Source organism: Populus nigra, chromosome 16, assembly GCF_951802175.1.
Source record: "Populus nigra chromosome 16, ddPopNigr1.1, whole genome shotgun sequence".
Classification (NCBI taxonomy): domain Eukaryota; kingdom Viridiplantae; phylum Streptophyta; class Magnoliopsida; order Malpighiales; family Salicaceae; genus Populus; species Populus nigra.
This window is the reverse complement of record NC_084867.1, coordinates 12797390-13060526: the sequence shown is the minus strand read 5'-3', so window position 1 is coordinate 13060526 and position 263137 is coordinate 12797390. Positions and strand designations below refer to the sequence as shown.

Below are 263137 nucleotides of genomic sequence, written 5' to 3'. Positions count from 1 at the left end.
ATTTGTAATTTTATTTTTTAAAATTTAAGTACATGGTAGTTGTGTTCTCAAGAGATTAATAATATTTTAAAAAAATAATATTATAGAGAAAATAATCTATAGTACAAAACATTAAGGAAATTAATACAAAATTAAAAATAAAAATAATAAATTCAAAGAAATAATAGGAAAATAACAAAATTGACTCGAAAAGTAACTTTGAACTCAATTTTAAAAGATATAATAATCGATGAGCGATAGAATAACAATCTTTATAAAAACTTGTTATAAAATTATCTGAAAAAATCTGAATTTGATTCATTAGTTAAATCTTTTGTTATTTCAATTTTAAAATATTAATTTAGTTTGACGTGATCAGACCTGCTCTTGAATCTGAACATGTTTTATCATAAAAGAATATATTAGATTATTCATATAATATATCCAGTAGTATTATATCCTCATCCAAATACTCAAATTTTTAATTTTTAGAAGTTTGGGCATTCAAATAAAAAAAAAACACATCGTACACCACAATATCAAATACAAATATATACATAGATGGTTAGCAATAATTAAACTTGATTATCTAATTTAAATCCTATATAAAAAAAGAAATTTCTCTTAAATGCATTAAATTAGATATAATTAATTCAAATATTAAAACCTGATTAGAAAGAAATTTAACTCTAAAGAGCAAGAATTTGTACCCAATATCTCATTTGAGACATCAGTCTTGTGATTACGTGTTCTAAAAGAGAGGGAAGAAATTGTAGTCATTATGCTGGTGGTGGACACACTCCAAATTAATTAACAAATAGAAACTTAGCTTTGAGATTATTCTCCTTTATCTTCTGAAAGTGACACATCTACCAAACCAATTAATTTAATTTCAACTATTAAAATCATACCATGCCCTGTTTAAAAACACAACACACAAACCGTATTAATTTAACTAACTTAATGATTAAAGCCCTAAACAAATAATTATAAAACCATTCTGTTGTTGGATGGTGAAAAAACACCAAAAGAATATCAAACCGTAAATCACGATTAATAAATAATCAAACACATCATTAACATTAATCATCATAAACTATGAGCTTGTTGTTTTATTGATCCCCACAGCACTATCAATGTCTCTCTAATTCCAAGTTTCCTTGTACTTTTTTTTAATAATAACCATTAAACATGGTCCGAGAATGATCCGAGATCAACCTATACCACGGCCAAGTGTGTATTAATCTGGGTGGGTGTTACTGTGAAAAAAAAATAAAAAAATTAAAATAATATTATTTTGAAAAAAATAAATAAAAAAATTAAAGTTGTTTTTATATGAACCTAGAGTTGATGTTGATTGATGTGCATTTTAGACCAAAAAAATAAAAAGTTACACCGGATTCTTCGAAGTCGACCTGCTGAGCAAGAGGAGTTTAATAACAATGATTCTAATATGTTCCTGTTAATCTTCCTTTCTTCACCTGCCACTTAATTTGGCGGTGTCCCTGCTTGGCCCAACACTCTCTGGCGACAAATATCAGCTGATGATTCGTCTGAGCAATATTTTTTTGGGGGCTGTTAAATCTTGGAACATGAACGTTGGCGTCGGTGATCTACGAGGAAATGGCAAGGAAAGTGAGAGTTTTGTTTTGCTACTAAAATCGGAGACTTGCTGTAATATTGTTGACAAGAGAATATATAATTTTGGGACCCAAAAGGAGAGAAGCTCGTGCGGGAGGAGATATAATTGAAAATGTAAATAAACAAGGGATGATTTGATCGCCATGGGAGGACCAGCTAGCTAGCCATGAATTGTGGGCTTCAATTATAAAGTAAGGATTTGACACTATTTTGTTAAAGTAATTAAGATCAAACACAAAAAGGATTCTAGAATTCTCAATAATCTGTATATTATAAAATACATAAATGTTAACCTAAATACAACTAAAGTATATATAGGTTGAACTGAAAGTACTATTCTACCCTTAATAAATAAGACTACATAAATATTATTTAACATCTCCCCTCAAACTCACGATGCGGCAGCTACAAGCATTGAGAGTTTGCCAACCAGAAAACAAAAACGAGAGATGAAGTGCGTCTTGGTAAAGAAATCTGCAATCTGCAAGGAAGAAGGAACAAAAGGCAAAGTAATGGTTCCATGCTTGAGATGATGACGAGTAAGATGACAATCGATCTTAATGTGCTTAGTCCGCTCATGAAAAACCGAGTTGTGAGCAATCTGAATAGAACTCTGGTTGTCACAATACATAGGAGTAGGATGAGAAAATGAAACTCTCATATCAGCAAGTAACCAACGTAACCAAACAATCTCTTTGGTAGTAAATGCCATGGCACGATATTCTGCTTTCGGTGGATGATTGAGAAACAATAGATTGTTTCTTGCTCTTCCAAGAAATAAGAGAATCATCTAAAAAGATACACAACCCGATAATAGACTTACGATCTGTGAGATCACTACCATGATCAGCATCAGAATATGCACGCAGCTCCAAGGAAGAGGTGGATGAAAGTAAAAAACTCTGAAAAACGATACCCTGAAGATATCGCAAAATACGAAGAACAGCTGCCCAGTGAACAATAGTAGGAGAAGCAACAAACTGATTAACAACATGAACAACATATGCAATATCTGGACGAGTAATGGTGAGATATACCAAACTCCCAACAATAGTGCAGTAGAAAGTAGGATCTATCAAAGGTAAACCATCAGAAGAAGAGTACCTCGCGTTAACCTCAATAGGAGTATCTACAGTCTTGTTATCAGTAAGTCTAGCCCGCTCAAGAATATCTGCAACATATTTAGACTGGGAAAGAAGGTAATCTCTAGGTGAGTATGCTACCTCAATACCCAGGAAATATCGAAGATAACCCAAATCCTTCATCTCAAATCGTCTAGCCAACTCTGTCTTCAAAACTAAAATACCACCAATGTCATCACCAGTAATAATCATGTCATCAACATATAAAGACAAAATGATACGACCTGCATCAGTGCACTTAATAAAAAGAGCAGAATCATGACTGCTAGAAACAAAGCCAATAGACGAGATCACAATAGAGAATTTCTCAAACCAAGCACGGGGTGCTTGTTTGAGACTATATACTACTTTCTTAAGCTTACAAACATATCCAGAGTCATGTGAAATACCAGGAGGGGGTGCCATAAAAACTTCTTCTTGAAGATCTCCATTCAAGAAGGCATTTTTAACATCAAGCTGAGAAATATGCCACTGACGAATCGAAGCTATGACAATAAGAGTACGAATAGTAGTCATTTTTGCAACCAGGGCAAATGTCTCCTCATAGTCCATACCATACTGTTGAGAGTATCCTTTTGCAACCAGCCTAGTTTTGTATCGCTCAATAGACATATCAGAATTAGTCTTGATCTTATACACCCAACGACAACCAATAACACTCTTACCAGGAGGTAGAGGAACCAAATCCCAAGTATATGTCTTATGCAAAGCAGAAAGTTCCTCATCCATAGCTTGCTGCCAAAGTGGATCAAGAATTGCCTCTTTATAGGAAGAGGGCTCAACATGACAATGAATAGAGGCTAAAAAGGAAGTAAATGATGAAGAATAACAAGAATAAGCAAAATCTGGTAGTTTTGTAGACTTACGAATACGAATGGATTGACGTAGAGGTGGATCCACAATCTCATATGAAGCTTGAGGGGTTGTAGATGAGAATGGAGCTTCAGATGTGCTAGAGAATAAAGTACCAGTACCTGCAGGATTATGAGTACAAATTGATCGAACATGGGGAGAGATATCATTACCAGAATCCTCAGAAAATGGATCTATACTAATAAGATTAGATTTAGTCAGGCTATGAGTAGTGGATGGAATAGAAAAGAAAGGTATATGCTCAAGGAAGACAACATGACGGGATACATAAAGTTTCTGAGTTATTGGATCAAAACAACGATATCCTTTTTTACCTTCACCATAACCCAAAAAGACACAAATAGCGGATTTAGGGGATAGCTTACTACGTTCTACATGAGGACGAAGAACGAAACAAGTACAACCAAAGACTCTAAATGATGAATAATCAGGGACATACCCATATAACTTTTCAAAAGGAGATATACCCGAATTATGAGAAGATGGAATCGTATTAATCAAACTTACAGCAGTAAGAACAGCTTCTCCCCAAAACTCATTAGGAACACAAGCAGATAACAAGAGAGAACGAGCAGTTTCGACAATATGCCTATGTTTTCTTTCAGCAACACCATTTTGCTCAGGAGTATCTATACATGAAGTTTGGTGGATGGTTCCATCTAAGGCTAGCAATTGGCAAAATTTATTAGAGGTGTATTCCCCACCCAAATCTCACCTAAAGCATTTGATCACAGCAGAATATTGAGTTTTGATAAGAGCTTGAAAAGCTGCATATATCTCAAAGAATTCAGAACGATGTTTCATTAAATAAACCCAACAATAACGAGTATGATCATCAATAAAAGAGACATAATATCAAGACCCTCCTTTTGTGGCAACAGGAGAAGGTCCCCATACATCAGAATGAATCAAATCAAATGGTGAAGAAGAAACAGAAATACTTCGATTAAAAGGTAAGGCGGAAAATTTTGCCAATTTACATCCACTACAATCAGAAATGTCACAAGTTTTCAAATTTCCTAAAGCTCCTATGGATGCCAAAAATCTCAAACGAGAAGACGAAACATGACCTAAATGGGAATGTCATAAATAAAAACTAGAAGATGAAAGGCTCAAACGAAAGGAAGACAAATCAACGGTAGTAGTAGCAGCGGCAGCAGCAGCAACTGGTACTTTTAACTCATCCAAAATATAAAGTCCATTCTCCCTATAGCCTGTCCCAATCAGCTTCTGAGACTGCAGATCCTATATACAACAAAACGAACCAGAAAACATGACTAAATAATTACCAGAATCACATATTTGACCAACAGACGCAAGATTCAGTTTGAGTTGTGGAATAAGATAAACATTAGGGAGAGACATGTGAGGTGTGACAACAGAACCAACACCTGCTAAGGGCATATGAGTGTCATCAGCAGTCATAACAGGGATGGAGGACAAAGGGGATACAGAGGTAAAAGATGAGGAATCTGGAGACATGTGATGGGAAGCACCAGAATCCAAGACCCATTCAGAATGTGACATACCTGAGGAACTATGAGGCAACTGACCTATGGAAAAAGAAGCGGACATTGCTTGTGGCTGCAAGGAGAGAAACTTCTGAAATTGCTCAGCCAAAATATTAGGATCGGTAATAGAGCCTGGGGAAGCTACTGCTGCAGTATTATGATGTTGTGGTTTATAACCCTGAGGTGGTCTATGAGCATTAGATTGTGACGGATTGCCAGACTTCCAAGCTTGATTCTGCTGTCTCAACTTAGGACACTGAGCCTTCCAATGACCTTTCTGCTTACAGAAACTGCACTCATCGAAACCAACCCTTGTGTAAGGCTTATTCTGATGATTAGAGAATGACTTAGAAGGCACTGCTAATACTGAAGGATTTGAAGCAGAAAGAATTCCCTTTTCAGAATAAGACTGAAGGCGTATTTCTTCAGCCAATAACTCACTAACAACAGAGTCAACAGAAGGCAGTGGAGAACAATGCAGAATTGAACCTCTAAGTCCTTCGAAATCATTGCGAAGTGCTGTTAAAAACTGTATCAGTCGTTGCTGCTCTCTACGCTCAATATAGGCACCACATGCCTTTAATTTTGCTGATTCTGTAAGAGCCAATTGATCCCAAAGATCTGTCATAGCAGAATAAAACTCTTGGATACTCATATTCTTCTGATGAAGAGCTCGTATGTCATTCTCTAATTGATACTGTTTTGCAAAGTTTGATTGTGTGAATAACCTTTGCAGATGATCCCAAACCTCTTTTACTGTCTCATACTTCGCTAACTGCATACCTATCAAATGCTCAACAGAATTGTTGATCCAAGTAATGATCTTTGCATTATTTGCTTCCCATGTATCTATCAAAACAACATCCCCCTCCTCAATATTCTTAGGTATTATATAAGTCCCACTAACATACCCCCACATCTTCTTTCCCTAAAGGAAATTTCTCATTACATAACTCCAATACAAATAGTTCTTTCCAACTAACCTCACACTCATAGACTGAAGCGAATCATCTCTTTCAGTAGCCATAATCAACAATCACAGATAACCAGAATGCAAAAGTAGCGGAAAACAAAATACTAAATTGCAAAAACTAAACAAATCCCTTCTTGAAATTATACGATTACTTCAAAACACATAACAAATTTGCAAAAACTGAATGCAAATATCAAATTGCAGAAGCTGAAGGGAAGACGAAATACCAAAATAATTGCAAAAACTGTCGAAATACCTAATTTTGCAGAAGCGGAAGACAAAATATCACTCCAAAAAAAATAGTTGGATCCACGAAGCTGTATTTGGGATTAAGCCTCATTTCATAAAATCAGCTCTGATACCATGTTAAAGTAATTAAGATCAAACACAAAAAGGATGCTAGAATTCTGAATAATCTGTATATTATGAAATGCATAAATGTTAACCTAAATACAACTAAAGTATATATAGGTTGAACTGAAAGTACTATTCTACCCTTAATAAATAAGACTACATAAATATTATTTAACATATTTCACATCACTGGAGAATGAGAGTGCAACCACTGCATAATTTTAGATTACAGGAGGTTGAGAGGGTTGAATGTTTATTTTAAGTTTGACTTGCTTCCATTATCTCTTAGCTTATGATCAATAATAATGTTTTTGTAGTGTTTGTTAGCATGAGGGCTTTAGTGATTTCTAACATCATCGTATGACAAAGCAGTGATACAAAGAAACAAATTTTGTTGCAATCACTCAATATGTTCCTTCGGGCTTTCAGCAGGTTTTTTTCCTCATTAATTTTTATGCGGAAAAATATAATAAATTGAAAAAGCTGGTTATCCGGTTATGATTTCTTTCAATGGAGTGATATTGATACAATAGAATTTTGAGATAAAATACATCATATTTATCAAGCTCGGTCTAATTCAAAAACCTGATCATGACTTTAAATCTAACTCAATTCTAAATTGTTTTTGAACTACACTGAAAATCATATTAATTAAATTTAAATAATTTGATAAGTCACCGACTCTAATTTTGTTGACTTGATTAAACTTAGATACATAAAAATTATTTTATAGTATATACCATATTTTTCACATATCAAAACTTATTTTATATTAAATCATGCAATAAACTTACATTTAATCTAACATATCTTAAAATCATGAAAAATCAGTCTCAAATCTTGTAAGCACATTAAATATATATTTTTTCAGAGCTCCTCCATCCCATGAAATTTAGTAGTACCTAAAACTTCTATAGCAAGAGGACATTTGAAAACAAGAAAACATCTTTATCCTTGACGTTGAATACCAATAAAGATGATAAAATCTCCACATGAATAATTAGTGAACAGTCAGTCTCGCATTTTGTTATCGAGCTATTTTTTTTTCCCACAGCTCCTCAATCTCATCATCAAGACATGCAGAACCTTATAAAACATCTATACTCAAAATTAAGGAAATCAACAACATTTTCGATAAAGATACATAATTAATCTCTTTAACTTCTTGTTCAATCCCAACAAAGATGATAGGATCATCTCCTCATGGTCAATTAATCTACACTGAAATAGAATTAACCTCTTCTATCTAAAATGATTAGTGATTTCTAATCATGCACGAGAGTGGTGGAAGTTGAGTGAAGGTAAAAGTATTCCCTCAATCATGTTAAGTGAAGAAAAAAACAGCCAATTTGCTTTAGGAAAACAGCTAGAAATTAAATTTTAAGAAAAGGCATTCAACATTCTAAGTTAGTTGATAGCTACATTCACATTTTAACATGAAACTTGACGTCTGCTCTACTCAATTACTACTGGATTATACAAAAGTGACCTGCATTGTTCTAACATAAATTTTGGACGACGACAAAATGTCATGCATGCTTCTCAGGGCCGGCCGGGGACCTCAAAAAACTCATGCTTCTAAAGGGATATGGAAAAGTTTCAGTCACACTTTCGTTCTTTTACTTGCAAAGTTGTTATCAGCTTCCACGGATTTCTGAACAAATTAAAGAGGAAAACAAAGAATTGAATTCAAATTCAAAAACAATTGGACTCACTGCCTGCCTTCTTTAGCTTCATCATCACGTGTGCTTGAACTTTCCTCCGTGAAATATCATCTTTTAGGCTACGTCTTTGTAGTGTCCGGAAATATAGCAGCTTTTGTTTTTGGATATATTTTAAAAATATATTTTATTTGAAAAAATATTAAATTAATGGTTTTTTTTAGTGTTTGTCAATAATTTTGATATGCTAATTATTAAAAAATAATTAAAAATTTATTTTAAAGTATCTTTTTTTAAAAAAAATTTTAAAAAATATATCGCATCATAATATTTCGTTACCACCCTTTAATAGTGTGGTATGCTCCCATAATATATTTGAAAGTATTTTAATAATTAATACGGAACACAATTTCACATGGATCCACTAAAAACTTTATTTTAAAATTTTAATTAAAAAAATAATAAACTTTATAATTTATTTTTTCAAGTTCCAAATATGCCTCACCCCCACGATCATTGTCTGGGGAGAAAGAGAGGACATTCAGAGAAAAGACCACAAAAAGGGGGGGACGAGCGCACTGGACGGGGGAGAGACGGGAGAAAAAACGAAAAAACCAGAGGAGGAGAGAACGAACAAGGGGTATTTTTTCGGAAGCTGAGAAAAATCACAGAAAACAGAGAGAACACAAACAGAGGAGAAAAAAAACCAAAGAACTGGGGAAGTAAACAGAGGACAGACGAAAACAAAAGAAAGGGAATAAACAGAGAGAAAGACCACAACAGGAGGACACAACTCGAGGGGACGAACAACACAGGGGAGACCTGGAAACGCAAACAGAGGCGAATGAACAGAAGCATACCAGGAAATAAAGAACAAAGAAAGCAAAAGAAAAGCAAGAAAAGGGGAGAGTAACATCAGCCAGAAAGAACAAGCCTCCTTCTTCAGCAGCCCGCTGAAACAGGTAAGCTTCCTTTCCCTTCGCAAAATTCAAATAAGTTCGGTACTGTGCCAAGGTAATTATAATTACCTTCGCACTGTGCACAAGGGTTACTGGCTTGGATCAGTGACTGGACCGGGCTGGTCCAGCCCGACCCGTACAGATTGAGTCAGACCAGCTCAAAAAAAATAAAAAGAAAAAAGTTGAGGCCGGGATGGGCCTGGTTCCAGGCCCAGCCAACCCTTTTATTCCACCCCTTTTTATTTTGTTATCTAGTCAAGCCTTTTCAGATATCAGAAAATTCCAAAAACATTCGTGAACTTTCTTGAATTTATTTGTAGGTCTCTTGCATTTTTTAGATATTTCACTCTAAAATTGATTTGTGTATTTTTACTATGAAATGCAAATCCAGTATATGATATATTTTTTTCATTTTAAAAAATAAAAAATATGTATGTATTGATTTAAATTCATTTTACTAGTTTATTCACTAATGTCAGATTCATGAATACTATTTTTTTGCTACATAATATTTACAAACGTTAAAGTTGGAAATATTCTTCATTGAAAATTCACTAACGCTAGAATCAAGAATATTACAAGTAGACCATCATAACATCAACCAACAAACTCTTAGCAATTTAAAATAAAACCAGTAATGCAATCTATCTCAGGTAGGATGCTTAAAGAGTGATAATATCTTTCCTTTTGCGTAACTAGTTTCATATTATAAAATCTCTAATGACCAGTTAGGGTTCCTAGTGACCATAATATTAGGTGACGACTCTTTAAACAAGACCTTTCCCTATCAAAAAATAAGATGTCAAAAATCTATTTTTCAAAAAAATCTTTGAATTTTTAAAGGTCGTCGCGATGTCAAGATGCAAAAATACTACGCAGGCAGCTTGCACAGAAAAATTTGTCAACTTTCTTTAGAAATAACAGGATATTAGATGGACTTCTATAAATGCTGTTGGGTAATCCGGTGGTGTTTTGGTCTTATGGAATCATAACAGCTTCAAAGTTAACTCTATAGAATATGGGGGACAGTGGATTGCTATCTTTGGTGTTCATTCTTCTTCAGATTTTGCTTGTGCCGTGGTGGCCTTACAGTTCATGTTAGCTGGTTCTAGAACAAGTGCAATAATATTATGTAAAATTTATCGAAGCTTAGGCATATTGTGTAGAATCAGTAGAAAGTGCTGAAGTAAAATGAGGAAAACCTGGCGAATGATGATTTTTGTTTTTGAAGTTGAAGTTCCACAATTAGATATTTCTTGCAATAATAGGGAAAGTCAAGCAATGAAGTACTGTTTGGATGAGGCATAACCAGTTGTAACAACAACTAGCTAAATGATTTCCCAGAATCATCATCAGCTACGTCCTCAATATCTGAGCAAATTTGGAAAAGGGAGGTTTACAGCGTGCCCACTGGGAGGCTGCTTTCTTTTCAGCTACAAACAGACCTCCGGGCTTGATTCAAATTGTCGTCTAAATCTAGAGAAAATATGGAACTAGAATCGGGCAGGGGCCGCGGCTTGCGCAGCCCCCTCTACCACAAAATTTTGACGTGGACTCTCCCACTTGGGAAGACCTTAAGCCAGCACCCATCCTAAGTACAATGGATGTCAGTACTGACCTAGGCCATGGACCTTCTTGATCGCCCATTGACCCCGTCCAGGTAAGTATGTTTCAATGGTGCTTCCTGCTTTATATTTATACACACGACCCTTTGTCTCTTCACCTGTTTATCCAACGTGGGATGATATTATTTGAACAAACTGGGGCCGGCCTTAAGCTTAACTCCAACAGGCAACAACCTTCCTATTGATCTTGTTTCAGCATATGCTATTATCATGACTAAGTCATGGAATAATTCATTAATTAGAGATTGAAACTGTTTCCGTCCTGATAAAATTCATGGCAAAAGCTATTCTTGCAGGCCTTTAAGTTTCCACTACGTGTTGTGGTTAGTTGGCATTCTTGTTTGCTACCATGCTTTTTTCTATTCTGTTCTTTTGTTGGCTATTGAAAACTGTGGTCTTCCTTTAATTTACAAATTCAGCCTTCTAGAGTTCTATGCGATAAAAGAAAAGCTTGGAACAGCAATTGCCAGGACTCTTCTAAAATTGTGGTTAATTGCTTCGTCATTAAAATTCTGATTCTATTTCAAAGAACCTGAGAAATTTCTAAAGCAGAGAAACCTAGAGATCAAGGCTTTCCTTATGCGGTGTGAGTGTGTGTGTGAAGAGCAAGATGACTGTCCTCTAGTTTAATTATAATCTCATTGGATGATTTTCTTTCATTCACATCCAGGTTTATGGTGTCGAACCAGCAGAAAGTGCAGTCTTGAATGGAGAAAAACCTGGTAACTAGTGAATTGCTCCAAGCTCTAGAGTGTTTAGACAACATGATTAAAATAATGTTAATCAATCAATTTTGATCGAATCATGTAAGCCTGTCTGAAACCTGCAAAGTTCTCGTGATTTGATCACATCCTGAATGGATGCACTGTTTTCTTATTTGTCACAGGTGCGCATTTGATTGAAGGACTTGGTGCTGGCGTTCGTTGTACCTCCTGCTTTGGATAATGACCTGCTTGATGAAGTTTCACACTGTTTAAGAAATTGAGCTTGTTGGCACATAAATTTCGAACCTTGGAATCATGATATCTGTGGTTGTTATAACTTAATTTTTGATTTCTTTTAATTTTTTTAAAAAATTTCTTACTTTATATAAAAATAATAAAAATGATGATGAAAAAAATAAAAAAATAAAATGAAAGAAGAATAAATTGAAATTTGAGTTAAGACGACATAAATTAAAAGCTTGGGGACTTAATTAAACTTTGGATTAATTTAATTAATCAAATCAAAAGTTTAATTAAAAAAATGATAAGTTTGAGGATTTATTTGAACTTAAAATTAATTTATTTAATGAAATTAAGAGATTAATTAGAAAAAAATCAAAATTTAATGTTGATTGTAGTTAAAATTTGATATAGCAAAGAGCTTGCACATCGGGCTATTTAGCCTCCAATTTTTGCTCTAGCTTCTTTTTATTAAAATTCGATTATTACCAAGAAGAAGAAGAAGAAGAAGAAGCAAACTATAGTAGTGTTCAACCCCTCATAGGACGCAATTGAATATTCAATCTTCTTACTTGTACCTGGTACAAACTTTTATGCAAGGACACTCATACCCCTAGTCTACAAAAATCCTTGAAAAGGTGATCACCCAATGCAAGTCTTGATTAGAATATAATAATAGAATATAATAATTTTTTGAAGCACATAATGGTGCAAAATAATATTTCATTAAAAAAAAAAGTTGTCAGAATGGGTCCATAGCTAGCTGAAACCCCAACACAAGTTTCTAATAATGGTGACAAATACTTCATTTTCTTTTTTAATCATGGAATATTTCATTAATGTTGATTGTCACACAAAATGTTCAGGAAAAAAAATGAAAAATTATACAATAATCCTGTATTTGTAACCTGTTACAAAATTACTGAAGGAGTCAAGTTTTTGGCATGATTTTTATAAATTGATTTAATTTAATTTTTTTTTTTACTTTTGAGTCAAAGTAAAGTTATCAATATTTTTAGTTAGAAACAAATTTTTTGCTTCGATCAAAACGTTATTACTGAAGGAGTCAAGTTTTAATTTAATAAAAAGTCAATTAACTTCTAAATTATATATACTACTTTCATCATCAAACAAATTGATTTGAGTGAATTATTACCAAACACACTTCTAATTAATGTATTTCCTTTGTTAGAATCCGATGATGCCGCTTCTTCCCACCTCTTTGAATCATGGATGAGTCAATTGATCTTCTCTGGTCGCCTGACTTGCATACAAGTCAATTATAAAAATTAATTTTAGAGAGAAATGAATTTCTACAAACAAAATAAAATCAGTTCAAAGAAGTGCCAAGATCGAATGCTCCTAATCTCCTTTCTAACCAACAGCAAACGACATGAATTTCATGGGAAACATCACCATTGCTGAAACCCAAAGACATCCAATCATGAATGGAAGACCATAATATGAGATATTCTACACCTCTTCAGACGCAACTGTCTATGTATCTTCTTTGTACGTGTCCTCATAAGAAATTCTCGATCATGACCAAGACAGACAAGTTCCTGAAAACGTCAACTCTCGTCAACAATGGCAAAATATCAAAGAAAAAGTATTCAGCCTCTATAATGGATGCATTATATACTGTCACTGTGCTTGGACCTGAGGCCAAATGTGTAAATAGCTTCCAAATGTTTATTGGATGCATTTGTCTGAGTTCTATCCCTCCATTTGATCTAGTGGGAGACATATAAAATATTTAAATTTTTATTTTTAAAAGTTTTGTTTTAATTCAAAGGTTATTACTATAAAAAAAAATATATAGAAAACTTCAATAATACCGAATAAATTCGAGTGGGATGACTTGTGATTGACTTGAATATCTACAGCTCACTGGTGGCCAATGCTCCTAATTTTCTTTCTACAAGTTTTCATCCATGGCTATCGTCTGAAGGCTAACCATGTAAATATTGTCATTCCAATTTTTCTTTTTTGTTATATAACAATTTTTCTGAGGGAAATACAATGAAATGAAGTAAAAATAAATAAATAATTTTTTTTAAAACACTTTTAAAATATATATATATATATATATATATATATATATATATATATATATATGGAAAACACTATTAACATCAAGTCCGATTGTCATTATACAAATAGTCTTCATCTCTTAATAATCAGGAGTCATGGAATGGTGGGGTACAAGCTAGCTATTATTAATTGTAAAGTTCGGATTTCACATCATAGATAGAACCTAAAATAATTAGGGTAATTAAGGGGGAGAGAGAGAGAGTAAGATTTGTTGTTTAACACAAGAAATGAATAACTACGAGAAAAAATAAGAATATAATATAAAAATGCTTGAAGGATGATCACCCAATGCAGAGTCTCGCATTTTTTTTAATCATGAAATATTAAAAAAAAAATAGTTAGGAATAAGTTCGAGCTCATTTTTTTTAATCATGAAATATTAAAAAACTATGGATGAACTATTACTTACATGGTTTTCACTTGTTAAAGGGAAATTTCAGCGCAATGAAATAATAATGCTAGCCTTCGGCATAGTATGGGAAATTTGGATGGTTAGGAATAAGTAGGAGCTCATTCTTCATCACCTCGCTTCATGGTCGAATATAATTGATAAAAACTTCTTACACATAGGATGAGATAAAATACTCGCACATTGCTGCGAGCTTATAAAATAAATATATTTAATAATATTATAATTGTGAATCAGTGCTAAATAAGTAATAGAAACTAAAGGTATGATGGAGCAAATATTTCATGATGGAAAAAAAAGTTGTGTTGGTGATCAAAAACTTAGAGACTGAAAAAAATAATTTGTAGAAATCTATAATGTTTTGTAAGGAAAGATATAGTGCTTTCACCACATGATTTAATTAGCTTTTCTGTTAATAAAAAGCAAAAAAAATTACAAAGCTAAATTCTATACCAACTTAATATTAAAAAAAAAATCAGCAAAGATAATTTTGGAAGGAAAAAAACCCATGAGGAAAAACGTTGTAGCAATTGACAATGTTTTATAAGGAAAATTACAATGTTTTCCCCAATAAAATAAAATAAAAAACCATTTAGAGAAATATTGTAGTAATCCATAATATTTTATGAGAAAAACTACAGCGATTTCCTCATATAATTTAGCTTTATTGTAATTATAATTCTTAACCAACTCAATATTAAAAAAAAATAAACGCAGGTAATTTTGGAAAAAATCATATAAGAAAACACTGCAACAATTCACAGTGTTTTAAAGAAAAAAATTATAAAAATAAATTCTTAATTAGCTCAATATTAAAAAAAATCGACAAAGATAATTTAAAAAAAATAAAAAAAAACACCAAAAAAAGGGGAAAATTATGTTGGGAACACTATAGCAATTCACAGTGTTTTATGATGAAAGCTACAGTGCTTCCCCACATGATTTAGTCTTATTTATAATGACTTGTAATTGTAATTCTCAAATAACTCAATATTAAAAAAATAAAATTGAAAAAGATAATTTGAAAAAAAAATATAAGAAAAAAAACATTTTTCCCCACATGATTAAGCTTTATTACAAAATTAAATTCTAACCAATTCAATATGAAAAAAAAATCGACGAAGATAATTTTGAAAAAAATATTAAAAAAAAGAAAACACAAAAGAAATTGGAAAAACATCATGTGAGGAAAAACTATATCAATCTATAGTATTTTGTAAGGAAAAACTTGTATTTACTTGTAAATGCAATTCTTAACCAGCTTAATATTTAAAAATTAAAATTGACAAAGATAATTTTAGGAAAAAACATAACAAAACAGAAAAAAATCATGTGGAAAAACACCGTAGCAATTGATAGTATTTTAAAGAAAAACAATTACAAAGCAAAATTTTTAACCAGCTCAATATTAAAAAAATAAGAAATATATAATTTTGAAAAATAAAAAAATAAAATAGAAAAACCATGTTGGAAAACATCGCAACAATCCACAATATTTTAAAGGAAAAAAATTATAAAACAAAATTTTTAACCAGCTCAATATTTAAAAATTAAAATAAAAAAATTTTGGAAAAAAAGAAAAAAATGCAAAAAAAGAGAAAAAAACAGAGAAAAGTTGAAAAAAAAGGGGGAAAGTTGGAAAAAAAATTAAAAAAATAATTTCATATGAATTACTATTATAATCCACGGTAATTTTGATGGGTCAGTGATTTCCCCACCTCATTAAAGTGTTGTATAATAATATAATATAATAATTGGATTTGTTTAGAGATCCGGAGGGAATCCTTTTATGGTCTTCCTAATAGAGTTATATTCATAGGCTCATAAGGCTTGTTTGGGTATTTCTTTCCTGTATCCCTTCCTGTATTTTCAGTTTCTTTATCCTTGTATTCCTTTTTGCTATTTAGCCTCCAATTTTGGCTCTAGTTTCTTTTTAATAAAATTCGATTATTACAAAAAATAAATAAATAAAAAACAGCAAACTATAGTAGTGTTCAACCCCTCTTAGGACGCAGTTGAATATTCAATCTTCTTACTTGTACCTGTCCAAAAGAAACTTACCACACGGTACAAACTTTTATGCAAGAGTAACACTCGTACCCCTAGTAAAAAATAATAATAAAAATCCTCCATGAGATAATAAATTCAAGAACGCCTTGTTCAGGATTCCTCTGAAACCTCCATAAGAGTATTAAAAAGGGAAAAATTTATTAGATAATAAATTATTGTTTCTTATTCGAACAAGAACGCCTTGTTCTTTTAAAATTAAAATAGATATTCTTACAAAAAGCTACGATTTAGAAAGATATATTTTGTTAAATGATGAGCTGCTCTTTTCATATATATTTAAAGCCAGATTCAACATGAGCATCAAACAAGATGGTGATGCTTTGAGGTTGAACGACTAAAGGTTGAATATACGAAGAAAAGAAAATATCAACACATGAAATATTACAAGCACCATAAAATTTTTCATAGGATTTTTAATAGTACAAGATTTGCAAAATAAAGTCAAATAAATTTTAGACACTTAAATAAATAGAATAAAAGGTTAGACATTTTGCTGAAATATTCCATTTTCTTTGTACACCAAAGCAAATATGTATAAAATTTCTAGTCAAGAAGCTAAAAGAAACCATACAATTTAGTTAATATCGTGGTAACAATTGTTTTTAATTTAAACAAGAAAATAATATAAAATAATCCTTGAAGGATAATCACCCAATGCAGAGTTTCGTATTTTTTATAAATCATGGAATATAATATAATCTTATTAAGCGGAAAAATAATACATCTCTTATATTTCATAAAACAAATCATCCGAGAATGGATCCATAGCTAAAACCAAGGCTAGAAGAGTCTGTTACATGATTTATTATTACTAATTTATTATAACTGCCTAACTCTAGAATGTGTTCACAGCTGATTTCCTCTCCTTCTGGAACCGTTTTCTAGAAACAATATATATATATATATATATATATATATATATATATATATATATATATATATATATATGATTTACTCTCTGACCTTAGAGATAAAGTGAACAGATATTCACACACTCAAATTCTATCTAATTCCAACATAAATATTCTAATAATCGTGATAAATACTTCATTTAAATTAGTCTACACATGCATGCTCCTGCTATCACGCAAACAATTATTCCATCTTGAGTCAAAGTAAAGTCAATGAAAACGTTATCACTAAAGGAGTCAATTAATAGTTGAGTCCAGTCAGTCCTTGATCTTCTCTGGTGGCCTGACTTAATTTGCATGCACGTCGATCAATTATAAAAAATAATTTTAGAATTACGACTATTTTCCACGGATCATGTTAAACAGAGGCTAGTTAATAGAGAGAGATGAATTTCTACAAACAAAATAAAATCAGTTCAAAGAAGTGCCAAGATCGAATGCTCCCAATCTCCTTTCTAACCACCAGCAAACGACATGAATTTCATGGGAAACATCACCAATGCTGAAACCCAAAGATATCCAATCATGAATGGAAGACCATAGTATTCTACATGCACCTCTTCAGACGCAACTGTCTATGTAGCAAAAACATTAACCACGTGAATGTTGTTCCACTTTTGAAATTTCATGGGAAATATCCAATCAAGAATGGAAGACATCCAATTCAGACGCAACTGTCTATCTTCTTAAGAAATTTTCGATCATGACCAAGACAAATGAATTACTGCACAAAGGGTAATTAAGGGAGAGAAAGAGTTAGATTTGTTACCAGACCATGCCTTATGAAAACAGGTAACAACCCATTTTTACTCCCCAACTTTCGAGAATGGAATCCCAAAATTGCATGGTCATATTTCTCCATTTTGGAAAGATGTTTTGTCAATCTTGGATCCAAACAGTGTCACCGGCTTAGTATTGCGTGAAAACATTAAATTCAAGATTGGAGATGGATCCTCCATCCTTTTCTGGTCTGACATGTGGATAGGATCAAATGTTTTACGTAGCATTTTCCCTAAGCTTTATCAAATTTCTACTTTTCGGAATGGTTTGGTTAATGAGATGGGTCAATGGGTGAATGATCAATGGCGATGGAATTTGGTTTGGCGTAGGAAGCTCTTATCTTATGAAGAGCAATAATATCATCATTTGCTCTCAATGCTGGAGCCAACGATAATTCGGCAAGGAAAAGATGACAAACTTATATGGCCATGCAATTCTGATGGAAGCTTCTCAGTTAAATCGTGTTGCACCCTAATTGACAATACCTCCTCTGCGACTGATAGAGTCTTCGAAGCCAATGTTTGGATTAAAGGGGCCCCTCCAAAAGTTCAGGTGTTTCTCTGGTTGGCAGTACAGGACAAAGTTAGTACAAGAGATTTTCTCCATCAACGGACTGTTTTGTCTGCCACACAAGCTTCATGTGTCTTTTGCAGCTCAAATTTGGAAACCTCAGAGCATCTTTTTATACATTGTAACTTTTCTATGAGTGTCTGGATGAAAGTTTTGGATTGGTAGGGTATCCAATGTTGTTTACCGAGAACACTTGACTTGCTGCTTCTGCAGTGGCCCGAAAGGGTACATGGCAAATTCCAAAGATCAGCTTGGAGATTAATTTCAAGTAGTACTATTTGGGGTATATGGTTGTTGAGGAACAAAATTGTTTTTGAGGAGGGAACTATAAACTTGTTTGATTGTTTCTCCACCATCCTTCATCGGGTTGCTATTTGGTTGCATACTCAGGATTCAAACTTCAATTATACAGGAAATGACCTCTGGCATCAAATTATGGTGTAATAAGAAATCTTAGGTAGTCTTCTTGTTGTTTGCTGTAGTTGATTAGTTTTTTTTTTCTTTTTTATATCCCTTGTATTTCTCTTTGGCTATTCGCTTTATGGCCTTCTCAATATACTCTCGATGATTATAAAAAAAATGAATAACTAGGAGAAAAAACAAGAAAATATTATAAAAATGGTTGAAGGATGATCACTCAATGCAGAGTCTCGTATTTTTTTTAATCATGGAATATAATAATTTTATTAAGCACATAATGGTGCAAAATAATATATCTCTCATATTTTATTAAAAAAAAGTTGTCAGAATGGGTCCGTAGCTGAAACCCCAACACAAGTATTCTAATAATTGTGACAAATACTTCATTTTCCTTCTAGAATTGCAATTTAAATTAGTCTACAAGTACTCCTTCTAGGATAGAATTGAATATTTCATCTTGATTGATCGCGAACTGATTTTTGGATTCATAACTAACGTATAAATAGGGTTGGTTTTTTCAGGATTTTATATTTATATGAATCTAAATTTATATACGAAATTATCATTTAATTAGAGTTATTAGCAATATTAATAATAAAATTAATTTCATAATATAATTTAATTGTCTTAATACAAGAGTTAAATATAAACCGGGTGACTAGTTGATGGAGATTTCTAGAATTCCGACCTATTAGTAAAAAATTTACATAACCCAAAAATAACAAACATTTTGTTCTTTAATAAACCCATAATCCAGATATCAACCCAGTTCGTTTTAGTCCAACTAACATCCTAAAATATCAACTAAAAACTCTTAAATCATTCATATATCAAAACAATATATTAAACATTTTGAAACCCTAAAATATTTTTTTAATCCATCAACTATCAAATCCCCAATGAAAAACAATAATAAAAAAAAAACAATAGGTAAGGTCGACGTAAAACTTACTTATTTCTTCAACCCTTTATAAAATAAGCTTAAGTTTAAAGATAGCTGAATCCTTTGATATTTTGATAGGACAGTCACGGTGAGAGAAGAAAAAGAGAAAAGAGAGACAACAATGTTCCGACAACCTTTTCTTTAAAGACCTCGATTAATTAGGTTGGATTTGTGCTAAATATATGCCTTGGATGTGATGGGACAAAACATGGGTCTCAGAATTATGGTAATTACATGTGAATACGAATGAAGCCGCGTCCGAAAATGTGAAACACGAGAAAGCTGTACATTTCAGAATTCGTGAAAAACATCCATTGGTTGACTTAACGTTCTAAGCTTTTGAGATTTCACATGAATGTAGTTCCAATCACGAATAAAGTCATGGGATCAGCAAAACTATGGTGTGATTAGTTTACTTTGTTTTTTTGATTTGCAGCTATTTTTTATTAAAAAAAAATTATTTTTTAAAAAATTTATTTATGAGATTATTTTTTTCCACGTGTCAATGCATCTTGATTAAGTTAATATTTTTCAATCTCAATCCTCAAAAAAATTAAAAAAAAAACAAATTTTAGACACTTAAATAAAAAGAATAAAAGGTTAGACATTTTGCTGAAATATTCTATTTTCTTGCTTTGTATAAAATTTCTAGTCATGATGCTAAAAGAAACCATACAGTTTAGTGTAGTTAGTGTTGTGGTAGTTGTTATTTTTAATTTAAAATATTTAGAAATAATTTTTTATTTTTTAAATTTATTTTTAATATCAATAATTTAAAAATAAAAAAAAATATTTTATTTTTTTCAAAAACACTGTCAACATGCAAGTCAAGGATTGGGAGTATACAAATAGTCTTCATCTCTTAATAATCAGGAGTCATGGAAGGTACAAGGTAGCTATTATTAATTGTAAAGTTCGGATTTCACATCATAGATAAAACCTAAAATAATTAGGGTAATTAGGGAGAGAGAGAGATAGAGTTAGATTTGTTGTTTAACACAAGCAATGAAAAACTAGGAGAAAAAACAAGAAAAAAAATATTAAAAAAATCCTTGAAGGATGATCACCCAATGCAGAGTTTCGTATTTTTTTAATCACGGAATATAGTTTATCTTGAATTATCGAATATTATATATAGATAAGATTCTTCTTTAAAGTTTATCTTGAATAATCACGATCTAATTTTTAAATATTTGAATTATCAAATATTATATATAGATAAGATTCTTCTTTAGAGTTTCATATCTATACAATTATTAATTGTAAAGTTCGGGTTTCACATCATAGACAAAACAAAATCCTGCTCAAGGAACTTAATTCAAAAAAAGTAAAGCTTCTTTTTTAAATATAATGTATTGGTATGACATTAAAATTTAACATTTATGCATGATAATTTTTTTTATATTTTTTTATGATATTAGCCAAATAATAGAAACTATTTTTTTATAATTTAATTTTCAATAAAATCACTTTTAAACCAGCTAATGAGGCCTAAATTATTTTTTTTTTATTAGGGTATACAGAACCAAATACCAACACACAACACCAGGGTCTCACGTCATAGATTTTTAGAATGAGTGGTTTATATTAAAGAATAAAATTTCAGGAAATAAAATAAATTACTGATCGGTCTAAAGAAATTTCCTGCTAGTCTCCCCGGGTTTTTTCATTTGAAGTCATGAATACTCTGATTTTTCAGGATTACTTCTCAATATCTTACTTACCTTACATGCCTACCCAAATATGTCCTTCGGCAATTTAATTCATTTCTAACGAAGATGCTGACTGGCTGGGTGGCTTCCTCTGCCTCCAGCCCTCCACCTTTAATTGATCTATCTTCCTCGATAGGTGGCGCGAGTTTCTTCACATGGTGAACTGACTTTTTTATAACATAAAAAATAACAATGGCCCCAGAAATCTAAATGTGAATTAAAAAAAAATTAACTTTTAAATTTAAGTGAGGTGTTAGAGAATAATATAAATTATATTTTGGAACCTTATCTAACAGTTTAAGATATTGGGTTGAGATGGTTCTTTGATATGATATCAGAGTCTTGATGACCAAGCGGTCACGAGTTCGAATCTCACCATCCCTATTTATTTAATAAAAAATAGGTACAAGGTGTTGTGGGCTTGTGCAAGTTTCAAGTCTAAAAGGCTTTTACTTAAGGAAGTGTGTTAGAGAATAATAGAAATCATATCTTAAGACCTTACTTAATAGCTTAAGTTATTGGGTTGAGATTTCAAAACCTGTAAACAAAATAATCTAATAGAAAAAAAAAAGACTTAATTTTAAAAAGAACTAAATTTTGAAGGATAAAGCTGAAAAAAAAAACTTTAAAAAATATATGATCTACCTAGCTAAATCTACTGTCTAAATCATGAGATGTGGATAATTTGAATGGAAGGAAACTGAATAAAATAATGAACTTCATTTTTCAAAATAAACTTTGTAGGAAGTTATTATTCAATTTAATTTAATTAAGGGGTAAAATTAACAAAAAAATCCAAAAAAAAAAATTTTAAGAGATCAAAGATCAAATTTTTTAAAAAAAAATCAGGATCCAAAAATAAAATTAAAAACAAATTAAAATTTGATAAATAAATCAAAATTAAAAATCAAAAGACTTTATTTCCGGTCAAGATTGAATGTTGTTACCCTGTCCAGCTGCACCTTTCTTTCAATCTTACTCATGAATTTATAATCTATCATTTCTTTTCCATATATATACGTGTGCAGGGCAAATCATTTTATACATCCTTTTTAAGAAATTAAACCACCAAGGCCATGGCTTCCCACATCTTTCTCTTCTCCACACCTTTTTTGGTTTTTTCCTTACTTGCTTATGCTTCCTTCTTTGCTTCTTTTGCTTACTCGGCTAGTACTGGAGCTGCTGAAGTAGCAAATGGAAGGAAGGAAGCGGAAGCTCTTCTGGAATGGAAAGTCAGTCTTGACAACCAAAGCCAGTCTCTCCTGTCTTCTTGGGCTGGAGACAGCCCTTGCAACTGGTTCGGAATCAGTTGCGACCAGTCTGGTAGTGTCACCAACATAAGTCTGTCCAATTCTAGTTTGAGAGGTACGCTTAATAGTCTCAGATTCTCTTCCTTTCCTAACTTGATTGAGCTTACCCTTAGCTACAACTCCCTTTATGGTTATGTACCTTCACATATAGGTAACCTTTCTAACCTCAACATCCTTGACTTGTCTTTCAATAACATTTCTGGCAACATTCCACCAGAAGTTGGAAATTTGGTATCTCTCACTAGTTTAAATTTGTCCTCTAATAATCTAATTGGTACAATACCAACATCTTTAGAAAATTTAAAAAACTTATCTGTACTTAAACTTTGGAGTAATAATCTTTTTGGTTCCATTATTTTTATTGAAAACCTGACCAGTTCTCTCACTATTTTAAATTTGGCATTTAATAATCTAACTGGTACAATACCTACATCTCTAGGCAATTTAAAAAGATTATCTGCATTTATCGTTGGGAATAACAATCTTTCTGGTCCCATTCCTCCAGAAATGAACAACCTTACACATTTGTTAGCGTTACAAATATTTTCTAATAGATTTTCTGGTAATCTACCACGAGATGTGTGCCTTGGTGGATCACTTTTATATTTTTCTGCATCTGAAAATTATTTCACGGGACCTATCCCGAAAAGCTTGAGAAACTGCAGCAGCTTGTTGAGACTCAGACTTGAGAGAAACCAACTTAGTGGAAACATATCTGAAGCTTTTGGCACACATCCTCATTTGAACTACATGGATTTGAGTGATAATGAATTGCATGGTGAACTTTCATTGAAATGGGAGCAGTTTAACAATCTGACAGCCTTCAGAATTTCTGGTAACAAGATTTCTGGAGAGATACCAGCAGCTCTTGGAAAGGCAACTCATATACAAGTTCTTGACCTCTCGTCAAATCAACTAGTTGGGAGAATTCCAAAAGAATTGGGAAATTTGAAGTTGATTGAACTTGCACTCAACGATAACAGACTTTCAGGTGATATTCCTTTCGATGTCGCATCGCTATCTGATCTCCAAAGGCTTGGCCTGGCCGCGAACAATTTTAGTGCAACAATTCTTAAACAGCTTGGCAAGTGCTCAAAACTGATATTATTGAATATGAGCAAGAATAGATTCGCAGGGAGTATTCCTGCTGAGATGGGGTATTTACAATCTCTTCAAAGTCTTGATCTCAGTTGGAATTCCCTCATGGGAGGTATAGCACCGGAGCTTGGACATATGCAGCAGCTAGAGGTATTAAACCTCTCCCATAATATGCTGTCTGGTCTAATTCCAACCAGTTTTAATAGACTGCAAGGCCTCACTAAAGTGGATGTATCCTATAACAAGCTAGAGGGTCCCATTCCTGACATCAAAGCCTTTCGCGAGGCACCATTTGAAGCAATTCGCAACAACACCAACCTGTGTGGCAATGCAACTGGTTTGGAGGCTTGTTCTGCTCTCATTAAAAACAAAAGTGTGCACAAGAAGGGCCCCAAAGTTGTCTTTTTGACAGTATTTTCTCTGCTGGGTAGTTTGTTGGGCCTGATTGTAGGTTTTCTTATCTTTTTCCAAAGCAGAAGAAAGAAAAGGTTAGTGGAAACACCACAAAGAGATGTTACCGCGAGATGGTGCCCTGGTGGGGATCTGCGCTACGAGGACATCATTGAGGCTACTGAGGAATTCGACTCCAAATATTGCATTGGTACTGGAGGGTATGGAGTTGTATACAAAGCTGTACTTCCATCAGAACAAGTCCTTGCCGTGAAGAAATTCCACCAAACACCAGAAGTTGAGATGAGCAGCTTGAAAGCTTTTAGAAGCGAGATTGATGTCTTAATGGGTATACGGCATCGAAATATTGTGAAGCTGTATGGTTTCTGCTCGCATGCCAAACACTCATTTTTGGTATATGAATTTGTGGAAAGGGGAAGTTTAAGAAAGGTACTGAACGACGAGGAACAAGCAGGAAAGATGGATTGGCATAAAAGGATGAATCTTATCAAAGGCGTAGCCAATGCTTTATCCTACATGCACCATGACTGCTCCCCTCCGATTATTCATAGAGACATTTCCAGCAACAATGTTCTTTTGGATTCAGAATATGAGGCTCATGTCTCTGACTTCGGCACAGCCAGGCTCTTAATGCCTGACTCGTCCAATTGGACATCATTTGCTGGCACCTTTGGGTACACAGCTCCAGGTATGTAGTTAAGTTTCAATATCACCTTCTACAGTAGGTTAGTTTACAAAATCACTTGAAAACAAAATAGGTGCAGTAAATTATTTTGGCAAAATATAGCATGACCAACCGCTTTTGCAGAGTTGGCATACACAATGAAAGTGGATGAAAAATGTGATGTGTATAGCTTTGGAGTATTAACATTGGAAGTAATGATGGGAAAGCATCCTGGCGATTTCATCTCATCTCTGATGTTATCTGCCTCCACCTCCTCATCATCACCAATTGGTCACAATACAGTCTTGAAGGATGTCTTAGACCAGCGCCTCCCACCTCCTGAAAACGACCTTGCGGACGGTGTGGCACATGTTGCAAAACTGGCGTTTGCTTGCTTGCAGACCGATCCTCACTATCGGCCAACAATGCGACAGGTTTCTACAGAGCTTACAACTCGATGGCCTCCATTGCCAAAGCTATTCTCCACGATGGAATTGGAAGATATAATGGTTCACAGATATGTTATTGGCTGAATTTTTACAGTATACTTGGGCGTTTGTGAAAAGCAACTTGTTTGGCAAAATGTAATATTCAATAATCAAGTCTATGTTAGATATTCCGTCCAAAGCATCATTTTAGATGAACTTGGTGAATGTCATGAATCATGTAATTTATTGCCTTCATTTGTATCAATTGCCTTCCTACTACATATTTTTTTTGGAGAGTAATAAACAATCCAAATTCCAACACAAAGACCGTACAATAATGATGAACAAAATTTCCACAATCAAACCAAACTCGTCCTGAAAGATCAAATAACGTCATTTGTCACGTTGAAATTCCATATTTATTCCTCCGGGTCTAAAGAGGGCTTCCCTCTTAGAAAGAAACAAATAAGTAAAACCTAACACAAATCTTTAAATCATATATTTTTGTGGAGAATGTGATGGGAGCACTAAATGGTGTTGTGGAGATTCCAAGGAAGTGGACAGGGTTGCAGCCTCTAATTTCCACTTAAAGTGAGTGGATTCAATGCGTTGCTGATTTTTCAAGCAAAGACTGATTGGGAGGGGAACTTTGAAATAGTTAAACGGAATGAGGAAAAGGAGGCAGAGGAAGAGGAAGAGGAAGATGAGAAAAGAAATGAAAGTAAGAAAGATGGGAAGTGTGTCAAAAGGAAGAAGAGGAAGATGAGAAAAGAGATGAAAGTAAGAAAGATGGGAAGTGTGTTAAAAGGAAGAGCGTTCATGAGCTTATATTAGAAGGTGCATTGGGTACGACTGAGGAGAAAGGGGGATGTCGAGAAAGGAGAGAAAGTAAGCAAAAAGAAGAAAATGATTTTCATATTTAGAGTAGGGATTGAGAAGGGAAATCTGTTCTCCATACTCTTGACATCATTGATAATAATCTACATGAGATTTACTCCTGCACTTCAACGCAGCCACATAAGCACATGCCCAAACTGAAATATTTCATTAGTTTTCGAGCACCGAGGCTAAGTCCATTTCCATGAAAATGATAGAGGATGTACGTGCGCGCTTCTAATTCAAAACAAAATGAAAATATGTTGAAAAATCAAACATTTGAAAACTCACAAAAGATGGAGCAGGCTGCTTCTCAAACAGCAGAACATGTTTTATAACACTACAAGGCAATCATCCAATAGCAAACAAAAATCAATTAACTTTGATGGCAATAGACCAAAACCTCGTTCAAATAAAATTGACAGATGAATCATATAGCAGTCAAGGGAAAATATAATTGATAAAATAAAGGTGATTTTCTGCTTGAATCGTGTCAGTGACTAACTTCAGTTGAAGATTTTAAAGAGGGCATCTGGATATGGGGATTACTCTTCCGATATGGCTACTTGCTGAGTTACTGGAATAGTAGTGAGTTTCTTGACAGGAAACCACCCAGAAAATCAAATATAACAGAGACCAAACACAAAATTTAGGGGAGTAGTCGTCGATGTATCAGCAGGGAGAGCCAAGCATTGCCAGACAAATGCAAAGTCTTTCATTATGGCATTTGATGCTTTTGCGGTCTCAAGCATGATCCACCTGGTGATCCCAGAAGTTGTAAAGGCTTGTTGAAGAGACTTGCTTCACCTTCAAGTTTCATTCTGACCAGCCAACTCAAAACTGTTGATGAGAGCCATCAGAGCAATAAAATTTCTTCAGCTTCTTTCTACAATTTTAACAGCTCTTTTCCATTTTTCTCAAGGTGTAATTCCAGGAACACAAGGGACAGCGGGCTTGGGCTTCTTTATTTTTTCAACCAGCACAGCTTGAGTTGTTAGAACTATCCCAGCAATTGAGACAGCACTTTGAAGTGCACACCTAGAAACTCTACAAGGATCTACCACCCCTGCATTGAGAAGATCTTCATATCTACCAGTCATTGCATTGTAACCAGTTCTCCAGTCACAAGATCGAATATTCTCCACCACAACTGCTCCATCAACCCCTGCATTAGTTGCAATTGTTTTTGCAGGTGCAAGAAATGCCTGTAATGCATCATTGGTATGTGTTACTACATGGGAGAAGAAATTTCCCTTTATAGTCATTTAGAATTTATCCACTCATAGGAGGCAGAGTGTTTACACAAGTATTGCTACCCTGTTACTGAAAAAACAAAATAGTTCACCTGGAAAGTACAAAGAGCAGAAGCTCAACCAACCTAAATATTTACAGATAATGAATGGTTTAACCATTCAGACTATGACTAATGATATAACATAAAATCATAAACTTCTAACATAAACTTTGATGTAATGCCAATTTTCCAGTGATTTATCTGACAGGATTTTTCAAACCATATTGAGAACTAGCAGCTTAATCACCTTCATTCCTTCTTCTATTATCACAAATGTATCAGAGGTTGAAGATGATTCAAGAGAGATTACTCCATCAGAGCCAATCTTCTCTATAGTTTCAGCAATTAGGTTCCCAACAAATTCATCATTTCCAGCAGAAATTGAAGCGACCGCTGCAAGGAGAAGAAATTCTAGATTGTAGTTTCCAAGTCAAAATGATGGTTTTGAACAAAGTTTAAATAAAGATGGCATAGAGACCTTTTATATCATCCTTCCCTTTTACTGGAAAACTATTCTTCTTCAACACTTTGACCAACTCTTTGACAGCCATATCCATTCCTTTCTTTACAAAAACAGGGTTAGCCCCAAAACTGACTGCTAACATCCCTGTTTTGATCATTTCACGAGCCAAAATAATAGCAGTAGTAGTGCCATCTCCAGCCATATCATTCATTTTACTAGCAACCTGCAATAAGTCACTTCAATATCACATTTATAATCGATCAGCATCAAATAACACATCAACAAAACATTAAGGAGAGGATAATGTAGCAACCATGAATGACCTCTTGGATTAAAATTGCTCCAATATTCTCCATTGAATCCGGAAGCTCTATAGCACGAGCTATTGTAACACCATCATTTACTACTTTTAGCGTCTTTGAATCCGAAAGAACAACATTACGCCCTGCATAGTTTCACATCTTACTGACTTAACACCGTCAACATCAATAAAGACTGATAATGTACTATACAATAAAAAAAAATGATCTTTTTCTCTCAGAATTAGTCCCTCTTATGGTTGCACAAGGAATTATTTAAGTAGTAGTTTTATTATTTGAACAACAACAATTACAAATGTGTTGTCTTGTAAAACTTAAGCTTGAAGAACCAAAATTTAAAAAACAAAGAAAAATATCCGTACAAAAAATGGAAAAGAAGCAGGACTCAGTTTACCTTTAGGTCCTAAAGTGACAGAAACAGCATCAGCAAGCTTATCAATTCCTGCCTGCAAGGCTTCTCTACAATCTTTACCAAAAGATATCTTCTTTGGACCTGCTCTTACCACTAATTTATTCACTACTTGATGGTTTCTCCATATCCCACATGCCCTTTTGTTCCCACCAAGACTCTGCAACAATATCCCATGTTTACGCATCAAAATCAAAACACTCAGACACCCACATGTCCACGAACTCAGACACACATACAGACACAGAGATAGATGGTGAGAGCGAGATACTTACAGAGAAAAGGGGTTGTTGAGGGAAGGCAAGAGGTTCGGAAATAGGGAAGCAGAAGGACATTTTTCTGCTCGTTTGTTGATTGAGCACGGTGTTGGCTTTGAGAATTTAGAGGGGCTTTAGAGCGCATCGGGCCGACCGGCTCTGTGCGGACATGTGGATTTAGGAGACATGTCACGGTGACCCTTCAGACTACTAGTTGTTTATATATATCTAACGTTTTCTCTTTCGTGTTATAAAATTTTCTAACAAATTTTAAAATCCAATACAAAATGCTTTCTGAAATTAATTTTAAGAAAGCCGTCAATATTCAAATAGATGTATTCATGCATGTGGAAGTTAATACTACAGCAATAATATAAAAAACACATAAATTTTAATGAATATAAAGGATAGTACATGTAAATTTAAATTTGTAATTTTATTCTTTAAAATTTAAGTACATGGTAGTTGTGTTCTAAGAGATTAACAATATCTTTAAAAAATAATCTAAAATACAAAACATTAATAAAATTAATATAGAATTAAAACTAAAAATAATAAATCCAAAGAAATCCTAAAAAATAATAAAATTGACTAAAAAAGTAACAGGGGCATTCTGAAAAATACAATAATTGATAAATGATAGAATAACATTCTTTATAAAAATTTTTTATAAATAATGAAAAATTTAAATATAATTCAACAGTTAAATCTTTTATTATTTTAATTTTAAGATACTAATTTAAAGATGCTTATTCACCATGAGATTGATGTTTTCTGCTTACTTGTAGTAATTTTGACATAACAGGGGCATCAATTGATCAGACATATCCTACTCCCCATATGGTACTTAGAAGGAGCAGAAGAAAAGTTAAACTTCAATTCCAAATCGGCAGCATTCAAGAAACAGTGGAGCACCAGGAAGATAGCTCTTCAGAATCAACGAAATCAGGTATTAAACAGGACAATCCCAGATATACTAAGCAGAAACAGCCGGAAGGTGCATATACTATGGAGAGAGATGAAGAGGATCAGAATATGTTGAATGATGGGGTACGATTGGGTCTGGGTGTCATACAGGAATGGAATATTTTTGCTGAATCGATCTGGAAAACTGTGAACAAGGAAATTGAAACTGTTTAACAGGAAAATATACTTTTGGAATTGCTTCGGTTTGGGCATGCTAGCAAAACGTCATGCTATTAAAAAGATGTTCATTCACCATTAGATCGACGTTTGTTTTCTAGTTAATACTAACTTAATTTTTAAATTTTCAGAAAATAAAAATAAAATATCAAAATAAAAGACAAAAAAATAAATAAAAATAATTTAAAAATTAAGTAAAGACAACATAAATTAAAAATTTTGAGAATTAATAAAGATTAAATTATAATTTAGGAGTCAATTTGATAAAAAATTAAAAACATTAATAAGTTTAGGATTTAATTAAACTTTGATTTTATTAATTAATGCAATCAAAAGCTTAATTAAAAACAATACTAAAGTTTAAGGTTGATTTGGTTTAAAATCACAAAAAATTAAAATTCAAGGAAAGGGTGAGAGTACTATAAGGACTTTAATTGATTTCATCATAGTAATTATGAAATAATTAAAAGTTGAAGAGTCAATTAAAAACGGATTTAATTGATTAAATTAGAAACTAAGGATGGTTTTGTACATTCCTCCACAATCCAAGGTTCAATTGCAATTTGTTCCAGGGGTAACATTAAAAAAAGGGGGATTTTCCATGATTAGGGGCCTAATAGATAAATGTCAGAATATCAGGGGTCAAATTGGAAATAACCATTTCTGGAGAACACGACGCCGTTGCGTTTCTACTATTCATCACCTTCTTCATGGATTAATTCAGCAGAAAGGAAACTGCCTCAAACCGGTTGCAATCGTGTACCACGTCTCCTACACAATGCATCTCCAAATATGCCTCACCCCCACGATCATTGTCTGGGAAGAAAGAGAGGACATTCAGAGAAAAGACCACAAAAGGGGGGGGGGGGGGGGACGAGCGCACTGGACGGGGAAGAGACGGGAGAAAAAAACGAAAAAAACCAGAGGAGGAGAGAACGAACAAGGGGTTTTTTTTCGGAAGCTGAGAAAAATCAAAGAAAACAGAGAGAACGCAAACAGAGGAGAAAAAAAAACCAAAGAACTGGGGATGCAAACAGAGGACAGACGAAAACAAAATAAAGGGAATAAACAGAGAGAAATACCAGAACAGGAGGACACAACTCGAGGGGACGAACAACACAGGGGAGACCTGGAAACGCAAACAGAGGCGAATGAACAGAAGCAAACCAGGAAATAAAGAACAAAGAAAGCAAAAGAAAAGCAAGAAGAGGGGAGAGTAACATCAGCCAGAAAGAACAAGCCTCCATCTTCAGCAGCCCCCTTTCCCTTTGCAAAATTCAAATAAGTTCGGTACTGTGCGTAGGTAATTATAATTTCCTTCGCACTATACACAGCATTCGTGAATTTATGCGCAGGCAGCCGGGCCAGTGACAGGGCCGGGCTTGCTTGGTCCAGCCCGGCCCGTACGGGCTGATCAAACCCAGCATAAATAAAAATAAAAAGAAAAAAGCTGAGGCCCGAATGGACCTGATCCCCAGCCCCAACCAGCCTAATCTGTTTTGGGTTAAAGGTGTGTTTGTAAAAACACACTTTTATATCTTATCCCTTTTATTCCATCTTTTTTTATTTTGTTATCTAGTAAAACAGACCTTTTCAGATATCAAAAAATTTAGATAACATTTGTGGACCTTCTTTAATTTATTTGTGGGTCCCTTGTATTTTTTTAGATATTTTACTCTAAAATTGATATGTAAACTTTTACTATGAAATGCAAATCTGGTTATGATACCTTTTTTCTTTTAAAAAAATAAAAAAAATATATATGCATTGATTTAAATTCATTTTACTAGTTTATTTAGTAATGTCAGAGTCAGGAATGCCATTTTTTTTGCTACATAATATTTACTAACGTCAAAGTTGGAAATATCTGTAATTGAAAATTCACTAACGCTAAAATCATAAATATTACAAGCATACCATCATAACATCAACCAACAAACTTTTCGTAATTGAAGACAAAACAAGTAATGCAACCTACCTCTGGTAGGATGCTTAAAGAGTGATAATATCTTCTCTTTTACATAACCAATTTCGTACTATAATATTTTTATTGATGAGTTAGGGTTCTTAGTAATCATAATATTAGATGACGACTTTTTAGACAAGATTTTTTTCTATTAAAAAAATAAAATATCAAAAATCTATTCTTTTAAAATTTTAAATTTTTAAAGATCGGTGAGATATCGGGATGAGACAATCTAGGCTGGCAGCTTGCACAGAAAAATTTGTCAACTTTCTTTAGAAATAACATGATATTAGATGGACTTCTATAGATGCTGTTGGGTAATCCGGTGGTGTTTTAGTCTTATGGAATGATAACAACTTCAAAGTTAACTCTATAGAATATGGGGGACAGTGGATTGCTATCTTTGGTGTTCATTCTTCTTCAGATTTTGCTTGTGCCGTCGTGGCCTTACAGTTCATGTTAGCTGGTTCTAGAACAAGTCCAATATTATTATGTAAAATTTATCGAAGCTTAGGCATATTGTGTAGAATCAGTAGAAAGTGCCGAAGTAAAATGAGGAAAACCTGGCGAATGATGGATTTTTGTTTTTGAAGTTGAAGTTCCACAATTAGATATTTCTTGCAATAATAGGGGAAGTCAAGCAATGAAGTACTGTTTGGATGAGGCATCACCAGTTGTAACAACAACTAGCTAAAAGATTACCCAGAATCATCATCAGCTACGTCCTCAATATCTGAGCAAATTTGGAAAGGGGAGGTTTACAGCGTGCCCACTGGGAGGCTGCTTTCTTTTCAGCTACAAACAGACCTCCGGGCTTGATTCAAATTGTCGTCTAAATCTAGAGAAAATATGGAACTAGAATCGGGCAGGGGACGCGGCTTGCGAAGCCCCCTCGACCACAAAATTTTGACGTGGACTCTCCCACTTGGAACTGTCTGTGTCCTGATAAAATTCATGACAAAAGCTATTCTTGCAGGCCTTTAAGTTTCCACTGCCTGTTATGGTTAGCTGGCATTCTTGTTTGCTACCATGCTTTTTTCTATTCTGTTCTTTTGTTGGCTATTGAAAACCGTGGTCTTCCTTTTACAGATTCAGCCTTGATCTAGAGTTCTATGCGATAAAAGAAAAGCTTGGAACAGCAATTGCCAGGACTCTTCTAAAATTGTGGTTAATTGCTTCGTCACTAAAATTCTGATTCTATTTCAAAGAACCTGAGAAATTTCTAAAGGAGAGAAACCTAGAGATCAAGGTTTTCCTTCTGCGGTGTGAGTGTGTGTGTGAAGAGCAAGATGACTGTCCTCTAGTTTAATTATAATCTCACTGGATGATTTTCTTTCATTCACATCCAGGTTTATGGTGTAGAACCAGCAGAAAGTGCAGTCCTGAATGGAGAAAAACCTGGTAACTAGTGAATTGCTCCAAGCTCTAGAGTGTTTAGACAAGATGAATAAAATAATGTTAATCAATCAATTTTGATCAAATCATGTAAGCCTGTCTGAAACCTGCGAAGTTCTCGTGATTTGATCACTCTTAGGATTGCACATTTGATTGAAGGACTTGGTGCTGGCGTTCGTTGTACCTCCTGCTTTGAATAATGACCTACTTGATGAAGTTTCGTACTGGTTAAGAAATTAAGCTTGTTGGCACATAAATTTCGAACCTGGAATCATGATATCTGTGGTTATTATAATCCAATTTTTGATTTTTTGATTTTATCTTAATTTGCTGAAATTTTTCTTACTTTATATAAAAATAATAAAAATGAAGATGGAAAAAATGAAATAGAATAAATTGAAATTTAAGTTAAGATGATATAAATTGAAAGTTTGGAAAATTAATTAAATTTTGGATTAGTTTAATTAGTCAAATAAAAAATTTAATTGAAAAATTGATAAGTTGAACTTAGAATTATCAAGAAGTTAATTGAAGAGATATCAAAGTTTAATGTAGATTGTAGTTAAATTTTGATATAGCAGTGGAAGGATTGTCAGTATCGTTTCAAAGAGGTCTTGCACATCGGGCTATTTAGCCTCCAATTTTTGCTCTAGCTTCTTTTTATTAAAATTCGGTTCAACCCCTCATAGGACGCAATTGAATATTCAATCTTCTTACTTTTACCTGTCCAAAGGAACTTACCGCTGGGTACAAAACTTTTATGCAAGAGTAACACTCACACCCCAAGTCTACACCTCTCAAAACGAAATTAAATTTTCTGCCTTTTTATATAAATGTTTATTTTGAAATAGCACAGTTAGTAAAAATAATTAGTAAGAAAATAATATAAAAATGCATTGAAGGATGATCACCCAATGCAAAGTCTCACATTTTTTTTAATCATGGAATATAATAATTTTTTTGAAGCACATAATGGTGCAAAATAATATATCTCTGTATTTCATAAAAAAAAAAAGAAGTTATCAGAATGGGTCCATAGCTGAAACCCAACACAAGTATTCTAATAATCATGACAAATACTCCATTTCCCCTCTAGAATGACAATTTAAATTAGTTCACAAGTACTCATCCTAAGATGCAATTGAATATCCACGACCTGATTTCTGGATCTATGATCAGCACATAGACAAGATATTTTTTCCAAATATTCTAATAATCATGACAAATACTTCATTTCCCTTCTAGAATGGCAATTTAAATTAGTCTACACGTACTCATCCTAAGATGCAATTAAATATTCCATCTTGATTTATAACGACCTGATTTCTGGATCTATGATCTGTACATAGAAAAGATTTGTTTTCTAAATATTCTAATAATCGTGACAAATACTTCATTTCCCTTCTAGAGTGGTAATTTAAATTAGTCCACACATACTCATCCTAAGATGCCATTGAATAATCCATCTTGATTTATAACGACGTCATTTTTGGATCTATGATCGACACATAAACAAGATCTTTTTTCCAAATATTCTAATAATCGTGACAAATACTTCATTTCCCTTCTAGAGTGGCAATTTAAATTAGTCTACACGTACTCATCCTAAGATGCAATTGAATATTCCATCTTGATTTATAACGACCTGATTTCTGGATCTATGATCGGCACATAGACAAGATCTTTTTTCTAAATATTCTAATAATCGTGAAAAATACTTCATTTCCCTTCTAGAGTGGCAATTTAAATTAGTCTACACGTACTCATCCTAAGATGCAATTGAATATTCCATCTTGATTTATAACGACCTGATTTCTAGATCTATGATCAGTACATAGACAGGATATTTTTTTCAAATATTCTAATAATCATGACAAATACTTCATTTCCCTTCTAGAGTGGTAATTTAAATTAGTCCACACGTACTCATCCTAAGATGCAATTGAATATTCCATCTTGATTTATAACGACCTGATTTCTGGATCTATGATCGGTACATAGACAAGATTTGTTTTCTAAATATTCTAATAATCGTGAAAAATACTTCATTTCCCTTCTAGAGTGGTAATTTAAATTAGTCCACACATACTCATCCTAAGATGCCATTGAATAATCCATCTTGATTTATAACGACGTAATTTTTGGATCTATGATCGGCACATAAACAAGATCTTTTTTCCAAATATTCTAATAATCGTGACAAATACTTCATTTCCCTTCTAGAGTGGCAATTTAAATTAGTATACACGTACTCATCCTAAGATGCAATTGAATATTCCATCTTGATTTATAACGACCTGATTTCTGGATCTATGATCGGCACATAGACAAGATTTGTTTTCTAAATATTCTAATAATCGTGACAAATACTTCATTTCCCTTCTAGAGTGGCAATTAAAATTAGTCTACACGTACTCATCCTAAGATGCAATTGAATATTCCATCTTGTTTTATAACGACCTGATTTCTGGATCTATGATTGGCACATAGACAAGATCTTTTTTCTAAATATTCTAATAATCGTGAAAAATACTTCATTTCCCTTCTAGAGTGGTAATTTAAATTAGTCTACACGTACTCATCCTAAGATGCAATTGAATAATCCATCTTGATTTATAACGACCTGATTTCTGGATCTATGATCGGTACATAGACAAGATTTGTTTTCTAAATATTCTAATAATCATGACAAATACTTCATTTCCCTTCTAGAGTGGTAATTTAAATTAGTCCACACGTACTCATCCTAAGATGCAATTGAATATTCCATCTTGATTTATAACGACCTGATTTCTAGATCTATGATCAGTACATAGACAGGATATTTGTTTCAAATATTCTAATAATCATGACAAATACTTCATTTCCCTTCTAGAATGGCAATTTAAATTAGTCTACACGTACTCATCCTAAGATGCAATTAAATATTCCATCTTGATTTATAACGACCTGATTTCTAGATCTATGATCAGTACATAGACAGGATATTTGTTTCAAATATTCTAATAATCATGACAAATACTTCATTTCCCTTCTAGAATGGCAATTTAAATTAGTCTACACGTACTCATCCTAAGATGCAATTAAATATTCCATCTTGTTTTATAACGACCTGATTTCTGGATCTATGATCGGTACATGGACAAGATTTGTTTTCTAAATATTCTAATAATCGTGACAAATACTTCATTTCCCTTCTAGAGTGGCAATTTAAATTAGTCTACACGTACTCATCCTAAGATGCAATTGAATATTCCATCTTGATTTATAACGACCTAATTTCTGGATCTATGATCGGTACATAGACAAGATTTGTTTTCTAAATATTCTAATAATCGTGACAAATACTTCATTTCCCTTCTAGTGTGGTAATTTAAATTAGTCCACACATACTCATCCTAAGATGCCATTGAATAATCCATCTTGATTTATAACGATGTAATTTTTGGATCTATGATCGGCACATAGACAAGATCTTTTTTCCAAATATTCTAATAATCATGACAAATACTTCATTTCCCTTCTAGAGTGGCAATTTAAATTAGTCTACACGTACTCATCCTAAGATGCAATTAAATATTCCATCTTGTTTTATAACGACCTGATTTCTGGATCTATGATCGGTACATGGACAAGATTTGTTTTCTAAATATTCTAATAATCGTGACAAATACTTCATTTCCCTTCTAGAGTGGCAATTTAAATTAGTCCACACGTACTCATCCTAAGATGCAATTGAATATTCCATCTTGATTTATAACGACCTGATTTCTGGATCTATGATCAGTACATAGACAAGATTTGTTTTCTAAATATTCTAATAATCGTGACAAATACTTCATTTCCCTTCTAGAGTGGTAATTTAAATTAGTCTACACATACTCATCCTAAGATGCCATTGAATAATCCATCTTGATTTATAACGATGTAATTTTTGGATCTATGATCGGCACATAGACAAGATCTTTTTTCCAAATATTCTAATAATCATGACAAATACTTCATTTCCCTTCTAGAGTGGCAATTTAAATTAGTCTACACGTACTCATCCTAAGATGCAATTGAATATTCCATCTTGTTTTATAACGACCTGATTTCTGGATCTATGATCGGTACATGGACAAGATTTGTTTTCTAAATATTCTAATAATCGTGACAAATACTTCATTTCCCTTTTAGAGTGGTAATTTAATTTAGTCCACACATATTCATCCTAAGATGCCATTGAATAATCCTTCTTGATTTACAACGACCTAATTTTCGGATCTATGATCGACACATAGACAAGATTGTTTTTCCAAATATTCTAATAATCATGACAAATACTTCATTTCCCTTCTAGAGTGGCAATTCAAATTAGTCTACACGTACTCATCCTAAGATGCAATTGAATATTCCATCTTGATTTATAACGACCTGATTTCTGGATCTATGATCGACACATAGACAAGATCTTTTTTCCAAATATTCTAATAATCATGACAAATACTTCATTTCCCTTCTAGAGTGGCAATTTAAATTAGTCCACACATACTCATCTTAAGATGCAATTGAATATTCCATCTTAATTTATAACAACCTGATTTCTGGATCTATGATCGGCATATAAACAATATCTTTTTTCATAGTTTTATATCTATACGAATCAAAACTTATATACTATCTTATCCTTTAAATAACTCAATTAGAGTTATTCGTAAAACTAATAACAAAATTAACTTCATAATATTATTTGATTGTCTTAATATAAGAGTTAAATACAAGCTTCTATAATTGTAGAGCGCTAACTAGATATAAAAGAAAAGTATTAATTAGAACAGAAGCAGGTTCTAAGGCTCCAATAAAAATAATCTGTTAACAAGCTATAAGCTTAAAAAATATAAATAATAAGAGGATGAGTTTGACAACTCCATAAGTAGATATATGAGATAATATAACAATGAAGAATATACATATAACTCTAGGTTGTTATAAAAAAGTTTTTTAAATAGACCATAACAGAATAGATGACGCATACCCCAACACAAGTATTCTAATAATAGTGTAAAATACTGCACCCTGACTTGGTTGCATTGCATGTTAAGAGATCGTTTGATTACTAATTCTGTATATTACCGCCAAATTGATATTGCATTTTCTGTGAGATATTTGCTTGTTTTACCTTCGTGGCCTCACAGTTGTTTTACAAAAATATTTGTGATTTTAGGTACTAAGCAGTGGTGGAGGCAGGGAAGGGCTGGCAGGAGCCCCAGTTCCTACAAGAAAATTTTTTTCCAGCTTTTTCCTTGTAAATATTTTAAAAATAACTGAAAATTTAACTTAATCTCCTTTAATTTTTAATTTGGCCTCCTTACTTTTTTTTTTCTTGCTCTGCCCTGGGTACTAGTAAGCTATATAATCCAAAATTACTATTCGTTGCCTTGCACTAGAGGTTTGAAATTGCATTCCCAAAAGCATTTCTAAATAATTTGAAAAAATATTTTGATTATTTTTTTTAATATTTTTTAATCATTTAGAAATGTTAATATCAAAAATAATTTTTAAAAAATAAAAATATATATTATTTTGATGTATTTTTAAGTAAAAAAACACTTTATAAAACAATCATTATGACACTTTCAAACACCCCCTAATAGTCAAGAAAAGAAATATAATAAGGTTTGTTACAAGTTAAAATATTAAAAGAACAAGAATACTTAGAAGATATAAAAAATATTTAGTTTTTATTTATATATGTTAAAAACTTATTACAACCCTTTATATAGAAAAAATTAAAAAAAAACTATTATTACTAAAAAGAAAGAAAAAAATTATTTTTTAAAAAAGAAAAATTATAAGAGCCTAATAATATTGAATAAAAAACTAAAAAAAATCTAAATTAGAAAAGAAAAAAAAAAGAAAGTTATTTGATGTCAACTAGTGCATTAATGTTTGATATGAATGTTTGCTTTTTTTAAAAAACAAATTTATACTAATACATCAAACCATCAGAAAACATTAAAAAATATTAATTTAATATTTTTTTCAAATCAAAAATATTTTTAACATCCACCTAAATATAATTTCAAATGCAAAAATAAATAATGTCAATATAACACATGAGCGTGATAAATGAAATCGCATTAATGACTAGTATTAAAATTGAAAATAAAACTGTTTAATATATTGATGTCGTAACCATTTCTGTACATAGCTATTAGAAGAAAATTGTTTTATTTTTTTAGTTGGGATTTAAAAGTTTTGAGTTTTGAGTAGGCTATATATACTACTACTGAACTCAGAATGTATAGAAGGTTTATTTCCTTGGTTTGTGTTAAGGATCCTCTGCCCTGATCTACGGCCTTCCATATGTGCACTCTTTGATCCTCAATTATAGAAGCAATTTTAATAATTTGTTTTAAAAATTAGTCCTAAAGGATGTCCTTGTTTTACGTGGACAAACCACAAATTATCCCCATCAATTTTTTTTGTTGAATTGATTTGATTTGATTGATCGAAATGAACCGATAAAAGAAGTAAGTGAAAAGGATTATGTTTATGAAAATATTTTAAAACCCAGCAAACGACTATTCAATCTTCTTACTTTGACCTGTCCAAAAGGAACTTACCACTCGATACGAACTTCCCATATTCTATAGTCACGATTTTACGATCTTACAACAATTCCAAATTCTTATTTTTCTCATTGTATATCCTTATGTTTACTTGTTAATGCACGAGCCTTACAAGCATTTGTATCAATGAATTTTTTCTTAATTAAAATATAATATGACATTAAAATTTGACATGTCCAAAAGGAACTTACCACTATTATGTATGGGTATGACATTAAAATTTAATATTTATATGTTTCTTAATTTAAACTATTATATATGTATGGGTATGACATTAAAATTTAATATTTATGTATAACTATGTTTAATGTAAAGTAGTTATATTTAATTTCTAATGCTTAAACGATATAAAAGGATAATTGCCTAAACCCCATTGTAAAAAAATTCGTCATACAAAAAATACCAAATATCTAACTCTTAATCCATTTAACTAATTTGTCTTTTTCAACAAATAAAAAAAATTATTTTAAGGTTTTAAAAATATTAATAAATTTTACTTAATAAATTTATATGTCTATAATATTATATTTAAAATATTTATATTATACATATAGTTACATTTTATAAAACTAATGTTCTACATATATTTTAATTAAACTTTTAAAAAAATATTAATATTTTTTATGATATAGTCAAATACTAAAAAGTGTTTTATAATTTATTTTTCTAAAATTTAGCTTTCAATGAAATCACTTTTAAAACTATGAGGCCTCAATCAATTTTTTTATTACCATATAAAAAGCCAAATACCAACACACAACACTAGGGTCTCACATCATAGATTTTTAGAATGAGTGGTTCATAATGAAGAATAAAATTTCAGAAAACAAAACAAATTATTGATTGGTCTAAAGAAATTTCCTGATTTTTATATTTTTATATTATTAAATTCTCACTAATTTAATAATATGATTTTTTATATATTTTTATTCGGTTGCTTTCATTTGAAGTCATGAGTACTCTGATTTTTGAGGATTACTTCTCAATATCTTACTTACCTTACATGCCTACCCAATATGGCCTACACGAAGAGTTTTTTTTGGGATTATGATAGCGTTCACAGTTTAAATTTTTTTTTATTTATAAATATATTAAAACAAAGTTTTTTCATGTTTTAAAAATTAATTTTAATATTAGTATATCAAAACGATCTGAAAACATAAAAAAATATTTTTATTTTAACCAAAAAAAATTAAAACTTTTAAAAACATAGTTTGCACCGCGTTTCCAAACACTTCTGAATCTCTACCTCCGGCCCTCCACCTTTAATTGATGTATCTTCATCGATAGGTGGCATGCGTTTCTCCACAAGATGAATTGAAATTTTTGTAACATATAAAAATGATGTTCAAACACTGTTAATATATTTTTAATAAAGCAAATTCTTGACCTAACATTATAAAAAGAAAATAAAAAAATTTGGTTGACTTAGGTTAATTCACTAACTATTTTCTTTTATTTTTATTTTTTTTTCAAAATGATTGCGTTTTAACTTCTTTTTTTATAAAATAAAAAGATTTAGTTGACTTGTATTAACCTGAGTTAACCCACCTGACTCGTTACTCAGTACTTGTCCTAGATCGACTCCTGAATCAGGTCTAAAAGCTCTGGGAAACACAATAAGTGAAATGTCAAATGGTAAAATAAAAACAATTGACAATTAAGAGAATAAGAATGTAATTTGAAAAAAAAAATAAGACGGCAACCTAAAATTTTAATTATAGGAAAAATTAAAAAGAAAAATCAAAATTAACAAAAGAATCCAAAAAAAAAAGAGATTGATGACCAAATTTAAAGAAAGTTAAAAATTAAAATTAAGATCAAAGATAAAATTGAAAACAAATTAAAATTTAATAAATAAATCAAAATTAAAAATCAAGACATTAAAAACTAAACCTTAAATATCATCAAACTTTAAAATCTACCCAACACCAAGTTTTTAACTTTGGAAATTTTTAATGAAGACTTCATTTCCGGTCAAGATTGAATTTATAATCTATCATTTCTTTCCCATATATATACGCATGCAGGGCAAATCATTTTATACATCCCTTTTAAGAAATTAAACCACCAAGGCCATGGCTTCCCACATCTTTCTCTTCTCCACACCTTTTTTGGTTTTTTCCTTACTTGCTTATGCTTCCTTCTTTGCTTCTTTTGCTTACTCGGCTAGTACTGGAGCTGCTGAAGTAGCAAATGGAAGGAAGGAAGCGGAAGCTCTTCTAGAATGGAAAGTCACTCTTGACAACCAAAGCCAGTCTCTCCTGTCTTCTTGGGCTGGAGACAGCCCTTGCAACGGGTTCGGAATCAGTTGCGACCAGTCTGGTAGTGTCATCAACATAAGTCTGCCCAATTATAGTTTGAGAGGTACGCTTAATAGTCTCAGATTCTCTTCCTTTCCTAACTTGATTGAGCTTACCCTTAGCTACAACTCCCTTTATGGTTATGTACCTTCACATATAGGTAACCTTTCTAACCTCATATTCCTTGACTTGTCTTTCAATAACATTTCTGGCAACATTCCACCAGAGATTGGAAATTTAGTATCTCTCACTAGTTTAGCTTTGTCATCTAATAAACTAACTTGTACAATACCGACATTTTTAGAAAATTTAAGAAGCTTATCTGTATTTTACCTTTGGAATAACAGTCTTTTTGGTCCCATTATTTTTATCGGAAACCTAACCAGATCTCTCACTAGTTTAGCTTTGTCATCTAATAAACTATCCGGTACAATACCGACATCTTTAGGAAATTTAAAAAACTTATCATTACTTAACCTTGCAGATAACAATCTTTTTGGTCCCATACCTCCAGAAATGAACAACCTTACACATTTGTATATGTTGCAAATATATTATAATCGATTGTCTGGAAATCTACCACAAGATGTGTGCCTTGGTGGATTACTTCAATATTTTGGTGCGATGGACAATTATTTCACGGGACCTATCCCTAAAAGCTTGAGAAATTGCAGCAGCTTGTTGAGACTCAGACATGAGAGAAACCAACTTAGTGGAAACATATCTGAAGCTTTTGGCACACATCCCCATTTGTACTACATGGATCTGAGTGATAATGAATTGCATGGTGAACTTTCATGGAAATGGGAGCAGTTTAACAATCTGACAACCTTCAGAATTTCTGGAAACAAAATATCTGGAGAAATACCGGCTGCTCTTGGAAAGGCAACTCGTCTACAAGCTCTTGACCTGTCGTCAAATCAACTAGTTGGGAGAATTCCAAAAGAATTGGGAAATTTAAAGTTGATTAAACTTGCACTCAACGATAACAAACTTTCAGGTGATATTCCTTTCGATGTCGCAGCGCTATCTGATCTGGAAAGGCTTGGCCTGGCCGCGAACAATTTTAGTGCAACAATTCTCAAACAGCTTGGCAACTGTTCAAAACTGATATTCTTGAATATCAGCAAGAATAGAATGACAGGGAATATTCCTGCTGAGATGGGGTCTTTACAGTCTCTTGAAAGTCTTGATCTCAGTTGGAATTCCCTGATGGGAGATATATCGCCAGAGCTTGGACAGCTGCAGCGGCTAGAGGTATTCAACATCTCCCATAATATGCTGTCTGGTCTCATTCCAACCAGTTTTAGTAGACTGCAAGCCCTCACTAAAGTGGATGTATCCTATAACAAGTTAGAGGGTCCCATTCCTGACATCAAAGCCTTTCGCGAGGCACCATTTGAAGCAATTCGCAACAACACCAACCTGTGTGGCAATGCTACTGGTTTGGAGGCTTGTGCAGCTCTCATGAAAAACAAAACTGTGCACAAGAAGGGCCCCGAAGTTGTCTTTATGACTGTATTTTCTCTGCTGGGTAGTTTGTTGGGCCTGATTGTAGGTTTCCTTATCTTTTTCCAAAGCAGAAGAAAGAAAAGGTTAATGGAAACACCACAAAGAGATGTTCCCGCGAGATGGTGCCCTGATGGGGAACTGCGCTACGAGGACATCATTGAGGCTACTGAGGAATTCAACTCCAGATATTGCATTGGTACAGGAGGGTATGGAGCTGTTTACAAAGCTGTACTTCCATCAGGACAAGTCCTAGCCGTGAAGAAGTTTCACCAAACACCAGAAGTCGAGATGACCAGCTTGAAAGCTTTTAGAAGCGAGATTGATGTCTTAATGGGTATACGGCATCGAAACATTGTGAAGCTGTATGGCTTCTGCTCGCATGCCAAAGATTCATTTTTGGTATATGAATTTGTGGAAAGGGGAAGTTTAAGAAAGGTACTGAACGACGAGGAACAAGCAGTAAAGATGGATTGGGATAAAAGGATGAATCTTATCAAAGGCGTAGCCAATGCTTTATCCTACATGCACCATGACTGCTCTCCTCCGATTATTCATAGAGACATTTCCAGCAACAATGTTCTTTTGGATTCAGAATATGAGACTCATGTCTCTGACTTCGGCACAGCTAGGCTCCTAATGCCTGACTCATCCAATTGGACATCATTTGCTGGCACCTTTGGATACACAGCTCCAGGTATGTAGTTAATTAGTTTCAATATCAACTTCTACAGTAGGTTACTTTACAAAATCACTTGAAAACAAAATAGGTGCAGTAAATTATTTTGGCAAAATATAGCATGACCAGCCTCTTTTGCAGAGTTGGCATACACAATGAAAGTGGATGAAAAATGTGACGTGTATAGCTTTGGAGTAGTAACATTGGAAGTAATGATGGGAAGGCATCCTGGCGATTTCATCTCATCTCTGATATTATCTGCTTCCACCTCCTCATCATCACCAAGCGTTTGCTTAGACCAGCGCCTACCACCTCCTGAAAACGAACTTGCGGACGGTGTGGCACATGTTGCAAAACTGGCGTTTGCTTGCTTGCAGACCGATCCGCATTATCGGCCAACAATGCGACAAGTTTCTACAGAGCTTACAACTCGTTGGCCTCCATTGCCAAAGCTATTCTCCACGATGGAATTGGAAGATATACTGGTTCACAAAAATGTTATTGGCTGAATTTTTATAGTATACTTGGGCGTCTTGTGAAAAACAACTTGTTTGACAAAATGTAACATTCAATAATCAAGTCATCGCCAATAAACAATAGCGTCCCCCTCCCTTCAAGAGGTGTTATTGTCTGTGTTAGATATTCCGTCCAAAGAGTCATGTAATTTATTGCCTTCATTTGCATCAATTGCCTTCCTACTACTTATTTTTTTTGGAGAGTAATAAACAATCCAAATGCCAACACAAAGACCGTACAATATTGATGAACAAAATTTCCACAATCAAAACAAACCCGTCCTGGAAAATCAAATAACGTCATATGTCACTTGAAAATCCATATTTATGTTGCAAATAAGTAATACTCATGAACATATCAGGTCTTCACCTACATGTTCTTGCAAAGCACCAAATCTCTTACTCATGAAGATTCAAGTCTTCAAGTATTATTTTGTAAAGAATTTACGGTGTACCCACACACAATTTTAATAAAAACAAATATTTTCCACACTTTTATCTTATTATTTTTCAGGCTAACTTGGTTTGTATAATAAATATGCTAGAGGTTCAATGAGATTTAATCCATATAATAGGAGATAGCCATCCTCTAATCTCAAATCTCTACCCCCTCGACCTTTTACAGGATTTGAATCTAAAAAACCTCGTATTAAAAATTCAAAACTATCCGTGGTTTCCTTCCCAGCCCTGTGATAAGGAATGTTGCTTCTGTTCAAAAACTCTGTTGTAGAATTGTAGGCATAATTTTCTCTCAAGGTTCAGGTTAATTTTGTACCTGGAAGGCCAACGGGCCTTGGCATCAAAACATTTTGTAATTTTCAACAGTTTTCAAGGGTTTACGCGATTATGCTGAATTATAAGTGGGATTTCCGGAATTGAGACAAGACCAAACCTACAGCCAGAAAAAGTTTGTCAAACAAAAACAGAGCGTCTCTGTATCTTTCCCTCTGGGCTTCAAAAAATCTAATAGATCTTGCCTTATGGTAGCCTGCTTCAGTTCCTTACAAAACTTTCATTATCGGGTTAGCCATACACTTTACAGATTTCAAGCAATTCACATGAGCAATCAATGGTGTTGTGGAGATTCCCAGGAAGTGGACAGGGTTGCAGCCTCTAATTTCCACTTAAAATTAGTGGATTCAATGCGTTGCTGATTTTTCAAGCAAAGACTGATTGGGAGGGTAACTTTGAATTAGTTAAACGAAATGAGGAAAAGGAGGCAGAGGAAGAGGAAGATGAGAAAAGAAATGAAAGTAAGAAAGATGGGAAGTGTGTCAAAAAGAAGAGCGTTCATGAGTACGCCTGAGGAGAGACAACAATGAAGCAGACAGCAGAGAGCAAATTAAACATAAAAAGAGGAAAAAGGGGGATGGTCATGACATGGATGTCGAGAAAGAAGAGAAAGTAAGCAAGAAGAAGAAAATGATTGAGAAGGGAAATCTGTTCTCTATACTCTTGACATCATTGATAATAATCTACATGAGATTTACTCCTGCACTTCAACGCAGCCACATAAGCACATGCCCAAACTGAAATATTTCATTTAGTTTTCGAGCACATAAGTCCATTTCCAAGAAAACGATGGGATGTACGCGTGCGCTTCTAATTCGAAACAAAATGAAAATATGTTGAAAAATCAAACATTTGAAAACTCACAAAAGATGGAGCAGGCTGCTTCTCAAACAGCAGAACATGTTTTATAACATTACAAGGCAATCATCCAATAGCAAACAAAAATCAATTAAATTTGATGGCAATAGACCAAAACCTCGTTCAAATAAAATTGACAGATGAATCATATAGCAGTCAAGGGAAAATATAATTGATAAAATAAAGGTAATTTTCTGCTTAAATTGTGTCAGTGACTAACTTCAGTTGAAGATTTTAAAGAGGGCATCTGGATATGGGGATTACTCTTCCTATATGGCTACTTGCTGAGTTACTGGAATAGTAGTGAGTTTCTTGACAGGAAACCAGCCAGAAAATCAAATATAACAGAGACCAAACACTAAATTTAGTGGAATAGTCGTCGATGTATCAGCAGGGAGAACCAAGCATTTCCAGACAAATGCAAAGTCTTTCGTTATGGCATTTGATGCTTTCGTGGTCTCAAGCATTATCCACCTGGTGATCCCAGAAGTTGTAAAGGCTTGTTGAAGAGACTTGCTTCACCTTCAAGTTTCATTCTGACCAGCCAACTCAAAACTGTTGATGTGAGCCATCATAGCAATAAAATTTATTCAGCTTCTTTCTACAATTTTAACAGCTCTTTTCCATTTTTCTCAAGGTGTAATTCCAGGAACATAAGGGACAGCGGGCTTGGGCTTCTTTATTTTTTCAACCAGCACAGCTTGAGTTGTTAGAACTATCCCAGCAATTGAGACAGCACTTTGAAGTGCACACCTAGAAACCCTACAAGGATCTACCACCCCTGCATTGAGAAGATCTTCATATCTACCATTCATTGCATTGTAACCAGTTCTCCAGTCACAAGATCGAATATTCTCCACCACAACTGCTCCATCAACCCCTGCATTAGTTGCAATTGTTTTTGCAGGTGCAAGAAGTGCCTGTAATGCATCATTGGTATGTGTTACTACATGGGAGAAGAAATTTCCCCTTATAGTCATTTAGAAACCACTACTTGTAGGGTTTCTCCATGCTACGCCCTGCATTTATAACACCATTTCACAAGGATGTCCAACTTTATCACTAATTATGAAAGGAACCTTGGTCCGTTTTACAAGTCTTGTGCAATAATCTGCTTTAGCACCAACCCCTATAGCGCTTGTGCATGGTAATTCATTCACAAACGCTGCTTATTTCTATTTGAGACGCAAAATTCACCAATCCAAATAAAGAAATGAGCATAAAAGGCACATCTCACAAAAGAAAAGAAAATCACCTTAGATCAAATCCTAGTGAGGCGAAAGTGTGAAGAAAATAACTTTTGAAAAAAGAAAGGAACCGAGAACAGACCTTTCCAACAATATCAGCACCAATCTTCTCATTTTCATCTTTCATGGAATTTTTTATTGAGGAGATCTGCTCCGAGAGATGTACCTATGTTGCACCACCACCAGGTACTATCCCTTCATCCATGGCAGCAAATGTAGCATTCTTTGCATCTTCAATTCTGAGTTTCCTATCTTCAAGTTCTGTCTCCGTGTCTGCTCCTACCTAAATTTGCATGCTAAACAAGTTAAATCTAAAGATAACTTTAAAATAAAACACCACCAAACAAAATATTAGAGTCCTGTCGTTTGTCTTAGTATTTCTTAAGGAAAACAGGGCAGAAAATTCATCCCTGCTACTGAGCTAATCTAACACGAACCCAACTCACGAGGAAGATAAATAACTCATTAACTGATATGTCAATATATTTCAATATAGCACAACTTACAATAACCAATTTATGTTGGAAAGAAAGATGCAAGTTCACCTGTCATAAGAGCAATGTCTTGCAACAATGCTTTCTTTCGATCTCCAAATCCAGGGCATTTGACAACAGCAACATTGAGCAAACCTTTCATTTTGTTCACCACTAGTGTTTCCAAAACCAGCTTTGAGATATCCTCAGCAATGATTAACAATGGGACACTGAGTTGGGTAGTCTTCTCCAACACAGGAACTATTTCTTGGACATTCGCAATCTTCTGATCCGTTACAAGGACTTTGGCCTTGTCAAACTCCACCAAAGATTTTTCCTGGTTTGTGATGAATTGGGGTGACATATAACCCTTGTCAAACTGCAGAGAAAGAACACCAAACTTAACTGGAAATGAAAATATACATACTTCATAAACAGAGAAAAAGTTGAAAAATTTATCCACTCATAGGAGGCAGAGTGTTTACACAAGTATTGCTACCCTGTTACTGAAAAAACAAAATAGTTAACCTGGAAAGTGCAAAGAGCAGAAGCTCAACCAACCTAAATATTTACAGATAATGAATGGTTTAACCATTCACACTGACTAATGATATAGCATAAAATCATAAACTTCTAACATAAACTTTGATGTAATGCCGATTTTCCAGTGATTTATCTGACAAGATTTTTCAACCCATATTGAGAACTAGAATCAGCTTAATCACCTTCATTCCTTCTTCTATTATCACATATGTATCAGAGGTTGAAGATGATTCAAGAGAGATTACTCCATCAGAGCCAATCTTCTCTATAGTTTCAGCAATTAGGTTCCCAACAAATTCATCATTTCCAGCAGAAATTGAAGCGACCGCTGCAAGGAGAAGAAATTCTAGATTGTAGTTTCCAAGTCAAAACGATGGTTTTGAACAAAGTTTAAATAAAGATGGCATAGAGACCTTTTATATCATCCTTCCCTTTTACTGGAAAACTATTCTTCTTCAACACTTTGACCAACTCTTTGACAGCCATATCCATTCCTTTCTTTACAAAAACAGGGTTAGCCCCAAAACTGACTGCCAACATCCCTGTTTTGATCATTTCACGAGCCAAAATAATGGCAGTAGTAGTGCCATCTCCAGCCATATCATTCATTTTACTAGCAACCTGCAATAAGTCACTTCAATATCACATTTATCATCGATCAACATCAAATAACACATCAACAAAATATTAAGGAGAGGATAATGTAGCAACCATGAATGACCTCTTGGATTAAAATTGCTCCAATATTCTCCATTGAATCCGGAAGCTCTATTGCACGAGCTATTGTAACACCATCATTTACTACTTTTAGCGTCTTTGAATCCGAAAGAACAACATTACGACCTGCATAGTTTCACATCTTACTGACTTAACACCGTCACCATCAATAAAGACTGACAATTTACCATACAATAAAACAAAAATGATCTTTTTCTCTCAGAATTAGTCCCTCTTATGGTTGCACAAGGAATTATTTAAGTAGTAGTTTTATTATTTGAACAACAACAATAACAAATGTGTCGTCTTGTAAAACTCAAGCTTGAAGAACCAAAATTAAAAAAACAAAGAAAAATATCCATACAAAACATGGAAAAGAAGCAGAACTCAGTTTACCTTGAGGCCCTAAAGTGAGAGAAACAGCATCAGCAAGCTTATCAATTCCTGCCTGCAAGGCTTCTCTACAATCTTTACCGAAAGATATCTTCTTTGGACCTGCTCTTACCACTAATTTATTCACTACTTGATGGTTTCTCCATATCCCACTTGCCCTTTTGTTCCCACCAAGACTCTGCAACAATATTCCATGTTTACAGATCAAAATCAAAACACTCAGACACCCACATGTCCACGAACACAGACACAAATACAGACATAGAGATAGATGGTGAGAGCGAGATACTTACAGAGAATAGGGGTTGTTGAGGGAAGGCAAGAGGTTCGGAGATAGAGAAGGAGAAGGACATTTTTCTGCTCGTTTGTTGATTGGGCACGGTGTTGGCTTTGAGAATTTAGAGGGGCTTTAGAGCGCATCGGGACGACCGGCTCTGTTCGGACATGTGGATTTAGGAGACATGTCACGGTGTCTCCTAAATATTATATTTATTCCAAATTTTATTTTCAAATAATAATATATCCAAAAAACTTGAGCTCGAGCTTCTTTTCATATATAATTAATGTTTTTAGTTGAATTCTTTTTTCTTATTCTTTCCTGTTATAATAGTTTCCAACTTGTTTTGAAATCCAAGATAAACTAATTTCTGGATTTAATTTTAATAAATCCATCCATAGATGTATTCATAAAAAAAAATCTATTTTAGATTTAATTTAAAACAAATCACGAATTCTAAATAAAATTATTAGAGCCCATTAAAAAAATATAACTTTCATAGCTCCCAACAAAAATTCTTTAAAATTTAAATTTTCAAGCTAAAATGATTTAGTATTCCTATATGGCACTCCCTATCAAATAAATTTTCAATCGATGCAATTAAAAGCTATTTACATTAAATTTGAAATTTCATGAATTTTTAGTATTTCTATATGGCACTTACAAATCTGACGGTGAGTGCCATAACTTAGGCCCACTTGGAATTTCACAGTTAAATCTTGCTCTTGAAATCACTGAAAGGACCAAGACAGGGAAGGCCCACTTAGAAAAAAGGAAATCTCAGGCTGAGGAGCTTAGCCATTTTCAAAACTAGACCTCTAAAATGAAACCCTTTGCTTCTTTCAGACATTGCCCAGACATTGCCATAGCATGCTCCTCGGCCCATAACCTAGCAAGTCTAGATTTTATAAGAAAATAAAAAACAATTAAATTAATGTGACTACGTAAAAAACCTCTTAACTTTTTTTTGAAATAAAAATTTTTAAATAATATTATTTTAATTGTTTTAAGAAAATAAATTTTCAAATTAAATCAAGTTAATATATGCCACTTGTAACTCAAAACTCATTCTCAATTGAATTTTGAATTTAATAAATATGTGTTTATTTGAAATTAGTTTATCATTAATAATATATTAAGAAATTAGTTTCATTCTATTAATAATTAAATCTAAAAATAGATGGATTTTTTATATAAAAAAAATAGCATTATTAACTACGTTTATTTTATACCCAAACGTTAACCAGAGTAGTTCATGTGTTTTGTTCACCAATAGTTTTTTTTTTTTTTTTTTGTCTTGAGCATGTATAGAACTGTTTGAAACCAGCAAAAACCCAATAAATATAATTACAAAAGCTATAGATTAATGCAAGAATGTACAAATTCCACACACGAAATAGAAGAATCAAACGGCAAATACAATCATCACAGGTCTTTGTCCTCCACGGTTGGCCTCTCAGCTCTATGTCAACCTTGTCTAAAGCATCATTCTTGTCTTTGTAGTTTCTTGTCAATATTGATGATTGTCACATCGGCTATGTCATCTATAAACATAAGACACCTGGAGTGATGAAGAGTGAATGCAGCACAGATACTTCATTTCTTTGTTCTTGCACTGAGGCTAACTGATCCACATAGGTAATAATCATTTGGCTAGCTCCCAAGAAACGAAAGATCACAGCTTTGTCACTTGATTTTAAAACTGTTGACTCCAGTGATGCTATATTCACATTTGGCAAGATATTTCCCACTAAGCTCCTATGCAACTATTCTTTATTCTCATCCGTGGAGTTGTACTGTATCATTCTCCTCGTTTTTGTGACCATTTATTATGGTTTGGATTTGAGTACCTCAGCAAAGGATCTGTTATCTCTGAACATAAGTTGGGGTTTATGAGGTGATGCAGGTTTGGGTACTGTCTCTACTGGAAAGGAAGGCTTATTGTCAGAAGGAAATGCTACATACAATTGGTCCAGGTACTCCCCGACTCTTGCTCGCCTTATAACTAGTGCTTCTGGTAGGTTGCTGAAAAGTTAGCCCATTACTGGACTGACTTCACGAAGCCGATCCACATAGTCTAACCCCTCTAGTTTGAGATTTATACTATGATTTGAGTGATACAATTATCTAACACCATATAAACTATAATTATCAACATTATATCTGTATAAAAGTTCAAAACTGACTGAATTATTTGTTGGAGAATTGATCTCACTCAGAATCAAACCACTGCCCAGAAAGTCAAGATGAAAAGCTTATTTATTTTATTGAAATTACTTGGAAAAAATTTAATGTAATGTGGAAAATTATTGATGTGCCGTTGAGCAATGTTTCAAAAAACTTAAATTAAACAACAATTAGTCTTACTAGAAATTCATACCACAACGTTTTGCCTGGCAGAGTACTCCATGACTCACAGAGGCACCAGTTTGCGAGAGTGAAGTTTGTTGTGGTAGCATAGAAAATCCACTTGATTGTGCTTGTGTTTGGTGTGGCTTTGATGGACAATCATGATTCTGAGGTTCTTATGAAGCCTATGGGCATAGGTTCCCTCTTTTCTCCATACAGCATCTCAATTTCATTGTCTGCTGTACTGTATTCAGGAGGTTACCTTGTTCACATGGAAAATCCAAATTATTTTGTTCAAATTGAATGTTGTTGAAATCTACAGAACATCATACAGGAATCTCTTTCAATTGCAGATGCGTTGATGAATTAGAGTCGCAATTATCAAAGCATGGAACTCTAAAAAAGCTGTATTTCTACCATCAGCACTTACTGTAGTGAGTTCCTGGCTTATTTAGTTTATAATTTCAAGTCATGAAGGCTGGGCTCTTTAAAATACTCAATTGGGTATTGTTGGACTTTCTAGGCAGCATGCTCTGTTGCTTTTCGTTTCCACAATTATTTTGCTTGGGGTTACTCTTTTCCTTACGGGCTCCTTGTTATAACTAACCATGCATCTTTTTCCATGGTAGGTCTTTCGGAACACCATGTTTGGACCAGAACGACGTCCTCAGCATTGCTGTGCATGGCTTGGTGTTGCTAGTAGCTTTCCAGAGTGTGCTTCTCCAATTGTTCCAGAAGAGGTGATCCATCAACTTGCTATTTCAGTTGGGGAGAGGGGCTATAATTGATGATTTTTTGCTAAGAGAAATTGAAATGGGAAGACTTGGATTTTATTTTATTTAATCTGCTGCACATTGCGTTGATCCATACTCGTTAAGGGCATGGTTGAACAGTTTGCACATTGCGTTGATCCACCCCAACTGTGCTTTCCATCTTGCATATCATGTAATGGAAATGTCATGAAATTTACTTTGTACTTTTCTGTAAATAGGTAACGAAAATTGGGCGAGATGCAGTCCTATATGTTGAGTCTCTTATTGAATCTATCATTGGAGGATTGGAGGGATTAATCAATAGTCTTGATTCTGAAGGAGGATTTGGTGCCTTAGAGGCTCAGGTTTTTACTTTGAACTGTGATATACTGTAGCAGATAAGGAAATGCTTGAGTAGCAATATTAGAAAGCTAATGTTTTGGAAATTTCAGCTTCTTCCAGAGCAGGCTGCTTTTTATTTGAATGACACATCCAGAGTTTCAATTCCTACATCAAAATCTACCAAGGGAGGGGGAGCAGTTGGCTTTCCTTTGCCTGGCCATGAGAGCTACCCTGAAAATAATAGTGCTATAAAAATGTGTGGAATTTAACTTGTGCTGCTTTTCATGGATAATCTGTAATGATACAACATGTCTTGATTCTTGAGTTTGTGTTGATGGCAAGGTGGAAGCTGCGATGCAAAGGTTGACCAACTTGTTTTCAGTTCTGAAAGATAAGGAGCCTATATGTGTTCTTAACCATGTCTGTTTTTACTCGAGGTTTTTTAAATTTATCATGGTATAGAGATTTTCTCACTTAACCCTAGTTTTGTCTTCTTCTTTTTGTCTTCCGTATCTCCTGTCCTGATCAAGTCCATCTTAGTCCTAGCACAATTCCTTATTATTGGTTATTCTAGATCAAATAGTCTCGATATGTGTCTTATCTTTTAATACTGGATGACAGATTGACATGTGAACGAATAATTATGAATACTATTTAATTAAAAGACTTGAAATTTTATATTTTGATCTCATGTGAAGCTTGTGACTTGTCTTGTTAAGAAATTGAAGAAAAATTCCCTTTTAATTTCCTTCTCTGGTGATGATTATTTGAGGAGCGCCCAAATACTTAACTTTTTCGTTAATTATATATTAAATAGAATGGTACAATTGAAAAATAAAAATTCTTTAATTATATAATTTATACAAAATGTATTTTAAATTAATGCATAATCGAGAGTATTGATCTAGAATGATAAATTTGAGGTTTCTCTTTGAAATTAAGTGGGCAGGAAACTATGAGGAAAAACAAAAAAACTTACTGAAAAATATTATAAAAAGCTAATAACGATAGCTAAATAGTAAATCACGAAGTTGAAAGACAAATGCATATATGAATATATATAATTTTGCATTTTAGATTTTTCTATTTAGTTATATGGAGATAAAATTATTTATAAATAAATCTACAATATAATTTCTTATTTTTTATTAATATATTTTGACATTATTTATTCAATAAAACAAAAAAAAAGAATAAATGTATAAAAAAATTCAATGATTTAAATTAAGGATAAAAAGGTATCATAATATATTTTATTTCTAAAAAAATACAGTTTTTTTAGCTATGTATGTTGAATTTATCTTCATCGCTTCTTGTGACACGACTCTGGAGGTAGATGTCCAGTAAATCTATTAAGATATATTGGTGACGAATATTATTTAACATAATGGCTTCATAATTCAATGGCTTCCATTGTCAAAGCCATTTTCCATGGCAGAATTGAAAGATGTGATGATTCACTCCTCCCTTCAGTAATATTTGAAGACTGTTTAGCAGATATACTAACAGAAAAACCTCAAGTAAAATCTTCAACAAGTCACTGACAAGTTAGTATTGAAAATATATACCTCCACACCAATTTATCAGTTACAGATCTCCCATACAAGATGGAAATGAATATACACCCAAAGGAAAATCGATGAAAAGTATTGCATCTTTACTCACTGATCCTTACGCAAAGCTGAATATATTCCTTATACACAACTTTACTTTTGTGGTATGCCATTTAGAAATATAAAGCACAATAATGGATGCAAATTCCAAATCTGAAAAATCAAAGAAAATTAATGTCACTGTGCTTGAATTCCAAGCCAAGGAGACCAAAACGTCAACTCTCGTCAACAAAGGCAAAATAACAAAGAAAATGTATTCAGCCTCTATAATGGATGCATTATATAATGTCGATCACTGTGCTTGGACCTGAGGCCAAATGTGTAAATAGCTTTCCAAATGTTTATTGGATGCATTTGTCTGAGTTCTATCCCTCCATTTGATCTAGTGGGAGACACATAAAATGTTTAAATTTTATTTATCAAAGTTTTGTTTTTATTACAAGGTTATTACTATAAAAAATAGAAAACTTTAATAATACCGAATAAATTATTAGCCATGGTTTTGCACTTCTGCATTTTTTTCTGTCGTCATTGCACCTTTATTGGTTTCAATTATTGGCCCTATCCTAAAGTCTTCGAGTGGGATGACTTGTGATTCACTTGAATATCTACAGCTCAGTACTGGTGGCCAATGTAAATGTCATTGCACCTTTATTGTTTGCGCTAATTGTTTCAATTGATGGGGATAATTTGTGAATGTTTTTCCACACTTGAAATTTCATGGGAAACATCCAATCAAGAATGGAAGACGCAGACGTCCACTTAAGAAATCTTCGATCATGACCAAGACAAATGAATTCCTGCATATATATACGTATGCAGGGCTCATCATTTTACACATCCTCCAGAATTAAGAAATTAAACCACCAAGGCCATGGCTTCCCACATCTTTCTCTTTTCCACACCTTTTTTGGTTTTTTCCTTTCTTGCTTGTGCTTCCTTCTTTGCTTCTTTTGCTTACTCGGCTAGTACTGGAGCTGCTGAAGTAGCAAATGGAAGGAAGGAAGCGGAAGCTCTTCTAGAATGGAAAGTCAGTCTTGACAATCAAAGCCAGTCTCTCCTGTCTTCTTGGGCTGGAGACAGCCCTTGCAACTGGTTCGGAATCAGTTGCGACCAGTCTGGTAGTGTCATCAACATAAGTCTGCCCAATTATAGTTTGAGAGGTACGCTTAATAGACTCAGATTCTCTTCCTTTCCTAAATTGACTGTGCTTAACCTTCCCAACAACTCCCTTTATGGTTATGTTCCTTCACATATAGGTAACCTTTCTAACCTCTCCTTCCTTAACTTGGCTTTCAATAGCATTTCTGGCAACATTCCACCAGAAATTGGAAATTTAGTGTCTCTCAGAATTTTAGCTTTGTCATCTAATAAACTAACCGGTACAATACCAGCATCTTTAGAAAATTTAAGAAACTTATCTAAACTTTACCTTTGGAATAATAATCTTTTTGGTTCCATTACTTTTATTGGAAACCTGACGAGATCTCTCACCACTTTGATTTTGTCATCTAATAAACTAACTGGTACAATACCGGCATCTATAGGAAATTTAAAAAGCTTATCTACACTTTACCTTTATAATAATAATCTTTCTGGTCCCATTACTTATATTGGAAACCTAACAAGATCTCTCACCAATTTAGATTTATCATCCAATAAACTAACTGGTATAATACCAGCATCTTTAGAAAATTTAAGAAGCTTATATCAACTTGACCTTCAACATAACAATTTTTTTGGTCCCATTATTTTTATCAAAAACCTGACGAGATCTCTCACTATTTTAGATTTGTCATTTAATAATTTAACTGGTACAATACCTGCATCTCTAGGCAATTTAAGAAGCTTATCTCAACTTTACTTCCAAGATAACAGTCTTTTTGGTCCGATTCCTCCACAAATGAACAATCTTACACATTTGTATTCGTTAGAAATATATTCTAATAGATTGTCTGGTAATCTACCACGAGATGTGTGCCTTGGTGGATTACTTTCATATTTTTCTGCGTCTGAAAATTATTTCACTGGACCTATCCCAAAAAGCTTGAGAAATTGCAGCAGCTTGTTGAGACTCAGACTTGAGAGAAACCAACTTAGCGGAAACATATCTGAAGCTTTTGGCACACATCCCCATCTGTACTACATGGGTTTGAGTGATAATGAATTGCATGGTGAACTTTCATTGAAATGGGAGCAGTTTAACAATCTGGCAGCCTTCAAGATTTCTGGAAACAAGATTTCTGGAGAGATACCCGCAGCTCTTGGAAAGGCAACTCATCTACAAGCTCTTGACCTGTCGTCAAATCAACTAGTTGGGAGAATTCCCAAAGAATTGCGAAATTTGAAGTTGATTGAACTTGCACTAAACGATAACAAGCTTTCAGGTGATATTCCTTTCGATGTGGCATCGCTATCTGATCTGGAAAGGCTTGGCCTGGCCGCGAACAATTTTAGTGCCTCAATTCTTACGCAGCTTGGCAAGTGCTCAAAACTGATATTCTTGAATATGAGCAAGAATAGATTCACAGGGATTATTCCTGCTGAGATGGGGTCTTTACAGTCTCTTCAAAGTCTTGATCTCAGTTGGAATTCCCTCATGGGAGGTATAGCACCGGAGCTTGGACAGATGCAGCAGCTAGAGGTATTAAACCTCTCCCACAATATGCTGTCTGGTCTAATTCCAGCCAGTTTTAGTAGACTGAAAGGCCTCACTAAAGTGGATGTATCCTATAACAAGCTAGAGGGCCCCATTCCTGACATCAAAGCCTTTCGCGAGGCACCATTTGAAGCAATTCGCAACAACACCAACCTGTGTGGCAATGCAACTGGTTTGGAGGCTTGTTCTGCTCTCATGAAAAACAAAACTGTGCACAAGAAGGGCCCCAAAGTTGTCTTTTTGACAGTATTTTCTCTGCTGGGTAGTTTGTTGGGCCTGATTGTAGGTTTTCTTATCTTTTTCCAAAGCAGAAGAAAGAAAAGGTTAGTGGAAACACCACAAAGAGATGTTACCGCGAGATGGTGCCCTGGTGGGGATCTGCGCTACGAGGACATCATTGAGGCTACTGAGGAATTCGACTCCAAATATTGCATTGGTACTGGAGGGTATGGAGTTGTATACAAAGCTGTACTTCCATCAGAACAAGTCCTTGCCGTGAAGAAATTCCACCAAACACCAGAAGTTGAGATGAGCAGCTTGAAAGCTTTTAGAAGCGAGATTGATGTCTTAATGGGTATACGGCATCGAAATATTGTGAAGCTGTATGGTTTCTGCTCGCATGCCAAACACTCATTTTTGGTATATGAATTTGTGGAAAGGGGAAGTTTAAGAAAGGTACTGAACGACGAGGAACAAGCAGGAAAGATGGATTGGGATAAAAGGGTGAATCTTATCAAAGGCGTAGCCAATGCTTTATCCTACATGCACCATGACTGCTCCCCTCCGATTATTCATAGAGACATTTCCAGCAACAATGTTCTTTTGGATTCAGAATATGAGGCTCATGTCTCTGACTTCGGCACAGCCAGGCTCTTAATGCCTGACTCGTCCAATTGGACATCATTTGCTGGCACCTTTGGGTACACAGCTCCAGGTATGTAGTTAAGTTTCAATATCACCTTCTACAGTAGGTTAGTTTACAAAATCACTTGAAAACAAAATAGTGCAGTAAATTATTTTGGCAAAATATAGCATGACCAACCGCTTTTGCAGAGTTGGCATACACAATGAAAGTGGATGAAAAATGTGATGTGTATAGCTTTGGAGTGTTAACATTGGAAGTAATGATGGGAAAGCATCCCGGCGATTTCATCTCATCTCTGATGTTATCTGCCTCCACCTCCTCATCATCACCAATTGGTCACAATACAGTCTTGAAGGATGTCTTAGACCAGCGCCTCCCGCCTCCTGAAAACGAGCTTGCGGACGGTGTGGCACATGTTGCAAAACTGGCGTTTGCTTGCTTGCAGACCGATCCTCACCATCGGCCAACAATGCGACAGGTTTCTACAGAGCTTACAACTCGATGGCCTCCATTGCCAAAGCTATTCTCCACGATGGAATTGGAAGATATAATGGTTCACAGAAATGTTATTGGCTGAATTTTTACAGTATACTTGGGCGTTTGTGAAGAGCAACTTGTTTGGCAAAATGTAATATTCAATAATCAAGTCTATGTTAGATATTCCGTCCAAAGCATCATTTGTATCAATTGCCTTCAATAATCAAGTCTACATATTTTTTTTTTTGGAGAGTAATAAACAATCCAAATTCCAACACAAAGACCGTACAATTAATGATGAACAAAATTTCTACAATCAAACCAAACTCGTCCTGGAAGATCAAATAACGTTATTTTTTCACGTTCAAATTCCATATTTATTCCTCCGGGTCTAAAGAGGGCTTCCCTCTTAGAAAGAAACAAATAAGTAATACCTAACACAAATCTTTAAATCACACGTTGCAAAAACCTCGTATTAAAAATAGGAGATAGCCATCCTCTAATCTCAAATCTTTACCCCCTCGAACTTTTCCAGGATTTGAATCTAAAAAACCTCGTATTAAAAATTCAAAACTGCAAGGTCTTAACTCTTAAATGGATCGTCCCCCTATTCTTCCCAGCCCTGTGATAAGGAATGCTGCTTCTGTTCAAAAACTCTGTTGTAGAATTGTAGGCATAATTTTCTCTCAAAGTTCAGGTTAATTTTGTACCTGGAAGGCCAACGGGCCTTGGCATCAAAACATTTTGTAATTTTCAACAGTTTTCAAGGGTTTACGCGATTATGCTGAATTATAAGTGGGATTTCCTGAATTGAGACAAGACCAAACCTACAGCCAGAAAAAGTCTTTATTTACCAAACAAAAACAGAGCGTCTCTGTATCTTTCCACTGGGCTTCAAAAAATCTAATAGATCTTGTCTTATGGTAGGCTGCTTCAGTTCCCTTACGAAACTTTTATTATTGGGTTAGCCATACACTTTATATATTTCTAGCAATTCACATGACATCATCAAATGATACTAGTCTTGGATAAGAATCTACAACAACACTAGAACATCCTCGTTGACGATCCGTGCTTCCCTGCAAAAATCCATTAGTATCTTTCCAAGATCATGAAACTCCAAAACAAAGAACATCCAAAACCCTTTGCAAACTCCAACAGAACCCTAATTGAATATAACAGCTGAAAACATCCCAGTGAAGTGCTTGCGATTCAAAAAATGAAGTCTAATAATGGACTACTTGAAGCAAAGCAGAAGTTATGAGACACTTATGATACGTCTGTTGTGGATAAAAAGGCTGTTTCCGTAGAAAGCATTTTTCAAGACGAATAGGAACGTTGTGGCAGTTGATTTGAAACATAGGAATTGGAAGGATCAAAATTCAGAATGTCTGAAAAGCAATGATACTTGATATGAATCCAGGTGGTGTGGTTAAGGTCGGGGTGATTTGGATAGCGAGAGAGGAGATATTGGAGAATGTGATGGGAGCACTAAATGGTGTTGCGGAGATTCCCAGGAAGTGGACAGGGTTGCAGCCTCTAATTTCCACTTAAAGTTAGTGGATTCAATGCGTTGCTGATTTTTCAAGCAAAGACTGATTGGGAGGGGAACTTTGAAATAGTTAAACGGAATGAGGAAAAGGAGGCAGAGGAAGAGGAAGAGGAAGATGAGAAAAGAAATGAAAGTAAGAAAGATGGGAAATGTGTCAAAAGGAAGAGGAAGAGGAAGATGAGAAAAGAGATGAAAGTAAGAAAGATGGGAAGTGTGTCAAAAGGAAGAGCGTAATATTCATGAGCTTATATTAGAAGGTGCATGGGGTACGACTGAGGAGAAAGGGGGATGGTCATGACATGGATGTCGAGAAAGGAGAGAAAGCAAGCAAGAAGAAGAAAATGATTTTCATATTTAGAGTAGGGATTGAGAAGGGAAATCTGTTCTCTATACTCTTGACATCATTGATAATAATCTACATGAGATTTACTCCTGCACTTCAACGCAGCCACATAAGCACATACCCAAACTGAAATATTTCATTAGTTTTCGAGCACCGGGGCTAAGTCCATTTCCATGAAAACGATAGAGGATGTACGTGGGCGCTTCTAATTCAAAACAAAATGAAAATATGTTGAAAAATCAAACATTTGAAAACTCACAAAAGATGGAGCAGGCTGCTTCTCAAACAGCAGAACATGTTTTATAACACTACAAGGCAATCATCCAATAGCATACAAAAATCAATTAAATTTGATGGCAAAGGACCAAAACCTCGTTCAAATAAAATTGACAGATGAATCATATAGCAGTCAAGGGAAAATATAATTGATAAAATAAAGGTGATTTTCTGCTTAAATTGTGTCAGTGACTAACTTCAATTGAAGATTTTAAAGAGGGCATCTGGTTATGGGGATTACTCTTCCTTTATGGCTACTTGCTGAGTTACTTGAATAGTAGTGAGTTTCTTGACAGGAAACCAGCCGGAAAATCAAATATAACAGAGACCAAACACAAAATTTAGGGGAATAGTCGTCGATGTATCAGCAGGGAGAACCAAGCATTTCCAGACAAATGCAAAGTCTTTCGTTATGGCATTTGATGCTTTCGTGGTCTCAAGCATTATCCACCTGGGGATCCCAGAAGTTGTAAAGGCTTGTTGAAGAGACTTGCTTCACCTTCAAGTTTCATTCTGACCAGCCAACTCAAAACTGTTGATGTGAGCCATCATAGCAATAAAATTTATTCAGCTTCTTTCTACAATTTTAACAGCTCTTTTCCATTTTTCTCAAGGTGTAATTCCAGGAACATAAGGGACAGCGGGCTTGGGCTTCTTTATTTTTTCAACCAGCACAGCTTGAGTTGTTAGAACTATCCCAGCAATTGAGACAGCACTTTGAAGTGCACATCTAGAAACCCTACAAGGATCTACCACCCCTGCATTGAGAAGATCTTCATATCTACCAGTCATTGCATTGTAACCAGTTCTCCAGTCACAAGATCGAATATTCTCCACCACAACTGCTCCATCAACCCCTGCATTAGTTGCAATTGTTTTTGCAGGTGCAAGAAGTGCCTGTAATGCATCATTGGTATGTGTTACTACATGGGAGAAGAAATTTCCCCTTATAGTCATTTAGAAACCACTACTTGTAGGGTTTCTCCATGCTACGCCCTGCATTTATAACACCATTTCACAAGGATGTCCAACTTTATCACTAATTATGAAAGGAACCTTGGTCCGTTTTACAAGTCTTGTGCAATAATCTGCTTTAGCACCAACCCCTATAGCGCTTGTGCATGGTAATTCATTCACAAACGCTGCTTATTTCTATTTGAGACGCAAAATTCACCAATCCAAATAAAGAAATGAGCATAAAAGGCACATCTCACAAAAGAAAAGAAAATCACCTTAGATCAAATCCTAGTGAGGTGAAAGTGTGAAGAAAATAACTTTTGAAAAAAGAAAGGAACCGAGAACAGACCTTTCCAACAATATCAGCACCAATCTTCTCATTTTCATCTTTCATGGAATTTTTTATTGAGGAGATCTGCTCCGAGAGATGTACATATGTTGCACCACCACCAGGTACTATCCCTTCATCCATGGCAGCAAATGTAGCATTCTTTGCATCTTCAATTCTGAGTTTCCTATCTTCAAGTTCTGTCTCCGTGTGTGCTCCTACCTAAATTTGCATGCTAAACAAGTTAAATCTAAAGATAACTTTAAAATAAAACACCACCAAACAAAATATTAGAGTCCTGTCGTTTGTCTTAGTATTTCTTAAGGAAAACAGGGCAGAAAATTCATCCCTGCTAATGAGCTAATGCCACTCAAGGAGCCTATGTCCTTAGCAGTAATTCTTCACACTTATAGCCAGATTTGTCAAGATGCCCATCTATTTTTCCGAAATATATTGTATACAAGTTTAGCAATTCTTTCTGAGAGCTTGATCACAAACCTTGATTACAGCCACACCACCAGATAATTTAGCAATTCTCTCTGAGAGCTTTCTTGAAAGGGCAGCATTATCTGTTTCAGCGAGGTCCTTTTTTATCTGAAGAATTCTTGCCTGAATTTCAGCTTTGGTAGCTGAGTCAGCAACTATGGTTGTTGAATTACTTGTTATGGTAACTTTTCGTGCAATGCCAAGTTGATCCGAGGTTACACTTCCAAGTGTCAGCCCAAAATCACCAGAGAGAAAATCAGCACCTGATGGTTTTGGTATGGCATGAATTACACAGCATATCAGATGCAATGACCTTCCAATGATAGTAATATGAGAACAGAATACAATCTTGCGCAAGCATCCAAGTAAAGAATTTATTATTTGTAGTGCATAAAAAGTAGTTATAATTTTTTTAATTGAGGCCTCGTTAATCATCAAAGGAATTTACATTCTTAACAAAGCATCCAAGTAAAACATTTATTGTTTCTAGTGCATGAAAGAGAGTAATAGTTCTTATAATTGAGGAGAGTAACGATTCTTATAATTGAGACCTAGGTAATTATCAAAGGATATCTTAATTAACATGATATACTCAAAAGTTTATGCACCTGCAAGGGTCATACACAAACATATAAGAACAGCCAGTGCACACATAGGAAGGCTCGCATATGTAACACGAACCCAACTCACGAGGAAGATAAATAATTCATTAACTGATATGTCAATATATTTCAATATAGCACAACTTACAATAACCAATTTAAGTTGGAAAGAAAGATGCAAGTTCACCTGTCATAAGAGCAATGTCTTGCAACAATGCTTTCTTTCGATCTCCAAATCCAGGGCATTTGACAACAGCAACATTGAGCAAACCTTTCATTTTGTTCACCACTAGTGTTTCTAAAACCAGCTTTGAGATATCCTCAGCAATGATTAACAATGGGACACTGAGCTGGGTAGTCTTCTCCAACACAGGAACTATTTCTTGGACATTTGCAATCTTCTGATCCGTTACAAGGACTTTGGCCTTGTCAAACTCCACCAAAGATTTTTCCTGGTTTGTGATGAATTGGGGTGACATATAACCCTTGTCAAACTGCAGAGAAAGAACACCAAACTTAACTGGAAATGAAAATAAACATACTTCATAAACAGAGAAAAAGTTGCAAATTTTATCCACTCATAGGAGGCAGAGTGTTTACACAAGTATTGCTACCCTGTTACTGAAAAAACAAAATAGTTAACCAGGAAAGTACGAAGAGCAGAAGCTCAACCAACCTAAATATTTACAGATAATGAATGGTTTAACCATTCAGACTATGACTAATGATATAACATAAAATCATAAACTTCTAACATAAACTTTGATGTAATGCCAATTTTCCAGTGATTTATCTGACAAGATTTTTCAACCCATATTGAGAACTAGAATCAGCTTAATCACCTTCATTCCTTCTTCTATTATCACATATGTATCAGAGGTTGAAGATGATTCAAGAGAGATTACTCCATCAGAGCCAATCTTCTCTATAGTTTCAGCAATTAGGTTCCCAACAAATTCATCATTTCCAGCAGAAATTGAAGCGACCGCTGCAAGGAGAAGAAATTCTAGATTGTAGTTTCCAAGTCAAAACGTTGGTTTTGAACAAAGTTTAAATAAGGATGACATAGAGACCTTTTATATCATCCTTCCCTTTTACTGAAAAACTATTCTTCTTCAACACTTTGACCAACTCTTTGACAGCCATATCCATTCCTTTCTTTACAAAAACAGGGTTAGCCCCAAAACTGACTGCCAACATCCCTGTTTTGATCATTTCACGAGCCAAAATAATAGCAGTAGTAGTGCCATCTCCAGCCATATCATTCATTTTACTAGCAACCTGCAATAAGTCACTTCAATATCACATTTATCATCGATCAACATCAAATAACACATCAACAAAATATTAAGGAGAGGATAATGTAGCAACCATGAATGACCTCTTGGATTAAAATTGCTCCAATATTCTCCATTGAATCCGGAAGCTCTATAGCACGAGCTATTGTAACACCATCATTTACTACTTTTAGCGTCTTTGAATCCGAAAGAACAACATTACGCCCTGCATAGTTTCACATCTTACTGACTTAACACCGTCACCATCAATAAAGACCGACAATTTACTATACAATAAAAGAAAAATGATCTTTTTCTCTCAGAATTAGTCCCTCTTATGGTTGCACAAGGAATTATTTAAGTAGTAGTTTTATTATTTGAACAACAACAATTACAAAGGTGCCGTCTTGTAAAACTTAAGCTTGAAGAACCAAAATTTAAAAAACAAAGAAAAATATCCATACAAAACATGGAAAAGAAGCAGAACTCAGTTTACCTTTAGGTCCTAAAGTGAGAGAAACAGCATCAGCAAGCTTATCAATTCCTGCCTGCAAGGCTTCTCTACAATCTTTACCAAAAGATATCTTCTTTGGACCTGCTCTTACCACTAATTTATTCACTACTTGATGGTTTCTCCATATCCCACTTGCCCTTTTGTTCCCACGAAGACTCTGCAACAATATTCCATGTTTACGCATCAAAATCAAAACACTCAGACACCCACATGACCACGAGCACAGACACAAATACAGACATAGAGATAGATGGTGAGAGCGAGATACTTACAGAGAATAGGGGTTGTTGAGGGAAGGCAAGAGGTTCGGAGATAGAGAAGGAGAAGGACATTTTTCTGCTCGTTTGTTGATTGGGCACGGTGTTGGCTTTGAGAATTTAGAGGGGCTTTAGAGCGCATCGGGCCGACCGGCTCTGTTCGGACATGTGGATTTAGGAGACATGTCACGGCGACCCTTCAGACTACTAGTCGTTTATATATATCTAACGTTTTTTCTTTCTTGTTATAAATTTTTCTAACAAATTTTAAAAGCCAATACAAAAATGCTTTCTGAAATTAATTTTAAGAAATCCGTCAATATTCAAATAGATGTATTCATGCATGTGGAAGTTAATACTACAGCAATAATATAAAAAACACATAAATTTTAATGAATATAAAGGATAGTACATGTGAATTCAAATTTGTAATTTTATTTTTTAAAATTTAAGTACATGGTAGTTGTGTTCTCAAGAGATTAATAATATTTTTAAAAAATAATATTATAGAGAAAATAATCTATAGTACAAAACATTAAGGAAATTAATACAAAATTAAAAATAAAAATAATAAATTCAATGAAATAATAGGAAAATAACAAAATTGACTCGAAAAGTAACTTTAAACCTAATTTTAAAAGATATAATAATCGATGAGTGATAGAATAATTTTTTTTATAAAAACTTTTTATAAAATCATCTGAGAAAATCTGAATTTGATTTAACAGTTAAATCTTTTGTTATTTCAATTTTAATATAATAATTTAGTTTGGCGTGATCAGACATGCTCTTGAATTTGAACATGTTTTATCAGAAAAGCATATATTAGATTATTCATATAATATATCCAGTAGTATCACATCCTCATCCAAATACTCAAATTTTTAGTTTTTAGAAGTTTGGGCATTCAAATAAAAACTCTATTTTAAATTAAATTTAAAACAAATCAGGATTTTAAATAAAATTACTATATAGCACACTAACAAATATAACTTTAGAGCTCACGACAAAAACTTTTTTTTATTTTAATTTTCAAGCTAAAATGATAACTCCTCTAGGGTAAATTTTCAAACGATGCAATTAAAAGCATTTACATTAGATTTGGAGTGTCATGAAATTTTACTATCCATTGCACTCGCAATTCTTATAGTGAGTGATTTTTTGGGATTCTATTCGAGAGGAAGTTTTAGAATTTTTAAGTTAAAGCTTGCTCTTACAAAAGAAAAAGTACCGTATTTCAAAAATATTTTCAAAATTACATCTATATCCTTTTAAAAAAATAAGTTAACTTCTTTGAATGAAATTTAATAAGTTCAAGCTCTTAAATGTTTACATAAATATTATATTTATTCCAAATTAGTTTTTCAAATAATAATATATCCAAAAAAGACTTGAGCTCGAGTTTCTTGTTTTTAGCTGAATTTAATGTTATATATAATCAATTTTTTTAGCTGAATTCATTTTTCTTATTCTTTCCTGTTATAATATTTTCCAACTAGTTTTGAAATCCAAGATAAACTACTTTCTGGATTTAATTTTAAGAAACCCATCCATTAGAATTTAGATGTATTCATAAAAAAAATCTATTTTAGATTTAATTTAAAACAATCGATGCAATTAAAATCTATTTACATTAAATTTGGAATTTCATGAATTTTTAGTATTCCTAGAAGGCACTCACAAATCTGATGGTGAGTGCCATAACTTAGGCCAAGACAGGGAAGGCCCACTTGGAAAAAAAGGAAACCTTAGGCCGAGGAGCTTAGCCATTTTCAAAACTAGGCCTCCAAAACGGAACCCTTTGCTTCTCTCAGACTTTGCAATAGCATGTTCTTCAGCCCATAACCTAGCAAGTCTAGATTTTATAAGAAAATTAAAAAAAAATTAACATAAGCCGCCATCAAAAACCTCTTAAATTTTTTTTAAAAAATAATTTTTTGAAGCCAAATCAAGTTAATATACTAACTCACTCTTGATTGATTTTTGAATGTAATAAATATGTGTTTATTTGAAATTAGTTTATCGATTAATAATATATTAAGAAATTAGGTTCATTTTATTAATAATTAAATCTAAAAACGGATGGATATTTTATATATATATATATAAAATAGCGTTATTAACTATGTTTATTTGGTACTCAAATGTTAGTGGCTCATGTGTTCCTGTTCACCAGCATGTACAGAATGTGTCCAAACCCAGCAAATATAATTACATAAGCTATAGATTAATGCAAGAATGTACAAATTCCATGCACCAAACTGAAGAATCAGACGGCAAATACAATCATCACAGATTATCTTGTAGCACGGTCGGCTATAAGCCTCATACCATACATACTAGTATATTACACCGTGTTCGGGTGTTGGTCCTCCACGGTTGGCCTCTCAGCTCCATGTTGACCTTGTCTAAAGCACCATTCTTGTCTTTGTAGTTTCCTTCTGATTTCCTGTCCATTTCCCACACGTGTTGCTCTCTTCTTTATACATTAACAAAACAATTTCTATGTGTTAGCCCTAAACCACCATACATACAATGTGGACATGCTCCAATTCTTTTTCTTAAAGGAATTATAGTGGTTGGAGAAAAGGCACATCGTGTAGATCAACACAAAATAAATAATGATTCAGATGAGATTATCTCTTGTTTAATTACTTGTTGAGTTTTATTAATTAATTTGGATTCAAACTTAAGAAAATAACGTGTGAAAACATTTCAATCAAGGATGATTGAAAACCCAATTGAATTTGGACAGTTTAATTAGATGTAAACAAGCTTAGTTTTGTGTCGTAACTATCTCGAATCAAAATCCTTTGTAAAAGAGAAAAAAAACAGATGAAGTGTTAGAGAATGTGGTAATCTTTGTTTTTTAGTGTATTTTAAAAATATATTTCATTTGAAAAAATATTAAATTTATTTTTTTAATATATTTTGATAATTTTAATGTGCTGGTGTATAAAATAAAAAAAATCAGAAAAAAACATTATTATAATGTATTTTCAAGTAAAATATTTTTTAAAAAAACACATCATACACCACAATATCAAATACAAATATATAAGTAGATGGTTAGTCATAAACTTGATTATCTAAGTTAATTCCTAAAAATAAAAATATTTCTCTTGAATGCATTAAATTAGATATAATTAACTCAAATATTAAGACCTGATTAGAAAGAAATTTAACTCTAAAGAGCAAGAATTTGTACCCAATATCTCATTTGAGACATCAGTCTTGTGGTTACGTGTTCTAAAAGAGAGGGAAGAAATTGTAGTAATTTATGTTGGTGGGACACACTCCAAATTAATTAACAAATAGAAACTTAGCTTTGAGATTATTCTCCTTTATTCCGAAAGTGACACATCTACCAAACCAATTAATTTCAACTATTAAAATCATACCATGCTCCGTTTAAAAACACAACACACAAACCATATTTAACTAACTTAATGATTAAAGCCCTAAACACATAATTATAAAACCATTCTGCTGTCGGGTGGTGAAAAAACACCAAGAGAATGTCAAACTGTAAATCACGATTAATAAATAATCAAACACGTTATTAACATTAATCATCATAAACTATGAGCTTCTTGTTTTATTGATCCCCACAGCACTATCAATGTCTCTCTAATTCCAAGTTTCCTTGTACTTTTTTTAATAATAACCATTAAACATGGTCCGAGATCAACCTATACCACGGCCAAGTGTGTATTAATCTGGGTGGGTGTTACTGTGAAAAAAAAAATAAAAAAATTAAAATAATATTATTTTGAAAAAAATAAATAAAAAAATTAAAGTTGTTTTTATATGAACCTAGAGTTGATGTTGATTGATGTGCATTTTAGACCAAAAAAAAATAAAAAGTTACACCGGATTCTTCGAAGTCGACCTGCTGAGCAAGAGGAGTTTAATAACAGTGATTCTAATATGTTCCTGTTAATCTTCCTTTCTTCACCTGCCACTTAATTTGGCGGTGTCCCTACTTGGCCCAACACTCTCTGGCGACAAATATCAGCTGATGATTCGTCTGAGCAATATTTTTTGGGGGCTGTTAAATCTTGGAACATGAATGTTGGCGTCGGTGATCTACGAGGAAATGGCAAGGAAAGTGAGAGTTTTGTTTTGCTCCTTAAATCGGCGACTTGCTATGATCTTGTTGACAAGAGAATATATAATTTTGGGACCCAAAAGGAGAGAAGCTCGTGCGGGAGGAGATATAATTGAAAATCTAAATAAACAAGGGATGATTTGATCGCCCTGGGAGGACCAGCTAGCCAGCCATGAATTGTGGGCTTCAATTATACAGTAAGGATTTGACACTATTTCACATCACTGGAGAATGAGAGTGCAACCACTGCATAATTTTAGATTACAGGAGGTTGAGAGGCTTGATTGTTTATCTTAAGTTTGACTTGCTTCCATTATCTCTTAGCTTATGATCAATAATATTGTTTTTGTAGTGTTTGTTAGCATGAGGGCTTTAATGATTTCTAACATCATCGCATGACAAAGTAGTGATACAAAGAAACAAATTTTGTTGCAATCACTCAATATGTTCCTTCGGGCTTTCAGCAGGTTTTTTTCCTTATTAGTTTTTATGCGGAAAAATATAATAAATTGGAAAGACTGGCTTTCCGGTTATGATTTCTTTCAAAGGAGTGATATTGATACAATCGAATTTTGAGATAAAATGTATTATATTTATCAAACTCGATCTAATTCAGAATACCTGATCATATTCTAAATCTAACTCAATTCTAGATTGTTTTTGAATTGCATTAAAAATTATATCAATTAAATTCAAATAGTTTAATGAGTTACCGGTCGGCTCTAATTTGATTGCCTTGACTAAACTTAAATATATAAAAATTGTTTAATAGTATATACCATATTTTTCACATATCAAAACTTATTTTATATTAAATCATGCAATAAACTTACGTTTAATCTAACATATCTTAAAATCATGAAAAATCAGTCTCAACTCCTGTAAGCACATTAAATCTTTTTTGAGAGCTCCTCCATCCCATGGAAGTAGTACCTAAAACTTCTATAGCAAGAGGACATTTGAAAACAAGAAAACAACATCTTTATCCTTGATGTTGAATAGAAATAAAGATGATAAAATCTCCACATCAATAATTAGTGAACAGTCAGTCAATCTCGCTAATTTTTTCCCCACAGCTCCTCAATCTCGTCATCAAGACAGAACCCTATAAAACATCTATACTCAAAAGGAAATTAACAAAATTCTCTACAAAGATACATAATTAATCTCTTTAACTTCTTGTTCAATCCCAACAAAGATGATAGGGTCATCTCCTCATGGTCAATTAATCTACACTTAAATAGAACCTCTTCTATCTAAAATTAATGATTAGTGATTTCTAATCATGCACGAGAGTGGTGGAAGTTGAGTGAAGGTAAAAGTATTCCCTCAATCATGTTAAGTGAAGAAAAAAACAGCCAATTTGCTTTAGGAAAACAGCTAGAAAATTTCAAGAAAAGGCATTCAACATTCTAAGTTAGTTGATGGCTACATTCACATTTTAACATGTAACTTTACGTCTTCTCTACTCAATTACTACTGGATTATACAAAAGTGACCTGCACTGTTCTAACATAAATTTAGGACGACGACAAAATGTCATGCATGCTTCTCAGGGCCGGCCGGGGACCTCAAAAAACTCATGCTTCTAAAGGGATCTGGAAAAGTTTCAGTCACACTTTCATTCTTTTACTTGCAAAGTTGTTATCAGCTTCTGATGAACAAATTAAAGAGGAAAACAAAGAATTGAATTCAAATTCAAAAACAAATGGACTCACTGACTGCCTTCTTTAGCTTCATCATCACGTGTGCTTGAACTTTCCTCAGTGAAATATCATCATTTAGGCTATGTCATGTGTAGTGTATGAAGGTGTAGTAGTTTTTGTATTTTGATGCATTTTAAAAATATATTTCACTTAAAAAATATTAAATTAATTTAGTCCTTGTTAATCAAAAAGATGTGTTAATGTAAAAAATATTAAATTTATAATTTTTCTTAAATTTATTTTTTCAAGTTCAAACAGTAAAAATGCTAATTTGCAATTCATCAATGTCAAAAATATTTAGGAATGTGATAGCTGTTTTTTTTCAAAGTAATTTTTTTAAATATATTAAAATAATATTTTTTATTAAAATTATTTTTGATATAAACACGTTAAAATTAAAAATAAAAATAAAAAAATTAATTTTTTTATATATAAAAAAAAACAGGTTAAAAAAAGTCGTACAATGACAATAAAGTCTGCTTCTGTCACACGAGAACAAGTTGGCACATGTGTCTATTTGGTACGGAGCAACGGACAACTGTATTTGATAACATCGAAACTAGGCTACATAAATATGTGATGTATAGATGTGCAAAAATCTGAAAAAAAAGAAAGCAACATTTATGGCACTCAGGTGTGACTAATGGCTTAATATCTTGTTCTCATTACCGAAGAGGAAAAAAGTAGTGTATTCTGTAGACCTTTTTATGAACCACATCTGTGAATCTACCGAAGAGGAAATAAAATCTTTTTCCCTCAATGGATCAGCTAGCTAAAACCAAATGGAATTGTTTTTATATTCAAATTAAGTTAGAAAGTTGTTCTTTTGCGCTTTTCTTTATTTTCATTGTTATTTTAAAATCTATTTTTTAATTATGTTTTAGAATCTTATCTAATTTAGAATTCAATAATTAAACAAGGTCAGTTCTAATGGCAATTTTAGGTGAAATTTTAGGTGTTTTTTTTTTTGTTTTTTGTTGTAACAGATCAGTTTTGTTTTTGTTTTTTTAATTTTTTTTTACTTTTTTATTTTGTCTCCGTATTTTACTTTAACTATTGGTTTAATAGCCTTTTCAATATACTCTCAATGATGATTAAAAAAAAAGACAAGGTCATTTCTCTTATTTTTTAATGATATTATATGTTATTTTTTAGAATAATTAACACGTTTAGAATTTATCAAATCAAAGTTTTTTTCACCGTTTAATTATAATTTTAGAGTTTATAAAACTTTCATTTGTAATTTAGCTCCGTTTCTAATCAAACTTTTATATGAAAGAAAATTTTGATATTTAAAGAAGGTTGCACAATCGACTTTGATTACACGATTAACTTGTGATTTTCAAAACAAGAAATTAAAAAACAAACTTACAAAATCATAGAAGTACAAGAATAATTAAAATATAATGTACTCAAACATAAATAGATTAATTATAACTTATGAATGAGTTTAGTTTCTCGTTACTACTTTAAATTTGTTTTCTAAAAGAGAATACAAGCAATAATTTTCGCTGACATAAAATCCGAGCATGTATGTAACTTATTTAAAACTGGATTAAGAAAGAATTAATTAAGCTCGAATTACCATAACCATTTTGAAAATTCCTTTAACAATCAAAATGAAGTACTAATAGAAGTAGTAGAAAAAAACAGAGTCATAAATAAGAAGATATTTGGCAACAATTGTCGGTTGTAATGGTGTCCCTCGCAAGAAATATTTTTTGAGAAGTGAAGAAAGGGTTTCGAGTCCTTGGTACAAACAACCACCACATCTTCTGAGGCCCTACTCGGATTTTCTCGCTTACTATCACAGGTACACAACTTTTATGTTGGTATCAAGTCAATCAAGAGAAAGATTTTTTTATTTTTTATAGATTAACATGATATTCAGATGATTTTGTAACTAATTTTACAGGTTCTAAAATTTTTTCAGCGATTCTAAGATTTATAAGACTCGAATTAGTAATTCTTGAGAAACAAACTCAAGGAATAACTAATTGAGTTACACCCTTCAGGGTTAGAAAAACCTTTTTATTAGTTGTTTGTTTGGTATGTTGAATTTGATTTAATTTTATTTTTATTTTTTGGGAGGATCAAAATTGTTAAGTTATACTAATCTTTCATGATAGTTTTATAGAACTTTTTTATTAATAATTTGTTAGATTTTAGTGAATATTTATAAATATAATTATTGATGTTTTTTGTTCTGGATAAGGATACTGCTATTTCCACACTCATTTTTGTTAAATGCACTCTCACTTTTTTTTCAAGTTTCAAGCTTACAATGTTGCCCCCTTTATATGAATTTTCAACATTATTCTTTGAAAAATAATCCAATATTTGATATCGATTTTGAGACTCTCTTCTTAACCTTTAAAAACAATAATATCAAGCATTCCATCACTATAACATAAGCTTTTTGTTGATCTTAATGCCTCATTTATTTATTTAATCCAATATATATCCTTGGAACATTTTACTACGTACAAATTCCTTGGTTTATATTCAACAAAATATACGCGTTCCTAAAATAAAGTGAATTATATTGCAAAAGATATTATTAATTATACCTTTGATGACGAGTGCAATTCAAATAGCAATAATAATTAAATAAAATGATTTTGATTGTCTAAACTTATCTGATATTCACAATTGAGTATTTGTCTTGCGTTCCTTGTTTACTGCTGTTTTTTTCTAAAATTGATTTCCATAATGGGTTGTATGGGAGCATGCTTGCTCATATGCTAATGATTTTCTGTTTTTGCCTTCATTTTTCGGTTTCAGGCTCTGTGAACTGTCATTGCGCATGCCAGGGTCTGTTTCGTTTCTGCGATAACCCTATTTGTGTGGGGCCTTCCATTCGTGAATGATTTTCTCATTAGCTACATGCAAATATCAAATTATACTGATTTATACAAAACAATTTCCGATGTTCTTCTCCTTTGCTTTCAGCATGCAGCAATCCACCACATTGCTCACTCATACCATCTATGCATTTGTTTTCTGTCATTTGCGCTAATTATCCTCGACGTTGCTTGCCTTTTCTTCCTTCAATCACTCTCTTTCAATTATCATCAGAGCGCAGTTTTGCACTTGGATGCAGGAACAATGAGCGTTAGGCAAAGTCTCTCCAGTCTCAAATACCTTCACAAACGGCTATGGATGCTTTTTTGCAGTCCTTTGAGATGTTGAAACTTAAAAATAGCAAATTGATCATGAGGGGTAGCAACAAATATATTTTGAGTTATTCCAATATCTAGGGATTGGAGGAGTTCCACTTTAAATTAAACCAATATATTTTGGATTGATACAAGTAAATTTAGACACAGTTATGGGGGGGGGGGATCAAGTATCATGCCGAATGATAAAAAAAATAATAATAATAAATGAATATTTTAAGAATTGTATTTTCATATCTTTTTGTAAGATATATTTTTTTTATTAAAACAAATCAAATATCTTAGATGAAATTAAGACGATACATAAACTTTAAGAAGGCAAATTAATTGAAATTTACCCTATTTTATTAACCTAAGTTTCATCAAGTGTTCTAAATTCTAATTAAAATTAAAGTAGCCTTGTTTTAGTTGTCCTTAATTATAATTATAATTATAATATGAAGACCATCTTTTATCAAGTATTTAGTGACATTCCTTTTATTTATGAAGTATTAACTTCATGTTATTTTTTTTGGAGTTATAAATTTAAATAAAGTTTGACATAGATTTTTTTATGAATTACAAAGAGTTAAACATTGCACTTAAGATCCTTTTCCTTAGTTGTTAATATAGCTTTGATATATTAAGGTTATTTTTTAAGATGGTCAAGATAACAATATTCTCTTTAATATAAATATTAAACTCAAGAAGATTTTAAACTTTTCACAGGTATATTGAGCAAATAAATCAAGAAAATATATTTTGGATTGATGCAAGTACTAAACAATATCACAATTATGAAGAAAATAAAATCAAATATCACATCAAAAAAAAAATATTTTTTTGAATACTTAAAAATTACATTACAATTTGTAACTATAATTGATCAATTTTTTTAGCCATCGAATTCTTATACCATACTGAATTTAATTTTATTATGTAGAATTAATTTAAAAATACTTTTAACAAAAAAATATCTAGAATTAAAGAGTTAAAGTATCCAATTTCTAATAATATAAATTGCTTTTATCTTCATAATATGCCACATATATGATAGATTATCTTGCAAAATAACTAGGATACAAATTAAGTTTCACATCCTTAAAGAATTAATTATTAATTAGGAGAAATATTTCATTAAATTGTTCATTGAGAAAATTTAACCATCACTATCAATTGATAAAATTGACCAACTCCTAAGTTCTAACAAAATTTTATTAAATTAATTAGCATCCTCCTTTAGTCTTACTATTATTTATGCACACAAAAAGAATGCACAATACCTTTTATTCTACCTTAAATGATGAAAAGGAATCTACATTCACTACTCCAATTTAAAAATAAATTAATACAACTTTTTCTCTCTCTTTTTTTAATCACTCCACTCCAAAAACCATCTACCCCATTCAAAATCAAAATAAATAAACAAAAGGAAAGGACAAAATTAAGATCAAGAATCTAAAAAAAAAAATACAGATAAATAAATAAATAAATCTACAAAACTCAAGTTACTCGACGTGCCGATTAATCGCCTAGACAGGATGGTTCCTCGATGGCTACATCAGAAGTTCAGGTCCTCGCTATATAAACACTCCTTATGATCCTCTTCACCTCCATCACCACTTTCACTTCTTTTCTCTTTCAAAAAGCTTATCAGTCAAACCTCAACATCACCAAAACCAACAAAAAGACCATCAAGAAGTTCAATCCAATGGCAGAAGTACACACATCTACCATGCTTGATGACTCTTCTTTTGATGTAGACAAACTCACTTATGAAATCTTTTCCATCCTGGAAAACAAGTTTCTTTTTGGTGGATATGATGATCCTAAGCTCTCCAAAGACACTCACCAGGTTTCAATTCAAGAACAACTTAAGCCCGCCAAACAGTTTAATGGTGGTAAGGTCAGGATCCTCTCCATTGATGGAGGAGGTGCCACTGATGGCATTCTTGCTGCTAAGTCCTTGACACATCTTGAGTCCTGCCTTCGTCGAAAATCAGGCAATCCTGATGCCTCTATTTCTGATTACTTCGATGTTGTTGCTGGCTCTGGTTCTGGAGGTATTTTAGCTGCCTTGCTTTTTACTCGTGGCAAAAATGGTCGTCCTATGTTTACAGCTGAAGAAGCTCTGAATTTTCTTGTGAGAATCAATAAAAAGATGAACAGAGCACAAGGTTTTTTTGGCAAAATATTGGGTTCTGCAAAAGCCGAGAAAGTTTTCGCAAAAACTTTCGGAGAACTAACTTTGAAAGATACCATCAAATCTGCTCTGATAACTTGTTACGATCTTTCAACACATGCCCCGTTCTTATTTTCTCGTGCTGATGCATTGGAAATGGATGGCTATGATTTTAAAATGAGCGATGTCTGCCTCGCAACCTCGGCTGATCCAACAATGGTTGGGGCCGTGGACATGCGATCGGTCGACAAGAGGACTAAAATTGTGGCTATTGATGGTGGGATCGCAATGAATAATCCAACAGCTGCAGCAATCACTCATGTGCTGAACAATAAGCAAGAGTTTCCACTCTGTAATGGGGTGGAGAATCTTTTGGTGGTGTCACTTGGAAATGGAGAGTCAGATTTCGGTGTTCAGAATCAGAGTTCTACACCGGCAAGATTTGTCAGGATTGCCGGAGAAGGAGCATCTGATACGGTACTAAATTATTTTTTACTTTTTATTTATTTCTTGAGACTTTTTTTTTTGAGGGGGTAGGTAAGCTAATTGTTTTGTCTCTTTTAATTAGGTTGATCAAGCTGTTTCCATGGCGTTCGGTCCCTGTCGGGCCAGCAATTATGTTCGTATTCAGGTATTAAATTCCACCAATTTATTAAAAGTAAAACAACACCAAACCTCTAAAATTAAAAGTGAAATTTAATTTTACTTGCATTTTTTATCTAATAAATTTAGTTAACTTAGTAAAACTCGGTCAAGATATCAACATCAACGATAAAATAGTTAAACAGAGCATTGTAGTAAAATTATTAAATATTGTTTTTTTTTCTCCAGGCAAATGGAATTATAGCCAAAAGGCATGGAATTGTGGAAAAATCAAAGAAATCCAACAAGAAGGCAGATTTATTGGCTATGACAGCAGAGATGTTGGCACAGAAAAATGTGGAGTCTGTGTTATTTGAAGGGAAGAAGATAGTCGAGAGCACAAACTACGACAAATTGGAGACATTTTCTGGAGAGTTAATAAAGGAGCAAGAGAGGAGAAAAACAAGCATTTTACCACCTGTGGTGTTGAAGCAAAATTCACCCTCACCAAGAACATCATCAGCCACATCTCTTTCAACATCATCTTCGTATTAATTAGTTGGCCAATTAAATTAGATTTTAGCTCGAGAAAAAAAAAATTAAATGTTTTCTCTGCTCCTCGTGATGATAGAAGACATCCGAGACTGAGCTTAGCTGAGTTGCTGAGTGCAATTGCAAATTTTTTTGTTTAGCAAGTATAGATTTTATACTATAATTTAGAGGGTTTTGTGTATATTATGGAACTGTGAGATTCTTTGCTGCGAAATCACAAGGATGGATGCGATTAGAGTTGTTAGCTTGCCAATTTTATGTACTTTTTGATGGATTTAAATCACTTCTTGGATTTAATTGTTATATGATCTTGTAAGTCCTAGTGTGATTTCATTCTTTAGTATATTGAGATTTTGCTAATTAGCAAATTATGACTGCTTTCTTTGCTGAGGCCCACATTTGTTCTTCTTCTATGGTGATTTTTTCACCTTTCTATCACATTTTCAAAGTAAGAAGAACAACAATAAAAAAAAGATATGTATGCTAAAAAAGAATAGAATTCAATTATTTTGATAAAAATAAATAAATGGTACATACAGATTATAGAGTAAGTTTTATTTTATATGGTAATATTTTTAAATGTCGATAATAAAGAAAGTGAATATTGATTTAAATCATTGACAACATGTTTGGAACCCTTTGAATTTTAGGTTTGAAATCCTTTTGTGTGTTAATAATTAGATTTTACAAGGAGATCAATCTCTAAAAATTATACAAAAATAAATCAGAGATCATCCCTTATTATTTGCTATGAGTGTGTTTGGCATCGTGTTCCCTTAAATTTTAAAAAATAAATTTATTAAAAATTATTGATTTTTATGTTTTTATATCGTTTTGATGTGCTAATATCAAAAATAATTTTTTAAAAGAAAAAAAATATTATTTTGATGTATTTTTAAGCAAAAATATTTTGAACCGCAACTACTACCACAATCCCAAATAAACCCTATATCAAAGAAGATATATTTATGTTAAAACAAGGTTCATCAAACTAACTATCTATCATTTTTTTTATTTTTTTTAAGAGAGATTTTGAAAGAATAAGATGAAAGTGATGAGGATAATATAAAAAACAAAATAAATCGAATTCTATATCTTTCAAATATATGAATTCAATTTATTTATTAATTGAATTCAAATTAAACACTATAATTAAATTTAATTACAATAGAAAATTGATTCAAAATGCTTTTTGAATGATTCTTAACAAGTGTTCTACACATTCTTAAGATAATGGAATATGAGGAGCTTTGTGGTTAAATAAAAAAACTGGTTGTGCTTTGAGAGACTGAAAAGCAAAAATAGCTCAAATTAAAGTGTGAAATGGCTTTGTTTGATTTACCTGCCTCCAGCAAGCTTTCCGGTGTGGTCCATAAGATCGGTAGCTTCTATCAATGAAGGAACCCACCATACCAACCTGCTTTGGGACCATAGACAGGATATTTCTATCAGACATCATTTCCTATGCTATTCTCAGATCCCATGGCCACCCTCAGATCTTCGTAACCATCTATATTTTCTTTCGTTTTCCAGCTGTTTAGATTTGTCCACTTTTTAGCTTAGTAAAATTCTCATGAATTCCTCGTCGATAGGCCCTGTCTACCTTTGATCTTTGATTGGATCATACTGCTCGGACATGAAACAAAAACATAAATCATGGGGGAAAATCCATAATGTTAAATCCAACTTGGAAAAATCCTTTGATCTTTGAGTGGATCATACTACTGGATCATACCACGAATTTTCCAAGAAAAAACAAAATAGTCCTCGTCATGTGGATCAAAGCCTAACCAGTCTCTCGAATAAAAAATTAATGAAAAATAAGATAAAATAAATTGCAGGATCAAATGCCTAACGTGCAGATAACAAAGTGATCGAGTTCGTGAACTTTAAAGAATAAGAAATGAGCACCCCCATTGTCCAGTCCAAAAGCTCTATAAACCTCCAAAGCAAACAGAATATTTTGTACAAGGATTGATGAATGTTCTTAAAACTCTTGGCACAAAGAATCTTGTGAGATAACCCACCACCTCTTGGGAAAACAGGATGTAAAAGGAAACCGCGATTCTGACTGAGACAACCTACCATCTGCTGGTTTCAGCAGTGAGCAGATCCATTACAGAACATGCAGCAACGTTTATCAACAGCACGAGGGAAATCTTACAGGATACATAAATTTTTCCTTAATGATTCAAAAAACATGCACTTCCTCATTTCCTTTTTCCCTCCATGCAATAATCAGTATGGAATACTTAAATTTGATCCACAAAAATAATTGCGAAAATTTTAACTGCGGAACTTTTAAGCAAGCAGGATTTATCAAATAATTCAAAACTTAATCAGAAAAGTTTTCAACTACCGAACAGGCCACATCATGGACGAAAACCTGGAGTGATTATTTGTGCTATTGAGGGATAGTTTCTACCAATTTTGTCACTCACGAGAAAAGAAAAATCAGAAAACACATTGTTGGAAAAAGAATTTCTCAAGATAGAAAGGTGCAACTTTTAGCTCCTTCATGAGGCATCATCCGGTTAAGCAATAAGAGGAAATATTCATTGTAAGAGGTGCCTCCAGTTCTACTTTGCCAACAGTCGACTCAATGCTTTGCATCTTCTTCTTCACAGAACTTAGCATAGTCATCTGAGTTCTTCAAGGTCTCTAGTTCACTGGCATCTTTAATTTCAACCTTCATAATCCATCCCCTTTCATAGGGGCTTGAATTGACCTGCAAAATGGTAGAAGAAAATGCAGAAAGAGAAAATCAAAGCACTTCCTTAAGCTTGGTTCCAGCTTTTGAACAGTTCTATTTAATTACACATTGTTCTGAGGTTTTGTATTTAAAGGACATGTTTATCAACGATTATCTGACTAATTCTGGTTACCAATAAATAAATACAGCAGCAATATTGCATCGTGTTTCAGGGAAGAGTAAAGGAATAAAAATGAAATTCACTGGTTAAGGAAGATGCGGTGCTTAACATTCAGTTTTAAGGAGATTTTAGAAAACTAAATAAATGGCTTGAGAGAGCTGTTTTATTTAGCAAGTCCATTTCCATTAATAAATTAAGAAACCTGATCCTATGCAATCCAAGATATGTAATCGGTTGAAAAGAATTACAAAGATATGAAGTTTCAGTTATCTAGAGGAACAAACTACCAATGAAAAACATCCGACCATAAATTTTGATTCATAAAGAAATCTCAAGAAAAAGACTATGACACCATGTAAGCAGACTAACCAAACCAGGAGAGCTGCTCAGTTCTTCATTAACTTCAACCACATTTCCCGAAACAGGAGAATAAACATCACTGGTAGCCTTGACACTTTCAACTGCACCAAATCCAGAACCCTGATTTACAGCAGCACCCACTTCTGGTAATTCAACATACACTACATCACCTAAATGATCCTGAGCATGATCCGTTATACCAACAGTAGCAGTATTACCATCAACCTTCACCCATTCATGACTTTCAGCATACTTCAAGTCCTTTATAACTGCAGGTGAATTTTGAGAAAATGAATATGTCAGGAAGCTTAAGGTGTAGGAGATCCAACAATGAACCTCCAAAACCCTACAAAGTGAGAAACAGTTCAAAGCAGCATTGTCTCTAGAAAAACAAGTCTAAATGGAAACTGAATGCTAGATCAATTTAGAACATTTTGTGGTGCAGTTATGAAAGTTCTAGGATCATATGATTTTACAATAGACATATGACATGAGAGAAACCAAATATAGTCAGCAGAAAATCACAGGTCCTATGAGTTCCGACACAAATCTTGAAATGAATGGTTCCAGAATAGAGGCATCGCCTAATTCAGGGAATCTCGGTAAACAATTTGGATAATAATTTCCAAAAATCCCTGTCTTCCCTTATCCATGTCGTAAATGATGTCAATTATTGATGTCCATATATAATCAGGAAGCTCTAACTCAAGGAGATGGATCATATAAGATCAACTGGATGGAATTGCCGTTCCAGTTATTTTGGATTTTATTGTAACAAAATTTAAAATTGGTAGAATTACTAAATCCTATTTCCTCAATATTTGATCTTGATTGTGTGCAAGAGATCCTAAGTTAAGTTTGCAAAACACTGCCTTTTCAGCATCCATAAATCCCAATCAAAATAGAAAATAAATATTTGTCTCAGAAATAGAATGAAAGTAAAGAGTGCTGCCACTAACGAAGAGTCAAAGACAAGAATTGCCATCACAGCTGCATTAGAAAACCACAACCAAACTGTGTAACAATTTTACTTCACAAACCTCCATGTCATTTTCCATCCTCACCGTCACCATCATACTTACAAGCTTTAAAAAGAAAACAGATTTTCAGTTTTCAAAATTCCGAAAACAGAAAAACAAAAAAGCCCTGTTTTTTCCATTTTTTACTACATAGATAACTGTCATTATTATCAGACAACAGCTTTGATTTCATGTCTCTTTAACACAAGAAACTAAATCAATGAACAAAAATAGTATCCATGCTTTTGCAACACTGTCATCAATCTAACTCAATGGTAAGCATAATACAAAAAGAAAGATCAGAATCAATGTCTCAATCCCTTCCTTGACGAGTCCATCTAATCTCTTCACTCGAGAAAAAATCCAACCTTTAATAATATATTCAGACCAACAACAAATCCAAGCACACCCCAGATGCCAAAATCAATTCTTTAGCCAAAAAACAATCGAAGATCAAGCATTCCAGCAAAGCGCATACATAAGATCCATATCTACATCAGCAATCATTACTCTCTCATGATCAAATACATCATCAAAAAAAATTAAAGAACAGATCAAGAAATCATGAAACCAATATGGTAGTAGTATCATTTACCAGAAGCAAACCCTCTATGAGAAACAGAGATCCTGAGGTAAGAAGCAGCCCTTGAAGCCCATAACAATCTTGAAGCCATAATAATAATAGAAAAGGTGATGAATCTAAGACAAACTCTGCTTCTCTTTCAAAACACACCACTCTCTCTAGTTTCCCTTTTCTCGTACTAAAGCCATGTGAGTTTTTATGTACTGGGGGCTGGTGAGGGTTTTTTATTTTTATATTAATTGTTGGTAAAAAAACAGTGGGACAAAATAGCAACGATCCAAAAATGTTTCACCCAAGAAAGAAAGAGGGAATACATAAAAGTGCAAAGAACATGTCTATCCTCAAACTCTGACCCAGTTTTCAATTAGGTACCCGTTGATAAGAAATTTAGTTAGATATCCCATCTATTAGATATTACCCAATTAATCCTCTAGTTAAGATCTTGTTTTTAGATCGTGAAAAAAAGGGTCTATTTTTCTTTGAAAACTCCATTTTAAAAAAAAAAACAATTAAGGTAAATTGGGTAATGTTTGATAGAATATGGATCTGATTGGAAATATATTTTTGTTTGTGACCGATTTAGGGATTTTATAATGGTTGGAGGACCAATATGCTATTTTCCCTACATAAGAATAAAAGAGAGGATATGGTGGTGGGTCAATGTGTCACCAACCCGTTTCAGAAAGTTGGTGAGTGCCGACTATCCTTGTTGTTGCCACTTGCGAGTGACTGGCTCTGGCAGCCCTCGCATGAGGGCAGTTTATTATAAATTAGAATCTTTAAAGATTAGAAATACTATGAAAGAAATATTTAAAAATATTTAATTTTTATTCATTTAAAAAACACTACTAAATAAAAAAAATAAACTAGGAAAATTTTTCTTTTCAAACAAAAAAACTAAAACACATAATAATAAATAATAAAATAATAAAATTAATTAAAAAATAACTATTTTTCAAAAAACAAAATTACTAAATAATTTTAAAGTGTAAACTTCTTCATTTTCATTTAATTTTACTATGGTTCATGGTTATGAGTATTTTAGAGCTATTTTATATATAAATTAAGATTTATTTTAAAAAATAAACACACTTGGCAACTAATATAAAAATAAAATTATTAGGTGAAGCATTAAGATATATTTTTTAACATATTTCTTAAATAAAAGTCTTTTAAATTTAAAATTTATATAGATTTATATTAATTTATGTTTAATTTTTTAAATTTATAATTGTTTAGTTAGTAAGGCTTTAATATCATATTAAAAAATCAATTTAATTTAATAATTTAAATTATTAAATAAAATTTATATTATTTTTCTTTTTAAATGAGACCATATCTTCTTTTTGCAAATTCTACCCGGTCGATCGAGCAAGTCCTGACCTAAAGGCAAATGCGAAATTGGTCACCACTGTCCTTGTCAATCATGTCTCCATTCCGGCCATCGTCGAGTGATATTGAAGACCTATTGGAAACGCATCCAACCTTGAGCTGTGCAAGTCAGAATAGTTTTAGAAAAACTGGCAGAGCAATCCACTTCAAACTCGATCCAGTTTCCAGCGAGATATTATTTTGTTGCCAATAACGTCGGTTAAAAATCGAGCTTGGACAAGATGGCTTTGTCGGCATTTGTAGAGCCTTTCCGAACTGCCATGCCTAAGATTCTTGTTATGCAAGAGATTTTCAATGCACCTCTAAAATTGCAAGAACGGAGTTGTTGCTTTTTCCGCACCTACGATTCGACCTTTTGTTGTGTTGGTCGTAACAGGTAAATTGCGAGCTGTAGCTAATCAATCGAGCCCTCAGTCAAGGGCGCTTGAAAAATCGTCTCCCATTGTGTTGGAGATCCTTGCTAATCATGTCTCTGTTCTTTAGCATTCGTTGTTCCATTGAGTTTTGTTGAGGTTATGGTGAATGTGGCTCTGATCTTGGGCAGTCTTGAAAAGGTTGACAAAGCAAATCCACTTCAAACTCTATCAAGCTTCCGGCAGACAGATTTTATTTCGCTGCCAACAATGTCGATTAAAAATCCAGCTTGGGCAGGATTGCTTTGTCGGCATTAGTAGAATCGTTCTGGAGTAGTGTTGAACACAACTTCAAAGCAAAATTTGCTTCGAGTAGTGTTGAACACAGCTTACAAGCAGATTTAGACCGAACAGAGAGTGGTTTTGGAATCGCTTTCTTATATACTAGCAAATGAGTCCAAATCGAATTGCAGTCTTGGAATGCTATCAAGTGGCAAGTTGCGGCCGGGAAAAGAAAAGAAAGAACAACCACAACTGAAGTTAATATATACAGAAATTAGCAAGGCAACATGAGCAGCATGAGCAATGGCATTGCATAAGAATTAAGAGGGGAAGGATTAGACTTCCATGAACGCATAAAAGGAATATCTACAGTTGAGTATCCCTGAGCATCCAGCATGCAAAGGAAAGCAAGAGGACATGGAAGATTGTTTTCTGGGATAATGTACTACATGAGTGAAGAATAGCTTCTGTTCCTTTTCTGTTTACTGAAGGGACAAGTGAACCTCAAAATATCTCAGCTAGTAAAAAATTAGGTATCCGTCACCTCGTGGTGCCCCCCGACCGTGTTTGGTAGAGAAGGACAAGTTTAAATAACACTGGGATTATTTTGTCTAAACACAATATGCTAATTATTAGTGTTAATATTAATATATTTTACCGAAAATTCCAGTACAAATTTTGTTTGAAAGCTGGATGGTGTTACAAATTATATATAAAAAATAAATTTACTATATTTTTAATTAAAAAACATCTTGCATCACATCAAAATTAAAGAGATATTAAAGATATAGTGTAAACTGAAAAACTGTTGCAAGCGGAACAAGGGCCACCGAGATTTTTTTTTTTTTTTAAAGTAGCTCTTTGCATTTTCATGGATTGATCCATGGCTGCCACCGCTCTTTCCCTCTACAGAGTTCTCAGTTGGAATTAAATAATCAGCTCAAGCATTGGAGTGAGATGAGTATCATGGAAAAGACCAATTTCCAGCCTTTCGTCAAACGTATCATAAAGGAAATCACATCGTTGCGCGACTTTAGAAGCATCTAAGATTGGAGAGAAGTCTCATAACATTTCCAAATCACAGTTCTACAAATTTGGAATTAATAGAAACTTAAGCTAAAAGAAACTGAGTCAAGCAGATTCCAAAAGAAAGTGACATGAGTATCTCGATTGGTGTCATACAGGAAAGAACTCCACTTCAGCCAAATAATACAATGTCTCTATTCCACTTCAGCCAGATAATCATCAATTTCAGCTGGAGTTAGTACCCTGCAGTAAAGAAAGCACAAGAGATAAGAACGCCATGGTTCTATCACATGTAACTTTTTTCTACAAGGAAGACAGAAACTAGAGAATGCGTGCGTGAAAATCAAAACTAAACTTCAAAACTGAAACGAGAAGTGGAAGGCCATATATGACATGTTGGTGTAGATCCAAAAAGTTATAGATATCAGTTTTTAACTAGTAATGAACAGTGTTAAACTGCAATTTACTTGTGGAAATCATCTTTGAGCAATTTACTTAGGGAACTCATCCTAAAGTCAAAATTACATGACACCATCACCAAGCTTAAAAAGGAAATGGGTTATGAAAGAGCATGCCTGAATTGCTTGTCAGCACCAATTATCCCAATTTCAATATTTTTCCCAGAGATCTGTCCTTCAAATCTGCAAACACCAAAATAAACTTGTAAGGGTACAAGGTAAGCACTCACAGCACTTTTATGAAACGTTAGAATGCTCATTTATATAAACTCTCTGTGACCCCTTTGCAAATAGTAATATTATGCTGACTAATCCACCATCACTCTGATTATAGAAGCAAGACTCAACAAATTAACAACTTGTTAAAATCAACCTAGAAGAAAGAAAGTGTTGAGAGCCAATTTAAGTTCTCAGGGCTGAAGGCCCCAGCTAGAACAGTGTTACCCAGAATTCATTTTACCTACAACACATTAAGCATGTGTGGCAGAAAATAGCAATACCTAAATGGCTAAATTTATATGTATATCACTCAATCATGTAATCAACTAGGTGAAAATGATGACATGCATGTCGCAGGTATGCTAAACCCACTGAAAAATCTTCTTCTCCTTTTAATATATCAAACTTCGTACATCCCTCAACACCACCACATAAATTCAAAAATAAAAAAGGTGGAGGAAATTTATAGTATACCCCTCTTTCAGTGTCAAGATAGCAGTGTGTACAGCATCATCAAGCTCCATATCATCAGTGTATCTACAAAGCACATTTTAAGTTAGGGCAAATGAAATTGTTCAAATCAAATGAAGATATGCAGACATAAAACCACAATACTACCAAGCACGTGTCCAATGGAACAAAAGCAAGAAGACAGATGTATTAGCAAAATTGTCATTTCAATCTTCTTCATCTTTTTTTTCTCTATTTTTTGTTTCCAAAATAAAATCCAATTCTTCTTGGATGAGAAAGATGAAGCACAATAAATAAGATGAAGAAACAGGGGAGTAGGACAAAGAAAACTCGCAGTTGAAAATTGAAGTAGCTACAACTTTGAATGAAGCATATGCTTGGCAGTTGTTAGGGGTGGAGGTGTAAATGCATTTGTTGTAGCTAGGAAAACCCATGAAGATGCTTGGAAGTATTTGTAGAATTGAAGCAATTTGTGCTACCAAAAACAATAAATACCTCTTCTCAAGAAACGTTTTTGCATTTGAAACATTTTTTCCCATTGCTGAGGCTTTCCATGAGAAGTAGGAACCTGAGGGATCAACCTAGCCAAACAAATACAAAATATCACATCTTCAGAATAATTATGATTTGAGTGCTAGAGTAACATAAAATTAACTTGTATATCCTGCGGTGAACATATGTTCAGAAAGGCAACACGAGTAATAATGCATCCAAATCTCAACCAAGAAAAACAAGGAGTTAAAAAGTTATCAACCACCCTGGCCATAACAATTTTCATATCTGCTAACCAGCTGATGAGAAAAGCATCCAAGTAACTTTTCAAGGAACACACTATGAAAAAATACTATTTTACAAGCTACAGATTTTCCTCATAAACATGGCTATTTGCCTGGAACAGGTGGTTTTACAAGCAAATCAAAAGAACCATGCAATGCAGAAGGGTGCATAATAGTTGCAGAGGCATACAACTTTTTGAATACTGGGCTACCATGAAATCTGCAGCGGATAATCCAGTATAAACAAAAAATAGTTAACGACTTCCAACAATATTACAAGGAAGCACAGATACCTGGTACAGCTGTGGACCTTTGTCATCAAAACCAGCTACTAGCAAAGATACTCCAAAAGGCCTTACACCTCTGTGAGGAAAAACAAAGGGATAGTGGTTTCAAACTTCAAGAAACAAGGTGAAGAGTTGATATGCTGATGCGGGAACATAGGATGAGAGTTGTTGGGTTATTAAAATAAGGGCTAAGGTTTTGAAATTTGGAAATTGAAATTCAGATCTAAATTACATAAGAAATCAACTAAAACCACTGAAACATTTCAATTGTATAAAAGATGCCAGTACCCAGATTGAGTAAACTCTTGCATGACAGCGGCAGTTTCCCTCACGAGTTGTGTGACAGGAATTGGTTCCTACAAACAATTCACAAGTTACAAACTTCATGATTAACAAGAACAGATGACAAGAATTAGATATAAAAGAGTAATCTGATACTTAACCCCTGGATTTGATAAATTAATTCAGCTGGGCTTGGGGTTAAAATCGCATTACAGGGAAATAAGACAACTAATTAAGTCCTCTGATTTAGACAACCCCAATAACTTCTTTCTAGATAAATTCTCTTGACCTTATTGTCAAGCATTTGACGAATTATTTATGTATGTTTAAAGGCAACAAAAGGATGCAGATATACCATTCATAATAAGATAAGCCATGGAAATTTGGCCACGCTATCAGTAACATTCAAACAAAATTGAAGAAAAAACATGAAGTAAAACAATGAAGAAAATCTTGAAGAACAGTACCTTGTACAATCTATGATATTGTTCTGCCTGCTTCCTACTTTTCCGAACTAAAACTCGAAAGTCAGGACCCATTCCACTACAACAAAATACAGGTGATTCAGAGACTGTAAAGACAAAAATACAACAAAGCAACCCCTTTGACATAGGCTAATAAGTTGCACGAGTTTGAAAGAAGTGACTCATTGAGCAACCAAATAGCCAAGATGTCTAATCTACAAATCCAAGAGCAAAGGCATGCTATATTTTTCTTTTCCTAAAGAACTACAATATGCCCAACTATTTTTTTCCTGTTGAAACAGCTATTGGTGGGTATGTGAGCTACATGTCAAAGCCAAGTCCATAACCATACCAATAAAGAACATTGAACTACAAGGAGTTCTACTGAAGTTCAGTTATTGAGTAGGCATGCTTCTATCTCAATCTATCACTCTGGGTCAAATTTCATACTGATCACAGCGCTAAAACAACAGCAGAAAAAAAATGAACCTTCCTAGTTACCAACAAGCAGGCAGAAACAAACCTGTAGACAACTCCAATATTAGGTGTCAGATTCTGTATTTTCTGAACCTGAAATAACAAACAATTGAATACCATCAAAAACCAACTCAAGTTATGAACCATCTTACCGATTAGAATAATAGACCAATCAGGTGGCTCCAAAATCAAACCATCTACACCACAATCAAGAAACAGCATGATTTAAAACAGCCAAGGTCACCTTTCCATATGATGCGGAATTAAAGAGGATTCAAATCTACACACTCCAGAATCCAAAGTCTCAATCTTTAACTAGTAGACCAAGGGATTACAGATGATTCAAATCTACACATTCCAGCATCCAAAGTCTCAATCTTTGAGTCGTTAACTAGTAGACCAAGACCACATTGTCAAGAACCCATGTTTCTTTTTACCAAAAAATTACAAATTTACACCGATTTTAATAAATTGCAACCAACCCATGTCAATAAACTTATATCACTACTAAAAGTCAAATTACATACCCATTTACTACCAGACCAACGCCTTATTGGCAAGAACTAAACTTATGTTACTACTTGTTACTCTTCCTAAACCATCATCAGCCACTTCAAATAAAATGCCACATACCCAAGTCTCTAAATTTATGTTACAGCTAAAAGATCAAACTGCAAACCCGGAAATTTCATATGAAAACACAATTAAAAAGGAAAAAAAAATAAAGGTTTTAACTAAAGAATATAATAGAGATAAAAAAATCATAATTAATTTACTTACAGATGATTCATCGACTAAAATAGAAGGCAATTTCTTCTCAGTTGCAATAACAACACCGTTTGCAGCTACAACACAAAAAAAAAAAACCCATCAACAACATCGTATCTAAGAACCCAATAACAACATAGTATCTTCGAAACCAACAAGAAAAGGAAAAAAAATGAATTGCAACCTTTGATTCCGAGAGAAGTTTGGCCTGATCCAACGGCAGTCAATGCGTGCTCGATCTGTACTAGCTTTCCAGTAGGACTGAAAGTAGTGAGAGAAAAGGAGTACTGGCTATCACCCATGGTTGATTGATTAAATAAATATACTAAAACGCAGAGAGGAAAAACTGGGAATGCGAGTGTGCTCGTGCGAGAGAGATTGCTTGGGGTTTTATTTTGCTTTTCTTGGTGGAGAAGAAGGTTTTTTTTTCTCTACCTGGGCTTTTCTCTGACTTCTTTTTTCGGACCAGGGCTTGTGAACTAGTGTGGGCATGGGCCTGTTTATATTGGGCTTTGAATTAATTAGAACTTGTCACGGGATTAGGTCATTCTAGTGCAAGTTTAACAAAGAATTTGCTCTTAATACCTAGAAATATAAGATTTCATCCATGATGTATTTTTTATATATATAAAAGTGACATTAATCTATAATTGTAGGAGATTTTGTTGAAGTCGAATTTTTTTGTTATAAAAATCCTAACATTAATCCATAATTATTGAAGAATTAGTCGAAGTTGGAGTTTTTATAAAATCATGATGTTAATCCTTTTTTTTCCTTTTTTGATAGTAGTGAAGGAAATTTATTAAAGAAAATGTTAGTTCCATAAAAGAAAAGGCAAGCTAGTACGTTGAAATTGGAGCCAGTTGTAGAAGATTTTGAGGCTGTTTGTTTACGCGGTAGAGATTGCGTTTCAATCAAAACACAGGAGTCAAGCATTTGGTAAAGAAAAAACCATTAATTACTGTTCATGGGGCCATCACTTTCTATGTTTGCAACGCAAGATTGGAAGAAGCAAGTGTAACATACTTTTCTTGCACTGTGGTGTTAATTGCATTGTTCAATGAACAGTGCAATTAACATGAACAGTGCAAAGTGGATGCACTGTTCATGTAAAAAATAGTGAAAAGTGCAATTCTCTTGCGCTGTTCACTTGCACTGCGTGGATTTTTTTTTTTTAGTGTATTAATTTTTTTTTGTTAATTTTTTTTTAAAAAAACTAGTTTAGAGTGAATTTTATACATGATAATATTTTATCTAATTTTATTACACGCTAAAAAATTATGGAAACTGTAGTTCTTGTCAGATAAATTTTGTACGTAATGGAATTATAGATAGTTTAATAGAACAATAAATTTTTTTTATATAAAGTATGATTTATTTCATGATGTTACCGCAATAGTTAAATCCACAATATTTAAATTAAAAATCATCAATATTAATTTATATTTTTTTAAATTATTTTATAACCTCAATTTCAAAAACATTCTTAACCAAACACATTAAACTACTTTTTTTTCAACTTCAATTTCAACTACAGTTTTAACTAAACACCTATTTTTTTAAATCAACTACAACTAAAAATACTTTTTATAAAATAACTTTTTTTAAACCACAGCCACAACGGCTGCGTAACGTAGGACCAAACACCTCTTTGTCTAAATTGAATTTGGAAACGATTGTTGGACCCGTATAGATGGCAAAAGGTCAACTTTGGACATTCTTTCACGAAATTGGATTTCGGTTATCGGTTTTTCTTCCCTTTCTCACTCGTTCCTCTCTTTTTCCTGGGTTTTTTTACTGGAATGAAGGGGTGGTTGCCATGGATTTTTCTGGTATGGAAAGTGGTTGTTTGGATGGTATTTTAATGGCTGAGATTGGTCTGGTTTGGAGGGTGAAAAATGAAGGAGTGAGGCGCTGCAGTGGATGGCGATTTGGGGCTGTTTCGGGGCAGCTTTGGGGCTGTTTTGTGATGGTTTGTGTGGCTGTTGCAAGGTTTTGTTAGGGAGATCTGAGCAGTTGGAAAAACAATGAGAGGTATGGAGCTATTTTTGGGTTGAATGAAGGACTGCTACTGCTAAGTGGAGAGGCAGCAAGATGGTGGTGGAAAGGAAGGAAGCATGGCTGATTTGGAGACAGAGGAACACCGAAGTTGGTGGTGGAGAATTTGTGGTATTTTTTGGGCCTGTGGTCGTGGGTTTTGGAAGAGAGAAAGAAGACAGTTTTTTGTTTTTTATTTTATTTTATTTTAATAATATTTAAAATTGTGATAATTGTTATTTTTTAAAAGTATTTTTTATTTAAAAATACATTAAAATTATTACACATGTATGTCATTGTAGTAAACATCCTCCCTGAATTCTTGTCATTTATTAGTAAAAAAGGAATAGAATCGACGTCTAATATTATGATCATTAAAAATCCTAACTAGTTTAAGAGTATAAATAAGATAGTTGGTCATGTATAGGGAGGACATAACACCTTTAATACATTTTACTTAAGATAAGTTGCATTATTTATTTGTCTGATACAAACTAAAATACTGTTGTATTTTCTAACCATTATTGCCTAGCCATTCTAGAGTCATATCATAAAAATAAAAGAAATTGTTTTCAATATCGGAAATACATCTTACATATAAGTTTATAATCTCATATATTAAAAGAAACAAAATAATTTTTTGATGTTTTTGAAATGTGTGCTTTAATAAATTAATTATTAAATCCAAAAATGCATGAAAAGATATCAACAAAACTATTTTTCTTAAATTTTAGTATTTAAAGATACTAAATCATGCCATGTAATTTTTTATTATTTATGCAGATATAATTTTTTTTTATTTTTGAGGCTTGTCCATGATAAAATAAAACAAAACAAATTGATAATTCTTGTCTTAATAACTCAATCAGACAATCTCAAAACCATACTCTCAATTAATATTTTGTTCCAAAAACTAACAATTTATCAAAAAAAGGTTTAGGGGTTAGGAATCAACCTAGGTAATCCTGGCAATAAGTGAAAGCGTGTGGCACTGTCGCTCTGGCATGTGGAATCATATGTTGTAGCTGTTAGAGGAGGAGCACTTGGTGGATCTGAAACTCCTCTACCTCCTTTTCAATTTCTCATTGACGGTGCAATAAACAGACACTTGTAGAGGGAGCTTTACTCCATTGAAGTTTCAATCTTCTTCCTGTTTTTCAATCCAGATCTATTTTTTCCTTCTACTTATGTGTATTGTTGCGATTGCTTCTTGGAAAAAATCTTATCAATTCTAAAACTAATGTATTCCCTCATTGATTCCCCACTTGCAAAGCAGAAAATGAATGATTTTAGAGAGAGTTTTGCTCCATTGAAGTTTAAGTCTTCTTCTTGTTTTTCAATCTACATATGTCTTTTCCTTCGACTTCTATGTATTATTGTGGCTGTTTCTAGGGAAAAAAATGTATCAGGTCTCAAACTAATATGTTCCCTCTTCGATTCCACATTTAAAAATCAGAATATGGATGTTAGTAGAGGGAACTCTGCTCTATTAAAGTTTCAGTCTTTTTCTTATTTTTTAATCCAGGTCTATCCTTTTCTTTTATTGCTATGTATTTTTGCAACTGCTTCTAGGAAAAAATCCTATCAAGTTTGAAATTAATATGTTTCATCTTCAATTTGCCACTTATAGAGCAGAAAACGAATGCTTGTAGAGGAAGCTCTGCCCCGTTGAAGTTTCAAGTTTGAAAGATCCTTTCATTATCCAACTTTGATAGCTACTACTGACTTGAATAATGGTTGTTGTTGGCTGGATTTATCCTAACAAGGGCTATAGTTTTGGCTTTTGGTGCAATACAGCTAAGGTTCTAGCTTAGAGTAAATTAGAAGTGAAAAGTACATGGGGTGTGAAGTTTGTCTTGTTTAATAAAGAGACAAGAAAGAATCAAAGGTATGAAAGTGCCACTTGGGCATTTTTTTTTTATTTAGTGGGAAGAAGACAATAAATAATGAAATTATAGTCTCTTTCAATTTGATCCATATACCTTTGAAACTTTACAAAAGAACCTTAATCAACTCTAATTTTTTAGATTCCTTACAACTCCACTTTTAGCCTTCTTCAATTGAATTCTTAAATTTCAATGTTTTTCACAAAGTGATTCTTGATTTCAAACCTCTGCAACATGGTCCTCAATTGAACGTCATACTTCAAGCTTCTTTCAATTAAGCCCCTGATTGCATCAATTTAGCATTTTAAAGTTTCAATTGTGTCTTTAATCCTCCAAAAAAAATTCGAATTGATCCAAATTATGCCTCCAAACTTATTTTTTTTCAATTAAATCCTTAATTGAATCCACAAAAACTCATTCAAAGTTTAATTACCTCCTTAAACTTAATTAATTCTCTTAATTTTTGCTCGATTAACTTTCAAACTTTATTTTTGTTTCCATTAAGTCTTTAAATAAGTCAATTAAACTTGTTTGAAGTTTAATTGAGTCCTTAAACTTAATTAATTCTTTTAATTTTGGTCATGTTTAGAACTCAATCTCAATTTTCTTTCTTTATTCATTTTATCTTGTTGAAATCTCTCAATCAAGCTATTCTTCTAGTGTTTTGGTTTTTTGTAGCTTGAAAGTTTATTTTTTCATGTCCCGAAAATATTTTTGGATTTTGAATTTTATTGTTTTTGGATTTTTGAATTAAAAAAATATACGAATATTTTTTAGAGATCCAAAATTGGATTATGACATAATAATATTTTTATTTTTTAAAATTTATTTTTGATATTAATACGTTAAAATAATTTTAAAATAAAAAATAAATTTAAAATAAATTTTTTTTTTTTTTTAAATATAACTAAACCGCAGGAACAAACACAGTTTTTTAATTTTCTTATTTCCTTGCCTGCAACCTCTGCCACTGTAATCTTAACTAAATCAATATCGTTTTAAAATAATCTTAAAATAATATCGTTTTAAAATAACTTTGATTTGAATATCGAGTCCCCAACCAAACGAGAGAAAATCACGCGCCGAAAAGGCAAGTAGACAAATCGCACATTAAATCCACACGTTCCATATTGAAAAACCGCCACCTTCCTTCATACAAAAACGAGAGGAGAGGCGGTGGTTACCTCTTAAAGCAGATTACTACGACTCCTTCAATCTCTCTCTGTGATTGATAGTCTCACTGACTGACACGATCCTCAACCTTCCCCAAACCAAACCAAACCAAGCGGCCTTCCCTATCCTCTCTGCAACTCCTTTTGGTATAATAATTATTTTTCTTCTCTCTCTCTCTCTCTCGTGCTTTATGATAACGATTACGCCAATCCATTTAGAATTTAGATTTTTTTTTTCGTTTTCGTTTTTGAAGCCAAAAACTTAACAAAGTAACGAAAAATCCTTTTCGTCAGGTTTTCTGGATTTTTTCTCTCTCTCATTATAATATCATCGATTGTAGTTTTTATTTATTATTTATTTTTATTTTTTTATGTTAACTAATTTGCTGCTTTTTTTAGTTTTTTTAATTAATTTTTAAAGAATGTAGTAGCTTTATTTCTCTGTTGTTTGGCTAGCGGCGCAGGTCTTAATTTTCTGATTTGATACTCGATTGTTTTGCTTGTTATCTGTCGTTTGGTGTTTTTGTTACTGTTTGGTTGTTTCTATTATTTCTTTTAATTACATTGAAAGTAACTCTATTTTCATTATTAATAAAAGGGAATTTAAGCTTGTTTTGGCGTTAATTTTCTTGTCAATGCTGTGCTTATAATTTGCTGAAATTTTGTACATTTATCAAGGGATAACGTAAGGCATTAAGATTTCTCTCTCTCTCTTTTGTGTGCTTATAATTTGCTGTAGTTCTTGTGCATTTATCAAGGGATAAAGCATCATTCTTGCTGATATATTTGAGTTGCTTGTTATGTATGTTTCCAATGTTGCGCGTGCAGAACTTTTCATTCATTTTTTTTCTGTCTATCTCAGTTTCTCTGGGTGCTGTCTCCTTGTTCTCGTTACTTTTAACTGGTATGGTTGGGGCTCTATCCTTATTCATACGAGGATACTAACTCTTTTGAAATAGCAGAAATCTGTTTTTCCACTTCCATTGCTGCTCTTTGTGCCTCCTGATGTAGTATCTATATTGTGGTATTATCGCTGAATTCACAGATAACATCAAGGGCTCCAATGGAGTTTTATGAGCCTAATAATGTTCCTGGAAAATTTCCCGAGTTTGGTGCAATCTTTATGTCAAACAGGGCTACAAGGAAAGAATGTTTTAGAAGGAAATTATTAGGCCTTCCGTCAGGACAGGCTGACTTTGTGAAACAGGTTAAAGCTGGAATGGTTTTGTTTCTGTTTGAATTTGAGAGGAGAGAACTTCATGGTGTATTTCAAGCTTGCTCTGATGGCGCAATGAACATTGTACCCCACGCTTACAGTTCATCTGGAAAACAATTCCCTGCGCAGGTATTATGCCTCTTTATTGCTCATTTTATTTGTCTTTTTGTTGGAGGAAAAAATGTATATTATGATTTTTTATATTGATGTGTTGTTCCTAGGTAAAATTCATCCAAATGTGGCAGTGTGAACCACTCTCTGAAAATGAATTTCGTGATGCAATCAGAGAAAATTATTTTTCACCATACAAGTTCAACTTCGGGTTGTCTGAAAGACAGGTCTTTCTTCGCTAACGATGTCTAATCTGAACAGATTGAAAATTTCTAATTGGTGTTTTAACTAATGACTGTTCTTCACAAATTGTGCAGGTTCAAAATCTTCTTTTATCGTTCAGTAAACGAAAGATAAAAGATAGGACACTTGAGAGGCAATTTACCCGAAGCAAGGTTGTAAGATCAGTTGGGTGCTCTGCAAAAGAAGCTAGAACTGCCACTGATGATGGCAGCTTCGTAATGATTGATAGCAAGAAAGATGAGCGAGATGCAGATGCTCCTTTTGGCTCTACCATCTCCACTGAGTACTTTGGGGACTCTATCAGCAAGCACAGAAGAGAGTATGATAGGTACACAAGTCCTCCTTTCAGAAATGAACATAAAACTAACAGAGCGCTTATCTCAAAGGAGCAGTTTGTGGCCTCTTTGAGTGAAGTTGGAGGCTTGGCTGGGGATGCCCGGGTTTTGACAAGCAATATGGTAGGGAATGACCATGATGTGGATAATGAGTCTAGGACGGATGTTTTAACTAATCATCGTGGGCATTCTTTTCCTACAAGCATAAGAAGTTCCGATTATGTCAACTTTGCGACAAGTTATGGGCTAGGACAGGAACTGATGGAGGACAATGGTTTTCAGCAGCCCTCAACTGAGCATACCGGTATGTTTCAGTCTAATCCAGGCTTGGCTGAGGATGCCCGGGCTGTGACAAGCAGTATGTTAGGGAATGAGTCTAGGACGGATGCTTTAACTAATCATCATGGGCATTCTTTTCGTACAAGCAGAAGAAGTTCTGATTATGTCAACTTTGCGATAAGTTATGGGCTAGGACAGGAGATGATGGAGGACAATGGTTTTCAGCAACCCTCAACTGAGCATACTGGTATGTTTCAGTCTAATCCACCTCAATGTTTTAGCAAGACCATCGCAGAAGAAAATTTGGTGGAGCTGCAAAACTCTCAATATTATAGACGGCCCATCTTGGAAGCAATTAAGGATCAATTTCGACAATCTCCTACAGCACGTCACTTGATGGAGCCACATAATTCTGAGCTTTCTTTTTCAGCATTGGATGTTGATAGATTGCCTAGGTCAAATGCTTTATATTCAACATCTTATGGAGATGGAGTTGGTGCATGCAATATTCCTTATGACCCAGATGTCCCCAGGCTTGGCAATAGGTGCTCGTCATCCCGTGGCCTTTCTAATTCAGTACCTGAATTCCCAGCATCTCACAGCAGTGTCTTTCCTTCATTTGATCAATCATTTCCTCCCCATGTGGAGCCTGAAGGTACAAGCAGTCGCCTAAACATCAATGCCTCTTTGTCCGACTACATTCCGTTGTCCAATGCCAACCAACTTGAGCACCTGAACAGGTCTGGCATGCTTTTCCCAAGTGTTGATTATCCTGGTCATGTGGCTAGTAACTCGTCTATGAATGAAAATCCTGGGCACAATAGGAGCCCATCATCATTTGAGCTCTGTAATTCAGTTCCTCAATGCCCCCCTCACAACATCTTCCCTTCATTTGTAAATGAATCATTTCCATCAAATATAGAGCCTAAAAGTACTAGCAAATGCCAAAACATTAATTCTTTGTTATCCAGTGACAGTCCATATTCATATCCTGGCCATCATGACCATGCAAACAGAACCAGCATGCTTTTCCCTGGTGCTGCTTATCCTGAAAATGTGCAAAGAAACTCTTCTGGGATTGAAAGGACAAGGGAGGACACTTCCTCTTGTTCCTGCAGCCTTAACAGGTCTTCCTCCTTTGTGTCTGATGTTAGGTATCCTGTCTCTTCACAAGAGGAATGTGATCATCAAATGTCACAGCATGAAAACAATGAAGCATTTGCTGCTTGTGTTCCTAGATTGAAACGCCATGAAAATGGTTCGATAAATCTAGATACACATGAAAACTCTCAGAGAATATACTCTGATCATCGGGAGAGAAAAAGTGTCTTTTCCCGCTTAGCTTTGCCTTCAGAAGTATGCAAACAAGATGAACATGATATTGATTCATCAATTGATGAAGTCATGACCATATTGCACCAGAGTCACGACCAATGGGTGAAGGAAAAAAAAATTAAGCAGCAGGTGAAAAGGCATGATGAGGTTACAAATCTCAAGAATAAGAAACAGATGACCGTGAATTCCCAGTTATTAACAGATCACTTGCCAAAGGTCTCAAAGGAGATTATCATGGATGATATTTCAGCCGGCAAGGGGGATGGTCTCCAAATGCCTGAAGTGATACCTTTTGTAGATTTCCAGCGTCGTAGAAAAGTGCAGAAGATTGAAAGCGATGCCATTACTGGGAGTACAGAAAACACTGGCTTATCAGGTCAGCAGCATAAAAGAAGAAAGTTGATCAGGCCAAAATTCAGTGGTAATGGATCATCTGGCAATGTTATTGTCGGAAGTCAGGATAATGCAAGTAGGATGACTCAAAATGTTAAGTTACCAGATATGACATTTCATGTTGGCCTTGAAGACAAGAATATAGGTTTTCAAGGCCGTTCAGATCATGAAGGAAACGAGAAGGTGGCAAATTGTGCGGTGACCCCCAGCAATGCTAATGGAGACAGCAAAGAAGCATTACAGCATGTTGGTCTGGTTTCTGGTGAATACAAGAGTAATACAGAAAATAGCTTGACTTTGATGAATTCTGAGATTGATGGGATTGTCGAGTGTGGACTTGATCATGATGGAGGTAATGGAAATTTATCTGATAATGATAAAGCTGAGAATAGATCTTGTCACGATGGAGGTAATGAAAAGTTACCAAAAAATGCTGAAGTTGAGAATAGATCTTGCCCAACAACTGGTGAGAGGGCCATAGATATTACGGTGAGCAGCGGAATGGATTATAACTGTGGATCGGAAAAGGCATTCAAAGAAGGTGGAAATGTTGAAGAATGTAAACAGAAGCTATTTTTGCAATCTGTTGGGGAACAGTGCAAAGCATCTATTGAAACTGTCAGTTGCTCCAATATGAAAGAGTCTCCAGAATTATGCGAAGAATATGACAAACATGGAGAGGTGATAGCAGCAGCCGCAGGCAAAGACTGTAAAGTGGTTGTTGAGCGAGAAGATAGTGGAGATGGAAATCGTGAAAGTCTCAGCCATTAACCTTGGGGCAATCACAGATCTCAAGCAAGAAGAGCTTAACATTGCCTTAAGTGCTTTTTGTTTTTGGTTAATGAGGTGAAGCTAATGACAAGAACATCCAATGCAGTGAACCATCTTAAATGCATGACGAGGGTTTAGTCTCCATTGCGTGCTGTGAGTAAAATTTCCTGAAATCAGAAGGCAGTAATACCAAGCAAGACTTCGTATAACCATATATTCTGGCATGGTGCTTTTGACCAACATTTTGCTTGCCTTCGCGTTTGCTTTCCAGGCTGAATTGGATCGGTTTCCCAAGTGAATATCACTTGTTTAGGTGGATAGAACTTGTTCTTGAATTCAGCTTTTAGCTCTCTTTTGGTCGAACGAATTTGTTTCTTGAATATCATTTTGAGCTGTTGTCAATTAAATGGAATGTGGCCTTTGCCTTTTGCCTTTGCCTTTGTTACAATAGGTTTATGATCTCGGCAGTTTATTGATATTTTGCTATATTTGTTTTTCATTTGATTTGCAGGGAATGTTTAGAATGAACTAGGCATGACCTCTTGTTACGCGGCGACTCTGTTTTTTGTTTTTTTTTTTCAAATAATGTTTATCAAGTGCATTTTAAAGAAATAAGAAAAATCAATAATTTGAATTATAACACCTATTGAGTTTAATAAGTTAATTTTTTTATAATATAATAAGTTGATTTTATTTTAATTAGATGATAAAAAATAAATAACGATAATAAATACATAAATTTTTTTTAGAAAAAAAAACATAATATCTTTAAAAAAATCTATATAAGTATAAAATTGAATATAAATAAATAAAAAAAATTAGCTCAATAAGTAGTGCGATAGACTTGTATTGTAACTTAGGTAATAAGAAATGAGCCAACCTAAATTAATATGTAAAATCTATGATTTACGCCATGAGATTGAGACAACCCAATTGATTTTTTTTTTGAAGAAAATCACAAAGTTAGTTTTTCTTAAAAAAAATAATAATATTGAACGATGAAATAAAAAAAAATTAAAAAAAATATTGACCCACGTTAACTTTTCAAACTTGTGATCCACGTTATTAAGCTGGAAGTATCATACATGGAAAAATAATGAAGCATAATCCCTAACAAATTAAATGCTGAAAAAAATATAACTATACAAGATGATCTAAAAAAATAATAATTAAAAGAATGAGAGTAAATATCAAAATAAAAAATAAATTAGAAGGCAATTATAATTTTTAGATTGGAGGGTTAAATTGAAAAAGAAAAATAACTCCAACAAAAAAAAATTAAAAGAGTACGGACCAAATTTTTTAAAAATAACACATTATAAACTTAGATTGAAGGGTAAAATTGAAAACCAATAATTTTTTTATAAAAGGCCTAGGAAAAAAATAGAAATCAAAAGAATAAGGACCAAATTGAAAAAAAATATATATAACAAATTGAAATTTAAGAACTAAATTGAAAAACAATAAAACATTTACAAAAATATCAAGAAAAAAAATTAAAAATTAAAAGTAAAAGGATCAAAGTAGAAACATAAACAACAAAGAAGACCAATTTTAAGGAGGAGAAAAAAAAAAGCTTGCCAACAAAAAATCACCCAACCATAACCTACACCATAAATTTTACAATCAGGAATATAATGCGGCAGCATTTCCAACAACATGGCAAAAAAACAGGTTTAACCACCAAAAGATATCACATATACCTTGATATATACAATGGATAATCCATCTACTTTTTAAAATTTAATATTATTAAATATTGGTTGAAAAACCATAATGCCCTTTAACAAAACAATAACTAATAAAAAAATCAACTTGAAAAGACAAAAATAACCCTTGATCAAATTTATTTATTTTACTTTAAAAGCATTTAAGTAATTTAACTATACATTCAAAAATAAAATCCCGAAACTGCCACTAAGAACCAAACATGGTTTTTTTTTCTTTTCTTCTCTAATGATATTTTAGTGTTTGTGTTGTTCATAGAAAACTAAAAAGACCTATTACTCCCATCGTGCTGGCCAAGAGGCAAAATTATTTTTACAATTATATTCATTATAAAGTAAAATGAGTCTAATACCAGTAACAACACTACTTTGCACCCTTTTCTCTTTTAATTTCTTTTTTTTATATTATTTAATCCATGCTTGATGTATTTACTTTTGCCTCAATGCACCCAAAATGAAAGCTGTCCTTATTTTGAGACGCTTAAAAATAGAAAAAACTTTATTTATGAAAGTCCAAATGGCTTAAATCACTGCATAAAATGGACTTTACCTTTGTACCAAGAGAAATTGCAAATTCCTTTCGCCCTTGAGATGAAGGACACATGCATTTTACGTCCTAGGGATCTAGGACTCTCTAATTAAGGATGCCCGTAAAATGGGCATGATAGTAATTATCTGTAAATTCGCGATCTCTTTAAATAATATCAAGAGAACACCATCACTTAAGTAAGAAGTTTATCAGGAAGGAAAAATAATCAAGAAATTCAAAAGATAAAAAAAAATAAGAAAAACAACAACTTTCCTTTGCTAGTCATCCTAATTTGCGTAGTAATTATACCTGATGATAGGGTTAAGCAAGTTAATTTAGTTAAATTAGGTCAATTAAATTAATATTATTTTAATTTTTAAAAAATATCAACTCGATTTTTATTTGTTTCAATTGAGTTCACTATGAGTTCAATAATTTTTACACTTGGACTTGTCTAAGAAGTGGGTCAGACAATGCATAGGTTAATCCATATAGTTAGACGGGGGTTTAATAATTGTGCTAATTTAAAATGTCTAAATGAGAAAATACTTGATTACTATAATAATTCTGTCAAATTGTTGTCAGAAAGAAAATTCAAAATCTCACCTAAATTTATAAATTTATGTATAAATGCGATACAAGCTGGATAAAAAATATTAAAACTTAGCAAAAAAAATTTGAAACAAATAGATTGATCTTGAAGTATTTTGATTTGACTCCTTATTTATTAGGAGTTTAAAATTAAATTATTTTAAGAATTGCTTTATCATAATCTAGTCAACTTGATCAGTTTTAAGATATTTCGGATGATCGGAAAAAATATTTAAAGATAAAATTAAAAAAAATGATGAGATTGATATAAAAAAATTTTTGATCAAACTTTTTGTCTAACCCACATTTAAATTAAATCTTGTGGGTGTTGTCCTTATAGAATTTAATTGATTTGAACGATCTAAAAGTAACCTGATCAATTAGTAGAAGTTTGAGGATAAAATTGAGAAAAATACATGAAATTAATAGAAAAAAAACCCCTCGACTCACCTATGTGCTCAACTCTGATTTTAAATTAAATTATATGGGAGTTATCTTAACATAACCCGGTTAACTTAACTCATTCAAAGATAATCCGAATGACTATTAAAAAAGTTTGAGGATAATAAAAAAATTAAATTAAAATAAAAAAGGAAAAGAAATAAGGAACTAAATTAGAAAAAAAGGGCAAATCTTCATTATTTTTTTAGATGCTTAGGGTAATGTTTTTTTTTCCATCATATATATGATCATAAAAAAAATAGTCTATACTCTTTATATTATCATTCAATCTAATACTCGGAAAAAAAATGAAAAAACTTAGTCTCAATTGCGATTAAATAAACTTATGGCCCGTGGCCCACTATAAGTTAGTAAAAGCACTTCACTGTCTAATACTTTTCTTTGTTTTAACCGTTACTCGGCCCATGAGCCTATTATCCCCGCCCTCCTCTTCCCCTCCTTCTCCATCTACATCGACCTCCTTCCTCCTCTAACCTCCGTCACCTTTCAACGGCACCAGCCCAAAAATGCTCCGCAACCGGCGCCGTCCCCGTTACAGTCCGCAAATATGCGCTGTTATCGCCGCTCTCCTCCTCCTCTTCTCAGTCTCTCTCCTCTACACTCGCCTCTCTTCCTCTCCCCAACAAAACACAGTTCCTTCCTCATTCAAGACCCAAGCTGACGAATTCTCAATAGCAATTGACAAGATCGATGAACAAGACACCATTAAAGAAGAAGAAGGATATCACCAGAACAACAGCAATGAAGACCAAAACGACACCGAAGAAGAAGACACGAAAAGGCCCACGATTTCATCTTCTGGGTATTACATGGATCATGTAACCGGTTCAATTAGAAGGTATTTGAATAAGAAATCGATAGAAGATTATGATTTTTCTGATTATAATTCCAATGGTTTTAGTCTAGGATTGAATGTAGAGGATTATAAAAGTAAGACCGCTTTTGGCAGTGATGATATAGTTGTCGATGAGGAAATTAAGAGGAAATTGAGCGAAGTTAAGAGTATTGAAGATGCATTGCTGTTGAAAATAGGTAAAAAGGTGTCACCTTTAAGAGAAGGGTGGGGTGATTGGTTTGATAAAAAGAGTGATTTCTTGAGAAGGGATAAAATGTTTAAGTCGAATTTGGAAGTTTTGAATCCGTTGACTAATCCTTTGTTGCAAGACCCTGATGGGGTTGGTGTTACTGGGTTAACTAGGGGTGATAAGGTTATGCAGAAGATGATTTTGAGTGAGTTTAAGAGGAACCCTTTTGGTGGGAAGAGGAGTTTGAGTGGTTTGGAGATGATCCACAATGCGGAAGTTGGAGAGAAGAGAGGTGAGGTTAAGAGAGTATTGAATGAGGATAATGGAAAAGTTTTGAAGGATGGTGATGGTAATATTGGTAAGGATGTGAGTTTTAAAGGAAATGGGATTGTATTGCATGAGGATCATGAAAGAAATTTCATGAAAGATAAGAAATTGAGTGATGGGTTAAATGGGGATGATGGGAGAAATTTGATGAAAGGTAAGAGCTTGAGTGATGTATCGAACGTGGAGGGAGTTAAAGATTATAAGGGAGATAAGAATTTGAGTGCAAATGAAAATGTAGTGGATAAGAGTAGTGGTGTTGGTGGTGAAACAAAGCAGATGATTGGAATGAAGACTAAGAGGTCCAAGGATCAGCAGAGGAAGCCTGAGGAGTCGAGTCATATACTTGCGGATGGGAAAAGATGGGGTTACTTTCCTGGTTTGCATCCTCATTTGTCATTTTCAGATTTCATGGCTTCATTTTTTAGGAATGGAAAGTGTGGTATGAGGGTATTCATGGTGTGGAATTCGCCACCATGGATGCACAGTGTTAGACACCAAAGGGGACTTGAGAGTCTGCTCTCCCACCATAGAGATGCATGCGTTGTCATTTTCTCTGAGACAATTGATCTGGATTTTTTCAAGGACAGCTTTGTGAAAGATGGGTAAGCTCTTAATTAGGCCTTGTTGAATTCAGTCATTGATTTGTAATCTAATCAATGCAACTATTTTCTATATAGTTACAAGGTTGCTGTTGCCATGCCAAATCTCGACGAATTGCTGAAGGATACACCCACCCATATTTTCACTTCAGTTTGGTTTCAGTGGCGAAAGACAAAGTTTTATCCAACTCATTATAGTGAACTGGTCCGCCTTGCTGCTCTCTACAAGTAAGCTCGCTTCTAGAAAAATACTTTGGAATGATGCAACAGCTTGCTGGTTCCTGTGTGAATCTCATTCAGGACACTACTTTGAGACGTTGAAAATAAGTAGCTTATGTCTTCAAGTGCTAAATCTCAAAATGTTGTAATTTTGATGCTGGCTCTTGACCTGGAAACCACGTATTAGTTAATATCCTTAGTTAATATCCTCTTCACTCGAGTTGAGAAGTATTTTTATTTTATATTCCAGATGACGGTTCTACAATGTAATGTAGTGATTGAATCACACCATTTCTTACTGTTATTATGTATAGAATCAACTTTTTTGTGATGTATTTTTGTTGGGTTGTGCAGATATGGCGGTATCTATCTTGATTCTGATGTCATAGTTTTGAATTCATTGTCTTCACTTAATAATACTGTTGGCCTGGAGAATCCACGAGCTGGAAGTTCTTTGAATGGGGCTGTGATGGCATTTAGAAAGCACAGGTACTGGTGGCACTTGTGTTTTACTGGCAGAAATCATATCTATTGTTGAAATTTTTTCGGGTTAGGTTTGGACTTAAAAATTTATTTGGATTTAATCCATTAAATTCATGGGTATTATCTTTTATAGATGAATGGTTTAGCTTCCAAGATCTCTCTTCCTCCCTCTCTCATTTATCTCTCTAAATCCCTCCTTTTCCCATGTCATTTAACTGCTGAGTTTTTTTGTCTGTTATCTGCTTCCCTTTCCCATGAATTGCTAAACTCATTCTTCATATGCTAATCAGGATTTTTTAATATATTTGAGCAAATTGAGTGCAAATTTGTCCTCTTCTCAGTATTCTTTCTGCAATGCTGGCTTTCCTAGTTTTTCCAATCCCCCCCCCCCACACCCCCAAAAAAATCCTCTTACTATAAGAATGTGTCATTATCAGTTTGCTATGATTTTTCTATTTGCTTTCTACAATGGGTTCATTAACATTTCCAACTGTTAGCATGTCTTGGTTATAGTTTCATTAACCATAACCAAGTAGCAATGCAGCAGCGTTGATTTTTGTTTAGTTCTCTTTTCTTTATAGCATTTACCTCCCTTCTGGAACTGATTTACTTCTCTTCATGCAGTCCATTTATAACCAAGTGTTTGAATGAGTTCTATATGACGTATGATGATAACCGTTTAAGATGGAATGGAGCTGATCTTTTGACTAGAGTCACAAGAAATTTTTTGAGTAAGGAGAATAAGTCCATTGATCAAAAGGAGTTGAAAGTGCAACCCTCACACATTTTCTTCCCCATTAGTTCACAGAATATTACAAGGTATTCTCCAAATTTTGAGTTCATTTCTTTACATGCTTACTCATTTTTTAGCATTCAGATAAGCTTTTTTTTTTGGCAATCACACGTGCACTAGTAAGCTGCTCAAAATGTTGCTTTTTATGAGTTCATTGGAATGCATTGCGGAAAACATAGGGTTCTGGTTCCAACTCCCTTTGCCCCACAACTTCGTGTATACATATTGGAAAACTAAAAGAAAAACTTAAAAGTGACTCTTGAAGTTGAATCTGCAAAATCTAATGACTGAAAAGTTCAGAAACCTATGTTGCAGGTCTGTGAGCTGACTTGCTGTTACATTTAAATTAAAACACCTTGTCCCATCTTATGTGATCCATCGTTCCCCATGTTCTGCTTTACATTTTGCTTTAAACAGAGTTTAGTTGTAATAACGGCACTCCCCTCCCCCAAAAAAGGAAGGGAAAGATCAAAACCAAAGGGTTTCTTGCTGTTTAACTTCAAATGTTTCTCTCCAACCACTGACGATTATGTGTTCTTGCCAAGATAAATTGAGGCTTCAAGTAGAACAAATTTGTCTAGCCAGATTATGATAAAAAAACTTGGTGTGTTTCAGCCTTGTCTTTGAGACAACTTAAACGGAGGTTTTTGGTCTGGAATTGGGTGGATAAGGATAAGTTTGTGTTTGGGGTTTGAGAAATTGGTGCTGAAATTCTTGTCTTATATTGCAGAAAATATTTCGGCTGAAAATTTAAGATAATTCCTAGTGAATACATCCTCCCAAAATGTACTCTGTCTGCTGGATTCTCAATGTTCATTTTACAGTTTGACGAGAGAAGTTGTTCTTCACCTGCACTGCTTTTTTCTCTCTCTTTTTTTTGGCAAATGCAATTTGCATATACCCTTTATTTGTCTGGTTTATGATGGCTTTGTATATACGTGATATCTTATATTTTAGCCTTTTAAGAGTCAAAATCTTCAACAGATCTGTCGCATAAAAAAATTCTTTACCTCATTTGTGCCTTAATTAATTCTAAATGCAAACAGCTACTTCACCACACCGGCAAATGAGAATGAAAAAGCTCACCAAGATGCTCTCTTTGAAAAGATTCTCAGTGAGTCATTGACATTTCATTTTTGGAATAGCTTGACATCTACTCTCACTCCAGAGCCAGGAAGTCTCGTCTCTCGGCTTATTGATCACTCCTGTATCCGTTGCTATGATGTATTGTGAATTGTACATGTCAATTTTCCCCAAACTTTGTTGATTAGGATGAACTACAAAAGCATTTTGATTTATCATAGCATATCAAATTGTTGTCACCGCAGAGAAAGATATCCAGCATTTAGCCATCATAGAGATTTGAGGTTCAAGAAATGATCCTATTCATGTTAGCAGTATAGACACAGTTTTGTAAATGATAGTTTGAAGTATGTCATTGAAATTCATTTTTTATCTTCTGTATTATTTACACAATTTGTCACAATTTTGCTGTCATAATAAAACTACTAGTTAGCTTGCTTCTTGATGATGCTCGCTCTGTGTTGGATCCAGGCTACATATACTATTATATCATCAAATTGTTTTGTTTCCAGTGGTGACCTAATTGAGATGATGAACATTTTGGTTGCACCTTCCATAGATTTAGTTAGTGGATAGCTTCTACTAGATTTTGTTGTTGATTGGTAAGCAGATTGAATCCATGATTTGAGCCCTTTATTAACACTGAAAATCAACCAGGGATCACTCGATCTTGTAGGAAGACAATTACAAATGAGTGGAGAAGGCATTACAATTACAGACTTGTTTGAGAGGCAGATTGACCTTTTGATCATTAGATGATGCCTTTAAACGAGGTCAACATTCTAAAGGCAAAAAGAAAAAAAAATGTGTTACGCCTCATTTAAACTTTAGGTTTTCCAAACAATGCCTTAAAAAGTTAAAATAGTGATATGTTTCGTAGCTATGCATCCAACAAGCGAAGTATCTTGTCTCTGATAAGCGGATATCTATCATCAAAGCAGGCCTATCTTGCCTGCTTGCTCGTCAGATTCCCGTGCATGCTCTGCACTCAAAGCCTTATCCTGCCTTTCCAGATGTCAAAAGCAAGGGGAAGAGCTGGAAATTATTGGAAATCATGGACATTTAGCACACTTCTAATCAATGGCATTGGGCCCAAAGCATCTCCTTTTCACAGGGTTCCATACCCATTGCACCAGGAACCTCCTCCCTTTCACTCCGTTCACATTGTACCCATCTCCCCAAGAATCTTTATTCACTTTCCCCACAAAACCTCCACCCCCACCAGTCCCATACACGCCCAGGCATAAATCTGCTATCTCGGTTGGCGAGGTAGGGTCATCTCCTGCATACCATGCATTGATAAATGGATTACTTGACACTTCTGCTAACTCATGAGCAAGCACACTGATCATTCCGTCTACACCAGGATCTCCGTTTGGGGCTCTCATTATGTTGTTGCCTCCGTTAGTGCTTGGCGGTGGCTTCCCTGAATACTTAGGCCATGCAAATGGATAAGCACACATACCAGGACATTGAGTTCCGCTATAACCAACCCAGGCATAAGGCACAGTGACACCAACTATGGTCGGAAATGTGAAGTAGTGAAAACCACAAACTGCTCTACAGAAATCTTGAACTTGAACATCACCAGAAGTCAGCACTAAGTAGAGACCATTGTGAGGATTGAGAGGTAAAGCTCTTGGATGGGCAGTGACTGCAGATTTGATGATGGATTGCATCGCCAAACGACTTAGATAACGACCATGAGAGTATCTATAGTCATAGAACTCCCCTGACAGGACAATGTTTCCAGTGACATTCGATCCTGTTTGGTCTGTATAAAGACGGACTGTCCTCCACCAATCAGAAACAGAAGGGTAAGGAGATGAATAAGAGAGGGAATAGATGAAATCTCTAATAGTAGCTTGGTGGTTTCGGTTCCATCGACCATACCAGATAATGTACAAGTTGACAGGTCCAGCCAGAACAGGCCCCATGTGGTACTGAAGGTCTACTAAATCAGAGGAGCCCTCATAGTTCTTGGCTTGGTTGAATAGGTTAACTTGGCTCAATGAAGAGGCCAAAGAAGACGAACAAAACAGAGAAAGCAAGAGAACATGGCATTGCCTAAGCTTCTTATGCATTCTGTTCTATGAAAAAGAAAAAAAGAAGCTCTCTAGTCTCTAGTTTTGTGGGTTTTGACAGTTGAAGAAAGTTCTTATATAAAAGATCAGAAGGTCTATTGAGGGGGAGGAAGAGAGGTAGGTGACTTGGTGAGATTCTTCATTTCTTATTATTTCCTTGTGGTGGACAGTGGCTTGCATGTTTACATAATTCCCCTTCACCATTTGTCTACTTTTTGATGATGACTAACTACATTTCTCCTTTTGTTTCTTTCCCTTTATTCCTTTGCTATAATAGATTAAAGTGTTAGGTTAACAAACTTTATAATGTATTTTGTTCCTTCCCCAAGGAAGTAATGGCAGAGAATCATTTCTTAATTGCCATAGCATAGTTATCACTTAGAGTTCAATTTTCTTTCTAGTTCTTTTCCATCTTTCTCTTTCTGACTGCCACCCCTCCCCAGTTCAAACCCTTAGATTGATCCCATGAAATAGTTTAATTTCCTTGTTGTTAAAGGAACTATTATTTTTATATCCTTTTAGAAGAATAATTCTACTATCAAGAACATGAATGATGAGGTTGCTGCCGTTATTGGCTCCATAATTCCTGATAATTGAGCTGTAGAGGTCTAATTCCGTTATTAGAATACATTTGGATAAAAAAAAAAAAACTCCACAAATCTACTAAATTTGGCATCAATTGGGTTGTGATCCCAAGTATTGACTTGGATTGTAGCATAAAGGCAGTAAAATAAAGAAATGATAAAAAAGTGTGAAAGTAAATGATGGTTGTTCCCTGCAGTAAAAGCAAGCATGTGATGCCTTTTCATCATTTTTCTCCCTTTTGGATTACAATTCTTCTCTTTCAAGATCTTTGACTATCTATGTTAATTCATGCACAAAAGATTCATCAGAAGCATAATTACATAAGCATATTGTTGTATAAAATTTCCTTGGAAGATAGGTCAAGTAGCAACGTGTGGAAGAAGAGAGAATATGTGACTTGCAATAATGGTAAGTAAACAGGCAAGCCCTCGTCTAGACAACCCGTTAACAAAGGAACAGATATCTTGAGCTTGTCTTTGCTCCTTCAGCATCGCGTTTTAAATGGGTTGGATAAATTTTATTTTTTTAAAATTAATTTCTTTATTTTTTTGAATTGTTTTAATATGTTAGTATGAATTTTTTTTTTAAAAAATAAAAAATATTATTTTGAAGTATTTTCTAATAAAAAACACCTTGAACAATTATTATTATACTTCTAAATACCCTCTTTATCAATCCGGCTTTGTTTGGATGGCAACTGAGCTTAGAACCCATTCATCAATCAAGATTAAAAAACGTTTCTAGTTAATGCATCAATCTTATATACAATATGAATAATTTGATTAAGGATTGAATAAGTAGAGGCTTCGTTCTTGGTATGCCAAGCTTATTAAAAAAAAAATGGTGTAAGTTAAAAAGAAGAAGAAGAGGGGAAGACAACAATTAATCGTAGTGGTTGGCTCTGATATATAAAAGTTTCTTGTAATCATGCAAAGGTGGAAGTTGCATGTGATGGTTGAAGCATTTTCAACCTTTTGCCCTTAATGGCAGGAGCAAATTGATTCCTTGATAAATTTCTTACCTCACCAAATCGTTGTCCTCCGGGTCATCTCCTTGGAATGAGTTTTTCTATTAATATATATATTTGTTTAGCTATGAAACTTGATTCAAGAATAACCGGTTTAAAACATATATTATAAATTAAATGGGTTGATTCATAGGTTAACGGTCGATCTGGGTTATGATTTAAAAAAAATTAAAACTAAAACAAAATTGTTTTGATAAATAAAAAAATGGTTTCCAGTAAAACCCAATCAAGATAAGTTCTAGATTAAATTTTATAAATATGATACTTTTCGAAGCAATTAATGATCACCAGGAAATCAGGCGTCTATCTTGCTAATTGATTGTTTCAACTGCAATAGTTATGACTCATGGCAAAGTGCTTTTCTTACAGTGGATATAATCACACTATCAAAAGTCAATTTGTACACATTTCACTTCAGTCCTTAGATTTATTAGTCAATCCATCTTGTAATTTAAGAAATAAAATTTATAATACACGAGGAGTAATTAATGAGATTTTATTAATTACTTTTTAGAGTTCAATTTAAAAAGAAAATCGACACAAGAAGAAGTGAAAAATCCTAAGTAATAAAAAATCACAGAAAAGAATTTATAATTTAATACATTCTTCTACCTCAAAGTTTAATAGAACATCTTTAATCACCAAACCAACTTAGAGAATTTTCACCTTTTTCTTTTATAAAAAATGGAGAGAGGAAGAGATTAATTTTGATAAATAAAAAAAAATCAAATAAAGAGTATAATTATATTTTTTTTAAATGCAGGAGTCGCACTTTATCTTTTAGAAAATTACAGAATCTAAACTACGAAATCCTCCATTTCAGGATCCTTTCTCTATCAAACCACCATTTCGGTTTCTAGTAACTTTATTTCTCTTAACTAGCTCAACTTACATGAGTACAAAGACCTCTTCTTTGTATATATAACTTGTACTAGAGAGGTAATTTATTTCATCAGTTTTGTTCTTAATGGGACTTAATTTCATATTTATTTGCAAGAATGGAGGTTGCTTCAAGACCATCCTAATTTAAACCTACTTTGGAATATGGGTTGAACAGGCTAATTTTGATCTATCAGAATAATATTGTTTTGTTTTAAAAAAACCCAAATAACATTGTTTTGTATTTTTTTTTTAAAAAAACCTATGTACATACTAATGACCAATAAATATTAGTACTATGTGAAATCCAACCCAATAATAAATAGAGACGAGATCAATCCCATTGCTTGTTTTGTGCACTAAAAAAAGAAGTAGAAATAGCATTTCAAGATCTTCCAAGCCCAAGCTTTCAAATAAAGAAACGAAAGCAAACATGTCATAACTAAACGAGCCCGCCCAGTGGGCAAGAATCTATGTGCATGGAGAGTGGATCCAAGTTCAGCCTGGATGCCCTTGGAGAAGAGCAAATGGCATAACTGGCGGGCGGTCGTAGAGGAAGCAACAATTACTTCCTATGGGTTGTAAGAGAATTAGAAGAGGCCAAGCTTCCAAAAGACTTTGTAAGGGAGACATCAGAGAAGGATCTAGTCATTAAATGGTGTCCTCAATTACATGTTTCTGGAGCACAAATCTATTGGGTGCTTCTTTACTCGTTGTAGATGGAATTCAACACTTGAGTCATTGAGAGATATTATTCAAAAACCCATAGATACAATCAATAAAGTTTAAACACTTACACAGTGCACATAGTTAATCCTTTATCAAAATTAATAGAGACACTAAGTACTATATTTTCATCATTAACGACCAAACTGATATGAAGAGTCGATACAATCACTGGGTGGATCAGATAACTTTATTGGATTGGTCGTATCATCATCTTTTGGCATATGATGTGGAGTTAAAAAAGGTTTAGGAGGCATTTGTAGGGATTCAACATCTGATTTAAGCATCTTCACAACATCATGCATCGACGGACGATCATTCGGCCTCAATTGTATGCACCATAATGCCACTTTAATCATCTTCTTTATTGTTTCTTTTCCCTGCTTCGTGGCATGATCTCCTAGTTCAACATCCTTTCCTTCACTAACTTGGTCATAAATCCAGGAAGGGAAGTAAATTTGACTTGAATGATCCGCCAATGCATTCAAGTTCTTCCTTCTTCCAATCATTTCCATTAACAGCATCCCAAAACTATAGACATCGGATTTGTGAGAGACACCTCCAATATTTTTGTAAAACAATTCAGGAGCCATATATCCTATCGTTCCTCTAGCCGCAGTAAGGGGCACAATACTATTATCTGTTGGGTATAATTTTGCTAGTCCAAAATCTGAAAGTTTTGGAATAAATTTTTCATCAAGAAGAATATTGTGAGGCTTGATATCAAAATGCAAAATTTGCATATCACAACCTTGATGTAGATATTCAATTCCACGAGCCACCCCAAGAGAAATCTCGTACATTTTCTCATTGCTCAATGAGATGCTACCTTGTCGAGAAACAATGTACTTATCAAGAGACCCATTAGGCATGAACTCGTATATAAGAGCACGCTTCGAACCCTCGACAGTGAAGCCTATGAGTCGCACAACATTGACATGGTAAATTCTTCCAATGGTGGCAACTTCGTTGATAAAATCTTGTCCATTGGCTTTTGACTTGCTCAAAATTTTTACCGCCGCAAAACCGCCACTACAAAGCTTTCCTTTGTACACTAAGCCAAAACCTCCTTCACCCAACTTATCTTTAAAACCATTGGTTATCTTCTTAATATCCGAGTAAGAGTATCTTACTGGCATAAGATCATTATCATGACTTTGCAAGAACTTTTCAATGTTGTCATATATGGATAAATGTTTTCTTCGCCATTTGTAGACCAGCAAGGTTATAAGACATGGAAGCCCACACAAAAATAACAGTACACGATATGCCGCTGCATAAATACATCACAAGGACAATAAATGTTGTTAACATATATATTTTTTGTTATTAGATTTTCATATCTTTCTTTTTATCTGAATAGAAATGTGACTTTCATTATGTTGTAGAGTCCTTTCCAATTTAACAGTGTATCCATGAAAACATATTTTTCTCAAACAAACAAATTCTTATTATAAAAAAAACCTTCTGTATTTCATTTATTTTAGGGTGTGTATATGTGTGTGAGCATGCACCTAATTTGGCCCATGTTTTTCTTTAAATTTTTTATTTTATCCATTAGCGTTTATACTTTTTTTCATCAGTAAAAGTCCTTAATATGAATATTTTAACTTCTAAATTTGTGTAACTGCATTCTATTTCTTTAATTTTAAGAACTGACTCCCTCAAAGCTCTAATAAATACCTTTTGAAAAAAGCTCTAATAAATACCTTCTGAAGATGCAAACATAATAGTATTTATGCAATTCTATGAAATTAAAGAATAAAGGGAATAATATAAAATTTTAAAATTCTCGGGCTATTATATTTTCGATTTGAAAGACTTATTTTCAACAACTAAACTGATGCGAATAAGCAAAAGCTAATTCTAAGGTGAATTAACTATAATAAAGTATATCGAAACTTGGAGATAATTTCTAGCACTTAATTTTCTCTCGTTTTTTATTACTGGGTCATGAATAGTGCTTGTCTTAAGGTGAATTTGTTGTGCGTCTGATATACATACATTTATGTGTATCACAGTGAGTCCAAATAAGCAAAGTAAAATACTTACCAATGGGGGCAAGTAGCGCAGTGAGCACAACTATGACAAGGCGTAATGAATATGGAGTGACGAACACATTAAAATTATAGGCTGCCAAATAAAAACAAGAGGACAACCGAAAACAAAATAAGAAACAACACAAAATATTAATGATATAATAGTAATGTTAAGGATAGTTGGAGTTGCTTCAGACAACTGCGTTAAACACTGCCCAACTCAATAAGCCATATAAGTTTCAAAAATCCAGTTATGTCCACTCTCTCTTAATCAATAGAGAAATAAGTAAACATTAAGATTTGAACTTAACTCTCTGTTTATTAAAAGGAACTGAGAAAAAGATGGATAAGAGAAGAGGCATCGTAAAAGAGGAATATTCAGTGTATTATTTGTTTAACAAGAAGAACTTTAAAAAGAATTAAACAGATCTCTTTAATTCATCATTCCCCTTATTAGGAGAAATGATAAAGATGAGAGATGTAACTTACCATTCATCTCATGTTGCTTGATAAGTGAGCAAAGGGATGAAGATCAATAATTCATCCAAATAAAAAATAAAATGAATTACAAAGGATTTGAAGGAATAAAGAAACCAAACAAACAGTGCAAAACTCACAGGTAAAGCATTATTTGAAGATTGCAATTCATTTGCCTCTCAAATTAATATTATTGGTAAAAAAAAAGGATAACACATTAATTAAGATCTTATGTTGAATACATGCAACTAAATAATTTTACCATAAAAAATAATTTAACAATCTATTGAAATAGAAAAATTATTAATAAATAGCTGTTAAGTTTCATATGCAAGCTAGAGATCTATATATCCAAAATTAATCCACACGACTAATCTAATATGCACCTTGTTTGGAGAGAGAAAAATTCTTACCAAGGAATTCTTTATCTATAGAATATCCCACATAATCTGAAAAAAAAAGAAAAACAATTGTTAAAGAGACTAGGAGTGTGTTTTAGAAACATGAAACTTTTCTTTTTCATTTTTAGTTTTTCTTTTCTTTTCCAATTTTATTTTCTAATAAAAAAATTATAAAATATGTTGTTCATTTGCTAAAAACAAATATGTATTTTTTAATATTTCACTTTGTTAAAAAAATCATTTGTAAAAAGCCGTATCTTGAACTCAAAAAAGTTTTTATATTATTCTTACAATAAAAAATAAGTTCGCTACACTAATTAAATATGAAAATGAAAAAAAAATAGTTTTAATATTTCACTTTGTTAAAAAATCTTGTATATAAAAGAAAAAAACTGTATTGTTTATCTTTTTTTATTTGAAAAACAATGGAAAACCTTGTAAATAAAAACTATAGATAACCTCTAAAATCTGTTTTTCAAACTCAGTACAAATTTTAAAAACTGGTTTATGGTTTTTTTAACTTCAATTTTCCAGAAAATTAAAGTATCCACTTCATGCTTAGCTCATTGTCATCTTACATACAGTTTCTTGGGATCCTAACTAGCTAGAAGTTAGAGAGTTCACACAATATTCTTGGAAAGCAAAGCCTCAAAGATCTATTTATCTCTAATATTCCACAAACTTTGATGTTTTACATCCTTTTTAGTTTCATTTTCACAATCTACAGAAATAGAAAAGTTATTAATAAATACTTGTTAAGTTTAATATGCAAGCTAATGATCTATATATCCCAAAGTAATTAATCCACACGTCTAATCTAATATGCACCTTGTTTGGAGAGAGAAACATTCTTACCATGGAATTCTTTATCTATAGAATATCCCACATAATCTGAAAAAAAAAAAAACAATTGTTAAAGAGACTAGGAGTGTGTTTTAGAAACATGAAACTATTTTTCTTTTTCATTTTTAGTTTTTCTTTTCTTTTCCAATTTTATTTTCTAATAAAAAAATTATAAAATATGCTGTTCATTTGCTAAAAACAAATATGTATTTTTTAATATTTCACTTTGTTAAAAAAATCATTTGTAAAAAGCCGTATCTTGAACTCAAAAAAGTTTTTATATTAGTCTTACAATAAAAAATAAGTTCGCTACACTAATTAAATATATATGAAAATGAAAAAAAAATAGTTTTAATATTTCACTTTGTTAAAAAATCTTGTATATAAAAGAAAAAAACTGTATTGTTTGTCTTTTCTTTATTTGAAAAACAATGGAAAACCTTGTAAATAAAAACTATAGATAACCTCTAAAATCTGTTTTTCAAACTCAGTACAAATTTTAAAACCAGGTTTATGGTTTTTTTAACTTCAATTTTCCAGAAAATTAAAGTATCCACTTCATACTTAGCTTACTGTATCTTACATACAGTTTCTTAGGATCCTAACTAGCCTAGAAGTTAGAGAGTTCACATAATATTCTTGGAAAGCAAAGCCTCAAAGATCTATTTATCTCTAATATTCCACAAACTTTGATGTTTTAGTTTCATTTTCACAATCTATAGAAATAGAAATGTTATTAATATAAATACTTGTTAAGTTTAATATGCAAGCTAATGATCTATATATCCCAAAGTAATTAATCCACACGTCTAATCTAATATGCAACTTGTTTGGAGAGAAAAATTCTTACAAATGTAAGCGGTTATATAAACTTCCAGAAATTCTGCAAAATATATATATAAACAATTGTTAAAGAGACCAGGAGTGTGTTTAATTAGAAACAGAACATTATTTTTCTTTTTCATTAATTTTTAGTTTTTCTTTTCTTTTCCCGTTTTCTTTTTTAATATAAAAAATAAAGAATATTATCATGTGTTAAAAACAAGGATGTACTTTTTCACCAAAAAATAAGAAATACATCAATATTATAACTATTTTTCTAAAAACAAATTAAAAACTAGAATTTATAATCATCATCTTAATATTTTGTATTTGTGATAATATAATTATAAAATATTAATTTTATTTGACTCAAATTAAAAATTATCGTTAAAACGTTGTGCCAAGGTAATTGGTATGTAAAAGAGAAGGAGAGTCTTAAGTGATATTTAGCATGTAAAATTTAAATTACTATACAGAGAAATAGTCTCAAAATATTTTTTTGTTAAGTTAGCATAATTAATTAAAAATATTGCCATAGTAGCACAATTAAAATAAATTAATTTTTAAAAAGATACAATTTTTATAACTTATTATTTAAAATAACGATATTTTTTAAAAAGATATTAAATGAAAAGAAATGAGAAGAGATGAAGAGAAAAAAATCCTGAGAAGGCATAAAAAATATGACATCAACAGTAACATAAAATTTTTTTTAATAAGTGAAATTTAAAAACACCAAAAAAAAACCACCAAAAATAACCCATGTGAGTAATAGCTAGAAAGGCACAAAATTATTACATTAAAACTACAACGACGTACGGGAGTTAATTTGTAACCTCTCTGTAATAATTAAAACAATAATATTTGCTTTTTAATTTCACCAAATGTCTATATCTATATTTAAAAGACATAAGAGAGAGAGGTTTTAAGAAAAAAATAAAATAATCAAAACGTTATCTGGAAAAAGAAAATGCCTATGAAAACTCTGTTTTAAATTTTTGGAGCAGAGAAAGCATACTGTTTGTTACCTTTGGAGCTAGTTAAATAGAATATCAATTAATAAACATATATTGGATAATATATGTTAATTTTCCATGTAAAGAATAACAGCAATGTGAAGGAGCTTCTTACCTCTTGCACGTCTAATGACGCCGGCTGTTTATTAAGAAAAAAAAAAGTCCAATTAAAATAATTGATTTAAATCTTCTTAAGAGATTAATTAGCATGCAGACAGGCAGAATTTTAAACCCTTAAGTCCTTAACACGTAAACGGAAACCAAGCACTATTGGAGCATAATTAATTTTTATTTCTCTATCATCACAATAGAAATCATTAATATTGACTTGTAGAAGATTTCTTGCAAGTTTTTATCAATAGAAAATAAAGCAAATACGGTATCGATAATCACAATACAGTACCTGAGGTAAGCAGAGAGAGAGAGAGAGAGAGAATACATACCATGTCTACAATAATTGTTCCTGGTGGATTCATCAAGGTTGCAGCGGTTTTCCTTGACAGAATGACAACAGGCCGACAACCATGAAAGCTCGAACCCATGTACCAAAACATCATGGACATCTATGTAGGACATATTGGTCCTATTTTCTGGCAGAAGAAATCCAGGCACAGTATAAATCAAATTTATACGGCATAAGTCCGGTATATCTTTAAAGTGCGCATCACCAGTAATGACATAGGAATAACCTTCCTTGATGCAGCTGGGAGAAGAGATACTGCTAAACGAATAAGAATTATATGCAGTACTACTGCCATTTTTGCAAGAAGAAGTGTCCAAAAAATGATATGGAGGATGCAGTATTTGATTTTCGCAACATATAAAAGTTATTACTTGATATCCAATATAACGTCGATCATAATACGCCGAGGGCGAAATATATGGCATAATAGAATGATGAGGGATGGAGAAGCAATCATCCTGCTGAACACCAGCTTCCACAAGTCGAATTGTGAAGCCACCGTAATTGATTGCCTGAACATAATATTTTACCTTGTTCAAGTATAAAGCTGGACGTACGTTGTTTTCACAAGCAAGTTCATAAGTTTTGATGCCGCAGCTTTCAGGATCGGTATTTAATCGAAAAGGGTAGCTAATATTATGGATATTGCCGCAAGAAGAAGGAGCGCAGTAATTGTTGTTCTTTCTAGCACTGCAACCATGGTGGGTGGATAGGATCACTAGCAAAAGAAGGGCTGCATACGCACCACCAAAGAGGTGCCTTAATATTCCTCCGAACATTAAATGAGAGAGAAAAACTTTAGGGAAATAAAATATTGGGTTTGTTAAACTTTGCTGAAAAGGTTTATAGGATATATATACAGACATCGACTACCATCTTGATCAATATGAAAGGAAATCAATGGCCACAAATTAAAGTCTTCGAATTATTGCATGGTCACTGTCCCACGGATAAAGCATTAGGAAATTACATGAAGAGTTCCCACAAAAGAAGCGGAAGACCTCTAATTCATGGCTTCCACTTAGTAAGTCAAGCTCGTCAACGTACATCATGAGCCCATTCTAAATATTGCGACGCAGACGATCCAAAATAGAGAAGAAAAAAAGGAAAACAAAATGTAAGGAGCCTTCACTTGAAGTTTCCAAGGCAAAACAAAACAATTACAGTAAGGAGAAACGCCCTCGGTCATGATCAACGCTTACGGAAAGCTTACGATCAAATTAAATTCATATGGTCCTTCCTGTCTTCCTGGCACGACGAAGACTCAGAGAAAAAGAAAGGAAAAATATGTGGTACACATTTGGTCATGATCAACGCTAACAGAAACCTGACGATCAAAACGCACATTATCCTCTCTTTTCTTTTGTCGTACATCAAAATCCACGCGGCATCGGCTTGACAATTTTTGTTATTTGCTCGTTTTGCTTTGATTAGTTTATTGAGAATCATACTAGAAAACCTAGAAATATTGATCTTATTAAAAATTCATAAATAAAAAACTAATTATAATTAAAAAAAATATTAACACCTCAACATCCCACCTGATATGAAGCATATAAAATGCATGCTTCGTACCTTTTGATATGTTAAATTTTTTTTAAAATTTTCATTCTTTCGTCGATTATTATTAGAAATATAACTTAAATATAAATTTATAATCTCATAAAAAAATAAATCAAAATATTAAATTCTCCTTTATTTTTTACAATTTTATCATAAAAAAAATTCATAAACAAACACAAACATCACATCCCCTTTCACTATACTTTTCTTTTCTTTTCTTTTTTATTTTACATCCACACTACAAATTATAAAAATTCAAAACTAAATAAAAATTACATTAAACAATTTAAAATTTACAAAAAAAACCCCTAAAACTCCAGAAATTGCAGGGAAGGCCGTCTCCTCCACGCGCCACCGATATGCGGCGGGTTGGTGCACGCGCCGCCGCTGACAATGCCCGGAAATGGGCGGATCTGCCCTGCTTTCTTATTCCCTTCTCTGCTGGCTGTGAGAACCACCGTTACCTGCAAAAGGGGAAAAAAACACAATGCAAAGCTTCCGATTCTCTCCTTTTTTCAGATCTACTCTCTTCTGTCTTCTCTTTCGGGTTTTCTGTTCTTCCCTTCTTCAGGTGCCAGGTCTGCCGGCTTCTTCTCCCCTTCTTCGGTTGGCAGATCGGGCGGTGCTGCCGTGTCCCAGCTGCAGTAGAATGCTGGCCGGCGAGAGGAGAGTGAGGGGGCGGCGTTGCTGTGATGGGAAGGAGACGTCGCTGCTGGACCTGTTTCAGGTGGCTGGTGGATCTGTTTCTTCGGGCGGCGCTGATGTTGAGACACCGCTGGTTTGCCCAAATGGTGGGCTACTGGAGTGAGGGTAGGTCTGGCGAAGGGGCTGCAGCCGAGAGAGGGATGGCGCCGCTGCGGCTGACGGTGAAGACCGGGGGTTTGTGGTGAGCGGCTGAGGAAGAGGGGTGACCGGGAGAGAGGAAAATGGCCGATGGCCAGGGGGGTTCTCTGGCTGAGTCTGTTTGGTGGAGGTGGAAATGGCCGAGAGAGGGATGACGGGGAGTGGCTCTGAAATGGCCGGCCTCAGGGGAGAAAAGCAGAGGAAGAGGGGGACTTTTGTTCTCTGGTTCTCTTTTGGCCAAGGGAAGGGAGTGGTGGCTGGCGGCTTTGGCAAAAGAGGGGGGCTGGCCGTGTTTGGGCTCAGGGAGCCAAGCTCTTGGCTGGCGAGAAGAAGGGAAAATCGTGATGAAGGGGGACGGAGCGGCCAGTTCAGGAGATGGGTGAAGGAGAAGAAACCAACGGGTCCAAGCTGGGGGGTCTGGCGGCTGCTTGGAGAAGAGATAGATTCAGGGTTTCCCTTCTTTTTTTTTTTAACTCTCCAAAACTGCCCCCCTCCCTTTGTGAATTTTTCTCCCCCCGCCATGGTAACTTTTTGACTTATATTTATAGAAATGTTACTTAGTCCTCAAAATTGATCCTCAACTTTATTTTTTTGCAAAATTTTGATTTTTTATTTTTTTTTATACTCAATGAAAAAAATTAAAGATTTGAAAACGATGCGTAAAAAGTCAAATGCGTTTAAAAAAATTTTAAAAAATTAAATGCTTTTAAAATGATGTTGAAAATATTAAAAACGATGCAAATATATTAAAAATAAGTTTTTAAAATTTTTGTTATTGTTTACTATTTTTAAATTTTTAAAAAAATTTATCCAAAAAATTAAATAACAACAACTTTAATATTGTCGGGTTGCCGACACAGCAAAGACCCTTACTACAATAAGTACGAAGCCGTGAAAATATTATAGATTTCTTTTAATTTAGTTCTTATTAATTAAATATTAAGTATAACAAATATGCTCAAATACATAGGAGAATCATTGTGGCTATAGACTCACTTCATTATTCACGGTAATAGTGGAGTGATGTCTATAACCTTGGCAAAACAAATTGTTTATCTTTGATTTGATTAAGGGGTATTTTGATATTTTCACATGAATTATTTGTTAATATTAATTTGTGTGAGGGTATTTTTATCTATATAATATTTTATGAACAGTAAAATAACAAAAATACCTCCTAGAGTAAAAAAAAAAAAATGAATTGTTTCATATAGGAGTATTTATATATATTTTATATATACAGTTGAATTATAAAATGTACACTTGGATCCAATAATTTTAATGCATTGGGGTCAGGGGTATTAGAGTCCTTTGGTTCCTCTTTTTTGTTAATTATTGGTTTGCATGGGGTAGTGTCATAATTTATCATTTAAATAATATTTTTAATTAAAAAAAATGCATGCGCGAGTGGGAGATGCAGCATCTTTTGGGCGGCACTTGCAATGTCTCCTGGTGGTCAAAAATAGAATTTCGTTGTATAGTTTGATTCTCTCATAGTCTCTTCTTTCATTTTAGGTGGCGTGTGTAGTCCAAATATTCCTGGTTTATCGCTGATGATCCTTTTTTCCATTCATTCTCTTTTCTACTCCGATAAATATATTATGGTCCTTAGTATTATCGGTATTTCTATTCAAACCTTTTAGTTTTATTTTTATATTTTTTTCATTTTTCCTTTTGTTAAAGTTTTATGAGTTTTTAATTTAACCATTGGTTTCTAATTTGTATATATAATGATTTTTTATTTGATCCTTCTGCTTTTAATTTGTATTTTTTTCTCTTTGCTTTTTTGACAAAGTTTTTATGGCTTTCAATTTTATCCTTTAAATCAAGTATATGATTTTATTTTTTTCAATGATAATAATAGTGATTTCATTTTGGTCACTCTTCTTTTAATTTTTAATTTTTTTCCTTGGTTTTTTTGTCAAAGGTTTTATAATTTTCAATTTTGTCATTCAAATCAAGTTCATAATTTTTATTTTTTTGATGATGACGACAATAATAATAATAATTGTTACACGTGTGCGGCGTCGCGATGATCGTCAACTCCTTTTGGTTTAAGTATCGGGAATTGGGTTGACAATGAATTCTTGTATTTTTTCAGTGGAAAAGGAAAACGAGAGTTGTCACCTAATATTTTAGTCACTAAGAATCCTAACTGGTCTTAGAGATTGGGTAAGGGACTGGTTGCATAAAGAGAAGATATTAGCACCCCAAATATGTCATACTTAAGAATTTCTGCTTTGTTTTTTTATTAATGTAAACAAAAAGTTTGTAAAGAAAAATCAGGGAGACAAGAAGATTGTTTTCTAAATTGATTTCTGTTAATACCAAACTGATATTTATATTAAAAAAATAACATTATTTTATACCAATACATCTATAGAGTTTAAAAACACCTCTCTTCAGACCAATATATCTATAGAATTCAAAAGACAACTATTCATTTAAATTAATTAAACAACTTGGCAAGAGGTGTCATGCACAATTAATTAATTTCAAAATTTAATTAATTTAATTATTTATCTTTTTTATATATATATATATATCATCGGATTGTTGCATGATCACTGTACCTCAGATAAGCATTCGGAAATTACGTGAAGACTTCCCACAAGAGAAGTGGAAGGCCTCTTTATGGCCTCCACTTGCATCATAAGCCCATTCTGAATGCGAAGCAGACGAGCCGAAACAGTGAGAAAAAAAAGTGGAAGGGGTCTTCACTTGAAGTTTCCAAGGCAATAGAAAAGAATTACAGTAAATAAGATAAACACTTTGTTTATTTTTGTATTTTAAAAATATTTTTAAAAATATTTAAATTTTTTTATTTTTTATTTCAAATTAATATTTTTTTTGTATATTTAGAACATTTTAATACACTGATATCAAAAATTATTTTAAAAAAATAAAAAAATATATTATTTTAATACATTTCCAAGTAAAGAACCACAATAATATTCTTAAACACGAAAATATAAGGAATAAAATTTTATACACATTCGGTTCGGTCATGATCATCACTCACATAAAGCTGATGATAAAAAGGCATATGGTACTAAAAAATAATATTATTTTAATATTTTTAAAATAAAAAAAAATAAAAATAAATCACTACAACACTCTTAAAAATTTATATAAAAATCTATATAGTTAAATTTGTGGTTAAGCATTACTGCTGAGCAACTATATTGTTACCCTCATACTATTATTGCTGAAAAGTTCTTGAAAACAAGAATGATAACATTTAAAAATCTTAAACTATAGTGGTATAAGTGAAAGTGTGAAACATTACGAATTAGAGATAAGATTGAGAAAAGCACGGCGGTTTAAATATGCACACCCTTTGACGGTATTATAGCATATTTAAACGAGATTTCTTAAATAACTAATTTATTTTTGTATTTTTTTAAACAATTTAAGGTTTTTTTGAGTTCACAAACTTGTTCATTGTGATCTTATAATGTTTATTAAGTGTTCTTCTAAAATAAAATAAAAAACCCTAAAATTTTGAATTTTAGATCAAACAAATCACACTACTTTTCAATTGCCAAATCTTGACAATTTTTTAAAGTGTTTATTAAGCTTTTTTTTACGTAAAAAAAATGATCTAACCCACTCCTCACAGAAAAATTTATCAGCAACAATCTTGGCTGCAAATTTAAAGAAACTTCATCTCGGCTGTTGCCCTCTACATTACCATGTTTGAAACAGGAGCATCTGGAGCTTACAAATGATTGTGTAGTATCCATACAAATGATCTGATAAAACCGGATTATGAAAACATCAGCACGCATTGGTCTTAGATTATCAGATAATCAGCCTATAGACAGCCATGTAATGAATATCCAACCATAGTAATAAATATTATCAGACAACAAGCATACATCAGTACTGTCCAAACCAACAACAGATCCAAATAAATTTACAGAACTTGAATTCAAAGTTTGTGAATCCAACTGACAAACGAAGATAAAAACCATATCATCTCGATTATGAGAGAACCACCTCAGGGCCAATGATCAAGTATCTACCAATACCGTAAGGCTGTCAAGTAAACAAGAATGAAAATCAGAAACGGGTCATAAGCGAAAGCAAAGGCAGGAACGTGCTTACTAAAAGAATCAGAAATTTTATTAAGTGAAAGCAGCATCTTTTGCTCAGAGTTTTTCTCTATGAAAACAAAAGATAGTTAAATACCTGATGATGATCTTCGACACTTAAGGAGTGTGAGGGGTAGAAGAACTTTCCTGTTGCTCTGTATCATCGGCAGAACCTAAGAGTTCCGTGGTGGTCTCTTACTACGCTGGTAATTAATTTCGATTTCTGAGATGTGAGAAATCTTGTGCCAGTCTTCACCCTTCTCCTCCTCGTAACGTTCTGAAAGAAGGGGGCATTCATTCATCCTCAATTCCACTAGTGGTGCTGTAAGAACATAGTCTGGCAGTGCTTTCAACTTGGGACAGCCCTTGACTTCTAATTCTCGAAGTTGTGGCATTATTGCTGTCCTTGTATCTTTTTCTCCCAAGCCCATTCCAATTCCGTCCCACCCTTCCAACTCTTCCATTTTCCAGATAAAGAGTTCTTTCAGCTTCGGGAAAGCAGAAACCGGCGCCATTTCTCCGTTTTCTCCTTTCTTTGATATACCTTCACTGCCATTGTTAACAGGTCCTAATCCTAAAAATCCAACATCCAACTTTCTTGTTTTCACACCTATTTTTAGTTTCTCAAGGTATGGTAATCTTCCGAAAGGAGGCAGAACCTCGAAGCTTCCACAGTGAGAGATATCAAGCCCCCTTAAATTGGTTAACGACATGATCCAGTTCGGTAACAAGGTCCCTCTGAATTCAGATATGCATAAAACTTGCAAGTTTGATGGTGGTTGCAAAGCTTCAATTAAAGCATTCTCGTCAACTCGCAGCTCTGTTTCATCTCCATTGAACAGCAGATATAAACCAATCAGGTACTTCTTCTTCTTGATTTCGGCTTTCACGGCTTCGTTCACATCTCTGACATTTAGCAGTTTCTCTATCCAAAGAGTCCCTCGAAGGTGACTTAAGTTTCCCAATTCACCAAGATTAGCTGCACCACTTTGACCCCCACCTCCACTAACAATGAAATTTGTTAATGTTCGAAGAGAAGTTAATTCCTCTATTCCTCTAGGCAGGAAGGCTACACCTGAACCGAATATCTCCAAATGCCTCAATCTGATGAGCTTTCTCATCTTTTGAGGTAATTTCTTTAGAGCAACACACCAAGTAAGATCTAAGGACTGCAAATTATATAAATCACTTATTGTTTCAGGCAGTTCCTTTAACCATTGACAGTAAGAGAAATCGAGGTACCTCAGATGCAACAATTTCCCCCCGTCACTTGAAATTCCTTCAATCTGAGATGCACTCAAATCAAATAACCTCAAATACGTCAAGTTGCGGAGCAATTCCAGCAGCGGGTTGCTGATTGCGGTATCGTTAAAAGACCTGATCAGGAGGCTGCGGAGTTTTCTTGCGTTGTAGATGGACTGAGGGAATCGTGCCCAATTGGAAACTGTCATAATTGCATGACGAGCTCTTTCATAGAAAGACTCAGTTTTCTGTCTCTTCAGAACATCAGTTTCCACCGTGAAGCATTCATCCTTCATCAAAAACTGGGCGAAATCATGCACTATGTCATGCATCTTGAACTTTATAGAGTCCTCGTCCGTTTCTTGAAAATCCTGGAAGAAAGCACGCGTAGCTAAGATTTCGAAGTAGCCCTTACCAACCAGCTCCATTTCTTTACTCGGTGATGCCTTGAGGTAACCTTGTGCCATCCACATTTTAATTAATTTCCCTCTCTCCATCACATGATCTTTAGGAAACATGGCACAGTATGTGAAACAGCTTCTTATGGCAACAGGTAAATCATAATAACTCAGAAGCAAAGGGGGAAATATGCCCTTTTCAACCTCCTCTATTTCCCATAGTTCATTAGATAAAATATTGTCCCAGTCTTCTGTAGTTGTTTTAGATTGCATGAGACCTCCTAGTGTCTTCGCAGCAAGAGGCAAACCCTTACACCTATATACAATTTGCCTGCCAATCTCAGTGAACATTTCACATGCATCCTGGCTTCTCCCATAGAACGCTACCTGACTGAATACCGACCAGCACTCCTCGTCCGTCAACTTCCCAAGGAGCAAAGAATAATCAGATTCCATCATCTTTGCTACTGTATCCTTACGAGTAGTCACTAAGATTCGACTTCCCGGGGCTCCACACTTGAGAGATTCTTTCAGTGGCTCCCATTTTCTAGGATTATCTTCCCACACATCATCAAGTACAAGAAGGAACTTCTTTCCCTCGATAGATTCAGAAATTCTTTTACAAAGTGGTTCCAGCTCTACTAAATTTGGAGCTGCCCCGCTAAGATCTTCAATTATGGCCTTCGCAACCGTGTTCTCATCAAAAGGATGTGAGACACACACCCATATTCTCTTCTCAAAATAAGTCTTAATCTCATCAGCATTGTAGGCTAGTTGGGCAAGAGTTGTTTTCCCTAACCCTCCCATTCCCACAATGGAGATGACTTGAACTTTCCTTCCTTCTTGACTGCTGTCGCACAACAACTTGCTGATCACATTTTTCTTCTCATCTTCTCGTCCGTGCACCCTAGATACATCAACAAAGGAAGTGGTTTGCCGGTCGGGTTCTTTTCCGATGGCCTCATGCAATTCAAAACCAAACATAGCTTTCCGTTTGGCTATATCTTCCAGTTTTTTACTAACTTCTATAATCTTATGGGCGATATCATGACGTCGAGCCACCCGACGGAAACTACAGCAGAAGGAGCACAGGAAGGAAGACACCACCGATTTTGGAGCTAAAGCATTTTCTGCTTGCTCCGCCCGACGGAAACAAAAGCAGCAGGAGCGCAGGAAGGAAAATACCACCGATTTTGGAGCTAAAGCATTTTCTGCTTCCTCCATTTCCCATTTCAGAACTGCAGTACTCCACTCATCCAACACATCATCCATATCATAAGACACATCTTTGAGGTTGTTCAGCCAATGTTTTACAGCAGCATCCTTCAGCTGTTTTCTCTCTGCGTCTTCAAGGACATCACGGATAGCTTGGAAATTGTTTTTGAGATGTTCAATTTCTTTCTCCACGCCTACAACAAGTTTCACTTCATGTTCTACCTGCAATGTAATTTTTCATCAGAACAAATTCAAAATCATACAAATCTTCCATTATTACTTCTGATTTTTTATTCTTCTTCTTATATCATCATATATCATATATGTCAAGAATTTTTCTTGCTTTTGAGTAGGCAGCTTTAGTGCATAGAAACAACAAGAGGTATATATGTACATAACAAATAATTTTTTTGGTAAATCTCAACAGTAGTCCCCAAATTATAACTCAAATCTCAATTGAGTTCCCGGAAAATTCTTTTATCTCAATTGGATCCCCAAGATTTCAAAAATAAACAATTGAGTTTTTGGTCTCAACTCTTCAAAATTCTTTTATCTCAATTTTTTGAATTAGCATTTCGAGAGATAAGAAGGGTTTAAACACACATATAGGGATAGGGCAAGAATTAATTGTTCAAAATACAAATAAAAAGGATATTTTTAGTTTGACAATTTTATAACATAATAGCTAGTGTGTATTTTAATGGCTCTGATCCTTTCTGTATGTATTGTTTTTTAGATTAGCCTAAACCTTTATATATTCTTTAATTGTTAATTATATGTTTAATTACAATTTGTCCCTTCGAAGCTTGTTAATTTTTCAATCAATCACACATACAATTTACTTTTTGTCAATTATCTACTTGAAAATTCAAGATTGCTTTCAATGGGAGGAATCCATTAATCATAATGGAAATCAATGAAAAAGAGCTCCCTTTTCACATTACTTACATTAATTTTAAAATCATCAAACACCACTGATGGAAAAATTATGTATAAACTTTTTTAAGAAATAAATTACAATAATCTCATATTATGTATGCATGTGTAACATGGTTTGATGAAAGTGAATTGCCGATTGAAATAATTAATATGGAAATAGGTTGAAAATTAACGAGATTATAAAGAAAAATAAGCAAAGATTTCTATATATATATTAGAACATATTTTATCCTAACATTTGGTTATTATCTTGAGACAAAAAAAAATGATAAAAATTTATTTCAAAATTATTCACTAAAAATATTTATTTTATATTTTTTTATTGTTGATTCAACCAAATACATTTTTATCTCTTCTATTTAAAACATTAATCAAACACAATTTTACGGTATATGGAAAGCACATAATATAACTCTCATGATAATCTTGATCGTTTAATTTTCTTATCTTGCTTCAAAAAATAAAAACGCAGATAAAATTATTAGTAAAAAACTATTTGCGAATTGCTGAAATATAATTAAGAATCTTTGACAAAAGATAACACGTATAGTTCTGAAAACAATAGTTCTTGAATAGAGAAAAGCTTTGGCATGCATGCATGCATGAAAGCATAACTAAACGTTTAATTAGTACCTGATGACGAGCGATTGTCATCATCTGCTCCAAGATTGTGGATACAAGTGCATCAGCCATTGTTGATTTCGATATTTGATCGGAGGAAGAGGAAGAACAGAGAGATCAAAGCGGGTGTTAATATTGATTGATGGAATTGATGAGGAGCTGAACAAAGGGTTGTCTGCCTTTCACAGAACGTCGGGTTTGAGCCTTTGAGCTTCTGTAAAAAGCATAGAATTGATGCTTAATTGGAACGCAAGTAAAAAAAAATAAAAATGCAAAGCTTATACCAAAACCAGTTATGAACGTTCTGCTTTGCCATGATAAGTAATAAAAAACTTAAAAGCAAAATTTACTTTGTAAAATATATACAATAATAAAACAATATAATTAATAAAGACTAAATAAAATATATAAAAACAATGAAGATTAGGGGATAAAGACAACATTTTATTTTGTATAAATTTATAATTATATATGCATGTCTCATTCTCTCAACAATATTTTTATTTATAGAGATACATGTATATAAATATTTATAAATTTAGAAAATCATTAAAAAAATATAGATTTAAATGAACTTAATGATAATAAAAAATATATAATAATAAAAAAATGTGGAAAGGTATCTAGACAGTATAATTTAATAACAGTAAATCATTGTTACTTGAGAAATGAATAATTAATGCAAATTAAGGGGTAAGTACTTGAGCTTAAGAATTAGAAAGGTATAGTTTTGCGCATTAATTAGAAAGGAGCCTTCACTTGAAGTTTCCAAGGCAAAGCAAAACAATTACAGTCGGTCATGAAGAACGCTTACAGAAAGCTTACGATCAAAAGGCATGTGGTCCTTCCTGTCTTTTCATTTCTTCAATGCCGCGTTGCTGACACTACGAAGACTCGGAGAAAAAGTAAGGAGAAATATGTTTTTTTTTTTATGGTGAATTTTTTTTAATTATTGATTTATTTTTAATTTAATATTTATATTATATTATTATTAGAATTTAAAATTAATAATTTGTTTTAATTTGTTTTTTATATAATTATCATGGTTAATATTAAAAAAATAATTAAAATTTTCACTTATTATGTTTTGCTTTCCTCACTGTTTTCTACTATGGTGTACATCTATGAGCCATAAACTATAAGAAATATATTATATAAATGATCCAAACCAAAATAGGATTATATTTAGTAAAATTTAACCAAGAAATGGGGGATAATAATAATAATAATAATAATAAATAATTATCATGATCTCATTACTCGTGATTTGGATTATAAAATCGTGATAAATCTATAAAAAAACAAATTAAAAATAATAATAATTATAAAGTTTAATTTTTAATCAATTTAATGTTAAAAAATAAAATTAAAAAAATAATTAAAAAATAAAACGAGTGAACACAGCCACCCTGCAAAACTCATAACCTGAGTTATGAAACCGAGATAACTATATAAAAAATAAATCAAAATAAATTATAAAGTTCAATATTTAGTAAAACTAATATTAAAGAATAATTTTTTTTAAAAAAAACTAAGTTTAAAATTAAAAAAAAACCTCAAAAAATTTGAAGATTAAACTTTGTATTCTACTATTCATTACTGTATAAAAATATGAGGAACTTTTAGAACATGTTAAATTAAATTATGATCAAGCTTGATTTGTTTAGTTTACGGTCAACCTCGAACAAATATTTTATTGAGTCGATCTCAAATCAAGATCGAGTAGTTTAATTTGTTTTACAGGCCTAGAAATGTCTAGCCATGTGGCCATTGGATAAAAAAAAATGAAAATAAAATTGAAACATGAATGAGGCAATTCAAACAATTAGGGGGCAATTGAAGGAACTTGCAAGATTTAGGGACTGTTTAATAATTTAACCTCAATGCCAATTTTATGAACTACTTCTCTAACTTCTCTAACTTCTCTTCAGATATTCACACACACGCACTTGACATTAAACCTTTGATGTTGTCTTTTTTCACTCTCAAATCTCATGGACTCAAAGCCAAACTCTCACTCAATCCTGTATCTTACACACCTCTCAAAATACTATGTTACTACCACAACACTACTGATAATAACCTCAATGACAACAACATCAACAATGGGTGTAACACCCCAAATTCACCACCACCACAAAAACAACATTTACAGCAGCAGTCTCTTGTTAGGTCAATTTGTTCACTTGTCTGTGAATCTTACTCCCAACAAACCCCACATGTGAGACTGTTGCAATCTCCAAGTATCAATCTTTCTGTAAATCCTGATTCATTAACCCATGAACAGGCTATCACTGTTGTTGCTTCACTGGCAAGTGAGGCAGGGTCAATGGTGGCATTGAGTTTTTTCAATTGGGCAATTGGGTTTCCTAAATTTAGGTACTTTATGAGGTTTTATATTGTTTGTGCAACTTCTTTTATTGGTAATGGGAATTTTGAGAGAGCCCATGAAGTTATGGATTGTATGGTGAGGGTTTTTGCTGAGATTGGGAAGTTTCAGGAGGCTGTTAATATGGTTATTGAAATGGAAAATCATGGGTTGGTTTTGACTGTTAGGACTTTGAATTGTGTTACTGGTGTTGCTGGTGAAATGGGGTTGGTTGATTATGCAGAGAACGTGTTTGATGAAATGCGCGTGAGAGGGGTTTGTCCTGATTCTGTAAGCTATAAGTTGATGGCTATTGCTTATTGTAGGATGGGGAGGATTTCTGACACGGATAGGTGGTTAAAGGATATGGTCCGTAGAGGTTTTGTTGTTGATAATGCGACTTGTACTTTGATGATTAGCACGTTTTGTGAGAAGGGTTTTGCGAGTAGAGTGTTTTGGTATTTTGATAAGTGGGTGGAATTGGGTTTAAAACCAAATTTGATAAATTTTACATCGTTGATTAATGGGATGTGCAAGAGGGGTAGCATTAAGCAAGCGTTTGAGATGTTGGAGGAAATGGTTAAGAAAGGTTGGAAACCGAATGTATATACGCACACGGCCTTGATTGATGGGTTGTGTAAGAAGGGGTGGACTGAAAAGGCATTTAGGTTGTTCCTTAAGCTTGTTAGGAGTGATGATTACAAACCAAACGTGCATACATACACTTCCATGATTCATGGGTATTGTAAGGAAGATAAGTTGAATCGAGCAGAGATGTTGTTGAGCAGAATGAAAGAACAAGGATTGGTTCCTAACACAAAAACATACACTTGTCTCATTGATGGGCACAGTAAAGCAGGGAATTTTGAAAAGGCATATGAGTTGATGGATTTAATGGGTAAAGAAGGTTTCAGTGCCAATATTTTCACATATAATGCGTTTATAGATAGCCTCTGTAAAAAGGGAAGGTTTCTAGAGGCTTGTAAACTGCTTAAGAAGGGATTTCGACTTGGATTGCAAGCTGATACTGTAACATATACCATCCTCCTATCTGAGCTCTGCAGGCGAGCTGATACCAGGGAGGCCCTTGTATTTTTCAGTAAGATGTTTAAAGCTGGAGTACAACCTGATATGCATACATATAACACACTGATTGCTGCCTTCTCAAGACAAAGAAGAATGGAAGAAAGTGAGAAACTTTTTGCAGAAGCTGTTGGTCTTGGCTTGGTTCCAACCAAGGAAACATACACATCCATGATATGTGGATACTGTCGTGATAGAAATGTTAGTTTGGCTCTAAAGTTTTTCAGTAGGATGAGTGACCATGGCTGCACACCTGACAGTCTTACATATGGGGCTCTGATAAGTGGTCTTTGCAAAGAATCCAAGTTGGATGAGGCATGCCAGTTATATGAAGCTATGGTTGACAAGGGGCTGTCCCCATGTGAAGTTACTAGGCTAACACTAGCATATGAGTATTGCAAACAAGATGATTCTGCTACTGCCATGGTTGTATTGGAGAGGCTAGACAAAAAACTCTGGATTCGTACAGTTAACACATTGATCAGGAAGCTTTGTAGTGAGAGAAAAGTAGGCATGGCTGTATTGTTCTTTCATAAATTATTGGACAAGGACCAGAATGTGGATCGTGTAACTTTGACTGCATTTACTACTGCATGCTACGAGAGCAACAAGTATGCTCTTGTTTCTGACTTGTCTGAGAGGATCTCCAAAGGAATTGGTTAGCAGTCCAGTTTAATAAAAGCAAGTGAATTTCGTTGCTTTAACATACCTGCTTGGCGAGTTGCTTGGTGATTTTAAGGAGATTACTTTTCCTTACCAGTGGCATAGTTTTGATTTGGTATTGTCACTGGTCATTTCAAACCTTGAAGAATGCCATCTCACAACTCAAAATAAGGAATAAACAGCAAAGAGTGCATACATTTAGCAATTCAACTGAGTTGGCCGAGTTATTGACTGAATGTGGATTTAGCTTTCAAGTTTGTGAATCACCTCCCCACTTAGGAATCACTGTTCATTTTCTATGCAAGGCAAGATTGAGAGTTCTGTGAAGCGGAGTTGGAAGGTTGGAGTAGATGCTAGATGTTACTCGTGATTTTTCCCACCTTTAAACATTGATCACCAATATATCGGGCTTGATGCTAATGGAGGTGGAACTGAAACGCATTGAGCCACTTGAGATGGCTATGATGATTAAGCAATTCCAGATACGACCAATTTTCTGCTGTCCGAAGTTATATATTCTTTCATTTACTTTCTTACTTTTCAGAGAGGATTAGGGAACAAGAGACACCTGATTTCGATTGACCCAGTGGCTGCAATCACCATCTTTACATGGGGGTTCAGATTTTTTACTTGTTAAAGATGGCAAACTATAATTAGAATGAAGCTAATTGTTTCTTTCTTTTCATAGTAATAAATTTATAAGTCTTTACATCTCTAATTAAGCATAACTTGAATATCCGTCATAGTTTTCTTTTCTGTACCCGGTAAATGATATTTCTGAAATATTTGAACTTGTAATGTGATGTAGGCCTGGGGCTGGGATACCTGTGTTTGGACTGGTTTCCCTTGTTAAGAAAAAGCAACCAAGATGGTTAAAGATATCGAACAAAATCCAATTGAGATTTACTCTCTTGCTTTTTTCAGCAAAGCAGTATATGCTGCTAGCTGGAGGTGTATTCCGTTGCCATCGCGGATATCGTGCTAGACCTCTGTTGTGAGCTTGAACCAGAAGATCTCTGACAGCGTAATGCATGAATGATTCATTTTACCCTTGATTTTGTTCAGCTATAAGCACAATCTCGTCATTTGGATATAACAATCGAAATTGAGCTGAAGACGCATTGCAGAAAGCAAATCAAGATGAAATTCTAAATTGAGCTTCACACAAGTTACGCCACTGTACATTACAAGCTCTGTAGGCGTTGCAAGGCGGAGGCTCGAATCCTAAACCTTGGTTAGGGAGGATGTGAATGCTACAGCTAGGGAACTTTACCAATTTGCCAACTCCAACAGCCCTCAATTTAGTACTTGCAACTAGAGAGGCCCATCTAAAGCCTAACCCTTGGTAGTAGGAAAAAACAAAAAAATCTAAAGTCAAATGTACATGCATACCCTTATGAAACACAGACGGCATGACGCTGCCTGATGATTATAGTGAACAGACACAAATTGATTTGCACATCTAGTACATTGTATGAACACGTCATCTAACTTGATTCAATAAAATTTTTAAACCAGTTTAAATTTGATTAGATAAATTTAGTTTTTTTTTTAAAAAAAAAAAACATATTATTTTATATTGAACTCAAGAGACATTATTATGAGTTGATCTGATAACTCATAATTCAGACAAGTCTCTTAACAGACCTAGCAACAGAACAGACGGAAGACTTTAAATCAGTTTAAAACACAAGCAAAATGGAAAGAACAAACCAATGATTTGTGTGTTCACCAAACCCCACTTATTAGCACTTGGACCAAACAAGAACAACATCTCCTTTATCCTCCCACAATTATCTTTGAAGGTAAATTTCATTACTTTTCTATTGAATTCATTCTTGATCGTCTTCATAAAACCACGATCAAACTCAAAATCTTAGGTTACATGTGATTGATGATTCATATTTTGATCATAAATACCAATAGTTTCTGTGAATTGTTTATAGTGCAATCTTCAAATGGCTCGATCTGCAATTGATGAGACTTCAGATACTGGTGCATTTAAGAGAACAGCTTCAACATTTCGTAACTTCATTTCAAAAGAACCAAATTCACAATTCCCACCAGAATCTGGAAGGTATCATCTTTATGTGTCCTATGCTTGTCCTTGGGCTTCTAGGTGTCTTGCATACTTGAAGATTAAAGGACTTGAAAAGGCCATAGCTTTCACGGTAAATTTCAAGGGATTCTTGTGAAGATTCTAGTCTTTTGATGTCTATTAATATTTTGCTATAACATGTAAAGATCCAATCTTTTTGACCTAAGTAATGTTTTATTATTGGATTTGGTTCAGTCTGTGAAACCCATATGGGAAAGAACAAAAGAGAGTGATGAACATATGGGATGGGTATTTCCTGCATCAGAGACTGAGGAAGCAGGTGCTGAGCCTGATCCTTTGAATGGGGCAAGAAGTATAAGAGAACTTTATGAGCTTGCAAGTACAAACTATGCCGGAAAGTATACAGTTCCTGTATGTTTAGTTACATAAATTGTGTTTTTTGGTTTTTAATCTATGCTTTGCGTCGGTATCTTGAATTGAATGATGGATTTTGGTTATGATAGGTGTTGTGGGATAAGAAGCTCAAGACAATCGTTAATAATGAGAGTTCAGAAATTATTTGTATGTTTAATACTGAATTCAATGATATAGCTGAAAATGCAGCTTTGGATTTGTATCCATCTCAACTGCAAGCACAAATTGATGAAACCAATGAATGGGTTTATGATGGGATAAATAATGGTGTTTATAAATGTGGGTTTGCAAGGAAGCAAGGGCCTTATGAGGAGGTGATCATTTCTCTTGCTGTCTAATTTGTGTTTAACTGATTCCAGCTTTGTGTTTATGATCTCAATATGTCATTTGAAATCTTCTGTGTTTCTCTTTTGCAGGCCGCAATCCAGTTATATGAAGCCTTAGATAAATGTGAGGAGATACTTGGCAGGCAAAGATATATCTGTGGAAACACACTTTCTGAAGCAGATATTAAGTTGTTTGTCACCCTTATAAGATTTGATGAGGTAATAGATTTTCCCATAAAAAGAAAGTTTAGTTCAATGTATGTTGATATGATTGTTATCCTTTTCCCTCATCTTCTCAGCAGCCAAAAATGGCTTTTAGTAGAATATTAAAAAAAATCTCTGATTAGCCTTCTAGAGATTCCTAAGAGAATTGTGTTTTACACTAAAGTGGAACTGAACCATTTAGCGTTTCGAGACAGAGTTTTATAGAGATTGCTTATAAAAAGTTGCATTATCACCTGTAAGCCTGTATGTAAACATTATATCCTTTCCATAATTTTGCAATTTCTTTCATACATTGCCTTCCCCAAGTTATGGAGGACAAAAGATTGGGGCATATGGAATAGATGGTTTTCTCCTGTTTTAGGTTTCCTTATTTGTCTGCCTTTTGAATCTCCAGAAAAAGCTTATGAAAGGTAGAACAGTAATGTTGACCCTTCTGTCCTAAAGATCATGAAACCTATAGGCAACCTTTTTAAAGTTTCTCTAATAGAAGTTCCAGCAACTTCTCCCATTTGGAAATGCAAGTAGAACAGTAATGTTTGTTATCCCATGGCATGTATGGGACTTGAGGAAAGAGAGTGAAAGGAATACTGACATTGAAATGAGAATCACTGGTAGAATTTCATTATTTCACAAAAATCATGCCCTTTTTTTGAAGCATAACAGGGAGCTTGGGTTAGTATGGTCAAGTTAAAGCCTTTTCAGAGTGTTACAAATTCGCTCCCGCTTTACATTTTTTGAATGAAATTCTTCCATCTAGCAAAAGTATTTGATGGTCATTTTATTGCAGGTTTATGCAGTTCACTTCAAATGCAACAAAAAGCTGCTCCGAGATTACCCGAATATGTTCAACTACACCAAAGACATCTTCCAAATTCCTGGCATGAGTAGCACTGTTAACATGCAGCATATTAAGCGGCATTATTATGGAAGTCATCCCACGGTCAATCCCTTTGGAATCATTCCTCTCGGCCCTGACATTGACTATTCTTCACCCCACGACAGGAACAGGTTTTCTTCATAGATGCTTTATATCTGCGGATTGTAAACGAACCACAGTTCTGCAAAACTGAGGGCATGTATACGCTTGAATAAGTCGTTTAAGAGTGATTTTTATGTCACCCTGTTCTCTTTTTTTTACTTTCAGAATGATGTGTGTAATATAAGTTGTTGAAAGTGCTATTTCAACTTATCAACTTTCAGAATAAGAAAGCAACTGTTTTTTTCTTCTCATACTTTAAAGTGTCGGTCTTTGTGCTACAAAGTTCATGGTGCATTGCTTATCATTTGTAATTACTCGATGTACTTCGGCCCCTTCCCCCTCTTCTTCTTTTTTTTTTTTTTTTAATTTGTCGTACATATGGAGGCAAGAAACACCTCAGACCATCACTGTTGGTGACAACAAAACAGTATTATGCAGGTTTTTCTGTGTCTCTTCACCATTCTGGAGCTGCAAAATCAATGTCTTACGGCCTTACAATAACAGAAGCACTCAGATATGTGGCAGCCAGATTGCAAGTACAATTATTTTGTGGAGTTTGTCCAATTGTGATCATACACACTGATATGCAAAACTGAATCCAACCCTAAAATCTTCATAAACTTGAAAATATTTCTCTTAAAATTCTGTATACATTTCCAAATACGCCATTACAACAACCAAGCTCAATCTCAACCTCGCTGGAGTCGGCTATATGTATCAGCATAGCCTTTTGCGTCATTCTGCACGATCATACATCAAACAACCATTACAACATGTTAATAATAAGCCTATAAGCAACACAAGAAGAGACAACCTTGAATTGAACCCAAAAGATTAAAAAATAAGGTTTTGCTTCAACATTATTGTTATTGCTATTCTTGTTGATCATTATACATAAATTATATCATTCTTGTTGATGTGAAGAGAGACAGACAGAAAGTGCAAGCTGGGCTTCTTGGCATTGAGACCGTTTAAGTTTGGTCCCACCACTTGAACACAAACTACGAACAGCCTCTGACTCATCAGGACATACCACCGCTACCATGCACTCTGCTAAGGCCCTGTTCAGGTGCCGACACGCCGTTTCCCTCCCTGTTCCCGCCGGGACACGGCGGTGGCAATCATAAAGCGCCTTGTGTAGCCTCTCGCACTCCATCTGTCGTGCCATCTTGAAAGAGATCCTCAGATTTGTTGAATTCTTGTATTGGTTTGGTGGGTGTTTTATTTGAAAGGTTTTAAACCCGACCCGGTTTGATGTTTGGGTGTTCTGAATCCACATGGGCTATGGAAAATGTGACCCCAAACCAAATAATGGGTCTAGATTTGTGATTTGAGCTTGACCCGATTTACTCATGGGTTCGTAGTTTTCTTTAACCTAGAATGGCCCACGACCCAATTTATATACATAAACTACCACACTTCCACACTTCCAAGCTCTCATAATCACCTTGGGAAAAATTATACCAGATTTGAAAAAAATAATAATTTTGTTGTGTAAAATGAAAAGGAGATCAATTTGATAACAAATCGGGCAATAAAAAATGCAAGTGGATCAATGGGATGTGTAGGGCAGGGGCTATCTCTACATCACCATGAATAAGTGGGTCCAATCCTTGTTAGATTTATGTACAGCAAATTTGAGCTATGGCCCATTTTCTCAATGCCCCTTTTACTCTTTTCATAATTTGAGTCCAAGTTTTGTTCTCTATTAGCAAATGCCATTTCAACACATTTCTCTCTTTCATCCCTCGGAATAGGTGATAGCATTGAAAGGAGGACCATCGTAAGTGGATCCATGGGATGCCATTTCATCCCTTGTCGACTTTCATTATTTGTTTTCTGATACATTTATGGATTGGTGCAAATGGGATAGCAAGAATGAGCAATCATTTTAGCATTTACTTGTGTTTATTTTACCCCCTTCTATTTTAACATCGATGGTGAATAAAAAAATAACTTAAATGTCTAGGGTTTCTACTCATGATTTAAAACTTATTTTATAAGTAATTGAGAAGGATAAACAACATATATAATAGACAAGTCAATTTTTATTATTATTAATGTGGGTATGCGTGCCAGTTTGTATGCACCTCGACTAATTCAACGAGCCATGAAGTTAATAATCATATAAGTCTCCGGTAGTCCTGAGATTTATGAGACTCGAACCGGTAACCTCTATTCATGATATGAAACTTATTTTGTAGGTAATTGAGAAGGACAAAACAATATATACAATAAACAAGTCAAATCTTTTTTTATTTTATTAATATAAGTGTCCGAATCAGTTTGTGTACACCTCGACTAATCCCATGACCCCTGAAATTAACGACTATGTAAGTCTCCAGTGGCCTTGAGGTTTGTGAGACTCGAACTAATAATCTCCAGGGAAAAACTTCGAGCCTAGCTAGTTGAGTTACATCCCTCGGGATTACAAGTCAAATCTTCTTAAGCCACGTTTAACAATTATTTTTCAAGATCCAAACTTATTAACCCATTATGTAAGGTCCAAGAATTTTTAAAAAGCTTAAAACATCATTGTACTTTCAATTAGATATTTTATTTACCATGTGTAGTTATATTGGTTTTAGAATTGTTACATAAATAATTATTGACAATGTTTCATAACTTTCATCCAATCAAATAGAAAAACATACCATAAACAAAAAGCACAAAACATTTACTAATAAACTAAAATAACCAAGGTGAAAGCAATAACAAGAAGAGAACATCACTTTACCATACCCAGCACCCTGTAGATAGGTGAGAATTGAATTATTTGGGTGAAGAATGTGCTCCTTTTGGGGAGCAAATATGGATGGGCCCTAATTTCCCCCACCAAGCTTAAAATATCAAAATGGGATCCAAAGAAAAATTTTCTCCTCCATTAAAATCCTCGCCTGCGCTTCATTTTCCACCGAGAAATGTGATCACTCAAATCACCACCTCCATAAATGATATGTAGCCAAAAGATAAAGGAAAAAGAGAAAGAAAGGATAAAGACATCAAAAAGGATGAAAGCAAATAAAAAGTGTTTGTAAGAAAATGGAAAAAATCCATTAATTATTAAACTGGTTATTTGTTATTACATTAATACAAAATCAATAGTAGCTGATACTATAGATATTTGTCCGGCTTCTCTCTCTCCAAATATTTTACTACCTAGTTCTCTCTGTCTGCCTAGAAAATATTGAATCTTTTTTTAATTTACTATAGCTGACTCCCCTTTCTCCCTTCCTTCACATCAATAGTCGCATAAAGTTTTGAATTTTTTTTTAACTATGCAAAGCAGCAATCACAAATGAAAATGATTGTGTACTAGGGCATGGACAGCTTCAAGGGGCTATTTTTGGAGTCCCCCATCACAGCTCCACCTGTTTTGCTTGGTGAGTGTTGCTTAAAAATCTTGTTTTTAATTGTCTATCCTATCTGGGTTTTGCTTAATCCTTTTGTTTTGGCCTTAAATTTAAATGTGGGGGCTGCTTGTTTTATCAATCTGGAGTTTTTGCTATCTGGGTTTGTTCAATTTCAGCTCATAAAAGAAGCTCCTTGGGATATTTTTGCTTAGTTTTTCAGAAAGTTATGTCTTTATGAAGTATGTGCTCAGTTTTTCAAATAATCATGTCAGTTTTTGCCTTCATGGATTGGATATGTCTAACTTCTTTGTATTGGTTTCTCAAAGACTTGCGTTGACTTGCTGTTTTATATCTCTATTTGCAGACTTCTGGGTGATACTGTTTGTCCTTGATTGCTTTCTGTTTTATTAAGGTTTTCTGCATGGAAAACGATAACATTACTCCACTACCTATGTGTACATTTGTTATGTTAAGTTTCTATTCCTGTGTTCTTCTTTCATTTCTCCTGATATCCTTTGAATAATTTGTTTCCTCTTTGAGCTTTTATCAGGATAGAGATGATTATTATTATTATTATTATTATTGTTATTGTTACTGTTATTGTTTTGGTGGCGTGTTCTGTATTCCATAGGCTCTCTAGTCTATAAGTTAAACATCTATTTATTCTAGTGCTTATAGCTTCACATTAAGTGGCAGAATGCTTGTGTCATATGTTTTGGTCCTTGTTTTCTGCAACATCCACGATTTCCTATTTAGAGACATTCACTACAGGTGTTTTTGCAAGTTTATAAATCTGGATTAGCTATAGTCTGGTTAATTGTTATTTCCTTTATCTATATATTTTTTTCTGAAATATTGTTTTGAAGTGTTCCATGTTATTGTATAGTGGGATTGTTCTTTAGTTTCATTAATTGTTCTTACCCTTCAAGCACCGTGGTTTTTCCTGCAATCATCCCTTAGCTAAGTTTGAGAATTAAAGCTGTTTAATTTGTTCTTAAGATTATACAGTCAATATGTTTTCATGTAGGAGAGCTGACTGATGGACAGGAACAGATTAGGTTTAAGGATTCATCACTCTGGATCATCACAATCAGAGGAATCTGCTTTAGATCTGGAAAGAAACTACTGCAGTCATCCTAATTTGCTGTGGTCAAGTCCGTCGCCACTTCAACCTTTCACTTCAGGTGGGCAGCACTCTGAGAGTAATGCTGCCTACTTCTCCTGGCCCACATTGAGTCGACTAAATGATGCAGCAGAAGTCAGAGCAAACTATTTTGGAAACCTCCAGAAGGGAGTGCTCCCTGAAACTCTTGGGAGGTTGCCATCAGGTCAGCGAGCTACCACCTTGCTTGAGCTGATGACCATTAGGGCATTTCATAGCAAAATATTGCGGCGGTTTAGTCTTGGCACAGCAATTGGGTTTAGAATCCGGAGGGGTGATTTGACTGATATTCCTGCAATTCTTGTTTTTGTTGCCCGTAAAGTTCACAGGCAATGGCTCAGCCATGTCCAGTGCCTACCTGCAGCCCTTGAGGTATGGAAATTGGTGCTTCCAGCTTTACTGTGGCCTCTATTTTTCTTCTAAAGACACGTGGTTTGTTTTATTTTATATGACTTTTGACTGACTTCATTGTTTGCTTGGGAAGCTAAGCTGCCTTTTCATTGTATGGGTCAGGGACCAGGAGGTGTATGGTGTGATGTGGATGTCGTAGAATTCTCATATTATGGTGTTCCTGCAGCAACTCCAAAGGAACAGTTGTATACTGAGCTGGTAGATGGCTTGAGAGGAAGTGACCCGTGCATTGGGTCCGGATCTCAGGTATGGGCACTTAAGTGATGATCTGATTCTTGTGCTGATTAAATTGTAGGAATGGAACTCATTAATGATAAAGTAGCACTATTTGTTGGGTACTTGATAAGCTTTTTATTTGCTATATAGACAGTTTCGTAGTTCTTCTGGTTGATTGAAAGATGTGATAATTGAACAGGTACATTAAATGGCTGAATTAATTTTCCTGTTCTTGAGTTGGATATGTGCAAGTCTTTATGCTAGGAGCCTAGGTCAAGTCTATTATATTTTCCCATTCTAGAATGGTTTTTGCATTTTCTTTTGTACCAATAGAGAGTTTTAAAATCTGGTGAGAGTTGTTAGAAAATCTCTATCAGAACTTTGTGTGCAAATGAAGGTGTTATTGATATCATTTGGAATTACAGTTGGGTCTGTTTTGCTATTACTTTAGCAGTATTTATAATTTTTTTAAGGGAATGGCTTTGGTCATTCTTTTGTTTGCTGTCCTAATAAATGTCCTGCATCTTATTTTGCTTAGGCGATGTATACTGTGTATGCACTTGAAAACTTGTTTCTGTTCATTTTGTGGAATTTACAAAATTGCTTTACATCTTTAGGTTGCTAATCAAGAGACCTACGGAACCCTGGGTGCGATTGTGAAAAGCCGAACAGGTAACCGCCAGGTTGGTTTCCTCACAAATCGGCATGTTGCAGTTGACTTGGACTACCCAAACCAGAAGATGTTTCATCCTTTGCCACCAAGCCTCGGACCTGGGGTGTATTTGGGTGCTGTGGAGAGAGCAACCTCATTTATCACTGATGAGCTTTGGTATGGCATATTTGCTGGAACAAACCCAGGTAATGTAGTTTTGCATTAAAATTTGTACAGCACTTCATATTTTGGTTTACCTCAAGTTTTTGCAGTTTGTGTTCTTCCTTTTAATAGACTATATTTAATGTCCTACTTGTCATGCTAAGGGATGGGTTATGCTGCTGAGTTTCTATGACTACGTTCAACTAGGGAAATAGTTTGACAGATTAATCAACAGTTTTTTACTTTGAGGACATTTATGTTTGTTGGCTGGAAAGATCCAATTTAGGAGGGTATCGCCTCTTTTGGTTATTTGTGGATTTCACCAGGGGATATTTTCATTCTACATATGGAACTTGCCATGACACAGATTTAACTAATTAAGCGTTGGACATTGTTGCATCCTCAAGCTCCCTAATGTCCCCTTTTCAATCAAACAAGTGTCTGCAAATAATTGTAGTTCCTGCTGGCTGCAGGCGTTACAATCAGTAAGCTGAGGTGATTCAGCTCAAAGCCTAACTAACTTGGGTGTCTATCTAGAGCAATGGTCCACACATATCTTTAAAAGGTAGCTTAAACTGAAATTTGTCCACATTTCACATGCCAAGTAAATTGATGGATACAAGATATTAGCAGATCAGTATAATGGGAATTTTGAACCTGACTCACATGATTCAAAGTAGATAGCATTTTATTAATCTTGAAAAGATCTAGCATTCTGCAAGGCAGACCAGACTGGGTTTGTTAATACTATTGTTGCATTAGTACATGATAAAGATCTTGAAATTTTTGAATTAGTTATAAGTGGGCTGATCTTCAATGAGGATGCTTCTCTGAGTTTGTAAAATGAGGAGGCAGGGAGGAATTATTTATGGCTTGGATAAAAGTTGTTTGGATGAAATCTATTGGTGTCTGAAAATTATGGCTCATGTCCAAGGCTAAGATACTCCTAAGTGAATGTTAGAGAGAGAGGGAGGGAGGGAACTTCAAAATGATCCTTGTTCATCCAGGCAATTGAGTTAGGTATTTGTCTTCACAGACTACGCTTGTTGCAGATTTTGGAATATAGGGTTTGTGTATTGTTTCCTAACAGTTAGATTTATCTATCTTATATAGGGATGGTGCTGCAGTACGATTGCATATGAAATCATAATTGTGCTAATTGTTTTTTCTTCGTTTGCTGAACTCAACACTTACACATTACGATCCCTTGCAGAAACATTTGTCAGAGCAGATGGGGCCTTCATTCCTTTTGCAGAAGATTTTAACATGAACAATGTAAATATAACTGTCAAAGGTGTTGGTGAGGTTGGTGATGTCCATGTTATAGATTTGCAAGCTCCAATTAATAGTCTCATTGGAAGGCAAGTGGTCAAAGTTGGAAGGAGTTCTGGCTTGACTACTGGGACCATAATGGCCTATGCCCTAGAGTACAATGATGAGAAAGGGATTTGTTTCTTTACTGATTTTCTCGTTGTCGGTGAGAACCAACAGACATTTGATCTTGAAGGTGACAGTGGAAGCTTGATTCTCTTAACGGGCCAGGATTGTGAGAAGCCACGGCCAGTTGGGATCATTTGGGGTGGGACGGCTAATCGTGGTAGGTTGAAACTTAAAGTTGGCCAACCCCCAGAAAATTGGACCAGTGGAGTTGATCTTGGTCGCCTTCTTGACCTCCTTGAACTTGATATCATCACAACCAATGAGGGGCTTCAAGGTTTGTACTTCTGAACTAATCACCCATCCTTTTCTCATTCCACGTTATTGCACTTATCTTTCAGAATTCATTTGTATTTGTCTCCTTGTATATGGAGGGCATATTGCCAAAATCAAGGATATGGTAACAAATGATACGCATGCTTTGTATTGGATGTGAACTTTTGGCTGTGTTTTGATCAACTATTCCTGATTTATTTTACAAAAAACAAGATGACTGAAAAAGAATAGAGAATGTGACTTTGGAGTTTGCTTTCCTAATTGAATTAACTACATTGGTATCAATCGGTGTTCATTTTACTGATGAAACTATTTTACTTGTGAATTATCATTATTACTTTTTGGAAAGTGAAATCTACTTTCAAATAAAATCTAATGCTATTGCTTTCTGAATAACGTTTCTGAATTCCAATAGCAATGATATCAAGTTTCCAACATGTGTTTCTTGAAGAGGTGATGCCAGCCTATGTAAGTTCATTAGCAATGATCTTTGACCGTTACATTTTGCACACATACAAATATGCAAGAGCTGAGAAGGCAAAATTTCTCTACAAGAACAAAATATCCACCTTTTATTGCTCTCAGACAAAATTGAACCTGCCAGAGCTTTTCTTTTTTTCCTTTTGTTTTCATTGCTTTTGATAGAAGATAAAGTTGACACTGTAATAGTTTGATGCAAAACGAAGGCCTAGCGTGTGAATCTATGGGAAAATGTAAAGAGAGAGTTAACAAAAAAATAAAAATTAATCGTCCTGACATTAGACCTTACTCTTCAGTGAAAATTGTGTGCATGTTATCCCAACTTGTGATACTTTCTGACCTGTTCAGTTATTGATATAGCTGCAATTCAAGATCAAAGAAATGCGTTGGCACAAGGAATAGATTCTACTGTTGGAGAGTCATCTCCTCTAGACCGAGTGCCATCGAAAGAAAAAATTGAAGAAAACTTTGAGCCTCTAAATTTAAACATTCAGCAAGTGACAGGTGAAGGTGAGTCCCAGCAAGGACAGACCCCACTTTTCATTGGCCCTGAATTTCATATAGAAGATGCGGTAGAAGCTTCTCCAAATGTGGAACATCAATTCATCCCAAGTTTCTCGGGGAGATCTCCAATGCATGATAACACACCCCAGGAAAACCCAGAATTGAAAAATCTCTCAGCATTAAGAAGCGACTCTGATGAGATGTGTTTTTCATTGCATTTAGGTGAGCCTGAACCAAAGAGAAGAAAGCAGTCAGATTAACCTTTTAGCATTGAGGAATCGAAATGAAGGTTCAATGCTGCTTGGAAAAACTCTTGAAAAATGGAGTTTCAAGATTGTTTACACATTCTTCCCCAGCTGCTTGGCCTTCAAATTCTGAATTGTAAGTATCCTGAAATGTTAAATTGCAAAGAGAAATTAAGGTTCATACCTCAACTAGGTAAATTATGATTCTTTTTTTCCATGTTCTGGTTAAGGTTACAGCTTTAGGTTATGTGAGTCATACATTATCCAGTAGAAAAATGGTTAGGGAGGTCCTTCATTAAATATGTCTTCAATTGTATTTACCTATGTCAAAATTGTTGTACCATAAACACTCCTAAAATGGGGGCATGAACAGTTAGTTAAACATAAAATGTCATTTTGACAAACCATGTCGGTTCTATCCTTTGCCCCGGAGGAGTTCTCCTTCGGATAAAACTTGTTGAAGCTTGTTGGAGTAAATAATGAATCATTTTAGTCTGCCTTTGACAAAGCACATTGTTCAGATGTTTTTGCACTGTGTTTAGCTGTTCAGTCATTTTATTACATATTGTATTGGTATATATTGATCAAGATCTATTTATTTGTGTGATCATTTTGGGAAGGGGATTTACGATGAACTTCTTTGATGAATTTGATATTGGTTTCCTTTCTTTTCAATTAACATTGCCTTTGGTTATTCTGTTGAGGTACTGAGGACATCAGAGTTAAATTCCGTGTCTGGATCTTGATAGCCAGATGATGTCTATAATGATTTTCGAGGAACTTCAACTGTACCTAATTTAAGACTGAGAATGGTGGTGTCAAGACAAATTAGGAGCATGTTTGGTGTTATTATAATAATTGTTTTTTACTTGAAAATGCATCGAAATAATATTGTTTTAAAAAATTTATTTTTAACATTAATGTATAAAAACATTAAGAAAAAAATAACTTTAAACTAAAAAAAAATAAAAAATTTTAAACTTTTTCAAAAACATTTTTCAAACTGAAAAATCATCAAGTGAGCTCTAGAAAATGTTGGTAAAACACAGAAATGTACCAGCCTTTTATTTTTGTCCCATAGCTCTTCCATCTCAAGCTCGCCACATACCATTCTCATTTCCATTATTGCTGGGGTTGCTGGGGCATAAAATTTACCAGCTCCGCACCACAATCTGTGTTTTCTTTTCTATTGCTAATAGTAACATAAAATGGAAGATAAGACAATACAAAAGAGTTCCTGACCTTATTATCACTCTACTGCTCCTGGTGTCTGCATATTCTTTCACCTGTTTTGTGGGATTCACGGATCATAACTGGATTGACATGATAATGTGAGAGAGCAACAGGGAAGGTTGAAGAACTCGAGGATATTCTTGTCCAAGGGCAACATTAACCAGGCCCACTATTCCAACTTTTACCACTTTTTTGGAAGTTTGCTGGAATGAAAGAGATGGCGGTTTCATCTAGTTCAGAAGCATTTGGCAGCTTCTTGTAGATCCATTATTGGTAACAATCAATTACATTATCTTCTTACCACAGGTGTCAATCCAGTGTTAATTTTGCACTAGAAAGGCTGAGGAACTGATTACATCATGTTTTATTTTAGTAGTTGGTGCTCATTTGGCTTCCTTGAAAGGGAATATCAGATGACCCCATGAGTAAGTACTTTGCAATTTGCTTTTGAATGTGGATGTGCAAATTCAATCATAACTAGTAGCATTACATGACCATTCTTTACCATTTTCCAATCTCCCATGATTGCTTGGTGGAGATGCCAAGACTGTTTTCTCTTTGTGCTGATGGTATATCTGTAGTATATGCACGCATAAACTAACCCACAGGAATTATACAAGTGGTTTGAGACTCAGCTATTAAATACGAGCCTCTTCGTCAAAAATCAATGGAGTTTTAGTTTTTTCTTTCAATTTTCTTTTGATTTCGATCAACCGAGTTAAAATTCAACTCGAAACCCTCCTCATATTAGGTCTTGAGTTGCGAGTTTTCCCAGTTTAACATACCTGTAACAGCTATGATTTGCAATAAAGTTATCATAATGATGGTAAGACATAAAAAGAAAATAGTACGCGTAAGTTGTTGGTCCATAAAGTATCCAAATTTATTAGCTCCATGATTGATTAATCGTGTAGGCTTTTCAGGGAACAATTTTCTACTAACCCCGTCTTGTTTCAAATGCCGTGTTGCTTTTAAGTCTATAATGGCCACTCATTTGAGGCAGGCAAATGGATATTGCCTTGGTCACTTGGCAATTAACAAGTCCTTAAAATGTTAGCTCAAGCAATCTTCAGTCATAAGTAATAATGAATTTGATGAGTCGAACCGATTAAAGAAACACGAACTCACTAGCTACTTGCTCATTTTACCTTTAAGCCAAATGATTATGTCCACATTTGTCTGCAATAATTATGCTGTGTTTATTGCTTGGTGGGATAGACTGACGGATAATGAATGAATTACTCTGCACACGACCCTGTTAATGCCTTCTTTAGGCGTCATCATCCACCTTTTTGAAGGTTGGTTAATGTCCAGCTCGAATAAATCTATTATTAAGAGATTGTGTTTAATTTTTCTTTTACTTTTTGATGTTTTTAAATCGATTTAATATATTAATATTAAAAATTTATTTTAAATAAAAAATATTTTAAAAAATAAGACAGATAAGTTCTAATCCTGCTAACCTCCCCTGATATCATCCATGTATATCAAGTGTGGTCTTAATTACCTTCTCTGTTATCTTTAATATCACAAAAAGATTATGAAATTTCTTTCCCATTTAAGTATAGATAACTTAATTAAGAAAATCTTAGAGGCTAAGCGCTCCCACCTAAAGAAGAAAAAAAAAAATATTGGAAAAACATCATAAAAGTGATTATACACGGCCTGTTTTGGATTTTTTATATTTTAAAAGTATTTTTTATATTTTTAAATCATTTTAATATAATATTATTAAAAATAATTTTTAAAAATTAAAAAAATATATAATTTTAATATATTTTCAATCAAAAACAATCACTACTCCAGTCTTCTAACACATTTAATTTTGCCATTGAAAAGTCCCCCACCAACTAGTTTTAATGGTACGTAATTGTTGAAGGTACTCTTAGAATTGATAATGGTATCAAAGTATACGACGAAGAAGAAGAAGATGATGATAGGCTGCCAGTAAGGGCAAAACCTATCACATCTCTGCTCCAATGATCATCATCACAGAGAAAAAGATGTGTTTGTTGTATAAGCATATTTACATCAATAGCTTAGGAGGGAGACACTTGTCTAGACCATGCCATCTCTAATTAAAAACTACTTTAGTTTGCTATTTATGCTTTGTTTGGTTCTGGGTTTTTACTAAGTAAATGTTCATTGCTTTTTATTTGGTAAAGAAACCTTCTTCTTTTTTGCAAGATTTTTCCGAAACATGTAACTTTATGTTTACGGATATAAGTTTTTATCTAATTATTATCGACTTATAATTTTTTTAAAAAAATTCTAGAAATTCTATCTTCTTTTATATATAGATTCAAATCTTCATGGCCATTTGAGAAGATCAAGGCTTCTGAAGTTATTTTTTGAGATTTGTCATGTTTTTCTAATTAATTTATAATTTTTTCCTATTTTTTTTTATTTTTATTTAGAACATTTTTATAGCAAATAAATGGCTTTAAAAACGATAAAACGGATTTTTGATATTGATATTATTAAAAGAAAATTATTTAGTAATGAAATTGTAAATTAAGGATTTTGTGTCATCCATTTTATCCAAAAAAAAATAAAATTTAATTCTTATTTCTCAAGAATTCAAATCCTAAAAAGATAAGAAAGATTACCCTAAGCTCAAGAAAAAAAATCATTAATTGAACTACAGTTTGATAAGATGAATTTTTATAACACAATATTGATCCTTTTATATATATATATATATATATATATATATATATATATAATTATAATAATAGAGTGTAGTAATCAACAGGTAGTCAATTAGACAATATTGAACATCTTTCATCAGGAAAAAAGAAGAAGAGTAAATGTAGTTACTGACTAGTACATAACTCGAAGGTAATATAATCCTAGTGTGAAAGCCTGATGGTTGTTTCTATGGAAAAAAAAGTTACCATGCCTCATAAATATTGGAAATATTCAGGTACAAGAATTCTCATATCTTCCATACAGATTTCATCATTTGTAGTTGTCACACATGTGTCACCCACATGCTAAAAGGGCACAGCGGCAATGGAATTTGGAGTTTGCAGCAGCAGGATTTCTTTGTCTGAAATCTGGTGCTTAGTTATTTCTTCTAGTGGCAGATTCTATAATAGCAGATCTGTTTTTTTGTGCAGAAACACTGGTGCCTTTTTGGCCTTTTAGCAGGACCTTCTTTTTGCAGATGCCGAGCTCTAAGGGATCTTAAAGAAACAAAGCTATAAGCTCTTTTCTTCTTTCGTGCTTTAGTGGGAGACTTCAATGATTTGCAGCCTTAAATATTTGTGGCAAGGATTCCTGCTTCCCCTCTATTTGCATGCCTTGTAATGATGGTGGATTTTTATTTTTTACTGTTAATTGTACTTAACAGTCTTGAATGCTTAACTGAGATGATTAGGATCATCATTGTCATCACCATGATTATCTTCATAATTAGCACAAAAACTCACCTTAAAAAGCCTTACCAAATGTGTGAGTGTGTGTGTGGATCCACATTTATTATCTTGTTCAGAGGGGAAGGACTCTTGTTCATGTCTAGCCCTTGCTAATTAAACGGGATTCATTTGGGAAAAGAAAAAATTGAAGAGGTGTAATTTGTAAGGAATTTTCAAATAATTAAAGAACTTACTGTATAATTGTGATGGTTTAACCAATATTTAAGCATCAATTATTGGTGTTTAGTGGCCTGCAAGACCTCATCAAATCATACAAGGTATGCCCTCACTTTCATACACAACACTGATCTAATTATTATCTCCTGTTTCTCCATATATGAGCTATATTAGCTTGTGGACCTTCATCTCACAAGATAGACTACTGTTCTTTCTCTGCAATGTCGAAACCTAATCAATTCCCAGTTTTAGCTAACAGCATCAACCAATTAAAGGACCAAAAGCATATTAATCATCAACCACCATTTTATAGCATGACAGATACTGGAAGCTTGAAATTGAAAACCACGATTTTAAGTCCCTTTTTTTAGTACACAAGCTTGCTTCACATCTTTCAAGATCGTCCCATTTAATAATGAATAAAGCTTTCCTGTCACCATCGATGTTTTCTAGTAATTTGAACTCTCAAATCAATACAATATGCCTCTCAAAATAAATAGGTAATTAATACATAAAAATATGCAATTCATCACAGAGGGTATCTAGATTGAAAAGGTCTAAATGTAACACAAAATCATCATAAAAAAATGATGAACTTACCTGCTGTTCCATATAGATCTTCAAGTCACCTCTGGCATTCTAGCTATAACACTAATCTAAGCTCCAAAAGACGAGCAATGAGCTTCACAGATCAATCAAATTGTATAGTGACTCATAATTAGTTTTTGAAATCAAGTGACTTTCCTACTAGCAGGCATGCAGCTCTAGAGATGAAAACAAAAGTGGCTCCCAATGTAATTAATTTCTTGTGCTGCTGTCAAAAGTACCATATTTATTGATGGGATTTCAAGATAAAAATAAAAAGATAAAGGCTAATGAAAAATATATGTACACAAACAAATCCTCCAAAAGATGGTAGCTGAAATTCCTTAACTTTTTATAAGGGAAAAACAAGCCAGTATCTGCCCTTTCATATTAAAACTGATATATCCCTAACTACAGTGTATGATTAAAGCAAGAACACGAGAAATAAAGAAAAGAACAGCATTTTCGCATCAGTTTTTATTCTTAAGTACACTTGAAAGCAAGATCTACCACAAACTATAATCTCATTGTCATTGCAATATCACTGATATCCCATTGTTTTTCTGGTAGAAACATGATAGACCAAGAAATTAAAGAATATATATCTGCACTTGGAACTAGAATATTTAGCATTCAAGGACAGAAATTAGCTGTCTATAAGGTGCTAAAACAGTGAATCCGATCTTCAGATGCCATAGTCATGATAAAAATGAGAAAAAAGAACTGAAGGAAATAAAATGGCAACAATCTAATCCATGTTATCACCAAATCACATCAATCGAAGTTGGTTTTTCATGGAAAAATCCAACCAACACTACTAAATATTCCCTTTTCGACAAATTAATTGAACACCACCACTGCTTAATTTGGTAAATCAAATCTTTTAAATTAGTACATGAAGAATAAAGCCAAGAAATTACAACTGGAAGCATCTTTTGCAGGTATGAAGAGACTAAAAGCAAGTGGTCTCCCTGTCTTGACAACAACTTGAAGGGAAAAAGTCACACACTTGTCCATGATCACCAAAACTTGATATCAGTGATTAACTAACTTTTCATACAGCTGATATCAAAACATTACAATCCAATTTTACATAATTAAGATATGCCCTATGAGGCCTATATTCCTATCCCTTATATTCTTTAATTAACACCTACTAATAAAATTCAAGCGCTCTTTTATGTTGGTGCAATATTCATGATACAACTTATCCGTATCTTGGCCTGGAATTAGATATGTAGAGTTGGATATAAAAAACGTATTTCTCCATTTTATTTTGTTAGGTTACAAAATTAATTTTTACCTAAAATTCCTGTCATTTGAAGCAATAAATCTAAGCTTTTGTCCCCGTAAGACTACAAGATGTGTGCATGGCAATTAATGAGCTATACAATATCATGCCAATGAGCCTTGTTTTGGATTGAATCTTTTTGGAAACTATTGAGATACAGAATATTGAAGAATAAAAGGGAAAAACAACAATCTCACAGAAACTTCTGATGTTATGCTTGAATGTCTGATAAAGAGATTATTGAATCAGCAAAATGCTTATGAAGCATAAGTAGTCTATAAAAATGCCCCAACTGCCACCTTATGTGGAAGTGCTGTTGGAGTACTAATTAATACTATGTGAGGAAACTCACTGCAATTTATAATCTGGGAAACCACAGAATGCTAATTATCCAACAGCTGAATGTAACATCCTGTGTAGGTTTGTCAATGTCTGTTCAGAATTGTGGGTCACCAACACCAAGCTGGACCCCTAACCGTGTGCAATTAAGGATGAAACCAAATTTGTACCACCTTTTGTCTCCTATTCAGTTTCACTCCCAAAATCAGTACAAAATTGTAAGGGTTAGGTGAGGCCAAAATTAATATAGTGAGAGACATGATGAAAAGATTGCAGAAACCAAGTATATATGCAATTATGAGAGCATTGGATTTACCACCATATACACAATATAAAAAATACATTAATATATACATTTTCTAATAGCTTGCCTTTCTTGTGTTTTGTGAATTTAATTTACATATTGATTCATGATACTACCTGCAGCCCACTAGTAAAGACAAACATGGAAGCATCCAGCCATGCAGGCAGGAGAGATATGGATAATATATTGTCTTTCTTGGCATTTTTTAGTTGTTGTAAGAGATATAGCTGGATCTGAGTAGGTTAAAAAATCAACAATACACTGATTGGACAGGCAAATGTGTGAGTGTCTACTTGTGTATGTTTGCATATGCATAATTCTTGTGTTTGCAATAAAGGAAAGTAGAGGTGTTAATTATTGAGATCAAAATCACATCATAATCAACCTGAAATTGCAATTTCAATGGTAACTAATCCAGAGATAAACAATAAAAGAAACGGAAGGGAAGATGAAGCAAGAACCAAAGAATTGATCACCTGGTATGAAGCACTTGTGACTCTGTGAGAGCAAATTAGACCCCAGAAAAGCATGTTTCAGAACCTCTTCTGCTGTTTGTGAGTGAGTGATTGAAGCTGCAAGATGACCTGATGGAACCATATACTTTTATAGCTCTGAGTTCAAGCTAGTTTCTAATTAGGTTTCTACCCTTTTGCCTGGAAAATACATATACCATTTAGGTACAAGTTTACCTATGCGTCTTCCCTATTAGTGCAATTCCCTTTTCTCGACAATTTTACTGGGAAAAATCACCAGTATATTCTGTTTTCATTGCCAAAAAACTCACTAGCAATTGATCATCATAAGATCAAAAACATGCATCCTAAACTAGTAATACAAACCTACTTACCACGATTCAGTATATATCTTTGACAACATTAAATTTTTTCTACCTACAAATACTGCTATATGATTAATGTTAATATATATATAAATGAGAGTAACACGTTCATTACCAGATCATGCTGGCAGCTTCAACCTCTCAAACCAACATATTAGACAAATTGAAGGAAGAACCAAAACGGGGGGAGTGAGGTTTGGCCTTTTTTGGGAAATTTGGAAAAATAAGAGGTCTAATTTAAAGGGAAAGAAGCAGAAACTTAATTTCTCACCTAAAGATTGACAAAGGAGAGCACGAGCTGTGCATGTTTTAGGTAGGGGAATCCTCGTGACTCTCCCTCTCCATTTATATAAATGCACCTCTCTCTTCTTCCCCCACTCTGTTGTACTGTGTCATAGATGGAGTATTTAATGGTGAGTTTTGGCCCTTCCTTGTTACAGCTATTGACACAGACCTCTTGCCTCTCTTTCCTTCTCTCTTCTCACTACACAAGGTTACATGAATGAATATATCAATGAAAAGGGACCACCACTTGGTCCTCCTAACAATCAAAGAAACCTTGCTCTCAACTAAGATTAATTAATTTAATCTCTTACTGTTATATGTCAAATAAATTGAGTTGTTAAGGTCAAACTAGAAAGTGGTTGAATGAAAAATCAACTGAAAGTAACATGCATGATTAATTATACTTTTAACAAAAAAAAAAATATATTGTTAATAATAATTTCTATGAATATATTGACAGCTAGGTTTGTAAATTAAATAATGAAATATTAGCGGGCATAAATCATTTTACCGTCTCGAGAAGCAAAGTAGGTGAAAAGAAGAAGACTCCTTGAAAAGACAATGAGATCAAAACCTTCAAGGAGTAAGAACATGGTAAATCTATAATCATGAGAAGATGCTAAAAATATTTAATTTTTATTTATTCAAATCTTCTTGGTACAAAGATATTATATATATAAAAAATAGAAAACCCAAATAATATTCAATAGGAAACAAAATAGAAAAAATAGAAAAGCAGAAAAAAAACTATTCATTTAAGTAAAAAAACTAGAAAATACTAATAATACTATGTAAAAAGATAAAAATAATCAAGGGAAAATATTTTATTTTTCCATAAAGCTTATGCATCAAATGGTGTTTCTAATATAGGAAGATCATGTCCTGATTAAGCATGCAATAGTTTATGTCGGGCAAATGATCGATAGTCTATGTGCACAACCATTTTATGTAAAAATAGAATGATTTTAGCAAGAAAAAAGGTTAGAAATCAAATGATGCCCTAGAGACACCAGCCAGTTAGAGTAAGGGCTAGCCTTTTGACCTATTCTAAGGGCAGGTTTTCTAATATAATTAATTAAGAGGGGGAGTTACATACATAGCATGTGGATTTGTAAGAATAGGTTAATTGGAAGATGGGAAAGAAAAAGGGCAGCTAGCGCACGCTTGATTTGTCATGGATTATGTCTTTTACCCTATGGACTGCATGGCCTGAGTTTTTTTATATTTTTATATCTAAAATATTGCTGTGTGTTGCTAGCTAGCTAGAATGCAAATGGCTGTGATAAATAATCTTGGCATGATCAGCTAGGGTTTCTTATGTTCATGACTACTCTCAGCATTAAGCATCGATCCCTAGCGACTAAAGAAAAGGGCAGTTGCCATGTGCTTAGTGAACTCTTTGGACCTACAGCAACACCATTACAATAAATACTGTTTCATTATTTATTTGAAGCGTATGTATTGGCCAGGTTGGTGGAATCAGTTGAGGGCATCCTTTTGTCTTTAGCTTTGGGTGGTTCTTCTGTCTTTGGTTGACAAACAATGACATGTAGACAAGCCCTAATGGAAGGCAAGGACCACACCTTTTTCTTTAATATTTAGATTAAATGGATAGGCCTCACATGGTTTTGCTTTGTGATTTAGCTCAAAGAGTTGAATCTTCATTTGATTAAGGTAGGTGTGGTGGTGGTTTGTGAATAAAGCAATATTGCGAGATTAGGGTTTTTTTTTCTCTCTCACTAATTCATCGGTGTTCTCTTCTTTTCCCTATGTTTTTGGTCCCACTTTTGCTTGGCTATTCGTTTGTTCTTCCTTTGTAGATAGGGTTTGGAGATGCCTTTTGTTCGCCCCATGGTTATCATTTTCTGCCTGTCCGGGGTGGTCTGATGTCCATTATCTCTTAAAGTAGGTTTTGTGATCATAATAATTTGCTCCAAAAAATCTGGTTACGTATTTATTTCAAAGAGATCCATTGAGTAATTTCTCTTCTTTTTGCACCCTCCATTTCTAGTCTCTTCTTATCCTTTGCCTTTATTTTTTTTTTGGGTAAAGCTCAAAGCTCAGTTGTTGGACAAAGACAGCACCATTAAAGCTGAGCTTTTAACCAGAAAGTTGGGACGCAGCTTCACTATTCACTATCCATTTAATCTAAGTAAGGATTTCAAATTATGACTGAGCTCTCCAAATCAAGCTGGCAGCACTTGTATAGGCCAAAACAAATCTATCCCTGTACCCCTTTTTTATTTTTTCTTCTTCTTTGAATTAGGGTACATGAAATGCTAGTGGAGCATATAGATAAATAAGATCGTTTTTGTCCTGTAATTTGTGGTTCGAAATGTATAATATTTTAAGTTTTAAATAAATGAAAAAAAGAAGCAGGTGCCTAGGAAGATTAACTCTAAGAAGTAAAATCCCTCCATTGATATTGTTCTTTTCCTATAATTAATCGAGGTCAAGTAGCTAGCATCACATGGGATCAAGCGAGGTGACAACTTGTACCAACCAGAAGCTTTTTAGCCAGTCTTCCTTTGACCTTTCCACAGTTTTTTTCTTTTTAAATTCCTCCCTATATCTTTACATTTTACTCCTTGGAAAATGGATTTATGTATTGATTGTCCTATCTGTCTCATAACATGTGTAATTTGAACTTTAGCTTAACCTTGAGCTAAATACATAGGTCCATTGCTCATGGAATCTTTTTCCTTTCCTGTTCTGTAAAGTAAGAACAATTAAAAAGATTGATTGATTAATATGACTTGTTAACTGCTCATGCATTTCTATGACCTAAATCTTGGGAGATAACTTTTTGGTTTCATGGAGCCATATCTAGGGTTTGTGAGGAGCTTCACAAACCCAATGTCACTTGTCCTTCATTAATTGGCATGGGACTGAGAGCAGCGGCTTCTTGAGAGTCCAGAACCACACCTTTTTTCTTTCTTTTTTTCTGATTCTTATATCATGCTCAACTCATCAAGAAGTGGAAAACAGTGTAAATCTAGTATCAACCTAAAATAGGAAAGTCGAAATTTGTGCTCCATATGTATTAACAATTTTTAGAGAACACTTCCCTAAAGAAAAAAAAAGTATTTAGAGAACACTTTTATTAAGATTAAATTTATAGAGAAAAAACTAATAGTGGTGAAGCCAAAAAATAAACACACAAATATAATCATTTTCAGACAATTATATAATGATTAGACAACCTCATTATTAAAAAGCAAAATTAATCAGTAATACCATATTAGAAAAAAATCAAAGTTAAGTCCATTATAATTAAGGGTGTGTTCGTTGTTTGTCTAAAATTTAGATTATTTTGATGTATTTATATTAAAAATAAATTTTAAAAAATAAAAAAGTTAATAAACTTCTAAAAAAAAAACACTTTAAAATACAATTTCTTCAAACATACACTAAATGTTATTAATATATCTAACAAGCACACCATCCAAGTCAAAACTCTCGTTTATATATATGCATGCTAGGCTAGGTAGCTTGTTAGTAAAAAACATTAAGCATTGTAAATTGTGTATATATATAAATACTGTAATTTTTTGTGTGAAATAGTAAATACATATTTGAGATCGACACTGTTCTAAAAAGAAGTATAGACGTGTCTCTTGGAGAGCATGATTAATTAAGTTGGATTTTCTTGTCCAATTAAGCTGCTTGTGGGGGTCCTAGGCAATGTGATTGTGTTTCTATGTTTCCTATGCCGATCATGGTATAATCAAATTAATGTGTAATGATGCTTTCGATAATGACCATGGCAAACATGTTTAGTTCAAATCTACGTATAAGATAATGATTAAGATGCATTAACCATAGTGACAAGTGATACGTGTAAGAATAATAAACTATAGAAAAAAGCAAACTAAATTCTTTTTCTCGTAATTAGGCAGAACCGAAACCAATCCTTAAAAAGATGCTTGACGAAATATGATTTGAATCCCATAGCTAAATAATATATATATATATGATGTAAAAGTCACCAACAAATGATATTATTAATATTAATTACGAATATAGAATCACAACTATATATATGGTGGTAGAAATATTATTTATTTATTTTATTTGTAACCCTTCTTCGTTTATTTCATTTTGAGACCGACTGTCATTTCATTGGCTCCCATTTAAAGAAAATGTGTAGTGCCTTACTATTTTTTTCACAGATTAAGGTGTAGTCACCACAAATAATGGACTGAAGATTCTCTTGTGCATGTTAGTGTTCTAGAAGTATCAAAGTCTTGGAGGAGAAGATGTGTCAAGGGTTGACAAGTCAAGGCACATCACTACGAGATTGAATCATAAAAGGAATTATTTGCTTTCTTTCCCAATCGGGTCTCAAATGTTTCGGGCAAAAGTTTGATTTGATAATATGAAAATATATAAATATATCCAGCCCAAAAGAATATTAGTATAAGAAAAAAGGTTAAAGTATAAAGTGTAAGTAAAATCATATTTTTTTGAGGAAATAATTAAAATCTGTTTTTAAGAGATCGATTTGATGTGATAAATTAAAAAAAAAATAGGGTTGACCCATAAAAAGAAGCATCCTCTTTTTCTTAGAATATATAATAGAATTAGTATATATTGGTTCAAAAGAGAAGAAAAAAAATCCATTTGGCATCCTATTTTATCCCACAGACCCATATATATATATATATATATACCACTTTTGTTAATAGCTATTTATTATGAACAAGAGCAACCGCTTTATAATGAGTGTCGACATGTATACCAAATGATCTTTTGTAGAGATTGTTAGAGATGGCAATAAGTTATAAATCAATTGGTATTAATGTTTTGTTTTTTCATATTATTAAAAAAGAATTAGAGCTGATTGTTAAAGATGTAAAAATTACTTACTAGAAAAGGAATTCTCAATATATTCTAGGAAAGATTGAGGATTGATACCATCATAGGTTTTTTGTTAAAAAAAAAAATAGTAAGTTGTATTTATTAATATAGTTAGGTTAAGCATAGATTCATAATGACTGAACTTTTTATATTTTATAAATTATAATTTTGATCTGTTTAATTTTTTAAGACTTGAGTGGGTTATAAAATATATCAAGTTAGACTAATTTTTTTTATGAATATTATAAATAACCATGAGTTGAATTAATATTGCTAATTTTTATAGATTGAGCTTAACTAGAATTAAGATTTGGACTTAATAAATTAACTTAAAACATGTTATAAATTATAACAAATAATTTAGACTTAATATATCAGTAGAATTAATTGATTAAAATGAAATAATCAATTTAAATATAACAAATTATGGCTTGTATATGCTATTCGTGTTGAGTCGGGTTGATTGAAGTTTAAAAATCCTAACTTGTTATCTAACCCATGATATTAATTTTTTAGATATTTTGATCGATTATCATTTATAATATTTATATTATTTGATTTTGACATGCTGGACCAAGTTTGATAATACAAATATTATTACTGCTATATTGATTATTTTTAACACCCCTACTAAATACTCCAAGTTTAAAAGGGACTTTCAAAATCTAACTTCACTCAAATCCAGCTCTGAAGTAACCAAAAGGGGAGGCAGTAGTCATGAATCTAAATTCCTAATAATAAAATAAAAGAAAGAAAGAAAAATCACTTTAAGTAACCTAATTGGGAGAACCTTTATATAAAATGTTTTCAATCATATTTTTATTTTGATACAAAATTCAAAGATTAATTAGACGGTAGTAAAATAAAATTAATTAGATGGGAGAGTAAAATATTATTCTAGTTATAATTATTGATCAACTTCATTTGTTTCAGTAAATTATGTAAATTCTAATTTTCTATTTAATTTAGTTAGAAATCAAATATTTTTTTTATCAATTTATATATTGTTACTAGTTAAAATAAAAGAAGGAAAACTAATTAATGTAAAGTTAAAAGAAAATTAATAAACTTAAAGGTATAAGTTTTCCATATTTATATAGAAATACTAAATTTGTTTTATTAAATAAAACAGACTAGGTAATTAATTAGAAATATAAATCACACTAAAGTATTTGATGAATAACAACAATCTAAAAAAACAAATTAAACAAGGGGAGTTCATATTAGGTGTTTTTTTACCTTAAAATTGTCTAGAAAAAAAAATTTAAACTCGGTATGATTTTTTATTTTGAGATGGTTTATTAGGATTTTTGAGGCTATAAATAAGTTTATCAAATTGTTTATGATATTTTCTAGGTACTTTATGTTAAAAACAAATTAAAAATGAGTTTTTAGATTGAAATATTTTATTTGTATCTATTTTATTATTATTTGATTAAATAAAAAATTAATTTTTATAAATAAAATTATTAAATAAAACTGTGTCAAAGGCTTGAGTTAAAGGCTAAATATTTTAGTTTATACTCTCCTTTTAAATTTTAATTTTTAATTTTTATTTATCGTTAATAAATTTTTATTTATTTATTAGCACATAGTTCTTTTTTTTATTTGATTAAATTTTTATACAAGCTTTTTATTTTCGAGCGGGTTTAAATTATTTTATATAAAAAAAGTAAGAAAAGCATGCATATTCATTTATTTATTTTTAGCAAAAAAAATCTGATTATCGGCCGCGGGTCAAATAGCCACCTAGTTAATTCTATTTCTAGTTTACCTGACGGTCAAGCCCAATAAAACCATGCTTCGAAAAGATCTGAATGTCAAATTGCTAATAAATGGGCTAAAGCTTAAAGTACTGCTGGTGGTTTTCAATTGTGAGAAGCTTGGAAACGGGACAGCCACGACAGCCCAATCTACATAAGCGGGAAAGCACAGTGCAGACTAGACTTAAGGGAAGGCGGCCAACACCATAGATAGCCACTGCAAAGAAATCGAGAACCGAGCTCAACGGTCGAGGGTCTAGACTAGAAAGTAGAGCTATGAGTCCATTCGAAAATACTCCTTCAAGGCTCATGTAGTCAAAACATTCTTGGCACATTTCGTTTCTAGCTGGATGATCAGGTGATGCCCTAAACACCTTGTATAGGGCACCTGCCAATGTGTTCATGGTAGGTGCCACTTGCTGCGAACAAAAGCATTAATCATTTGTTAAAATCAGTGTCTTATATTATGTCGACAAGTTCATCAGGATTTTCATCGGCTTGTCTTACCTTACCCAGGGAGTAGAAGGACTGGGGATATTCGCAAAGGAAGATGTATCATTGAGTTGAGGTCGAAGAAGATCACGTAGTAGCACAATGTGTGATAGAGCCAGAGTCATTCTTCCCCCAGTTAAATGCATCCCCCATTGGAGAAAGCTGGCATGCTTATGTCTGTCATTGTTTTTATGCTCCCTTTGTCAATTGCAGAAATGAAAGCATCATGCAATTCAGGAGGGTCTGAGATATGTAATTTGCTTGATTTTTCTAATGAATCAGAAATGCGAGAAGCAGATGCTGATTTCAAACATAAGAGATTTTCATTGCTTAGTAATAATTCACATAAAAAATCGTTCGAATAAAATCTTAGTGACCTGGGGAGCTTTGGTATGCTTCAAACAGGGAGCCATTTCACCATTAGAAACGGAAGGCACTTTCTGTCCAGGAACATCTAACACGCAGCGAATCTCGGTACTTCATGTCCATGATTTGCTCACGGAAGGTTGCAATTCTCCAGCACCAAGCTGACAAAAGAGGTTGGGATATCAGCCTGCAGAATTAGCAGGGCCAATATGAGAGCTTCTTCCTGCAACATCTGAAAGAAAGTTCTCTAACGGATATGGTAGTTTGGCACTTTTCCCATCTTTAAAGATTGCATATCCAAGCATTCTTTCAGCATCAAAATCACTCACACAATCTGCAATTACACAAACATTACTTTAACATTCACTGTCAAAATTATGAATAGTTTTGACACCAAAACTTTTAGTTGGTTCAACAGATATATTGAGGTTCTGGCTGGTCACCTTCATGGCCTAACCCAATTAATTTCAGGTAACCTACAGGTTGTAGGAGTTCTCCAACAATTCTGCCAAGTCTCTTTCAATTTATTTCAGAAAACCTCCAGGTTGTAAGAGTTCTTCAGGTCTGATTTTCTGAAATCAAATTTTGAGGACAATCCAAAACATTTATTAAATTTCCTTAACTAGATCAGACTAAGAAAAACTTTATCTTGATCAAAGCGTAAAGAAATCCAAGAATATCCTGTCCGAACTAACATATCTATTTACACACACATGCAGTAACCTAACGAGGAAGAAGGCTTTCAAGATCAACAACTATCAAAATAATTTCGGCTCTCCTCATATAAATATCTTCAAACCTATAACTTGCCTGTTTCCATCCCTAACCCCATTGATCACTTCCGCATAAGCCTTATCACTTGCTTACCAATGGGATCAATGATTTCACGTACTTTTAATCTTAATCATTTGATTACACCAAGAGCTCATCTTTTCTTAGTTTTTTCTTCTTTGCTATACTAGAAATTATTATTCAATTCAGAACATGTACCATTCTGATAGAACTGTTTCACGACGGCAGGTCATATTAATAGGGAAAAAAAGAAGAAAAAATCATTGCAGGGATTGAAAACTATCAATTTGTAACTTAATTTAAAATGGGTTTGATCCATAATGAGATATGGATGGAATAGCTCAGAGACGATGGTTTCGGGCACTTGGGCATAATTTTTTTTCTTTACAAGAATCAATCTTGACTAATTTCTATGTTTGGCCAGCCTTGATCTGCTTGTGACTTCACAAATTGAGCCAAGAGCTTAATCTCTTCATCCTGCAACCGTGGTCCAAATGTGCACTGTCCTCTTGGAGTACAACTCTCACCGAATCCCTATTAGCATCGCAACACCTATGATCTCCTTGACCAAAATCAAGAAAAAACAAATAACGATACTTTGATTTCAATGGAAAACTTACAGGCATTCTTCCTTTGCCAAAGTATGTTATGCGATAAATTTCTTCTTCAGTGTCTACTCCATTCCTGCGAGTGCCATCATTCAATTTGTTTCTACTTCTTTAGGGAAAAAAAAACAAGTTTTTCAACTCTAAAAGACAGAAATTTAATGTGCAAACCTAAATTATACAATGGAATTTGACCAGGAGATGGTATTTACGTTTGTATATTAATTTAAGTACCTTTGTAGGTCCTCTGTGAAGAGCGTTGCACCCTGAAATCAATATGAAACTGACAAGAATTAACAAGATATTGGAAAAGGAAAATTGAGAGATGGTGATGGGAATTCAATGTTTATTTTTGGGTTATAAAATCTTTTTCAAAGTGTTTTTTTCTAAGATTTTTATGTATTTTTAAATGATTTTAATATATTAATATTAAAAATATTATTTTAATTAAAAAAACACTCTTAAAATTAACAACATTATAGAGGATAAGCTTCCACCAAAAGACTCACGGGTTGAATTATGTTTCCACCAGCATCATGACAGCCAATGCAAGTGCGGCTAAACAATGAGGCTCCTCTTTGTACATCTAGGGCTTGTCCTAGTGACACTGCACAAACAAAAACATGGCCCAGAAGATTTAAAGCCCTATATTGTAAGAAAATCAAATAGTGTTAGAAAAAGTATCTACAATTTGTTTTTTTTAATAAAGTTCGTAGATATTCAAGTTTAATTGCCCATGTCCTGCACTAATTAAAATAAATTTGATTTTTAATAGAGTTTCTTAACGATTTTACACAAGATATGCAATTATAAATATAATTTAATCTCGCATTTCACTGAGCATTTATGTCACTTGCAGTGGCAATTACGATGACAGGACTTGAGATACTGTTTATTATAATTATAATACGTACTTAATACTGTATTTTCCTTGAACGCTACTACAATTTTCTAAGGTGAAAAGCAAAGCCTAAAAATCACGATGGCATTATTGTGGCATTATGAATAGAAGCAAGGGCAATTTAATCAATTGAGCATACGAAGGTAGCTAAAACTATAGAAGTAGATAAGAAGAAATCCTTTGTATGGCTGTAAGTTACCTGGGGTGTTGACAATGGGAGATAAGGCTACAAGGGCAGCCATTAAAGGCAGAGCCAAGCTCTTAACGAGCTTCACCTCCTTTTGCTTTAAAACAACTGGGTTTTGGCTTTCTCCTTGCTTTTCGTTTCCCTTCCAACGTGACATTCTCATTCTTAACAGCCCTCAGCAAGCTTGCAAATCGTGAGCAAAAACAAAAGGGAGAGACATAGATAAGTACCTTTATCAAGAGGGAGTTAGGTCCATGGCTGCAGCAAGACATCACAGATGGAATCCACATCTTGGGGTTTGGCTATAGATTGGTGGCAAGAGAGCGTAAATGGAGAAGGCGGAGGAGACAGGCGAGGGGGATGGTTGATGAATTATAGGCTACAAAATACATTGTCTCTCAATTTTTTACATTCAGTGTACGGACATTATACATTTATCTTTTAACCATAGAATAAAATTAGTCTCGGTGAAATGGTGGTGGAGCCTCGACCCCTTAAAAAAAACAGTTTACAATATGCCCCCTATAAAACTAGCAAAATTTAAAATTTCGCTCCCTTAAAAATATTTTCCTAGTTTTGAACCCCTTCTAAAAATAATTCATGGCTCTGCCCTTGTGGATATGGTTGGAATATCGCAGTTTTTAAAATTTTTTAGTTCCAAGTTAATATTTTCTTAGTATTTTTAGATTGTGTTTGATGAAAAGATATTAAAAATAAAAAAAAATATTATTTTTATGTATTTTCAAGTAAAAACACTTTAAAAAATATCATGTACTCAATTCTAAACACTATCCTAACCAATTCAAAGAACAAATGAAGGAATAAATATGATATTCAGATATTATCTTATAAGCTCAAGCATATAATTAATGGTGGCTAAATCATCAAGATTCGAACTAAATTTAGGATTACAATTAATCAATAGGGACTAAATCGGATAACATCCAATTAGTTGGGGGATTCAATGTGCAAATTATTTGTCCTTTTCTCCAAAAAATCTGGTGTTAGAAGCCGAATATTAAGAGCTAAATTGTCAGGTTCTGAAGAAACTTAATTAGTCAACAAAAGAAAGATGATTACATTACTCAAGAAAACGAGTTGATCATCTAACTCGGACGGATTTCTTTGACAACTTATGTCAAAGACAAAACGAACACCACTAGAAGATGATTGAGAACAATACGTTGTTCCTACGTTTACGAAACCCGCAGATTCTCTGTACAAGTTTCTGGGAATGCAAGCAATAATTTTCCAAAGGTTGGTGTGCAAGAACAATATCCTCGACCAAGTATAAGATGTCATGAGTAATTTCTATTTTATTAAAATAATTTTTTTAATGTCAACCCAAAATTTTACATTAGCTATAAATTAGGGATTTAAAATTAAATAAGACTCAATTTAAACGATTAACGGTCGACATTACCTTGAGAAAGAATAATACTCACTTATCGCACTTGAGGGTCTGACTCAGTGGTCAATCGTGTGACTTGTTTCGTCCCTATCTCGAGTTCGATCCTCTATGTGCAAGCCTGTCATCCCCGCGGTGCCTTACCTGCTCACTGGGCTTGCAGGATGCTCAGTGGACCGTGGAGAATAGTCGTAGTGCGCGCAAACTGGCCCGGACACCCCACGATAATAATAATAAAAAAAATACTCACTTATCAATATTGTCGCGTCAACTTCATTGCATGTGTATTATACAATACAATACTTTGTGTTATATAATAAAATCTTGTATTAATTATAATAACTTTATTTCCACGACTTGTTTAACGCACTAGATATAATATTTTATTTTAATTAATTATATTAATAAGTCATTCGGCAATGGTAGTCGCCTTGATAAAATTGCAAAAATATTATAAAATTAGAAAATATTTAGTAGTTCGAGGACTGGCTTGTAATCATAGTTATCCACTTCCGTCTCTTACCGGCTAAAATCTCTCTCGCCTTCAGATCTCCGCTCTAACAAGCCCCAAATCCACAAAATTTCAATTCAAATTCCCAATTATTCTCAACAAGAGCAGATATTAGGGTGTCTGATCAATCAATCAATCAATCATGGCTATGTTACTAGAAGACATTGTTCGATCGGTGGAATTATGGCTACGCTTGATAAAAAAACCGCAACCTTACGTTGATCCGAATCTCGACCCGGTCCTTTTAGTCCCGGGTATCGCCGGTTCGATTCTAAAAGCGGTGGATAAGGAGAATGGTGATAAAGAAGAACGGGTTTGGATTCGGATTCTGGCTGCTGATTACACGTGCCGAACTAAGCTCTGGTCTCGGTTTGATCCTCAAACTGGTAAAAAAAAATTAAAAATTTTGATTTTATAAGGGTTTTTATTTTGGTGATTTTGTGGTTAATCAATTGGTTTTTTTTTTAATTAGCTGTTTTACGGTGGATTTGTTTTTTGTAAAATGGAAGGAAAAGTTGGGATTTTTGAGTGATTTTATGGGATTGTAGTTAAGGATGTGTTTGGTTGCTGAGAAACTGATGGAAAGTTAAGGAATTTAAGCATAAGCTTGGTTGATTAGAATCTGGGAAAACTTTAATTTACGGGAGGAAAAGGAAAAAACGGGGTAAGGTTTGAGGATTTATAGAGGTTTTTAAGTTTATGATCTTTGTGGAAATCATTAAATTAATATATATTTTGTGTTTGCAAAAGACAACTTCTGTTTTATTTGGGGTCAAATGATTTAATGCGCGTTTGGTTTGTCAATATTTCATTCTCATGCTTGGTGCTTAGATTTTGGGCGAAGTTTAGTGTAGTTAGAAAATGGGGGTAAAGTTTGAGAATTTCTAAAATTTGTTAATTTTATGATACTTTTGAGAATCAGGAAGCATTAAAAAAAAATTAAATAGAAATTGTATGATGAGAAATTGTGATGCTGAATAATAGTTTGCCTTTTACTTATGCTGTTAAATTAATGTGTTTATGGGAAACAGGAAGGTCTGTGACTTTAGATCCAAAGAGAAATATTGTGGTTCCAGAAGATAGATATGGATTGCATGCTATTGATGTGTTGGATCCTGACATGGTATGTTCTTCATCTTCGTATCTTTTATGCTTATCTTACATGGTATTTAGATTCAAAACCTTGCTATGGAGTAAAATTTTCCACTTTTAACTAGGTGGGTTGCTGTGATTCCGTTATATTTGCTTTATAAGAGGAAGTTCTACTTTATTCAATAACAATTGCAACAGAGAAAGTCAGCTCTAATTTGAATAATTGAAACATAAGCTCACAATTAAAGGACTTGTTAATGCTCTTGAGATAGGAGATGTTTTGGAGAACAACTTTACAGAAAGAAGAGTCCATTTTACTGGAAAATTCAAATGCATTATATTGGATGTTTTCTGATTTAATTTACAAGCTTTGTTCAACTAGAACTTCATTATAGTTTTGTTCATTTTAAACAATTCTTAAGTATATGCTACAACATTCAAGTTACTTGATATCTCAAAATTCACCTTTAATCCAGTTCATCTCTAATGTCTCTCATGTATAAGAAGCTTTTTCTATTTTCCATTATATTGTAAAACGTCAAATTCATGGCTGATGCGGGTTGGTATGCAACTTGGTCTCAAATTTCTTCAGATATTAGTTTTATTGTGGAAAAGAGTGATAATCAGATGTTATCAAAATTGAATATATTGCTATAAAGGTTGGCTTTTAGTTCTCAATTAAATTTGCATGGAAGTTTCATACACATTATTTTGTTTCATGCAGATAATAGGACGTGACTGTGTTTATTATTTCCACGATATGATTGTTGAAATGATCAAGTGGGGTTTTCAAGAGGGAAAAACTCTTTTCGGGTTTGGGTATGATTTTCGGCAAAGCAACAGGTATGTATTAAACCAACCAGCTATCTCCAATACTGCTATAATTACCAAGTTCTTAGCCCCAAATCGTTTTTTTTTTTTTTTTTAAATGGAGTTGGCTTTGCAATGTATGGAGCATTTCTTTTCCTTTTACTCTTCATGATTTAGGGCACTCGTGCTTTGCTTAATTTCTAGGTTGCCAGAGACATTAGAGCGCCTTGCTAAAAAGTTAGAGTCAGTGTATCAAGCATCAGGAGGGAAAAAGATAAACATCATAAGTCATTCAATGGGGGGTCTGCTAGTTAAATGCTTCATGTCCCTGCACAGTGATGTAAATTTCCCACATTGTCTCTTGGATCAATGTTCTGTTCTTATTTTCCTTATATTTGGATGATTAAGTTGCTATCTGATGCTTCTTTAGTATTTCTTTGATGAAAAACCTCAAATTTTATACCTATTTTTTGGCAGATATTTGAGAAATATGTGAAGAATTGGATTGCCATTGCTGCCCCATTCCGGGGTAAGTGATTCTATTATATGTGTGTAATTGAAACCAGTTGGCCTTTGTACCTCCCATGGTCTGCATCTTCTAGTGCTATGTAAAAGTCTACACACATAAGAAACTGTATTTAGCTTAGATGCTGATGAATTGTGAGAAGCACGTGACTTTACCTTATTTAGATTTCGTTGTTGTGTATGGACAAAGACAATATTAGAAAAAATGCAGCTTATTTTTTGACAATTTATGATTGCAGTTGAATATGAACCAATTATCAAGTTTTTCAGTGATATAATTACATTTACCAAAATAGAACTTCTAATTTTATTAGCATACTAAAAATTCCATAACTTCCATTAATAATTATTCTTACAATTGGAATAACTGATATACCCTGAAACAGGAGTCATTTCTTTGTTCCATATGAAAAAGGAAAGTATAGAAAATATTTTGGCTTATATCTGGCAGTTTAGGATTGCGTTTATATACAGACCAGTTGCCAAGTGTATATTTACATGTTACAAAGCAGAACTTCTAATTCTGTTAGGGTAATATAACTTTTCCAACTTACACATTTAATCAAACTTTGGAATTCAAATTTTATTATAGTTGTTTGTTCAGTCAGCTTTGTGCTTTTAGTTTCTGTTTCTGCTATTTCAGCTATTCCAAGGAAGGTTATCCTGATATGATTTTGGAACAGTGTTCAAATGAAAGCTATATGTGTTATTTGTCCAACAGGTGCACCTGGGTACGTTACATCTACCTTTCTAAATGGAATGTCCTTTGTTGAAGGGTGGGAGCAGAACTTTTTTATATCAAAATGGAGCATGCACCAGCTGGTAGGAGCCCATGTACTTTGGCATTTAATACATATCTATTAGCTTCCCTTTTTTATCAATCCATTTTGTGTTTCTTGAATTATGAGAATTATGAATGGTTTTCAAACTCAATTCTTTTAGAATGGCTTTTCTGAGTATCGTATACTGATTCTATGTGCAACGATTTTTCAGCTTATTGAATGTCCATCAATATATGAATTGATGGCTTGTCCACATTTTCATTGGCAACATCTTCCTGTTTTGGAAATCTGGAGAGAGAAGCAAGATAGCGATGAAAATTCTCAGATAATCCTAGAGTCATATTCCCCTGAAGAGAGCATCCAAATTTTCAAAGATGCTCTTTCAAGTAACACGGTGAGCTTAGAACATGCATTATGTAAATGCAGATTGGTGAAGTTTATCATCTTTTGATTAGAGTGCATTCCAATGTTTTTCATCATGATTAGTTGTTTCATTTCTCTCTCATATATTTTACTTTTCAGATTAAATAATTGATAAGGCTAAATAAATGATGTTGCAAATCTGATTTATCCTCTTCTTTTTTGTAACTTTTCACGCTTTAAATTAAAAAGAAAACGATGTGCATAGTGTTCCCTTTTACTATCATGTTTTGATTATTTTAGTGATCTTTCTCCATGTATCATTTTGTTTGGATGGTGATCTCTGTATTTTCTCATTCCAGGTCATTTATGATGGAGAGGATATTCCATTACCTTTTAACTTAGATATCTTGAAATGGGCTGATGAAACACAGAAGGTTTTGTCTCGTGCTAAAGTTCCTCCTGGAGTTAAATTCTACAATATTTACGGGATCAGTCTGGAAACGCCTCACACTGTTTGGTAATGCTTCTAATGAGGTCTTTAGATAAAGCTTTGCACTTTATAACTGAATGCAAGCTAGTCGCATAAGATTGCAAACAACAAAAGCAAAAACAAAAGTTGAACTAAACATCAAAGGAATATTTATGGTTTCATCTATATGTGGCAGGCTGGCCACTGGCGTCAAGTTCTTTTCTTGTCAATATGAAGTCTTATTTTAAGGTTTCCATATCTTAAAGGTTTTGATATTTTTTTATTACATGTCAAACTCAAGGGATATTTTGAGAAAAGGAATAGTTTTTTTCACAGTGAATGCTGAAGGCTACTGGTTTGATTTGATATGTGATGTTGAAAGTCAGTTTGAATATCCTATAATTGGCACTAGTGCTGAATGGAGTTGACTAACAGCCCATGGGGTCTAGCCTTTGATGTAATTGTCTTTTTTAGTGTTTTAGGTTTTGTAGTCTTAAGTATGAATTTTTTGTTTACTTGGAGTCCAGGTTCTTTTGTTGGAATAGCGAGAGTTTAACAGGAAAGCGTCGTTTTTTTCCCTGCTTTCAGACGTGAATTCTAGTAAAACTCCACGAGATTCAGCCACCATATCATTGTCATAACTAAATCTTTTCGGACTCAATTAATCCCTTAATCTTGGCCAAGGATTAACGAGATCCTTTGTCACACCTGTCCCTCTTGAAAAGGAGCTTTCTTTCACAATGCACCCCAAAACTTTTAAACTGTCAAAAAGCCAAAAAACATGCAAATAAGAAAAACCCTAAACTTCATTCTGCAACCCTAAATTCTAAACCCCCTGTCTCACTAGCATACTCTCTAAACATCTTAGCTCTGCGTTATCTGATGATGTCTTAACATTTCTTGCAATTTTATTTGTGTAAATTGCCTCTTACACAAATTACTGTTCTGCAGCTATGGAAGTGCAGAGGTACCTGTCACTGATCTACCAGAACTGCAATCTTGTGAGGTCATTATCTCATACTCTCTTAATCTGATGATGTCATTTCCCATATGGATAACTTGTGCAGTAGACATGGAATACTTGTGTTTGTCTTCTCTTGTATTTTAATTCTTTTCTATTAAAGAGGTGTGCTACACTATTCTCGTATGCATACTCGCATAATGCCCTAAGGTTAGAGAACTGTCTGATCATTGGGACTTTGTGGATCAGCTGATCAGATATTTGTCTGACTTGCTCCTATCTCTGGTTGATATCAGAGCAAACAGATAGTTCTTTTAGTAAATTGTGCATTTGTATGAACACTTTGTTGTGATTGTTGAATTTGTCAGAAAAGCTGATTTTTGTTCATGTGTTTTCAGCCTAAATACATTTGTGTTGACGGTGATGGTACAGTTCCTGCTGAATCAGCCAAGGTTTGTGACTTGCTTTTCACTAACTCTCTGATTTACTAATTCACAAAAGTAACCACGCTAGGAATAAGCTTTTATTCACTGGCGACTGCTTTAGCTCATGTAAGCTATTGAAGGACAAGATGCTTGCATTTTGAAATATGCTTCTTTCTAAACTTATGTATTTTTCCTCTTTTTTACCTTCTTCCAGGCTGATGGTCTCAATGCAGAAGCAAGGGTTGGAGTGCCTGGTGAGCACCGTGGAATTCTCAGCGACCATCATTTATTCAGGATTGTAAAGCATTGGCTGAAGGCAGATTCTGATCCTTTCTACAATCCAATAAATGATTACGTCATTCTACCCACTGCATTCGAAATGGAAAGGCACAAAGAGAGTGGATTACAATTTACTTCACTTAAAGAGGAATGGGAAATCATTTCAGAAGAACAAGATGACCATGATAATATGGTTAATAGAAAACCTTTCGTGAGTTCAATTTGCATTTCTCAGGCAGGAGATGATCAATCTTCATCCGCAGAGGCTTGTGCTACTGTAACCGTGCATCCTCAGAGTGAGGGGAAGCAGCACGTTGAGCTAAATGCCGTGAGTGTATCCGTCGATGCCTAAAGTTGAATTGATCGAACGCTTTTCAGAAAGAGAAGAGTGCTGCAATATTTAAACCATGTATGTATATTATGCTTCTCCGGATAGTAACCATGGTTGGTCAATGTGAAAACGCATCTGGTTGTACATAAAACCCCCTAATAAAATCATATTCTTCCTGGGATTTGGCAGAATGCATCTTTGTATGTACTACGTTATTAAGAAGTCTTCAATTTCATTGATGTACCTGTCCGAGTGTGTGTGTGTAGTCCAACAGTACCTTGATCAGAACCATAATTTACTGGCGTCTCTGCCTGTCTTACAACCAACGTCGTCCATTAATGAACTCTCTATTTTATCTTAAAGGTCAGCGTTGAGATTACCTTATTTTTCCTTGAAGTCACCAGGTAGGTTTTCTACACGTTATAGATCAAATCCTTCCGTAAGTCATTAGGGAGACTATCTACAGACTTCAACATTATAGACTATAACACCACCACAACAACCACCATTTTACTGCAGTCAGCGACACAACCACCGTGACCATTTAAACCATCTTTTCCTCTATTACCTAGATCCTAGAACTTTAATATCTTTTTTTTAAAAAAAAAATTATCTTTCAGAACAAATTTAAACAATAAAAATAACTTTTTTTTAATAAAAATGTTTTTCAATAATATTTGTTTTCAAAACAAAAGCACCCCAAGTGATTATATGAAAGGTATATTCATGATAGATTTTTTAAAATTATGGTAAAGCAAAGCCATTTTAATGATCATTTGGCAGAAGTTCAAGGGAAATGATTTAAGATTCCTATCAGCATCATGGACCAACTTAAGTAAAAGATTTACTATTTTGGGTTTTTGGGCAATCGTTGTACACATGACTGCAAGTTTAAGGTCATACAAAACATGTATTAAGACAGAAAATCATTAATTAAAGAAGGTGGTCCTAACCTCTTCTTCTCTTTGTCCATAGTTTAGTCAAACTTGTCAAGTGATTATATACACTGTATAAATTAATAGCATGATGGCCACAAAGTTGGCCATTAAACTGTTTTTATATTTGCTGAAATTCTTAAACAGCTAATCACCCATTGTTTGGCTCCCATGGTTTTTCTTTTAGGTCAAGCAAAGCATTTCTTGACCATAGTTATAAAATCTGTATTGCCTGGCGATTGGATCCAAAATCTAAATGGATTTGAGTTTAAAAAAAATATGAAAAGAAATTGACTCGATTAAAAGCTAAGTGAAACTCAGTCTAAAAACTGATTATTTTTTAAGTTAACCTAAGTTAACTTTCTTGACCCGGAATATGTACTTTACCTTAGATCAATTCTATATTAAGTTTAATAACTATGATATTAAAACACTAAAATCGTAGTTCTTACAAGTTTTAGGTCAAGCAAAACATAGACAGATACAAAACCTTAGTTTTTAAAAATAAGGCCCCCCAAGAACGCCTGTTCTACCTGTTAACAGTGTAGTCAAAGTTAATGAAGGATTCTATACTTTGTATACATTGCAGGAGAGATTACAGGAGTTGGTCAATAAAATAAATTGTAACAATAATGTAACAAGGAAACTGCTAATCACCCCTTGTTTTGGCTCCCATGGTTTTATTTGAATGAAGTCATCTTGAGGTATATTTCAATGTAATTAATATCTAACAATTTTACAGAAAATGCCGAAAAAATTAGCTGTTTCGTAGGCCCTATAAAGGGCACAAGATCAGTCCTCCCATACTCATTGACTAAAAAGGAAAGGCAAAGTCTAGTAAGTAGTAACTGCAGCTTTCAGCCCACGTTTTCTGATCAGTCTCTAGTAATGGAATATCAGTATCTATTGGGAGGAGTCATTGCTTCTGTTTTTGTTTGGGGGTTACTTTTAGCTTTTCATGCAAAAGGAAGGAAAAAGGTTAGAGTTTCAATGGATATTCCAAGGGACAGTACTTTGAAAAGCTCTGAAAATGGAATGAGCTGGGCACGCAATCCTGAAAGCACAGATATAATCATTGTTGGTGCTGGTGTTGCCGGTTCAGCTCTTGCTTACACTCTTGGAAAGGTGACTTTGCATGACACTTGCTTCAGTAGAAATGACTAGAGGAGTGATTTGCAATCTCATTTTATTTTTCTACATATTGTAGGATGGTCGCAGAGTACACGTAATTGAAAGAGACTTGACAGAGCCTGACAGAATTGTTGGAGAACTCCTACAACCTGGAGGTTACCTGAAATTAATTGAATTGGGCCTTGAAGGTGAGCCAGAGCCTCAATACATCCTTAGAACCAGCTAAAATTTTCTATGTCAAAACTATTCATGATTTTAGCAGTAAGTGTTAAGAAAATGTTGTGTACCTGCAGACTGTGTGAGTGACATTGATGCTCAAAGAGTGCTTGGATATGCGATCTTCAAAGATGGGAAAAGTACCAAACTATCATATCCCTTAGAGAACTTTCCTTCAGATGTTGCTGGAAGAAGCTTTCATCATGGCCGTTTTATTCAGAAAATGCGAGAGAAAGCTGCAACTCTTTCCAAGTAATCTTTTCTTCAGAATCATTTTACTTCTTATGTTCTATTTCAAAGTAGTATTCCAATCACGATCTTTCTGGGTTATTTGCATAAACAATAATATTTCCTTAAGCAATTTAAGTTCAATTTTCTTTCAACGTTTTGTCCAGTGTCAAACTGGAACAAGGAACTGTAACATCTCTGCTGAAAGAAAACGGAGCTATCAAAGGAGTTCAGTACAAAACCAGGGTAGGTCAAGAGTTGACAGCATATGCTCCATTAACAATAGTCTGCGATGGCTGTTTTTCAAATCTGCGGCAGTCCCTTTGCAATCCCAAGGTGATGATCACTCTTTACCGAATTGCGAAATGAATGACTTTTTGCATTTAAGATGTAACATTTTTCACCGAATAGGTTCTTAGTACTTAAGTTAATTTGGCACTTGGATTCTTTAATCTTCATTGCATGCTAAAATTAAGAGGCCCCTGCTAATTCTGCAGGTTGAAATCCCATCCTGTTTTGTTGGTTTGGTGCTGGAGAACTGCAACCTTCCATATGCAAATCATGGACATGTTGTTCTAGCCGACCCATCTCCAATCTTGTTTTATCCTCTTAGTGATACAGAGATTCGCTGTTTGGTAGATGTTCCTGGACAGAAAGTACCTTCTGTTTCTAATGGCGAGATGTCTCACTATCTGAAAAATACAATAGCTCCTCAGGTATACGAATCTTGCTCTAAATAAATAAATTCTCTCTCATTCCAGCGATTTCTTAACAAGACTACGCAACTTGCACATTTCAGATTCCTCCTGAGCTACATGATGCTTTCATTTCTGCAATTGACAAAGGGGGCATGAGAACAATGACAAACAGAAGCATGCCAGCTTCTCCTTACCCTACTCCAGGTGCACTTTTAATGGGAGATGCATTCAACATGAGGCATCCCTTAACTGGAGGAGGAATGACTGTGGCTCTATCAGACATTGTGCTAGTACGTGACCTTCTTCGACCTCTGAACAATCTCAATGATGCGTCTTCCCTTTGCAAATATCTCGAGTCCTTCTACACACTGCGTAAGGTAAGACAAGCCAAGCAAAATCCTAATAAACCTTGTCAACAGAAAACAAGAGACCGGTTTTAACCAATGATTCGTGGATTTGTTTGCAGCCTGTGGCATCTACCATTAACACATTGGCAGGTGCCCTGTACAAGGTGTTTAGCGCATCACCTGATCCAGCTAGAAACGAAATGCGCCAAGCATGTTTCGAATACTTGAGCCTTGGAGGAGTATTTTCGAAAGGGCCAATAGCTCTACTCTCTGGTCTAGACCCTCGGCCGTTGAGCTTGGTTCTCCATTTCTTTGCAGTGGCTATCTATGGAGTCAGCCGCTTAATGCTTCCCTTACCATCTCCTAAACGGCTGTGGACCAGTGCTAGATTGATTTCGGTAGGTTTCTTTTGATACGACCTTTCTTTTCTTACAACTTCTTCTAAAAATTTCTGTTCGCCAAAATGATTTTCTAACATGGTTAACATCTGAATATCTTCAGGGGGCATCAGGAATCATCTTTCCTATAATAAAGGGGGAAGGGGTTAGACAAATGTTCTTCCCTGTAATGGTACCAGCATACCACAGATCTCCTCCAATGGCTTGACTAATAGGAAGCAGCATTCTATTTTTTGTTCATCAACAGAAAGGAAACAACATGATTCCATTAAGAACTGAAACTAGCGTCCATTCTTGTAGAAACTATACCACTCTAGTTCTTTGAATTGCTCTCAACTTGTGCCTTCATTTATTAAATTTGTTATACCTTTGAAATCTACATTACTATACATTTTGAAAGTTCTCGTGTCTCCTTTATATATGTGCCAGACCTTTATATATGTGCCAGTTCAAGTCGTTAAATTAGCTATTTGTATTCTCAAAAACCTGGAATAAAATAAAAATATAATTTATATTATTTTTTAATATATATTTTCAAATAAAAAATCTTTAAATTCAGAATTTATATCAAAGTACTATTATGTATTATTAATTTATTTTAATTAGAAGCAAGTGAAATCCATTTAAACTTGAAGTTCTTACAAGTTTATCATTATCAAGATTTAAATTTTTGACTGGTTTATCATTTAGACTTTGATAAAAAAAATTATTTTAATTTAAAAGCTTAAATTATGTGATAAAATTTTAAGATATAATTTATATAATTATGTAAATTACTTATTGAGCAGGTTTGTATTGGGATTAGAATGCACTTGGGAGAAAAGAATTAAAGAGCACGTAACTATTTTTTTTATATAAATATTATTGTGTGGATAAATAATACATATCACATGAAAAATAAAAAAGAATGATAATTTCCCACAAGAAAGAAACACAAGGGAAATAAATAAAAGCTATCACTCGTAGTCCCTAAAAGCACATGTCCAAGAGGCAGCAGCAACATAAGGCAGCACAACTGTGTAACATAGGAAAATAAATAAATAAATAAGTAAAAACTGTGAATAATTACTTAGATACAAATTAATTAAGAGAAAGAAAATTAAAATTTTAATTACCATCCACTGCAAAATCCATCACCCCTGTGCTTAGTTTCTGGAGGAGGAGGTGGCTGTTGTTGGTATTGAGGACCATTTTTCATAGGGTAACCCATCGGAGGTGGCGCAACGTAATGGCCTTGAGGGTACCCTTGGATTGGTGGTGGATAAGATTGTGGTGGAGGAGGATACACCTGGTGGTTTGGTGGATTATATGAACCTGGTGGTGGTGGAGCATACATACCTGAAAAATCATCAATACAGTAACTATAAATTGATCAACTTTCTTGATAAATCACACAATCATAAAGGAAAGGCTAATTTTCAAAGATCTGAACATAAATTGAATCACCTCCAGGAGCTTGATACTGATTGTTGTAGTAACTCATTACTGAAATCAAAATCTGATTCCCTCCGGAAATACTTATTTGGTATATGAAGATTTATCTCTTCAGGACTTGGCTAGCTAGCTGCTTAAATTTTATAATGTAGACACGAAGCAGGAGGTAGGGTTGGTTAAAACAAGAACATATTTGAAAATATTTTCGTCAATGGCGGCTTCTTACATGCATGGGAAGATTCCAAGACCTATCGTGCTGTGACATCTGGCATTTCTTTGAATAATTAGATCGATTTGTTCAAAGAAGCAAAGGCTGTCACCAATTCAAAGTTCGACCCGCGATGTCAAAGTATTGGCATTTTCTCCTAGGAATTAAGATGACCGCGTTAAGGATTTCTCTCTTCTAGAAGCATATTTATCGAAGGTAATTATTGTTTAAAGTATTTTTTTTATAAAATATATTAAAATAAAAATATTTTTTTTTTTAATATTAGGACATCAAATTGATCGAATATATATAAAAAAATTAATTTTAAATAAATAAATAAATAAATTTTAATAACACTCCTGTAACGCAGTTCCAAATAGAGCTGGCCAGGCCGATCTCCTGAAGAATGGGATCTTACAGGAATTAAAGTTATTGAAATTAATTAAAAATTAATCATTATAATTAAAGCTCTCTCCTCTAACCCATATTTACTAAGCCATTTCATCAAATTAATTAATGTATGGACTCCTATTATATGGATCTCTAGGCCCATGTCCCATGGATTAAATCCTAGTTTGCCGTGTTTAATTGCCAATGCATTTTAAATAGTTTCTATGATATTTTTTTGAGCTTTTACGTAATTATTAAAATAAATTTTTACGAAGGCTAATGTTTTTCAGAAAACTACAAAAAAAAAAAAAACAGAAATACAAGGCTTGAAATTTTTTTTTGGGATGTGTAAGCCAAACTAACGTAAAATTGCATTTTTATGACAAATTTATGTGAGACCAAACATAATCTTAAGACTTTTAAAACTTAGCCAGCCACGCGGGCTGGGCTCTGTAGCCGAAACCAAAACCAGCACATGCCTGGTCCGAAAGAAACGAATGGGCTAAAAAAGCAAATAGCCCAGCCTTCCCTAAGCATAACATGCAGCCCACGTTGTTTTTAAAAAAGAAAAGTCTTTGAAAAGCCTGACCCATAAACAAATCTAAATACTCTTTTGTCTTTTTGAAAGATCAAAATGAAGAATCAAAACACTCTGCCTCTATCATACAAACCAGACCTGATATTGCCCAAGGAAACTTCATAGTAGCCAAACAAAGCATGCTCCCTACGTCATCATCTAGACTAGGAAGTAATTATTTGTATTATGAAAGCACAAAACAAAACGCATGCAACTCATGACCATGCCAAGTCTAATTATTTGTTTGTTTTGAGGTAGTTTTTATAATTGTAATTTAATAAAAATAAATTTTAAAAAATATAGTTAGTTGAATTTAAATATATATTTAATAAAAATTATGGTTAAAATTTATGTGTAATAAAAGTCATGTTATTAGAATGTTTGTAGTTGTGTTTAAGAATGTGGTTGCAATTGCATTTAAGAGTACTTTTTATTTGAAAATGTACTGAAATAATTTTTTTTATTTTTTTAAAATTATTTTTAATATCAATGCATCAAAATGATTTGAAAATAACAAAAAATATTAATTTAAAGTAAAGAAAAAAAATAAAATTTTTTTAATTTTTTTCAAAAATGTTTTTAAAATGCAAAAACAAATAAATTTTAAAAACTTTTATAAAACTTTATTAAAAAAATATATAAAAATTATTTTATAAAAATTACATTTCAAACTTAATTTTTTAACGAGTAACACAATTTTACTTGTTACCTAACATTTTACTTCATTTGTTTCACTTCAAACACAAAAACCAGCAGAAAACAAAAGCAGCCTGACAGCTCACTGCTTAGCCAGACTAGACCTTCGTTGTGATAAAAATATCGTTTGTAGTCTTTCTAGGCAAGAAAAAAAAAGTCCGACCAAAATAAAAGGAGGTGTACGGGTAAATAATTACTGCCCCCACCATCCATTCCATGATTTCATTGTGTTATAACAATCATTAAACATCAAAACGAAAAGCATTTAAAAATACAGAGAAGGAGCAGAATCATACCTGGACTAGACTGTGTTTGTTATTTCCTTGCTGCTACTACATCTTTCTATGGAAAAATGAGCTGAGACATGAAGATTATTGATGCTTTATAGAGTTGATGCTAAATTATTTCAACATAATAATTTAAATTATTAATTAAAATTTTAAAATATAATTTATATTATTTTCTAATATATCTTCTTAAATAAAAGTCCTTTGGGTTTGAAACTTGTACAGATCCATATTACCTTGTGCTTAATTTTTTATCAAATAAATGAGAATGATGAGATTCGAACCCGTGACCGCTTGGTCATTAAGGCTCTGATATCATATCAAATAATCATCTCAACCCAATAACTTAAACTGTTAGGTGAGGTCCTAAGATATGATTTATATTATTTTCTAATAGATGTCAAGGTCTGGGTACAATATCATGGCTTCTCGGAGTCGTAGTTGTAGGTCTTATTAGAGCATATTATTTAGGTTTTTTTTGTTGTTTTTTTTTGCTTTTTTTCCGAAATAATTTTAAAAAATAGGCTGAAACACTCTTGATAATCATTTATATTGTCTTGGAATTAATGTTAACATCTTTATACCATTTTTAATTATACATATTGATTTAACACAACTGACAAAAACATAAAATTCACGGGTAATAATAAAAAGTACAGATTAATTTGAAAGAAAAACACCATTATTGTTGCATAGTTAATTGAAATAATTGAAATTCACATTACATGAAAAAGATAATATATTACATAAATGGATACCAAACAAATTAGGTCAATTTCCTACAAGGATTCCCAGAGATGTGATTTGAGTAATGATGAATCACGCTCATCAAAAAAAAATATTGGAGAGGCACTCGCAGCAACAACGCACACAACAACGCCAACTGTAGAGGCGCTTGCAGCAACAATACACACAACAACAACGCCAACTGTGTAAAAAAAAAGAACAAAAAAATCAGATACACATAATACATGTATGTATATATATGTATATGTATGTATGCGTGCATGCTCATGTGTGTATGCACAATATCCATTTAGATCCACAATTAGAAGAGTAATTATGAAATGTTGAATTACTACCATTTATGCCTCTTTTTTTCAGCTGCAGGTGGTGCAACGTCTGGACCTTGATGATACCCTTGAGGAGGATGCGCCTGCTGGCTCGGTGGTGGATCGGAATATTGTGGTGGTGCCTGCTGGCTCCGTGGTGGATATGCTTCTGAAAGATCATTAGCAACCCATCCTTAATCGATGAACTTGATAAATTAATCATGTAAAAGGCTAGTAACTTAATTATGGAAAAATAACTTTACCTTGGGATTGGTAGGTATTGTGGTGACTCATTATTTGAAATCTAGACCTCACAGTAAGTAACTTATACCTAGCTAGCCAGGAAAATGTATGTTATAGAAAGCGTTGAAGATACTCTACATATTTTTGCTCCCTACTCTTCAGTTTATATAGAAGCATCCTTCCCCTCCATGTTCAGCACCTCGGCATCATGTATGTGTGAATGCCCTTCGATCATGACAAGCTGTTCATCCTCCATGTGGGTCACCATATTCCTGGCCAGTCAAGCAGGTGATGTTAGTGCGTGTGTGTGTGAAACACGATTAACAATTATTGTACTTCAGATATCTTTATTTCTGTGGTTGTGTTGTGTTTTGTGCATGGAGCCGCTAAAAAAGTTGGAAAAAATAAGAAAAATCAGTTTTTATGATTGAGTGTTGTATATAATTGGATTGTACTGTACCCAACCTTAATCTCAATTACAATTATTAAAACAAACATATTTTTAAGATTTCTAGATGTTTTACACAAAACCTAAGTCATTAATTTTAGTTTTGTTATTGTTGATGAATGTAAAGAAAATTTTTAATTCATTTTGGCATATGTATAGTTGGAGATTATTCAATTTTAATGGTGTTTTACTAGAAATTTTTGAAAAAAAACACCAAATCTTTTATTTTTCTGCACAACCTGAAATATATAGCTAATTCAAAATAATATTATTTTTCAAGAGGGTACTTCAAATCTTGGTTCCTACTTTAGCTTGATCCTTCACTATCTCTTTTACTGGTTGGAGTCTTATAATCACCAGTCCACATATTCGAGATATGATCTTCTAATCAATGCAAATGACATTAAATTTTGGTGTCTTGGACACTTATAAAAAATTAAAATTAACTAAGCATATACACTTAGTTAATGGTGTCTTGGACAATTAAAAATAAAATAAAATAAAATTTAATATTGGTGTCTTGGACAGTTATATAAAAAAATTAACTTTTAGTATGTGTTTTTTTTATTTTTTTTTCAGATTCAAACTCAACATGTTAATATATATGAAGCATATACACTTATCAATTACCACCTAAGCTCATAGTTTTGAAACTCGACCCGGCCCAACAGGTTGACCCGGGATCCGGCAGACCCAGGGCTGGAACCGAGCCGAGTTTAAGAAAAAATAGGGAAAAACAAAATCCGGGGTGATTCGGCGACCCGGATGACCCGACAAGACACGGTAAAAAACCTAGTTGCAACCTTTTGATTTTATTTTGTTTTTACTAAAACGATGTCGTTTTGATTTTTTTAAAAAAAATAGACGCGGGTGACCGGGTCAAAACCTGGAACCCGACCCTTGGACTGGGCCGGGTTCAAAAACTATGTCTAAGCTAATACCTTTAACACCTCTCTAATTAAATATGTATTTTATAGTATTTAACATCATATTTATTTTTATTTTTGAGTTTAAATATATTATTATGGATATGTTTATTTTGATAAATAAATAAATGCAAATACACAATCAATTATTTATATTACTAGAAATTTTAATTTTAAAAAATCAATAATAAAAAAAACAAGAATCGATCGACAACAACGAAAATATACTTGAGCAATTTATATATTGAAAGGGTGGTTAATTTTAGTTAATGAATCCACATTAAAATCTCCAAATATTCTCAACAAGATTCTTAACTTTTTATTATTATTATTTAACATCAACTCAGTTATGAATCATTTTTTTTTAATATATGTCAAAGATTCATGACAAATTTTGAAGTGTCATGTTAAAGCAATTTAAATTAACACAAAAAATACAAACATAAAAAAGGTTAGAATTCTCATTAATTTGTTTATTCTAAGTGCATGTTTTAACTTAAATACAAAAATATTATATATAGGCTAAACTAAAAATATTATTTTACTATTAATAAATAAAACAAGATAAATATATTTCTTAATATCTATTATCTTGAATATTTGTGAAGTGAAGTGTGTTTGAGATTGTAGTAAAATTTATATTTTAAAATATTTTTTACTTGAAAATATATTAAAATAATATTTTTTTAATTTTTTTAATTTTTTTAATATCAATATATCAAAATAATTTAAAAATATAAAAATAATATAAAACTAATTTTTTTAAAAAGGTGTACCACGTATCAGAAACACTACCGACACTACCGACGGTCCAATGTTAGATTGAGTTTTGAGATACATCTTCTAGCAGTGAGGAATTGCGAACAAGTGTGTTTGGAAATGCAGTATGCAAATCGCGTTTCTAAAAATTTTAAATTTTGTTTTTGCTTAAAATGAATTTTTTTTAATGTTTTCAGATTGTTTTGTTGTAAAAAATGATCTTAAAAAATAAAAAAAATTTTATTTTGATGTATTTCTAAATAAAAAAACTTTGAACTGTCATCGCTTCCACAATTCTAAACAGGCTCCGACAATTTGTTGAACATAAGTTCTTTTGCTTTAGAGGCCCTTTGTGTCCCTGTTAATTTAGAGGTGGCTGTGGACAAGTATGTTAGTTTTCCTGTAGTTTCCTAAACATTCTTTTTTATCTATCCAGGTAGTGATGGATGCATGCTGCTTCCATGGAGGAATGGAGGTTGGGAGAGAAGGGTTAATTATGTTGATTCACTTTTGCTTGTTACGGGTTTTGGTGTGTTTTTGGGAGGTTGGAGAAACTTTATTGTGTTCCTTTTCTTTTGGTCCGGGCGTGATGGTGGATAAGAGAGTATTTTCATGTCTCTGTGATTTTTTTTCTATCTAATTCTGTTTTACAGTCCCTCTTCTCATGAAATTCTCTCCTTAAATCTCTTACTCCGTGTGTAACCATTTATTTATATTGGTGTGAATTTTGAGGTGTAATTTATATTGTCGTGGAATTAATGTTAACATCTTTATACCATTTTTAATTATAACATAAAATTCACAGGTACTAATATAAAGTACAGATTAATTTGAAAGAAAAACACCATTATTGTTGCATATTTAATTGAAATAATTAAAAGTCACATTACATGAAAAATATAATATATTACGTAAATGGATACTAAACAAATTAGGTCCATTTTCCACAAGAATTCCCAGAGATGTGATTGAGTAATGATGACTCACACTCATCAAATCAAATACTGGAGAAGCACTCGCAGCAACAATCCAGACAACAACACAGACAACGACGCCAACTGTGTAAGAAAAAAAAAAAGAATAAAAAAATCAGATATATATGCATGTAGTATTAATGTATGTATATGTATATGTATGTATGCGCGCATGCTCGTGTGTGTGCACAATATTCATTTAGATTCACAATTAGGAGAGTTATGAAATGTTGAATTACTACCATTTATGCTTCTTTTTTTCAGGAGGTGGTGGCTGTTGAGCACCGTTATTCATAGGGTGACTAGCTGCAGGTGGTGCAACATAAGGACCTTGATGATACCCTTGACCTGGTGGTGGATAGGAATACTGTGGTGGTGGAGGAGGAGGATGCGCCTGCTGGCTCGGTGGTGGATATGCTCCTGAAAGATCATTAGCAACCCATACTTAATCGATGAACTTAATTGATAAATTAATCATGTAAAAGACTAGTAACTTAATTATGGAAAAGTAACTTTACCTTGAGGTTGGTAGGTATTGTAGTGACTCATTATTTGAAATCTAGACCTCACAATAAGTGACTTATTAAGCACTTAATTATACCTAGCTAGGAAAATGTATGTTATGGAAGATACTCCACACATATTTGTGCCCATAGCTACTCTTCAGTTTATATAGCAGCATTCTTCCCCTCCCATGCTCAGCACCTCGGCGCCATCATGTATGTGTGAATGCCCTTCATGACAAGCTGTTCATCCTCCATGTGCTTCACCATATTCCTCGCTCGCCAATCAAGCTGGTGATGGTGATGTTAGTGTGTATTATATATATGAACACCGAGACCATTAACTACAACTATTGTAAACTAAGACTTCTAGAGGTTTCACACAAAACCTAAGTAATTAATTTTAGATTTGTTAATGTTGATGAATCCAAAGAATTTTTTTTAATTCATTTTGTCACGTGTATAGTTGGAGATTATTCAATTTTAATGATGTCTTGAACAATTAAAAAAAATAATTAACTTTTATTGTGTGTGTGTGTGTGTATACTTTTCTTTTTTTTCAAACTCAACATGTTAATATATATTAACATGTTGAGTTTGAAAAATTGTGATCCGTCAGGAGTGTACGTAAGCAAGCATGACGCATACACACAGCTTCTGTCAGTTCTCATCTAGCCCGGGATGGGTTTATAAGAAGCATAAAATATAAATTATATAATGGTTATGAAAAAAACGTGAGGGTTTAATTTTTGAAATAAAATTTCAAGAAAAAAAAAAGTTGATGGTAAGATTTCAATCAAGTAATGCGTGAGTTAACAAAGTTATTGGGTCAATTGGAGTTTTTAATTGTACAAGTCGAGTTTTTTTTCTTTAATTTGGTCAGATGATATATTGAACAAGAAAACTGTTGCAAGGAGGCAAGCACCATCGTGGAAAAATACACTTGCTACGACGTTTCTGGGGTAGCTACCAGGAAACAACCAAAATTTCTAGTCTTCTTCTTCTCCATTTTTGTGTTGCCAGGAAACCTCATTTTAGTTGAATAAGCTTCGAGCTCGTACGTAAGAATTCTTGGTAATCTGTAGAGTACTGATGAACTGCGACCTCCTGAAATTCAACGCATGGCTGATGGTTCTAAGCTATATATATATATATATATATATATATATATATATATATTAACCAAAGTTATTGGGATTTGAACGTCAAACATTGATCTACTGATCACCAGAAAGAAATGTACCCAAGAGCCTGAAAATCTCTTATAGTATGTGTCAAGATTACTTAAAAAATCGCAATAACATATCAGTATCTCACCTCTCTAATCTGCTCTGATTTAATTGCAATAAAACGTAGTAGCGCAACCCTTCAAAATAAATAAACAAATCTCAAAGAAATTAACCCACTACTAAGAAATAGCTCAATCTTTAAAAATAATAATAATAAAAATCTCAAAGATTGCATAGCATCACATTTGGGATTTCCATGCAGGAGGTTTTGATGTATTGCATTTGGACCGCGTGAAAAATTTAATAGATATATTTTTACATTAGATAAAAAAATCCAAGATGATCTATTTGATAAAAATATTGGACATGGTTCTTGCACATTCCACAATCAAATTTATAAAATCTCTTTAAATTTTAATTAATTTAAATAAAATTAAGTTAATGAAATTAAAATAAATCAATGCAATGAGAATTTCTAATTAAATATGTATTTTGTAGTATTTAACATCATATTTCTTTTTATTTTTGAGCTTAAATATATTATTATGAATATGTTTATTTTGATTAATAAATAAATGCAAATACACAATCAATTATTTATATTACTAGAAAATTTAATTTTAAAAAATCAATAATCAAAAGAAAACCAGAATCGACAACAACAAAAATATACCTGAGCAATTTATATATTGCAAGGGTGGTTAATTTTAGTTAATGAATCCATATTAAAATCTCCAAATATTCTCAACAAGATTCTTAACTTTTGTTATTATTATTTAACATTAACTCAGTTTTCAAAGATTCATGACAAATTTTGAAGTATGTCATGTTAAAGTAATTCAAATTAACACAAAAAATAAAAACACAAAAAAAAGTAGGATAGAATTCTCATTAATCTGTTTATTCTAAGTGCATGTTTTAACCTAAATACAAAAGTATTATATATATGCTAAACTAAAAATATTATTTTACTTTTAATAAATAAAACAAGATAAATATATTTCTTAACATCCATTACCTTGAATATTTGTGAAGTGAAGTGTGTTTGAGATTGTAGTAAAATTTATATTTTCAAATAGTGTTTTGCTTGAAAACATATTAAAATAATATATATATTTTTTTATTTTATAAATTTTATTTTTAATATCAATATATCAAAATAATTTAAAAATATAAAAATAATGTAAAACTATTTTTTTAAAAAAGGTGTACCACGTATCAGAAACACTACCAACGGTCCGATGTTAGATTGAGTTTTGAGATACATCTTCTAGCGGTGTGGAACTGCATTAAGTGTGTTTCGGGATGCTATGCTTGAAACATGCTTGAAACATGCTTGAAACAACTAATGATGTATGTCTATATTTTTTTTTTCCTATTCGTAGTCATAGTGTCATGATCTTGAGGGGCAAAGTTTATTGTCCACCTTTAATTAGATGATAGATCAGATGTTTCAAGGTGATCTCTATGGATTAATTGTATTTGTACTTGTTTTTATGAAGTAAATTCATCTACCTCTTTTCTGTAGACTAAAGTTAATTCTTTACACTATTGTTTTTGGTTTGCTTGTTAAAAGATGATTATAAATATATTGGATGTATTGCAATAGCAACTGATTATGGTATCCAATTAAAATATATAACAGAAAAAAAAAAGAATCTTTGAGCCAGCTTCGGAACTTCCATCAAATGCCCCCTAAAAATGTTTTGATTTTCTTGCCTACTTGTAGTCAAATTCCTTTTTAATCCTGCTGAGTAGTCAAGTGATCAAGAATCAGAAGGTGTATCTCTTGTGTTTTGGATGCTGTAAATCCTTCAAGTGGATAAAATGAAGCTTTGAACCTCAATTTGACCTTGTATCTACTGAGTATTCTCAATATCAAAATATTCGAATCTTATAAAAGTATTTAGTGATTAACAGTCATGTCCTCAAATTTGCTTCTAGCCTCTAGAGGCTAGGAGACGTTTTTCCACAAACCTTTCTCCTCCTTCCCTTTCCCCACAGATGGTTAACTCTCACATACACATTTTGCTCCCAAATACATAGCCATACAGGTCTCTAGAATGGATACATTTTAAATGGGATGCCTTGGAAGGGCTTTCTTCTAAACGAAAAGTAAGTATATCTAGTTAGAAGCTTTCATCAATAACTGCAATCCATTTCCTTAGCAAGAATTATGACCATGTGATCGTGCCATTCAAGTTCAGTGTATAGTCATTTTACCATTTACAGTCCATAAAAATGATGCATGTATTGACTATTGGGTTTCTTTCCTAAATATTCATGGAAAGATTTTCTTCTATATGGGTCATTAAAATGCTTTTCAGTTAAAGATTTTCTGAAGGACCTGATATGTTGGTTTACATTCTTAACTGATCAAATTCTGGAACAAACCATGCCAATTTTCACTCTACTTGGCAAAATTTACTCGCAGCACAGACAAAATGAGCGAGGCTGCTATCTTAGAAGTTGTTAGAAGGAATTTTGGAGATCACCTCATTCTTGGGGAGGAGGGAGGAATCATAGGAGATACATTATCTGATTATCTATGGTGCATTGATCCTCTAGGTTTGTCTCTTTCAGCTCCTGGTTCCTTATTCTTGTTTTGCTTTTTACTCGTTTTTTTTTCCTCCCTTTTTGAAAGTTTTTGTCCCCCTTTCCTTTATCTTTTCTTTGCTGGGTGTTGAAATTACAGTTATAGCATTTCAGAATTCAGTTTTAATTATCAATTATGCCATCATTAATAGTATAATGATCAGCAGCTTTTCTGGACATGTATTGGAAAACTTTCGCATGAATAGATCTCATTGTCATTTTTTCCATGTTAAATGACTTGAAGTTATCAAACCTTGATATTTGTGTAGATGGAACAACAAATTTTGCTCATGGTTATCCTAGCTTTGCGGTTTCTGTGGGAGTTCTTTTTCAAGGAAATCCTGCGGCTGCTTCGGTGGTATTGATCAAACTTAACTTTTTCTTATAAGATAATGAAGCGAAACAAGGTCTATTTCTTTTTTGACATAAAAGAAAGATGAAAACATAATCTGTGGAAATCAATCTCAAAATCAGTTAGAATCTTAGAGAAGTATTAGTATATATGGTTTAGGAAAGAGAATCTGGTATTAACTATCCAGATTCTCTAGATTATTGCTTTCTAGTTTAGTGCAGGATACTTTTCTATCTAGTATTTATTTCTTGTTTTGAGGGTCAGTAGGTTAGCTTCTCTTCCCTATTTATTGTACAAACATACTGCTGGTAAGATTAAGAAAAGAAAAAGACTTCTCTCAAAATTCTTCATAATCACAGGAGGCAGAAAGGGTTATAAATGTTATTCTCTCTTCCCTACCTCTCTCAAGTGCATTTTTATAGGATACTCTCCACACCAAAAGGGTTATAAATGTTATTCTCCTGTTCTCAAAAAGGTCTATACTTCTATGGATGTCATATTTTTTGAACATCAAGCATACTATCCCAAGTCTGATCTTCAGGGGGCAACCATGAGAGAATATCAGAATTGGGATATACAATCTGATCATGTAATTAACTCAGGAGACAACCAAAAGAGTCTTGTCCAAAGTCATTTGAGCCCTTACACTACACCTCCAGCTGTAACCCAATCAATCCCAGCACCACCAGCCTCAATCCAATCTCCTGACCAGATTCATCCTACACCAAAACAGATCACAAATCATGAGCTTCTTACCTATTCTAGAAGGAAAAAACTTGGAAAGGAGATAGAGCACACAATACCTCTTGCACATGACCAAGATTCAGAACCAAGTCCAGATTCTGCCCCAATATACTCAGGTATGGAAACTTCTGATTGTGAGAATACTGCCTCTGTTATTGATGATTCAAATATTCCAATTGCTTTGAGAAAGGGTGTTAGATCATGCACAAGTCATCCCATCAACAAATTTGTTTCATATGAAGGGTTATCACTAACCTATCATGCATTTGTGTCAGCCATTGACAGTGTACAGATTCCTAAGTCTATTGAAGAAGCTCTCAAAGATTCAGGTGGAGAAAGGCAGTGAGTGATGAAATCAGTGCCTTAAACAAGAATAGAACTTGGGAAATTTCTGAACTTCCACCTGGAAAGAAACCAGTTGGGTGTAAATGGGTATTTACTATCAAACATAAGGCTGATGGAAGTATTGAAAGGTTAAAAGCTCGTCTGGTTGCAAAAGGGTTTACTCAGTCCTATGGAATAGATTATCAAGAAACATTTACTCCAGTGGCCAAACTTAATACAATCAGAGTGCTTCTGTCCCTAGTAGCTAACCAAGACTGGCCATTACATCAACTAGACATCAAAAATGCTTTCCTTAATGGAGACTTGGTAGAAGAAGTATACATGGAGATTCCTCCAGGACTAGAAACATCCTCCAACATCAACAGAGTATGCAGACTGAAAAAATCACTATATGGACTCAAGCAATCCCCTCGGGCATGGTTTGACAGATTTACAAAGACAGTAGCACAGTATGGATATTCCCAATGCCAAACAGACCACACACTGTTTGTAAAAACCTCTCCAGAAAAGGAAATAGCAATCCTAATAGTATATGTGGATGACATCATCTTAACTGGGGATTATGAGGAAGAATTGGTGAGGCTGAAGAAACTTTTAGCCAAGGAATTTGAGATCAAAGACCTTGGGTATCTCAAATACTTCCTTGGCATGGAAGTGGCACGGTCAAGGAAAGGCATATATGTTTCTCAACGAAAATATGTCTTGGATCTACTAAAAGAAACAGGAATGCTTGGATGCAAACCTGCAGACACTCCAATGGATTCAACAAAGAAGATAGGAGCAGAAAATGATAGTATACCAGTGGATAGGGGGAGATATCAAAGACTTGTGGGTCGACTCATCTATCTCTCACATACCAGACCTGATATTGGCTTTGCTGTCAGTTTTGTAAGTCAATTCATGAACAACCCGACAGAAGATCATATGACAGCAGTTAATAGAATCTTGAGGTACCTAAAAATGACTCCTGGTAGAGGCCTTCTATACAAGAAATGTGACAACAGAAATATTGAAATCTACACAGATGCAGACTGGGCAGGAAACATTATAGATAGGAGATCTACTTCTGGATATTGCTCCTATGTTTGGGGAAATCTAGTAACTTGGAGAAGCAAGAAACAACATGTGGTATCTAGAAGCAGTGCAGAATCTGAGCTGAGAGCTCTAGCTCTTGGTATCTGTGAAGGGATGTGGATACAAAGATTACTTAAGGAACTTGGCATGGAATCATTGACACCTATCCAGATGCATTGTGATAATCAAGCAGCCATAAGCATAGCAAAGAATCCAGTTCATCATGACAGGACAAAGCACATTAAAATAGATCGACACTTGATCACAGAAAAGATTGAGAAGAACTTTGTTAACCTCATCTACACTCCAACAAAATCTCAAATTGCAGACATCCTCACCAAAGCTCTACCAAGAACTAATTTTGAGGAATTGAGTCATAAGCTGAGCATGTATAACATATACAACCCAGCTTGAGGGGGAGTGTGGAAATCAGTCTCAAAATCAGTTAGAATCTTAGAGAAGTATTAGTATATATGGTTTAGGAAAGAGAATCTGGTATTAACTATCCAGATTCTCTAGATTATTGCTTTCTAGTTTAGTGCAGGATACTTTCCTATCTAGTATTTATTTCTTGTTTTGAGGGTCAGTAGGTTAGCTTCTCTTTCCTATTTATTGTACAAACATACTGCTGGTAAGATTAAGAAAAGAAAAAGACTTCTCTCAAAATTATTCATAATCACAGGAGACAGAAATCACTTGACATTAAACAGCTGAAAAAAAAGGAAGCTGACAATTTACCATTTGTTTTTAGGTGGAGTTTGTTGGTGGTCCTATGGCTTGGAACACGCACATTTTCTGCAACTGCCGGTAAGAAATTTTTGCGTAAACTTGTAATTTTCTTTATTTAATTGCCTCAGTCATTTTGTTCATCTATGGATGAAACTACCATCAATCATGACAGGTGGAGGAGCATTTTGTAATGGCCAAAAAATTCACGCAAGTCCAACTGCTCAGGTAAGTGATCATGTATTGATCAAGATCTTTAATTTTCACACATTATCAAATAATCTAATATGAATATATTGATTAGAAAAACAATGTGCCCTTCAATTATCATCTAGAAGTATGTTTAAATCTGCATTGATACATGCTGAAACATTAAGCATTCCTTACTAGTGAGTTGAACTCTCTCTTAAAGAGTAAACTCATCATGGAGAGTTAATTGACTTGCATTATTTTTTCTACATATGAAATTATCATGCTGCGTCATATCTTTTTTAGAATGAAAAGGTAAATGCATAAGTAAGCAAATGACATAAATTAATCATTTTAACTTTATTAGCAAGGTAGATTATAACTCACAAGTTAATGGTTTTTAAATTGCATCTCATTTCTATTGGTTCTCCTTGCCCTTTTTGTTTTTTTAGGTTGAGCAGTCTCTTCTTGTGACTGGTTTTGGATATGAACATGATGATCCATGGCCCACTAACATTGAACTATTCAAGGAGTTTACTGATGTCAGCAGGGTATTGCCATTTTCCTCTTAAATTGTTTCTTATCTGATAGGCTATTGTTTTTTCTTTTTTAACATAACATATTCCTTTTTGTATTTCTTCTTATGCTCTCTAATAATGTATAGGGTGTTCGAAGGCTTGGTGCTGCTGCTGTTGACATGTGTCATGTGGCTCTTGGGATTGTAGAAGCATATTGGGAATATCGTCTTAAGCCATGGGATATGGCTGCTGGTGTTCTGGTAAATTCTGTTTTTACAAATGCTTTTACTTGATATGAAATTAGACTTTATTTCTATGTTTGAGATTGTGGACTTTATTAATGGAGTGAATAATGACCTCTTAGTGTATTGGTGTCTGTTATATCCCATATAACAAGCTAAACAACCCAACTTACCTTTAGTTGTGTATGGTGGCAAGGCTTCCTGACTGAGTTTTCTGCTTTGGTGAATATCTAATTCTTTGCCAATCTGTGTAATGGATTCCTATGTTGGTTTCCACATAGAAATTACTTAAATTACTCCAAAAAAGATGGAGAAGGTAATACTTGCGAGGGATTGAGTAAGTATCAATTGAATTTACCATTTGAGTTATTGACTTATTGCTGTGCCCCAAAGATCCATGGTGACTTCAACCATAAGCTTCACAGTGAATATAGTGGCACTGTTCTAGGAAATATGTTTATTTCTCTCACTAGCCACTTGTTCAACTTGCTAATATCACAACCACCATCCTTGGCATTCCCCAGCTAACATAAACAGGCCTTTTCAAATCATATTTGTTGAATATGGACACAATTTTGTTAGTAATGAGGGTCAGTTCTAAATATTTCAATATTAACGTTTTCCTTTCCCTTTCAAGCAGATAGTTGAAGAGGCTGGGGGGACAGTATCTCGCATGGATGGTGGAAAGTTTTGTGTATTTGATAGATCTGTTTTGGTGTCTGATGGTGTGTTGCATGCCAAGGTTAGACTTCACTTGTTTTCTGTGAAAAAATCAAACACCTTTTTGTTCTTTCTCTGTTTTCCCCACTCTTTAATTGCAGACATAAGACAACTGGCATGGAAAATTTCACCAATGGCATTAACTATAAACATAGCTTCTAATGTCACATTTATGAATAGCTAATTGCTGGGCCCTGTTGTTGTAATTGGAAAATATCTAGTACCCATTTATGAGGGAGCTTGTTCTTCCTACCATCAGAAAAGATGAGAAGGAAATTGCTAGAGCAAGTTGGTTTTGTTGAAAGGAAAACATTGTTCCGAATCCCCTGATGGATGGGAGTCAAAATCCACTTCACTGTAAATTATGCTATGTGAACCTTGACTCTTTGGGTTGTTTCATGATTTCACATTGTGTGCCTAATTCTTTAGTGTGCTTTGTGATCTTGTTTGAACCAGATGATAGATTTGATAGTCTTTATAATGCAGCTTTTGGAGAGGATTGCACCTGCCACTGAGAAACTGAAAAGCAAATGAATTGATTTCTCATTGTGGTATAAGCCAGAAAATTACCGCACTGATCTTTGAATTGACCTAGCATTTATTCTCATTTGGAGCTTTGCTGCAGCAAGCAGGTGTTGCATATCGTGCCCTAACTTGTTTTTTTATTTTTTGAATTTATCTTATAATATAGGCTTCAATCCTCATTTATAAGATTGTTTTGCTCTTTTAATTGTACCAGCTCCTTTTCATGTTACCTGATCAGTGACATGGATTCTTCCTTATCACCATTTTCATTCTTCAAAAATAAAAAAAGAATTAGTTTTATGCAATCTCTTCCATGGTCATGATCTTTACAATTGAGCTGTGAAAGAAGCAATTTAGTGTTTAGATGATCGTTTTGTGTGGGCCAAAATGCAACATGCGAAATGTTAATGCAATCATTTTTCAAATTGTAAAACGAACTTATTTAATAAGTAAAACAAATTTATCTTCATTCATCAACTGGCATCAAAATCCAGTATTTTCCGCAGAAATTAGGGGATCCACATGCTCGTGAATCTCTGTTTGATTATTCATCGCATGGTAAATTGGCTATCCTCTGCATATTTGAACGACGTTATAGATAATTCTTTAGTTCATTTCTGTCTGGATAGTAAATGTTGTATCATTCTAGTGCAAGCTCAAGTTTTTGGTCGAATGGCAATCCATTTGATAACAAGGCACCTCTTCTATTCTCCGCCTTCATATTCATGCACACTGATTCCTCAACATTTTCGGGTGAAGTTATGAACTCGCTATCTGGGACGTCTACTCATTGCTCTCTGGCTTTTGTCTGCAACTTTTCTTTAGGTTCTTGCTTGTTTCCATTTGGGATTGCTTGTTTCCATTTGGGATAACTAGTGAGACATTCACTGGAACTCCCCATCCATAATATGGGTCTTTCAACTTTACCACAAGCACAGCCTCATACAAAATATCCCGGGAGAGCATTCTGCTGTTGAATTTCTTATATATTTCCAGCCAGCAGGCATCGAATAGCTCCGTCACATCCACAGAAACATCACTTTCATAAGAGAACTTATGGTTAGGACTTGGGAAAAATGAACTCTCCTGGAAATAAAGTTGACATGAACTTTGAAGATTACTAGGTAAATGCATTATGCATATCAGACTAGGCACGGCACAGAAACTACTCTCTGGGTTTTTTTTTGTCTTTGATAGACAGACAAAAACAATGATATAATTAAGGTGATGGAAATGAGACTTTCCCTTTTCTTTTGGTTCAAGAAAACTCCAGTGTTGAGTTGATCATACAGTTAGTCCACTGAGGACCTTTGAATTGGAGAGTCTGCATCTCTTAAAATGGCTTCACAGCTATGTGGTAACTTCACTTCTGTTACTGTCTTCGCTTTGGCATCATTTAGTGGTTTAGAACCTGCTGCTTTCTCCTTTACTCCCACTCGGGGGTTTACTTTCTGCTTCTTTCTCCACTCTCTTCAACTTGGTTTCACCCAGTTTTGCTTCTGTTAATAGCTGGTTTCTTCCCTTGTCTGTTGCGACTGTGAAACGTCATCCTGTGACCACCCTGCCCCCTTCACTTCATAACCATCACTTTCTCACAAACTACTGTTTTTATAGCATGGTGAGGTTAAATAATCATCTTGTGCACTAGAAGGTCCAATTAGTCATAAATTACTCTGCGAAAATGTGTTGGCTCTTGATCTAGCCGTCCACTGTTGGATCATTAATCAAGTCTCTAGGCTGTAATCAATTGAAAGTGTGTTGAGTTATTAATGTATTGGGTTGCAAGTGGCCTAAAAATTCATCATCCATCAAATTAAATAAATGCCTTGTGGGCTAGAGAATATGTATTTTTTTCAATGGTCAAGGTATTTTTTGGGCTAGTTTTCGCTCATATGAGATTTAAGTTCCTCTCCAATAATGTCTTAGGCAAACCATTCGCGTCCATGCATTCGAAAGTGCTTTGGATTCGACAGAATATGTATCGCTTACCTGAGAGCTAAACTCTCTCTCTCTCTCTCTTGTTATGTGTGGACACAAGATGGTGGTGGTGGCAGCCATGTCAAGCATAACTGCTGTCAAACATGGCTGCATGGTAAGAGTCAATGGTGGGTGCCTAAACAAAGAAAACGGTGGCCACCATAATTGACTAAATAAAGAAGATTGTCTCCCATATCAGCTATAAATAGAGGGTGCTATTGAGAGCTGAGATGTGAGACGTTGAAGAGAGAATAAGATTGAGAACAAGAGAGAAACAGAGAGAGAGAGCTAGGGAGAGTTGAGTTGAGTAGAGAAGAATTATCTCCTCCTCTTTGTTTTGTTGTTTGTATTGTTTCCAAGCTTGATTAATACAAACCAGTAGCTCCGTGGAGTAGGCAAGTTGCCGAACCACGTAAATTTGTGTGTGTTTGATTGCTTGAATGACCCAACAACTGGTATCAGAGCTTGTTCTTGAAAAAGAGGGTGTTTGATCCAAACTCAAAAATCAAAGTTCTTAAAACGTGTTTTTGACATTACCATCGCGTAGAGGAAGAAGAGACGAATTCACTGGTGAAAACCCGGCAAAGAACCGATGTCCTGCATGCCCGCACGCGCCAACACGCGCCGACGACAGCACTGCCCACGCGCGACCAGTCGTGCCACGCTCTCCACGCGTTGTCTTCACCCGATTGTCTGCAAATGAACCGGGTTGACCCGCCACGTCATCCGCCACGCCAGCAAAACCGTACAGTAACCTGCCATATCATCAAGTCAACTGACACGTCATCAGAACAGTATCGCGCGTGCATTTGCCACGTCAGCAGAAGTGGGTCCCGTGTGGTCTACGTGGAGGCCACGTCATCTTGCCACGTCATCAAAAGTGGGTTTGATCCAGTGCTTCGCAGACACTATTCTGGCCTGACACGCGGCTTCATCTGCACCGTCCGTTGATCCAAAAATTTGACTGTTAAGATCTGAGCCATCCGAAGTCCGATTGGGGTGATCTCAGTGTCGTTTCCAATATTTTTGGCCGTTCCGGACACATCTGTAAGGTCAGATTTGACAAATTCAAATCAGAGATACAGTAAAAATGGCAGATGAAATAAAGGCTGCGGGAATTGAAAAATTTGATGGATCAGATTTTGGATATTGGAAAATGCAAATTGAAGACTATTTATATGGAAAGAAACTTCGTCTTCCTCTCTTGGGGAGCAAACCGGAGAATATACCAGAAGAAGATTGGTTGCTTCTTGATAGACAAGTTTTGGGTATTATCCGGCTATCCTTATCAAGAAGAGTTGCTCACAATGTTACGAAAGAAAGATCCACTGCAAGACCAATGGAAGCCTTGTCTGGGATGTATGAAAAGCCCTCGGCAAACAATAAAGTGCACTTGATGAAGAAGTTGTTCAACTTGAAAATGACAGAAGGCACCTCCGTCACACAACATCTCAACAACTTTAATACCATCACAAATCAATTGTCATCTGTAGAGATTGAGTTTGATGATGAGATCCGTGCACTCATTTTGTTAGCTTCACTTCCAAGCAGTTGGGAAGGTATGAGGACAGCCGTGAGCAACTCAGCTGGAAAATCCAAACTGAAATATGATGATATCCGAGACTTGATTTTAGCTGAAGAAGTGCGAAGGAAAGACTCAGGTGAAAGTTCAAGTTCAGGATCAGCTCTCAACATTAACACTCGAGGGAGGAGACAAGATAGAGGCTTATCCAGAGGCAGATCCAAATCAAGATATAGAAGTAAAAGCAAGTCCGGACCCAGAAAGCAGGTTGAATGTTGGAATTGTGGCAAACCTGGTCATTTCATGAGGAATTGCACAAAACCGAAAAAACCTGAAGCTGACTCTGCAAACGCTACCACAGATGAGGTGCAAGACGTTTTGATTCTTGCTGTACAAAGTCCGATTGATGATTGGATTCTTGATTCTGGTGCTTCATTCCACTGTACACCACACCATGAGATGATGCAAAACTATGTTGCTGGAGATCACGGTGTAGTCTATCTGGCCGATGGACAACCAATGAAGATTGTGGGTATAGGAGAAGTGCAGATCAAGACAATGAATGGATCTACATGGAACTTGCAAAATGTAGGGCATGTTCCTGGACTAAAGAAGAAGTTGATCTCAGTCGGACAACTTGATGAGAGTGGTCATTCAATCTTTTTTTCTGGAGGTATGTGGAAGGTATCAAAGGGAGCAATGGTTTTGGCTCGTGGAAAGAAAACCGGCACCCTGTATATGACCACAAGATTTGAAGATATTATTGCCTCTACTGAAGTAGAAAATCAAGCACAGCTATGACACTGTAGACTCGGCCATATGAGTCAAAAGGGGATGAAGATACTTCAGTCGAAGGGAAAACTGCCAGAGCTTAAAAATGTTGATCTAGACATTTGTGAAAGCTGTGTTCTTGGAAAACAAAAGAAGCTCAGTTTCTTAAAGGTTGGCAGGGCCTTAAGACCAAGAAAGCTAGAACTGGTGCACACAGATTTATGGGGACCTTCTCCAGTGGCATCTCTTGGAGGTTCTCGGTATTACATAACTTTCATTGATGATTTCAGCAGAAAGGTATGGGTCTACTTTCTGAAAAATAAATCTGATGTGTTCGAAACATTCAAGAAATGGAAGGCTATGGTTGAGAATGAATCAGGTTTGAAGTTGAAATGCTTAAGATCTGATAATGGAGGAGAATACATTGATGGAGGTTTCAAGGAGTATTGTGCTGTTAATGGTATCAGAATGGAAAAGACCATTCCAGGCACACCACAACAGAATGGCATTGCTGAAAGAATGAACCGGACCATCAATGAACGAGCTAGAAGCATGAGGTTGCATTCAGGGCTACCTCAAACATTCTGGGCTGACGCAGTTCATACTGCAGTTTACTTGATTAACCGTGGACCATTAGTTCCTTTGGAGTTCAGATTGCTCGAGGAAGTATGGAGAGGAAAAGAGGTACAACTCTCTCATTTAAAGGTCTTTGGGTGTGTTTCCTATGTGCATATAGATTCTGATGCTCGCAACAAGCTAGATGCCAAATCCAAGAAATGTTTCTTCATTGGCTATGGAGATGAAGAATTTGGATTTCGGTTCTGGGATGATCAGAACAGAAAAATTATCAGAAGCAGGAACGTGATCTTCAATGAGAAAGTTTTGTACAAAGACAGATCAAGTGCAGAAACAGATATGACTGATTCAGATACAAGTCCACAAAAATCTGAATTCATCAGATTAGAAGGGCTTCCTGATGTTACCGAGCAGAACAAAACTCAAGAGTCTTTACAAGAAGATTCAAGCACATCTGTACCCACCACTACCCAAGACGATGCAGAGCCAAGTGAACCAATTGTTTATGTTCGCAGGTCTTCAAGGACTATAAAGCCCCCACAACGGTTCACACTTCTACTGAATTATATTTTACTGACAGATGGTGGTGAGCCGCTAAGTTATGAAGAATCCTTACAAGATGAAAACTCAAGTAAGTGGGAGTTAGCCATGAAGGATGAGATGAGTTCGTTGCTGAAGAACAAGACCTGGGAGCTGACCACACTACCTGAAGGAAAGAAGGCTTTGCAAAACAAGTGGGTCTACAGAGTAAAGACTGAGCATGATGGAAGCAAACGGTTCAAGGCAAGACTTGTTGTAAAAGGGTTTCAACAAAAGAAAGGGATTGACTACTCTGAGATATTTTCTCCAGTTGTTAAGCTCACAACAATCAGAGTTGTTCTGGGGATAGTAGCAGCAGAGAATTTACATCTTGAACAATTAGATGTAAAAACAGCCTTTCTTCATGGAGAATTGGAGGAAGACATTTACATGCAACAACCAGAGGGGTTTGAAATACCAGGAAAGGAGAACCAAGTCTGCAAGCTAAAGAAAAGCCTATACGGTTTGAAGCAAGCTCCAAGACAGTGGTACAAGAAGTTTGACAACTTTATGTGTAGTTCGGGATACACAAGATGCCAGGCTGATCACTATTGCTATGTCAAACATTTTGACAACTCCTACATCGTTCTACTATTATATGTGGATGATATGTTGATTGCAGGATCCAACATTGAGGAGATTGACAAGCTGAAACAACAATTGTCAAAACAGTTTGAAATGAAGGATCTGGGAGCTGCTAAACAAATACTTGGCATGAGAATCATTAGAGATCAAGACAAAGGCATACTAAAGCTTTCACAAACAGAGTATGTCAAGAAGGTTCTCAGCAGGTTTAGTATGGATAATGCTAAACCAGTAAGTACACCTCTGGGGAATCATTTCAAGCTCAGCAAAGACCAGTCACCAAAAACTGAGCTAGAAAGTGGATACATGGATAAGATTCCATACGCCTCAGCTATTGGCTCTTTGATGTATGCTATGGTATGTACCAGACCCGACATTGCCCATGCAGTGGGAGTTGTAAGCCGATATATGAGCAATCCTGGAAAGCAACATTGGGAGGCGGTGAAATGGATCATGAGATACTTAAAAGGTTCATCAGAGACATGTCTCACCTTCACAGCTGGTGGTTTGAAACTTGAAGGTTTTGTAGACGCTGATCTAGCAGGAGATGTTGATAGCAGAAAGAGCACTACATGATATGTATATACTCTAGGAGGGACTGCTGTTTCCTGGAGTTCGACCTTACAAAAAATCGTCACTCTTTCAACAACCGAAGCTGAATATGTTGCAGTTTCAGAATCTGCAAAAGAGATAGTATGACTACAGAGTTTCCTGAAAGAATTGGGCAAGATGAAGGAAAATGGTACTTTGTATAGCGACAGTCAGAGTGCAATCTTCCTTGCCAAGAATCCAGCATTTCACTCCAGGACGAAGCATATTCAGATCAAATATCACTTCATCCGACAATTGCTAGACGAGGAGCAACTGATGCTAGAAAAGATCTGCGGAAGCAAGAATCCAGCTGACATGTTAACCAAAGGAGTTACTCTTGATAAACTGAAGCTGTGTAAAATTTCAGTTGGTCTCAGAGATTAAAAGACAGATCTAGCACCATTTGTGTCCAAGTGGGAGATTGTTATGTGTGGACACAAGATGGTGGTGGTGGCAGCCATGTCAAGCATAACTGCTGTCAAACATGGCTGCATGGTAAGAGTCAATGGTGGGTGCCTAAACAAAAAAAACGGTGGCCACCATAATTGACTAAATAAAGAAGATTGTCTCCCATATCAGCTATAAATAGAGGGTGCTATTGAGAGCTGAGATGTGAGACGTTGAAGAGAGAATAAGATTGAGAACAAGAGAGAAACACAGAGAGAGAGCTAGGGAGAGTTGAGTTGAGTAGAGAAGAATTATCTCCTCCTCCTTGTTTTGTTGTTTGTATTGTTTCCAAGCTTGATTAATACAAACCAGTAGCTCCGTGGAGTAGGCAAGTTGCCGAACCACGTAAATTTGTGTATGTTTGATTGCTTGAATGACCCAACATCTCTCTCTCTCTCTCTCTCTCTCTTACACACACACACACTACAACGAAAGCTGTTAAGTGTGATGCACAGGTTGTTTTCATCAACATTCATCAATGAAAGAAAGTAAAAAGATACATATTGCATACAATATAAAAGAAAAAGTACTTATTCTGTGATAAAGCATCCATTAAAGTTATATTCCCTGAATGCAAATTGGTTTTTGGACTTTTGAGAATATAAAAAGAGAATCCTGGATTACTTTTATGCAATATGGAGCTTGTTCTGCCTGCCAAATCCTTATCACAGGACTTGACACCGATAAGAGTCATTTTCATTTTATTGTTTGTTGTCAAACAACACAGCTCATCAAAAAGAAAATAAAAGAAAAACACAAAATTAGCCTAAATTTCCAGATTTAGAACTCTTAAAAAAAAAAAAAAAATCCCCCCCCTATTAACCTTCTTTTGGCCTAATCTTGATACCTGCAAGAACCACGCTACCCTTCCACCACTCACTTTTAACTTCAAACATACCAAATTCTACAACTCCAGCTGCATTCTTTGAAACTGTAAATTCGCCACCGCAAATCTCTTGCCACACATCATGTTTCTCCTTGTAAGACTCAAGTACAAAGTTTTTCACCGTCTCTTGTCCATTGAGTCTTACCTTGAACTTGATTGGAACAGAATGCCAACCAAATGCATCAACCTGAAATTTCATGACATAATATACTTCGTATTTTGTAGTTGAAGCAACATTGAACATAGTTGTGGGCAATTTCCCAGTGACCTCAATCCAGTTAACTTGAAGGAGCCTTGCACCTTCGTCGAAACCAACTGACCTGAAAAATTCGAACACATTATAAAATGAAGTATAGCTGCTGCTATCACTCGAAAATGAAAGATTACGATATCTACATGATTAAATGCTAATTTTGAATGGCTTACCTTGTTTCCACTTCTGAAAGTTTGATCCATTGCCAAAACCGGGGATCATTGCCCCATGTAATATTTAGAGCCTTTGCTGGCACTCTGCATGTTGCAGGACATGCTTTATCTGACGATATTGAAGAGCCATCCTATAGATTAAACATTAATTTTATCAAAAAAACATAATTCATGATAAAATAAAAGAGATTAATTAACTACATGGTTACTGTTAGCGATAACAAATTGAATGTCGTTTTCCGAGAATAAGATCAATTTATTCTATCATACCACCTTTCCCTCCCCTTTTCATGGATGGCAATTAAGACTACTAAAAGCTCAAGCCATCACATAGGAGAATCAGAAACTTTATTCTGAAAATGAAATAAGACACTGCCAGACTCAATCTTAATATATCACCATGATCTTAAAATAGTTCCCTGCATTTTCCAGCATAAGTTCCTACACTATGACTTGAGCATGTTACGACGGATATGAGTAACCAGAGATGAACAAGAGTATGAAAATTAATGTAAACAAAAAGAGGAAAAAATCACTTACAGCCTTCCAGTGAGGGCCAGAGAGAGCCTCTGATCTTTGGTCGTAATCCATATCGTAGTTCAAAGTTCTATCCACTGCAAAACTAAAAAGAAAGTAGATATATAAGCACTAGCATTCTAGCTAACAGAATTCTTATTACCCTCAAGTTGCGTAAAGCTAACATCGGACTGTGGTGACAAGGAAGAAAAACATCTAATGCCCATACCTTTACTTGAGTCTCAGCTTCTTTGTTTTTTCCCTTTTGCTTTTCTGCCTACCCTTTTGTTATCTAGCTTCCATTCATTAATTAAGCTTCTTTTGAACAAGTCAAGGATTTATTAGTATGACAAATAATGGTTTAGCCTAGAATTTGCAACTAAGAAAGTTGAAGAATTGCTTCAAGAAATCGGAATATGTACGAGGACGAATACAAATGGAACAAGGAAAGTAATTTCTTGATTCAGTAGTGCTGTGCAAGATATGAACATGCATGGATAGGATTACAGTGTAAAGTTAGGACACAGTACAATGGCATAGTTAAAGGTGAGGGAACAAAATCCTTTCCTAAATCACACGCCATTTAAAGTTGTTTCTTGTGAAACTCGTGATTCTGAATTACTTGCAGTAAGAAAATTAGAGTTTTCCACAGCTAATCTGCAGATGGTCTTTGGATCCTGTCCTTAAGTCTTAAAATTTTCACCCCCACTGTGTACTTTAGTAGCTCCTCTTCTATACATAGAACCTAACATAACACACTTCATGCACAATTTAACAGAAGTGTAAAGATCTACAAATACAATTTATAAACAGAGAAGGAAACTTGAATTATGCTCTAAATATGGTGATAAATTTGTACCTGAACATAAATGTAGTGTTAAAGGGATTCATTTGATTGAGGGAAGGGGGGATGAAAAGGAGGAATTCTTAGAAGCAGAAGAAGAGGATGGAGTGGATGTAATGAAAGATATCAGAAATGAAGAGTATGGGATGTCACTGAATGCCTTTGCTGATTGTTATGCCTATAGCACCATTTTGATTAGAGGGTGTTGTCAGGGAAGGGATTTGATCATCTTAATTGATAGTGGAAGCACTCATAGTTTCATAGATGAGAAGGTGATTAAAGGACTCAAAGCTGTCATTGTTAAAACCACAGTTCTGACAGTCATAGTGGCTAATGGTAACATTATGAAATGTGATGCCTATGACCTAAAATTCAAGTGGTTCATATAGGGGCATGAATTTCTAGCTAATTTGAGGTTATTAAAGTTGAGAAGGTGTGATATAGTATTGGGAGTTGATTGCTTGAGGATATTCTCACCAATATTATTTGACTTTTACAAGATGAAACTGTCTTTTAAGAAGGATGGAAGGATGATCGAGTTAAAAGGAATTGTAGAGGATGCCGGTTTATAAATGGTATCGATTATAAAGATACATAAGAGTTTTAAGGAGGTTGTTTATGGTTACATTGGTCAGTTCTTTTCCTTAGAAGTTCAAGAAGAGAGGAACCAGAGAATAACAGTGGTTGAAGTAGAGGCTATACTAAAGGAATACCAGGCAGTGTTCCAAGAAACTAAACACTTACCATCAAAGAGATCTATAGACCACAGAATCCCTCTCATTCCAGTTGCTAAGCCAGTAAATATAAGGCCTTATAGGAGTTCTTTCTTACATAAGGAAAAAAATTGAAAATATGGTAAAAGAAATTTTGCAGAATGGAGTTATACAACCTAGCTGTAGTCCTTCAGCTTCACCAATTTTGTCAGTAAAGAAGAAAGACAACACTTCGAGATTTTATATAGACTACAAGCAACTTGATGATCTAACCATAAAAAAATTCCTAATTCCTTTGATTGATGAACTGTTGGATGAACTACATGTGTGATGTTTTGAATAAATAAGTAGGAAAATACAATAAAGCCCTTCGAGGCTTAAAAGTTGGAGTATAAATAAATAAGAGTATTGTAGTAATTAGATAAACATAAGAAATATAAATAGAAAGAAAAAAAGAAGAAGAAGAGATCTGAATATTTTGAGTGAAAAACCGTGAGAGAGAAGGGAGAAGGGAGAAAGAAGAAGAAGAAGAAGAGAAAAGAGGGAAATTAGAAGGGAAATAGAAAGGAGTTGAAGAGAATAAGTTTAAAGGTAAGATTTAGGTTGTTAAATGTATAAATGTATGTTAATTGAACTTAATTTCAGTTTTGATAATTTTAGGGATATGAAATTTATGTTTTGAGTTTAATTGATGGTTTAATTTGAATGTTATAGAGTTAATTGTTGTGGGTATTTGATTATTTGGATGATTTTGAGAGATTGTAGATGAAAATGATGATTTTGAGTTATGGTTTTGTTGAATGGTGAAATTGTGTTAGGAATTTGGAGAGAACAGTAGGTTTCTGTTAAAAATTCTGGGTTGGAGGTTGAAGATGACAAAATTTCGGTTTGGTCCCTCAATTTTGAAAAATTACAGTTTAGTCCCCGAACTTTGGAAAATTACAGATTGGTCCCTGGAGCCTATTCCGAGAATCTGAACAGAATAACATATGAATTATGGACAGAATTATTGTATAGATAAGAGAATTTAACACTTTCAATTTGGTCCTCCAATTTGACAAAAATTACAATTTGACCCTAAAAATTTGGTAAAATTCCAGAATGGTCCCTGGAGTATAATGAGATGATCTGGACAGAAATGAGGATGAATTATGGACATCATTTCAGTATATTCATGGATTTATGATAAATTTCAGTTTGGTCCTCCAATTTGACAAAAGTTACAATTTGGCCCTAAAAACATGATAAATCCTAGATTAGTCCCTAGCTGTAATATTAGCTTTTTCAGATTAGTTTGATGAATAATTAAGGGTTATTTAGTGAATTATTGCCAATTTTATTAGTTGTTTTATTATGGATTAGATTTCGGGAAAACTGTTAAATTTTGGGTTTTTGAGAAAATTGACTAGTTAATTCAAAAACATATAGGATTATGGAATACACCCTTAGATAAATGTATTAAATAGTTTATATGTTCTTTTGAGTCATTCTTGAAAATGTCTCCTTTGTATTCAGATAATCCTGATATTCTACCGGCGGGTCATCAGTAGGATTTCTTTCGGTATCTGCTTTTGAGTGCTGTTTGCTTTTGAGTCAGGTGAGTGGATAATTTTCCATATGCATGAGAAATATTATAAATATTTGATTTGTTAATATGAATTGTATCATGTTTCTTGATAATATATATGTTGATTATTATCCTTATTATAATAAGCATGATCAATTATTGAATCCGAATTATTGATATGAACCAGTATATATATTCTGAATTGACTTCTGAATTGATAGCTCCTCATTTGATTGATGTCATGAGTTGAGCCTTGAGATATGAATATGTCTGTTTGATTATGATTATGAACCTATGGTATGTCAGTCAGAATACCCATGCTAACAGGATAGTGTTAGTCTTTGTGCACATCGTATCTGAACCCTAGTTGGTCGGGGGAGTCACCAACCTGTGTGGACTTCTTGTTTTATATGATTTTCCAGTTTTTTATCATTATTTTTTAGCCACTACTTCCGCAAATTTGGCAGAATTTGTGCATGTTTTTCTTTGACCTTGCTTGGCCTTTGGCCTTCTTGGTGTTTCGTAACGTGTCAAAGAGAGAAAAGAGAAGAAAAGAGAAGCAATTCTCATCATATAGCTAGAAAGCAATCATCAAAGTAAGTTTAGTTGAAGATACAAGAACTACACGGGGCAGTCAATTATTTGATGTTAGAACAGCAGCACATAAATCTCAAGGACACCACACAACAGATAAAGCTTGGTAGAACTAGACAGGTCTCATTATTGCGTTACATCTAAAATAGGATTGTAAGAGACTGGTTGATTTGAACCAAATCTCAAGTTTTCTCTTCTTCAACTATGGCCTGGTGAATTTGCAAACCTCCCTTCCATTTGCCTGTCCACACTTCATACAAACCAAAATAGAGCTTGTTATCGTCCGTTCCTTTACTAACATCAATCACAAAGTCCGAGGTAACTAATTTCTTGTCAGTGCTTACATCTGATAGGTCGACTTTGCTCCATCTGTACCTTCCCTTCTTCCCCAACTTGGCCATCATAAAAACAGGACAACCATTCCAACCAAATGCATCATTTTTCTTCGATACTTCGAATTTAATTTTGTACCTCCCTTCTTTTAAGGGGTCCTTTGTTGTACCCGTTAGTTCAAGCCAACACACTTGCACTAGCTCTGCTGGTGTTTCATCCGAGCTGCGATATTGAAGCTCAAATAGTATAGTAAATGTCCGTGTTTGCTTAGCAAAGTTTAAAGTTTTCACATCACATGCTGCAAAACTAAGTTTCCTTTCCTGCTAAAACTAAATATAGAGAACATGGATTCTTACCTTGACTGATCAGGCAAGTTCCAGTAGCGTCTGTCATTTCCCCATATGATGCTAAACCCCCTCGGCTTAAACGTCCAGCGGTTTTTTTCCTGTAAACACGAAGAGGAATTCTCATCAAGAAAAAACATTCAACTTGAAATAATGTGATAGCCTTAGATACAGTTGCCTTGTATAACGGTTAACATTCAAAATACTATGCTTGAAAAACTAAATTTCCATTATCGTTTTGGTTTGAATTTAGCAAGGTTGTTCAGTTGAAGGATTGTAATTAGGAGGCCTAATCTCTGAACAAACACCGATGAAAGACAATAGCAATCTCACCCCATCATAGTGCACTTTGTTAGGATCGGCCTCGTAATGTGGTTTATTTGAAGAAGACATCTTGAGAGCAAATAAATTCTAGTGTTAGTTTGGAGAGAAAAAAGATGATATATTTGTGGATCCACAAAGAGCCTTTTATATGCAGCCCCAAAGAAGCGTTCATTGATTATGTGATCAGCTTCCAAGAAATGAACATCAAAAAGATACTCAACCACAGAAAGAAAAAAAAGAATGGAATAAAACTTGGGACGGAAAAAGGATCAAGTAAATGTGCTCTACTTTATCAGAACGAGTGGATCCTAACCTTTTCTTTTCTTTTGTGTCTTGATGCTCCATGTATGATCAAGAAAAGAATCAGTTCGCTTGGCAGCAAGAGTTGTACAAACATAATTTTCCAGCTTCCTAACCACGAAATTGAAACATATATGATGTGAACGTGTTGCACGATACATTTATGAAAAGGATTGATTCGTTGTAAGCATATATGATTTTATAAACAAAATTCTATAGAAGGGTTGATTCGGTGTAATCAGTCGAGGTTTGGAAGACTCTCAAATTAAGTTATTTTTGTTATTTTAATTATTTTTTCTAATTAATTTTAGATTTTATTTATTTTCTATTTAGATTTGGATTTTTTTTTTTGGTTAGATCGGTCTTAAACTCTATATAAACCATTTGCGTGTTATTTTTTTTTTCATTAGATTATCGAACTATAAAATTTTCAAAAAATTAGAATTTCCTCTCTATTTTTAACCTTAAAGGTTGAAAACGTCCATATTTTTTTTATTCACGTGATTCATCACGCAGAATATAAAAATAAAAAATTGAGCAAATTTTGCATAGGAAAGAGTTGAATAGGAATCCGAATACTTTCTTGATAAGGATACTTTCTTTGAATCCGAATAATGCCCACCATTCCCAGCTTTTTCAAGTTGAATTCAATGGACGGCTGAAACTATGGGCAAATTAATTCGGCATTTCTGTGTGACGTTGTGAAACTATGAGAAATCAAAATTATAGTCCGCCGATGTTTTCATGTTCTAAATCACTTCCGGTGATTGCTATCAGAAAAAGGAAAGTAAAAGAATGGATTCCGACAATTTGATGCCAAAATGCTTTTGCACTCTGCTTGCGTGGTTGGCTGCTTCTCATCGGTAGAGAATCTAACCAAAGGGTTGTCTTACAGCGTCTCCGCCTCTGAACACCTCAATTTAGAGAGATATCTGAAAATCCATGATCTGTGATAAGTCAAAACTATATAAAAAAATCAATAACATGACAAAAAAAAAAAACTATTACAATCTTTTATATTAAAACACTAAAAAAGTACCCTACTTAATAGATAAAATAAAATTAAAAAAAAAACTAGATTAACCTAATGATACTAAATAGAAAAAAATAAAATTTCTTGACTAAATATAAATAATATAAATAACTAAGAAAATATTTAATTTTATTCATCAAAATCTTCTTGACAAAAAGCTATTAATACAATCCTTTAAGTAGAAAGAAAAAACTAGAAAACTCTAATAATATTAAATAGAAAAAATAAAATAGAAAAACTATCTTCTTTAAATTGAAAAACTAAAAAAACCTAATATTATTGAAATGGAAAATAAAAAAATATTCATTTTAAATAGAAAACCATGGAAAGCTTAATAATAATGAACATGAAAAAATGAAGTTTCCAAAGTGAACAAGAAGAAATAAAAATAATAAAGAAAATATTTATATTGCCAGAAAGCTCATGCATCATTTATGTCCAAAATTTTAATCATGTATGGTATTTAAACAAGATTATTTTCTTTCAAATCCCAGATTAAGATTAAATAATATTCGATTTACAGAAAAACGAGCTATTTGACACATTAAATCAAGCAATTTTTCCCATCTTGGTAAGCAAAATTAAGAACTAGCTGTTATAGCTAGCATTAATAAATTCATGTCCTGTAGAACTGTTGCTTCCTGAACTATATGGCCTCATGAATTAGCAGACCACCCTTCCAATTTGCCAGTTTATCCACACTTTTCTAATTACAAGCCAAAACGTACGTAGCTTAATTTGGATTTATAATTTTGAACTCTTTCTGATTCTTCTCAGCAGGAATTTCCTTCGGCTCCTCTCCTAGCTATTAATCATTGGTTTATTTTTAAACGGGAGCATCTTCCCTCTCTTCCTATCCTAGCCATCATCAAAACAGGAGTATCAGTCCAAGAAAACGTGCGTTGTTTTTCATGGATAACTTGAAGTTAATTACTAATTTCAAACCTCTTCCCTTTCGTTACATGATCTGTCACTTCAAACCAACACACCAGTAGCAGCTCTTCAGGACCATCATTAGCTAAACTCACCACAATTCGGCATCTGCAGATTCACACAAAACTATTCCTTTAGGACCCTCTCTAGCTAAACTCTCGAAATGAAGTGAGAATGGTTTAGAAAATAGCAAATACTCTCAAGAGGACTGCCACTTTTGATTAAATTCTGGACTTCCACATACAGGTCACAGATTCAAATTATTTAGAGATAGGCGTGTCAGGGTTTTGTAGATGAGGGACGTGAGTCATCCCTGTAATGTAAACCAAAGTCCACTCGACTTTGCTCGTAAACTCCTGAAAACTTAGGACTACAGACTCTTTCATATTTCAATAGCAGAATTTTATTCCGGTGCTACAGATTTTTCCTTGGATTTATAAAATATTTCGCAGGAAAAAAAAGAAAAAAAACTCACTGAGGTTACATTTATCCATAACTCATCAAGGATAGTACAAGAGTGATTAATTTGAACGGAAGCTCAATCTGGCATTTCTTCAACTACAGCCTCATGAATTTGTAAACCTTCCTTCCATTTTCCAGTCCACAATTCGTAGAGTCCGAAATAGAGCCTGGTATCTTCAGCCTTTTTCGGAACTTCAAACCGAAGCTTCCCATAAGGAATTTCGATTATGTTGCCGATTCTCATATCTCCTAAATTGATTTTTTCCCATTTGGCAATTCCTTTCTTCCCTACCTTAGCTAGCATGAAAACATGACCTTCCTTCCAAACAGAATCTTGTTTTGTCATAGATATTTTGAAGCTCAGTGCATACCCCTTCCCTTTGGATAGGGGTTCCGAAGTTGAGCCGTCTATTTCAAGCCAGCATACCGCCATCAACTCTGCAGGACCATCCGTCCTGAAATTTATGTGTAGAACTTAAGCATCCAATGAGCTCTATGTCAGAAAATTATTATTTTATGATAGTTTGTGTCTATATCATTTGATTATTTACAATACTTGAAGCATTGAAACGATATAATTTGATTAAAGGGATAATTCTCTGTACCCTTTCTCAGGCATCTTCCAATAACTTGAATTACTACTCCATGTGATGTGCAATCCCCTTGGTTTAAACCTCCACCTACCTTCATCCTGTAAGCATAAAAATAATTCCAGCTCACCATTAACAACCTCATTTTCACTCATAAAAGATAGATGAACATTCTCAGAAACCTTCTAATATCAAACTAAAACCCAAGTTTGTTTATATATAAAAAATTGGGACTACAACAAACAAATAGTAGTGCAGAAAAGTGGTACTAAAATAGCTAATAATATATCCAACCTTATCGTGTTCCACTTCTGCAGGATCAGCTGCCTCAGACATTATCTTGAGAGCAAATCAAGTCTATATATTATATTATTAGTTCTGACAGACTGCAATGCATGATGTATATGAATCCTTATTGAGCCTTTTATATCCAGGAAATCGAAAGTATTTTTCTCTGTTCATCAATATGTTCCTGTCAAGACAAGGACATTGAGAGAAAATCAACCACAAAAAGAAAAAAAATCGATCCAACGTGGTTTTGAAACAAAGGAATCGTGTAAATTGGGGTCGATTATATCAGAAAGAATGGCATCTAGATATTTTTGTTATCAATTAGTGGTCCATATATGGTAAAGTAAAGAATTGATCCATTTTGCTAAGTGATAACTAGATTCATTCTATGAGCATATATAGACCCCCATTAATTGCCACCAAGAGAAAGTTCAATTATGAAGAAAAAGGAATTTTTGCTGTGCAGAGACTTTTCCCTAAGCTAGATCTATTTCTAAATCCAATAAACCCACCAATAACTTCAATAAAATTAGTGAATTAGAGGAACTCATTTATTTTATTTTCCTTTACGTTGTAATTAATTTTGAAGTCTAAATTTAACAAATCATTTTATTTTTAGAACTCTGATATCAAAAGTTGTTGTTTTATTAAAAAAAATCTTTTTTTTAAAGGATCAATACCAAAAAGTTTACAAACAATCAAATAAACATGTCTAAGAATCAACGTCAATTTTTTTCGGTAATCAATTAATGTAGTTGAGTGAAGAAAAAGGATCTTGCAAATGATGCTGTCGAGGATGGAACCAATTAATGTTTAAGGAAACGGGGAGGGCAAAAATTGACTTAGCGAAAGCTTTTCAATTTTTCAAAAACAAATCAAATAATATTCCTTGCTTATTCTTCTTCCTAATTTCCTTACTAACCAAAGTGCTTATAAGAAAAAAAAAACATTTTTCAATTGATCACCGAGTAATTGGGACAAATTGATAAACTTACATTGTTTAATAGCGCAATGTAGACGTTCAAACAACATGAAGGATCAATAAAGACAGACAAAATAAATTACAATTCAATGCGGTGCTCCCCCCCCCCCTCCACACTCATTTAGGAAAAGCTACTTTCGTGAAATTAGTATTAATATTTAGTTTAGCTTTTTCTTATTTACTTAGTTATTAAGTTTAATATTTTTTTTTTATAAATAGAAAACCAATATCTTTGTTTTTCTTTGCTATCTCAATACACATATTTTTCTTTATAAATATATCTTCAAAGCTATAATTTATCATTTTTTTCCTTTTTTCTCTATGCTTTACCTCTATGTTTTTTTTAATTAAGCTGCTGTTTTTATTACTTCATTTACAAATTTATTTTTTTATATATTTTTTAAAATCTTTCCATTTACTTGAATTTTTTCAAACTTTAATATTTTATTTGATATCTTTTAATATAATTTATTTTCTTTTATTTTGATACGTAAATGTAGAATCCACATCAAATTTTGCAGTGTCAAATTTAGAAGATCCAAAGACACACCCAGAATGACAGGAGTACGTACCATCAGGAAAGGAGAAGTGTCATTTGTGTATCCTAGTTAGCTACCCTAAGCTTTAAAAACTTCAAAAATGAAAGCACATGCAAGCAAGAGATTACTGAAATTAACAATAAATATCAAGCCATTTTGTACTTTTTTTTAATTTGTCAAGCAATATAAATAGCTCTTTAGCAGTAAGATCACACCTGCTTAAAAAACTTTCTTAATCAGTTCACACCCAGAGGACTATTGGATGTTGACGCAGCAAATCACAAGACAAACACAAAAGCTCTGGAGAAAGAGTCTTTAAGTCTATATATAGTTCTTATTCAATCCATAACTAAATAACTGGGGTCTTAACATTGTATAATATAAGTTTGCCATTGTTGCGCTGGCTAATAAAATCAAAATAACTTGAAATATGACACTTAAGAAAACAGATAAATAGTCAGATGGAAATCCGGATTAGAAATCAATCTGCTCTGCAGATCAAATTAATCACTGAAAATACCTGGAAGTAGGCATTGGAAATGGATTTTGACCCTCAAGCAAAGCAGATTTGTTGGCTTCACATGTGTTCCCACGTTACAAAGCTCTAAATCAATTTTTCATATTGGGATTTCGGATCCAATCAGACACTCGATTTAAAGTCTTCTGTCTTTAACTTTATTTTTTTAGCCTTCCAAGTTAACTTTTGGGGCTTCTGTTTTTCACTCTTTTTTTTTTTTTTATGATAATCGAGCAATATTATTGATGATAACTAGCCATATAGTAGATGTAGAGATTCTGTTTATCACTTATCTTCTAGAGATTCCTTCGAGTCATAGAACACATCTTCTAGATTTTCCACACGAGACGGGGCCGCAAAATAATTAACATGATTAGTAGATGTAGAGGCCGAATCGTGAACTGTTATTTTCTGAGCTCATTGGGAGGAGCTGGCCGTACTTGCTTATTTATGGACATGTCCGGAGGGTTTTCAGATGCTGAAGTAGACTTGTCAGCTGTTACTTCTTGCACATTGGAGTCGTCCGAACGGGTATTAGATGTAGAAGCAGAATCCTCAGCTGTTAATTCCCTAACTATGGCCTCATGGATCCGTAGACCACCCTTCCAGTTGTTAGTCCACACTTCATACAAGCCAAAATAGAGTGTTTTCTTATTATTTTCAGCGTTTTCACCACTTCTAAACTCAACCCGACACTTCTCCGCCGGAAATTCCTCTTCTTTCAGGCCTAACTTCGATAGATCTATTTTTACGCGCTTATACTCTCCCTCCTCTCCTATCCTTGCCATCACATAAACAGGATCTTCCCAGCCAAAGGAATTCTCTTCATTCATGGATAATATGAAGCTAATTTCATACGCCTTCCCTTTGGTAGCAGGCATTGAAACAGTTACATCAAGCCAACACACCTCTAGCAGCTCTGCAGTACCATCCCTATAGCTTGCAAAGAGCAAATTAATAGAATCGTATTGACATAAACAAAATAGTCTCAACAAAAACTGCAGCACAAAAGGTAGTGACACAGTTCCATCATGATGGTAAACCATTGGTCTCTAGTTTAATATACTCACTCCTAAAATCCAATCCTGGCAAGTAAAGAAATAAATCAAAAAACTTTTTTTTATGGTCTCGACCAAAAATGAAAGGAAACAACGGGAAGAAACTATAACTAAAAGTATGGCGGGAACTTTGTATATTGATTTTTTCTATATATATATAATGAATACATGCAAGAATATTCACCAAAGATTTTGATTTTAATTTAATGATGTGGAATAATTAGCCGGGATTTTATGGATCACATCGACAAACAAAAACGGTTAAAGAAATTATTAATCAATCAGGAAATTTGACTCAAAATAGTTAATCCAACTGTTAGATTAAGCTCAAATTTTATTGGTGAATTCTGATAGAAAATTGAGCTTATACTAAGCTTCCTTTCACACTCCAAGCCCGTTCGATGCTCATATTCGCCAAATCTCACTCCAAAGGCCCTCAAAGTTCCAGTCCATATTTTATACTTTTTCCTTCTAAATTTTGGATTTTAGCTTTATTATTTTTCTTGATTAGCTGTTTCCTAGTTATTTGAGGTATTTAAACCAATCTTTTCAGATTTCATGGCACTTTTGTTGAATAAAATATAAACTTTTACAACTTTAGTAGTATTTTTGTCTAGCCTTAGGGTTTTAGACGTGTGTTAAACTCGAACCCATAGTTTTCTGTGTCTCATTTAATAATTCTAATTTTACTTCTATTAACAAAATACTTGTCACATAACAGCAGATGATGAACCACACCAAAATTTGTAACACGTACCCTTCTCAATATACTCTCGAAAATTATAAAAAAAGAAAAAAGAAAATAGGTATATATTATCCTCACCTTTCAGAAATTGTCCAATCTTGACTTTCTTCCTCCGAAATGTTGCTAAAAAGATCCTTTGGTTTAAACGTGGTTATACCATCAACGCCCTATAAAACATGTCAAACAATAGAATTTCCAAATTGTTATCATGAAACCATCTCATTTGACCCCTGATCATCACGAACTGATGATTAATTACCATTCATTAGTATTCTCACCTGTGAGAGGGCCGGTTCTGTATCCGTCTCTGGATTTTCATTATTCGGAGATGGTTGTTGAGAGTCGCTACTTGCCTTACTGCTGTTAATATTTGTCGAAATCTTCTTAATATCAAATAACGAAAGGAGTTCTGAATTTAATACAAAACTATTGAAAAGTAAATTAATATTACGCAGCATGTTTTACTCTATTGTTGATCAACTTGAAAATGTCACTTAAAACTTTTTTGTTTTTATATTAATGTGGATGTCTGGGCGAGCTTGTGCGCACTTCGACTAATCTTATGAATTTTAAAATTAACAATAATATAAGCATGCAGTGACCTGAGAGGACTCGAACTCGTGACTATTAGTTATACGGGTAATGGCCTCACTAGAAGTTCAGACGATATATAAATTTGGATGTTTAAATTTTTATTGGCCGGACTAATAAATTAGTGAACTTTGTTAAGCACCTCTCCAAATTGAAAAAAAAAAACAGAGAGAAAGAATGAAGAATATGGAGAACAAAAATAAAAGCGAGAAATTTTAGGACATATTAATTTTTGTGATTTTATTTTTATTTTTCACAAACCTGTAATGTTAAAAAATAATATAAATCATATCTTAGGACTTTACCCAACAACTTAAACTATTGGGTTGAGATGGTTCTTTGACATGTAACATCACAATAGATCAACCTTTTTTCTTTTTATCCCCTTAAACACTAAATTTTCACATCGCCCTCATATGGCTGGCTGACCTTTCGAAATAGAAAAGAATAATGGACCTCATGCCACTTTCCATGTGCAGATCATGCACCAAAAATAAACTGATTAATAAACGGTGTTGAAACTACTGCAAACAAGCATGCTCATAGAAACTTCTAATAAAAAGATAAAAGCATATTCTAACCCTCTAAAAATCTTCTGTAAGGGACTTTCTATCTTAGAGGGGAAGCTGTAAAACACTGATCCTTTTGATGAAGCATAAAGTTAAGGTAAGAATCAGTGCTGTTCTTTGATAAAGCAAATCAGTGCTGTTCTTTGATAAAGCAGGCCAATATCTTGAGGTTTATGTGCCAGCTAAGCATTGTTGGCAAAGTCAACAATTTTGGGCACCAATTTGGTGCCGCTTGCAGCACCAATTGGTGCCCCTTTTCTTTTAGATGGATATTTGCCTATAAATAAGTAATGCATCCATGCTTAAAGATGCACCACAAGAAAAAAAATGGAGAGTAAGAGATGGAAAGTGATCCAACAAAATTGTGAAGAATCTGTGAGAAAGTAAGTGAGGTGTTGTCTTCTATTAATATATAGATTTCAGTTGTTCTATTATTAGTAGAGAGATGTTGTAATTCCCACATAACTTACCAAAATCCTTCTATACTTGCCCATAGACATAGTCAAATTGGTTGAACCACGTAAATTCTTGTGTCATTTCTCATTTTATTATATCCCTTTTCTTTTGTATTGTCAGGTTTGCATGCTAGTATCCTAACAGTTTAGCCTTTTTTACGATGTTTTATTTTGAATTTGAAACTAAAAAACGGGTTAAGTTTCAATTTACCCTATGAGATTTGAAATGAGTCCATTTTCATTCCCTAAGCTTTCAATCCCAGAAAGAAAACACCTAGTCCTAAAAGTTGACAGAAACAAGCTTTTATGAAATGATTTGACGAGAATTAATATTTCATTTCAGTTATACATTAAAATAAGATTTATATGCAAAGAGAGAGTTTAACTATTTGAACTGCATCTTGAGGTCACCGAGAAAATAAAGAAATAAATATAAATTAAATCATTTATTCATGAAGGAAGGCGCATATTCTCACCTTTCAGACCTTTTCGCGAAGAGATTTTTCATCTTGGAGGGGATGATGGAAAGCGATGATACTTCAGCACCCTTTGAAACATGCTAAACAACAACAAAAAATCCAAATTGTCATATCATTTGACCCCTGATCATCACGAACTGATGATTAATTACCATTCATTAGTATTCTCACCTGTGAGAGGGCCGGTTCTGTATCCGTCTCTGGATTTTCATTATTTGGAGATGGTTGTTGAGAGCCGCTACTTGCCTTACTGCTGTTAATATTTGTCGAAATCTTCTTAATATCAAATAACGAAAGGAATTCCGAATTTAATACACAACTATTGAAAAGTAAATTAATATTACGCAGCATGTTTTACTCTATTGTTGATCAAGTTGAAAATGTCACTTAAAACTCTTATTTTTATATATTAACGTGGATGTCTTGGCGAGCTTGTGCGCACCTCGACTAATCCTATAGATTTTAAGATTAATAACCATATAAGTATGCAGTGACCCTGAAATGACTCGAACTCGTGACTATTAGTTATACGGGTAATGGCCTCACTAGAAGTTCAGACGATATATAAATTTGGGTGTTTAATTTTTTATTGGCCGGATTAATAAATTAGTGAACTTTGTTAAGCACCTCTCCAAATTGAGAAAAAAAAACAGAGAGAAAGAATGAAGGAATATGGAGAACAAAAATAAAAGCGACAAATTTTTGGAGATATTAATTTTTGTTATTTTATTTTTATTTTCACAAACTTGTAATGTTAAAGTATAATATAAATCATATCCTGGGACCTTACCCAACAACTTAAACTATTGGGTTGAGATGGTTCTTTGACATGTAACATCACAATAGATCAACCTTTTTTCTTTTTATCCCCTTAAATACTAAATTTTCACATCGCCCTCGTATGGCTGGCTGACCTTCCGAAATAGAAAAGAATAATGGACCTCATGCCACTTTCCATGTGCAGATCATACACCAAAAATAAACTGATTAATAAACGGTGTTGAAACTACTGCAGACAAGCTTGCTCATAGAAACTGCTAATAAAAAGAAACAAGCATATTCTTACCCTCAAAAAATCTTCTGTGAGGGACTTTCTATCTTATAGGGGAAGCTGTAAAACACTGATCCTTTTGATGAAGCATAAAGTTAAGGTACGAATCAGTGCTGTTCTTTGATAAAGCAGGCCAATATATTGAGGTTTATGTGCCAGCTAAGCATTGTTGGCAAAGGCAACAATTTTGGGCACCAATTTGGTGCCGCTTGCAGCACCAATTGGTGCCCCTTGTTTTTTAGATGGATATTTGCCTATAAATAAGTAATGCATCCATGCTTAAAGAAGCACCACAAGAAAAAAAAAAGGAGACTAATAGATGGAAAGTGATCCCACAAAATTGTGAAGAATCTGTGAGAAAGTAAATGAGGTGTTGTCTTCTATTAATATATAGGTGTCAGTTGTTCTATTATTAGTAGAGAGATGTTGTAATTCCCACATAACTTACCAAAATTCTTCTATACTTGCTCATAGACATAATCAAATTGGTTGAACCACGTAAATTCTTGTGTCATTTTTCATTATATCATATCTCTTTTCTTTTGTATTGTCAGGTTTGCATGCTAGTATTCTAACAGTTTAGCCTTTTTTGCGATGTTTTATTTTGAATTTGAAACTAAAAAACGGGTTAAGTTTCAATTTACCCTATGAGATTTGAAATGAGTCCATTTTCATTCCCTAAGGTTTCAATCCCATAAAGAAAACACGTAGTCCTAAAAGTTGACAGAAACAAGCTTTTATGAAATGATTTGACGAGAATTAATATTTCATTTCAGTTATACATTAAAATAAGATTTATATGCAAAGAGAGAGTTTAACTATTTGAACTGCATCTTGAGGTCACCGAGAAAATAAAGAAATAAATATAAATTAAATCATTTATTCATGAAGGAAGGCGCATATTCTCACCCTTCAGACCTTTTCGCGAAGAGATTTTTCATCTTGGAGGGGATGATGGAAAGCGATGATCCTTCAGCACCCTTTGAAACATGCTAAACAACAACAAAAAATCCAAATTGTCATATCATTTGACCCCTGATCATCACGAACTGATGATTAATTACCATTCATTAGTATTCTCACCTGTGAGAGGGCCGGTTCTGTATCCGTCTCTGGATTTTCATTATTTGGAGATGGTTGTTGAGAGTCGCTACTTGCCTTACTGCTGTTAATATTTGTCGAAATCTTCTTAATATCAAATAACGAAAGGAGTTCTGAATTTAATACACAACTATTGAAAAGTAAATTAATATTACGCAGCATGTTTTACTCTATTGTTGATCAAGTTGAAAATGTCACTTAAAACTCTTTTTTTTTTTATATATTAACGTGGATGTCTTGGCGAGCTTATGCGCACCTCAACTAATCATATAGATTTTAAGATTAATAACCATATAAGCATGCAGTGATCCTAAGATGACTCGAACTCGTGACCATTAATTGTACAGGTAATGGCCTAATTAACTAGAAGTTTAGACGATATCTAAATTTGGGTGTTTAATTTTTTATTGGCCGGACTAATAAATTAGTGAACTTCGTGAAGCACCTCTCCAAATTGAAAAAAAGAATAAGAAGAAAGAATGAAGGAATATGGAGAAAAAAAATAAAAGCGAGAAATTGTTGGAGATATTAATTTTCGTGATTTCATTTTTATTTTCACAAACCTGTAATGTTAGAAAATAATATAAATTATATCCTGGGACCTCACCTAACAGCTTAAGCTATTGGGTTGAGATGGTTCTTTGACATGGTATCAGAGCCTTAATGATCAAGCGGTCACGAGTTTAAATCTCACCATCTCCATTTATTTGGTAAAAATTAGGCACAAAGTAAACTTTCACTTGATGGGGCGTGTTAGAGAATATTATAAATCGTATGCTGATAACTCACCTAACAAGTTAAGCTATTGGGTTGAGATGGTTTTTTGACATGTCACATCACAATAGATCAATCTTTTTTCTTTTTATCCCCTTAAACACTAAATTTTCACATCGCCCTAATATGGCTGGCTGACCTTCCGAAATAGAAAAGAATAATGGACCTCATGCCACTTTCCATGTGCTGATCATAGACCAAAAATAAACTGATTAATAAACGGTGTTGAAACTACAGCAGACAAGCATGCTCATAGAAACTGCTAATAAAAAGATACAAGCATATTCTTACCCTCTAAAAATCTTCTGTGAGGGACTTTCTATCTTAGAGGGGAATCTGTAAAATACTGATCCTTTTGATGAAGCATAAAGTTAAGGTACGAATCAGTGCTGTTCTTTGATAAAGCAGGCCAATATATTGAGGTTTATGTGCCAGCTAAGCATTGTTGGCAAAGTCAACAATTTTGGGCACCAATTTGGTGCCGCTTGCAGCACCAATTGGTGCCCCTTGTTTTTTAGATGGATATTTGCCTATAAATAAGTAATGCATCCATGCTTAAAGAAGCACCATAAGAAAAAAAAAAGGAGAGTAAGAGATGGAAAGTTATCCAACAAAATTGTGAAGAATCTATGAGGAAGTAAGTGAGGTGTTGTCTTCTATTAATATATAGGTTTCAGTTGTTCTATTATTAGTAGAGAGATGTTATAATTCTCACATAACTTACCAAAATCCTTCTATACTTGCCAATAGACATAGTCAAATTGGTTGAACCACGTAAATTCTTGTGTCATTTTTCATTTTATCATATCCCTTTTCTTTTGTATTGTCAGGTTTGCATGCTAGTATCCTAATAGTTTAGCCTTTTTTGCGATGTTTTATTTTGAATTTGAAACTAAGAAACGGGTTAAGTTTCAATTTACCCTATGAGATTTGAAATGAGTCCATTTTCATTCCCTAAGGTTTCAATCCCAGAAAGAAAACACCTAGTCCTAAATGTTGACAGAAACAAACTTTTATGAAATGATTTGACGAGAATTAATATTTTATTTTCAGTTATACATCAAAATAAGATTTATATGCAAAGAGAGAGTTTAACTATTTGAACTGCATCTTGAGGTCACCGAGAAAATAAAGAAATAAATATAAATTAAATCATTTATTCATGAAGGAAGGCGCATATTCTCACCCTTCAGACCTTTTCGCGAAGGGATTTTTCATCTTGGAGGGGATGATGGAAAACGATGATACTTCAGCACCCTTTGAAACATGCTAAACAACAACAAAAAATCCAAATTGTCATATTATTTGACCCCTGATCATCACGAACTGATGATTAATTACCATTCATTAGTATTCTCACCTGTGAGAGGGCCGGTTCTGTATCCGTCTCTGGATTTTCATTATTTGGAGATGGTTGTTGAGAGTCGCTACTTGCCTTACTGCTGTTAATATTTGTCGAAATCTTCTTAATATCAAATAACGAAAGGAATTCTGAATTTAATACACAACTATTGAAAAGTAAATTAATATTACGCAGCATGTTTTACTCTATTGTTGATCAAGTTGAAAATGTCACTTAAAACTCTTTTTTTTTTTATATATTAACGTGGATGACTAGGCGAGCTTGTGCGCACCTCAACTAATCATATAGATTTTAAGATTAATAACCATATAAGCATGCAGTGATCCTAAGATGACTCGAACTCGTGACCATTAATTGTACAGGTAATGGCCTAATTAACTAGAAGTTTAGACGATATCTAAATTTGGGTGTTTAATTTTTTTATTGGCCGGACTAATAAATTAGTGAACTTCGTGAAGCACCTCTCCAAATTGAAAAAAAGAATAAGAAGAAAGAATGAAGGAATATGGAGAAAAAAAATAAAAGCGAGAAATTGTTGGAGATATTAATTTTCGTGATTTCATTTTTATTTTCACAAACCTGTAATGTTAGAAAATAATATAAATTATATCCTGGGACCTCACCTAACAGCTTAAGCTATTGGGTTGAGATGGTTGTTTCGAATCTCACCATCCCCATTTATTTGATAAAAATTAAGTACAAGGTAAACTTTCACTTGAGGGGGCGTGTTAGAGAATATTATAAATTATATCCTGAGACCTCACCTAACATGTAAATGAGGTGGTCTTCTATTAATATATAGGTTTCAGTTGTTCTATTATTAGTAGAGAGATGTTGTAATTCCCACATAACTTACCAAAATCCTTCTATACTTGCTCATAGACATAATCAAATTGGTTGAACCACGTAAATTCTTGTGTCATTTTTCATTTTATCATATCTCTTTTCTTTTGTATTGTCAGGTTTGCATGCTAGTATCCTAACAGTTTAGCCTTTTTTGCGATGTTTTATTTTGAATTTGAAACTAAAAAACGGGTTAAGTTTCAATTTACCCTATGAGATTTGAAATGAGTCCATTTTCATTCCCTAAGGTTTCAATCCCATAAAGAAAACACGTAGTCCTAAAAGTTGACAGAAACAAGCTTTTATGAAATGATTTGACGAGAATTAATATTTCATTTCAGTTATACATTAAAATAAGATTTATATGCAAAGAGAGAGTTTAACTATTTGAACTGCATCTTGAGGTCACCGAGAAAATAAAGAAATAAATATAAATTAAATCATTTATTCATGAAGGAAGGCGCATATTCTCACCCTTCAGACCTTTTCGCGAAGAGATTTTTCATCTTGGAGGGGATTGTCGCACGGCAAAAAATCCACGCGGCGTCTGCTTGGCGATTTTTCGTTTGTTCGTTTTGATTTGATTGATTGGTTCGTTGGAGTCGCCACCTAGTAATTTATTGAGGGCTACTAGGAAACCTGATGTACTGGTCTTGTCAGAGATTCATGGGTAAGGGACTGGTTGTGGTTAGGGAAGGTATTAGCACCCCTAACGCACCCTACCTGAGGTAAGCTGCTTCGTGGACTTGATATGTTTTTTTTTAAAAATAAAATTTTAGCCCAATTCTAAGGCTTTGATAAATCAGTTATTAGTTCCCAAAATATATGTAGATACATGTTCTACATTTTCATGGAAAATACAACATGATTTTTATCTGTCCTTTAGATATTTGTGCCTATAAATTAAAAATATTAAATTCATTTTTTTTATTCAATAACATACATAAAAAAAATACACAAATACACACATCTCTTTTTTTTGTTATTATTTTCTCTTTCTTTTCTTTTCTCTTCTTTGTTCTTTTTGTACATCACATTACAAAAATTATAAAAAATTAAACACTAAACAAAAATTACATTACAAATTTAAAAATTACAAAATAGTCCTTAAACTCCATAAATTGCAGGGAAGCCCTTCTGCCACCGCAGGAACAGTGCCAAGGAAGTTTTCGGGGCACATGAACAGTAGCGGCGCGTGAACCCACGCGCCGCCGCGAAAGAACCAGACAGCAGGGTAGATCGGAAACGTCTTCTTCCCTTCTTCCTCGCCGGCAGTGACCTGCACTAACAGCAAAATCCCAACAACCAGTTGATTTTAATTATTCTTTCCTTTTGTTTTTTTTCGGATCTGCTTTAGTTTTCCTTCTTAGATCAGTCCTGTTTCTCTGCCTTCTCTTCTACATACCTCACGGCTACTGTCGTCCGTGGCTGTTGAAGCTGCGGTGGAGATGAGGGTGGTTGTCCGGTCAGTGGTGAAGAGCTGGAGACGAGGAAAGGGACGGCGTCTGTGGGTGCTGCTGTTGCTGGGTTCTTTGGTGGGAGGAGGCTGCGAAGAGGACTCCTGCTGGGAAGGTGAGGACGGCGTCTCCCAAGCTGGTGGTGGAGGGGATCGACTGCTGCTGTGTGACTTGGTGGAGGCCGGCGGTGAATCTGTGGCTAGGGGCGGCAGCGTTGAGATCTCCTCTCCTGGTGGTAGCAGCGGCGGTTGGGCTTGCTGCTGGTGTCAGCCAGATGAGGGAGGTCGCCGGTTCGGTCTGTGAGGGAGGATCGGCTGCTGGTTTCTGTGAGGGAGAGGCTCTGTGTTCACAGAGGAAGATGAGTGATGTGTGTGGCCAGCTGAAGGCCGATTGGCCGGTCGGTCGGCTGCCTCTGGAAGGCTGGTCGATGGAGATGGTGGAACCGGCTGGGAGAAGGGAAAAGGAGGCTTATTTGTGAGGGGAGGCTGGTCTGGTTTGTCTTGGCAGAGAGCAAGGGAGGAGGGTGTTCGGTGATGGTTTTGTTTTCCAAGGGAGCGGCGGCTTGGAGAAAATTTGTGGGAGAAAAGGAGAGTAGGCAGTGTGGGGGAGAAGCTGAGGTGAAGATGAAAGGAAAGGGAGGCCTGTGTGTGGGTCTCCGGCTGAAAGAAGAAGAAGGAAAATTCCCAAGCCTGGAGGGGGCCGGCGGCTTCTTCTTTTTTTTGGGTTAGAGATAGGTTTAGGTTTAGGTTGTTTTTTTGTATTTTTCTGATGTTTCCAAAATTGACCCCCCCCCTAAAACAAATCAGTGTAGCTTAGTATTTATAGGAAAAGTTTTGCTAGGTTTTCAAACTAGTCCCTCAACTTTTCCTTTCCTTCTCTTTTCCTTTTTTTTTTTTTTTGTAAATTTTGATTTTTCTTATTTTTTTGTATTTTTGAAAGCGAGCAAATATCAACATCGACTTAATGCAGAAAATCAATGATTTTAAAAATGACGCATGAAAAGTTGAACGCGTTCCAAATATCTTTAAAAATTTAAATTCCTTTGAGACGATGCTAAAAATAATAAAAACGATGCAAATGTATTAAAAACATATTTTTTTGGATTTTCAATGCTTTTCACTATTTTTGGATTTTTTCTGAAAATTTATTAAAACATGGGTCAAAAATTGGGTAGCAACAGATGCCCCCTCTTTACAATGCTTACGAAGCAAAACTCCTCAATGTTTTGCATAGTAAGCTTTGAAAAGAAAAACTTGTCTTTTTGTCTTCCTAACTTGCTCAATATCCACTCATCTAAAGACCTTACTTCTCTTTTTTTTTTTCTATTTCTTTCTGTTTTCCATCTTTTTTTTTCTCTCTCTCTTTTCTCTCCTTTTTTTTTCTTCTTTTTTCTGTTAATCTGGGATCCCATCGGGCGATCTCCTTGAACCAAAACCAAAATCTGTGTGGTTGGGCTAACCTGAGATCCCGTCCGGCGATCCCCTTTAACCAGAACCAACATGAGATCCCATCTGGCGACCTCATTAAACCAAAACTAAAAAATGTGTGTAGCTCGGTCAACCTGAAATCCCATCTGGCGATTCCCTTTAACCAAAGCTACATGAGATCCCATCTGGCGACCTCATTAAAGTGGAACTAAAAAATGTGGTAGCTCGGTCAACCTGAAATCCCATCTGGCGATTCCCTTTAACCAAAGCTACATGAGATTCCATCTGGCAATCTCATTCAAGTGGAACTAAAAAATGTGTGGTAGCTCGGTCAACCTGAAATCCCATCTGGCGATTCCCTTTAACCAAAGCTACATGAGATTCCATCTGGCAATCTCATTCAAGTGGAACTAAAAAATGTGTGGTAGCTCGGTCAACCTGAAATCCCATCTGGCGATTCCCTTTAACCAAAGCTACATGAGATCCCATCTGGCGACCTCATTCAACTGGAACTTAGAAAAAAGTGTGGTAGCTCGGTCAACCTGAAATCCCATCTGGCAATTCCCTTTAACCAAAGCTACATGAGATCCCATCTGGCGACCTCATTCAAGTGGAACTAAAAAATGTGGTAGCTCGGCCAACCTGAAATCCCATCTGGCGATTCCCTTTAACCAAAGCTACATGAGATTCCATCTGGCAATCTCATTCAAGTGGAACTAAAAAATGTGTGGTAGCTCGGTCAACCTGAAATCCCATCTGGCGATTCCCTTTAACCAAAGCTACATGAGATCCCATCTGGCGACCTCATTCAATCAAAACTAAAACTGTGCAAAAAGTGGTCTCATTGTAATGGGTGACCTACCCAGGGGGAAGAATGGCCTCATTATAATGGGTGACCTACCCAGGTAAAAAAATGATGGTCTCATTGTATGGGTGACAAACCCAAGAAAAATGATGGTCTCATTGTATGGGTGACGAACCCAAGAAAAATGATGGTCTCATTGTATGGGTGACGAACCCAAGAAAAATGATGGTCTCATTGTATGGGTGACCTACCCAAGAAAAATGATGGTCTCATTGTATGGGTGACGAACCCAAGAAAAATAATGGTCTCATTGTATGGGTGACGAACCCAAGAAAAATAATGGTCTCATTGTATGGGTGACGAACCCAAGAAAAATAATGGTCTCATTGTATGGGTGACGAACCCAAGAAAAATGATGGTCTCATTGTATGGGTGACGAACCCAAGAAAAATGATGGTCTCATTGTATGGGTGACTAACCCAAGAAAAATGATGGTCTCATTGTATGGGTGACTAACCCAAGAAAAATGATGGTCTCATTGTATGGGTGACCTACCCAAGAAAAATGATGGTCTCATTGTATGGGTGACGAACCCAAGAAAAATAATGGTCTCATTGTATGGGTGACGAACCCAAGAAAAATAATGGTCTCATTGTATGGGTGACGAACCCAAGAAAAATGATGGTCTCATTGTATGGGTGACTAACCCAAGAAAAATGATGGTCTCATTGTATGGGTGACCTACCCAAGAAAAATAATGGTCTCATTGTATGGGTGACGAACCCAAGAAAAATAATGGTCTCATTGTATGGGTGACGAACCCAAGAAAAATAATGGTCTCATTGTATGGGTGACGAACCCAAGAAAAATAATGGTCTCATTGTATGGGTGACGAACCCAAATGAAAGATGTGATGTGACAAGTGTGAAAAAAGGGACTCACCTGGCGAAGTCCTAAAGAGATGATAGAAGAAGGGCCGAAAAACTTGGTGCTTCTTGATAATTCCTGATCGCAGGACTTCGAAAACTCAATGCTTCCTGATTGCATAGTTGATCTTTTCATTTCTTTGAGATTTTCCTAACAGTAAGGTTTATCTCCTCTTCTTCTGGTTCCAAGGTCACAACCATGATTCTCTGTTATTATCAGCTCAATGATTCTCCTTTTTTATTCTTTTTTTTTTCTTTGGTTCCCAATCTTGCTAAACTACATTGAGGATTTTTCCTGCAACAAAATAAAAAAATATGTACAATGTTTTAACGTTAGCTGACATGTATGCATCCTTACCTGATTTGAAATATAGGTCCCCCCTCTTCGATGTTCCATCATCACAGGGTGCCTTTGTTTGTATTCCAAAGCTTTCTTTGTTCTCTTGATGCCTTGGCTCATTCATGCGCTAGCCATCCACTCAGTTGTAAGTGCAGTGCCCCTCCTGGGTTGTCCACAATGATTACTGCTCTTGTTGTTTATCAAGCTTAACTCTGCCCCCAAGTGCGGTGTTGCTTGATTCATCATGAAGGATTCTCTCCTGGATCTTTCTGAAAATTATCTTTCAATTGGTTGTGTGCATCATGCCAACACCCATCAAGATTGTTAATCAGTCATGAACTTGCCCCCAGTTGAAACAATACTCTTCAAGTATATGTTATCATCAGTCTTCATGGAACTGTCAGGTCATCTAAACATGGATCTCATACCTCGCAGTAAAAGGCTCATCGTTGTAAGCTCAATGTTTCTTCTCCATGGATTCCTCTCAGCTTGTCAAATCAGATCATGAAAGGAAATGTGTTGGCATCATCAATGATGTTCATCACCCATATTCATGCGGTGAAGTGCACATTTGAGCTTCAAAACAAATGGTCCCACGGTCAGTCTTGGTGGGTTCATCTTTCTGACATCCATTCAAATGCAACTGTACGATAACCATGTTTCAAAGGATGACAATATGAGATTGTCCTTCAAGTGCAACATTGTTCCACAGTCAGTCTTGGTGGTGTGTATCTTTTTGACATTCATTCCAATGCAACTATGCAATACCATCTGTCGATAACCATGTTTCAAAACATGACGATATAAAGATGTCCTTCAAGTGTATCTTTGCTTTCCCGATTGTTAACGGGGTTCACTAGATCATGGACTATCTTTAAACAACATTGCCCCCAATATGATCTGAATGTGCTCGTTCATTGACTATCTTTCTTTGAACACCATTGTCTTCAGTACACTGATTCATCATTTAATCATCTTTCATTGCCCCCTAGCTGATCTGAATACTGCTTGTTTCCCTTTTAGGATCCACTGTATTGCCCGCCTAGGTGGTCAACTTTTCAAGGAGTGTCGAGAAATGTTGATGTCATTCTTGTCAAGGATTTCACAGACTCAATCGATGTTCTTCTTTGTTCGACAATCTTTCTTGTTCTGGAATCAAATCTCATATTTCAACGGTCATGTCTATTCAAGTCTAATTGTTGAAATGAAATCAAAGAGATGTCAATTTTTGAAAGTGTTTTTGGAAATCAAGCTTCTTTGGTCAAAGACCCAACACACACTATTCAATGTAATCTTTTGACTGTCTTGTATTTTGAAAGCAGAAATGACCCATTGTAAGATTAAAATGACTTTTTTTCATGGTTCTTTGTATCAGTTTTAATCTTTGATCTTGGGTATATCTTTTGATGGTCTGCGATGAGGTGACCTTCTGTGAATTTCAAGGAAAACAAAAGGCTCAAAGTCGAAACTTGAGGATTCATCAAGAAAGATTGTTTTCTTTTTTAGCACCAATTTTATTAGCATGCATAATAACAAGTAGCTTAATTCATGAAGTCACGACCCTTATGGAAAAACTTTTCAAGTTTTGAGAGCGCCATTTACCGGTTCAGATTGCTTACTTGATCGAAAAGGGCTTTCAAAAGCACGTAATGCAGGCTATGGTTCATGGCTATGAAAGAAAGGGAATTCACAAGCTCAAAAAGTGTTTGAGGGTTTCAAAGACCTAGGATCAACATCAAACTATTCATCAACTCTTTTTCTTGTTGTCGTTGTGGAGAAAGTGACATATAACCTTGTTAATCTCAAAGATCAGAATTCTCTTAACATAGGTCATAATGTAAATCCAACTTTTCTTTGATGAATAATCAATCTAATCCTTTTGAAGACACTAAAGGCTTTATCCTAGACACACCAAAAAACATGAAACTTGATTTTTTTGTGTTGACTTTTGGCATTTGTTGTGTCTTTCTTCAATTGAAACCTATTTTGCCCCTCTTAGAATTGATATGCATTCTCCTTTCATTCCACTCTTTTTTTTTTGCTTTTACATAACCTTCCTCAAAGTTTTCTTGGATGGCCCTCAATCGATGGCTTTTCTTATTCTAGTCATTTCTCAATCATTGGACTTTTGTTCGAAGCCTTTCTTTTATCCATTAATTCTATCAGTGTCTTCATCCTTCCTAATAACATATCTCTCATTGCCCCCAGTGTGGGGTGTGATCCTAGTCAAGGTTTTTTTTTGAAAGAAAATATTCTACCAGGCTCAAAATGGGATTGCAAGGGATATAATCTTTAGAAAGTGAAGGGATAACAAAGATGGCCTTTTCTCATTTCAAGCAAGGTCGGTTAGAACCGATAAATTTTGACCTCGTCCAGTGTAATGATTTGGACTTGTAAGAATCATGATTCACGAGTCCATAACTATTGAATCCACTACATGTCATTATGCATACTGCTAAAACTAGCTATATGATGTGTGGTTTAGTTTCAGGAGGTATGAGTTCAAAATTGTTTGGTCACCTCATGTCATTTTCAAGCATCAAGTCATTTCTGCAATCAAAACACTTTTAATGTTCATGATTAAACTTTGCATGTTGGAGTTTGATCAAACATATTTTGTCAAAATACCCTTTGAAATAAGCATCTCTCGATTTCAAAACAACAGGAAGACAAAGGAAAGACATGTTTCATTCACGGATGAGATGTGACCCCAAAATAACATGCAAGATGGCAAAATTCATGACAAAAATGATTGACAATTCAACACCATTCTTGGATCAGTTTTTCTGGCAATATTTGTGCTTGGCCAAGCATTTCTGATCACTCATTATTCAGAGGATGTTCTGTGATAATATAACCAATGACAAACCTCCTTCACAGACTCTACTTGTCTCTTGCTCATCAACTTCCAGACTCGATTCTTGCAATTGTTCAATTGAAATGGCTGAGGACCCCACCATGACATCCCATCTCTTGTCTGGATTATACCACCTAGAAAATGGTGGTTGCATGGGATTTGTCAGAGTCAGGCAAAAAGTCTGGAACCTGACAGGTGCTGGTAAATAAACTTAAATGGCAAAGGGAAGTCAATCCTGACATCTCTCTTCATTGTTCTGGAATTCATGGCAGAACCTTCAATCTTTCACTTCTTCATGGCTCGTTCAATTCTTTCGACAATCTTCACAACATCATGTCAATCTTCCCATGTTGTTGTGGTCGTTTGTCGATTGTTGGAAACCTTCCAACAGCTAGGTAATCTTGGCAGCACCCGGAGACTTGCAGCATTGTCACTGCCAATGTGTGAAATGATGCGTTGTCTCAATTGGAAGAGAAACTGATGAATCTGAAACCCTTTTTGTCTCCTCTTTGATTCCTCACTGACGGTGCAGCAAACAGACACCTGTGAAAGTTTCAGCCTTCTTCATGTTTTTCAGTCTAGGCATGTCTCTTCTCTCTACTTTTTTCATTTTAATACTGACACTGTAAGGAGGAAAATCATAGATGATCTGAAACTACTATATTCCTTCTTGAATTTCCCACTTGCAGATCCACAAACAGATTCCTGTTGAGAGAGCTCTGCTATGTTGAAGTTTGATGCTTGCCCCTGTTTTCAGACTAGGTCTGGCTTTTCAACCCCCTACAGTGTCTTCGTACTGAAACTGGTGGTGGAAATTTTCATATCTTCTGAAACTACTACATCCCCTCTTGCATTTCCCACTTGCAGAGCCACAAACGGGTTTTTGTGGAGGGAGCTCTGCCACGTCAAAGTTCGATGATTGCTCATGTTTTCAGACTAGGTCTGACTCTTCGGCCTACTCTAGTGTTTCAGTGCTGAAACTGATGAGACAAATTTTTATAGCGTATGAAAGTACTGCATCCCCTCTTGCATGCCCCACTGGCAGATCCACAAACAAATCTCTGCAGAGAGAGCTCTGCCACATAGAAGTTTGATGTCAACTCATGTTTTTTTTCTGACCAGGTCTAGCTCTTCAACCTGCCACAGTGTCTTTGGGCTGAAACTGATGAGAGATTTTCATAGCATAAGCAACTAATAAATCCCCTCTTGCATTCCCAACTTGCAGAGCTATAAACGAATTTTTGTGGACAGAGCTCTGCCACATTGAAGTTTGATGACTGCTAACATTTTCAGACCAGGTCTAACGCTTCTGCCTACTACAATGTTTTGCTGGTGCCACTGGTGAGAGGAAGTTTTAAAGCATATGAAACTACTACACCCCCTCTTGCGTTCCCCACTGACAGATCCAAAAATAAATCTCTACAGAGAGAGCTCTGCAACGTAGAAGTTCAGTGTCTAATCATGGGTTTTTTCGGGTTTTTTTTTTTTTCGGGGTTTTTTTTTTGTTTTTTTTTTTTTTTACATCTTGTGCCGCTGAACTGGAATTGAGCTAACAGTTGGGGTAACGTCAAAGAAGGCTAACGCACCATGCATAGAAGGCTAGCAGTTATTTGGTGCCATTGAAAGATGTGGAGGCGATGAACAATTAACAAGGCATTTGACCAAGAACAAAAGTTGTCATTAGTTGATGACTGAAGGCATTGTTGTCGTTGTTCATGACTGAAAAGGAGAGGTGCAACTTCAATGGGACGTGGACGAGCGGTGTTCTCACAGAAAGTTGTGCAGACATTCCCTTTCCATTTAATGCTCAACACTTGCTCAAGCAGATCTGAGTCTAGCTACTTCACCTCTGATGCTCTCAACTTCCTTTTGACAATGAGCCTCTCTCTGACATCTTTCTTCATTTCCGTCGTCTTTTTTTTTTTCAATCACGTGTAGCACAGCTTGTGTGGGGGAACCTATCTTTTAACCCGGTACATGCATGATAAATGTATGAACATGTAAGCTATATGAAGAACTCGCCCTTCGAGGGGTGACATATGGTCGTAACTCTTGTACGATGAAACAAGAATCTTGATTCTTGCCCAAACTCTACAATGAAAATTTTCTGAGTGACGGTCATTGGGTCACCCAAAAGTCTTGAGTTCAAGATGCTTCAAGAAGGGTTTGCCCTGATGTAAAACAATGTATACGGAGCACACATCCTAAAGGCAGGTTCTAATCTTTTTAAGTGAGACAAAAGGCAGGTTTACTACTTGGTCTCTAAAAAGGGTCTCTTGTTGTCCCAGTGATCACCCTCTTGAAGGCAATATGGGGGCTTGTAGGCAATGAGATGGCACGTGTCCAACTATTACCAGTCTAAGCACTCAACGAAGAGTTGGGGTTTACACAAACTTAAACCTTGACTGAAAGTCGTAAGGTAAGCTGCTAGTCCCCCTCCTAACCTGAAGCTTGTGTATGCTTTCAAAAATAAATACAAGTGATGCATGAAACAATTCTAAAAATGCATGGATAAGACAAAAATAAAACAAGACAAAAATACAAAAAATTAAACACATCAAATACACAAAGCTTAGTCCAATAATGTTGAAAACAATACCTTCCCCAGTGGAGTCGCCATTCTGTCGCACGGCAAAAAATCCACGCGGCGTCTGCTTGGCGATTTTTCGTTTGTTCGTTTTGATTTGATTGATTGGTTCGTTGGAGTCGCCACCTAGTAATTTATTGAGGGCTACTAGGAAACCTGATGTACTGGTCTTGTCAGAGATTCATGGGTAAGGGACTGGTTGTGGTTAGGGAAGGTATTAGCACCCCTAACGCACCCTACCTGAGGTAAGCTGCTTCGTGGACTTGATATGTTTTTTTTTAAAAATAAAATTTTAGCCCAATTCTAAGGCTTTGATAAATCAGTTATTAGTTCCCAAAATATATGTAGATACATGTTCTACATTTTCATGGAAAATACAACATGATTTTTATCTGTCCTTTAGATATTTGTGCCTATAAATTAAAAATATTAAATTCATTTTTTTTATTCAATAACATACATAAAAAAAATACACAAATACACACATCTCTTTTTTTTGTTATTATTTTCTCTTTCTTTTCTTTTCTCTTCTTTGTTCTTTTTGTACATCACATTACAAAAATTATAAAAAATTAAACACTAAACAAAAATTACATTACAAATTTAAAAATTACAAAATAGTCCTTAAACTCCATAAATTGCAGGGAAGCCCTTCTGCCACCGCAGGAACAGTGCCAAGGAAGTTTTCGGGGCACATGAACAGTAGCGGCGCGTGAACCCACGCGCCGCCGCGAAAGAACCAGACAGCAGGGTAGATCGGAAACGTCTTCTTCCCTTCTTCCTCGCCGGCAGTGACCTGCACTAACAGCAAAATCCCAACAACCAGTTGATTTTAATTATTCTTTCCTTTTGTTTTTTTTCGGATCTGCTTTAGTTTTCCTTCTTAGATCAGTCCTGTTTCTCTGCCTTCTCTTCTACATACCTCACGGCTACTGTCGTCCGTGGCTGTTGAAGCTGCGGTGGAGATGAGGGTGGTTGTCCGGTCAGTGGTGAAGAGCTGGAGACGAGGAAAGGGACGGCGTCTGTGGGTGCTGCTGTTGCTGGGTTCTTTGGTGGGAGGAGGCTGCGAAGAGGACTCCTGCTGGGAAGGTGAGGACGGCGTCTCCCAAGCTGGTGGTGGAGGGGATCGACTGCTGCTGTGTGACTTGGTGGAGGCCGGCGGTGAATCTGTGGCTAGGGGCGGCAGCGTTGAGATCTCCTCTCCTGGTGGTAGCAGCGGCGGTTGGGCTTGCTGCTGGTGTCAGCCAGATGAGGGAGGTCGCCGGTTCGGTCTGTGAGGGAGGATCGGCTGCTGGTTTCTGTGAGGGAGAGGCTCTGTGTTCACAGAGGAAGATGAGTGATGTGTGTGGCCAGCTGAAGGCCGATTGGCCGGTCGGTCGGCTGCCTCTGGAAGGCTGGTCGATGGAGATGGTGGAACCGGCTGGGAGAAGGGAAAAGGAGGCTTATTTGTGAGGGGAGGCTGGTCTGGTTTGTCTTGGCAGAGAGCAAGGGAGGAGGGTGTTCGGTGATGGTTTTGTTTTCCAAGGGAGCGGCGGCTTGGAGAAAATTTGTGGGAGAAAAGGAGAGTAGGCAGTGTGGGGGAGAAGCTGAGGTGAAGATGAAAGGAAAGGGAGGCCTGTGTGTGGGTCTCCGGCTGAAAGAAGAAGAAGGAAAATTCCCAAGCCTGGAGGGGGCCGGCGGCTTCTTCTTTTTTTTGGGTTAGAGATAGGTTTAGGTTTAGGTTGTTTTTTTGTATTTTTCTGATGTTTCCAAAATTGACCCCCCCCCTAAAACAAATCAGTGTAGCTTAGTATTTATAGGAAAAGTTTTGCTAGGTTTTCAAACTAGTCCCTCAACTTTTCCTTTCCTTCTCTTTTCCTTTTTTTTTTTTTTGTAAATTTTGATTTTTCTTATTTTTTTGTATTTTTGAAAGCGAGCAAATATCAACATCGACTTAATGCAGAAAATCAATGATTTTAAAAATGACGCATGAAAAGTTGAACGCGTTCCAAATATCTTTAAAAATTTAAATTCCTTTGAGACGATGCTAAAAATAATAAAAACGATGCAAATGTATTAAAAACATATTTTTTTGGATTTTCAATGCTTTTCACTATTTTTGGATTTTTTCTGAAAATTTATTAAAACATGGGTCAAAAATTGGGTAGCAACAGGGATGATGGAAAGCGATGATCCTTCAGCACCCTTTGAAACATGCTAAACAACAACAAAAAATCCAAATTGTCATATCATTTGACCCCTGATCATCACGAACTGATGATTAATTACCATTCATTAGTATTCTCACCTGTGAGAGGGCCGGTTCTGTATCCGTCTCTGGATTTTCATTATTTGGAGATGGTTGTTGAGAGTCGCTACTTGCCTTACTGCTGTTAATATTTGTCGAAATCTTCTTAATATCAAATAACGAAAGGAGTTCTGAATTTAATACACAACTATTGAAAAGTAAATTAATATTACGCAGCATGTTTTACTCTATTGTTGATCAAGTTGAAAATGTCACTTCAAACTCTTTTTTTATATATATTAACGTGGATGTATGGACAAGCTTGTGCGCACCTCGACTAATCCTATAGATTTTAAAATTAATAATCATATAAGCATGTAGTGACCCTGAGATAACTCGAACTCGTGACCATTAATTGTACGGGCAATGGCCTAATTAACTAGAAGTTCAGACGATATCTAAATTTGGGTGTTTAATTTTTTATTGGCCGGACTAATAAATTAGTGAACTTCGTGAAGCACCTCTCCAAATTGAAAAAAAATAATAAGAAGAAAGAATGAAGGAATATGGAGAACAAAAATAAAAGCGAGAAATTGTTGGAGATATTAATTTTCGTGATTTCATTTTTATTTTCACAAACCTGTAATGTTAGGAAATAATATAAATTATATCCTGAGACCTCATCTAACAGCTTAAGCTATTGGGCTGAGATGGTTGTTTCGAATCTCACCATCCCCATTTATTTGATAAAAATTAAGTACAAGGTAAACTTTCACTTGAGGGGGCGTGTTAGAGAATATTATAAATTATATCCTGAGACCTCACCTAACATGTTAAGCTATTGGGTTGAGATGATTCTTTGACATGTAACATCACAATAGATCAATCTTTTTTCTTTTTATCCCCTTAAACACTAAATTTTCACATCGCCCTCATATGGCTGGCTGACCTTCCGAAATAGAAAAGAATAATGGACCTCATGCCACTTTCCATGTGCAGATCATATACCAAAAATAAACTGATTAATAAACGGTGTTGAAACTACTGCAGACAAGCATGCTCATAGAAACTGCTAATAAAAAGATACAAGCATATTCTTACCCTCTAAAAATCTTCTGTGAGGGACTTTCTATCTTAGAGGGGAAGCTGTAAAATACTGATCCTTTTGATGAAGCATAAAGTTAAGGTACGAATCAGTGCTGTTCATTGATAAAGCTGGCCAATATCTTGAGGTTTAGCCTTTTTTGCAATGTTTTATTTTGAATTTGAAAATAAAAAACGGGTTAAGTTTCAATTTACCCTATGAGATTTGAAATGAGTCCATTTTCATTCCCTAAGTTTTCAATCCCAGAAAGAAAACACTTAGTCCGAAAAGTTGACAGAAACAAACTTTTATGAAATGATTTGACGAGAATTAATATTTTATTTTCAGTTGTACATCAAAATAAGATTTATATGCAAAGAGAGAGTTTAACTATTTGAACTGCATCTTGAGGTCACCGAGAAAATAAAGAAATAAATATAAATTAAATCATTTATTCATGAAGGAAGCGCATATTCTCACCCTTCAGACCTTTTCGCGAAGGGATTTTTCATCTTGGAGGGGATGATGGAAAGCGATTATCCTGTACCTTTAGCACCCTTTGAAACATGCTGAACAACAACAAAAAAAATCCAAATTGTCATATCATTTAAACATTTCATTTGCTCCCCTGATCATTACGAACTGAATACCGTAGAAGAAATAGTATTCTGACCTTTGAAGGCGATGCTTTAGAGCCTTTGGAAGCCCCGGCCCGTGGCTAGAACTCTTGGAAAGAAAAATATTCACGATGATCTGGATGCTAAAGAGTTTTCAAGGAACTAGCTAGGTGGTACAAAGTTCAAACAATGATGGGAGATATGTTGTTTGTGAGTATCTATTTCCACGATCTAATATTCTAAACCCAAATCCATGTATGGTCCAGAAATTCACCTCACTGTTTTTAAAATCTCTCTCCTTCCTAAAAATAATCGTCTACTTCTAGTATTTTCATATGATAAAAATCTTTTTCGATCAACATTCGTTTATCAAATCTAAACTTGTTTTCATTACTAGTGTCTTGACGAGACCTTCCACATTTTAAATTATGCATTTAAAAAATAAAAAATGTTTTCATACCACCCCATCTAAGATTCTAATCTTTAAATAATATATAATAGGATGCATGTGTTCACAAGCTCCACGATGTGATACACTTTTATGTATGTATGTATGTATGTATGTATGTATGTATGTATGTGTAAATAATAGATTAATAATAGATTAAGAGGTTTCTATGGAAAGAAAATTTGGAATTACTACGATCATATATAGGAATAGCATTGCAGATTGTGACATTCGAACTTTGATGCGTGTAGAACCTGGGATTGCAAAGATTTTAGCCTGTGTTTTATGAAGGAAATAGTCAGGTGCAAAAATGAGTGGATCTCTTCATGTCCGGCAATTTCGGGGGTGTTTGATAGTGTATTAATGGTTGGTTTTTAAAGTTTTTTTTATTTGAAAATATTTTAAAATAATTTTCTTTTTATTTTTTAAAATTTATTTTTGACATCAACTTATAAAAATGATCCAAAAATACTAAAAAGATTAATTTAAAGAAAAAAAACAATTTTAAATTTTGATAAAAAAAACAGGCTAAAACTCAGTTATATCGAACAAACACTTTAAAATGGAACACCTCCCACGCTCTCAAATAAGCTTCTAAACACGTTTTAAATTCTGACAGTCGTTATTTTCAAAGGACTGATAACAACTTGTTTTCTAAAACAAAAACCAAGTGGTCAGTTTAACATGGTAGCTTGCCCTTGTGTTTTAGTCAATTTAAAAAAATAATTTACTTAGTAGCCTTATGTGGGGGGGGGGGGGGGGGGGGGGGGAGTGATGAAGCAAACTTTGAGGCATATTGATCATGGTTTAAAAACGAAAATTGAATTCTACAAGATCGAATCTTGTGCTGTGTTGTTTCCCAGTAGCTCAACGGTAGAGCCAGTAGGCTTTATGTAGCGCTTCAAATTCGATGTGACCCTAACAAAGTAAAAAATGAAAAAAAAATAATCAAAACAAAAATTATAATATTAATATAAGAAAAGAAGAGAAGGAATAATAAATAAATAAATCTTTGTTCGAGATCGAGAAATTCATTTACTCAAAAAAATTCATCACTGTGAGACATATAATCCAAATCCACCACCGACAAGCCTGTAACTTCTCCCAAGTCCCATCACCTAGTGTCCCTAATGGAGCGGAAAATATTGAACAAATGGGGTAATTAGCACACAAACGGCGAATATTGACTTAGCGGCAAAAAAATAATAATTTCGCGGAATAGCAAAGATTTGAATGTTGTAATTCTAAATTATGACATTTAATTTAATATTGCATTTTTAAAACATAGCATTAATTAAATTCAGAATTAATCAATTGCTTGGTTCATAATGATCAGTTAAACCCGTCAACTAATTATAAAAATAACAAGAAAAATCACAAAACTGTCAAAATAAAATCTGAAAACTCTTGTACAAAATTGAGTGTGATCCAATGGTCGAATCAAAAGTTATGATTTTTTTTAGTCATCATTCTAGTTTGACGCGACCAGACCTCTTTTTGGGCCTTGACCGATCTCACTAATCCGTAAATACTTCTTCTAGGTCATTCATGTAATATGTTTAGGGTAGATTCTTATCTAGTTATGGCAGACCCCCATATGATTGATAAAAGCATTAGTTATTGCAAGTCTAACTACATTATTGACATATATTTGAAAGAAAAGATGCATAAAAATTATGGTTTTATATGAAATAGTCAATTGGTTCATACATCTTAATCAAATTGATCGACTAGTTGAGTAAAATGATTATCATTGAGGAGGCTACATGCTAAGTTGTTGCGCTTCAGAAGCGCGACTTGTTTAAATGTCGTTATTAAGGTCCAATTAAGCTCCAACGAGAATATATATATAAAAAAAGGCACGTCTTGCTCAGCCAAGACTACTTTATTGTAGTCGTGTTTACGAACTGGTCGTGTTTAAGAACTGGAGTGTGATTTTTATAAGTTAACTCAAATTGATCTTGATCAATATAAAATAATATTATTTTTAATTTCATCCTTAATTATTTTATAATCTTCATCATATTTAGTTTGAATTTTGATTAGGATGGTAGTTTTTTAATAATAAAGTTCAATTACGAAAAGATTAGAATACTTCATTATATATGTTGCTTTTTTTTTCCAATAGGAGATGAATTAGAAGGACTTTTAAGATTTTTTTTCTTTCAATTTCTCAATAAAACCCTATTACAATGGGTATTTTTAAACAATGTTCTCGCTTCTCCTTTAATTATTAATTAAGAAATAATCTAAAAAGTTGTCACTATCCAGGAATAGTTAATGAAAATAATAATAATAAAAAAAGACTAAAACCAAAGTCAAGCTATTAATGGAAATTTCAAAGCAAGAGCTGCACATGTGTATTCTCGCAAACACATGATATGTCAATTGTTAGCGTCCATGTTACTGATTAATTAATTAACAACAAATAATATAAAATGCAAGGTTTTTTTTTTCACCGGACACTGTTTCCTTAGCTAAATAAAAGATTGCACGATCCCAGTCAACTCTACTATATTTTTTTTTATTTGTTTTTTTATCTTGCTTCAAGAGGCTGGTCCGTCATAGGAAGCACAAAAATATAATTTTGACTTAACTATCACAAATAAAATAAATTTATAGTATGATCGTGAAAATCAAATCAAACCCAAAAGAAATTTTGTTTAATCTTCTTACAGTATACCAAATGAGAAAAAATGGGGGATTTGGATGAAAATTTCAAGAAACAATAATTCTGAAAATAATAAATTGATGTCGTTAAATCAGTTCAAGGGTTCACATATCCATTTCTATAAATCTATTGATCATCGAAGTAAAATAAATATTCCTTCACGTCAAGCAAATAAATTCGATATCCCTTAAAGTTGAGGGAAATCGATGAGATTACAAGTACATTAATTAGAAAAAGCTCTCTAATCAATTTCTTACCATCAAACGAATGTAATATTGAAAGCAATTTTCGTTTACTCGACAGTAGTCTTAGGAATCAAATTTATGCATTTATTCTAAGCAAACGTTCAAAAGCTTGACAATTTTAACTTAGTTTATTCTTTTCTAATAAATCAAGATGAGAGTTGCAGCAATCAAATTAATTCTTTTACTTCTTATTCTAGTCCCTAACAACTATTACGGATTGAAAGAAATTAGAAAGCATGCATGCTATCTCAAAACAATTCAATAAGCTTGAATAACAATCAATAGCATAATTCTGAAAAAGGAAAAAAAAATACTTGAATCTAAAAGAATTACAATAGTAACGTTACTTCTCACAACATGCTAATGGAGATGGTGTGTGTCCCTCTTGAACTGAATTCAGGAGTTTAGTTCATTGTTACTGGAAAATTGACAAAAGCAGAAAATAAATGAATGTTTTTTGACCCCTGTTTCAGCTGTGTTCTGCTCTCTTTATCCTAACCCTTTGCTGCAAAAATCTTCAGGATTCTTAGACTAATTAGGAGTCTTCATGATGCAAAATTCATTCCTTCTTTATCTGGTCCTTAAGGTTGGATAAATATCTTAGAATTTGTGTTGAAAACTGATTCTGCTGTAATTCCAACTCTGTTGCAACTTAGACTTTGTTCCTCACTTGGTTTCTTGCAATATTTGACTGTCGCAGCTGTATTCATTCATTCATGGTGTGTTAGATGCTTGATATGAATCTTTCATGGGTCTTGTCGCACGTGTGCGGCGTCGCGGCGATCATCCACCCTCAAGGCAAAATTGGTAATGGTCTATCTGGCAAATATGGAGAGACAAGGAATTCTTGTCTCTTATCAGTGGAAAATTTGAATGGGAGCCGCCACCTAGTATTCTGGTCACTAGGAACCCTAACTGGTCTTAGAGATCGGGTACGGAGATTGGTGGCGTAAAGGGAAGGTATTAGCACCCCAACTACGCCCTACCTAAAGTAAGCTGCATTGTTTTGTTGTTTGATAAAATCTAAAGTCTTCTTGTGGTTTCCCAATGTCGGTCTGTCTATGGTTCAAGAAAAGCCCTCCTCAATAAGGAGGTTCTTATCTACGTAAAAAAAACAGAATTTAATATCCAGAATACGTATTACTTTTAATGTCGTACCCCAGATACTAAAAAACAAACAAAATAAAATTTTTGTTGTTTTTTGAAATTTTGGCTAGTGTTCTCTTAACTTTAATAAACTGGTTATTAAAGCAAAAATGCATGCTAAAACATTGTTTTTTGGTGTATGAAAAAACATAATATGATTTTTTAGCTTTGAGACACTTGGCCGTATGCACAAAAACATTTTTTTTCTTTTCTAAATTTTTTTGTATTTTTTGGAAGTTTTGACGAAAACCGGGTATTTTAATACTGGATTCGTATTGTTGAAATGACAAAAGATAGATCGAGATTAAACAAAACACAATAAAAAAGTGGGGAAATCACAAATATTAAACAATATATATTTTTTTGGAAATGGGCCGAACCCGGCCCAAATGCATGGGCGGGGCCGAACCTGGCCCAACTACGTGGGCTGGGCTCAGCCCAGCCCGTGTGAACAGTGCCCTCCACTGTTCACATGCTACGTGAACAATGGAGGGCAGGCAGGGATGAAGCCGGAGAAACAAAAGGGAAGAAGAGATGACCTGCGGTGGTTGTTGTCGTTGGCGGAGCTGCTGGAGTCGACAGGCAGCGGCGCTGGTGGTTCGCGGCAGCCGGCGGTGCTGCTCTTTCCTCTCCCTCCTCTGTTTTTTGTTCTTTTATCTGCTTCTTCTTCTTCTTTTTTAGCCTTCCCCCTCTCTTTTCTCTCTTTTCTCTTCTCTTCTTTGCCCTCTCTCTTTTTTTCTTCTCCTCCCCTGTTTTTATAGGCAAAAACAGGGGAGAGACATGGTTAGGGCGGCCACTGTGCTGCCGCCCCTCCACCGCCCCTCCAACACGTGGAAAGTGGTTGGCATCTTTTTGGAAGGAGTCGGTGGCGGTGACAGAGGAAGAAAAAATCTTCTTCTTCCCCTGCTTCGTGCGTCCAGGGGAAGAAGAAGACCCACAGTGCCGTTCAAAATGGTACCATTTCAGCCTCTTCTTTTTTTTTTGGTGAACAGTAGATGAAACAGCACTGTTTTCCCCAAAATACGTCATTTCATTTAAATGGGAATTGGCTCTAAAAATGTGTTAGATTCAAAATCAGGCCTTCAATTTGCGCATGTTTTGTATTTTGGTCCTTGGTCTCAAATTCTTCAATTAAGTCTCTAATTGGCCATCAAACTTCAATATTTATGCAATTAAGCCCCTGATTTGAGCAAATTAACTCTCAAAAATTATATTTTGACCACAGAACTTTAATTTCTTCCAATTAAAGCCCAAATTAACTCCAAAATCAATTTTTCTTGCAATCAAAACCTCCATAAATTCAATTAAACCTTCAATAAAATTTAATTGAGTCCATAAACATCTGATTTTGGACTTTTCTTTCTCAAATTGAATTTTCTTTGTCAACAGGGCTCTCATCAGTCAACAAAATACTGCCAAATTTTAATCTTTGTAATTTTAAACCTCCTCAACCAATTTTTGACCATTTTCTGAGCATTCTAGCATCATTTTTTCACTGTTATATTTTTTTGCTAATATTTTTTTATTTTTATTTTCTATTTTATTTTTTTATATATTTATTTTTTTGTGCAGGGACCCAAAAAATGGGTTACAACAATTGCCCCCCTCTTTACAATGCTTATGGAGCAAAGATTTTGCGTATTAAGTGTTGTAAAGATAAACAAAACTGGTCTTCTCAACATTTGGTTGACCTGAAACATCAACCGGACCCAAAGTCTTGTGTGTGGTTGGGCTAAACTGAGATCCCTTTCGCCAATCCCCATTAACTAGAACCAAAATCGGGTGTGGTTGGGCTAAACTAAGATTCCTTTCACCAATCCGCTTTAACCAGAACCAAAAATCCTGTGTGGTTGGCCTAAACTGAGATTCCTTTCGCCAATCCCCTTTAACCAGAACCAAAATCCAAAATCCGGTGTGTGGTTGGGCTAAACTAAGATTCCTTTCGCCAATCCCCTTTAACCATAACCAAAAATCCTGTGTGGTTGGGCTAAACTAAGATTCCTTTCGCCAATCCCCTTTAACCAAAATAAAAAATCCTGTGTGGTTGGGCTAAACTGAGATTCCTTTCACCAATCCCCTTTAACCAGAACCAAAATCCAAAATCCGGTGTGTGGTTGGGCTAAACTGAGATTCCTTTTGCCAATCCCCTTTAACCAGAACAAAAAATCCTGTGTGGTTAGGCTAAACTGAGATTCCTTTCGCCAATCCCCATTAACCAGAACCAAAATCGGGTGTGGTTGGGCTAAACTGAGATTCCTTTCACCAATCCCCTTTAACCAGAACAAAAAAATCTTGTGTGGTTGGGCTAAACTGAGATTTCTTTTGCCAATTCCCTTTAACCAGAACCAAAAATCATGTGTCCAAACCCTTTGTTTTTTAAATAAAGAAGGTTTATTTTCACGAGCGACCAACCCACACACTCACACTTTCCCTGGTCTATTTTCATGGGCGACCTGCCCACACATACTTAAAGTGGTCTATTTTCAGGGGCGAACAGCCCACACACTCACGCTTACCCTGGTCTATTTTCATGGGCGACCTACCCAAGTAGAAAAAGAAAGAGTGGTCTCATTGTAATGGGTGACCTACCCAGGTGAAAGAATGGTCTCATTATAATGGGTGACCTACCCAGATAAAAAAACATGGGGAATGGTCGAGTTGTAATGAGTGACCTACCCAACTGGAAAAAAGAAAGAGTGGTCGTGTTATAATGGGTGACCTACCCAAGTGGAGGAATGATCTCATTGTAATGGGTGACCTACCTAGATAAAAAAACATGAAGAATGGTCGAGTTGTAATTAGTGACCTACCCAAATAGAAAAAATGAAGAGTGGTCGTGTTGTAATGGGTGACCTATCCAAGTGGTGAGGGCTCAAAGGTGCACTCAAAAGGGAAAAAGGTAGGGTTAGCAAACGCACTACCTAAGAGTTTGATGATGGATTAAAAATTTGTTGAAATGTTGAAAAAAATGCATTATAATTGATATGCATGTATACTTACCTGAGAAATATAGGCCTTCATTTCCTCATGGTGACTTTCTTTTCTCAAAAGTTGGCGTGTTGGTAGTAAACTTCGATGGCTTTTTCATTCTTGCTTACTCAAGTCACATCTTATGATCTTGACCTCTGGGAAGGGTTTGATGTCGTCATACCTTTTTTTCCTCCACCTTTTATGTCAAGGGTTGCCAATTTTGCCCGACATTTTCCTTAGAATAAAGAATCATGGAGCCAGCCCTACCATGTGTTTTTGGATTGCCCCCCCAGCTTGAATCATGCCCCCAAGTGTTCCAATTGGGTTTACTTTGGGGTGAGGATATGTGAAAGTAAGTTTGGGTTTTTTGTAAAAGGAAATGTTTTCATGCAAAAAATTTGGAACTTCCAAGTTATTCCAATCACAAAAAATCATGTTGACATTGGTTCAAAATAAACTTGTTATAAAGAATTCAAGTGATTCCTATATACAGGTTTCTTGAAGTGATGAAAGCTTTTTGCTTTTGATTTAAAGATGAAGTGACATCTGGTTGGTCACAAAAGGTTTAAATTTCAATTTGAGGGTTATTGAGAACCAAATCGGTTCAAAGCTTTATTTTATTTGCATAAATAATGATTTAACCCGCACGAGAAAGCACTGCCTACCGATCCAGATTGCTTGCCTTTGATCAGAAAGGGCTTTATCAGGTACGTAATAAGCACCTCCTACCGATCCAGATTGCTTACCTTTGATTAGAAAGGGTTGTATCAGGTACGTAATGTAGGCTTTGGCTATTGGTTACGAAGAAAGGATATTTTGCAAGCTCAAAAGGTGTTTAAGGGATTTTAAGAGTAAGGATCACTTGTGCTTATTTCCTGACCGTTTTGTCTTTGGAATTTCTTTCCAAAATGGTTTGTCATGCCCCCTAGTGTCGGGTTTGGGCTTTCTCTGTCTTCTTCATTCTTTGTTTGGTTTGGAACCTTTGGTTTTTTTTTTCAATCACAGCCTCTATCGTTACCGCTTTATTTGGATGATAATGAAAGACTAAAATTTACATGATCAATTCCAGCACCCATCTTCACTGCTTTGTCTGGATGATAATGAAAGACTAAAAATTACATGATCAATTCCAGCACCCATCTTCATTGCTTTGTCTAGATGATAATGAAAGACTAAAATTTCCTATTGATGGTCTTTCCTCATTTCCTTTTCTATCAATGTCTTTCAAACCTCTCTTATTTGCCCCTTAGCGTGGGGTGTGATCCTAGTTAAGGTTATTTAAAAAAAAATATTAGGCCCAACAGGGGACTGCAAAGGATAGATTTCAGCCTCGTGAAAGGATTATCAAAGATGGCCTTTCTTCATCTCAAACTCAATACATTGAGGATCAATAGGTCTTGCTTTCATGCGCGTATGCCAAGTGATTTATCAGTCAAATAAAACTCAGCTTTTGAGTCACCTCATAGGGTTTTATTTTTTTGTTTTTGTTTTGTTGTCTTTTTTCTTTCAAGTTTTCTAGGTATATGTTTACCTGTCTAAAGAACCACTTGAATTTCCAAAATGCATTTGTTTTGGACAAATACCAACACGATTTTTGTTTTTGTACTCACTTTGGAGGTCCCAAAAAAATATCCTTGAAAGCATATGAGATTATATATGGTTTTGGAAGAAAGGAAAACACCAAAGGATTCTTTGTGTTGTAGTTTTGTGAGCAAAAGTTGTGCTCAAAATGTTATTTACATGTGATAACAACAAAAAGGATTGTGATATGAACACAGGAAATCATATGATCTTATTTAACAAGTGCTTATTTGACATAGACAGTCTTGTTCAAAAGCATGAAACAAAAGGCAATAAGGCTTCATTCCTCTATTTTGGTGAATCTGTTCTTAGGCTAGCCTCCTCCCCAAAAGTTCTGTACCGATGGACTCAAAGATGATGTAGAACAACACCACGATCAAAATTTGAGTTCTTTAAAATTCAGCTATCATTTCCACACCCATGCTAGACCATTGATGCTTTTAGATTCCCCGACCATTCTATTGCTAGTGTTTTTCTAATCCACTGCTTCTAGCATGATTCGGTAGAGGATTCGTGTTCACATTAGGAGTGTCTTCAAATTCTATCCACCCGGCCTTGATTAATTGCAGAAGCTTTCTCTTGAAGGTGTTGCAGGTATGGATGTTATGCCCAACAATACCAACATGGTATTCATAATTGAGCTCTGGCTTGTACCAATTAGGATAAGGTGGCTGCACAGGTGGCAGAGGTTCTGGAGCTATATGACCGATGCTTAATAGCTTCTGGTACATCTCATTCAGGGGTAGTGGTAATGGAGGTAATTGTTCTTGAACCCTTTGGCAATTTTCAATTTGGCTTTTGGCTTGAAAGTTATGGGGCTCAGGTTTGATGTTGGTAATCTGGGATGGAGTGTGGTAGTTTTGGGATGAGTTTTTCCTACTCCTATAGCCATCTTCAATATGGTGGACCTCTTTTCTTTCGAAGCCTCTTTTCTCGGTAGGTGCAAAAAAATTCTACCACTCTTGACGCCTTACTTTATACGTTCACACACTACCACAGTGTCAGTGAATTACTGGGCTGAACTACCCATCACATGTTCGTAATATGGTGCTTTGAGTGTGTTTGCAAATAAAAAGACCATCTCTTTGTCCAGAAGTGGAGGATGTACTTGAGCAGCTGATTCTCGCCATCTTTGAGCATATTTCCTTATGCTTTCTTTATCTCTTTTCTCCAGATTTGACAAACTGGTTCTGTCGGGAGCGATGTCCACATTATACTTATACTATTTGACAAAAGCATCCACCAGATCCTTTCATCTCCGGATCTTTGTGTTGTCCAATCTCATGTACCAGCTCAATGTTGCCCCACTTAAGCTATCTTGAAAAAAGTGCATTAGTAGTTTTTCATCATGTACTACTTCTGCCATTTTATTGCAGTAGGAGTTGAGATGAGTCATGGGGCATTGTGTTCCACTGTATTTGATGAACTTAGGAACACGAAATTTCTTTGGGACAACCACAATTGGGACCAAACACATCTCTGTTGCCCATACCAGATGATATAAGTCTACCCCTTCAATGGCTTTGAGTCTGGCTTCCAGCGCCTCTATCTTATCTTGATCAATGCTATCAGATGACTTAGCCTTGTAGGACTTGTTAGCAAATGTTTCCATGATTGTCGGGGCTAGTGCGGGTGTCGCTGACTGCACAAATGTTGGATTTTGCTGAGACTCTTGACCATGTTTGCTCATCCTTTCTTTAGGCTGAACTGTAGTAGGAGCCTGATTAAAGGTGACCGGTCTGTTAGAAGGACCTTCACCAGAGGTATTTCTCAGTGTTTGCTCGAGTAACCTAGTGAGGCGAGCCACACTTGTTTTCAGAGACTCCAACTCTTCTTAAAAATGGGCATCACGTTGAGCACGCTCTTCATCTTCCATATTTCTTGCTCGAAGTCGGGTGTTGTAGACTTTTTAGGGACCTATATTTCAATCTGTTGCATGTATGTTAAATGTATGAACATATGATCTATATGATGAACTTGCCCTTCGAGAGGTGACATATGATCGTAACTCTTGCATGATAAAACAAGAATCTTGATTCTTGCCCACACTTTACAATGAAAAGAGTGACGGTCCTTGTGTCACCCACAAGTCTTGAGTTCAAGATGCTTCAAGAAAGGTTTGCCTTGATGTAAATAAAGATAGTACATACAATCTAAGGATAGGGTCTATTCATTATGTGTATGTCGCACCCGACATCGTGGCGGCCCACAAAATAAAATTCTAGATTATGGAAAAAGAACAGATTTCTGGCATCTGGTTCTTTAAGGGGAAAAGATCTTGTTTGAGGAGTCGCCACCTAGTATTATGGTTACTAGGAACCCTAACTGGTCAACAGAGATTCTATGGTACGGGACTGGTTACGTAAAAGGGAAGATATTATCACCCCTTAAACGTTCTGCCTGAGGTAGACTGCATTGTTGGTTTTGTCTTAAATTGCTAAACATTTATTGGTTTACATTCTGATGATTTATTCACGATATTCCTGACTCTGGCGTCAGTGAATATTCGACTACAGATAATTCCAACTCTGGCGTTGGTAATTATTACGTAGCTATAAAATAAATTTAGATTAATATTTTTTTATTCCTAACTCTAACGCTAGTGAATAAACAAATAAACTAAATTCATTTTATTACGCATTCACATATTTTTCTATTTTTCTTATGTAGTTAAAAAAAATAAAATTAAATCAATGTTTTTATTCCTGACTCTGGCGTCAGTGAATAAATAAATAAATTTATTTTTCATACATGCACATATATTTTTTTCTTGCTAAATAAAATAAAATATAACGAATAAAAATAATATAAACTTAAACCAGTATTTTACTCCCGACTCTGGCGTTGGTGAATAAACCGGTAAATTTATATTATTTTTATTCATGCATACATATATTTTTCTATTTCTCCTATTTTTTATTTTTTTATTTTTTTCTATTTTTTCTATTTTTTATTATTTGGGGGCTGGGCCCAGCTCAGCCCACATGGGCTGGGCTGGACCCAGCCGGCCCAGCCCGGCTGAGTTAATTAAGGTGCACGCGTGAAACAAATTCACGCGTGCAATTAGAGGTGCTGCCTTAACAGTTGTTTATCGTTTGTGCATTTCAAGGCAGTAAGTTCTACACCTAATTATTTTCACAATTGCACAATTTCAAACAAGAATGAAAAGAAGATGAGAACGACCTACCTGCTTCTGGAGATTGCGAGGAGGCTTGCGGCACAGTGATTTTGCTATCGTCTGTGTATGACCTTCCCCTTTCTGTTTTCCTTTTGTTTCGGTGATGTTGAAGGACACGGCTTGCTGATTGGGTCCTTCGTTTTTTTGGTTTGCAGGAGGGGGCGATTGAAGACGATGATATTAGTGTTGGTTTTCTGGGTTTACTGCTTGTATTGGTCTCTATTTTATGGGTTTCTGTCCTCTATCTCTCCCAGTTTTTCTTTCGTTCCCTGTCTCTCCGTCTCTCTGTTTTGCCTTCTTCCTTTTTTTCCTTTATTTCTTTTCCTTTTTTCCTTCTGTGAGGTCACCTTTGTTCAGCCTTTATAGAGCCAGCAACAGCCTCAGTGGTGGTAACGGTTGCCCCCCACCCTAAATGCTCCGTAACCGACGCCTTCAATGAAGAAAACGTCCGTGTTGGCTGCCAACGGACGAAACGTCTCTGCCTTTAATGGCAGAGCCGTTGCAGAGTAAAGAGACGGTGAACAGTCGTTGCAAAACGACCCCGTTTTGTTGGCTGCAAATTTGGTCCTTGTAATTCTTTTAATTTTGCAATCAAACCCCTGGTTAAAATATAATTGGATCCTTACATTTCTGCGCCATTTTCAAGTTGGTCCTTGGATTTTAATTTTTGCAATTTAGACCCCAATTAAACCCCAAACTTTGATATTTCTTCGATTAAGTCCCTAATTGGATTAATTAAATTAATTTTCAAGCTTAATTAAGTCTCCAAACTTAATAATTCTCCAATTAAACCCTTAATTGGATGAATTAAATTAATTTCAAGCTTAATTAAGTCTAAAAATTTATCAATTCTCCAATTAAACCCCTAATTGGATTAATTAGATTAATTCTAAAGTTTAATTAAACCCCAAAACTTCCAATCATGTTGCCCTTAACCCAAATTTTAATTCATTCTTCATTTATTTTATTTTCGCTTGTTTTTCATCATTATTATTTTTTTATCATCATTTTTTATCCTTTTTAGTAAATAAAATAATAATAATAATTAAAATAAAAGGGTCAAAAATTGGGTTATGACAGTGTACATGGGTAAGTTTTCTACCTGGTCTCAAAAGGGTCTTATATCTGCCCAGTGACGATCTTTGTAAAGACAGTATATGGGCGTTACGAGAAATGGTTAAGGCACGTATACCCACCATTACCAAGCAGACACTCAGATATGAGTTGGGTGTTTCACGCAACTAAACCCTGACCAATAGTCATAGGACAAATCGCTAATTCCCCACCTAACTTAAAAGCTTGCATGTGCTTTCCAAAAAATTAAAGCATGTGATGCATGAAGCAATTCTATACAATGCATGAACAAATATGTTGTGAAACCCCTGGAAATTTATAATTTAAATATGTAGATGTGTAAACGTAAGACTGAAAGTGGTAATGTTTCAATGAGTGATGGAAACCAAGATTAGAAATAATAGATAAATAATGGAAGAGATGACCTTCATAAAATGAATTTTGGTTTAGAATTCATAAGGACAGAGAAACTGGTAACGTGTTTTGATGGATGAAATAATGAGAAAAATGACAAAATATTTTTTAGGAAATAAGTGAGGTAATAAAGAATACATTATAATAAATGATAGTACAATGAAGGTAGGACTGAAGGTGCAAGCATCGCTTAAAAATCAGTGATGTTATTTTGAAAATGATAATAAGCCCGATAAATAAATAAAGGTGGAAATCCTAAAATGAATACATTCCAAAATAATTAAACGACCTTAAAGGTTTAGAATGATAATTAATATGATTTTTTTTTGTGAAGATTGAACAAGAAAAATCTAGATTATTTATGAAAAGTTATGAACTGACCAATTTTACATTAGGAAGCAGAGTTCTCAATTCAACCGTCAGATTGGGATGAAATTTTGTATGAAGTCTATTAATATGTTTTCCTACCTTGGTTAAATATCTCATCCCAATCGGATTTTGGTAAAGACTAGCGATTTAAATATAAATAACCAGATAATTTACATGAAAAATAAAATAAAATACATAAAAGCATGAAAGAGGGACAAAATTGTAATTATAAAAAAAGGTGCGTATAAAACTGCAAAGAGGCCACCAGTTAAAAAAAAAAGGAAAAGAAAAGAAAAAAATAGAGAAAAGCGGATAAGGGGAGAGAGCTGCAGATTTTGGAGAAAACCAATAATGCTCTGGTGGCCATATCTTTGGGATCCACCATTGGATCATGCTTATTTTTGGATATGTTGTTCTCATTACACTCCTCTACTAACTGACCGGAGCGATTGGATGGAACACAATCCGTTTGACAGAAATCATCATCTGGCATTTCATGGAAAACAAAAAGGAAATGCACCTGCAGGGCAGTTTGGTCGCCGACCAATTTCTCTCTCTTCCACCGTTGGATCATGCTCATTCTTGTATGCCTAGATGTTACCTTCATTCTGGACAGTGGAGATCGGAAAATATTTCTCCGGCAAGGTTTCGTGCATGTTGAACAGTAGCTCGTCCATTTTCAGGTAAGCTCGGTTTTCTTCAGATCTAGGGAGATGTAACCGTTGGATCATTATGATTGTGAGATATATTATGCACAACTCTATGATATGTAGTCTGACTGTTGGGTTTGAAACAATAATCAGAGGTTGATGACTTATTGCCTTTTGAATCTATTGCTAGTTTTGGCAAAATGTAGTAAGCTTGATTAAATACATGTTTTGATGAAATTAGAATTGTGTTGGTGTAGGTTTTATGGAAGATGTAATGGTAAAATATGTTCTTGTTATTAGTATTATTATAGATTAATTGTGTATTCTTTATATGAGGGGAAGAATGATTATTGTGTAAGAATAGTAAGGAACATTGCTATATGAACATGTTGATTTAATAGAAAGCTAACTTATTGGGTGTGTGGATATAAATGGGCTGGAACCATGAAGAAATTGAAATGAAAGAAATTTGAAAAATAAAACATATTTAAAGCTAGCCATAAGTGTTTTTAGCAAATGGTTAGTTAATGAAGGTTGTCATGGATCCCAATTAGTAGGGTGAAATTATTGTTGTGATAATGATCTGAGAATATTAATTGTTAAGGTTTGCCGTATATGTTTAATCGCACGAGAAGAAAGTGAAAGAAAATGAATAGTTCATCATATTGTTGTATTAATAATAATAATAGGAGAAATCTCAAAAGGAATGAGTTTTCTTATTTTGGTCTAATCTTGCTATATTGTAGAGGTAGGGAAATTGTTTGAATGTTTTGCTTTAGAATTGGTTTGAATTTGTGATTTAATGATGCCAAATGACCTTGGATGATGTTGATTTTGCATGAAAATAAGTTGGAAGTTGAAAAGGATTTCCAAGGAATGAAAATCCTCGTTGTCCAAAATTTTTGCTGTAAAGAAGGGGCTATTGTGATTGTTGATTTTGAGCTTTAAAACAAAATAATTTGGAGTTAGTTTCTTCATAAAAGTTGTATCTCTATGTTTAGCCTTTCATAGAGATAAATCACGCCCAAAACTGAGTTTTACAACTATAGTCATGATTAAGACACTAGATAGTGTTCTGGGTTGGTTAAGCTTAATTGATCGGAATTAGACAATTTTTAATCGTTGCTTGGAATTGCTATTGAGTGATGGTTTTGATAACAAAATTATAAGAATGAATATAAACATTAAAATGAGTAAGAGTATGAGATCTTAAAGAAAATTCCTTGTGATTAGTTTGAGAATACTAGTTGAATGAGAACTAAATGAAGATGTGATGTTGGTTGTATTGTTGATAAAAATTGAATCCCTGGTGGTACAGGGAAAGCTGTGGGGACTGGACAATTGCATGGAATGGCAACACGTGCACCTATTCTAGGTAGGTGATTCATCACCTTATTTTGTAATTATTAGTTTTTCTTAAATATTTGTGTTGTGTGTTTAATTGATGTTAAAAGAATGAAACAAATGAATAAGTTGAGTGATTATTACAAATGAGAATTATTGGTAATTTAAGAGAAATTACTGAAATTATTTGGCTAACAAAAGAGGTTAGCCGGGTGCTGCGTAATTCGTATGGAATTACCGGATTGATTGTGGCAACCAAGATGGGTTAGCCAAATTTCTTGGGTAATTAAGAGAATTACCGGGTATATTGGTTAACAAGGAAGTTAACTGGATATTGGGTAATTCGTATGGAATTACCGGATTGATTGGCTAACAAGAGAGGTTAGCTGGATGATGAGTAATTCGTATGGAATTACCGGATTAATTGGCTAACAAGAGAGGTTAGCTGGATGTTGGGTAATTCGTATGGAATTACCGGATTCATTGGCTAACAAGAGAGGTTAGCTGAATGTTGGGTAATTCGTATGGAATTACCGGATTCATTGGCTAACAAGAGAGGTTAGCTGAATGTTGGGTAATTCGTATGGAATTACCGGATTGACTTTGGCAACCAAGATGGGTTAGCCAGATTTCTTGGACAATTAAGAGAATTACTGGGTTTATTGGTTAACAAGAAAGTTAACTGGATATGGGGTAATTCGTATGGAATTATAGGATTGATTGACTAACAAAAGAAGTTAGCTGGAGGCTGAGTAATTCGTATGGAATTACCAGATGTATTGGTAACCGAGGAAGGTTAACCAAAAGTGTGGGTAATTATATGAAATTACCAGAATTATTGGCAATCGAGATGAGTTAGTCGGATAGTTAAGTTTTGAAAAGATTATGTGAATTAATTGATTGAAGCTAGAAATAGTAAATTCTAAATGTTATGAGTAAAATAATTAATATATGATTAACATGTTGAGTAAATTAATTAATGTGGTTATTGGGTAGACACAATGACTTGGAGATTGGAGGGGAATTGATAGATAATTGGTTACCATAGTGTTGGTGGCTAAGGATATATTACAATGATACTTAACACCATAATGATGGTGGCTAAGGGCATAAATTGATAATTGGCACTGTGATGAGGGTGACCAAGGTTATGTGAAGGATGCTTAGTGACCGTAGTGTCGATAACTAAGATTGTGGGCAAAAGATACTTGGCAACCGTGGTTACAATGCATATGATGTTAATAAGAAAAATAAAAGGGGTTCGGTACGAATGGAAGAATCAAATGGCATTGATTAGCCATCCAGGTTTGGATTGCTAATGGTATCGATGAAGTTTCATCGGTGCCGGTATTTTTTAAATTGATTAGTCTAGCCCAATATTAGAAGATTAATGATACTAATGAGATTTATTAGTTTCAGCGATTACCTTTTAGCAACAGATTCAGAAAAGGGAAAATATTGATTAGTTATTCCAAAAGAATGAGATAAGCTAATAATACCAAGAGAGGAATATCTTGGTATCAAGTGAGAATTGATTTATAAAGAGATGGTGTTCACAAACCGTTGAGTTGTGTTGAGATTTCCAAGATGGAATTATTCTTGGCAAATGAGATAGGATATTAGATGGATATTGGTAATAGATGGAAAATATATGTTCTAAAAGAGTTTTATGCCTAATTTTATATATCAAAAGAAATTCCGTAGAGATTATTATCTGCCATTGTTATTGCTTGTTACTATCTTTTATATTTATGTTTACATGTTAATTTCTATTTTCAGGTTCATCAGGGTCGCGTCAAGGGTAATGCTAGTTTAGATATCTTTTGCTTTTGACTATGTAAATTATAAAATTTGAGATGTAATATTAATCCATAAATTTGAATGGATGTCTTTACTTTAATGGTTTAAACTCTTAGTACCTATTTGACCATGCATATTTATAGTTGAAATTGAATCTTTCATTTGAACTATATTATATGATGTTATTGAATAAGATGTGTTGTGTTAATGATAATGAGTTGGGTGGAGACCCAGGATGATTGGGTCGTTATTTTGAGTTATGAGATGTGAGATATTAGAAGTGTAAACAGGGTATATGTCGATAACTTGGGACCTACCAGTATAGGGGAGAATCTGCCGAAATTTTGATAGAAATTTTGGTGGAACCTGTATATCACAAAAAAAAATTTACTTGAAAATTTTCAATATATCGCGAAAAAGAATGTAGAAAAATCGGGGTTGTTACATATGTACATAAATTAAAGTGCGTGAGAAATAAAGAAAGGAAACACATAAAAAATAAACACGCAAACCACAATAATAAAACACAATAATCAGACAAAAACAAAGTTTAGTCCACAAGATCCCCATCGGAGTCGCCATTTTGTCACACTTGTGCGGCGTCGCGGCGATTGTCCACCCTCAAGTCAAAATTGGTAATGGTCTATCTGGCAAATATGGAGAGACAAGGAATTCTTGTCTCTTATCAGTGGAAAATTTGAATGGGAGTCGCCACCTAATATTCTGGTCACTAGGAACCACAACTGGTCTTAGAGATCGGGTACGGAGACTAGTTGCGTAAAGGGAAGGTATTAGCACCCCAACTACGCCCTACCTAAGGTAAGCTGCATTGTTTTGTTGTCTGATAAAATCTAAAGCCTTCTTGTGGTTTCCCATTGTCGGTCTGTCTGTGGTTCAAGAAAAGCCCTCCTCAATAAGGAGGTTCTTATCTTAATGGAGTAAAACCTAATCGTTCTACGTCCGAAAAAAAACATAATTTAATATCCAGAATACGTATTACGTGTAATTACGTACCCCGGATACTAAAAAACAAACAAAATAAAATTTTTGTTGTTTTTTGAAATTTTGGCTAGTGTTCTCTTGACTTTAATAAACTAGTTATTAAAGCCAAAATGCATGCTAAAACATTGTTTTTTGGTGTATGAAAAAACACAATATGATTTTTTAGCTTTGAGACACTTGGCAGTATGCACAAAAATATTTTTTTCTTTTCTAATTTTTTTTTATTTTTTGGAAGTTTTGATGAAAACCGGGTATTTTAATACCAGATTCGTATTGTTGAAATGACAAAAGATAGATCGAGATTAAACAAAACACAATAAAAAAACTCGGGAAATCACAAATATTAAACAATATTTTTTTTGGAAATGGGCTGGACCCGGCCCAAATGCATGGGCTGGGCAAAACCTGGCCCAACTACGTGGGCTGGGCTCAACCCAGCCCATGTGAGCAGTGCCCTCCACTGTTCACATGCTACGTGAACAATGGAGGGCAGGCAGGGACAAAGCCGGAGAAATAAAAGGGAAGAAGGGATGACCTACGGTGGTTGCTGTCGTTGGCGGAGCTGCTGGAGTCGACAGGCAGCGGCGCTGGTGGTTCGCGACGGCCGGCGGTGTTGCTCCTTCTTCTTCCTCTCCCTCCTCTATTTTTTGTTCTTTTATCTGCTTCTTCTTCTTCTTTTTTCGGCCTTCCCCCTCTCTTTTCTCTTCTTTCTCTTCTCTTCTTGAATAAGATATTTTCCCCTAAAAGAACAAGATGTCAGATACATGTTCTTTTTCCACAAAGATAAATTTTTAATCGGTCGCCGCGATATCCGTGTGTGAACATTGATGGTATCTCAATTTTAAAGAGAAGACAGAGTTGGCTAGACAGTTTGAAATGAAGGATTTGGGTTCTCTTCGATATTTCCTGGGTATTGAGGTTGCTTACTCACCTAGAGGTTACCTTCTTTCTCAGTCAAAATATGTTATAGATATTCTTGAGCCGGCTAAACTTACTTATAACAAGACTGTAGACACTCCCATTGAAGTTAATGTAATGTATTCTTCTTCTGATGGTTTACCTTTGACAAATTCACTTTATATCGTATTATTGTTGGGAGCTTGGTGTACCTCACCATTACTTGTCCAGATATTGCATATGTTGTTCATGTTGTTAATCAGTTTGTTGCTTCTCCTACTACTGTTCACTGGGCAGTAGTTCTTGTTGAAGATTCTGAAGTAATTAAGGCAGATTTGAAGCTGATTTGTTGGGAGTAAAAATAGAAAGTCAGATATCCTTTCCTATAAATCAGAACCTAGCAATAATACCTATTTATGTGTAGTTAATAGCTGTTCTAATATAGATATTTAGATGCTGTATATATTCAACAATTCATTATGAAATAGAGTGAGAAGTCAGAATTTAACAACTCTCCATATGGTATCAGAGCCTAAACCGAGCCTATCTTTTTTTTAGCCTATCTCTCTCTACATCAGAGTCTAAATCTGGGATTCCTCCTCTCCCATTCACATCTGTCCTGACAATTCTAGTCACTTGCTCTAACAGACCTGTTCAGATCTGAAAAAACATGTCTGAAACCACTACAAAAGAAACCCAAAAATCAGGGGAATTCCAGAGTTTACAGTCATCCTATAGACTGAATGGAAGAAACTATCTAAAGTGGTCACAGATAGTAAAAACCTTTCTCAAAGAAAATGGAAAGATTAATCATTTGATGGACAATCCTCCTAGTCTAGAAGACCCAAAGTTTACACTTTGGGATGAAGAAGACTCCATGATTATGTCATGGCTGTGGAACTCTATTATGCCAGAAGTTTGTGGGCCTTATATGTTTCTGGTTACAGCAAAAGACATATGGGATGCAGTGAGATAGACCTACTCTAAAGTGAAGGATGCTGCATTAATCTATGAGATTAAGATGAAGCTTTCAATGACCAAACAAGGTAATATGATGGTTATTGAATATTACAATACTATGAAAAGTTTCTGGTTGGAATTGGACTATTATCAGGATTTTAAGATGCAATGTAGTGAGGATGCTGTGATTTTAAAGAATTATGTAGAAAGAGAAAGGATCTTTGAATTTCTTGCAGGACTCAACATAGAATTTGATCAAATGCGAGTCCAAATACTTGGAAAGGAATCCCTGCCCTCACTCAATGAGGTATTTTCAATAATAAGGGCTGAAGAAGGAAGGAGAACTGTGATGCTTGAGGTTCCAAATACTGAAGGTTCTGCTATGATGATAACTAATAGTAGAAACCTAAGTGATGCTAGCAGAAACCAAAGTGATGCCATGAATGGTGCAGAAGTGGTGAAGACTGAAGGGAGAAAATTCTTTAAGGATGATCAGTTTTGTAACTATTGCAAGAAAACAGGTCATACAAAGGAGACCTGCTGGAAACTCCATGGAAAACCACCAAGGATGGGGCGTAATGGAGGACAAAAATGGAACCATTCAAGAGGACATGCACACTTAACAAATTCAGAAGAGGCAGCACATGAGTCCAGCACCCTAGAGGTGAGAGAATTCAACAAAGAGGAGATTGAACGCCTAAGAACCTTACTCAACACAATGGAGAAACCATCTGGATCATGCTCTCTTGCTCAAAATGGTAAAATTCCAATTTCTCATGTCTTTAGTGCCTCAAACAAGAACCATTCCAGCATTTGGGTCATTGACTCAGGTGCAACAGACCATATGACTTATTCTGCAGGTGCCTTCACATCATATCAACCCTGTCCTAGCAGTAAGAAAATCACAGTGGCTGATGGATCTCTAACCACTGTTGCAGGCCAGGGAACAATCCCTCTTAATCCTGAATTTACTCTTAAAAGAGTATTACATGTTCCTAATCTTACTGCAAATCTGTTGTCTATCCGAAAACTAATTAAAGACATAAATTGTAGTGTAACTTTCTTCTTTGATCACTGCATATTTCAGGACCTAGCTACGGGGAGGACGATTGGGCAAGCTAGAGTCAAGGATGGGCTGTACATGCTTGGAGTGCAAGGCAGCAGTAGTAACTCCCCTTCTCTATCATTCATTTCAGTTAATTCTAATAAAATTGATGTTTGGAATCATCATCGTCGTTTAGGACATCTATCATTTAAGACTCTTAGGAACATGTTTCCATCTTTATTTAAAAATCTTGATGTTGAACAATTTCATTGTGAAATCTGTGAATTTGCAAAGCACCATAGAGTGCCTTTTCCTATAAGTGATTCAAGATCTGTGTCTCCATTTACTATAATTCACTCAGATATATGAGGTCCATATAACATTCCTAATATTTTAGGAGCAAAAGGTTTTGTAACATTTATTGATGATTGCACCCGAATGACTTGGGTTTACCTTCTTAAAAGAAAATCTGATGTGAGTCATATCCTTCCAAACTTTACAAATATGATAAGGAATCAATTTGGGGTTAGCATTAAAGGTTTTAGAACTGATAATGCTTGTTGCTACCCAATTTTTGACCCATATTTTGATAAATTTTCAAATACAAAATAAATAAAATAATAAAAAATTAATAATAAGGGTTTACATGTGGCGATAACATAAAGCATCAATGCTAATATCAAGGAAGCAATATGTCAAGGAGATAATTACCGAATCATATATAAATACTGCAATATAAAATACCATATATATATATGATTTGATTCGTGCTGGTTATGGAAAATAATCATACCATAGATATATGATTTGATTCGTGCTGGTTATGGAAAATAATCACTGCAATATAAAATACCATATATATAGGATTTGTTGGTGCTGGTTATAGAAGACAATCTCTGTAATGATTATTGCAATATTTCCTTGAATAGCACGTGCACAGATTTTCTATATAAATGAACCCTCAGAGAGGGGTGAAAAGAGGAGATATTCAGAAAGGGGCAATTTTTCAGAAAAAAGGGAGCTAAACAAAAAAACCCTAAAGTTAAAAAAACCCTAAACCCGTTTTCTCTCTTGGAGCTCTTCCTTCCCCTCTCAGCCAACCAGAGTTCCCCTGACACTCTTTTTGCCTTGCCGCCAGCCAAACAAGCCAAGAGCTAACCTCCAAACCACAGCAGCCGCACACTCTCCCCTCCATCTCCCCGATTGCAACTCCCTTTTACTGCCTTCATACACTGTCCCCTCTCTCTTGAAATCTTCAGGACTCTTTTAAGAAAAAAAACATCACCGTAACTTCCAAAGCAAAGCAAAGACAGTAACTGCAAATTGCTTCAAACGCACAACATTTGACATGTCAAAACACCCTCTTCTCCTGCATAATTCCATCTCTCCGTTTCACTATTCTTGAGCTACTACGAGAAGCGTGTTGCTTGCTGGACATTGTGATGTGGATTTGGTTTATTTTGGAGGCTGAAGGATTCGCAGCTGTCATATGAAGACGATCCTTGTGCTGATCATGGGATGCTTTTTCTTTGGAAAAGATGGTCTTAATCTACATGTGGTTCTGGGCATGATCATAGCCGTAGTTGGGATGATTTGGCATGGCAACGCCTCGTCTAAACCTGGAGGATAAATTAAGCATACAAGGGGAAAATGAGACGTGAGCAGCAACCAGTCGTCGCCCACTTCGCCTCCAGCTGCTGCCTCGCAGTTAAGTCTTTCTTTCTTTGTTTTTGCCTAGTTAATTACCCTCCCACTGTAGCATGCATATGCATGCAACTGTGGCAGAACCGGTTACTGGTTTGGGCCAGTAACCGGGTTGGGTTTGTTGTCTTTAATTGGATTAACCGTGATGTTTGTGTTTTCAAAAAAAAATATAAAAAAAACGTTTTTTTTTTGTGTGTTGCATACGGCCAATACCCTTACATGTTTTAGAACGTTTTTTTTTATGTAAAAAAAATATTGGAAGTTTTTTTTAAAAATGTGTTTTCGCATGGATTTCTTAAACACCAAAAAAATTGTTTTCTTGCATTTCTGGATTTTACAACATGTTTGTAAAACTCCAAAGGGTATTGGCCAATATTCCAAAAAAATATAAAAATCTTATTTTGTGGAGAAATCATCTAGTACGTATTCACCATTAATGTTTGGATAAAGAAATCCCAAAAGGATGAATATCCAAAATATTTAATGGGAATAACTTGTTATTATTCACTATTAATATTTGGATAAAGAAACCCGGAGTGGTAAATATCCAAAATAATTTTCTAGGAATAATAAATCCGCACACATCCTTGAAAGAAGCCTTGATTATAATCGAGGACATTTCAATTTTTTTACTCTACGGTTTACGAGCCGTGAGAGTATAAAACACTAAGGCAAAAATAGGTTTTTAAAGCGCCCCAGATTTCTAAATTTTTGTCCCTCCTCCTTGCGATTTACGAGTCGCAAACTCTTGAAAATATAAATTTAGTCTGAATCAAACACAGATTTCAAGAGATCTGCATTGGTTCTCCTTGACCCTTTGTAGACATATCTAAAGGTATGATCTATATTGGCCAAGGATTCTTGCTTTTAGACTTTGAACCCAAATCCATTCATCATAGCAAACCTATCATAGGAAAACTAATTAAGAGAACACCAACACCATAGCAATTATAAAGCAAACCAAAACACCAAGCAGCTTATCTTAGGTAGGGCGTACTAGGGGTGCTAATACCTTCCCTTTATGCAACCAGTCCCTTGCCTTAGAATCTCTGAAAGACCAGTCAGGTTTTCCTAGTGACCATAATACTAGGTGGCGACTCCCTTATTACACAAACAAACAAAGACCCCGAAACCAACCGAGGATCCCCGCGACGCCGCGCTCCGCTCGCGAGGGTGCGACAGGATGGCGACTCCACTGGGAACACACATTAAACTTTAAGTTAAGCGGGGAACTAGCAGCTTGCCTTATGACTTGAGTCAAGGTTTAAGTTTGTGTAAACCCCAACTCTTTGCTGAGTGTTTAGACTGATAGTGATTGGTACATGTGCCATCCCACTATCTGCTGAACCCCCATATTGCCTTTATGAGGGCGATCACTGGGACAACAAGAGACTCTTTTTTAGAGACAAAGTAGTAAACCTACACAATGTCTCACATAAAGGAAATAGAACCTATCCTTAGGATGTATGCTCC

The 263137-nt window shown here is 34.4% G+C and overlaps 30 protein-coding genes, 5 long non-coding RNA genes, 1 other non-coding gene and 1 pseudogene across 62 annotated transcripts; 17 read left to right on the top strand and 20 right to left on the bottom strand.

Moving 5' to 3' along the window:
• The first annotated feature begins 8629 nt into the window (after nucleotides 1-8629).
• On the top strand, nucleotides 8630-11779 carry LOC133675106 (uncharacterized). Its single transcript, XR_009835344.1, has 3 exons — nucleotides 8630-9096; nucleotides 11389-11440; nucleotides 11605-11779. It is a non-coding gene; the product is annotated as an uncharacterized LOC133675106 (long non-coding RNA).
• On the bottom strand, nucleotides 10598-10761 carry LOC133676382 (U1 spliceosomal RNA). Its single transcript, XR_009835593.1, has one exon. It is a non-coding gene; the product is annotated as a U1 spliceosomal RNA (small nuclear RNA).
• A 10824-nt stretch (nucleotides 11780-22603) lies between the features above and the next one.
• LOC133675097 (MDIS1-interacting receptor like kinase 2-like) lies at nucleotides 22604-25761 on the top strand. The gene is made up of 2 exons (XM_062096372.1): nucleotides 22604-25078; nucleotides 25199-25761. The coding sequence occupies exons 1-2, from the start codon at nucleotides 22648-22650 to the stop codon at nucleotides 25585-25587; spliced, it is 2820 nt and encodes a 939-aa protein (XP_061952356.1). The 5' UTR covers nucleotides 22604-22647; the 3' UTR covers nucleotides 25588-25761.
• Nucleotides 25762-26715: 954 nt separating this feature from the next.
• On the bottom strand, nucleotides 26716-29399 carry LOC133675101 (chaperonin 60 subunit alpha 2, chloroplastic-like). 2 transcript variants are annotated; one of them, XM_062096376.1, is made up of 6 exons: nucleotides 29120-29387; nucleotides 28830-29004; nucleotides 28439-28560; nucleotides 28131-28338; nucleotides 27900-28045; nucleotides 26716-27563 (listed from the first exon to the last, which is right to left on the bottom strand). In XM_062096376.1, the coding sequence occupies exons 1-6, from the start codon at nucleotides 29177-29179 to the stop codon at nucleotides 27276-27278; spliced, it is 999 nt and encodes a 332-aa protein (XP_061952360.1). In that variant the 5' UTR covers nucleotides 29180-29387; the 3' UTR covers nucleotides 26716-27275. The 2 variants fall into 2 exon arrangements, with proteins under 2 accessions (XP_061952360.1, XP_061952361.1); XM_062096377.1 differs by lacking the exon at nucleotides 26716-27563 and adding an exon at nucleotides 27597-27681 and having other exon boundaries at nucleotides 29120-29399.
• Nucleotides 29400-42256: 12857 nt separating this feature from the next.
• LOC133675364 (MDIS1-interacting receptor like kinase 2-like) lies at nucleotides 42257-45219 on the top strand. The gene is made up of 2 exons (XM_062096716.1): nucleotides 42257-44728; nucleotides 44852-45219. The coding sequence occupies exons 1-2, from the start codon at nucleotides 42298-42300 to the stop codon at nucleotides 45217-45219; spliced, it is 2799 nt and encodes a 932-aa protein (XP_061952700.1). The 5' UTR covers nucleotides 42257-42297.
• A 1730-nt stretch (nucleotides 45220-46949) lies between these two features.
• Nucleotides 46950-48344, bottom strand: LOC133675105 (chaperonin 60 subunit alpha 2, chloroplastic-like). The gene is made up of 2 exons (XM_062096382.1): nucleotides 48205-48344; nucleotides 46950-47795 (listed from the first exon to the last, which is right to left on the bottom strand). Exons 1-2 carry the CDS (start codon nucleotides 48247-48249, stop codon nucleotides 47508-47510), a joined length of 333 nt encoding a protein of 110 aa, XP_061952366.1. The 5' UTR covers nucleotides 48250-48344; the 3' UTR covers nucleotides 46950-47507.
• On the bottom strand, nucleotides 46983-50701 carry LOC133675100 (chaperonin 60 subunit alpha 2, chloroplastic-like). The gene is made up of 7 exons (XM_062096375.1): nucleotides 50542-50701; nucleotides 50252-50426; nucleotides 49860-49981; nucleotides 49552-49759; nucleotides 49321-49466; nucleotides 48668-48974; nucleotides 46983-48405 (listed from the first exon to the last, which is right to left on the bottom strand). Exons 1-7 carry the CDS (start codon nucleotides 50599-50601, stop codon nucleotides 48377-48379), a joined length of 1047 nt encoding a protein of 348 aa, XP_061952359.1. The 5' UTR covers nucleotides 50602-50701; the 3' UTR covers nucleotides 46983-48376.
• A 2691-nt stretch (nucleotides 50702-53392) lies between these two features.
• Nucleotides 53393-54288, top strand: LOC133675104 (protein NAP1-like). Its single transcript, XM_062096381.1, has 3 exons — nucleotides 53393-53614; nucleotides 53866-53991; nucleotides 54079-54288. Exons 1-3 carry the CDS (start codon nucleotides 53519-53521, stop codon nucleotides 54235-54237), a joined length of 381 nt encoding a protein of 126 aa, XP_061952365.1. The 5' UTR covers nucleotides 53393-53518; the 3' UTR covers nucleotides 54238-54288.
• A 2126-nt stretch (nucleotides 54289-56414) lies between these two features.
• LOC133675096 (MDIS1-interacting receptor like kinase 2-like) lies at nucleotides 56415-59825 on the top strand. The gene is made up of 2 exons (XM_062096371.1): nucleotides 56415-59174; nucleotides 59294-59825. The coding sequence occupies exons 1-2, from the start codon at nucleotides 56456-56458 to the stop codon at nucleotides 59680-59682; spliced, it is 3108 nt and encodes a 1035-aa protein (XP_061952355.1). The 5' UTR covers nucleotides 56415-56455; the 3' UTR covers nucleotides 59683-59825.
• Nucleotides 59826-61838: 2013 nt separating this feature from the next.
• Nucleotides 61839-66376, bottom strand: LOC133675467 (chaperonin 60 subunit alpha 2, chloroplastic-like). 2 transcript variants are annotated; one of them, XM_062096852.1, is made up of 9 exons: nucleotides 66190-66376; nucleotides 65900-66074; nucleotides 65508-65629; nucleotides 65200-65407; nucleotides 64969-65114; nucleotides 64314-64620; nucleotides 63537-63787; nucleotides 63060-63260; nucleotides 61839-62650 (listed from the first exon to the last, which is right to left on the bottom strand). In XM_062096852.1, exons 1-9 carry the CDS (start codon nucleotides 66247-66249, stop codon nucleotides 62363-62365), a joined length of 1758 nt encoding a protein of 585 aa, XP_061952836.1. In that variant the 5' UTR covers nucleotides 66250-66376; the 3' UTR covers nucleotides 61839-62362. The 2 variants fall into 2 exon arrangements, with proteins under 2 accessions (XP_061952836.1, XP_061952837.1); XM_062096853.1 differs by lacking the exons at nucleotides 65900-66074; nucleotides 66190-66376 and having other exon boundaries at nucleotides 65498-65631.
• A 10370-nt stretch (nucleotides 66377-76746) lies between these two features.
• Nucleotides 76747-78768, top strand: LOC133675226 (patatin-like protein 3). Its single transcript, XM_062096541.1, has 3 exons — nucleotides 76747-77808; nucleotides 77900-77962; nucleotides 78163-78768. Exons 1-3 carry the CDS (start codon nucleotides 76747-76749, stop codon nucleotides 78466-78468), a joined length of 1431 nt encoding a protein of 476 aa, XP_061952525.1. The 3' UTR covers nucleotides 78469-78768.
• A 2012-nt stretch (nucleotides 78769-80780) lies between these two features.
• On the bottom strand, nucleotides 80781-83522 carry LOC133675157 (glycine cleavage system H protein 2, mitochondrial-like). Its single transcript, XM_062096447.1, has 3 exons — nucleotides 83313-83522; nucleotides 81708-81967; nucleotides 80781-81193 (listed from the first exon to the last, which is right to left on the bottom strand). Exons 1-3 carry the CDS (start codon nucleotides 83389-83391, stop codon nucleotides 81065-81067), a joined length of 468 nt encoding a protein of 155 aa, XP_061952431.1. The 5' UTR covers nucleotides 83392-83522; the 3' UTR covers nucleotides 80781-81064.
• A 2854-nt stretch (nucleotides 83523-86376) lies between these two features.
• On the bottom strand, nucleotides 86377-90962 carry LOC133676368 (proteasome subunit alpha type-2-A). Its single transcript, XM_062098039.1, has 10 exons — nucleotides 90740-90962; nucleotides 90568-90632; nucleotides 89834-89880; nucleotides 89314-89389; nucleotides 88853-88920; nucleotides 88571-88640; nucleotides 87997-88082; nucleotides 87505-87567; nucleotides 86929-86994; nucleotides 86377-86596 (listed from the first exon to the last, which is right to left on the bottom strand). The coding sequence occupies exons 1-10, from the start codon at nucleotides 90855-90857 to the stop codon at nucleotides 86548-86550; spliced, it is 708 nt and encodes a 235-aa protein (XP_061954023.1). The 5' UTR covers nucleotides 90858-90962; the 3' UTR covers nucleotides 86377-86547.
• Nucleotides 90963-95623: 4661 nt separating this feature from the next.
• Nucleotides 95624-100762, top strand: LOC133675578 (uncharacterized). 3 transcript variants are annotated; one of them, XM_062096999.1, is made up of 5 exons: nucleotides 95624-95797; nucleotides 96513-96554; nucleotides 96696-96995; nucleotides 97088-97204; nucleotides 97295-100762. In XM_062096999.1, exons 3-5 carry the CDS (start codon nucleotides 96714-96716, stop codon nucleotides 100331-100333), a joined length of 3438 nt encoding a protein of 1145 aa, XP_061952983.1. In that variant the 5' UTR covers nucleotides 95624-95797; nucleotides 96513-96554; nucleotides 96696-96713; the 3' UTR covers nucleotides 100334-100762. The 3 variants fall into 3 exon arrangements, with proteins under 3 accessions (XP_061952983.1, XP_061952984.1, XP_061952982.1); XM_062097000.1 differs by lacking the exon at nucleotides 95624-95797 and having other exon boundaries at nucleotides 95821-96554; XM_062096998.1 differs by lacking the exon at nucleotides 95624-95797 and having other exon boundaries at nucleotides 95821-96995.
• Nucleotides 100763-104036: 3274 nt separating this feature from the next.
• On the top strand, nucleotides 104037-108614 carry LOC133675813 (uncharacterized protein At4g19900). Its single transcript, XM_062097303.1, has 5 exons — nucleotides 104037-105596; nucleotides 105672-105821; nucleotides 106167-106301; nucleotides 106920-107114; nucleotides 108135-108614. Exons 1-5 carry the CDS (start codon nucleotides 104149-104151, stop codon nucleotides 108319-108321), a joined length of 2115 nt encoding a protein of 704 aa, XP_061953287.1. The 5' UTR covers nucleotides 104037-104148; the 3' UTR covers nucleotides 108322-108614.
• A 168-nt stretch (nucleotides 108615-108782) lies between these two features.
• LOC133675814 (protein EXORDIUM-like 7) lies at nucleotides 108783-110410 on the bottom strand. The gene has a single exon (XM_062097304.1). The coding sequence runs from the start codon at nucleotides 110253-110255 to the stop codon at nucleotides 109245-109247; it is 1011 nt and encodes a 336-aa protein (XP_061953288.1). The 5' UTR covers nucleotides 110256-110410; the 3' UTR covers nucleotides 108783-109244.
• Nucleotides 110411-113466: 3056 nt separating this feature from the next.
• On the bottom strand, nucleotides 113467-120352 carry LOC133675699 (rust resistance kinase Lr10-like). 8 transcript variants are annotated; one of them, XM_062097154.1, is made up of 8 exons: nucleotides 119760-120352; nucleotides 119514-119660; nucleotides 119186-119209; nucleotides 118083-118115; nucleotides 117245-117280; nucleotides 116402-116437; nucleotides 115525-115605; nucleotides 113467-114745 (listed from the first exon to the last, which is right to left on the bottom strand). In XM_062097154.1, the coding sequence occupies exons 1-8, from the start codon at nucleotides 120310-120312 to the stop codon at nucleotides 113607-113609; spliced, it is 2049 nt and encodes a 682-aa protein (XP_061953138.1). In that variant the 5' UTR covers nucleotides 120313-120352; the 3' UTR covers nucleotides 113467-113606. The 8 variants fall into 8 exon arrangements, with proteins under 8 accessions (XP_061953138.1, XP_061953140.1, XP_061953139.1 ...); XM_062097156.1 differs by having other exon boundaries at nucleotides 120064-120203; XM_062097155.1 differs by having other exon boundaries at nucleotides 119514-119788; nucleotides 119905-120199.
• A 5790-nt stretch (nucleotides 120353-126142) lies between these two features.
• On the bottom strand, nucleotides 126143-130840 carry LOC133675140 (disease resistance protein RGA2-like). Its single transcript, XM_062096428.1, has 2 exons — nucleotides 130464-130840; nucleotides 126143-129113 (listed from the first exon to the last, which is right to left on the bottom strand). The coding sequence occupies exons 1-2, from the start codon at nucleotides 130521-130523 to the stop codon at nucleotides 126210-126212; spliced, it is 2964 nt and encodes a 987-aa protein (XP_061952412.1). The 5' UTR covers nucleotides 130524-130840; the 3' UTR covers nucleotides 126143-126209.
• Nucleotides 130841-132393: 1553 nt separating this feature from the next.
• LOC133675894 (pentatricopeptide repeat-containing protein At4g19890) lies at nucleotides 132394-135283 on the top strand. Its single transcript, XM_062097433.1, has one exon. The coding sequence runs from the start codon at nucleotides 132418-132420 to the stop codon at nucleotides 134563-134565; it is 2148 nt and encodes a 715-aa protein (XP_061953417.1). The 5' UTR covers nucleotides 132394-132417; the 3' UTR covers nucleotides 134566-135283.
• An 884-nt stretch (nucleotides 135284-136167) lies between these two features.
• LOC133675897 (uncharacterized) lies at nucleotides 136168-138819 on the top strand. Of its 2 annotated transcripts, none has more exons than XM_062097438.1 (6): nucleotides 136168-136370; nucleotides 136512-136736; nucleotides 136859-137035; nucleotides 137128-137352; nucleotides 137455-137583; nucleotides 138377-138819. In XM_062097438.1, exons 1-6 carry the CDS (start codon nucleotides 136281-136283, stop codon nucleotides 138608-138610), a joined length of 1080 nt encoding a protein of 359 aa, XP_061953422.1. In that variant the 5' UTR covers nucleotides 136168-136280; the 3' UTR covers nucleotides 138611-138819. The 2 variants fall into 2 exon arrangements, with proteins under 2 accessions (XP_061953422.1, XP_061953423.1); XM_062097439.1 differs by having other exon boundaries at nucleotides 136217-136370; nucleotides 136492-136736.
• Nucleotides 138820-139153: 334 nt separating this feature from the next.
• On the bottom strand, nucleotides 139154-139785 carry LOC133675898 (uncharacterized). The gene has a single exon (XM_062097440.1). The coding sequence runs from the start codon at nucleotides 139734-139736 to the stop codon at nucleotides 139473-139475; it is 264 nt and encodes an 87-aa protein (XP_061953424.1). The 5' UTR covers nucleotides 139737-139785; the 3' UTR covers nucleotides 139154-139472.
• A 1701-nt stretch (nucleotides 139786-141486) lies between these two features.
• On the top strand, nucleotides 141487-147974 carry LOC133675895 (protein NARROW LEAF 1-like). Of its 4 annotated transcripts, none has more exons than XM_062097436.1 (7): nucleotides 141487-141951; nucleotides 142949-143455; nucleotides 143597-143740; nucleotides 144328-144568; nucleotides 145738-145829; nucleotides 146016-146238; nucleotides 147078-147974. In XM_062097436.1, the coding sequence occupies exons 2-7, from the start codon at nucleotides 142961-142963 to the stop codon at nucleotides 147479-147481; spliced, it is 1599 nt and encodes a 532-aa protein (XP_061953420.1). In that variant the 5' UTR covers nucleotides 141487-141951; nucleotides 142949-142960; the 3' UTR covers nucleotides 147482-147974. The 4 variants fall into 4 exon arrangements, with proteins under 4 accessions (XP_061953420.1, XP_061953421.1, XP_061953418.1 ...); XM_062097437.1 differs by having other exon boundaries at nucleotides 145738-146238; nucleotides 147078-147227; nucleotides 147444-147974; XM_062097434.1 differs by having other exon boundaries at nucleotides 145738-146238.
• Nucleotides 147975-154275: 6301 nt separating this feature from the next.
• Nucleotides 154276-156290, bottom strand: LOC133675759 (uncharacterized). Its single transcript, XR_009835468.1, has 2 exons — nucleotides 155291-156290; nucleotides 154276-154693 (listed from the first exon to the last, which is right to left on the bottom strand). It is a non-coding gene; the product is annotated as an uncharacterized LOC133675759 (long non-coding RNA).
• A 6180-nt stretch (nucleotides 156291-162470) lies between these two features.
• Nucleotides 162471-163449, bottom strand: LOC133675528 (squalene monooxygenase SE2-like; annotated as a pseudogene).
• Nucleotides 163354-166527, bottom strand: LOC133675526 (cytochrome c6, chloroplastic). 7 transcript variants are annotated; one of them, XR_009835437.1, is made up of 7 exons: nucleotides 166134-166519; nucleotides 165916-166045; nucleotides 165325-165422; nucleotides 165050-165081; nucleotides 164831-164894; nucleotides 163862-163990; nucleotides 163354-163752 (listed from the first exon to the last, which is right to left on the bottom strand). XR_009835437.1 is itself a non-coding variant. In XM_062096938.1 (6 exons), the coding sequence occupies exons 1-6, from the start codon at nucleotides 166191-166193 to the stop codon at nucleotides 163744-163746; spliced, it is 405 nt and encodes a 134-aa protein (XP_061952922.1). In that variant the 5' UTR covers nucleotides 166194-166527; the 3' UTR covers nucleotides 163354-163743. The 7 variants fall into 7 exon arrangements, 6 of the variants coding, with proteins under 6 accessions (XP_061952922.1, XP_061952924.1, XP_061952920.1 ...); XM_062096938.1 differs by lacking the exon at nucleotides 163862-163990 and having other exon boundaries at nucleotides 165313-165422; nucleotides 166134-166527; XM_062096940.1 differs by lacking the exon at nucleotides 163862-163990 and having other exon boundaries at nucleotides 166134-166515.
• Nucleotides 166528-167771: 1244 nt separating this feature from the next.
• On the top strand, nucleotides 167772-174050 carry LOC133676103 (lecithin-cholesterol acyltransferase-like 4). Its single transcript, XM_062097679.1, has 11 exons — nucleotides 167772-168208; nucleotides 168854-168945; nucleotides 169639-169757; nucleotides 169929-170064; nucleotides 170202-170253; nucleotides 170971-171071; nucleotides 171243-171425; nucleotides 171754-171911; nucleotides 172815-172869; nucleotides 173223-173276; nucleotides 173464-174050. The coding sequence occupies exons 1-11, from the start codon at nucleotides 167965-167967 to the stop codon at nucleotides 173878-173880; spliced, it is 1611 nt and encodes a 536-aa protein (XP_061953663.1). The 5' UTR covers nucleotides 167772-167964; the 3' UTR covers nucleotides 173881-174050.
• Nucleotides 174051-175592: 1542 nt separating this feature from the next.
• LOC133676300 (squalene monooxygenase SE1-like) lies at nucleotides 175593-178146 on the top strand. The gene is made up of 8 exons (XM_062097957.1): nucleotides 175593-175919; nucleotides 176002-176113; nucleotides 176219-176393; nucleotides 176537-176705; nucleotides 176867-177085; nucleotides 177169-177444; nucleotides 177534-177812; nucleotides 177916-178146. The coding sequence occupies exons 1-8, from the start codon at nucleotides 175683-175685 to the stop codon at nucleotides 178018-178020; spliced, it is 1572 nt and encodes a 523-aa protein (XP_061953941.1). The 5' UTR covers nucleotides 175593-175682; the 3' UTR covers nucleotides 178021-178146.
• Nucleotides 178147-178638: 492 nt separating this feature from the next.
• LOC133675125 (protein CYSTEINE-RICH TRANSMEMBRANE MODULE 4-like) lies at nucleotides 178639-179417 on the bottom strand. Its single transcript, XM_062096403.1, has 3 exons — nucleotides 179259-179417; nucleotides 178928-179150; nucleotides 178639-178827 (listed from the first exon to the last, which is right to left on the bottom strand). Exons 1-3 carry the CDS (start codon nucleotides 179293-179295, stop codon nucleotides 178782-178784), a joined length of 306 nt encoding a protein of 101 aa, XP_061952387.1. The 5' UTR covers nucleotides 179296-179417; the 3' UTR covers nucleotides 178639-178781.
• Nucleotides 179418-185661: 6244 nt separating this feature from the next.
• Nucleotides 185662-186413, bottom strand: LOC133676306 (uncharacterized). Its single transcript, XR_009835575.1, has 3 exons — nucleotides 186325-186413; nucleotides 186049-186226; nucleotides 185662-185890 (listed from the first exon to the last, which is right to left on the bottom strand). It is a non-coding gene; the product is annotated as an uncharacterized LOC133676306 (long non-coding RNA).
• A 2473-nt stretch (nucleotides 186414-188886) lies between these two features.
• On the top strand, nucleotides 188887-195873 carry LOC133675472 (phosphatase IMPL1, chloroplastic-like). 5 transcript variants are annotated; one of them, XM_062096864.1, is made up of 8 exons: nucleotides 188887-190106; nucleotides 190403-190491; nucleotides 193400-193455; nucleotides 193550-193614; nucleotides 194016-194114; nucleotides 194228-194341; nucleotides 194964-195065; nucleotides 195530-195873. In XM_062096864.1, exons 2-8 carry the CDS (start codon nucleotides 190403-190405, stop codon nucleotides 195575-195577), a joined length of 573 nt encoding a protein of 190 aa, XP_061952848.1. In that variant the 5' UTR covers nucleotides 188887-190106; the 3' UTR covers nucleotides 195578-195873. The 5 variants fall into 5 exon arrangements, with proteins under 5 accessions (XP_061952848.1, XP_061952847.1, XP_061952846.1 ...); XM_062096863.1 differs by having other exon boundaries at nucleotides 195500-195873; XM_062096862.1 differs by having other exon boundaries at nucleotides 193550-193602; nucleotides 194964-195873.
• On the top strand, nucleotides 190499-191682 carry LOC133675474 (uncharacterized). The gene is made up of 2 exons (XM_062096866.1): nucleotides 190499-191345; nucleotides 191505-191682. Exons 1-2 carry the CDS (start codon nucleotides 190973-190975, stop codon nucleotides 191573-191575), a joined length of 444 nt encoding a protein of 147 aa, XP_061952850.1. The 5' UTR covers nucleotides 190499-190972; the 3' UTR covers nucleotides 191576-191682.
• A 7343-nt stretch (nucleotides 195874-203216) lies between the features above and the next one.
• Nucleotides 203217-206228, bottom strand: LOC133675733 (protein PHLOEM PROTEIN 2-LIKE A1-like). Of its 2 annotated transcripts, XM_062097198.1 has the most exons (5): nucleotides 206033-206228; nucleotides 204674-204762; nucleotides 204469-204550; nucleotides 203929-204059; nucleotides 203217-203822 (listed from the first exon to the last, which is right to left on the bottom strand). In XM_062097198.1, exons 3-5 carry the CDS (start codon nucleotides 204517-204519, stop codon nucleotides 203435-203437), a joined length of 570 nt encoding a protein of 189 aa, XP_061953182.1. In that variant the 5' UTR covers nucleotides 204520-204550; nucleotides 204674-204762; nucleotides 206033-206228; the 3' UTR covers nucleotides 203217-203434. The 2 variants fall into 2 exon arrangements, with proteins under 2 accessions (XP_061953182.1, XP_061953181.1); XM_062097197.1 differs by having other exon boundaries at nucleotides 204674-206228.
• A 1914-nt stretch (nucleotides 206229-208142) lies between these two features.
• On the bottom strand, nucleotides 208143-209330 carry LOC133675408 (protein PHLOEM PROTEIN 2-LIKE A9-like). The gene is made up of 3 exons (XM_062096776.1): nucleotides 209173-209330; nucleotides 208852-208940; nucleotides 208143-208717 (listed from the first exon to the last, which is right to left on the bottom strand). The coding sequence occupies exons 1-3, from the start codon at nucleotides 209230-209232 to the stop codon at nucleotides 208345-208347; spliced, it is 522 nt and encodes a 173-aa protein (XP_061952760.1). The 5' UTR covers nucleotides 209233-209330; the 3' UTR covers nucleotides 208143-208344.
• A 2463-nt stretch (nucleotides 209331-211793) lies between these two features.
• Nucleotides 211794-212987, bottom strand: LOC133675747 (protein PHLOEM PROTEIN 2-LIKE A9-like). The gene is made up of 3 exons (XM_062097224.1): nucleotides 212776-212987; nucleotides 212497-212582; nucleotides 211794-212346 (listed from the first exon to the last, which is right to left on the bottom strand). Exons 1-3 carry the CDS (start codon nucleotides 212815-212817, stop codon nucleotides 211968-211970), a joined length of 507 nt encoding a protein of 168 aa, XP_061953208.1. The 5' UTR covers nucleotides 212818-212987; the 3' UTR covers nucleotides 211794-211967.
• Nucleotides 212988-220796: 7809 nt separating this feature from the next.
• On the bottom strand, nucleotides 220797-223103 carry LOC133675255 (uncharacterized). Its single transcript, XR_009835381.1, has 3 exons — nucleotides 222994-223103; nucleotides 222820-222902; nucleotides 220797-220923 (listed from the first exon to the last, which is right to left on the bottom strand). It is a non-coding gene; the product is annotated as an uncharacterized LOC133675255 (long non-coding RNA).
• A 29749-nt stretch (nucleotides 223104-252852) lies between these two features.
• Nucleotides 252853-254403, top strand: LOC133675722 (uncharacterized). The gene is made up of 2 exons (XR_009835463.1): nucleotides 252853-252945; nucleotides 254231-254403. It is a non-coding gene; the product is annotated as an uncharacterized LOC133675722 (long non-coding RNA).
• Nucleotides 254404-258783: 4380 nt separating this feature from the next.
• Nucleotides 258784-260279, top strand: LOC133675776 (uncharacterized). The gene is made up of 2 exons (XM_062097251.1): nucleotides 258784-259673; nucleotides 260003-260279. The coding sequence occupies exons 1-2, from the start codon at nucleotides 258977-258979 to the stop codon at nucleotides 260035-260037; spliced, it is 732 nt and encodes a 243-aa protein (XP_061953235.1). The 5' UTR covers nucleotides 258784-258976; the 3' UTR covers nucleotides 260038-260279.
• Nucleotides 260280-263137: the final 2858 nt, after the last annotated feature.

Excerpts from the sequence above, each read along its gene's own strand:
- LOC133675747 (XM_062097224.1), bottom strand. The coding sequence starts at position 212,817 with ATGTCTGAGGCAGCTGATCCTGCAGAAGTGGAACACGATAAG. Across the intron at positions 212,583-212,775 it reads CAGAAGTGGAACACGATAAG|GATGAAGGTAGGTGGAGGTT; the intron begins GTTGGATATATT and ends TTATGCTTACAG. Across the intron at positions 212,347-212,496 it reads TGGAAGATGCCTGAGAAAGG|GACGGATGGTCCTGCAGAGT; the intron begins GTACAGAGAATT and ends CATAAATTTCAG.
- LOC133676368 (XM_062098039.1), bottom strand. The coding sequence starts at position 90,857 with ATGGGTGATAGCCAGTACTCCTTTTCTCTCACTACTTTCAGTCCTACT. Across the intron at positions 89,881-90,567 it reads TTTTAGTCGATGAATCATCT|GTTCAGAAAATACAGAATCT; the intron begins GTAAGTAAATTA and ends TTGTTATTTCAG. Across the intron at positions 87,568-87,996 it reads AAAACGTTTCTTGAGAAGAG|ATACACTGATGATATGGAGC; the intron begins GTATTTATTGTT and ends TGTGCTTTGTAG.
- LOC133675895 (XM_062097434.1), top strand. The coding sequence starts at position 142,961 with ATGGACAGGAACAGATTAGGTTTAAGGATTCATCACTCTGGATCATCA. Across the intron at positions 144,569-145,737 it reads ATTTGCTGGAACAAACCCAG|AAACATTTGTCAGAGCAGAT; the intron begins GTAATGTAGTTT and ends GATCCCTTGCAG. Across the intron at positions 146,239-147,077 it reads AACCAATGAGGGGCTTCAAG|CTGCAATTCAAGATCAAAGA; the intron begins GTTTGTACTTCT and ends TTATTGATATAG.
- LOC133675408 (XM_062096776.1), bottom strand. The coding sequence starts at position 209,232 with ATGTCTTCTTCAAATAAACCACATTACGAGGCCGATCCTAACAAAGTG. Across the intron at positions 208,941-209,172 it reads ACAAAGTGCACTATGATGGG|GAAAAAAACCGCTGGACGTT; the intron begins GTGAGATTGCTA and ends TCGTGTTTACAG. Across the intron at positions 208,718-208,851 it reads AACTTGCCTGATCAGTCAAG|CTCGGATGAAACACCAGCAG; the intron begins GTAAGAATCCAT and ends TCAATATCGCAG.
- LOC133675578 (XM_062096999.1), top strand. The coding sequence starts at position 96,714 with ATGGAGTTTTATGAGCCTAATAATGTTCCTGGAAAATTTCCCGAGTTT. Across the intron at positions 96,996-97,087 it reads GAAAACAATTCCCTGCGCAG|GTAAAATTCATCCAAATGTG; the intron begins GTATTATGCCTC and ends TGTTGTTCCTAG. Across the intron at positions 97,205-97,294 it reads TCGGGTTGTCTGAAAGACAG|GTTCAAAATCTTCTTTTATC; the intron begins GTCTTTCTTCGC and ends CAAATTGTGCAG.
- LOC133675157 (XM_062096447.1), bottom strand. The coding sequence starts at position 83,391 with ATGGCTTCAAGATTGTTATGGGCTTCAAGGGCTGCTTCTTACCTCAGG. Across the intron at positions 81,968-83,312 it reads TCATAGAGGGTTTGCTTCTG|TTATAAAGGACTTGAAGTAT; the intron begins GTAAATGATACT and ends ATTCACCTGCAG. Across the intron at positions 81,194-81,707 it reads TGAGCAGCTCTCCTGGTTTG|GTCAATTCAAGCCCCTATGA; the intron begins GTTAGTCTGCTT and ends ACCATTTTGCAG.
- LOC133675104 (XM_062096381.1), top strand. The coding sequence starts at position 53,519 with ATGTTTGGACCAGAACGACGTCCTCAGCATTGCTGTGCATGGCTTGGT. Across the intron at positions 53,615-53,865 it reads CTCCAATTGTTCCAGAAGAG|GTAACGAAAATTGGGCGAGA; the intron begins GTGATCCATCAA and ends TTCTGTAAATAG. Across the intron at positions 53,992-54,078 it reads TTGGTGCCTTAGAGGCTCAG|CTTCTTCCAGAGCAGGCTGC; the intron begins GTTTTTACTTTG and ends TGGAAATTTCAG.
- LOC133675733 (XM_062097197.1), bottom strand. The coding sequence starts at position 204,519 with ATGGATTACGACCAAAGATCAGAGGCTCTCTCTGGCCCTCACTGGAAG. Across the intron at positions 204,060-204,468 it reads CTGGCCCTCACTGGAAGGCT|GATGGCTCTTCAATATCGTC; the intron begins GTAAGTGATTTT and ends TTTAATCTATAG. Across the intron at positions 203,823-203,928 it reads CTTTCAGAAGTGGAAACAAG|GTCAGTTGGTTTCGACGAAG; the intron begins GTAAGCCATTCA and ends CGAATTTTTCAG.
- LOC133675814 (XM_062097304.1), bottom strand. The coding sequence starts at position 110,255 with ATGCATAAGAAGCTTAGGCAATGCCATGTTCTCTTGCTTTCTCTGTTT.
- LOC133675474 (XM_062096866.1), top strand. The coding sequence starts at position 190,973 with ATGGATGTCATATTTTTTGAACATCAAGCATACTATCCCAAGTCTGAT. Across the intron at positions 191,346-191,504 it reads TTCTGCCCCAATATACTCAG|CCATTGACAGTGTACAGATT; the intron begins GTATGGAAACTT and ends CATTTGTGTCAG.
- LOC133675526 (XM_062096936.1), bottom strand. The coding sequence starts at position 166,193 with ATGTGGATTCCATCTGTGATGTCTTGCTGCAGCCATGGACCTAACTCC. Across the intron at positions 164,895-165,049 it reads TTCACAGAGGACCTACAAAG|GAATGGAGTAGACACTGAAG; the intron begins GTACTTAAATTA and ends TGGCACTCGCAG. Across the intron at positions 164,745-164,830 it reads TTGGCAAAGGAAGAATGCCT|GGATTCGGTGAGAGTTGTAC; the intron begins GTAAGTTTTCCA and ends CGATGCTAATAG.
- LOC133675467 (XM_062096852.1), bottom strand. The coding sequence starts at position 66,249 with ATGTCCTTCTCCTTCTCTATCTCCGAACCTCTTGCCTTCCCTCAACAA. Across the intron at positions 65,115-65,199 it reads AGGGAAGGATGATATAAAAG|CGGTCGCTTCAATTTCTGCT; the intron begins GTCTCTATGTCA and ends TTCTCCTTGCAG. Across the intron at positions 64,621-64,968 it reads TAATAGAAGAAGGAATGAAG|TTTGACAAGGGTTATATGTC; the intron begins GTGATTAAGCTG and ends CTTTCTCTGCAG.
- LOC133675364 (XM_062096716.1), top strand. The coding sequence starts at position 42,298 with ATGGCTTCCCACATCTTTCTCTTCTCCACACCTTTTTTGGTTTTTTCC. Across the intron at positions 44,729-44,851 it reads CTTTGGATACACAGCTCCAG|AGTTGGCATACACAATGAAA; the intron begins GTATGTAGTTAA and ends CCTCTTTTGCAG.
- LOC133675226 (XM_062096541.1), top strand. The coding sequence starts at position 76,747 with ATGATCCTCTTCACCTCCATCACCACTTTCACTTCTTTTCTCTTTCAA. Across the intron at positions 77,809-77,899 it reads GAGAAGGAGCATCTGATACG|GTTGATCAAGCTGTTTCCAT; the intron begins GTACTAAATTAT and ends TCTTTTAATTAG. Across the intron at positions 77,963-78,162 it reads GCAATTATGTTCGTATTCAG|GCAAATGGAATTATAGCCAA; the intron begins GTATTAAATTCC and ends TTTTTTCTCCAG.
- LOC133675894 (XM_062097433.1), top strand. The coding sequence starts at position 132,418 with ATGTTGTCTTTTTTCACTCTCAAATCTCATGGACTCAAAGCCAAACTC.
- LOC133675813 (XM_062097303.1), top strand. The coding sequence starts at position 104,149 with ATGCTCCGCAACCGGCGCCGTCCCCGTTACAGTCCGCAAATATGCGCT. Across the intron at positions 105,597-105,671 it reads GACAGCTTTGTGAAAGATGG|TTACAAGGTTGCTGTTGCCA; the intron begins GTAAGCTCTTAA and ends TTTTCTATATAG. Across the intron at positions 105,822-106,166 it reads CGCCTTGCTGCTCTCTACAA|ATATGGCGGTATCTATCTTG; the intron begins GTAAGCTCGCTT and ends TGGGTTGTGCAG.
- LOC133676103 (XM_062097679.1), top strand. The coding sequence starts at position 167,965 with ATGGCTATGTTACTAGAAGACATTGTTCGATCGGTGGAATTATGGCTA. Across the intron at positions 168,209-168,853 it reads TCGGTTTGATCCTCAAACTG|GAAGGTCTGTGACTTTAGAT; the intron begins GTAAAAAAAAAT and ends TATGGGAAACAG. Across the intron at positions 171,072-171,242 it reads AATGGAGCATGCACCAGCTG|CTTATTGAATGTCCATCAAT; the intron begins GTAGGAGCCCAT and ends ACGATTTTTCAG.
- LOC133675105 (XM_062096382.1), bottom strand. The coding sequence starts at position 48,249 with ATGAAAGATGAAAATGAGAAGATTGGTGCTGATATTGTTGGAAAG. Across the intron at positions 47,796-48,204 it reads GTGCTGATATTGTTGGAAAG|GCACTTCTTGCACCTGCAAA; the intron begins GTCTGTTCTCGG and ends GATGCATTACAG.
- LOC133675100 (XM_062096375.1), bottom strand. The coding sequence starts at position 50,601 with ATGTCCTTCTCCTTCTCTATCTCCGAACCTCTTGCCTTCCCTCAACAA. Across the intron at positions 50,427-50,541 it reads CTCAACAACCCCTATTCTCT|AGTCTTGGTGGGAACAAAAG; the intron begins GTAAGTATCTCG and ends ATATTGTTGCAG. Across the intron at positions 48,406-48,667 it reads AGACATTGCTCTTATGACAG|GTAGGAGCAGACACGGAGAC; the intron begins GTGAACTTGCAT and ends ATGCAAATTTAG.
- LOC133675776 (XM_062097251.1), top strand. The coding sequence starts at position 258,977 with ATGAAGCTTTCAATGACCAAACAAGGTAATATGATGGTTATTGAATAT. Across the intron at positions 259,674-260,002 it reads ATGCTCTCTTGCTCAAAATG|GACCTAGCTACGGGGAGGAC; the intron begins GTAAAATTCCAA and ends TGCATATTTCAG.
- LOC133675101 (XM_062096376.1), bottom strand. The coding sequence starts at position 29,179 with ATGTCCTTCTGCTTCCCTATTTCCGAACCTCTTGCCTTCCCTCAACAA. Across the intron at positions 29,005-29,119 it reads CTCAACAACCCCTTTTCTCT|AGTCTTGGTGGGAACAAAAG; the intron begins GTAAGTATCTCG and ends ATATTGTTGCAG. Across the intron at positions 28,046-28,130 it reads AGGGAAGGATGATATAAAAG|CGGTCGCTTCAATTTCTGCT; the intron begins GTCTCTATGCCA and ends TTCTCCTTGCAG.
- LOC133675125 (XM_062096403.1), bottom strand. The coding sequence starts at position 179,295 with ATGAGTTACTACAACAATCAGTATCAAGCTCCTGGAG. Across the intron at positions 179,151-179,258 it reads TCAGTATCAAGCTCCTGGAG|GTATGTATGCTCCACCACCA; the intron begins GTGATTCAATTT and ends ATGATTTTTCAG. Across the intron at positions 178,828-178,927 it reads GATGGATTTTGCAGTGGATG|TTGTGCTGCCTTATGTTGCT; the intron begins GTAATTAAAATT and ends TATGTTACACAG.
- LOC133675897 (XM_062097438.1), top strand. The coding sequence starts at position 136,281 with ATGATTTGTGTGTTCACCAAACCCCACTTATTAGCACTTGGACCAAAC. Across the intron at positions 137,036-137,127 it reads CCGGAAAGTATACAGTTCCT|GTGTTGTGGGATAAGAAGCT; the intron begins GTATGTTTAGTT and ends TGGTTATGATAG. Across the intron at positions 137,353-137,454 it reads AGCAAGGGCCTTATGAGGAG|GCCGCAATCCAGTTATATGA; the intron begins GTGATCATTTCT and ends TCTCTTTTGCAG.
- LOC133675898 (XM_062097440.1), bottom strand. The coding sequence starts at position 139,736 with ATGGCACGACAGATGGAGTGCGAGAGGCTACACAAGGCGCTTTATGAT.
- LOC133675096 (XM_062096371.1), top strand. The coding sequence starts at position 56,456 with ATGGCTTCCCACATCTTTCTCTTTTCCACACCTTTTTTGGTTTTTTCC. Across the intron at positions 59,175-59,293 it reads CTTTGGGTACACAGCTCCAG|AGTTGGCATACACAATGAAA; the intron begins GTATGTAGTTAA and ends CCGCTTTTGCAG.
- LOC133675472 (XM_062096861.1), top strand. The coding sequence starts at position 190,403 with ATGGAACAACAAATTTTGCTCATGGTTATCCTAGCTTTGCGGTTTCTG. Across the intron at positions 193,456-193,549 it reads CACATTTTCTGCAACTGCCG|GTGGAGGAGCATTTTGTAAT; the intron begins GTAAGAAATTTT and ends CAATCATGACAG. Across the intron at positions 194,115-194,227 it reads AGTTTACTGATGTCAGCAGG|GGTGTTCGAAGGCTTGGTGC; the intron begins GTATTGCCATTT and ends AATAATGTATAG.
- LOC133676300 (XM_062097957.1), top strand. The coding sequence starts at position 175,683 with ATGGAATATCAGTATCTATTGGGAGGAGTCATTGCTTCTGTTTTTGTT. Across the intron at positions 176,114-176,218 it reads AATTGAATTGGGCCTTGAAG|ACTGTGTGAGTGACATTGAT; the intron begins GTGAGCCAGAGC and ends GTGTACCTGCAG. Across the intron at positions 176,394-176,536 it reads AAAGCTGCAACTCTTTCCAA|TGTCAAACTGGAACAAGGAA; the intron begins GTAATCTTTTCT and ends CGTTTTGTCCAG.
- LOC133675097 (XM_062096372.1), top strand. The coding sequence starts at position 22,648 with ATGGCTTCCCACATCTTTCTCTTCTCCACACCTTTTTTGGTTTTTTCC. Across the intron at positions 25,079-25,198 it reads CTTTGGGTACACAGCTCCAG|AGTTGGCATACACAATGAAA; the intron begins GTATGTAGTTAA and ends CCGCTTTTGCAG.
- LOC133675699 (XM_062097149.1), bottom strand. The coding sequence starts at position 120,312 with ATGTTCGGAGGAATATTAAGGCACCTCTTTGGTGGTGCGTATGCAGCC. Across the intron at positions 117,281-118,082 it reads TTATATAACCGCTTACATTT|ATTATGTGGGATATTCTATA; the intron begins GTAAGAATTTTT and ends TTTTTTTTTCAG. Across the intron at positions 114,746-115,524 it reads TGCGCTACTTGCCCCCATTG|CGGCATATCGTGTACTGTTA; the intron begins GTAAGTATTTTA and ends GTATTTATGCAG.
- LOC133675140 (XM_062096428.1), bottom strand. The coding sequence starts at position 130,523 with ATGGCTGATGCACTTGTATCCACAATCTTGGAGCAGATGATGACAATC. Across the intron at positions 129,114-130,463 it reads TGACAATCGCTCGTCATCAG|GTAGAACATGAAGTGAAACT; the intron begins GTACTAATTAAA and ends ATTACATTGCAG.